Here is a 212,393-nt window from a genome sequence, read left to right on the forward strand (position 1 = left end):
TCGTAATCCCAGCTCTGCTGCTCTGTGCCTGTGTTTCCTTTTCTTTAAAATGGGGTTTACAATTGTCCTCCCCGGCCCCCAGCCACCATGCTATTGTGAAGATTAAATGAGTTGATACAATGTAAGGCACTACACATTGATAACAACAAGTCCAACACTTTTTTTTTTTTTGGACTGGGTCTGGCTCTGTCCCCCATGCTGGAGTGCAATGGCACGATCTCAGCTCACTGCAGTCTCGACCTCCTGGGCTCAGGCGACCTTCTCACCTCAACCTCCCCAGTAGCTGGAACTACAGTTTCTCCTGCCTCGGCCTCCTGAGTAGCTGGGTTTACAGGCACCCGCCACCACGCCCAGCTAATTTTTGTACTTTTAGTAGAGACGGAGGGAGTTTCACTATGTTGGCCAGGCTGATCTCGAACTCCTGACCTCAGGTGATCCACCTGCCTCGGCCTCCCAAAGTGCTGGGATTACAGGCGTGAGCCACCACATGGGGTCGGAGGCTTTTTTAAGATAGGAAATTAGAGGTTAGACATGGTGACTCACGCCATAATCGCAGTACTTTAGGGAGGCAGAGGCAGGGAGATAGCTTGAGCCCAGGAGTTTGAGACATGCCTGGGCAACATAACAAGACCCCATTCTCCACAAAAAGGGGGAAAAAAAAGACCAAAAAAAAAAAAAAAAAACAACCAAACATAGGAATATAGAGTATGTTTAATGTTGGGGATATTCCAGTAGAGAGGTAGAAAATAAAAGAAGGGGATAGTTAGGCCGGGCGCGGTGGCTCAAGCCTGTAATCCCAGCACTTTGGGAGGCCGAGACGGGCGGATCACGAGGTCAGGAGATCGAGACCATCCTGGCTAACACAATGAAACCCCGTCTCCACTAAAAATACAAAAAAATTAGCCGGGCGTGGTGGCGGCGCCTGTAGTCCCAGCTACTGGGGAGGCTGAGGCAGGAGAATGGCAGGAACCCGGGAGGCGGAGCTTGCAGTGAGCCGAGATCGCGCCACTGCACTCCAGCCTGGGCGACAGAGCGAGACTCCGCCTCAAAAAAAAAAAAAAAAAAAGAAGGGGATAGTTAATGACTTAAAATCTTAAAAAGGTAACGGGTTAGGCTCCAGGGCATATTTGAAACCTCTGGCCTTTGATAGGAGAAAGTATCTTCTCCACTGAAACAAGAAAGAAGAAAATCAATTTACAGATTTAGCAGTGAGATAAGGCAGTTCTCAGCTGTTGGTTTCAGTTTTCCCAATGAAGCATTTATTGAGGGCTCTCCACTGTTACTACCACCAAAAAAAAAAAAAAAAAAAAAAAGGCCAGGCTTACTGGCTCACGCCTGTAATCCCAGCACTTTGGGAGGCAGAGGCAGGCGGATCACAAGGTCAGGAGATCAAGGCCATCCTGGCTAACACGGCGAAACCCTGTCTCTACTAAAAATGCAACAAATTAGCCCGGCAACAAATTAGCCAGGCCTATAGTCCCAGCTACTCGAGAGGCTGAGGCAGGAGAATGGCATGAACCTGGGAGGCGGAGCTTGCAGTGAGCCAAGATTGCACCACTGCACTCCAGCCTGGGTGACAGAGCGAGACTCCGTTGAAAAAAAAAAAAAGTGAACCACAAACAAACAGGACTGCACACATCATGAACCACAAACACACAACCAGATTGCAAAATTACAGCTCCTGCCCATCACAAGTTCTTAATCTAATTATCTCATTCTTTCCACAAACTATAATGTACATGTGTTCTGTTCTGAACCTGGGTTACTGGCTGGGAATACAAAGACGGATGTATAAAACCGGGTTCTCCGGGAGCTCCTGACCTATGGGAGACAAAAGCATCACAACTACAATTTGGTCTTGAAATGAAACTACTTGGGCCAGCCGTGGTGGCTCACACCTGTAATCTCAGCTCTTTGGGAGGCCGAGGCAGGCGGATTGCTTGAGCCCAGGAGTTTGAGACCAGCCTGGGCAACATAATGAAATCCTGCCTCTGCAAAAAATACAAAAAATTAGCTGGGTGTGGTGGTGCATGCCTGTAGTCCCAGCTACTCACAAGGCTGCAGTGAGAGGATCACTTGAGCACAGGAAGTCGAGGCTGCAGTGAGGCGTGGTTGCACCACTGCACTCCAGCCTGGGCAATGGAGTGACACTCTGTCTCAAAAAGAAAGTATTAAATGCCTTTGAATCACAGAGGTGAGAGCTCCTGGCCCTGTCAAACACCAGGTAAGTCTTACTCTACAACTCTCTTTTTCATAGAGTCTGAGGACAAGCCACATTTCAGTGTGCGTTACCACTACAGATAATGAATTCCTTCATTCATCCTCCATTAATGCAGTGAGCCCTAGTGTGATCTGTATCAGACTCTCTGCTGTGTCTCGGGATCCAGAGGTAAAAGTAGTCTTTATTAACAGGTCACAAAGCCCATTTTACAGATAATTTTGATGGACTACAGGAGTTGGCTATTTCCTAATGATGGAGTGGGAAATGACTTAATCTTATCAGCCAGTGGTGTCCACACCCCATTCCATACCTGTTACCAATAGAAAATGTTATGGGCTTCGGGCACGGTGGCTCACGCCTGTAATCCACCACTTTGGGAGGCCGAGGCAGGTGGATCAGGAGTTTGAGACCAGCCTGGTCAACATAGTGAAACCCACCTCTACTCAATATACAAAAAATTAGCCGGGTGTGATGGCAGGTGCCTATTCTCCCAGCTACTTGGGGGGCTGAGGCGGGAGAATTGCTTGAACCCGGGAGGTGGAAGTTGCAGTGAGCTGAGACCACACCATTGCACTATAGCCTGGGTGACAGAGTAAGACTCCATCTCAAAAAAAAAAGAAAAAGAAAATGTTATGGGCTAAATTGTGTTCCTGTCACCTCCAAACTCATATGTTGAGGCCTAATTCCTGGAACCTCAGAATGTGACTGTATTGGGAGATCATGCATTTGAAGATGACAATTAAGTTAAAACAAGGCTGTTAGGTTGGGCCATAATCCTATCAGACTGGTGTCCTTATACCAGGAAATTTGGACACACACACATGCACCAGGGATACACTTGCACAGAGAAAAAGCTATGTGAGGACATGGTAAGAAGGTGGTCATTTACAAGCCAAAGACAGAGGCTTCCAAATAAACCAAACCTGCCAACACCCAGATTGTAAACTCATAGACTCCAGAAAATAAAAATCTCTTTTGTTTAAGCATCTAGTCTGTGGTATTTTTGTTATGATAGCCCTATAAGCTAATATAGAAAGGAAGCTGCAGTTACTACAGGTCTTCTGACTGCTTCCCAGCCTCCCAGCCTCCAGTGTGGGCCCCTTGACCCCATCCTCCATCTATCTTGCTGCCCCAGTTACCTTTCTTTTTTTTTGAGACGGAGTCTCGCTCTGTTGCCCAGGCAGGAGTACAGTGGCACGATCTCAGCTCACTGCAACCTCTGCCTTCCAGGTTAAAGCAATTCTCCTGCCTCACCCTCCTGAGTAGCTGGGACTACAGGCTCACACTGCCATGCTCAGCTGTTTTTTGTTTTTGTTTTTGTTTTTATATTTTAGTGGAGACGGGGTTTTGCCATGTTGCCCAGGCTGCTCTCGAACTCCTGAGGTCAGGCAATCCACCCACCTCGGCCTCCCAAAGTGCAGGGATTGCAGGCATGAGACACCACGCCCGGCCATCAGTCACCTTTCCAAATGTAAATCTAGTTGTGTCTCACCCCTGCTCAAAAGCCTCCAACAGGCCAGGTGCAGCGGCTCACACCTCAGCACTTTGGGAGGCCGAGGCTGATAGATTGCTTGAGCTCAAGAGCTTGAGACCAGCCAGCCTGGGCGTGGTGGCACGCGCCTCTAGTCCCAGCTACTTAGGAGGCTGAGGTGGGAGGATTGCTGGAGTCCCAGGAGGCAGAGGCTGCAGTGAGCCAAGATGGAACCACTGCATTCCAGCCTGGGTGACAGAGTGAGACCCTGTCTCAAAGCAAAACAAAACAAAAATGCCTCCAACCTTGGAAGCGATGACTCCCCATCATCTCCACTCTAAGGTTCAACCACCACAAGGTGGTCCATGCTCTGACCTGCTTCTCCAACTTCATCTGCTACTGCCTCCAGTACTTGGAAGACCCTTGCTTCCTGCATTTCACCATCTACGTTGCTCCAGGCATGGAAAGCTCTTCCACTCCAGCAGCAAGCAACACCTACTCATCTTTCTCTCAGAGACAGGGTCTCACTCCTGCCTCAGCCTCCTGAGCAGCCGGGGTTACAGATATGAGCCCTTATTCATCTTTCAGCTCACAGCCCCAGTTTCAGCAGCTCCACAATGCCACCCTGGACCCTGGCCCTCCACCTGCTACACACTGATCACTTTCTTCTTTGTGCCATCATTTTACCTGAAGCATCTTTGCACATTTTTGGGTTTGTCACACAATATTGCAAATATCAATTTCTTCCCTTAGAATGAAAGGTTTTGTTGTTGTTGTTTGTTTGTATTTGTTTTTTAGGTCAGGTGCCAGCCTGGGTGACAGAACAAGACCCTGTCTCAAAAAAAAAAAAAAAAAAGGCAGGACCTTTCGGGTGTGATTAGGTCATGAAGGCAGAGACCTCAGGAATGGGATTAGTGCCATCCATAAATGAGGTCCGAGAGAGCTCCTTTGCCCCTTCTGCTATGCCATGTGAGGAAAAAATGAGAAACTGGCAGTCTGCAACCCAGAAGAGGGCCCTCGACAGAACCTGACCATGCTGGTACCATGATCTTGGAATTTCAGCTTCCAGAATTGTGAGAAAAAATTTTCAGTTGCTTATAAGTCACCCAGGTTGTGGTATTTTGTTATAGCACCCCAAATGGACTAAGAAAGTCTGGTGGCTGCCTGTATCACTTCACTGCACCTTTCTTCTTCAATGGCACCAGCAAGATTGTGATGGTTAAACCCATTTTATATGTTTCAGCCCTTTCTTTCTTGCCCTTTCTGCAGCATTTGACCCTGTGGATCACTCCCTTGTCTCCAAACCCTCCCACTACTTTGCTTTTCCTCCTGCTAGTCTATTAATAGCTGCTCCTCTTTAGTCTCATTTCAGAATTTCTTCTCTTCTGTCCATCATTAAAATGTTGACTATAGATGCTCCTCATCTTACAAAGGGGTTAGATCCCAATACGTCCATCATAGGTTGAAAATGCATTTAATGCACCTAGCCTACAGATACAGTTTGGCTCTGTGTCTCCACCCAAATCTCATCTCAAATTGTAATTTCTATGTGTCCAGGGAGGAACCTGATAGGAGGTGATTGGATAATGGGGGCAGCTCCCCCATGCTGTTCTCGTGATAGTGAGTGAGTTCTCAGGACATCTGATGGTTTAAAAGCGTGGCACTTCCCCTTCGCTCTGTCGCTTTCTCTCCTGCCACCTTGTGAAGGTGTATGGCACCTTGTGCCATAATTGTAAGTTTCCTGAGGCCTCCCCAGCCATGTGGAACTGTAAGCCAATTAAACCTCCTCACTTTATAAATTACCCAGTCTCGGGTAGTTCTTTTTTTTTTTTTTTTAAACAAAGTCTTGCTCTGTCACCCAGGTTGGAGTGCAGTGGCACAATCTAGGCTCACTACAACCTCTGCCTCCCAGGTTCAAGTGATTCTTGTGCCTCAGCCTCCTGAGTAGCTGGGATTATGGGCTTGCGCCACCACACCTGCCTAATTTTTGTATTTTTTAGTAGAGACAGGGTTTCTCCATGTTGGCCAGGCTGGTCTCGAACTTCTGGCCTCAAGTGATCCACCTGCCTTGGCTTCCCAAACTGCTGGGATTATAGGCATGAGCCACTGTGCTCGGCCTTCGATAGTTCTTGATAGCAGTGTGAAAACAGACTAATATACCTACCAAACATCATAACTTAGCCTAGCCTTAAGTGTGCTGAGAACACTTACATTAGCCTACAGTTGGGCAAAATCATCTAACACAAAACCTATTTTATAATAATGTGTTGAATATCTCATGTAATTTATTAAATACTGTACTGAAAATGAAAAACAGAATAATTGGTTACACGAAGTAAGGTTTCTACATACTTTTGCACTTTTGTGTATCACTTTTGCACTGTTGTAAAGTAAAAGAATCCTAACTGCAACCATCATAAGTTGGGAATCATCTGTATTCTTCCGTCTTTGGCTGTCTTCTTTTTAAAAATTATTTATTTACATACTTATTTTAAGACAGGATCTCACTGTCAGGGTTTCACTGTGTTGTCCAGGCTAGTCTGGAACTCCTGGGCTCAAAGGATCCTCCTGTCTCAGCATCCTGAGTAGCTGGGATAACAGGAACAAACCACCATTCCTGGCTGTCTTTAGCAGTCTTTTTTTTTTTTTTTTTTTTGAGACAGTCTTACTCTGTTGCCTAGACTGGAGTGCAGTGGCACGATCTTGCCTCACTGCAACCTCCACCTCCCAGATTCAAGTGATTCTCCTGCCTCAGCCTCCTGAGTAGCTGGGAATACAGGCGTGCACCACCACACCCGGCTTTCTGTATTTTCAGTAGAGACAGGGTTTCGCTGTGTTGGCCAGACTGGTCTTGCACTCCTGACCTCAGATGATCCACCCTCCTCCGCCTCCCAAAGTGCTGGGATTATAGGTGTGAGCCACCACGCCCGGCAGCAGTCTTCTCTCAGCACTCACACAGACTCCCTTGGGGCTATCTCTTCTATTCCCATGACTTCAGTTAGCACCCTTTGCTGACTGCCAAAATACAAATCACCAGCCCAGATCGCCTTCCTAAATGCAATACCCATTCACGTAACTGTTTACTGGTTTACTGAACATTTAAATGAAAATCAGAAGAGAAAGCACAGGCTCAGAAATTGAACTTGAGTTCAAAGCCTTGCTCCATCACAAACTACCATGTATAGCATTGGGCAAGTTTGTTTGTTTGTTTGTTTTTGAGAAGGAGTCTCACTCTGTTGCCCAGGCTGGAGTGCAATGGCATGATCTCGGCTCACTGAAACTTCCGCCTCCTGGGTTCAAGCGATTCCCCTGCCTCAGCCTCCTGAGTAGCTGAGATTACAGGCACCTGCCACCAGGCCCAGCTAATTTTTGTATTTTTAGTAGAGACGGGATTTCGTCATGTTGGCCACGCTGGTCTCAAACTCCTGACCTCAGGTGATCTGCCCGCCTCAGCCTCCCAAAATGCTGTGATTACAGGTGTGAGCCACTGCACCTGGCCAGCATTGGGGCAAGTTAATTACCTCGCTAAGCCTCAGATAATAACAATGGTCCTGTTTTACAGAGGGGTTGTTGTGAGGATTAAATGAGATAATCCACGTACAGCAGTTCCTGCAGTGCCTGGCAATGAGTTGATAGTAGCAGATAGTAAAGAGTAGTAGTAATTAAAAGGTCCTCGGAAAGCTCAAGTCAGCAGATTCAAAAGTGAATTCATGACCAAACCTCAAACCTTCTCAACATCCTTTGTCTCAAATCTCAATAAATCACACCACCATCTAATCAGCCAGAAACCCGAACATTATCCTTGTTTCTTGACCACCAGTGCCCTCCCACTCTGCCAGGTTAAGTTTCCCTAACGTAAACCTTGTTGTAACCCACCTATGATCCAATGAATGTTTAAGATGTCTAGGCTTTGCACATATCCATTCATTCAATCCATACAACAATCCTGCAAGGTGGGTGCTACTATTATTCCTATTTCGCAGGTGCAGAATTTGAGGCACGGGAAAGTTGAGTAACTCATCCAAGATTATATGAGTGGCAAAGCTGGCATACAAACCCAGGCAGTCTGGCGTCTATCTCCATGCTCACTACCATTATGCTACGTTGTTTCTATTGTAATGCATAGCACATTCTATTGTTCGCCTTGTCTCCCCTAATAAACTTTTCTTCCAAGTCAAGGACTCTGATTCATTTGCAGCAGCATCCTCAGTGACTAGAACAGTGCCTGGCAAACAGTACATGCTTAATACAGTTCAGTGAATTAGGTAGTTCCCTAGAGACAAGACAGAGATAAATGGACGTAGTAATAGAACAGCCAGCAGGTTACATTCAGTTATATCCAGAATCAGAAGTTTTGTTTGTGGATAAAAAAAAAATTTTTTTTATCTGAAGATAATAAACAGAAGACTGAACTCAGAGTAAGTAGAGGTTGAGTTTAAGAAGATCTACTAATATTCATGGATACAGCAGTTGTGTAGGGTACATGCTATAATCCTTTTAAGGAAGGGACATTTGACAAACTCTCATAAAGAGAACTCATAGTCTTCGGGGTGCAGTCATGAACAATTTTTTAAACTGCATTAATAAGAAACAACAACAAAAACAACCAAAAAAAAAAAAAAAAAAAAAACAGTCCAGGCGCGGTGGCTCATACCTGTAATTCCAGCACTTTGGGAGGCCAAGGCTGATGGATCACATGAGGTCAGGAGCTCGAGACCAGTCTGGCCAACATGGTGAAACCCCATCTCTATTAAAAATACAAAAATTAGCCAAGCATGGTAGCAAAGGCCTGTAATCCCAGCTGCTCGGGAGTCTGAGGCAGGAGAATCGCCTGAACCTGGACGTAGAGGTTGCGGTGAGCCGAGATCGCGCCACTGTACTCCAGCCTGGGCAACAGAGTGAGACTCTGTCTCAGAAACAAACAAACAAACAAAAACAACACGCCACTACCTACTCCCATGTCACTCAAATTGTGTTGAGGACTCCATTCTAGTGCCATACACATCACTTTCAGATGGAGTATCATGCTGGACGTGAGAATTAAAATTTAAGTTGGGGGAACAAATGAAAATGTAAGCTCAAGCAGGGTTACAATTTGCCGTGGGGGTCAATTTCAGTGTGCAGTCAGTTTATATTCAGCACCACCTGGTGTGCACTGCATACTGTGTAAATTACTGTATCATACTAAACAAACAGACATTGGTTTTTCTTAAACTGTAGCAGGAAAAATGCTTGCTGTGCAGATCCTAGCAGTCCCAAGAGACGGAAATGAAAACTCCATGCCTAAATTTATCCCTTCCTATTTCATCTCTCCCTGTTCAGGCCTTCCTGCCTTCCTCCCCAGGGCTATTTCCTTAATCCTGACCCCATCTGCAAAGTTCCATCCTGTGCCACATCAGAGGATCTCTTTGGGGCACCTGGGCTCAGCAAAACAATATTTCCTTTTTCTCCCACTGGGTATAAAACAGTGCCAACTGAGGCTCTGAGCCTCATTAGATAGATTGGGCAAGATGTCAAGCAAAATGCTGTTTACATGTACACCACAGCTCTTCCCAGAGCACTTGGAATCAGGACCAGGACACCTCCAAAGCCTCTTAAATGTTTTTCCTTTCTTTTCTCCTTATATGGCCTTCATGAAGAGTAACTAATTACAATCTGTAAGCAGTAATTACAGTTCATAAACTGTGAGCACAATATAAATATTTTTCCTGAAAGCCAGGTTAGAAGAAATCCTGTCTAAAATGAGATGTAAAACAACAACAGTTGAATTAAATATTCTAACTGAATTGTCCCCAAGCACTGTCAAAAAGAAGAGTGTAATCTATCTCTAATAATGGGCGTATTATAGTAGGATCGTTTTCAGCCCATTTCCCCATCCTGCTGGGCAAGATACGGAAAAGGAGCCAACCAAACAGGGAGAAAATAAACAACAAAAAACCCCCAAATCCCAACAAAAAGAACCCACCAATTATTTTGGATGCCTGGTAAACAGCCTGCACCAGAGGATAAGGCTTTTCTGGCTCTCAACTATGCTTTTTTCTCTTTTCATGTGCCTTGTCCTCCTCCCTTGAAACTGCGGGGTGGGGAGGTCTAAAAATAGTCAATGAATCATGGCAGATAATATTGTGCAGTAGTTACATAAACAGCCAGCCTGGGCGCCGGAGCCCTGGGTCGGAACGGAAAATATCTGGGTCAGGGTTGTCACACTGAATAGGGTCCCCCGGAGCTGGCCTTCGGGAGGCGCGGCCGGGGAGGAGGCCTGGGCCTGCGGGCCGGGAGGTGCAGGGGCGGCCTGCGGGAGGGAGCGGAAGTCCCGGGACGGGCGCGGGCAGCGGCGCGAACAGGGCGGGCGAGCTCCACGCTCCCTCCCCATGGCCGGGAGTGGGCCGCGGCGACGGCGGCGGCGCTGACAGGCCCCAGGCGGGGCGGGGCAGGCGGGCCTGGGCGGGGGCCTGGGGCTGAGGGGAAGATGAACGCCCTCCTAGAGCAGAAGGAGCAGCAGGAGAGGCTGCGGGAGGCCGCGGCCTTAGGGGACATTCGGGAGGTGCAGAAACTGGTGGAGAGCGGGGTGGATGTGAACTCCCAAAATGAGGTCAACGGCTGGTAAGTGGGGAGCGGGGGAGGCCTAGGGTCAGGGCAGCCGGTCCGAGGCGTGGGGCAGTCAGTCGTGACCTGGGCCCAGCGCTGTCCCCGGACGCCGGGGCTACGGCGAGGCCTGCCACCTCGGGCCTCCGAGATTGTGCCCTCTTGAGGCCAGCCCTGGCCCCCATGCCTCGTGCGGTCAGGAGCGCGTCCTGCCCAAATCCAGGCCCACGTGGTCCACTCGGGGCAGCGCCCGCTGGGACTCTGGTGCCCTACACCCTTCCCCCGCGCCCCCGGCTCACTTGGTCAGAGCGGTGCTGGAGGCTGTGATTCTCAGCGACTAAGCGTTGGAGCTCACCCCAATTCGAGTGTTGAGTTAATTTGCCGTAGGTGCTTCTGGAGAACACATCTTGCAGAGCTAAAAGCATAAGCAACTGATCAAATACGAATTTTATAAACTAGCACGATTTCCTTAGCCAAGACCAGGGAAAAAAAAAAAAAAAACAAACACACATTTGCATCACCATTCTGCTTCTCTTTTGTTTCACTGCAACCGAATTGCAGCTGCTGCCTACAGTTGCCTGTTTGAGGGAAGACTCCATTTGTTTATCCTATCCAGTGTTTTCTTTCTTTTTCTTTTTCTTTCTTTATTTTCTTTCTTTTTTTTTTTTTTTTTTTTTTTTTTGAGACAGGACTTGCCCTGTCGCCCAGGTTGGAGTGCAAGGGCACGGTCTCGGCTCACTGCAACTTCTACCTCCCCTGCTCAGGTGACACTTCTGCCACAGCCTCCCAAGTAGCTGGGAATATAGGCGGGCGCCACCACACCTGGCAAATTTTTGTGTGTGTGTGTGGTATTTTTAGTAGAGGTGGGGCCAGGTTGGTCTCAAACTCCAGGCCTCAAGTGATCCACCTGCCTCGGCCTCCCAAAGTGCTGGGATTACACATGTGAGCCTACCGTACCCGGCCTGTTTTCTTATTACAATTTCAAATACAGAATGTCATCCAAGACTTTAGATGTCTGCCTGCAGATTGAATTCTTCCCAATTAAATAAGGAGTCTTATCTTAAGATGTTGCTGGTGGTCAAAACAAGTTACTGAATGTGGCATTATTCCGCCCTCTGTATTTAAAATTTAAAATTTTGATTCAGGTAATGCTTAGCCAGACTATTTTGCTAGCTTAGAGTTGAAGTGAGTTGCACTTTGGGAGGCTGAGGTGGGCAGATGAGGAGGTCAGGAGATCAAGACCATCCGGCCAACATGGTGAAACCCCATCTCTACTAAAAGTACAGAAATTAGCTGGGCATGGTGGTGTGCGCCTGTAGTCTCAGCTACTTGGGAGGCTGAGGCAGGAGAATCACTTGAACCTGGGAGATGGAGGTTGCAGTGAGCTGAGATTGCACCACTGTACTCCAGCCTGGGCGACAGAGTAAGACTCCACCTCAACAACAACAAAAAAAAGTGAGTTTACATTTTTTTTTTTTTAAGTGGAATCATCCATACTGGAACTGAAAGGGGTAATGGAGAGAGGATCAACCCCAGAGAATAACTTGCCTTAGGCCACATAACTATTAATATGATAGTACCAGAACCGTGGTTTCCAGACTGCCTCAAAAGTCTGTCTACCTGGGCCTGGCGCGGTGGCTCACGCCGGTAATCCCAGCACTTTGGGAGGCCGAGGTGGGCAGATCACGAGGTCAGGAGTTCAAGACCATTCTGGCCAACATGGTGAAACCCCGTCTCTACTAAAACTACAAAAATTATCTGTGGGTGGCGGCACGTGCCTGTAATCCCAGCTACTTGGGATGCTTCGGCAGGAGAATCACTTGAACCAGGGAGTCGGAGGTTGCAGTGAGCCAAGATCACACACCTGCACTCCAGCCTGGCGACAGAACGACACTTTGTCTCAAAAAAAAAAAAAAAAAAAAAAAAAAAGTCTGTCTACCTGGCAGGACCTGGTGGCTCACGCCTATAATCCCAGCACTTTGGGAGGCCAAGGCAGGAGGATCACTGGAGCCCGTAAGTTTGAGACCAGCCTGGGCAACATAGCAAGACCCCAGTCTCAAAAAAAAAAATTGTCTACCTAATTTCCCTAAAGAAAGCAACCTGGATAGCTGACCAGAAAGCCAGGAAACAGAGGATACTACCTTTTTGTTCTGTTTTGTTTACAGGTGTTTGCAAACTTGCTGTTGTGTATGTATCTTTTCTGAGCATTGCTCTGGTTCAAAGCTGTGAATTACCGTTTTGGCACTGGGAGGCGGTGTTGTGTAGAAGGAGCCTGGTCTTTCCTGCAGGGACTTCTCCATTCCTGCCTAGATGGGACTTTGCCCATTGCTTCATTTTCTACTTGTTCCGGAAGAGTATTATGAGCCCTTAATGAGATGAAGCATAAAATAAATAGATAACATTTATCTCGGCTCACTGCAAGCTCCTCCTCCTGGGTTCATGCCATTCTCCTGCCTCAGCCTCCCAAGTAGCTGGGACTACAGGCATCTGCCACCACGCCCTGCTAATTTTTTGTATTTTTAGTAGAGATGGGTTTTCACCCTGTTAGGCAGGATGTTCTCCATCTCCTGACCTTGTGATCAGCCCGCCTCAGCCTGCCAAAGTGCTGGGATTACAGGCGTGAGCCCCTGCACCTGGCCAGCACAGATGGGGTTCTAAGTGTTTTACGTGTGTTAGCTTGTTCACCACTACCTGGGGACATAGTTACTGTTCTCTCCATTTACAGATGAAGAAACTGAGGCCCAGAAAGAGTAAGTCATTTCCTCACTTTGCGCAGTGCCCCTTCCCAAGGTCATGGGATTGACAGTAACTAGTGGAGCCAGAAAACGAACCGGGTATCTGATTCCAGACCTACCCTCCTAAACACAATGTCTGCCCCATAGTAGGTGTTTAGTAAAGTGAAGCTGAGGTAGCCTGAAGAGGCTTCTTATAGGTTTTGTGTGTGTGTGTTTTTTTTTTGAGATGGAGTTTCACTCTTGTCACCCAGGCTGGAGTGCAATGCGTGATTTTGGCTCACTGCACCCTCCGCCTCCCGGGTTCAAGCGATTCTCCTGCCTCATCCTCCCGAGTAACTGGGATTACAGGTGTGTGCCACCACGCCTGGCTAATTTTTTGTATTTTTAGTGGAAATGGGGTTTCACCATGTTAGCCAAGCTGGTCTCGAACTCCTGACCTCAGGTGATCCGCCCGCCTTGGCTTCCCAAAGTGCTGGGATTATAGGCGTGAGCCACCGCGCCCGTCCTTTTGTAGATTTAATTGGAGGAATTGTCTAATAGGCCTGTCAAATTCAACATATCCAAGATTGAATTCCAAGTCTCGCCTCATCCCTCTACCACCTCAAGCCTGCTCCTCTGAGTCCTCAGCCTCTCAGGGGTGCTCAGGCCAGAACGCTTGGCACCCTGCTTGCCTCCTGCTTGCCTCCTGTCTTTCACAGCTGACATCCAGTCAGCCAATTCTATGAGCTTCACCTTCAGATACAGTCAGAATCTGACTACTTCTCACTAACCCTACTACTACGCCTCTGGTACACCATTGTTTCTCTCACCTGGATTATTGCAATAGCTTCCTAGCTAGTGTCCTTGCTCCTCAGCTTATATTAAACAGTCTTCTTAACTAACACAGTGGTCAGAGGAATCCTGACTTAAAACATAAGTCAGATCATTTCACTCTTCTCAAAAATGGCTCCTGTCTCACTCAGTAAAAGCCTACAGGGTCCTACAATTTCTACTGCCTGTTCCCACATCTTCCCTCCTTACCTCTGTGCTAATCTCATGGGATTTGCCCTTCTGCTTACCTTTTTCCCCTGGCCTCCTTGCTTTCCCTGGAATACCAGATAGTCCTGATTCAAGATCTTTGCGTTTTTTTGTCGTCCCACTCTCTTAAATGCTTTCCCTCTAGATATCACATGGTTTGCTTCCTCACCGCCTTCAGATTTTAGTTTAGATGTCACCTTCTTGGCAAGGCTTTTCCTGGGCCCTCAATTTAAACTTGCACAACCTCTGGCATTCCCTAATGCCTTTCCCTGCTTTACTATTGCTGTCACACTTCATCACCACCTAGCGTACTGCATGCTTTGCTTATTTATTTGCTGATGTCTGTTTCCTCTTCTGTAAAATGGGGGGAATGTTGACAATAGTATTACCTCATGGGTTTAGAGGGTTAAATAAGTTAATACATGTAATGCCTTTAGAACAATGTCCAGCATGTGAAGCGTTATACCTGTGTTAGCTATTGTTGTTATTTTCTTATTATGAAGCAATGTGCTGGGTAATGGAAAATAAGGTTACCCTCAAAAAACGTACTCTCTTGCATTGCCAAGCAGAATGGTGACTGCTTTCAATTCTTAGTTGATCAGTAACCACAATTTCAGCACCAGTGAGTGATGCCCGGTTGATGAATGACACCCAATACCTCAGGTCTGAAATAGTTTCCAACACTAATAAGATATTCTGACTGCAAATATAAAGCTTAAGGAGTTGAAGTTCAAAGATAGAGTAATCTATCAATTAGATTGATCCCTAGTCATTCCCCCACATCAGTTGTAATTCAAGTGTCATGCATACCCCTTGGTTTTAAGGACCAAGGATAATGCTTCATGAAGAACTTGAAAATATTACCTGGCTGCAGGGACTCTGAGTTATGGCTGCCCAGAGCCACACAGCTCTGGACTGTAAATGATGATGACTAAGGCACAGGGCTGTGGGGGCCATGCTATGTTGACTTAACACTGCTTTACATGGGTGGTAGTTTAGCAAGTTGGTTTGTCCCAGAGTCTCTCAGATCCACTGGTAGTAAATTACCTCCTTTACGCTCAAGCTTGCCATGAACAAGTGATCTACTACTAGCAAGTGAGCATTTTATTTCCAAAAGGGAGCATCTTTTTCTCATCATGCTTCATTCATTTTTGAGGGCTCACTTATCATTATAATTGCTCACTTTTTAAGCCTGTGCCACAGACATCCACACACAAACACACTCAAGGCTGCAGTTTGCCCAGAATCAAGGATAGATTAGATCCTTCTACTTCAAGCAAGGTCCACCTTATCCTTAGTTTACTCATTCAGTACATTTTTTTTTTTTTTTTTTTGAGACAGAGTCTTGCTGTGTTGCCCAGGCTGGAGTGCAGTGGCGCAATCTTGGCTCACTGCAGCCTCTGCCTCTTGGGTTCAAGCAATTCTCCTGCCTCAGCCTCCCCAGTAGCTGGGATTACAGACGTGCACCGTCACGCTAATTTTTGGATTTTTAGTAGAGACGGGGTTTCACCCTGTTGGGCAGGCTGGTGTCAAACTCCTGACCTCAAGTAATCTGCCTGCCTTGGCCTCCCTAAGTGCTGGGATTACAGGTGTGAGCCACCGTGCCTGGCCTATTCAGTAAATATTAACTAAGCATGTATATGTGCCAAGCAAACACTTCCTTGCCTTCAGGGAGCTTGATCAAGACTCTTCTCTCCCAAACTTAACAAGACTCTTACTTTTCCCAAATTAGTAATAATTTTGTCATTGCATCATGAAATACACCTTAAAGGAACCTGGATAATCTAATTCTAATGAACCATAATGTAGAATGTCACTCTGAGACATCAGTGGAATTGCTCCCAGCCAGCCAGACATGCTAACTTTCTGTGAGTTACTAATGCTAAGCCCAGGGCAAATCAGCTTTTTCCTAGAACCATATAAACTTTCCAGATAATTATACTTCCCAGGTTAGTGAACTAACCTTCACTATTGAACATTTGTTCCAAGCTTCATTTCTGTATTTGGCTATAAGAGCTCTGAAGATATTTATCTCAGTTCAATTAGAGAGTTGGTGAAAGAAGACGTTTCAAAACACAGGGGCGAGAAGTATTTTCCTTCTGTAATACACATTCAGCTTTGGCACCTAGGGATGTAAGTTGCTCTGAATCTTTCATCTCTGTTAAGATGGAGTTTTGCCTGCATGCTAATTATGTTTCTGTATAGTATGAAAATAGTAGTCCTTCAGAGTGTACAGAATTGCTTCCTCTGTGTACAATATTGAGTGATTAGTTTTACTTAAATGAGTCTGATATGTTAGAAGAGCCTGTTCTTGAAGAATTTTGGTTGTTGATATATATTTTTTAAGTACCTCAGGAATTAAAGTATATGTGCAATGCCTTATGTTTACGCAGATGAGGATATGTTTGTAGCCTTCTGGAGAGAACTAAAGAAGCCAACTTTTTAAAAATGGAAATTTGGAAATCCTTTGTGTGTGTGTTAAGGAAAGAAAAGTAAGAAGGAAAAAGAAAGTGAGCAACTGGGATTCAGACAAGAGTATCTGCTGTCATAATAATAATTTAAGTGACAGAGCAAGCTGCTGATAGGAGATGGTTATTAGCCTGATAATATTGAATCTTCAGGTGGCATATGAAGTGAGTTTCCATAGTCCCTGAAAAGGAATATAGCAATATAAAAATATGTTTCAGAGACTGAGATGATCTAATGAGCGATACTCATAGAGTATACTCCACGTTACCATTGGAGTTCGCCAGCCAGTGAGCTTACCTCCTGGAGGCTATTGAAATTAAAACTCCTAGGTTAAGTTAGTTTTTCTCAGGAACCAGAAATGAGATTTAAAAACAAAATTTAAGCATATTAAATATTTTGATCATCTTCTTTGTGAAAAGTTGAGATTACCAGCCCGGTTACCTGGTTCTAGCTAAACTCTTAACAGGCTTGTGTATACATTATTTACTAATGTTTAGAATGTGAAATCCCAAATCACTTCTCCTCTTTTTCAATCATTCTTTTCTTTGGAACAGGACTTGTTTACACTGGGCATGTAAACGAAACCATGGTCAGGTGGTCTCTTACCTGTTAAAATCAGGAGCTGACAAAGAAATTCTTACCACAAAAGGAGAAATGCCAGTCCAGTTAACATCAAGGAGAGAAATCAGGAAGATTATGGGAGGTGAGTCTGTGTTTGGGGGGAACTTTTGATTTCGTTAGACTCATTGAAGACTTGTGGTATTATTGGCTACATTCTTAATGCTGGTCAAACAACTGTTCTATTTTTTTTCTTTCTTCCTTTTTTTTTTTTTTTTTGAGACAGAGTTTAGCTCTTGTTGCCCAGGCTGGAGTGCAGTGGCATGATGTCGGCTCACCACAACCTCTGCCTCCCAGGTTCAAGTGATTCTCCTGCGTCAGCCTCCCGAGTAGCTAGGATTACAGGCATGTGCCATCACATCCAGCTAATTTTGTATTTTTATTAGTATTTTCACCATGTTGGTCAGGCTGATCTCGAACTCCCGACCTCAGGCGATCCTCCCACCTCGGCCTCCCAAAGTGCTGGGATTGCAGGTGTGAGACACTGCTCCCAGCAACTGTTCTATTTCTAAAAGCAAATTACTATGCCAAGGTAGTAATTCCAGGTTGTTTCTGGGGAGGTCAGCATTGTAAGGTTTTATTTTTTTATTTGTAAAATTTAAGATAATGATGAACATGGTAATCATAAACCTAATGAAATATTCTTTTTTCTTCTGACCTGCAGAGGCAGTAAGCACTGACCAATGTCACATACCAAAAGACACCACTTCCAAAAGACACCTTTTTTTGGTAATTTTGAAAGGACTGTGTAAATGTTCTGTTTTCTTCTTTTTAAGTGGAAGAAGATGATGATGATGATGACAGCCTCCCCCAGCTGAAGAAGGAGTCAGAACTGCCCTTTGTTCCCAACTATTTGGCCAACCCAGCCTTCCCTTTTATCTACACACCCACAGCAGAGGATTCAGCCCCGATGCAGAACGGGGGTCCCTCCACACCCCCTGCATCACCCCCTGCAGATGGCTCACCTCCATTGCTTCCCCCTGGGGAACCTCCCCTGTTAGGGGCCTTTCCCCGGGACCACACCTCTTTGGCACTAGTTCAGAATGGTGATGTGTCGGCCCCCTCTGCCATACTCAGAACACCAGAAAGCACAAAACCAGGTCCTGTTTGTCAGCCACCAGTGAGTCAGAGCCGCTCCCTGTTTTCTTCTGTCCCGTCCAAGCCACCAGTGTCTCTGGAGCCTCAAAATGGGGCATATGCAGGACCAGCGCCAGCATTCCAGCCATTTTTCTTCACTGGAGCATTTCCATTTAATATGCAAGGTAACCCCTCATCAGCAAACAGCCTCTGCAACAGGGGAGTTGGTGTCCCGAGAGGTGGGATTTAATGAGGTATTTTGGGTATAATTACAAACTTACAGGAATGTTACATGACTAGTATAAGGAACTCCCTTTACTCAAATTCACAAATTGTTTACCTTTTGCCCTTTTACCCTGATACCCTTCAGTATTCTTTCCATTATATCTTTCCTAAGAACAAGGATATTCTCTTTTATTTATTTATTTATTTTTGACACGTAGTTTCACCCTGTCACCCAGGCTGGAGTGCAGTGGTGTGATCTTGGCTCACTGCAACCTCCACCTCCCAGGTTCAAGCAATTCTTCTGCCTCAGCCTCCCAAGTAGCTGGGATTACAGGAGCATACCACCACACCTGGCTAATTTTTTTTTTTTTTTTTTTTTTAGTAGAGATGGGGTTTCACCATGTTGGCCAGGCTGGTCTCAAACTCCTGACCTTAAGTGATCCGCCTCCCTCAGCCTCCCAAAGTGCTGTGATTATAGGTGTGAATCACCGCACCCAGCCAGGTATTCTCTTATGTAATTACAGTACAAATGACCAAATTTGAGAAATGTAATCTTGAGGTAATGCTGTTCCGTAATCCATAGTCCATGTTTAAATTTTGTCAATTGTCTCAACCAATGCCTTTTATATTCCATCATCTATTATACGTACTGTCTGTACTATTACAGAAATAGTACTATCTGTACTATTGATACCTATCTGGACTCTCTGTACTCCTCTGCCCCCTGCGCCCTGCCCAGGATCGTATGTTGCCTGTAGTTATCATGTCGTTTTAGTTTCCTTTAATCTGGAATCTTTACCCTTTATCATTTTTGATCTTGATCTTTTTGAAGAGTCCAGGACAATTATTTTTGTGGGATACGATTTTCAATCATTCTTTCTCTACTTATTAGTTGGTATTTTACTGTAAAGAAGGGCTTTCCCTTCTCCTTCATTAATATCAGTATTGACACATATATCTGTATTTTATTCAGTGGGTTATAATCTGTTACTATCAATTTTCAGTTATTCAGGTTATCCCAGATTTGGCCAGTGGGAGCCCCTTCAAGCTGGTTCTTACGTCCCTTGCAGGTGTCTTCATTGTTCTTGGAGCACTGCCTTACTTTCTGGTGCAGCAAGATGTTCCAGGCTCATAGCATAACTTTTCCTCCTCCCACCCCGGAGTCAGTCATTTCTCCAAGAAGCCCTGGTTCTTTTTGGTGGAGAATGGTATTTAGGACACACAGCAAATTTGCCTCCCACTTGGGCCCACCAAGAATGGTATTTAGACACCAGGATGTGGGCACTAGGTGTCCTCATTGCTACAGGTATATCATTTCTTCCAGGCCTGCTGAGAGGACATAGCCAGGAAAGATATCCATATTTCTCTATCAGTGTATATCTTTTTGAGAGTATTAAAAACCACAAGTTCATCCTGATTCTTCCAAATCCAGTCAAATACCATAGGGTACAGCTAGTCTTACTTTTCCTTTTTTCCTAGAAGTAACTCTCTCACTTCCTGTTTTTGAGGAGTTACTACTATAGGTGCTAACAGTGACCTGGGGTGCCACAAGGGGTTCATATACAGGGAACAAAGCAGAACTGCCAAATGTCCAGGGTGCTTGACTTGGGCTGTCTTGGCAGCCAGGTTCAGAATAAAGGAGCAGATTGCTTAGTTCCAAGACCTGTGAATAATAAGACCCCTTCCTCATGAAGGTGCCACATTCACATCAAGTTATACTTTAGCTTTTATTAGTAGCTTGTCATTTGTCTCTTTTACTGTCTTTTTTGCAAGGAGTTTCATATTTTACAAATACCTTTAGGTCCATAATTGTTCAATCTTTTTAGGGTAACTCACATCCTGCCCATGCCTTCTTTCCAACCTTCTTCCCCCTTCCCCTGTTCATGTATAGTTTGATACCCAAACCTGTTCTTAAGACTTTGCCTCCTTAGCTCCAATGGCAGAAGTAAATTATTCTTCTACACAGCTGGAATGGCTGCCCCTGCCTTGCTCTTACTTTGTGAACCATAGCCTAAAAGTATGGACAACAATGCAGGAAACTGCTCCAGCAGAGCCAGAACTGGGCCTGAGCAAACCCTGCTGGTTACACTTGGTTTTCCCACCAAACAGGTCTGTTAATCATGCACAGACCTTTGGCATGATTAAGTGTAACCATCTTCTGGAAAAGATCCTTTTTTTTTTTTTTTTTGAGACGGAGTCTCGCTCTGTCGCCCAGGCTGGAGTGCAGTGGCGCGATCTCGGCTCACTGCAAGCTCCGCCTCCCGGGTTCACGCCATTCTCCTGCCTCAGCCTCCCGAGTAGCTGGGACTACAGGCGCCCACAACTGCGCCCGGCTAATTTTTTGTATTTTTAGTAGAGACGGGGTTTCACCGTGGTCTCGATCTCCTGACCTTGTGATCCGCCCGCCTCGGCCTCCCAAAGTGCTGGGATTACAGGCGTGAGCCACCGCGCCCGGCGGGAAAAGATCTTAAATAACAGGGGCTGTGCTGTGCCAGAACTATTCATTAACATTTCTCCTTTTTTTTCTAGAGCTGGTACTCAAGGTGAGAATTCAGAACCCATCTCTTCGAGAAAATGATTTCATTGAAATTGAACTGGACCGACAGGAGCTCACCTACCAAGAGTTGCTCAGAGTGTGTTGCTGTGAGCTGGGCGTTAATCCAGATCAAGTGGAGAAGATCAGAAAGTTACCCAACACTCTGTTAAGAAAGGTAAGAAAAGTCTGTTAAGCATGAATGGCTGCTTTTTGCATTTGGAAAATACCTAGCTCCCTCCTTCGTTATATGAGTTAGTTGAGGAAATAAACAGAATAGAAAAGGAGCAAAGAATGATTTTCCAAATGTAATCATTTCCTTCTACTAAGTCTATAGAGACACTGGCTTTTTTTTTTTTTTTTTTGGCAAGTCAAGTGAAGCAGTGGAGTGGAGAAGGAACAAAGACGTCTGTAACTGGTGTTTGGCCAGTTACATTCTTACAAACTAGTTGGAAACACCATTGTATTCAGATCAGCCAACAGTGGCATTTTTGGAAGTTGATACCAGAGATAATTTTCTGAATTATCATTCACGTGTTCCTATTTTCGGTTTCTTTAGTGATCTGTAAGGATTAACTTAGTACACTACTAGATGTGCCTTCTGTTTTACAAGTGAAGAACCAAGTTCAGTTACAGAGCCAATCCACATAGATGCATGTGTGGTCCTTCGTACATCTCTGGGTTTTTGAACATCAGGTTTCTGGCTTCTCAGGGCACCCGGAAAACTGATCTGTGCATTGCCTCTCCCTTTGCATAGCCTCTCCCTTCGCAGTGTGTGCTCATGCTGTCGCAGCTGCTGAGCTGTTTTTAAGGGCTTCCACTTTGCAACCCAATCAGCCTGGGGCCTTAGTTGCACTATCACTGACTTAGCCTGCCACAGGGATTTTTTTTTTTTCTTCCAAGTTTTGAAATGAGACAAGATACTGGTATCAATACAGTGCACCAAACATATGGAGACAAGTGGCTCCTGTTAATTTGTTTAATGTATGTTTGTTTTAGGACAAGGATGTTGCTCGACTCCAAGATTTCCAGGAGCTGGAACTGGTTCTGATGATAAGTGAAAATAATTTTCTGTTCAGAAATGCTGCATCCACACTGACTGAAAGGCCTTGTTATAACAGGAGAGCTTCAAAACTGACTTACTAATGCAGCAGGGACTTTTATCACTGAGTATTATGACAGTGTGCGTCACCTCTGGGCCAAGGACAAGCCATTGATCTAAATGCCTCGGATGCCCGGGAGGGCCTCTGGTGCCACTGCGTAGTATATAATAACATCATTCTGCCAAGGTAGGAAGCCCCTGACCCCCAAGCAGCGGTGCCACTCTTCCAAGCCTCTTGGTGCACAATAAACCTATTGCTTGAAGCTTTGAACAGCTGAGAAGTGGTCTGGAGAGGCAGAAGCTGAAGGTTCTATATCCAGTGTGTTTTACGTTCAGAATGTAAGAGAGTTGTCTAAGCAGAAGCTGAGGGAGAGCGGAGCCTATTTCTAGCCACTCCTGTTGACAGTGCACCTGAAGGGCCAGGATGTGTTTTTCTTGGTGTTGCATGCTCACAACTCTCCTGACATTGGGAACTTATGAGGGAGGAAGACTGGGGAAAGCACAGATACTGGACAGATGGATTCTAGTGTGACTTGTGACTGTGAGGTTTCCTATAACATATTTATAAATGTTACTCAGGTTAAAAGTATTTAAGAATACAGTTACCTAATTGTAAATATGCTGTTAACCAAAAGAGCTTTCCCTCCCTCACTTTTTCCTTTGTAAACACTCATGACTGCTTCTCTGTTTCTCGAGTCATCTCTGCATTAACTCCCCTTTGTGGTCACTAGAGGGCTCTCTGATGCCTTCTAAAAGAGCAACTGCTTTTTTACAATGCCTCCCACCCCCACCCCTCCCATAGAGACAGGGTCTCACTATGTGGCCCAGGCTGGTCTCAAACTTCTGGCCTCAAGTGATCCTCCCGTCCTTGGCCTCCCAAAGTGCTGGGATTACAGGTGTGAGCCACTGCACCCAGCCCACTTTTTTTACTCTGAAGTGATTCCAGTCATCTGTGTGTGTAACTGCATCCTATGAGAAGAGCACAAATATTGCTGTTCCATGTTCTCCACTTTCATTTTCCACTACAAATGAAAAGCAATTTTTGAGACTGAATCTGTTGCTATTTTAAAGGTTATTGTGGGAAACTGAGCTAAAGGAGTTAGCATCTTTATTTTTGTATCAAAGATAAAGGTTATTTTGAAACTATTAGGATTTTTACACAATTCTGAAATCTGTTGCTTTTGTAAACAAATTGTTTGATCTTAGTGATCCCCTTACTACTACCACCAATTCACTTCACAAAGTCAGTTATGAGTTGACCAGACTTTGTTCTGAAAAACAGAAACAAAACACCTGATTAAACTCTTGAGTATGGCATAGGAATTTTTTAAAAGAATGCATTCAAGGATTCTTTTCCTTTCCTTCAGTGTCATTAATGTTAAAAGAGCAGCCACTGTTTTGTTGAAACAAACAGCTAAACTTCAGAAATAAGAACTAGCACACTTAGACAAACAGGAGAGCAGGGGTTTGAAGCCAGCTGTGGAAGAGCATCCCTGCTGTCTTAAGAAGCTTTTTCCCCATAGTGCCTATAGTTTCCAAAGAAACTCAACTTCCTAACTGTGTTAACTTAATTTTATTAGAACACTACAGTTGAGTGAGAACGTGCAGAAGATGTCAACGGAAGAGAATGTTGTGCTAAGATAATGGCCTCCTGCTGCTGCCTAAATGCTGAAATGAGGTTGAGATGTTTTTCAAGGCTAACTTCACGGAATCACTCTGTTTAGTGACTTAATTGTATCCCACCAATTACTGCTGGTGACTTACTCACCCTTGTACAGTGTTTGCATAGCAGAGTGAAGTTTACTTATTACCCTCTTTCTCTTCAGTGCTTTAAAGAAGAAACCTTCCTTGTGTGTGTTTTTTTTTGTTTTTTGTTTTTTGTTTTTTTGAGACGGAATCTCGCTTTGTTGCCCAGGCTGAAGTGCAGTGGCATAATCTCAGCTCATTAAAACCTCCGCCTCCCGGGTTCAAGCGATTCTCCTGCCTGAGCCTCCCAAGTAGCTGGGATTGCAAGCATGTGCCACCATGCCTGGCTAATTTCTGTATTTTAGTAGAGACAAGGTTTCACCATGTTGGCCAGGCCAGTCTCGAACTCCTGGCCTCAAGTGATCCACCTGCCTTGGCCTCCCAAAGTGCTCTGATTACAGGTGTGAGCCAGGGCGCCCAGCCCCTCCCTTGTGTTTCAACCAATCGGAAGTGAATTTAACTAGATGTAGTAACCTTTTTTTCCTTTGCTTCTAAAAAAGTTACAGTTTACTGATAAAGTTAAGTCTGGTTCTATCCTAGATGAAATAAATTCAATATTAATTCATGTCTAAGTTACTTGGGTTAAAACACTTTCAGCCACCCAGATTAATTAAAGTGGAGCAGTGAAGGCCCCTGGCTGGGAGATGGCCTCCAGAGGAGCAGCTGCAGGGCATGTTCTAGGCTTAGCGACAGAGGCAAGCAAGGGACTGGTGTCTCCGGTGAGAGGTGGGTTTGATGTGTCTCTGCCCTATGCTGGTCTCTCTTCTCCTTTATAAAATCCTCTGTGGTCAACTGACTCCTGCGTATCGCAGTAGAATAAGACTGCACAGTTGCTGGTAGGTGAGTTTAAAGTCTTAATCTATGCATTCAGAGAAATATTTTTATATGCTTTGTGTAATTTATAACAAGGATTTTTTTTTTAGCTTTGTTAACTGTGAATTCACCCCTCCTCCTCCACTGCATATTTAAAGCATGTGTTCACAGTGTGTAAACATTCACTGAAGATTTTTTCTTTGTGCATTGCTGACTGTTCAAACATAACAAGTATTATTAAAATTAAATATTAATTGACCGACCTATACGCCTTCGTTTTGGCTTCCTAAACAGCACTATAGTTCTAATCATAGGGGGTTCAAATTGTTGGACAGTCCCAGAGACCAGGCACTCTGGAGGAAGATTAGAAGGGCCCTCTCTCCACCTGAGCCTCCTCCACATCCCGCTCATACATCCCGTTCATACCCTGTCAGTAGCACCTGGGGACGGATATTTTGTGCGGTGTCTTTCCTTCCAGTTCACAGCAGTCGGCTTCATTTCCCTGGAGTAGCTGAGCCAGTTAGATGGAGGTCATCCCCTATTAACCACATTTTTTGATTATCCTATTTACTTTACCCAACTGGGCCTCTCCTTTGGGTTGTCAGCACCTGTCAGGGCCTCAATGAGCTCAGAAGCAAATCCCAAGACAGGAGAGGAAACACAGCCTTACGCTTCCAGATCTTTAGCTGAGAATGATGCTGAATGAGTCTGCTTTTCTGTTGGTTCAGGCCAGCTAGCACCTCACAAAGCAGACGTCAAGCCAAATTGGCCTAATAAATCAGAGAGCAGAGCAGAGACCTTTTCTTAGCACCACGGAGAGGCAGAATAATTTGGGCATTTGTGCTTTCATACTTGCTTTATCACAGGGATGGAAGTCATCTTCCATATACTCATAAACATCCTGGGCAGAAACAGCCTGCCAAAAAAATGCGATTAACCTTTAACAAATAGTCCTGCAGTACAAGCTGACCCAGAGCATATAGAAAAAACCAATCAGAGGATCCACCTCCATCTGTATCTACTGCAAACCATTTAGGGTTGGGGAGAAAACCACCATCACCCACACCCACTCACATCCTACCAAGACAAAGTTAGGGGAAATGAGAGCGAGACAGGAGACCAGAACACTTAGGAACAAGGAGAAGAGATCCATTCCAAATAGAAGGCCTGTGCCAGGCGGACTCTGACCTGCAGAAAAGGAACTCTTTGTTGGCTTGCTCAAGAAAACAAATTTAATTCACCCCTCACATCTTGTCTGCCAACCTGGGACTGTGGGTGGCTTCTCTCTGGGCAGGAGGTGGCCTCTCAGCTTCTTTGTGCTCACACATTCAGCTTTGGCTGGACTGAGGAAAATGAATGACTTGGAGGCCTCACTGGTTATAGGAACTGTCTGGAACAGACTTCAAAATAAGCAAGGAAGTAAAGCATCATGTACTTCTTAGTCCCTAGAGAAACAGGCGTAGAGGGCTGAGGGATGACATGAACGTGGAGGTGTTCAGAGCAGCTTTCCCAAGAGGCCCCAGGTCAGATTTCAGGGCCTTTCTCACCTTTTACAATATCTGCACAGCAGAGCAGGAACTACTGGCAATTACCCAGGGAATTTTGGCCGTGAAGGCAATATTTGCAGCCAAGAGCTCTTGGGTCTGAAGTTCAGGTAACTACAACCGTGTACATGTGTAGAAAATCTTCCTCTTGGCCTCCTGCAAAGATCCTAATCCCCAAACCTTGTGAACAAGCACAAAAAGACTAGTGTGTATATATTGTTGACCATGTCGTTTTATTCATCAGTACTCCATTTTTAATGGATTCAGGCAGCACCCCAGAGGACAGGACGGAATTCCTAGGGGTGGCCTGGCCCAGCCGCAGTCTTCTATTCCAGGAGGAAAAAGCTTTTTATTAAAAAACAGAAACTAAACTTTAGAAAATATGAAAAATCAGAGGGAGAACAGAGGTCATTTCATGAAATCGTTATTTGAAAACAGTGTAGTGTGCAAATAATACTCGTTTAGGAATCAGGAGACTGGGGACTGGTCTAACTGTCTCAAACTAGCTGTGACCTTAGGCATGTCATTTACCTCTTAGGGCTCGTTTCGTCATCTAAAGCATTCAGCACAGTTACTCTGTGAGGCTTTACAGGTGCAAAATCTTAAGCTGCCCCCAATGTTTGCCATCAAGTCCATTCTGTGGACATATTTGGTGTCATTTCCTTCCTGATGAAAACCAGGAAAGGCCAGGAGGAAATCCCAGGAATGTATTTTAGGCAAGTCCAGCATCTCTGGCCATCCCGTAGAAGATGCCTCTAGCTGCAATGAGGTTGGCTGGAGAATCAAATTCAGCTACTACTCCTTTGTCCAGGACCAGGACCCTAGTCAAAAAAGAGAGAAGTGGTCAGGTTTCCATCAGCCCTGACCTGGTCACATCGTCTAATCCTGCTCTTCTGGGTACTTGCTCAGGCCCACAGTGACATGCCAACCCACCCAGCACAGCCGCCGCACCACATGTGCACGCTTGCAAGGCCGGTTATTTTAGCCATTCTGTTAGTTCTGGCAAGTGAAGCGGTTTCTGGGATCAAACACCAGGTCCTATTCATCTCTGCTAGTTGGGGCTCTGAAAACCTTCCCTAATGAGCCCTTCCCCTTGCCGGGGTCACAGGACTTCAGCAGGCTGTGCGCAGGGAGCCACGGGCCTGTGCGCTGGGCTCTGTGCACATCCATCTGCTTTGTGTCGGCTCAGAAAAGCACACAGCAGGAAACCAGCTGCAGCAAGGCTGACACTGGAATCTGGGCCTTGGGCTGCAAATCTGGCGGCGGTGGCGGCTGCTGTGGCTGCTGCTGCTGCTGCTGCTGCTGCTGCTGCTGCTCGGTGGGTCTCCAGCTCACACACAAATAGCCAGGCCTGGGCCCGGGGTTAGAATCTCCCACCAACCACTCACCGGGTGCACCTGGTACAAGGCCAGTGGGCTGGCTCCACCAGGGTACAGCAGGAGGGGAAAGGGCTCTCCCCAGCCTGGAGAAGTGCTCCTCCATGGGAGGGGGCTGACTGCATTCTGATTCTCAGCCTACTGGGCTCTCCCACATGTGTCCTGAGAAGGACTGTGTCTGTGACATCACTGCCTGGCCACTGCCCCCCAATCCCAACCCCAATCCAAAATCAAGGTCTTCAGTGGCTTTTGATTGCTCTTGGGTAAGGACTGAATGCTCTTCCATGGTCCTCAAAGTGCAGCACAGTGCAGCCTGTTCTCCACCCCCATCTTGGTTCTACTGCCTCCCTCCCATGCACTCCAGCCTCCGGTACCCTCCTGCCTTGGGGCATGTGTTGTATCCTTTGCCTGCAATTTTCAGCTCGCTCCCTACCTTGTTGCCTCACCTCCATCCTCCAACTCATTCTTTCAGGCTTGGCTGGTGCATCCCTTCCTTAGAGGAGAAAGTGCACTGGCCACCCTGTGTGGATAGCCTTTTTCTGGCCTGCACACACAGGCCTTTGCTTCCTTCCTGTGGGTCCTATTTACACGTCATTATTTGATTAATTTCTGCTTGTTCCACTAGAATGAATGAACTCCCAACCTCCAAGGTCTATCCAAGCTCCCCACCCTAGGGCTGCTGGTGAATGAAACAGTTTTGGTTAGGCCTGAGAACAGGTCCTCTGAGGCCAGCCCTGTCCCTCCTCCAAACCCAGGGCTCAGCACTTGCTGCCCACCCTCCCTTCTTCCAGTGGGGTCCTAAATGGGAGTAGCGGGTAAGGGTAGGAGAGGGATGGAACAGACAGAGGGTAGCATCAGGCATTCTCAGCTTGGCTCCCAAGACACTGCTGGCTACATGGGGGCACTTCCAAGAGAGACAAGATCTGACCCATTGCCCTGTCCATGGCACCCTCCCCACCCCACCATCCTGCAAGTGTTTCTTGAGTAAATGAAGGCCTGTTGGGTTATTCCCACTATACTCCTTCAAAAGAAACTTCTCTGAGCCTCCTGCCTCCTCTTCCCTTCTAGTTTCTAGGGAGCGCAGCCTGCCAGGCCAGGGCCAGTTCACTCCCGTGAGGCTTCTGAGTCACCCAGCCCTCTCTCCTCAACCTCCAGCACCACACCTTGACATCTGGCACAGTGAGGGAGTGGTCTGCCTCTCCAAGGAAGCCACAAGCTTCTGAGGGCATGGCCCCTTCCCTCATCCTTGGAGGGCCTAGTGCAAGAATTAGAGCAAGGGGCTGGGGAGGACACTGTCATTTCTCAGGATCACCTGCAGTTTAAATACCTTTCATTGACTTTTGGCTTTTTTGAGACAGAGTCTGGCTCTGCACCCAGGCTAGAGTGCAGTGGCGTAACCTCTGCCTCCTGGGTTCAAGTGATTCTCCTGCCTCACCCTCCTGAGCAGATGGGACTACAGGTCCCTGCCACGATGTGAGGCTAATGTTTGTAGTTTTAGTGGAGATGGGGTTTCACCATGTTGACCTGGCTGGTCTTGAACTTATGACCGCAAATGATCCGCCTGCCTCGGCCTCCCAAAGTGCTGGGTTTACAGATGTGAGCCACTGTGCCCAGACTTCATTGACTACGACAATCCCACGAAGCATCATTTTCATTTGAAACAGGCTCAGAAAGTTTTGCAAATTGCCCAGGGTCACACAGCAGCCTGAGACTCTGAACCCTCTGGCTCAGACACAGTGCTCTCCCCACAAGGCTCAGCTCCTCATGGTGCTGTCAGGGTCCAGCTGCTACCTGAGCTGCTGCTTATCTACAACCAGAGTGGCTGTGAGACACCAATGAGGTGAGGGACATGCAGGCACTCTGCCAGCAGGTTTCTCAGGAAGTGATGAGACTCAGCATGAAGCCTCCAGTTCCCTTTACATCGCCTCACGGAGGAGGCAGGATGCAAGTGGCCTGCGCACAAATGCAGTGCCTGTGGAGCCCAGTGTGCCCTTCCCCATGTGTTAGAAAATGTTATTGTTGGTGCTGGGCGTGGTGACTCACACCTGTAATCCTAGCACTTTGGCAAGTGGATCACTTGTGGTCAGCAGTTCGAGACCAGCCTGGCCAACATGGTGAAACCATCTCTACTAAAAATACAAAAATTAGCCGGCTGTGGTAGTGCATGCCTGAGGTTGCAGTGAGCCACTGCACTCCAGCCTAGGCAATAGAGCAAAACTCTGTCTCAAAAAAAAAAAAAAAAAAAAAAGAAGAAAAATAAATGAAAATGTCATTGTATACCCCACCCCTGAGCCCAGGCCACCCCACTCTGGTCTGCCCCTTATCTAGATCTCGGGAAACTCTGCTCTGCCCACCATGCCCTAGCAATCCCAGGAACATTCCCTTGTTCGATAATCCTAATCTGCCCTGCCCACTCCTGATGCCCCAGGTGGCCCCACCAGTTCCCCATTGCTCGGGTTTCCATGTCCCACCTGGTGTAGTCCATGATAGTGTTAAGCCGGTGTGCGATGGTCAAGACAGTGCAGGTATCAAACTGGGTGCGGATGGTAGCCTGGATGAGGTTGTCAGTCTCGAGGTCGATGGCAGCTGTGGCCTCGTCTAAAACCAGGATGCGGCTCTTGCGGAGCAGGGCTCGGGCCAGGCACACGAGCTGCCTCTGGCCCACGCTGGGAGTGGAGAAGGTAGGCATTTCCAGCTAGGGGCCTCCCACCTGCCTCCAGGCCTCATTCCCAGACCTGTTTCACTCCTCAGCAGCTCAGGACTGGTTTTCTGTCTGACTTTTCCCATTTCTGCCACAGCCCAGCCCTCTGGAACGGAGCAGAGGTCTGGACACCATTGGGATAATGAGGGGCTTGGGGAACGAGCCAGTGCTAAAAGGCATTGTGAAATCCCTGGTCTGCTCTTGGCACCCTTGGCCTCCTCTCTCGGTGCTTTCTTCCCCATCCTTGCTTTTCAACTAGTGTCGTGATGTTTCTCTGCTTCACTCTATCAGTCATTTACACCTTAGTAAGAACATGCTTGCATGGCTCTTCTCGGATATTTGCAAATAGGCCACATGATGCCATCTTGCTGAGCCTAATATCACACAATTCAGGCAGTCACCTCCCACCCCATAGGGGATACAGACCAGGGCTCTGCTTCAGGGACAAGAAAAGGGCAGGGCAGCGGAAGACCCGGGGACTCTTTGCGTCTGGTCACTGAGGAGGTAAAGGAGGGGCAGGACACACGCCTTCAGCCTCCTGCCGTGGAAGCCAGAGCCAGCAGACAAAATGAGGCTGTGTTCCCAACCACAGAGGCCGCAGCATCCGCACATCCAAGGACAAATACCTCAGCCCTTCCCAAAGGCGTGAGTCACCACAGCCGGAGTAAAGTCCAGCCTCTTTCCCTGGCCCATTCCCGCAACTAATGAAGGTTTTGGCAGCAGAATGAGCCGCCGGATAGAACTCAGGGCTGATTTATGGTGGAACTGGCACAGGACACAGGTTATACTTAAAGTGGCTACAAGCTCAGTGAGGGAGGAGGGGAGCTGCTTTCTGTCTTTGATCCTGGCATGTGTCAGGGTGGGGCATGCTCTGGGGGAAGTGTTAAGAGCAAGCAGGTGAGAAGAATGGATCAAGCAAGAGATAGTCATGGGGCACAGGGTCTGGAGAGACCATGTTTGTCCACCAGCCATCCCCACGTGGTTATGAAGTGAGAGCCAGTTACGATGCCCATTTAGTCTTAAGGGCTGCCTGGGTGGCAAGGGAGTCCCACCAGTTGTCCAGGTGAGGGAGGTGACTGATATAGCAAGGAAAGGTTTGGGACAGAGCCAGAGTCCCCGCTCTGCCTCTTACCAGCTGAGCTGCTGCGGGGAAATAATTTCAAACTGTGGAGCCTCGTTTCTGGCCCACAGGACCACGGTAAAGATTAAAGGAGAAAATGGAGGCCAGAGTGCTTTCAATATTGTTCAGTGCTGGGCAAATGTAAAGTTTTGTTTATTTTTTTCTTGAGACCAAGTCTTGCTCGGTCGCCTAGACTAGAGTGCAGTGGCAAGATCTTGGCTCACTGCAACCTTTGCCTCCAAGGTTCAAGCGATTCTCCTGCCTCGGCATCTCAAATAGCTGGTGCCCACCACCACACCTAGCTAATTTGTGTGTTTAGTAGAGACAGGGTTTCACCATGTTGGCCAGGCTGGACTTGAACTCCTGCCCTCAAGTGATCCGCCTGCCTTGGCCTCCCAAAGTGCTGGGATTACAGGCGTGAGCCACTGTGCCCGGCCTTGTTTTAGTTTTTGAGGTCTGGGGAGGCTGCATGAGTATGGACTGAATATAAAAATGAAAATAGGGAGGAGGAGGAGGAGAAGAGGGAGGGAAGGGAGGAGGGGAAGAGCTGACATTTCACAGGAGCGCATCCAAGCGAAGCGCTTTTCCTGTCATCACACTGACCCTAACACTGCTCTGTCCAGATGGTAGCCACTGGCCCCATGTGGCTATTAGCATTTGAAATGTGACTAGTCCAAATTGAGACATTCCGTAAATGTGAAATACACACTGGATTTCAAACTTGTATGAAAAAAACGCAAAATATTTCCAATACTTTTATATCAATAATGTGTTGAAATAATATTTTAGATATACTGGGCTAAATAAAATATAGTATTATAGTTTATTTCACTTGTTTTTCCTTTTTAAAAAGTGTGGCTATGAGAAAAAAACATTAGTTACGTATGCATGGCTTGCATTGTTTTTATTGGGCAGCATAATGCAGAGGTATGGACTGTTATTATCTGCCTTTTAGAGTGAAAGAAAAGCAGGCACAGAGAGGTTAAGCAACTTGCCCCAAATCACACAGCTAGCACAGGTATAGGTATCTCCAACCTTTAGACTCAGTAAGAGGTGACTACTGGCCCCTCCGATACATAGCCCAGTGGCTGAGGACATAAAATCTGGGGCTATAAGAAAGCTCTGGAGGGAAAAGGGCTTCTTCTCACCTGCTCCATGGGTTCCATCCAGAACCATGCTCCCCAGCCCAAGCACAGCCTCGACAACCTCACTGAACTGGTTCTCCCAGAGCTGGTTCAAATCCCAGACCTGCCTTCTCCCAGCTGTGCAACTTAGGTTTACCATCTCTGAGCCTCAGTTTCCTGATCGGTGAAGTGGGATCACGGACCACCGCTGGGGCTTGTGTGAGGAGTCGGCGGGACAATACACCGTGCCGGGCACACAGAATATGCTCAATACAAAAGGACAGCCCTGTGCACATCCTGGCTGGCCTCATCTCTGTGTCATTGGTGTCAGGTTTCCCAGCATCTGCCAGGGTTCCCCGGGGAGGGCTGCAGTTCCTGACCTCTCCACTCCCAGTGTTTACCTGAGATTCTCCCCGCCCTCAGAGCACTGGAAGTCCAGGCCTGCCGGCTGGGAGCTCACAAACGTGTGCAGGTGGGACAGCTCCAAGGCCTGCCAAATGTCTTCCTCTGAGTATCTGCCAAAGGGGTCCAGGTTCATGCGCAGGGTCCCCGAGAACAGGATGGGGTCCTGGGGATACAACGTGGCCTCAGAGGCAGGCAGCTTAGGCACTATAAGGAGCCATGGGCCCCAGGTCCAGGGAGGAAGAGAGGGATTAAGGTGGCAGCACTCCTACTCTGTCCCCAGCTCCCCAGAGGAGACAATGGCCAAAGAGATAGAAAATTGCCTGTGGGGGAGTGATAAACCTCAGCTTTGCCAATCACGAAGACCTCTGCTGAGGCGGGAACCAGATCCACTAATCTGACTCCAGAGTGTCCACTCGGCATTAAAAAAACATCCCAGAGAAGACAGAAAAAGTGAAATGTAATTAGAGCTGGTAAAGAGACCGGGACAGAGTCTCAGGGGATGGGGTTCTTGGAGGGGTCCTTCCCCATGTGCTGGCCCAGGAGGTCAAAGGACAGGGCCTGACTAGGCAGAGCAAGTCTGAGCTTTCCAGATCTGAGGGTGGCTCATTGGTGGCTCTGCTCTGTGCTGTCTGTCCCTCCCCACCTGCTGAAGCCTCTGATACTGGGGTCCCAGTCTCCATCCTCAAGCTACAGAACAGGGTGGGGCCTGCCTCCAGGGCCGTTGGTGAGTGTGGCCAGTCCATGCCAGGCTCGTACCTGCGGGATGATGGTCAGCTGAGAGCGCAGGTCATGGAGGCCGATGCCTGCCACATTGAGGCCATCGATGAGGATTTCACCCTTTGCCGCCTCCAGGATGCGGAACAGGCAGAGGGTCATGGAGGACTTGCCAGCCCCAGTGCGGCCCACAATCCCCACCTGGACGGGAAGGAAAAGGGCTCTCAGGGGGAAGCTGAGAGGTCACAGGCGCATCTCCAGGACTCCCCTGGAGGTCGAACAAACATCTGACTGGAGCACTTGCTCTCTCAAAAGACCCAAGCTCCCCACAAGGGCTGTGGCCATGTCCACAGGCATGAACACACATGCAGGTCCGCCCATCACACACGTACCTTCTCGCCACCGTGCACTTGCAGACTCAGGTCTCTCAGCACCAGATCTAGGCCCGGCCGGTAGCGCACAGAATAATTCCGGAACTCCACCTCCCCACGTGGGGGCCAACCTTTGGGAGGGCGGCTGCCTTCCACCACCCAGGGTGCCTGGCAGGAGGGGCAGATGGGGTTGCATTAGCTCCTGCCCAGTGCAGCCCTCTCTCACCTTTCAGTCTCTCTCCCCCAGGACCCCTCAATCCTCCCCGACTATGGTCCCTGGGAGGGTCCTTGGCACCCCTATAGCTCAGCCTTGTGTTCAATGACCCCTTTATCCCTCTAACTTTATTCTCCACAAATCTACTCCAACACTCCCCTGTCCTTCCCCTCCCAGTCACCCTGCTTGCCTGTGTTCCTTTTTTAATTTTTGAGAGACAGGGTCTCAATCATGGTTCATTGCAGCCTTGAACTCCTGGGTTCCAGTGATTCTCCTCCCTCAGCCTCCCTAGTAGCTAGGACTACAACAGGCACATGCCACCATGCCTGGCTAACTTGTTTTGTTCTGTGACAAGTCCTTATTCTGTCACTCAGGCTGGAGTGCAGTGGTGCGATCACAGCTCACTGCAACCTTGACTTCCTGGGCTCAAGCCATCCTCCTGCCTCAGCCTCCTGAGTAGATAGGACTACAGGCCTGTGTCAGCATACCTGGCTAATGTTTTAAAGAGAAACGCTGAAGAGACTGTGTCTTGCTGTGTTGACCAGACTGGTCTCGAACTCCTAGCCTCCAGAGATCCTCTTGCCTAGGAGGATTCCCAAAGTCCTGGGAATACAGGTGTGAGCCACTGTGCCACACCTTATATTCCTTGAAGTGCCCTCCCTGCCTGCCCTAACTCCCCCTCTTATTACCTTTACCCATTCATTGTTACAGGGTGGCAGCCCAGTGCCAGGCAGTGGGGATACAATGGTATCCCCATTGAAACAGTCCTCACCCTCATGAGACTTACGTTCTAGTAGAGGGAGGCATATAATCAACAAACAGATAAGCAAATCTATACAATGTAAGAAGTGATGAGTGCTAGGGGCCAAGAAGTGCTTAGTGTTGCTGCTTTATCCAAGGTGGTCAGGGAAGGCTTCCTGGAGGAGGCAAAGACTGTAGTAAAGACCTGAAGGAGGTGAGGGAAGAAGCCAAGTGGATATCAGGAGGGAGGGCATGCCGGGCAGAGGAAACAGCAGGCATAAATGGCTCTAGGTGTGTTCTGGAGCACAGCAGCAAAGGCGAGAGGTAAGAGGCTGAGGCAGTGGTGGCCCCATCATGTAGGGCCTTGCAGGCCATTGTAAGCACTATGTTTTTTTTTTTGGTTGTTTTTTTTTTTTAAACTCTGATTAAGATGCAAAGCCATTAGAGGGCTGTACACAGAGAATGACGTGATCTGATTTTTTTTTTTTTTTTTTTAAATCTCTTGGCTGCTACAAGCAGAATAGACTAGCAGGGCATAAGATGATGGTGGCTTTGAGATAGGACTGGCTACATAACTTGGGAGGCCCAGTGCAAAATGAAAACCTGAGGCTTCTTGTTGAAGAATGATGGAGAATGTCAAGGCGCTGACGGCAGAGCATTACTCTAAACGCGCAGCTCTTCTGGGAATGGAGACCCTGCGACTGCTCAGGCTATGTTCCCGTGGAGCCAGCCCTGCTTCGAGGCAGGTTCTCCTCGTGGCCAGAGGTGAAAAAGCAGAGCAGCAGGCGCAGACTGGTCTCGCGAGGAGGCACTGGAGAAGAGAACGGGCCGTGGGGTGGAGGGCAGACATGTATAGGATACAGAGACAGGAGCACGGGTATCCCTGCAGTAACGGGGCTGCTAGACATGAAGCGGGGGAACTGGAAGCTCCCAGAGAGTGAGGGGTGAAGGGCTGGAGGGTGATGCCTGGGGAAGCCAGGCTGGGGTCAGGCAGGTGGACTGGCAGGTGCAATGCAGGCCACAGAATCCACAAGGACTCCAAGAAGAAGGGAGAGGTCATTTTATTGGGACGTTGCTAAGAGGTTGAATTAGATGAGAACAGAAAAGCATCCCCTGGATTTGGAACCAGGAAGGTCACTGGAGGAGCTGTCTCTGTGGAGCGAGGGCCAGAAAGAGGACTGCAGGAGGCAGATGAGATCAAGGCTGATGAGGAAGTGGATGGAGCTTGTGGAGACCATACTTTAAACCATGCTTCACGACAGAGGAGAACAGAGAAATGGGGCAGTGGAGTGCAGGGGGGAGGGTTTGCGTGTGTGTCTGGAATGGAAGATGCGATGGAATATTTTTGCATGTGGATGGGAAGTGTCCAACAGAGGGAGCAAGAATGACAGGAGATGGAGGGTGGGACTGAGGAAGCCAGGTCCTTAAGCAGCCATGGGAAGAAATGGAGGGGCTGGACTTTGAAACAGGAAGGGATGATTCCTGCTAAAAGTGAAAAGAAGAAGACAGTGAAGGAGACACAGGCGGATTTAAAGACCGAGCGCCAGGAAGGTTGAGGGAGTTCACATCTTAGAACCTACTTTTTCATGGAGGTGTCAGGAAAGGAAAGGTCGACGGCTGAGCAGGAAGGAGATGTGGGGTTTGAGGACAGAGATTATTCAAAAGATGTTTTTCTGAACGTGAGAACACGGGCTTCTTGGGGAAGCAAAGTAGGAACATGCAGCCGTGGTGTGTGGTTATATACTTGTCAACTCAGTGATTTTTCTCCTGCAAGGCTTTTTTTTTTTTTTTTTTTAGACAGAGTCTCACTCTTGTCATCCAGGCTGGGGTGTACTAGCGCAATCTTGGCTCACTGCAACCTCCACCGCCTGGGTTCAAGTGATTCTCCTGCCTCAGACTCCCAAGTAGCTGGGAATACAGGTATGTACCACCACGCCTGGCTATTTTTTTGTATTTTTAGTAGAGATGGGGTTTCACCATGTTGGCCAGTCTGGTTTTGAACTCCTGACCTCAAGTGATCCATCCACCTTGGCCTCCCCAAGTGCTGGAATTACAGGCATGAGCCACTGCACCTGGTCTCCTGCAAGGTTTTAAGTGCTCGGTGCAGGCTTGAAGAAGGCAGATTGGTGGGCTCAGCGGGGGTGGGGTTTTGGAGGTGAGTACAACTGAGAGAGAAGGGTGAGGCAGGTGAAAGCATTTGTGTTGGTGGAGCATAGACTCTAGGCTGGCCGGGGAGGGAGGTGAAGGCAGAGAAGCTGATGGACAGAGACACAAAGGGGGGTCACGGGATTGGGGATCCCAGTGAAGGCAGACTGCTGTGACAGAGGGGGACTTGGAACATGAGAACAAGGAGGGATAGGAGCGTGGGCCAAAGTTGGGATACTTGACACCGATGCTACAGCTTCTGGGCATGAAGAGGTCTGAGGTGTGACCATGAGAGGGGGCGGTGGAGAAAAGTCTGGAACCCCTAGTAGGGGACAACTCCTTTTCCCCAACAAAGGGCATGCTGCCCCACCTCCACTTTGCCCAGGCTGGTCTGTTTGGCTGGAATGCTCACCTTCCCACTGCCCACCCCACCATCTTACCTAGTCTATCAAGGCCTGTCCATCCTTCTCATCTAAGCTCATCTGCCCTGGTCACCCTAGCCGAAGGATCTCCCTCATCTGCCCACTCCGGGTGCACCACACCAGAGCTCTGGTCATCCATTGCAAAGCCCTGCAATAGGTCTTACCCCTCCCACCAAATCAGAATCACCTGAGGGCAAACACCATCTTGCTCAACTCTGATCTCTCTGCACCTCCTAGCACAGAGCGGTGGTTGATGCTCAGTAAGGAGTGAATGGATAAATGAATGAAGAGTCGCATACACAGCTGGCCCTGAGGTTTAGGGAGGGAGGGCCACCAAGCTTTCTTCCCCAGCTACTTCAGATTCCCCCGTCCCAGGCTCATCCCAGTACCCACCTCTGTCTCTGTCTTGGAGTACTCCTTGACCCTCTCCACAGCCACGATGTTAGACTCCAAATCTGACATCATTCGTATCATCCAATTCAGAGCAAATGTCACCTGGCCAAAGAGACCGGGTTATAGGTGTGGGATCTCCCCTCCCCACCACAATGGCTTTGGGAGGAGTTCAGACTCCTGGATCATGTGCCCATCAATGGGATCCTAGCCCATGGATGACAGTGCAGAATTAACCAAGGACCACCTCGTCTGCTGTTTCTCAAACTTTAATAGTATAAGACTTCCCAGAGAATCTTGTTAAAATGCAACGCCGGATTCCGTAGTCTGAGGTGGGACTTGGGACCTGAGATTCTTCATTTCTAACAAGCGCCCAGAGAACGCTGATGCAACTGGCCCATGGACCACACTTTGCGTACCAAGGAGTCTTGATCAAAATGCAGAGTCCTGAGCCCCATCCTAGGTCTACTGAATCAAAATGTACATTTTAACAAGTTGATTCATATGCACACTGACGCTTGTGAAAACTGACCTTTCTGGATTGCTTTTTGTTTGCCAGCGCGTTCAAGATTTGAGCCACCTGAGGTATTAACAATGTGATCTGCTTTGCAAAAATTCCATTTGCATTTAGGTGACTCTTTGACAGTACAAGCTGGCATCAGGATGACCTGCCTGACCTGCAACCCAGGCTTCAGTCACCTCGTCTGTGTACTTTCTCTGCAAGCATGTGAATGTGAGGGGTATGCCAGCCCTACACTGTCCTGACCTGTCACATGAGCCTACAACTTGCCCAGAGACAAGACAAATTCTGTTTGTCCTTTGGGGCTAAGCTCCAAGATCATTTCTACAACACCCCAAAGCAAGAAAACTCCTCTGCACTTTTTTTTTTTTTCCTCTTGAGATGGAGTCTCGCTCTGTCACCCAGGCTGGAGTACAGTGGCATGATCTTGGCTCACTGCAACCTCTGCCTCCCAGGTTCAAGTGATTCTCCTGCCTCAGCCTCCCGAGTAGCTGGGATTACAGATGCCTGCCACCATGGCTGGCTAATTTTTGTATTTAAGTAAAGATGAGGTTTCACCATGTTGGCCAGGCTGGTCTGGAACTCGAGGCCTCAGGTGATCCACCCATCTCAGCCTCCCAAAGTGCTGGGATTACAGGTGTGAGCCACTGCGGCCAGTCCCCCCCTTCTGGGCTTTTAAAACCTTTTGTTCCTCCAGCCACAAAGACCTGCTTAGCCTGAAGCACGATGGCCTGCTGCCGGGGGTCTCTCCAGCTGGCGTGTGAGGTGTCAGGCAAGGTCGACGGCTGAGCAGGAGGGAGATGTGGGGTTTGAGGACAGAGATTATTCAAAAGAATTATTTCTGAATATGAGAACATGGGCTTCTTGGGGAAGGAAAGCAGGAACATCCAGCTGTTGTGTGTGGTTATAAACTTGTCAACTCAGTGATTTTTTTTTCTTTTTTCTTTTTTTTTTCTCACACAGTCCCTGAGAGCAGACCCTGTGGCTGGTGCCCATACTGAGCAGGGAGGGGCACTCGGGAGATGCCTGGAACACCTGTGTGGTATCTGTCCCACTGGTGGCCCTGCCATGGAGTCCAGGTCATTCATACCTGCAAGGAGTAGGACACGGAAAGGCCCACCAGCCCCGGGTTCAGGCTGCTCCTCCCAATGACAGCAAATAGTGCAGCAAAGAGCACCACACAGTTCCCCACAAACTCCACTCCGACGCTCAGCCACCTGTGAGGGATCAGATGAGGAGGAAATGGGGCAGGGGCAGGGAGGGGCCAGTTTTCTGCTTAGAGGAAAGGAGGGACAAGGACGCTGAACACCAGAGAGCCTGCTGGGAATTCCTGGAGGATCAGGGAGTGAGGGAGGCGGCTTCTGACCGGTTGGAGATGATGTAGGGGTAGCAGCTTTTCTGGTTGGCATCCACCTTAGTATCATTGATGGCCTCAAAGTCCCGGCTGCGGTTGTAGGCCCGGATGACACTGGCACCAGTCACTGTCTCCGAAAAGTGGGAGTAGATAGGTGAGCGGCTGACTGATTCCAGCCGTTTCAGTTGCCGTGATGTGGCTACATAGAAGCGCTGATGGAGGGAGAAGGAGTTTGGGGTCAGGGCCATGGAATCCCCAACTCAGTCCTGCCTGTCTCTGAACTCATCCATTTTCAGATGAGTCCTCCCAGCCAGCCTCACTCCCACCACGAGACATCACTGTCTTCCCCACTTCCAAGGACCCAAGACTTGCGGCCTTGATGTGTCATTCATGCCTTCCCTCTGACTGTCTCTGCTTCAACCCCACAACAACACTGCTCTGCCTCCAGTTTCCATCCTCTCCTCCGTGGCCTATAGTCCTGTATATCGAGGACTATACAGGATCTCTATCTGATCCTCCCCTAGCCCAGCACAGAGCACAGCCTACAGCATGGTCGCTGTACCCAGGTGTTGAGCATCTGTCCCCGGCAACTGACTAATTCATTACAGAACAGGAGTTCAGTGTCTGCAAAGGCCTTTTACAGTAGCTGTATCACCTCATCTATGTTAAACACATGCATACATGTATGTTTAGATATGTGTAAAAGGAAGGAAAGGATAACGTGTCCCAAACTGTTGACAATGTTTCATCAAAAAAACACAGCCAACAGGAAGGCCAGGCATGGTGGCTCCCACCTGTAATCCCAACACTTCGCGAGGCTGAGGCGGGCGGATTCACTTGAGGTCAGGAGTTCAAGACTAGCCTGGCCAACATAAAAACTCCATCGCTACTAAAACTACAAAAATTTGGGGCCGGGCGCGGTGGCTCAAGCCTGTAATCCCAGCACTTTGGGAGGCCGAAATGGGTGGATCACGAGGTCAGGAGATCGAGACCATCCTGGCTAACATGGTGAAACCCCGTGTCTACTAAAAAATACAAAAAACTAGCCGGACGAGGTGGCGGGCGCCTGTAGTCCCAGCTACTCGGGAGGCTAAGGCAGGAGAACGGCGTGAACCCGGGAGGCGGAGCTTGCAGTGAGCTGAGATCCGGCCACTGCACTCCAGCCTGGGCCACAGAGGGAGACTCCGTCTCAAAAAAAAAAAAAAAAAAAAAAAAATTTGCTGGGCGTGGTGGTGCGTGCCTGTAATCCCAGCTACTTGGGAGGCTGAAACAGGAGAATTGCTTGAACCCGGGAGGCAGAGGTTGCAGTGAGCCAAGATTGTGCAGCTGCACTCCAGCCTGAGCGACAGAGCGAGACTCCATCTCAAAAAAAAAAAAAAAAAAAAAAAGCCAACAGGAAAGTCCCAGTGCCAGCTACAATGTATAACTATTTCATTTTATTCTCTCACCAACTCCATGAGGAAGGTCTATGAGTCATTCTATTTTACAGGTGAGGCAAATGAGTTTCAAAGAGGTTAAGTAATGGCTCCCCTAACATAAATGTTAAGCAATGACTGCCCCTAACAAAACCCTGTAATGCTGGTGGCCTGAAGGGTCCCAACCCTGTTGCCCCTGCCCATGTGGATGCCCCGCCCCACACCAGCACCACACCCACACTGGAATCACGCCCACCCCACACCTGCACCAAAGTGTAGAGCACAGCCAAGGGCAGGATGACCACAGTAAAGAGCGGCGTGCTGGCCACGATGACCACAAGAGTGGAGATGGCATTGAAGAAGGAATTGAGCAGCATAAGGATGACAGGGGCCAGAAGTTCATCAATGATGTAGATGTCCTTGGAGAAGCGGTTCAGGATGCGGCCTGAGGGTGTGGTGTCAAAGAAGGACTGTGGCGAGCGTATCTTGTTGTGCAGCAGTGCCTGGTGCAACACACGGGCAGCCTGGATGCCACCCGCTGCCATGGCCATGGCTGACAGCATCACTAGGAGCCCTGTTGGAGAAGGCAGAGGGCACTGGCTCACCTGGACTATTGAGCGGGCACAAAGGGGCAGAATCAGAGACATGGGTTGACCAGAGTGGGTTAGGGGGGCTTGGATGCAAGGGCATGGTTTGGGGCGCCTGGCAGCCCAGAGAAGAAGGGATATTTGAGCCCCTTCTGGACACCCCCGCAGGCTCACCTTGCAGAATTCCTAAGGCGGCATAGACGCCCAGCCTCAGGGAAGTGCTGTTCTGTCTATTGTCCACCATGGCATCATTCGTCCAGGCACTGAGCCACACATTGGCTCCAATGGCAGCCGCACTTTGGCCCACATACAGGAGACAAATGGCCAGTGTGGTACAGAGCCCCACAGCCTTGGCATAATCCCGGAACACACTCAGCTCCACCTATAGGGAGCAGCCATGGCAGTCAGGGACAGGAGACTCCATAAACCCTGGGGCTGCTGGGGCCTGCCTGTCCATCCCCTCCAGCCCCTCTTGCCCCACCGACTCACAGTGCCAATCTCTGCTTTCTCCTTCTGGGTCAGTACCCCATGTGCCTTCGCCTCTGTCACCCGCACCTTCTCTGATGGACCCAGGCGCCTCCGGGGTGCAGGCTGACCCTGTCCCTCCCCATCCGATGACAGGGCACTCAGCTGTCTGTGGAGGCAGCTGGTCAGGCCCAGGGAGGGGGCCTCAGGCACCCCCCAGGACAGAGGCTGGGAGTGTCAGGGAGAAACCTGTACCCCACCTGGCAGGGCTTGGGGAGCCCCGATACAGCCTCCTGGAGTGCTGGGGGCTCTCAGGAGCTCACCTCATAAACTGCTTCTGGACCGCATAGGTGACTGGATCACTGTCTGTCAGATCCGTGTGGTTGCTGAGTGTGTCTTCAATCAGCAGTGCCTCATTATCCTCCGCACCTTCCAGCGCTGCAGTGGGGTTGGAGGAAGGAGAGAGTTCAGCTAGTTCTCCCTGCAAGCCCCTGGCATCTCCCATTCCCCACTCTAATGAAAGGGGCTCAATGGACAAGCATGAAAATAAAATGAGGGGGATTGAAAGGGCAACAAGAAAGACTTGGGTTAGGCAACAAGAAAAACTTCTCTTCACAAATTATGAAGAAAGGGACTCAAATACAAGGGTTAGGAACTTGGGCTCTGGAGTCAGACTGGCTGAGCTTAAAACCCACGTCCTTGGCTGGGTGTGGTGGTTCACGCCTCTAATCCCAGCACTTGAGGAGGCTGAGGCAGGCAGCTCATGAGGTCAGGAGATTCAGACCAGCCTGGCCAACATGGTGAAACCCCGTCTCTACTAAAATTACAAAAATTAGCCGGGTGTGGTGGTGGGTGCCTGTAATCCCAGCTACTTAGGAAGCTGAAGCAGGAGAATGGCGTGAACCCGGGAGGCAAAGGTTGCAGTGAACCAAGATCGTACCACTGCACTCCAGCCTGGGCAACAGAGTGGAAAAAAAAAAAAAAAAAGGAAAAAAAAAATCTGCATGACTGTAGGCTGTAGGCTTAAAAGAAAATGTGTCTAGTGTGTGAGCAAGAGGCACAGCACTTGGTAAATGCTCAAGGCACGTTGGCTGTACATATACCCATGTGCAAGAAAGCCCAGGAAAGGTCTGTGAGCCAATCCAGAATTGGGGGCTGCGGAACTAGGTCTGGGCAACAAGGAGCCAGGGGCATGTTGTGAGCCAGAGACTTCAACAAGCTCCATGAGGACTGTAATTTTTTTTGTTAGCTCACTGCTATATCTTAGTGTCTGGAACAGTGCCTGGATATAGTGATTGTCCAATAAATTTTGGTTGATAAATAAATGGCTGTGCCAAGCACTTGCAGACTTGCCAAACTATTTATCCATGAAGCAGCCTTGCTACACAAGCTGGGCCTGGGCCCTCCTATGCTTTCAACAGATGGAAAACAGGCTCTGAGATCAGGCAAGGTGGCTCACACCTGTAATCCCAGCACTTTGAGAGGCCAAGGCGGGCAGATCATGAGGTCAAGAAATCAAGACCATCCTGGCCAACATGGTGAAACCCTGCCTCTATTAAAAATACAAAAGTTAGCCAGGTGTGGTGGCGCATGCCTGTAGTCCCAGCTACTCGGGAGCCTGAGGCAGGAGAATCACTTGAACCTGGGAGGCAGAGGTTGCAGTGAGCTGAGATTGCGCCACTGCACTTCAGCCTGGGTGACAGAGTGAGACTCCGTCTCAAAAAAATAAAAGAAAAAGAAAAGAAAAAGAAAAAGAAAGAAAGAAAACAGGCTTTGAGACCGGAGCTGAGGATCTGAGTTCCCACAGTTAGGGTGGAGGAGGCAGTGGGACTCGACTATGTCTAGTCTACTTTCCCTCTGGTGACTGTCACACACATGGCCCAAGTTTCCCAGAACCTGCCTTGTCATGACACTAGGCCAGTCTAGACACAGTCAGAGACCCCAGACAGAAGGGATGCTGGGAAGGCACAGGAATCAGAGCCCAGGACAGCAGATACCGATCCAGCTGTCCTCCAGGTGCTGGTCCTCATCGGGGGCGTAGTTGTGGAGAAAGTTGGCAAAGGAGCCATTGCGCTGCAGCAGGGCTGGGTAGGGGCCCATCTCAGACACCTGTCCATCAGCTAGCACGATGATGAAGTCTGTCTGGGGCAGGAAGCTAATGCCGTGCGTCACCAGCACTCGCGTCTGGGGAGAAGGCAGCAGGCTGTCACCCCTACCACCCTCGCACACACCCCCAGCACAGGCACGGAGCCACAGAGTGAGTGTGAGGTGTGCCCATGTGCCAGGGAGCTTGGACAAGCACATGGGTGACTCACCCTGTGCTCGCCACAGGCTGCTGAGAACCTCGCAGGTGGGGGAGCTGTCCCCACAGGTTTCTCCTGATGCCCAACCCACATACCCACTTCTCGCACCTCCCCCCGACACCTCCAGGTCGCATCCAAACCCCTCAGCGTCTCACCAGCTCTCTCTTCAGGCCTCAGGTCTCACCTTAGCCCCCTTAGCCTCCGGCAGGCCTCACCTTGCCTGCCAGCACACCTTCTGGCCCGATGACGTGGTCAAAGATGTGCTTGGCCACATGAGAGTCCACCGCGGACAGTGGGTCATCCAGCAAGAAAATATCGGCATCACTGTACACAGCTCGAGCCAGACTGACCCGCTGCCGCTGGCCCCCAGACAGGTTAATGCCCTGGAGGGAGGCAGGGGGTGGGAAAAATGGGGTCAGACAGGCACAGGGAGACAATGGCCTGTGCACTGTTATTTGGGATGGCAGATTTTTTTGTTTGTTGCTTGTTTTCTGAGATGGAGTCTCACTCTGTCGCCCAGGCTGGAGTGCAGTGGTGTGATCACGGCTCACTGCAACCTCTGCCTCTCGAGTTTGAGCAATTCTTACGCCTCAGCCTCCCGAGTAGCTAGGATTGATTGCAGGACCACCATGCCTGGCTACTGACTAAAATGTTTTATTTTTTATAGAGACGAATCTCCGTATGTTGCTCAGGCTAGCCTCGAGCTCCTGAGCTCAAGCAATCGGCCCACCTCAGCCTCCCAAAGTAAAGTGCTGGGATTACAGGTGTGAGCCACTGTGCCTGGCCAGAACAGCAGACTTCTGAATCTGTATTTCACATGGGGCCTAGTCTGTCCCTGCAATGTGTGAGGGACAGAGGTAAAGGGTAAGTCCTCCTGGGGGTAGGTGAGGCCATTCTGCTCCATTGGTCACCATCCTGACCAGCTTGGTGTTCTGCCCAACCCATCTATGGATGAATGGACACACAAATGTGTGTGTGTGTGTGTGTGTGTGTGTGTGTGTGTATATACATATATATATATATATATATATATATATATATATATATATATATATATATAATGAAATATCATTCAGTCTTACTTGGAGAGAAATTCTGACACATGCTACAACATGGCTATGCCTTGAGGACATTATGCTAAGTGAAATAAGCCCGCCACCAAAAGACAAATGCTGGATGATTCCACTTACGTGAAGTACCTAGGTGATATGGTTGAAATATTTGTTCCTTCCAAAGTTCATGTTGAAACTTACCCCCCAGTGTGGCAGGATTGAGGGGAAGCGTTTACCAGGTGATTAGGTCATGAAAACAGAGCCCTCATGAATGGTTGATCCATTATGGATTAATAGGTTGATGTGTGAATGGGTTACTGGGGGAATGGGACTGGTGGCTTTATAAGAAAGGAAGAGAAACCTGAGGCCGAGCGTGGTGGCTCATGCCTGTAATCCCAGCAATTTGGGAGGCTGAGGTGGGTGGATCATTTGAAGTCAGGAGTGCGAGACCAGCATGGACAACATGGTGAAACCCGTCTCTACTAAAAATACAAAAATTAATCGGGCTGTAGTTGCACGCACCTGTAATCCCAGCTATTCGGGGGGCTAAGGCAGGAGAATTGTTTGAACCCGGGAGGCGGAGGTTGCAGTGAGCCAAGATCATGCTCTGCACTCCAGTCTACAGTCTGGGCAACAGAGTGAGGCCTTGTCTCAAAAAAAAAAAAAAAAAAAAAGAAAGAAAGAAAGGAAGGAAGAGAGACCTGAGCTAGCATGCTTGGTCCCCTTGCCATGGGATGCTCTGTGTGGCCTTGGGACTCTGCAGACGCCCCGCTAACAAGAGGCCCTCTCCAGAGGCAGCCCCTGGACCGTGGACTCCTCAGTCTCCATAACTGCACAAAATACATTTCTTTTCTTTATAAATTACCTAGTTTCAGGCATTCTCTTATAAGCAATAGAAAATGGACTAAGATACTAAATAGTCAAATTCCTAGGAAGAGAAAATAGAATGGTGGTTACTGGGGCTAGAGGCAGTGGGGAATGAGGAGTTGCCTAGTAGATGCAGTTTTAGTTTTGCAAGATGAAAGGGTTCTGGAGATTGGTTGCACAGCAATGTAAATATACTTAACACTGTTGAACTGCACGCTGAAAAATGATTACTTTTTTTTTTTTTTTTTTCCTGAGACAGAGTCTCGCTCTGTCACCCCGGCTTGAATGCAGTGATACAATCAATCTCAGTTCACTGCAACCTCTGCCTCCTGGGCTTATGCAATTCTCCTGCCTCCGCCTCCTGAGTAGCTGGGACTACAGGCACGTGCCATCACACTTGGCTAATTTTTTTTGTATTTCTAGTAGAGATAGGGTTTTATCATGTTAGCCAGGCTGGCCTTGAACTCCTGACCTCAAATGATACACCCGCCTCAGCCTCCCAGAGTACTGGGAGCCACCATGCCTGGCAAGATGATATATTTTATGTTATGTGTGTTTTACCACAGTTAAAAATAATTAAAAAGCAAAGTCCCAAACTTTCCCCAATGTTCCACGTTTTTTAGAGTAAAGGCCAAAATCTTAACTAAGGTAATCAGGGTTCTGCCTCTCCTTATCTTTTCCTCCATTTCCCAACCCCCAGTCATGCCAGAGAACTCCAAGATCCCACATAGGGTTCCGTGGCCCCAGACAGAGCTTCCTGGCTCCTGACGAGGCTCACTCGGTCTCTTGGTTGAGTTCTCTGATTCTCAGTGAGGATTTCCTAAGCTACCTCAATAATTTAACCCTGCGGGCATTCCTGTATTCCTTCCCTGCTTTATTTTTCCCACTGAGCATTTATCTGACATATTATATATTGTACTTACTTATCTTTCTTATTATCTCTTCCTGCCACGAGAATGTGAGCTATATGAAGGTAGAGATTTTAGCCTGGTATTTTAGTATTCACTACTGTATACTCTTCCCCAGAATAGAGTGGGTGCTTTATAAGTATATGGTGAATGAATGAATAGATAAATGATAAGCAACTCATCCTCAGTTGTTAAAATTGAGCTCAAAAGTGATGCTCAAGGCTGGGCGTGGTGTTCATACCTGTAATTCCAGTACTTTGAGAGGCTGAGGCAGGGGAATCACTTGAAGCCAGGAGTTCAAGACCAGACCGGCCATCATGGCAAAACCCCGTCTCTACTAAAAATACAATAATTAGCCAAGTGTGGGGGTGCACACCTGTAATCCCAGCTACTCGGGTGGCTGAGACATGAGAATTGCTTGAACCCGGGAGGTGGAGGTTGCAGTGAGCCATGATCGCACCACTGCACTCCAGCCTGGGTGACAGAGCAAGGCTCTGTCTAGAAAAAAAAAAGTGATGCTCAGCCAGGTGCAGCAGCTGATGCCTGTAATCCCAGTACTCTGGCAGGCCAAGGTGGAAGGATCTCCTGAGCCCAGGAGTTCAAGGCCAGCCTGGGCGACATGGCAAGATGCTGTCTCTAAAAAAAAAAAATTAAAATTTAGCTGGGTATGGTGGCATGTGCCTGTGGTCCCAGCTACTCGGGAGGCTGAGGCTAAAGGATCGCTGGAGCCCAGGAGTTCCAAGCTGCAGCGTGCCATGATCTCACCACAGCACTCCATCCTGGGTAACAGAGTGAGGCCTTATCTCAGAAAGGAAAAAAAAAAGTGATGCTCTTCCTTATGTAGGCTCCCTGCTGTGCCCTCTCTGTACCCTGCACAGGCCTTCAGCCTGGCTCCTAGAATATTCAGTAGCCCCTACTTGTTCACTAAACAGATTTGCTAATAGATCTGTTTCCTCAGTGCCTGGCACAGAGTTGAGTATAACGTTACACCAGTGTGTGAATGAAGGGATGAATATATGGACCTGGGCTAGGTTGAGGCAGGCAGCTCTGTGGACTAGCCCCTTAGGGATAGAAGAAGACTCCGTACCTTCTCTCCAATCTCTGTCTGGTCCCCACCAGGCAGCATCTCCAGGTCAGCTAGCAAGGCACAGGCCTCCAGAGCCTGCTGGTAGCGCTTGGGGTTCAGGGCTTGGCCGAAAAGCACGTTTTCCTGAAGAGTGCAGTTCTGGATCCATGCCTGCTGGGGCACGTAGGCCACAGAGCCCTGGCCACAGGAGAAATTTACCTCGGCGCTTGCCCAAGGCCTGGCTGAGCCCCACACCCTGCCCAGGAGCCCCTGCCTCTCTCACCTTCATGTGCACTTTGCCTTCTAGCTTCTCCATCTCTCCCAGCAGGGCAGACACCAGGGAGGACTTCCCACAGCCCACAGGCCCCACCACGGCCACCAGTGCCCCTTTCGGGACCTGGATGTCTAGGCTGGGGGCAAGGACCCCAGGAGTCCAGTTAGAGGCAGGGATCAGGATTTTGGTCTCCAACCCTCCACCTGGAGAACCAAGCCCTCCTCCCTTCCAGACACCACCCTCGCAAGCTGAAGCTCTTCCTGCATTCTTGGTCAAAGGCTTTGCAGGGTGCTGCTATTGATCTGAACTTCCGGCCCACTGTGGGCAGCTGGGAAGGTAGTGGGAGAAGCTGGTACCTGTGCAGGGTGGGGGGCAGGTCCTGGGCCCAGGTGAAGGTGCCACTGTGTATGGTGATGGCATAGCCTGAGAGGACCAAGGTGGGCAGGGTCAGGCAGGGAGCCCAAGGGATGGGGTAGCCGGCAGGGAGGCTGGGGGGCAGGGGAAAGGAGGACAGGGGATGAGCCTGGGCCATGGGGAAGGGATCCTTGGGAGAAGGGAGGAAGAAAGGGATGTGGGGAGCCCTGTGGGGAAGGGCAGAGGAGAGCAGAGAACCCAGAAAAGGGAGAAGGAGGTCACAGAGTCAAAGCAGATGTGAAGAGAGGAAGAAGAAAAGGGGTCAGGAGAGAACAATGGAAAAGCTTGAAACAGAGGTTTTTCTGGGGTTAGGACTGAGGCAGGCAGCCCAGGCAGGGGCTCTCTAGACCTGGGGAGATGGTCTTTCTTTCCACACACTGGGGGTCCAGTTCATCTTGAGTCAGGAATTGCTGGATCCGTTTCAGAGACACACTGGCCTGCAGGAGGATGTGAGTCAGCCCTAGAGATTGTACTTTCGCAACCCCCAACCCCTACCCGCACCCTGTCCCCAGCGTCCTGGGCTAGGCAGGACCCCCTGAGGGCCCAGACGCTAGCACTGGCGTCCCTCCCACGACTGAGTCTTCCACGGCTCCCACTGCCCAAAGAGAAAGTCCAGGCTGGTAACAGGAGGCTATCTACAGAACTCAGGTTTCTAGAGACCTGACCTGACCACCTGTGACTCCAATTGACCCCTGACCTTAATGACCTCGTTCAACCTTGAATAGCTCTTCATAATGCTAGCGACCTTCCCTGAATCCAGTAACTCCCCCTGATTATCCCTTGCCCTAAATGACCCTTCCCTGACCCCAACAACCTGTTCCAACTCCAGAGGAGCCCCCAGCCCTCCCCAGGGTTACCTGAGTCAGGTTGCTGATTAACTGGGGCAGCATGTTGAGGGGAAGTCTTAAGATATCAAACAAGGACACAGACACGAAGGCCTTCTCGGCGTCCAGCACATTGTTTGGGTCCACATACACGTACACCCAGAGGGTGATTAGGGTCACCTGAGCAGCACGGGGGTGGTGTCAGGGTGGAGTCCACTGAGCCCCGGCCATGCCTGGGCACCTAGAACCCTGGAGGCAGGGGCCCAGCCCAGTGCCGAGCCTCACCAGGAAGGGGGTACACATCCAGGTGAAGGTGGATATGGCGTGGAGGTAGGCCGCCGTGCGCAGCAGCTGGAGCTCACCCTGCCTGATGCCCTCCACCTGCTTCAGGAAGCTGGGTTCCCAGGCGTACAGCTTCAGCACCTTGATGCCATTCAGGATCTCACTCATCAGCTTGATGCGCGAGTCCTTCAATTTCATTTGCTTTACCTGTGCGGGCAGAAAGAGTGGCAGTGGCACACCTGCTCCCTCTCCTGACCTCCTGCCCACAGGGTCCTACCTTCCGTCCAATCTTATCCATTGCAGCCATTCCACGCTGCCCACTATGCCTTCTCACACCTCCTTGCTGGGCCTGTGCTGTGCCTTGGCCTGGAATGCATGGCCACTGCCTCCCCGTGTCCTCTGCCTGACGAGATCCAGCTCCACCCTCAGTGCCACTGCACTGGCCTCCCCAGGCAGCATCCTCTGTCCCCTGCCCTGGGTTTCTTCTCCTACTTCTTCTTTTTCTTCTTCTTCTTATTGCTATTACTGTTTATTTTAGAGATGGCATCTCACTGTGTTGCCCAGGCTGGACTGCAGCGGTACTATCATAGCTCACTGCAGCCTCAAACTTCTGGGCTCCTTTGATCCTCCTCTCTCAGCTTCCTGAGTAGCTGGAACTACAGGCATGAACCACCATGCCCAGCTAATTTTTAAATTTTTTTGTAGAGACAAGGTCTCACTATGTTGCCCATGCTGGTTTCAAACTTCTGGCCTCATGTGATCCTCCCACCTTGGCCTCCCCAAGTGCTGGGATTACAGGTGTGAGCCACCACACCTGGTCCCCTTCCCTAGGTTTCTAAAGCACATTGCACTTTCCTTTTGTTCCATAACCATTCCTTTACATATGTTTCTCTAATCAGACTGTGAACTTCCTGAGGGGATGGGCTGTTTATTTCTCTTTGTTCTCCGAGACCTTAGCCTAAGGTGTGGCACACCAGATTAATGTATTCATTCAACCCCCATTTATGGAGTGCCTACTATGTGCCAGGCCATGGGCTACATGTGGAATTTGTCACAGTGAATTCAGACAAGGCCCCTGCCATCATACAGCTGATGGTCTGATGGGGGAGGCATACAATAAGCAATGGTCTGAGTAAATGCTTAATTATTAATCATTATGTGTGTTCTGATGGGAAATCACAGGATCCTGTAAGAAAGTAATGAGGTGGTGGCAGGGAAACTACCTTAGACTGAGACTGGGCAGTCAGGGTGGGCCTCTGGAGGAAGTTACTTTTTTTTTTTTTTGAGATGGAGGTTCGCTCTCGTTGCCCAGGCTGGAGTGCAATGGCACGATCTAGGCTCACTGCAACCTCCGCCTCCCGGGTTCAAGGGATTCTCCTGCCTCAGACTCCAGAGTAGCTGGGATTACAGGCATGTGCCACCACACCCGGCTAATTTTGTATATTTAGTAGAAACAGGATTTCTCCATGTTGGTCTGGCTGGTCTCAATCTCCCAACCTCAGGTGATCCACCTGTCTCGGCCCCCCAAAGCTCTGGGATTACAGGCATGAGTCACTGTGCCCAGCCGAGGAAGTGACTTTAATGACGAAAGGTAAGGGAAGGAAAGGAGTTAGGCAGGCAAGGAGGGGGATGACAAGCATTCCAGGCAGAGGGAACAGTATACGTGGTGGCCCCTAGAGGTACCCTGAGCTTGGTGCTGTGGAGAAAAGAAAGAAGGCCAGACTGGCTGGAACGTGGCCATTCCCCAGGGGGTGAGGACTTGCAAGGTAAGTAGAAGCCTGCTGGGTATTCTTAGGGAGTCTGTCATTTTTCCTATGGGCAGTGGGAAGCTACTAGACTTCAATAGGCCAGGTAGGATGGCTCATACCTGTAATCCCAGCACTTTGGGAGGTTAAGATTAACGGATCACCTGAGGTCAGGAGTTTCAGACCAGCCTGGCCAACATGGTGAAACCCCATCTCTACTAAAAAAAAAAAAAAATGAGCCGGGTGGCATGTGCCTGTAGTCCCAGCTACTAGGGAGGCTGAGGCGGGAGGATCACTTGAACCCGGGAGGCAGAGGTTGCAGTGAGCCGAGATCATGCCACTGCATTCCAGCCTGGGTGACCAAGAGAGACTCTGTCTCAAAAAAAAGACAAAATATACTTTAATAAATGTTTGCAAATAGTGGACTGAGTGACTGGCTATTCATGATTAGCACAGTGCAGTGGGAAAACTCATCATTAGACCAGGATACTCAGGTTCAAGTCCCAGCCCTGCCTGATTCTGGACTGCCCTTATTTCTCTAAGCCTTGGTTCTTCTGCTACAAAATGAGAATGTCAGTAAAACCCTCTGAGGGTTGTGAGGGAAGAGCAAGCTATGGTTTCTGCAAGTGGCTAGTAGCCATCCATACTCAGGAAGCAAGGTAGCTGGGAGGCCCCAAGGTTAGTGGACACCTTCCCCCAGGGAAGGTGCCCCAGGCCAGCCAGGTGCCCCAGGCAGGAGGATGCACCCCGGACAGCACCTACCTGGAAGGCACGCATCTTCACAGCCACAGCTCCGTTGAGTGGAATCAGTAAGACCATGAGAGCAACTCCAGCCAGGACAGAGGGACCTAGGTTCTGAGGAGACACCGGTGGATAGATGAGACACATAGGGACAGATTACCAAAGTCTACAGAGAGAACCCAACAGACAAACAGAGGCCTGTTGACTTGAAATGTGTAGATGGGCAGGAAGCAAAAGATGGCGGTTGGCCAAACAGAAATTCAGAATGACCACAACATTTGTAGAAGCAGCCAGCCATTAGAGAACGACGACAGGGATAGACAGTAGACATAGAAGGGTGTCCAGACACACAGAAGGCAAATATAGACGATGACAGCCAGAGTCACACCCACCTCCCTCCAAGTCTTTCTTTCCTCCCTGGCTTCTGCGGGAAGGATAGTAACAGATGTTGGGAAGATTCCGTTGCAGACATCAGCATCCTCGAAGTCCTATTCTTCCATCCCCACCAATGCCTAGGGAAGCTCTTGTGTCAATTCTTTTTTTTTGGGACAGAGTCTTGCTCTGTCACCCAGGCTAGAGTGCAGTGGCATGATCTCAGCTCACTGCAACCTCTGCCTCCCGGGTTCAAGCGATTCTCCTGCCTCAGCCTCCTGAGTAGCTGTGACTACAGGCACCCACCACCGCATCTGGCTAATTTTTGTATTTTTAGTAGAGACGGGGTTTCACCATCCTGGCCAGGCTGCTCTTAAACTCCTGACCTTGTGATCCACCTGTCTTGGCCTCCCAAAATGCTGGGATTACAGGCATGAGCCACCGTGCCTGGCCAGCTCTTGTGTCAATTCTATATCCCCTCTGCTAACCCAGAGTAACCCTCTTTCTTTCTTTTTTTGTTTTTTGTTTGTTTGTTTGTTTGTTTTCTTTCTTTTTAGATGCAAGGTCTTGCTATGTTGCCCAGGCTGGAGTGCGGTGGCTATTTGCAGGCACAATCGTGGTGCACTGCAGCCAGAACTCTTGGGCTCAAGTGATCCTCCTGCCTCAGCCGTCTGAGTAGCTGGGCCTACAAGCATGTGCCATGCGCCCAGTTCCAGAATAATCTTCTCTTGCCACTTTGGCAGCAAGGTCAGAGGAAGTGGGCAGAGGTCAGGGTTGGAGAGTTACCTGCCAGAGGAAGTAGATCGCCAGGATGATCTGCAGGGGTGCTGACCACAGCAGGTTGAGGAAGGGGGCAAGGTCCATGAAGCGCTGGGCATCCACTGACATGAGGTTGACAATTTCCCCCACGGTGGACGCACGTTTGACTGAATTGGTGATAACCAGAGCCTGCAGGTAGACAGTAGATGGGTGGACTTGGCTGCGAGCCTCTTGCAAGCTGCCCAGGGCCAGCCTCTCCCCTGGGTCTTGCTCCAGCTGACCTTCCTATAGATGACACCTATGATCCCAGTACGAAACTTCAGCCCAGTCACGAAGATGCACTGGTAATACTGTTGTAATATCAGCGACTGCATCATGGAACACAGGAACATCAGCCCAGCCACCAGGAAGCCCCACCAGGAGGGGGCCGTGGGGTTGGAGATAAACCTGATCAGGACGCTGTGGGGAGGAGAGAGGGGTGAGGTGAGCAGTGCTCCCCCCATGGCTGCTCCCTCCTCTGCTGCCCTTTGCTCTTACCCACAGTCTCCACTGCACCCCCGGCCTCTGAAACCTCCACCCCCTCCAACCCCTTGGGCCAGGGAGGGCCAACCCAGTACTGCCTCAAGACCATGACGTCCTAGCTCCACTCTGCCTTCGCCTCCTTCTCTATCCACCATGGACTCTGCTGCACACCCTATCTATCAAGCTCTCACCACCAGCCTCACCTGCCTGCCTTCTTACCTCCTGACATATGGCGGGAAGAAATGCCACGTTTCCATTGATTGGACTTCTCTGCTCCTTCTCCTAGGCTGCTGGGGGCTCTAGATTCTGCCATATGACCACAAATACTCTCACCGCACAAATCCACCTTTCCAACCTCAGTGGCCCCCAGCACTGCCTAGGGACCTTCTCTGGGTCCCTAATCTGCCCCCGATCTTGGGGCCTTCTTCACCTCTCTTCTCTTCCCTTCAGGCCTGTCCCAGCCTCCCACCCCTCTCAGCAACTACCTGCCTTCTTGCTTAGCCACCCATTGAGGACTCCCTGCCACTCACAAACTCCTTGCCACCCATGAACTGCCCTCCAGTGGCTTGTCCTCCTTTTTCTGGTGCTCAGGCTGTCGGAGGATGTCCCTGCCCTCGAGCCCTGGCCTTCCTCTGCCTCCTTAGGAATTTGCTGTGCTGTTGCCTCCTCTGCCACTGAGCTTCATCCTGGCCACCTCTGCTGGAAGCTCTACACCTTCACCTATTGACATGACCAAGTCTCTTCATCGTTGGGACACTCTCCTGTCGACCCCATGGAGCCCTCCAGCCATAATCATAGCCAGGCCTCCCCTTCTGTGATAGCTTGAGTTGTGTCTTCCAAAAAGATATGTTCAGCTCCCAACCCTTGGTATCTGTGAAGGTGGCCTCATTTGGTGAGGAGGTCATATTGGAGTAGAGTGGGTCCCAGTGGCCCCAGACCAGTGCCCAGTGACTGGTGTCTCTCTTTCTCTCTCTCTCTTTCTTTCTTTTTTTTTTTTTTTTGAAACAGGGTCTCTCTCTGTCACCTAGACTTGAGTGCAGTGGCGCCATCACAGCTTATGGCAGCCTCAGCCTCTCAGGCTCAAGCAGTCTTCCCACCTCAGCCTCTTGAGTAGCTAGGACTGACTCTAGGCGTTTGCCACCAGGCCTGGCTAATATTTTAACTTTTTGTTTTTTGTAAAGACAGGGTCTTGCTATGTTGCTCAGGCTGGTCTCAAACTCTTAGACTCAAGAGTCTGACTTCCAGCTAGCTGGCCCAACGTGACCAGACTCCATCCACCACCTTGCCCCACGCCCAGCTTCCTCCTCTCACTGAGCCCATCATCTCAGCAGAAGATCCATCATCCTCCAGTTACACCGGCCAGCACCCAGGTTGCCTGGCACTCCTCTGTCTCTCTGGCACACACGCCCATCTCCCGAATAGCTCCTGAATGCTTGTCTCATTCCTGGCCTGGACTCCATCTGACCGGGTTGGCCCGCTTCCATCCAGCCACCCTGCCCTACATCCCCCACACTCCTGGCAGGAGATCCTTGAAGCCAGATGCCCCTCCCTGGCTCAGATCTTTCAAGGATATCCTTAGCTCTCCCTCTCTCTGTTTTCCTGCCCCTCCCTCTCGTTGCCATTTCCTCTGCCACTCAGAAACACCTGAGTCATGCTGTTTCAGGGCTTTGTGACTAAGCTGAGGCTGAACTTTCTCCTATTTCTTCACCTACTTGTCTCTCCAAATTTTTTTGATCTCCTGAGCCAGTGGGCGCTCCCTGCTCCATCCCAGGCTGGCTTCTTTGCCCCTCTGGGGGTTTTCCAGACACCTGAGAACACTTCCGCCCCCCACTGAATTCTAATTGATTTAGACGCTGGTTTCTCCCATAAGACCTCAGGACCCTGTCTTACTGACCTCAGATCCCTAGCATCAAGCACCATTCTGGTACCCTGGAGGTTCAATAAGTGTTTGCCGAACAAATTAATGCATGCACGGAGGGGCAAGGAGGTGGGGACTCAGCTCCCTGCAGCTCTCCTTCCCACCTTCTCATTTGAGAGCTCATTTTAGTCCAAGCCACTCCCGAGACAGATGTTAAAGCCTAATGGTGAGGACAGAGCACCGCAGTCGGAGCTCAGAGTCCTAGACTCAGACCCGATTCCTTCTTTGCTGTGTGCCCTTGGCCAAGTCAGTTCACCTCTCTGAGTTCCTGCTTTCTCATCTGTGACATGGGAACGGGGCAATTCCTCATAGGATTGTTGGGAAGTTTTAAAGACCCAATGCTTGTTAACGTACGCACCAGGGTGCCTGGCACATAGGATATGCACAGCAATTCTAAGTTGAATGTGAGTGAGGAAACAAGTCAGGCAATGCCTCTTGCCAAGGGTCATATGGAAAGTGGAGCTAGCCTCCCTGGTTCCTGGTCTGGGGTTCTTTTCACTGTACGTTGTTCCTTCCTCTGGGCCAGCCAGCCAGCCCTGCTGCCCAGGGTAGGGCTGTAGTGAGCCGGAGGGTGGACAGACCTGAGCAGCTGCGGATTAATGAAGGACAGCAGGTCCTGGATCAGCTTGAAGCAGGCGCTGATGAGGAAACTGGAGCCGAAGGTGGCCAGCAGGGCCCGCAGGAAAGAGGGCTTCCGGGGCCTGGGCCGGGCACCCAGCAGCACCTCGTCCTCGCTGGAGGCGTTTTTCCCAGGTGCTGCTGCAGCCTTGTGTCTGGTCCGGGGAGGAAGAAGCAGTGGGTTAGGAATGGGGACAGGGGCTCCAGGAAGCCAAGGGCTAGGCTGGGTTGGCTAGGAGTGAGGAGGAGGAGGGAGCTGTTTTCTTGGCTCTCAGAGCTGGGAGGGGGATAGACAGCATAAGAATTGCACAAGTGACTCTGTCCTCAGCTGCCAGAGAGCATCTGAAGGGGTGGCCAGACTGCTACCACAAGGGCTCTAAAACCCAGCTATCCTCCTGCGTCTGGCCCTCTCCCTGCCTCCCCAGTGCTGGCTCCAGGGAGAATGCCAAGAGGGAAGGGGAGATAAGATCGAGGATGGCTGGTGGCACAGCCACCGGGCAGCTGAACAGGAAGTGGGTGGAGTGGCATGGAGGGACTGAGAGGGGGTGCAGCAGGCAGACTGGGGGCCCATAGGTCTTCCTGGAGGCTCTAAGCTATGAAAACCAGGATACTGCTAACCACGCCCAGGCCCAGTTTCCTCCAACAGCTGGTGACAACCAGAAGCTCCAGGCTGAGCAAACATTGAACTCCTAGGCCTGGATTGTGGATGGGAGGAGGGAGGGTTCAATCCTGGGGTCAGAATTGGGTGGGGAAGGATGATGCTGAGCCCCAGCTCTCTTGACGAGGCAGTTGGCCAGAGACAGGTTTGTGGTCCTTGATAGGAGGCTGCCAGTGGGAAGACCCCTCAGGGGAAGATCATTTCATTCAGCCCCTGCCTCCAGACAGGAGGAGGCAGAATTCGGCAGGGGTATGCTGGCTCCTGACCCTGGAATCAGCCCTTTCAGTCAGTCAAGGTAGTGCAGTGATACGAGGAGGACCTCTGGGGCCAACCAGCTCCATGTGGATTCCACCTCTGTCACCATCAACCTGGGGACCCTGGGAGGTCCTCTGTTACATTTCTGTGCTTCAGTGTCTCCATCTGTTTCTGTTGTTGTTGAGATAAGGTCTCACTCTATTGCCCAGACTGGAGTACAGTGGCACAATCTCAGCTCACTGCAGCCTTGACCTCTCGGGCTCAAATGATCCTCCCACCTCAGCCTCTCAAGTCGCTGGGATTACAGGTGCATGCCACCATGCCCGGCTCATTTTGTTTACTTTTTGTAGAGACCAGGTCTCACTATATTGCCCAGGCTTATCTTGAACTCCTGGACTCAAGCAATCCTCCTGCCTTGGCATCCCAAAGTGTTGGGATTACAGGTGTGGGCCATCACGCCCAGCCCCATTGTCCCCATATGTAACACAGGGACACTAGAACCTACCCTTTAGGGCTGTTGAAAAATTAAGTGAGTTCATTTATATGCTTAGGATGGGACCTGGGATGGAGTAGGTGCTCCAAACTGCCAGCCATTCTCCTGCCCCCACCAGAGCTGGGAGAACTAGCCCCTTCCAGGCCTAAGCTTCCCATAGAATGGTCCTGAGGCTGTCAAGAAATCACCTGGTCCTGCTCTGCTCCCCACCCCAGGAATGCCACCCTCCCAGGTCTACCAGCGTCATCTGCAGGAGACCTGGGGTAAGCGAAGGGGCTGGGTGGTGGGGCTGCGGGCAGGGGGAGGGCCTCACCTTGCCGTCTGCTTTTCCTGCTTCCTCCATGCCTCCAGCAGCTGCTGCACCACCATCTGGGATCTGTCCTCCTCCTTCAGGGACCAGAGGTCCTTCTCCTCCAGGGGATGCCGGTAGCCATAGATGGCCATCCTGCGGAGAGGTGAAGCCCGTAGGCAGCCCCGCAGAGGGTCAGGGTTTAGTAGCCTGGAGCCAAGGGCCAGTGTCTCCAGGGCCCAGGGTCTCCAGAAGGGAGGGTCTCCCTCGGGCACTGTGACCATGAAAGGTGTCTCCTTCATTTCCTCAGCGAACAGGCTGGAGGTCACTGGCTGTCCCTCCTAAGTTCCTACCACTACCCCCTTCTCCTCCTCCTCCCCAGGTGCCCCATCTCTTCTCCACCGCAGGCCCTGGTGATGGAATCCACTCTGGCTGGGGCCCTGGGTGAGGACAAGGCCTGGGAGATTCGGCCCCAGCCTCGGGTGCTTCCTCAGTGCTGTGGGGTTAATGAGCAGTCACCCAGGTCACAGACACAATTATCCTGCTCAAGCCGCTCTGAGGGGCAGCCAAGGAGATGGCAGGCTGCAAGTTTATCACAAACAGAAGAGCTCAGAACTAATGATAGTCTTCTTCTAGCCTCCTGGGCCTGTCCCCGCAGCCTGCCAGATGCAGAGCTGGCCTGTAGCCTGGGGGTGGCGCTGGGCCAGGCCAGGCCTCTGCATTCGGCCGCCCTCCCAGACCACTTCCCCACCCTCATCTGACCTGTGCCCACTGCAGTGGGGGGTGGGGTAGGTGGCCAGCCAGGTCCCTAAACTGCTGGCCTGCTCACCTTCCTCCATCTCACCTGCCATCCCTCCCCTCCCTCTGGCCCGGGCTGGTGCAAGAGCCAACTCACTTTGTGAACCACCAGAAAAACAGGCGGGAGAGAAAGCCAGCGCTGGTCTCGGGGTAGGGGTTCTAGAAGGCGAGAGAATAGGATGGGGGAATCAGGAGTGCCCACCACCCTCTCAAAGCAGAGTAGGGAAATGGAGGGGACCCTTGTTCCTTCCTGCTCCAAGCCCCAGTTTACAGATTGTGGAGATGACCTCTCTCCCACTTTGAAAGGAGCTAGAGGGGTTTGGGGCTGCTGGTCAGAGCTGGGCTGAAGACTGAGCTGTGGAGCCCCCGCACCCTCCATGGCAGACTCACAGGGTCGACATTCTTTGCGGAGAAAAATGGAGGTTTCTCCCTGAAGCAGGCCAAGATGAGGGCACACAGTACCAGGGCAAAGTGGATGTAGAAAGTGGTGAAGCGGAAGGGGTCTGAGATCTCGCCCTGGTTGGGAGAGTGGAGCGGCGTCAGAAGCATTGGAAAAGCCTGGGCCTGCAGCTCCTGCCCTGCAGATTCCCTTGGGGTATCAGGCTCCTCTGGGGTAGAAGGCAGTACCTGGGGGCCTCCAGGTCCCCACTCAGAGGACTCTGAGAGATGGGGAAGGATCACAAGGGGGCTCTGGTTCAGCGAGGACCAGGTGTGTCACCTGTGCCAGGTGTGGTGCCAGCACCTTACCTACATGACCTTGTCTAACTGGGACACCAGCCTACAGGCAGGACAGCCCATGATGCCCTTTCTGCAATTAAGGAAATGAGGCTCCAAAGGTTTCAGCGACCTGCCCGAGTCCACACGGGGAGCAATTGGGTTGTTCAGGGCCTATGTTCTTAGCTACTCTCCTTGCCTGCTTCCCGCTGAGATGGAGAAATGGGAGGCACTAGGTTGGCCTGCAGTGTTCCATCCCACCAGCCCAACATCACAGCCACTGAAGATCAAGAGGAAGGCCAGGAACTGAAGGAGGCAGGAAGAAAGGAAGGGAACGTGCTAATGGGACCTCTAGGTAAACCAAAACTCTTCACACGTGTCTGCACACATGTGTTCATTACAGGGACACTGACTGACACCCACGTCAGACATTGCACTTGCTGGGTGGGTGCTGTGGAACAGCCCCCTACCCTCACATGACGGTCCAACAGTGGTGGCATCTTTGCTCATTCCTGTGTTACACTGGTGCCCCTCCTCAGCCTGCTTCCAGGTAGAAATGCGGCAAGTGGAGAACAACACAATTGTGTTTGTACTTGAAGCCTCCGGGAGGGACCTGGGATCCAGCAGTGACTTTGAACGCTGAGGTCACCCTCCTATCAGGGCTAAACCTGGCAGGTTCCCCTCTCCCCGACCTTACCTCTGCCTTGGCTGAAAGGATCTTGGAGCGGAAGGGGATGATGTCGCAGACCACACACAGGAACCAGAAGATAATGAGGACCCCCGAAGACTGTACGCCCTGCAGCCGCTCATACTGTATCAGCAGGGTGGCCAGCAGCTGTGCAGGGAGGGCAGGGAGGCCCGGGCAGAACACACACATCTGGACCTGCCTCCATTTCTCCCCATCCCACATGACCAGAAGTTTCTGGGACCACCCCCTTCTTCTTCCCACTCCCAACGTGTCCAGCCCTCTCTTCAGAGCCCACAGTTTCCTTATCACAGTCCACAACCCACTGGAGACCTCCCCCATCCACTTTCCCAGGGCCCCACACTGACCATGGTGATCCCCACCACCAGGGGGGTGATGAAGAAAACAGGGGCAGGGGCCCGGCCATGGACCAGGCCATGAAAGGAGTAAAAAAGGTCCGCCCAGGAGACGCACCACAGCAGGACGCCCAGGACCTGTGAAGAGAGCACAGATTGGAATCCTCATCCCCAGAGGCAAGGAAAGTCCTCACTGGGAAGGGGTCTTTGTACTTGAAGCCGCCAGAATCTACTAGACCTGCCTGGGACTGGCACTGAGGTCCGGGAATGGAGCTGGCCAGAAGCTTGTTTGGGGTGGGGAGAGCATTGCTGAACTTGCTTAAACTTTCCCAAGTGAGGAATATGTCAGCTGGCTGTATATATTCTCAGTTGTCACATTCCCATGGCCCCAAGCAGGTCAGGTGAGACTGGGTAACCTAGTCCAGCCGAGGAGGTGGGAGAGGGCCTCGTTAAAAGCAGAACCCTGGCTGGGCACGGTGGCTCACATCTGCAATCCCAGCACTTTGGGAGGCAGATCACCTGAGGTCAGGAGTTGGAGACCAGCCTGGCCAACACGGCAAAACCCCATCTCTACTAAAAATACAAAAATTAGCTGGGCATGTGGTGGCACATGCCTGTAATCCCAGCTACTCAGGAGACTAAGGCAGGAGAATCGCTTGAACCCAGGAGGCAGAGGTTGCAGTGAGCCAAGATCATGCCACTGCACTGCAGCCTGGGTGACGGAGTGAGACTGTCTCTAAATTAATTAATTAATTAATTAAATTTAATTTAAAAATAAAAACAGAATCCCCAGGGCCCAGCCCCATCGGTAGGAGATCCCTGGGCCACTGACCGTCTTGAGCCTGGACAGGTGGGAGAGGATGATGTAGCCACGACCATGGTACCGCAGGTAGAGCAGGTAGCAGGGCAGGGCGACCCACAGGTAGATGCAGGGCACCCAGGCCAGCAGGGAGTTCTGGAAGCAGGGAGTGAGGTCCGGGTTGTCTGTGTGCACAGACAGGTTGGAGTCCTGGGGACAGAGAGAACAGTTTAGTGCTGTGGCAGCCCCACAGAGAATTGGGCTCTCTTGAGGAAGATGGCTTAGCTAGAGAGACGTTCCATCAGAGACACGGGTGGAGTGGAAGACAGGTGAGGAGGTAAGAGACCAAATACACAAATGAGAAGTTGTCGTCCTTGAGAGTTCTCCAAGGATGCCATGACTGCTCCCATTTCCGTATATTCTCTCTCTCTCTCTCTCTCTCTCTAATTGAGGCATAATTTAAGAGCAACAAAAACTTGTGCCCATTTAAAGTGTACAATCAGTGAGTTTTGACAGTTGTATACACCTGCAAAACTGCTCCCATGTTACCTCATGGTCCTTTGCAGTTCATCCCTCCCAGGATGATTTGCAGTTCATCCCTCCCAGGCTGATTTTCTTTCTATTATTCTGGATTCCCACTCTTTTTTTTTTTTTTTTTTTTGAGACTGAGTTTCACTCTGTTGCCCAGAGGCTGGAGTGCAATGGTATCATCTTGGCTCACTGCAACTTCCACCTCCTGGGTTCAAGCGATTCTCCTGCCTCAGCCTCCCTAGTAGCTGGGACTACAGGCACGCACCACCACGCCCAGCTACTTTTTGTATTTTTAGTAGAGACGGGGTTTCACCATGTTGGCCGGCATGGTCTCGATCTCTTGATCTCGTGATCTGCCGGCCTCGGCCTCCCAAAGTGCTGGGATTATAGGGGTGAGCCACCGTGCCCAGCCCTCACTCTTTTTTTTAAAACGAATTTTTAATTTTATCAAAGTGATATATGCACATAGTTTAAAAGATCACTTTCTCCTAAGGCTTTTTCTGGGTCAGGGATAGGGAGCTTCCCTGAGCCTTAGCTGCCTCTCTTCTGAAATGGAGGTGACCATCCACTGACCCACCTGGACCTCACCGGGTGGATTTGAGATTCATAGGAACCAAGGGATATGGAGAGTCTTTGCAAATTACACAGACTAGAGTGATCAACTTTTCCAGTATGGATGGGACATCTCTGGTTTTAGCACTGAAAGTCCAGCGTCTTGGGAAACTGCCTGGTCTTGGGCAAACCAGGATGGTGGGTTACCTTGCTGGCTCTGACAAGACTGCCTGTTACTTTTTACTATAACTACACCTATGAACTTTTTTGGAAAGGGATGGGGGAATACATTCATTAATAAACACATGTTTTATTGAGATTGTTTCCTCCAAGGCCACCAAGGTACTAATCTGTTTCTTATGTTCTTTGCAAAGCATTAGATGTTTTTTTAGAGATGCACAGAAAATATCAACAACAAGAAAAACCACCCACAATCTCATCCACCTAGAGACATCTGTTACCCGAGGATATAGCTATCTATTTTCTAATTGCCAATTTAAATAATTATCATTTTTATTTTTATCAAAGTTATGCATGCACATAAATCATTGAATTTTCTTTTTTCTGTTTCTTTGTTGATTTGGTTTAGTTTTGTCTTTCAAGCTGGAGGTGTTAAATTAGATTAAATTTGGCTTAAAGCTGCCTCCATACATAGTGAACTGACACCCAGCTTAATATGTAAACAAACCTGACATGAGAATTTCTTGTAACAAGTAGCTGAGTCTCAGCCAATCACTGCAACTGAGCTTTCAGCCAATCGCAGACTACAGACTGCTTAGACCTGTCCAGATAAGGCAAATTTCAAGTTGTGAATAGGCTATTTCTATATGTTACTTTTTTTCTGTCTGTAAGTACTATTTGACCACATAGTCAGGTGGAGTTCTTCGAGCCTTTACTGGTTTAGGTGTTTTTTTTTGTTTTTTTTGTTTTTTTTTTTTTGGAGATGGAGTTTCACTCTTGTTGCCCAAGATGGAATGCAATGGTGTAATCTTGGCCCACTGCAACCTCCGCCTCCCGGGTTCAAGCCATTCTCCTGCCTTAGCCTCCTGAGTAGCTGGGATTACAGGTGTGTGCCACCATGCCCAGCTAATATTTTCTATTTTTAGTAGAAATGGGGTTTCACCATGTTAGCCAGGCTGGTCTTGGACTCCTGACCTCAGGTGATCTGCCTGCCTCAGCCTCCCAAAGTGCTGGGATTACAAGTGTGAGCCACAATGCCCAGCCGAGTCTTTACTAGTTTAGGATGCTGCTCAATTCATGATTTGCTTATTTTTTCAAATAAACTCTGCTAAATTTGTCTAAAGCTTTTCTTTTTTCTTTTTCTTTTTTTTGAGACGGAGTCTCGCTCTTGGCCCCCAGGCTGGAGTGCAATGGTGAGATCTTGGCTCACTGCAACCACCACCTCCTGGCTTCAAGCAATTCTCCTGCCTCAGCCTCCTGAGTAGCTGGGACTACAGGTGCCCGCCACCATGCCTGGCTAATTTTTGTATTCTTAGTAGAGATGGGGTTTCACCATGTTGGCCAGGCTGGTCTTGAACTCCTGACCTCAGGTGATTCACCCACCTTGGCCTCCCAAAGTGCTGGAATTACAGGCGTGAGCCACCACACCTGGCCTAAAGCTTTCCTTTTAACAGATTGGTGTCAGAAGTGGGATCTGAAGTAGAAATCCAGTGACCGTCAGGAGCATTGAGTGACCAAGTAAGGGTACCTGACAGGGCTCATTGTGCCAGTTTTTCTCTTGTAGCAATTGGAGGTCATGGGTGAGTTCTATCTCAGATTCCAAGCTTCAGGAATTTGTGTTTTGAGTTCTCCAAGTTTATTTGAACAATTCTTAGACAGGACTGGGTCCAGGAGCAAATCAGATCTGATAATTAACTGAGATGGATCTAGTTAAAAGCCTCAGGCAGGTGCCTTTTGAAAGTGAGCTCCTCCAAATCTAAGGAGTCTGGGACTCCAGGAGTCTGAGACGCCACTTTCTGGGACAGTGGCTAACTTTATGAGCAATAATTATGAGGAACATGTGTATTTTTGGAAAAATGGGTTAACTTTGCTGAGGACAACTTAAGAGTTACAGTGGCCACAGAGGGAAAATTTTGACCTAGATAAAACTGTTCACTTGCAAGGTGCATTAGAAAAGAAAGGTTCAAAAATGCCACAAAAGCAATGGGATGCATTCTTTAATTGGTACACAGAGGCATCTAAAAGATTAAATGAATAAAAAATTGCCTCTTTATAAGGTTCCTTACAGAAATCAAATGAAAAAAGATCTTAAAAGTCCCTTTACAAATCTTATTCAAAAGCTTTAGCCATCTGGGCAAGAAATCTTGTTCCATTGGCCAGAAGAACAATTTGGATCCAGATATTCTTTAATACATTCAGGAGTTTTATATTATTGTACCCAGAACATGGCTAAGATATTTAAATGAAAGCTATAAGATCCGTTGCTGTTTACATTTATATATGTCTGTATGTATGATATAGGTATCATAGTTTCTATCTCCTTTTAATGCTTCAAAATTAAATTATAAAAGAGCTCTATTTTGTTGACTTTAACAAAAATAAGTGCTTATACAAATGAAGTATTCTTTCAGAAAATTAAGAACTACCTCAAATACTTTTGCAGCTCACCTGACTTGGGTAATCTTTGGCAAATAAGAATATTGTTGGTTTGATTAAAACAGGCATGTTTTCATAGTTTTTGGGATTAAATGTCGTACAGATGCATGATTTCCTATCTAGGTTTACTGGTAAAACAAGCTTATGTTGTCTTTTTATTATAAAATTTGTCAGCAAGAAAAACAAAATGATGACTAGTTGTTTATTATCTCATCTTTACAGGCAATCCAAGCATAAGTGTTGAAAATAAGTGAATACAATGAATGTAAGTAAGATAAAATTCCCAGGTAAAAGATGTCCTTCCTATACCAGAAGGTTTTATTATTACTTTTTTGAAACAGGGTCTCTGTCACCTACTCTGGAGTGCAAGTGGCAAGATCTCGGCTCATTGCAACCTTTGCCTCCTGGGCTCAAGCAATCCTCCTGCCTCAGCCCCGCCAAGTATCTGGGACTACAGGCGCAAGCTATCACACCCAGCAGATTTTTGTATTTTTTGTAGACAGGGGTTTCACCATGTTGCCCAGGCTGGTCTTGAAATCCTGAGGTCAAGTGTTCCACCTGCCTCAGCCTCCCAAAGTGCTAGGATTACAGGCGTGAGCCACCATACTCAGTCACCAGACAGTTTTAACACTCTTAGCATCAAGAATAGAAAGTTGAGGAGGAGGGAAATCTGTACAAACAACAATTTAGTTTTCAGGCCTCGCAAAACAAAAAACCTAAAGGGATATAAATGATTTTTTGCCTCCTTTACAGTTTATTATTACAGGGCGACTAAAGACATTTTGGATCATTGATAAACATATTCTACACTGACAAATTGTACTATGAGAAAGCTCATGCTTCTAGAAATTATGGTTCATAGATTTACCAATCTACAGATTGCTGGTGTGACACACAATTCACAAAGGCTTACTTTCTAATTTCCATGGAAATTAAGGTCACTAAGGGTTAAGAATTCTTTTTTTTTTTTTTGAGACGGAGTCTCGCACTGTCACCCAGGCTGGAGTGCAGTGGCGCAATCTCAACTCACTGCAATCTCCACCTCCTGGGTTCAGGCGATTCTCCTGCCTCAGCCTCCCCAGTAGCTGGGATTACAGGTGCCTGCCACCACACCCAGCTGATTTTTGTATTTTTAGTAGAGACAAGGTTTCACCATGTCAGCCAGGCTGGTCTCAAACTTCTGCCCTCAAGTGATCTGCCTACTTCGGACTCCCAAAGTGCTGGGATTACAGGCGTGAGCCACTGCGCCTGGCCAGGTTTAAGAATTCTAATATATGTATGTGTATTACATAATATATGTACCTACTACATCTAATATATGTACCTACAATTACTAGAAACAATAAGGGGGAAACTCGATATGAAAATATACAAAGAAGCTAAGAAAAAGAAATATATAGAAAAGAAATATACAAAGGAAGCTAAGGAAAAGCTATAAGATGTGAGGATGTTTTGTTCTGATAAGGGAAAAAGAGAATAAATTTTATCCTAAAGTGAAATGACTGATTTTTAGAAAATGAGAAGAGGAAAAGTATAGAACAAAAAGTGAATGGATATGAAAGTTGTGGGAGGTTTGTGGCAGATGACTCTTGTGAAAGAAATTTTATGTGTGACCAAGCTGGCTAAGATTAGGAGGTAATTATTTATAAGTTTTTTAAGAATAAAAGTTAGCAACCGGGTGCGGTGGCTCACGCCTGTAATCCCAGCACTTTGAGAGGCGGAGGCGGGTGGATCACTTGAGGACAGGAGTTCGAGACCAGCCTGGTCAACATGGTGAAACCCCATCTCTATTAAAAATACAAAAAATAAGCTGGGCGTGGTGTGTGTGCCTGTAATCCCAGCTACTTGAGAGGCTGAGACAGGAGAATCGCTTGAACCCTGGAGGTGGAGGTTGCAGTGAGTGGAGATTGCACCATTGCTCTCCAGACTGGGCGATAAGAGCTAGTATTAATATCAAAATTACAGTGATGCAAAACTAGAATTTGGTTCTCTCCATTAAAACAACACGGTGTTCTTAGATTATTGGTCTCATCATAATAGGAAATTGTAAAAGGGTTTTCTTTCTCTTTAGGTAATTGGCCTAGAAAACAAAGATTCTGTGTTCTACCCAGATAATTTCCTGTGCTTCATGCTGTCTTTGTTAGGTTTTTGATCACTGAAGAAAACTGAGAACTCGCTATTAAAAGAGCTAAGCTTTTTCTACAACTATGTAACTTTTTGTGGATGCCTCCAAAGTCTTTTAATGAATGGTTATTGTTCACAGTGACCTGTAATCCTATGAAAAAAATTTGTTTTATGTGCTGTGTGTCCTTCCTTCCTTCCTTCCTCCCTCCCTCCCTCCCTCCCTTCCTTCCTTCCTTCCTTCCCTCCCTCCCTTCCTTCCTCCTTTCTTTCTCCTTTCCTTCCCTCCCCTCCACTCCCCTCCCTCCCTTCCTTCCTCCTTTCTTTCTCCTTTCCTTTCCTCCCCTCCACTCCCCTCCCTTCCCCTCATCTTTCTCCTCTCCTCTCCTTTCTTTTTTTGACAAAGTCTCACTCTGTCACCCAGGCATAAACCTGACTCCATACATAGTGGACTGTAGCCTAATTCAATATGTAAATAAACTGCAACGTAACTTGAGAGTATATTCTTACAATAAGCAACCAAGCTGCAGTCAAATATAGCAGAATTTTCAGCCAATCACAAGCTGCCAGTTGATCAGAACATGTCCACATAAGGCAAACCCTCACTGCACCATGCCCAAATAAGGCAAATTATGATCTGTAACCAATCACGCTGTTTCTATACATCAATTCCTTTTTCTGTCTACTAATACCGCCTGCCCATATTGCTGGGTGGTAAAACTCTATGAACCTCTACTGGTTCAGGATGCTGGCTGAATCATGAATTGCTCTTTGCTCAAATAAACTCTGCTAAATTTAATTTGTCTAAAGTTTTTAAATTTTAACAAATTTTCCTCAAATGTGTGGTGACTTTTTTTTTTTTTTTTTGAGATGGAGTCTCACTCTGTTGCCCAGGCTGGGGTGCGGTGGTGCGATCTCAGCTCACTGCAACCTCTGCCTCCAAGGTTCAAGCAATTCTCCTGCCTCAGCCTCCTGAGTAGCTGGGATTACAGGCATGTGTCACGATGCCCAGCTAATTTTTGTATTTTTAGTAGAGATGGGGTTTTGCCATGTTGGCCAGGCTGGTCTCGAACTCCCGACCTCAAGTGATCCACCTGCCTCGGCCTCCCAAAGTGCTGGGATTACAGGCGTGAGTCACTACACCTGGCCTGTGGTGACTTGCAGCTTGGCTGTCTCAATACTTTGGAGTAAGACACTAAAGAGTTGGCTGCTCTGTTTGTTGGGGGCAGGTGGATTTGGGACTGGATCTGTGACTCCTCAGGACGATCTGTGAACAATGATGAGTGAGAGTACCAAGAACCAAGGACCAAGAAAGCGCTACTGAAGACAGAGTACCGAGGACCAAGCTTATTGGCTGCGGGGCTTCACTGCAGAGTGATCAAGTAGGAACCTGGTCCTTTAGGGAAGACTCCCCCAACAACTGGAAGAATCTGGAGGTCTTTTCTCCGGGGCCAATTTAGGAATGAGGGCTGAGGGTTCTATCCTTCAGTATGCAGACTTTTACTTAATTCCACAGAATAAACTGCTGGTCTTCTGTGAGGTGGCTGGAATTTGCCTGGCTTTAAGAGGGGATGGGTAAGTAACTCGGGTGTTTCATCTCTCCTTATGCATTCTCCTAGCAGCCCCTGCTTTCAGCCCTGCTCTTCCCCTTGCCTCCTTCAGCCCTCCAATCCCCGAGCTTTTACAGACTCCAAATGGCCTTTGGTTTCAGTTGTTCTCTGCTGTGTCAGTGATCACTCCTTGACCTGTTTCTCACTTTCCAAAAAGGTGTTAATATCTTGCCTCCTGTTGTCTCCTCTTCTCTTTGTCCTTGTAGGTTTACATTTTTAATTCCTTACTGTCATTTTGAGGGAAAATCAGGAAGGACTGGAGATAAAATCTTGTGTTCAATCCACCCTATAGAACCAGAACTCCCTCCAACTACAATTTTTTTTTTTTTCTTTTAGGCAGAGTCTTGCTCTGTCTCCCAGGTTGGAGTGCAGTGGTGTGATCTCGCCTCACTGCAACCTCCGCCTCTGGGGTTCAGGTGATTCTCCTGCCTGAACCTCCCAAGTAGCTGGGATTACAGGCTCCCACCACCGCGCCTGGCCAATTTTTGTATTCTTAGTAGAGACGGGGTTTTGCCATGTTGGCCAGGCTAGTTCTCAAACTCTTGACCTCAGGTGATCCACCCACCTTGGCCTCCCACAGTGCTAGGATTACAGGCGTGAGACACCGTGCCCAGCCTTCAAGGGCGAATTAAATAGACCCGTTTCAGACTTTATGCAGGACCTCCCTGCAACAGTGTGGGCTTCCCCCATCTCTTGGAAACTACTCTTTCCCGGTTTCCTGGTTTGTTGGCAAGCATTCCTTGCTGTCTCCTTATCTTCCTTCTAGTTCACCCTGCGGACATGGGCCCTAGTCCCCAAGTTCTGACCTTGGTCCTCGGTGCTCTCTCTCATCATTGTTCACAGACTGTCCCGAGGAGTCACAAATCCAGATCAACAGCTCAAATCACCTCCTGAACCTCGGCCCCTACTTCCTGCTGCCTCTCAGATGGCATCACCGTCTGTCTGCAACCACCTCATATTCAATACCTCTCAAACTAAGATCCTTCACTCCCTGCCAGGACCAGCCCTTCCTTTGGCCTTGCCTGCCTCTGCCAAGGGCATCACCATTCTCCCAGCTACCCTGACACCTATGGGGACCTAGGTCCTCTTGATTCTTGATGGAAGCATAGTAGCTGGACAAAGAGGTGTTTGAGACTTGGCAGGGAAAGGTTAAGCACCTTGGCCAAGGTCACATAGCTTAAAAGAACTTATACTTGGCTGGGCGCAGTGGCTCACACCTGTAATCCCAGCACTTTGGGAGGCAGAGGTGGGCAGATCATGAGGTCAGGAGTTCGAGACCAGCCTGGCCAACATGGTGAAACCCTGTCTCTACTAAAAACACAAGAATTAGCTGGGCGTGGTGGCAGGCACCTGTAATCCTAGCTACTCAGGAGGCTGAGGCAGGAGAATCGTTTGAACCCAGGAGGCGGAGGTTGCAGTGAGCCGAGATTGTGCCACTGCACTCCAGCTTGGTGACAGAGGGAGATTCCGTCTCAAAAAAAAAAAAAAAAAGAAGTCACACTTAAGCTGTGTGATCTTGGCCAAGGTACTTAACCTCTCGCCTCTCTGGGCCTTGGTTTCTTTAAGGGTAACATCGGGATGATAATATCTCTTATCTGGTTCCTCCCATCTGGCCCCTTGGCCAGGTCCTCACCTCTTCATGAGCAATTGCCATGGACTTCTGGTCTCTTCCCTTCAGATTCCCTGGGGGCCCAGATCCTATGTGGTCTTCCCCTTCCTTTCTGGCCATGCCATCACAGTCTCTTTGCTGATTCCCCTGCCTGGTGCGAGAGGGTCCCGGAGCTCAGTCCTTTCCTCTTCTCTGCCTCCTTCTTATCTGCACTCACCCTCTTGGCAATCCCACACAGTCTCATATGATATACCATCTATATGCCAATGACTTTCAAGTCTATCTCTCCAGTTCATTGCTCCCCAAATCTCCAGCTCCATATCTAACTGCTGACTTGACATCTTCACTCCATACACCCTACAATAGCCTGCAAGGACCTGCACAATGTCCCTTCCCCCAACCCATGACCCTCTCCCTGCCTTTCCTGCTTCACTCCAGCCACGGGCCTCCTTGCTGTTTCTGAACGCACTTGCTGCCCCTGTCTCAGGGCCTTTGTGCTTGCTTTTCTCTCCCCCTGGAACACTCCTCCCCCAGACATCCTTAAGTCTTTCTTTCTCAACGAAGCCTACCCTGACCATCCTGTTTAATACTGCCACCTGTGTCCCACCCCTGTATTCCCAATTCTCCCACACTTCTCCGCTTTTTCTTTTCTCTATAGCACCTATCACCTTTTGACATGATATATAATTTACTAATTTATTATATTTTCTCTCATCTTTTCCTTTATTTGCTGACATGTAAGCTCTTTGAAGGGAAGAACCTTTATTTTATTTATCTATGTATCCTAGACCAGGTACATTGCCCAGTGCTTTGAGAGGCCAAAGCAGGAGCATCACTTGAGGCCAGGAGTTTGAGACCAGCCTGGGCAACATAGCAAGACCCCGTCTCTACAACAATTTAAAAAATTAGCCTGGTCTAGTGACAGGCACCTGTAATCCCAGTTACGAGGAGGCTGAGGCGGGAGGATTTCTTGAGCCCAGGAGTTTGAGGCTGCAGTGAGCCATGATTATGCCACTGTACTCCAGCCTGAGCAACAGAGCAAGACCTGGACTCTTAAAAAAAAAAAAAAAAAATATATATATATATATATATATATATATATATACACACACACACACACACACACACATGTTTATTGAATAAATGAATGAAAGAAAGAATAATAGTATTATTACATCCCTCTAAATTTTCAGTAGCTGCTTACTGCCTAGAAGGCAAAGTTCAAACATTTTACTACGGCATTCAAAGTTCACAGCTGGCCTTGAAATATCTGGCTATGCGAACTGTTGAATCATCTGTATGCTTGAGTTCTGAGTTCTCCCATCAATTTTTTTTTTTTTTTTGATGGAGTCTTGCTCTGTTGCCCAGGCTGGAGTGCAGTGGCACAATCTCAGCTCACTGCAACCTCTGCCTCCCATGTTCAAGTGATTCTTGTGCCTCAGCCTCCTGAGTAGCTGGGATTACAGGCATGTACCACCACGCCTGGTTAATTTTTGTTTTTGTTTTTGTTTTGAGGCCGAGTCTCGCTCTGTCACCCAGGCTGGAGTGCAGTGGTGCAACCTTGGCTCACTGTGACCTCGCCTCCAGGGTTCAAGTGATTCTCCCACCTCAGCCTCCTGGGTAGCTGGAATTACAGGCACGCACCACTACGCCAGGCTAATTTTTTGTTTTTGTTTAGTTTTGTTTTTGAGATGGAGTCTCACTCCGTCACCCCGGCTGGAGTGTAGTGGCATGATCTCGGCTCTCTGCAACCTCCACCTCTGGGGTTCAAGCAATTCTCCTGCCTCAGCCTTCCAGGTAGCTGGGACCACAGGTGCACGCTACCACACCCAGCTAAATTTTGTATTATTAGTAGAGACAGGGTTTCACCATGTTGGCCAAGCTGGTCTGGAACTCCTGACCTCAAGTGATCCACCAGCCTCAGCCTCCCAAAGTGCTAGGATTACAGGGGTGAGCCACCATGCCTGGCCAAGTTCTAGCATCTTAAGAAAACAACTCATGGAAGGGTAGTGATCTGCACACCCTGCTTCCTTTCCCAACCTGCCTTCCCTTTTTTTTTTTTTTGGAAAGAGTCTTGCTCTGTTGCCTAGGCTGGCGCTCTGTTGCCTAGGCTGGAGTTCAGTGGTGCCATCTCAGCTCACTGCAACCTCCGCCTTCCGGGTTCAAGTGATTCGCCTGCCTCAGCCTGCTGAGTAGCTGGGATTACAGGCGTGCATCACCACGTCTGGCTAATTTTTGTATTTTTAGTAAGACGGGGTTTAACCATGTTGGTCAGGCTAGTCTCGAACTCCTGACCTTGTGATCTGCTTACCTCAGACTCCCAAACTGCTGGGATTACAGGCATGAGCCACTGTGCCTGGCCCACCTTCCCTTCTTAATCCCATCTGGGGCAGACCTCTGCCCTCCAGTGCCCCTGCCCACCTGTGAGATGGCTCTTCCCAAAATACTGCTTTGTGCCCCTTGCCTCATGCCCACAAACCTGCAATGACTCCTGCTGCTCATGAAGTCACATCCTAGCACCCAGCCTGGCCCTCAAGACCCCCTCATGGCATCTCCTCCCACCTCCTGTCCCATTGCTCCCTTCCCCCACAGCCAACTCACTTCATCCTAAATCTGCTCTGAGATTCTTGCTCCTACCCCTTTGCTCAACCTAGTCCCTCTTTTTACCACTTGTCAAAATCCTAACCTAACCACTCCAGGGAGGGGTGGCGGGCCTGGCTGAAAACCCACCCTCTTCATCTTGAGCACCCTTCCTTCTAGAGAGATCCCCTTCCCTGGAGCATCACTCTTGCCGATGCTTGCTGAGGGCCTTGGTGAGTCAGGCAGTGGGCTGGGTTCTGTGGATACAGTGGCACATTGGGCAGACCTGTCCCAGCTCTGTGGAGCATGTAGTCAGGGACATGCTGCCTGGGGGCATTTCGCTGAAGGCCCAGGTGGGCAGAAGGTGTACCACATACATCTTGTATTCTAGAGTCCTATTCAGTATTCAGTGGTTGCTCAAACAGTGTGAGCCAAGGACCCACCTACTCTTGCTGAGTCTCTGACATGCTGGCCCAGGGCTGGAATCTGGGTCATAGGATACACCTCTAGGCCTGGTCAGGTACCCCAGTTAGTTGCCATCCAGATAGCCTGTCCCAAAGCTGCCCTGAACCCAGATCTTCAGGTCTCTGGGCCTGGAGTGTACATCCCATTTCTCTGGGCCCAGCCGGAGCCTCACCTACACAGGGCCTCTCTGGGGCACCCCAGCCTCTGACCTTTGCTTGCTTTTCCCTGACAGCCAGTTAGGTGAGGAAAATAAAGACCCTTAATGTTTCTCTGGCATTTTATTACTGCACTTACCTAGTTGTTATCTGGATATTGTCTCAGAACAACTTCCACAGGCATATAGGAGGGGCACTGTTAGGCCCAGTATACAAAAGAGAAACTACACCCACTTTGGTGACAAAGTTCAAGGATACCTGACAGTGTGTGGCCGGGACAGGCACCCAGGCTTTGTGATGCCACACAGGGCCATTGACTCACAAGGCAGTGTGCATGTTGAGGACAGGAGCCCAGGCGTGGGGACATGGTGGGAATCGCTGTGTGTGCTTGCAGGCCGGTGGCATGGCTCTGTAAGGCGGGTGGGGAGTGGCCACAGGAAGAACCCAACCCCGACACAGAGGATCCAGGATGACTTCTGTCACTTTTGAGCCGTGCAACAGTTGGTGAGCACCTTCGTGTCCTTGAACCTCAGTCTCCACCCGTAAGTAATGGGAGTAATGACAGCATCCGGTCACCTCCCCACAGTGGGGAGAAGGTGGGGAGAATGAACAGCAAAGCACCTCGATGGCAACGAGACAACACTTAGGGAAGCGGGGGATGGAGCCTCCAGCCGTCCGGCCCATGTTTCAGTTTCACAGACACCTGCTCTGTGGCAACAACCAGGGGATCTTGGGGCTGTGAGAACTGGGTGGCTGCTTTGACCCTCAAGGGCATCCAGTCTGGGCTCCTTTCCTTGAGATAAGCGTGTCCCGGCTGGGCAGAGCCCTCCCCAGGAGGCGGAGGCACCTGCCCACACAGGCCCTTGCCCCGGATTCCCTATTTGGTTCACTCCAGACCCCGAGCCAGGACATCTATGGGACATGTCATACACAACACGTCCAGAACTGAACTCTTGGCCATCCTCGCCTCTCTAGCTTGCCTGGCCCGGGGATGGCGGCTCCTTCCTCCCGTCTCCCTTCCCAGGCCAGAATCCTTGCAGTTGCCCCTGATTCTTCTTTCTCTCACATCCCACATCCAGTCTCTCAGCAAACCCTGTCCACTCTACCTTCTAATTACAGGTTGAATGACATGACAGTGCCACATTCAACTGTTCTTTTTTTTTTTTTTTTTTTTTTCCCACTGTAGCCTTGACCTCTTTGGCTGAAGCAATCCTCCTGCCTTAGCCTCTTGAGTAGCTGGGACTACAGGTATGTGCCACCACGCACAGCTAATTTTTTATTTTTTTGTAGAGATGGGGTCCCACTATGTTGCCCAGACTGGTCTCGAACTTCTGAGCTCAAGTGATCCTCCTGCTTCGGCCTCCCAAAGTGCTGGGATTATAGGCATGAGCCACCGCACTTGGCCTTCACCTTGTGCACCCTGATAGACCCAGAATCGACCGCATCTCCCCACCTCTCCTCTCTGCGCCAGCCCCAGTGGCTGCCAGGCTGGTTCTCAACCCCTCCAGGCCTACTCCTGCCAGGGGCAGCAGCCCTATCCCTGGATATCCACATGCCTCATGCCCTCATCACCTGTGACTTTTTGCACAGATCTCACCTTCTCCTGGAGGTCCACCTTGACCTTACTAATCAAAACTATAACTCACTACCCAACCCCCGACCTGTCCCTGCTCCCCATTCCTCTTAGCCTGTTCTATTTTCCCATAGCCCTTAGCCACCTTCTACCATACTATAGATGTGAGTCACTTATTTTATAATTTTTGAAATTGTTTTGTAGAGACGGGGTCTCACTTTGTTGCCCAGGTTGGTCTGGGACTCCTGGGGTTAAGTGATCCTCCTGCCTCGGCCTTCCAAAGTGCTGGGATTACAGGCATGAGCCACCACACCTGGCCTTTATGACATTTATTGTTTTACTGCCTCTTCCCACTAGAGTATATGCTCCACGAAGACAGATTCTTTAGCTCTGTACTCTGCAGTTGATGGTATTTCCTGCTGTTTAGAGCAGTGCCTGGCACAGAGAAGGTACTCAATAACCATCTATTGAACAAAAGAATAAATAAACAAATGAATAGATAAATGGAGGGAGCCAACTCCAGCCCCAGCCTCTGCAGCTTCATGCCCAGGAACACAGCGTGTTCTCTCCCTGGCACCAACGCCACAGTTCTTGGCACCCAGGAGGGTCTCCAACTCAAAGTTATGTGTAAAATGAAGGTGAGGACAGGGCCAGTGAAGGTTATTCCCTGGACCCCATCACACTCCCTGAATCCCTGCAGGGCAGGATGGACGATCCCTTCTCAAGGCTCTCCTCTCATTCCCACTCTGAAGAGCACTACTGGGAAATGAGAGCTGAGCCCACAGCCCCCTCCCCCGCCATCACCCACACAGTTTCCACAGCAACAACAGCTTCCTTAATAATGCGATTAAACAGCTGGATGGGGCTGATAAGGGGAAAGGTCCGGCATCCAGAATGGACCACGTGGCAGAGGCCTCCCTCATGGCAGACTTCATGGTCATTGAAGCTGAAATCACTGCAGACTCATACAGGCAGTAGGTGGGGGTGGGGACACTGGAGCCCTCTGCCCCAGCTTTGCCAGGGACTTCCCAAACCCTGGGGGCCCCAGGCCTGTTGACAGCCTCTGTCATAAGAAGAGTCATTACTTCCTTATTCCTGTGTGGCAGTAGAGGGGGAAGCCACCACTGCAGGACTGCTCCTGAAGTCCCAGATAGGGAACAGATGGACGGACAAAACCATTGACTCAGCAGCAATGAAGGCATGGAGAGAGCAAGGACACGCTCTGATCCCCACTCACTCTCACTCAGCCTTTGGAAGGCCTGGGGGCAGGGGCCAAAAACTGCCTGTGCTGTAATCCCAGCACTTTGGGAGGCCGAAGTGGATGGGTCCCCGGAGGTCAGGAGTTTGAGACTAGCCTGGCCAACATGGTGAAACCCTGTCTCTAGTAAAAATATAAAAAGATTATCTGGGCGTGGTGGCACATGCCTGTAATTCCAGCTACTCAGGAGACTGAGGCAGGATAATTGCTTGAACCTGGGAGGGGGAGGTTGCAGTGAGCTGAGATCATGCCACTATACTCCAGCCAGGGTGACAGAGCAAGACTCCTTTTCAAAAACAAAACACAACAAAACAAACAAAAACTGGTTGTGCTGCGCCTGCTGGCCCCATGCAGGGATGGCTCACAGGCTCAACTGGCCGATCTGCTTCTGGAAGGGGCTTTGTTTCACTGAGCTCCTGCTGCGGGCCAGGATGATCATTTCACGCTCATGGCAGCTGACATCCAGGGCTGATGCTGGGATTAGACCCGGGAAGTCTCGTTCCAGGTCCCAGCTCCTTCACATGGGATTACAGTCTTTCCTGTACACCTGGTAGGATTCCAGCATGGTATCCCACCCTGGGGATAGAACACTTGTACCCAGATCACCTTTCAGTCATGCAGCCCATTCTCATATCACCTGCTTTGCGCAATTCTTCTCACAGAGCTGAGGGGGCAGAGTGGCTAACACGTGGGTAGTGGCCTAGATGGGGTTCTGGGAGACCCTGGCTAGAAACCAGAATATCCAGTTAGGAGAAATCTGTCTGGGCGCGGTGGTTCACACCTGTAATCCCAGCAATTTAGGAAGTTGAGGTGGGCAGATGACTTGAGGTTAGGAGTTCGAAACCAGCCTGGCCATCATGGTGAAACCCTGTCTCTGCTAAAAATAGAAAAATTAGCCGGGCATGGTGGTGTGCACCTGTAATCCCAGCTACTTGGGAGGCTGAGGCAGGAGAACTGCTTGAACTCAGGAGGTGGAGGTTGCAGTGAGCCGAGATTGTGCTACTGCACTCCAGCCTGGGTGACAGAGCGAGACTCCATCTTAAAAAAAAAAGGAGAAATCCAAGCCTAGAGTTAGGCTCTCATTTGCTGTCCCATCCTGCCCCCTGCCAGCCCCACCCACTGCACCCCAGTGCCAGAAACAGAAACAACTTCAGATCGGGGAGGGGAGGGGCCCAGCCACCCCAGCAATGGCACACCAGGTCTCATTTCACCCTCAACTGCCCAGGGATCCTGCCCCAGTGCGGAGGACTGAACACAGTCTGGGTGCTGTGGCCCTACCTCCAGGGTGGCTCAGCTGGTCGTCCCTGCCAGGACCTTCCTCCCTGGAAGCTTGCCCAGTGTTTCAGGACCATTTCCCTGTCTGGGGGGGCCACAGGCAGGCTTGGCAAAGCTCCCTCTTGAATGCCATTTCCCTGACTCACTTCCTTCCCCATATCTCTGGCCCTTAGAGACCCAGGCCCAGGTGACGTGGGGGAACAGCAGGATTGAGGAGAAGCCAGCCTGGGGTCACAAGCAATGAAACACCGTAGCCAGAAGCCAAGAGCTCGGAGGTCGAAGCCACTCAGCATGGGGTTCGCTTGTAGCAGCTAAGATGGCAGAAAGCAGCCCGGGAGCCCTGGCCTTGCAGGGAAGACTGGGTTCCTGAGGGGAGGGTGAGCTATGGTGTCTGCTCAGTGGAGGAGTGTCTACCTCCCACTCAGCTTCCCCGTGGATGTGCAGGTCACTGTCTTCATTTGAGAGTCAAAATACATTGGCATAGGAGCCTTGCCCATTACTCATACATTTTGGTGGCTGCCTACTAGAAGGCAGAGGAGACCCTGATACCCAGGAGCTCTAAACTTTGAAGGGCCTTAATCATGCATGGCCTTGGCCCCCAAGCCCAAGGCTCATCCTTCCAAAATTGGGCAACTCCAGACCTGAAGTAGGCCCCAGAGCCCACCTCAGTTCTGCTGGAGCCCAGAGAAGGTGAGTCATTTGCCCAAAGTCACACAGCTGGTGAATAGCAGAATTAGGGCTAGCTAAAACAGAGCAGGAGACACAGGGAGCTGAGCCTCCAAGGGACCAGGGATCTGCCCCTCCCTAGGATGGGTAAGCAGCTGAGGGAACAATGAGGTCACCTTCCCCATGTGGGCCTGACCAAGGGGAGACCCATAGGCCTCTACCAAGTGCTGCTTCTAAGTAAGCTCCATATGGAGAGCAGGAAGAGAGCTAGGGAAGGAGGAGTCCAGAAATCTCAGAGGAGGAACCAATGAATCCCCACTGGCCACATCTTCCCTCTTCCCAGCCACAGAATCTCAGGACCCCACCTTCTTTCCTGGCTTGAATCCTCTCTCCAGCATCCCTACCAAGCAGTCGCTAACCATGTCCTTACATACTCCCCAGTGATGGGGAGCTCACTACTTCTCAGGCAGTCCGTGCCATCTTTGGATGGCTTTCATGGTCAGGATCTTCAGTTTTCTAAGCTTCCTGGGGCCGTCAGATTAAGGCTAATTCTGCCTGTTTACCTGGGGGCTAAATAGCTCCAGGCCCTTCCTCCATATACTCCCTTCACCACCCAGGTGCTCCCCAACCTCTGTGATTCAGAACAGAGAGGAATCCTGCAGGCAGAGGCCAGCACAGCAGAGCAAAGGGACCCCACCTCCTCCCTTGTTCTGAGGCACCTCTGGCCTCCTGAGTAGTGAGGTGGTTTAATTACACAGTTCACTCTTTTGGAATTTATTTCCACAGAAACTCCCAAGGCACATTCAGGGAAGTTGGTAACCTGCTTCAAAGTCGATACAGGTGAGAAAGAGAGGGATTCATACAAATCATTCACCCCTGGCAGCTGGTGTGTGAGTACACAGATGTGTATCCATCTGTCCCAAGGGCATGGTCCTCTCCAGTCTCCTACCCTCAGATTGAGCCAGGAACAGCCCCCAGCTCCCCAGCAAACAGCTGAAATGGGAGCCACTGGCCCAACAGCCCTGCCAGCTCTTTCCCTGCAGGTCTTCCCACGTCTGACACTCCTTTCTAACCCCATTTTTCTTTCTCCTCCCTCTTCTGGGGAATGTCAGGACTTGCCACCCATAGAAAGCTTCTTAGTTCTTAAAATCATTCCACATTCCCTATCTCATTTGATCAGAAAAATCTTGTGAGGTGGGTAGGGGGTGGGTTAATTCCCATTCCACTGGTGGAGAGACTGAGGCTATAAGGATAAGCTACTGAGCATCTTGGTAGATTAAACGAGCGGCCCAGAGGGGCCTGAACACCCCACCCCCTCCTTGCATTTTCACTTCCGGTTCAAGTACTTCCAGGCTGCCCTGAACCACTTCTCACAAAGTGGGTCACCCACGGGCCCCTAAGGTAAAGGTTCAGAGGGAGTTGTGCCTGAACAATATGCCATGCAAATGAGATGCAACACAGCACATCACAAATGAACAGCCCCGAACTCCAGGCCTTTTTTGAAACTGGACTGTGGCAGAGGTTCCAGCTTCCAGCGTGGACTCTTTCTCCTTTCAGCTGTGCAAACCCTGTCATTCCCTCAGAGGTAGAGCTGGGAGCCTCCCTTCTCTCTCCACACTCCTCCCCCAGTCACCAGCCACACTGGGTGTGTGGCCTAGAACAGGTTTCAGGAGCCAGAAGAGAATGTGAAAGACATTTAGAGATTGGGGTGGGAAGGGGGGTGGTCAGTTTGCCATTTAAGGTATCCAAGCAGAGATCTCACGAGGGCTTCATAATGTAGATGAGCTGACTCCCACGGAGCCTGCATCCTCAGAGGAGGTGTGTATCGCTCACGAGCATCAAGGAGAAGTGCAGGGGCCAGAGGGCCCAGAGGCTCAAAGGCACACAGTCAGGCAATGGCAAGGCTGTAACCACAGCCCCGGAGTCCTGTTTCCCAGCCCTGCACTCTGTCTTTGATTGTCCTGGGATATTCACTCCCTTGGCCTCAGTTTCCCCAGCTCTACCCTGAGGGATTGGACTCACTGCTTCAAACTCACAAGCTCTCACTTTCTTGGACTCCACAATCCCATGTTAAGGTAGAGCCAGAGGATGTCTGAACATGGGACAAAAAGGGAGTCCTGAATTTCCCAACTCCGGGTTCCAGGAGACCTGTCTCTGTGGAGTCCTAAGCTCTCAGGGTTCAGGTGGCTACCCAGGAACAATGAGCCCTTGTGCCTGAAGTTTGGGCACAACCACCCTCTTGATTTTCTGCTTGGCATTCCAGGCGCCACAAACCTGCCATGGCCATACCAGCCTGGCCGCATGGGCAGTGAAAGGAAGTGTGCATGTGAGGCAAAGGCACAACCTCTGGACCTTGGCGGCAAGTGGCCTGTCAATGCTGAATAATAGATGGAGTTCCTGTGGGACTGGGAAAGAAGGGCAGTGACAGAGAAGTTGCACCATCTCAGATTAACCTTTGGGTCACCCACAGAAAAAGAGAGAATCCCAAAAACGCCTTTTTACAGTTTTTTTTTTAACCTCCATTGCCCCAAGTTTCAAAAACTCCATATAATGCCTTCAGCCCATCCTAAACACAGCCCAAGAGCATGGGTCCAGACTTATACACCTATGCACACACGAGCACAGCACGAACTCTTGGGTAACACCCCACGTGCCTGTGTGTATGCGTACACACATACAGGGCCCATATGTACAAATACTTAAAATAGGAAAAAGACTTAGAGATTGGGATTCACAGGCCCTGGACACCCCTTGAATGACCACAGAGAAGCCCCTTTAATCTGAGCTCCCTCTGTAAAACGGAGAGCACATGATCACTTGCCTCATAGAGGCAAGTAGGTTTGAAAGCTGGTAAGAAAGCTCCTGGGCTGTATGCACTTAACTCACCTGAACTGTGCTGGAGGCTGGAGTCAGCAGGCTGAAAAGCAGCTTGTCTTAGAAAGGGATTTGGAGTGAGAGTCACAAAAGGCCTGATTTTCTTTTCTTTTCTTATTTATTTATTTTTTTACAGACAGGGTCTCGCTCTTTCGCCCAGGCCACAGTGCAGTGGTGTGATCATAGCTCACTGTAATCTAAAACTCCTGGGCTCAAGTGATCCTCCCACCTCTGCCTCCCAAAGGGTGGGATTACAGGCGTGAACCACTGCACCTGGCCTCTAGCCTGATTTTCTATCCCAGCTCTGCCTTCATTGAACTGGGTAACTTTGGGCAAGTCTCTTCCTCTCTCTGGACCTCCCTTTCTCCATCTGTAAACGAAGGGAGTTGGACTACAGGAATCCTGACACCCTGTACCTGTCTCCAGACCGGGGTCTGCTTCTCCTTTCTGAGTCCAGGGTGGTGAGGATGGCCTGCTCTCAGACCTCAGCCTTACCCAGAGAAAATAAAGTGGCAGGAAAGCTTCCTAAGAAGGGTGGGACACTGCACAACCAGCCTCCCAAAACATCTGGTTGAGCAGGTGCTCGGGATGCCCTGGGGCATCCAGGTGGGCAACCGAGTCCTAGTCTGGGACAGATGCTGAGGGAGGACCCTCCACCACGAACGCGCGGCTGATTGCGAAACGCCCGTTCCTCACCCGACAGAGGGGCTGGGGTGGAGCCGACTCACCCAGCCACGCACTGTGCCTCACTTTCCCGGGCTCCTCAGTGCTGCAGCCGGGAAGGGAAGAGCAGGGCAGGTCCCGGATCCTGCGTGGGACCCAGCTCCGGGCGGCGCCGCCAACCTCCCTCCCGCGCCCACCGCCCCCTCTCGGGCGCCCAGGCGGTCTCAGGGGCTCCGTCCCGGGATACCTGCCGGCCTCGCGGGAAGGCAGGCGGCGAGGACCGGGCGAAGCCGGCCAACCCCGACCCCCGCGCGGTGACCCCGGAGCCCCGCGCCTTACCCAGAACTTGGAGCCGAGCTCCCCGGAACCGCACAGGGTGTCCATGGGGCCAAGGCGCGGCAGCGAGGAAGGCGAGCGCGGTCCGACCCAGCGGCGGGCAGAGCGGGCGCCGGAGCCGCCTCCGCCCTCCGCACCCCGCGCTCCGCCCGGGCCCGCCCCGCCGAGCCCTACCCCAGTGCCTCTGGGTCCAGTCTCCCTGCCCCCGTCCCGCGGGTTGCGACAGCGCCTCCCTGGGAGGGACTTTGGGGCAGAGGTGGGGGGGCCTTGGCACGGCGACAGCTCCTGCGAGCGGTCCCCGGGCCATGCCAGGGGGATGTCCCTCTGAATACCGAGGCTGACAATCCTGGAGTAGAGTCTATTTCCAAGGGGGAACTGGGATACACAGGCGCTCCCACCCCCGAACAACTCCGTGGGGCCGATGAGTCACTGAGTAGGGGACATTGGGAGAGGGATTTAACAATCCTTCCTAGGAAAAAAGGAATCTTTGAGAAGGTCACGTTCCTCTCCGGAGGGCGGTTTCCTCATCTGTAGAATGGGAAGGGCTTCCGTGCTCAATCCGGAAGCTGACCTCTTCCTCGTCAGGTTCCAGGGGCCACTGGCAGGCGCCACGCTCTGGGAACCGGGGTGTACTGCGCGGGTGTGTACCCGTGAGGCGAGGGTGGGGGCCGCAGCATCGTCCAGGGGGCCTCCTATGTCCTCTTAAACTGCTGCCCTTTTAGGCTCTGTGGCCCCCTGACCTTGCCACATCACTTCGGCACCTCTCTGGGCCTCTACTTTCACATCTGTAAAATAGAGACAATCATAGAAGAATCTTCCTCCCAGGGTTCTCTGAGGATTGAATGGAAAAGGTATGCAAAGTGTATCTCCTGGCACACTTAGTGGGGCACCCAACATGTGTGAATTCCCTCTGCTTCAGCCTGATCAGGGTGGGGGGAAGGACAGGCGAAGCCCCAGGAGGAGCCCCACGTGAGTGTCCTTGTCCCCCTCCTAAGGCTGAAACTCTACATTCCCAATCTGTAAAATGGGCTTGTCAGTGCTCTCCTTCCCCTGCTTGCCTCAGCTCTCCTTCTCCCCGTATCCCCTCAGATGTGGGGATGCCTCCATCTCTCAATCCCGCTGTTGCCCTGTCTTCCTTAACACAATCCCAGAAGCCAACTCAGCACCCCTTGTTGGGACTCAGAAGGAATTCTCCTGGGCAGATCTTTCCCTGGCCCTTCTCTTCCCTGCCTTCGCACACAGGCCTGTCCAGTTTCACCCTGGTCACCCCTTTTCTGACCCTTGTTCTCAAGAGAAGGTGTTTCCTTCCTTGGCTGCTCAGCGCAGGCGTGGGTGGGAGCCAGTAAGAGTGCAGAAGCGACAAACCACTTCCTATCTCTCTGGGCAGGCAGGAGGTCACTAGAAGGGAAGTCTCCTTGGCTATAGGCTATCAGAACCAAGATCTGGCTGGGCATGGGATAAGCGTGGGAGTGGGGAAGACTCCCCCTTCCCAGGCAGTGAGACTGGGGACTCCTACCCCTCCACTGGGCAAGTTCTTTACGCCCCTTCTTTGTCTGCCCTCTTCCCTTCCACTCATCCACACACATCCTCCCTCTCCTGTCCCCCGACCTTCCTCTCTGGGCAAAAGACTTTACAGAGCTTTACACCTTGTTACAGTGTGCCTTGGGTTATATTTAGTTATGAAGAGTCTGTCTTCCCTGCTAGTCTGAGAGGTCCCCAAGGGCAGGGACTAACTCAGTCCCCTCCAATCCCCCTCTGTACCTTTTATATACTGTATGATCTCAAAAAACTCCTTGATGTCTCTGGGACTTCATTTCTTAAGAAACGTGGACAAGGTGATATCTAAGCTCTCTTCCAGCCCTGGTGGGCCAGGCTTCTACGGCCTAGGCAGCTGGGAACCTTCCTCTACCCCTTCCATGACCCTTCATCAGCACCCTTCATCAGCACCCACCACCCCTGTGTTTTGACCTTGTCTACCCACCGGCTTCCTCCAACTCTCCCTCCTGTCTCATTCCTTTTCTAGGGCTTGTGGGGTCATAGGCACCAGATCGCTCTGGGCTTGAGGAGACCTGGGGACTTTTCTTTAGGGCCCTCTGAGAGGTGAGCTCCCCAGGCAGACCCCCTTTCTGAGATGGAGAGCCCAGAACTAGCCTGAGCTTCCATCCGGGACTTTCCAGACCCACAGTTGGCCAGGCAGTCCATTGGCTAGAGCTCTAGTTTTGGGCCAGGACCCTTGGGTTCTGGCTTCAGCATCGGAGCTGAGGCACCACCCCTTGTAGCCCCTGGCTTTTCTATTGCAATTGCCTTCCCAAGGCTACAGCACTGGGTTGGGGACTCTGAGGGTGTGGTGGGGGCCCTTGGCGACCCTCACCTTCCCCCATCTCTTTTGAGGCATTGGGGCTTCACCCCTCTGGGCCACTCAGGAAGTGTGTCCCCTTTCAGAGACTCCTTGAATAATAACCACAGTATTTCTAGGATGTTATTGTTTTGGTTGTTCTCACTAGAGCAAGAAATCTGAGGCCCTGAGACACCCTACAGCCTGCCCAGGGCCACAGAGCTTATCTCGGCACAGGCAGGAGGTGCCCCACGTCTGCCTGCCGAGGAGGCTGTTTCTGCACAGTCTCCTTGAGCGGGATGCTCTTCCCGGATCTGTCTTCAAGGCTGCTTGGTGCACTCTCCTACCTACACCCTGTCTCCCTTTCTGCTAGCGGCAAACTTCTTCAAGAGTTCATTCAAGCCCCCCACCCCCTCAAAGCCTTCCTTGGACCTCCCCAACCTAGTCCTGGGCTAGGAGGCTTCCTCCGCTTGTAATCACTGTCTTGCTTACCTTGCCCAGAGGACTGTGGATACCTTGAGGATAGGGACTGAGGTTTGTTTATAACTGTATCCTCAGCACCCAGGACAGTGCCTGGAGAAGCTGGTCCTCAGGAAGTGTTGTTGACCGATTAAGCAAACACCTCATTTCCTAAGAAGGAGTCATAGGCAACAAGGCCACTGCGACATTAGGTACAGTCCCAGCAGTAGGCGCTGCCCACTTTGCTTTTGAGTGTTCAGAACCAAGATGGTTCTTGCTGGAAGGGCTCCCGAGAGAAGCAATAACGGCCTTGTGGGTTGGGCTGCAGCAGAGAAATGGACTAAACCTCTCCCAGCCTTTATGGCCCAAACCCCATCCTCCCTCCCCAACTGACTGCTGCTCCAGGCAGGATGGATGGAGCATGTGCGGTGCCTCCCCCGCAGTGAGTGTCCCAGGGGAACCCGGCATCAGGGATTTCCTGGCAAGGAGATGGAAAGATAAAATAATTGCAAGGTACAGCTCAGAGCAGGCATGACAGCAGAGAGCAGAAAGCAGAACAGTGGGGGACGGGGAGACCCAGGCACAGGAAATGCTTCGAAGGGGGAAGAGGCAGGTTGGAACTGACAAGACAGAGGGGCAGGGTGTGGAATAGCAAAGCTTCCCCTCCAAGCACCGCCTGATTCCTTTTAGCCCCTTGCGGCTCCTTGGAGGCCTGGAGCACCCCCAAACCAGGCTGTAGCTCCCATGCCCCAGCCTACCCCTTGTCCTCTCCCCTGAAGTGGGGTCTGCTTCCTCCAGACCCCAGTCTGGTGGTGACCCCACTGGTCCCACCCATGGCCCTCAGTGAGGCTGCCCCTCTGCCACCAACCTGCACTTGATCTGATTTGGCATGCAGGGGAGAGTGCTGGCTGCTGTGCCCGATTCTGGAGTTTTCAAAGCAAGAAGAATTAATTAGTTCTGTGGGCCACAGTCAGCAGATCCCACACCTGGAACCAAGGCTAAGACACGCAGTTTTAAAGTTCTTAGCAGAATCCCCTCTTGGGGCTTAGCTGGAGCAGCTGCCTCCTTGACCTGCCTTGCTGTGCCCTGGAGTGGGACTCCAGGCCACAACTCAACTTGCTTTGAGAGTTCCTTTCCTTCCTGGCAACCACGGTCCTGGATTAGCCCTGGGTCTCCTAGATTCAGGCAGGAGTCATTGAACACCGCGGGCTCAGCACTCAGATGACGGGGATTCCTGTTTGGGCTTCTCCATACACAAAGTCCTTCAATGGACCCTGCAAGCCTGCTTCCTCCTTCTGAGGTTATACAGAACACCTGTCCCTAGAAGGTGTCCATCAGTGTTGGTGCCCTCTCCCTGGCTTGGTCCCTCTGCAGGAGGGGCACCAGGTGCACCAGGTGAGGGTGCCCTGTGCCGCCACCTGGTGTCTGACGCCCTCATTGCACTGCTGTTGCCAGTCCCGCTCCACAGGCTGCTCAACTGGCCCAAGGAAAGAGAAAATAGGCCAAGGGGCACCAGGCTGTGGCAGGTGGGGACTAGGGTGGAGACAGGAGTGAAAGCTGTTTGGAAAGTGGGCGCGGTTTAGGTAGGTAGGGCAGGGCTAGAGGAGAGGAAGAGAGAAGAGGGCGGGATGGGGAAGAGAACAGGTACCATGGGGTTCAAGGGCAGGGTTATGACGTGGAAGGGTGGTGCCTGGGAACCCAGAGTGATTGCAGAGCTACCCTTGGCCGGCTCTTGGACAAGCGTCTGGAGTTGAGGGATGCCTTCTCCAGTGATTGAACCCCTCTTGCCACCATTCCCTATGGCCAAAGGCTGGTGGCCCACCAGGTGGGAGGCTGGGGGCCTCTCTAAGCCTCTGAGTTTGCCATGCGGGGAACACGTGTGCCTATTTGTATGAATATGAATTGTGACTACTTTGGAAAAGCGCCCCCCAGCAAGTCATTTTTGAGCAGGATTCTTCCCATTGTGCCCCATTTCCTCTACACTGAGTAGAGACAGGAGTAGTGTGGGCTGGAGGTTGGCCAGACCTAGGGTCAAATCCCAGATCTGCCATTCCCTGGCTGTGTGACCATGGGCAATTCACTTAACCTCTCTGACCCCCGCTGCCTCATGGAGAAATAGCAATCAAACTTCCGTGCTAGGGTGTTTTGAGGAGTGAGAGACTGCATATGAGCCTCAGATTTGTTTTTATCCCCAGCTCAGCTCACTCCTCTTCCCAGTCCCCACCCCCACACAGACCTTTTCCTGGAGTCTTGGGGGTGGAGGAAGCAGAAGCAGCCAAGCTTGAGGTGGGGGCCTACAGCCGCTGACACAATTTCTTCTGAACCCCAAAGGGGAAGGCTGAGGACAAAGGCGCCAGGGTAGATGTTCCTACTTCTAAAAGCCTGAAGCCCCTAACCAGTTCCATTCTGCCCCTGGAGTCCTCATCCAAGGCCTGCTGCCCCTACCAGCCACTCCCCACCCCAGCCTCCTTCAGTTTCTCCACCCTCTACCCCCACCCGCTACGTATCCCAGAGCAGCATCAAATAACCACCCAGACAAGCAGCATGAGGTTAGCAGTCTTGATATTATTATTAAGATCCAGCGGCAGCTGCTTTTCCACCTCAAAACCCTTTTAATGAGACACAACAGTTTCCATCATTGATAAAGATTTTACATCGTTGGGGGGAGAGGTCACAGTTCTCTCCCCGACTCCCCCAAAATACCCACTTTGACTCTACTATTAATATTTCCACATCACTATCCAGAGGACCCCCTCCAGGCACTGCCCTTTTCCAGAGAAACCCTCCAGGCCACAGAGAGGGCTGCTGGCGAGGAAGCAGGTGAGTCTTTTTGTTTTCACCAGGCTGGTCCCTGCAGATCTCTACAGAGCAACCCAAAAGCATAGTAAGTTCACCCCAAATTCCTCGGTCCCTGCTGGGAAGAGGAGGCCAGGGGAGGGGGAACCCAGAAAGAAACAGGCATGCTAAGACTCAACCTAAGCGACTCTCCAGTACTCCAGTGCTGCTGGGCTGTGCAAGTGGTGGTGGTGGTGGGTGGGGGGGGGGGTGCTGGAAGGGTGGGGGTGGGTAGGAGTCCAGCTCTCTGGCTTCACCTTGACCCAGAATCCTCTAACCACTAGAAGAATAAAAGATCCCAGAACCCCCTGCCCATATCCTCCAACCTCATTAGGGAATAGACAGCTACAGAATTCTACAAAAATATAAAAGCTTAGTCTGCAGATCCAGGTGACAGAACTCTAGGAATTTTGTATAGCTTTGCTTTTTTTTTAAAATCTTAAATGGCAGCTCCTACAAGCGCTCCCTCTCCCCACCCAAGGAGGCCAGAGGAAAAAGTCTGACATTATTGCACACCCTAAAAGGAGAAAACCAAGCATTGGCTTCAAGGACTGGTATCAGTTCTCTCCAAAAGAGCAATGAGGAAAGCTCTCACCCAGCTTAGAAAACACAAGGCTGGACAGCGCCTCCAGGTCCACTCGCCCGGCAGCCTGGTGCTCCCAGTTCCCAGCTGACCAGGTCAGACAGTGCGTGAACGAGCATTGCCAGTGAGGTTTCAAGAACCCAATCCACTCCTGGGGTTTGAAGGCCTTGGGGGCAAGGGGATAGGGCTGTTCAAGGGAGTGGGGTTGGGACAGATGTTTGGGAGTGGCTAGGTGACAGGCTGCCTGGACCCATGGTCGCCACCTCTTGGCACCAAGATTTCAGACAAGAGAATATTGTCTGCAGTAGCACCAGACAGGTGGCCTGGGCCACGCCACTCCCCCTCTTCCCGCCTGTCTGTCCCTGACCACCTTCAAACCTCCCTTCTCCACGGGCTCCCCCTGGGCAGGCAGCAGCAGCAGCGCATGTAAACATCTTGAGCGCTCGCTCATCACCACCCAGGGGGCCAGCTCCCCACTCAGCAGCCTGCAGCCTGGCCTCCGACCCTACCACCTCCACCAGAAGGTTGCCTCTGGACGCCCAGCCCTGGACCCTCATCCTCAGGAAGGGCAGCCCAGTCCATTTACACAGCTTAATTCCATTGCGGGCAGGTGGATGAGGTCCCCATCGGGCAGTGCCTGTAATGCCAGTCAGCTAAGCCCACCCCCAAGGGCAGGAGGCTGAAGTCCAGGCAGCTCAGGTCACGCATCCAGCCAGAAGTGTGGCAAATCTGTGCTGAAGCTTCAGGAAGGAAAACCCAGAAACACTTCCCCCCTCCCCCACCAACCCACAGATCCAGATCTGCAGCCTCTGAGGCAACCTCCCCCAGCCTCAGTCGGCCCCATTAACCAAAACAGCTTCATTATGCCAATTTCCAGCTTTCAATGTGCGGCTGATAGCTGTCAGCAGAAATAAGAGTTAATCTGGAATTACTCCCATTCACTGAGCTGCCTAGCTAGAGGAAGCAGTAAAGCTTTGATAGCAGCAGAGGAGACCCTGCCTCCCCAGCCTGCACCAGGCGGAGGGGCTTCTCCTCTCCTTCACAGCTGGGGAGGGCAGGCTAGAGGTGCAGCCTTCCAGAGCAAAGGGTTCAGGTTCTCTCACTCTCAGACACGCACACACTCACACTCATATACACACACACTCATATACACAAACACATACACACTCATACACAAAGAGGCAGCCCTGAAGCTTCCCTCCCCACCGCCCACTCCCCATCTCCAGGATCTCTCTCTCATCAGTGCCATCTGGACGTGCCTAACTCTCCATCCCTTTTGCTTTTACTCTGGACCGTGATTAGCTTTTTATTTAGGAAAATTACTTTATTTTATATATATATATATAGATATGTATGTATGTATATATAAAAAGATTCCATTTCATTTGTAAAATCTCATTTTTTCTTTTTCTTTTTTTTTCCCTACAGAAAATGATGACGAGGTTAAAGGAGAAAATAAGTTACATTACAGTTTCCAAAATGGTTCTCGCTCTCCGCTGAAGATGGGCCACCGTTGGGGCTGCAATGCGCTCGCGGTCCCAGCTTGTGCTTTGCAAGAAGAGGGATTATAACTAGACTGTTATTTTAGGTTAAAATAGCCAAGAGACAGACGCCTTCGCCTCAAAAATATTCTGAGACACATAAAAGTAGAAGGAAACAAGTCTCTTCAGTCACAAAATGTCGTACATCCCGCATATACTAGATTCAATTAATTTAATAAAATAGAATATACATAGAGATTCTGCACAGACGTATTGCTTTCTCCCAACAGCTCCTGGTGTTGGGAACCTCAGCTGCACCGGGCCTCTCCTTCTGCCTGGAGCCAGAGTTGCCAGGGCTGCTGCTTTTAACTCTCTTTGGAAGTTCTGCTTGCAGGTACCCAGAGCCACTGAGGCAGGGAGGAGCGCCTCCGCCTCCTTGGTGTCTATATGGAACTTTTGTCAGGAATATAGCCCAGGAGGAGGAGCTAGGACTTGGCACCCAGTGGAGAAAGGTGAGTGGGAAAGTGGGGCAGGACTCAGGGGTCCAGGTCTGCCGGGTCAGAGGATAAACCGGAGAGACTCAGCACATCTTTCTTTGGGGAGGGCGAGGCAGCCATGCTGTCAGGGGGGCCGGAGGCCAAGGGATCCTTGGAGTCGCTGGATGGAGCCCTCCTCCGGAGGCAGACGCCAGGGCTGGGCGCGGGCCGAGGGCCTTGGCTCTCGGGGGGGTCTATGGAGATACTGGGCGGGCTGAGTTTTTTCTTGGGTCGGCTCCCAGGCCCCCCAAGAGGCTGGCCTCCAAGGTTAGAGGGGTCTGTGCCCAGGTGGGGTTGGGAGCCACTGTCCAGGCAGCTGACGGCGATAGAGTGTCTCCTCTGCTCATCCAGCCAGGACGTGGGACGGCGCTGGCAGCTCTGGGCCTCCACGCTGTAGCACTTCTTCAGGTCCCGTGGGGATGGGGGCTCCTCCTGGCCGCCAGGGGGCAGGAGGTCTCCTGAAATCCAGCTCAGCTCCGTGTCCAACTCTAAGCTGCTTCTGGTCTCCGGAGGGCCCTTGTCCCAGTTGGGTTGTGGGCCTGGGCAAGGGGCTCGCGGGGGCATGTGCTTGGAGATGTTGCTGTGGCTGCGGGAGTGCTGCTGCGCCTGGGTGCTCGACTGGCCCCAGAAAGAGTAGGCCCGGGCCAGGGGCAGGGAGGGCCCACTCACCTCTGCCAGCAGGTCTTCCCGGCTGCCCAGGCCCTGAACGTCCAAGGAGTCAGTCCTTATTGCTGCCTATATGGGGGGCGGGGAGGGCTCAGCCCAGCAGTCTCCTCTCCAGCATGGACTAGCCCTCCTGTCAAGCTGGCTGTGCCCCCCGCCCACCACCACCACGCACTGCAGGACCACCCTACACAGAGGTCCTGGTAGCCGCTCTTACTTGGAGATGGGGTCATTGCAGCCTGACCTCTGTGGTCCACTATGTCTCCTCTCCCCCCACTAAACCCCGTCTTCCCTCCCCCATGCTCTGGTCTCCCCTCAGCCTGCAAGAATCGCTGTCTCTGCAGCCCCTGCCTCCCGGGCTATGAGAGAGAAGCCAGGCCATCTCTGCTTACTGAGCTGGCTCCTTCACGCCTCCCTGCCTCTGCGTAGACTTCCCCTTTGGCTCTGTATACCCTTCCAGATTGGCAAGAATCCCTCGATTTTACAGACTCAGGTTCTCTGTGACACAGGGTGTGACAGTCTCCGTCCCCAAGTAAAACCGACCCCTTCCTCTTCTGTGTCCCTGCTGCCCCCCACACACGGTGTCTGGCGGCTGTGAGCTGAGGCTACAATGATCTGATGGCAGGTATGTCTCCACTATTAGACTGTGAGCTTCAGGCGGCAGGGGCTGTGTCCCCGGTGCCTGGCACACAGAGGCTGCTTAGTGACTATTTACAGAATGAATAAGGACTGTGCCTGCTGCCCCAAGCATATGAGATTGAGATTCTCATGTGTCTATGCTCATGCCTTAGGACACACACACGGCATGGGCTGTGGCCTTATGCAGGTGGGCTCTGGGGCCGGGCGTGGTGGCTCACGCCTGTAATCCCAGCACTTTGGGAGGCCAAGGCGGGCAGATCACTTGAGGTTGGGAGTTCGAGACCAGCCTGACCAGCATGGAGAAACCCCGTCTCTACTAAAAACACAAAATTATCCAGGCATGGTGGTGCATGCCTGTAATCCCAGCTACTCGGGAGGCTGACGCAGGAGAATCGCCTGAACCCAGGAGACGGAGGTTGCAGGGAGCCAAGATCGTGCCATTGCACTCCAGCCTGAGCAACAAAAGCAAAACTCAAAAATACAAAACAAAACAAAACAAAAGAATGTGGGCTCCGGAAGGTGGGCCCCAGACTTGGCCAAAAGTGAAGACACTTAAAACCTGCCTTGTGCCCCACAGCTCAGCCCAAAGTGTGGAGAAGAATTGGGAGGCAGCTCTGGTTGGTGAGGAAGGAAAGCCCAGAGACTTGGGTTCTACCTCCGACCAGATAGGCGTGACCCTGAGCAAGCACTACCCCTTCTGGTCTCCAGGTCTCCTCAGTGGAACAAGGAACCAGGTGCAAATTTCAAGAAGGCACACACCGCTTCTGCTTTGCCCAGTACTGTGTCCCTGGTATCTGCAACTGAGCCTGGCACCTCACTGGCACACAATAAATGTTTGCTGGAAGAATGAAAGTGTCAACTCGGGTCATCACCAGCAGCAGAGGGTCCAGCCCCAGGCCTGTGCCTGCCTTTCCACACCTGCTCACCTGGCGCCTGAGTGGCCTTTGAGCCAAAGGGGAGCGTCCTGGTGGGGGCAGTTTGGGGATGGTGCCCCAGGTTGGGGTGCTGTAGGGCTGAAGCAGATGAGGTGCATCTTTGGGAAGCTGCAGGATGTAGCTGGTGTCTGCTGGCTGGGAGTGAACGGACAAGACGGAGCCTGTGGAGGGAGGGAAGCAGGAGAGGGGTGGGGGGAGAGAACGGAGCTGGAGGGTTCAAGGGAGCAGGCGCCCTCCTGAGCCCTCCCTTCCACTCTCTGCCCCTCATCAGGGCCTCTACCCTTACCCCCTGGACTGAAAGCCATTCCCCCAGGCTGGAGGCTCCCCTAAGGTCAGAGAGACCACTTTGGCTGCCTCAGTTCCCCATCCCCTCAGATCAGGACTGGCTTAGGCCAGGATGGAATCTCCCGTGTGAGCCAAATTGGCCTGCTCCAGCCCTGGTACCTGACTGAGCTTTGGGGAGCCCCCAGCCCCTCTGTCCCAGGGGCCCCTCGGCAATGCTCCCGTGCCGACACATGTAGCTGTCATTGGGCAGAGAGTGCGTTCGGCTGACCCCAGACTTCCGCACGGTCAGTAAGTCTGGTCCTGGCAGCTCCGTGGGGTGGGGCTGTACCTGCAAAAGGAACAGGGGAGGGAGGTGGGGGAAGAGGGTATGTCTGGCTTTGGTAACTGAGGCAGAGCTGACAATAGAAAGCAGCCGCGCCCCCCTGCCCAGCCCTCACCCCCGTACCCTCCCAGGACAAGGTAGAGATGGGCATGAGCGTGGCTGGGGAGAAGGGCAGACACATGGATGAGGCCTCCACACCCGGGGAGGAAGCAGGTAGGAGGGGGTCTGGGCAGCCGGGAGAGTCTGCAGGCCCTGCGTCCCACCCCCTGCAAAACTGTACACATTGCATCACCTTTAAGCTCCCACTGTGGTGGTGGAGGGGTGAGGAGGTGTCCAGAGAAGGGAGAGCAGCCCCCAGCCCCCAGCCCTGCAGGTGGCTCACGAGCTCATTCTAAAGGCTCCATTTCAAGGCTCTGAAGGGAGTTCCGGTGTCCACAGGGACGGGCTGGAGCCCTGACCCAGAGCAGCTCAGGGGAGGATTAAAAGCTAACAGCAGGCCAGGCACAGTGGCTGGTGGCTCATGCCTGTAATCCCAGCACTTTGGGAGGTCAAGATGGGCAGATCGCTTGAGCTCAGAAGTTTGAGACCAGCCTGGGCAACATGGCAAAACCCCATTTCCAAAAAAAAAAAAAAAAAAAAAAATAGCTGGATATGGTGACGTGGCACCTGTAATCCCAGCTACTCTGGAGGCTGAGGTGGGAGGATTGCTTGAGCCCGGGAGGTCAAAGCTGCAGTAAGCTGGGATCTTATCTCTGCACTCCAGCCTAGGCAACAGAGCGAGACCCTGTCTCAAAAAAAAAAAAAAAAAAAAAAAGCCAACAGCAGCCAGCAGCCCCCACAACCCTGCGCTGTCAGGGGAGGTGATGGGGAGAGGACCCTCCCAAGGAGCAGGGACCAGGCAGCTCAGGAGAGCTTGCAGGTTGCAGGCTGTTCATCCGATTCTTACAGCAGCCCCAGGTCCTAGCATAGGGCGTGGGTTGGGTTCAGGTGGGTTGAATGGCAGATGACCACCAGAGGTGTATCACAGCTGGCTCCCTGACCTCCACTTTAACCAATGACTCTGGCAGGTGGGGGTGGAGGCCACATTCAGCTGCTCCCTTAGTGGACAGACTCGGGGTGGGAGTGGGGTTGTTGCTCTGTTTCAGAGAAGGGAGGTACTCAGCCTTGGACTCCAGCATGAGGGAGCCTAGGTTTGTTCTCAGGAGGTTTCTCCATCACCCTGTGGTCCCCTTCCCCCTGAACCCTTCGCCCCTTGTTCTCAGGGAGGCTGTAGGAGTCCTGTCCCCATGCAGGCCCAGCCAGTTAAATAGCCCCAGCAGGCCTGAGGATGGCTAAGTTGGAGGACAATCTTATTTTGCTTCCCCTCTCAGCCCCAGGCTCCACTCTGCCAGCCACCCAAGACCCCTAGGGACACCCCAGCTGGTCCAGTCCCTCAGCTGGGCCCTCCTCCGACAACAGGAGGGGAACGGTCGGTTGGTCGGGAGGAGAGGGCTGCTCGCAGTCAGAAGGGACTGGAGCTGGAGAAGGGAAAGGGTAGGGAGGTTGTCAGAGCACAGAGAAGCCCCTCCCACCCCACTGAGTTTGGTGAAGACACAGGGACACACAGGGACAGTGACGGAGGAGACAGGAACAGCGCCCCAGGTGAAGAAGGGCATGGCAGTGGTGGCAGAGATGCGGCTCTCACCCACCACGTGGTGTGAAGGTCTCATATTGTGGGGGTGGGGTGGGGAGGAGGCGGGCAGGGACAGGGAGGGCTGGCTTGCACAGGGCTCCAAATGCATAGACTGACTCTGATGACACCTGTTCTGGGCCGTGTCACTCCTGGATTCACTTTTTCATAATGGCTGCCCCTATAGCCTTCAGGGCAAGACCCCAATTTAATCTTCTCTAATCTCTTTGTCCCCTCTTCAGGTGCCCCACCGAGGGCCTGACAGTTGATGCCTCTGGGTGGAACCTGGCAGCAAACTGAGGGGAGGCAGCCAGGACCCTCGCTGGGCCGATCTGGAGCCCTGCAGCCAGCCCAGCCCCGGGGGTGGCCGGGAGCAGTGAGGGCAGTGTGTATGTACATTGCTCTCCGGGGCACTAAGTAAGAGTGTGTGCATGTCATCAGGCAAAGAGTCATCCGTCAGAGCTAGAGAGCAGGACGGTTCAGACACAATCTCTGACGTCAGAGACAGAGCCTCCATCTCAGCTAGAGGGATCTAGACAGGGAGAGAGATGATCAGGCATGAGAAACCAGGACAGCGCACACGCGCGTGCACACACACGCGCTCTCTCTCAGTCCCCACTTCCCCCTTTTCACGAAGCACGGGGCGGGGTGGGGGGAAGGCATCCCTTCTCTCTCTCCACCCTCTCCCCAAACAAGCTGACAATGCCTCCCCGCACCCACTTCAACCCCCTGCTCTGATCAGAGAGGCTGCGGCAGGCACTGAAGAGCCAGAGCAAACACTGACAAAGCGAGGAGATACAGAAACACAGAAACGCATTCTAAAGATACCCCAGGAGCCTTCCCAGCCCCTCCCACACCACCACCACCCAGGGAGGGAGCAGGAGGACCGAGGGCTTTCGACTCTCAAAAAGATAATATCCAAAAAAAAAAAAAAAAATGAAGAAAGGCCAGCAAAGCAGTGTCTCTCCTATCGGCACAGACAGAGCGGCATGGGGGGCGCCGGGGACAATGCCGCCAATCTGATGGCTGTTTTCTGCCTATTCTCTCGGCTTCCAACAGCCTGGCAGGACTTGGCCTGCCCCCAGATTCTGGCTTCTCCCCTCGTGGGCCCTCCTCCGCCTGCCTGCAGCCTGCCCGCCCTCTCCAACTTGGGCTCTGGGAGGTGCTCTCATCCCATTGGCCTGAAGTGGGCACACTCCAGTGGGCTGCCACACCATCTGGCTGGCTCACCTGGGACCCAGGGGGTGCCTCAGTGCCCACAGGATGCTAGGGGACAGTTGGGCCATCCCTCCCGGAGCCCCATCACCTTCCCATCATGTCCTCTTCTCCCACAACCTTTCCCTGTGAGCCTCTTTCAGGAAGGGGAGGCCTCGGAAAGGGACTCACTTTCCCACGATCATTCTAGGTCATTGCCAGATCCCAACAAGAGGCAAGATCCCTTCCCACGTGAGGATCACTGTCCATTTTTTTTGGATCAGGCTAAAGGCTTCCTAAGAACCTGCCTGCCCGCCACCCAAAAGGGCCTCTGGAGGACTCAGCTTTTCTATCTCCAACTGACACCTGTCTCCACTCCGGGTCTGCAGCTTCTCACCTAGGTGGAGGGAGGGTGGGGCCCTCTGTCACGTGGTAGTGAGTGGTGGTGGGGGATCAAGGGGAGGAGAGGAGGGCAGGAGCAGCCCAGACAGCAGAAGACCTGGAATTAGATGAGACTGGGGGAGAGGGCCCTGTGGTGCTGTGGGAAGGGGCTGGGCTTGGGCAGGAAAGCAAGTCCTATTTCACACCAAGTTCTCAAAATCCACTCCCAGCCGGAGCTTTCTATCTCTCCCAGGACAGAAATCAGTGGCTCCTGACAGCACTCACCACGCCCAGTGGGCTCCACGGCTCAAAAAGCCACCAAACCGAGGACTGGCAAGTGTGTGCTGGACACGAGCGGATAGACAGACTGCAGCTTGGCAGCGGGCTCCCTGGCCACCTACACTGTCTCCGGAAGCCCTCCTCCCTGGATCTACCTCCTTCCCTCCACCCCCTAAGGTCCCACTGCTAACTTATCTTCTGCCGCATCCCCCCTTTTCTCTTCCAGATTCTTACAAATCCCCTCTCCCCTCCCCAAGCTCCTCCTCCACACATCCTTCTCATCAGAGGGGCAATCTCAGTAGCCCTGCCTTCCAGCTCTTTTCTGGAGGTGATCTCAGCCTAGAAGAAGCCCCGACTGTCTCTTGCACTCAACTGAGGCCCCGAGGCTGCACTTTCTACAGATACCCAGTGGGCAGGGAACACCCTCAGCTTCCCCAGAAGCATGGCACAGCATGGCACAGCCCGGCGCGGTCAGGGGAGCGGGCACAGCACAGGGGCACAGTAACCTGTGGGTCGGAGCCGCCCAGGCTGGGGGCAGAAGGGAAGGCAGAGGGCTGGCCACCTGGGCCTGCCAGCTCGTCCATCAGCTTCAGCTCCCACTCCAGGGAGCCCTGGATCAGCAGGGATATGGTGTCAAACAGCTGCCCGTCCTGGGGAGCCAGCCCATAAGGGGAGCCGGAGAGGCAGGGGAGCAAGGGTCAGAGGGCAGTGATGGGAAGTGTTGTGGAAGAAGATTGACAAGAGACACAGAGGGAGAAAGAGGTGAAACCCAGACAACACACATGCACATGCGCGCACACACACACACAGCAACAAAGAGATAGAGGAGGGGGTGGGGAAGAGGGAAGGTGGGAGGAGGAAGGAAAGATGGGAGATAGAAGATGAGTAGAGCCCACGTTGGTGGGGAGAAAGAGAGAGAGGTAAAGAGAAGATAAAAGGATGGAGAGATGGAAGAGAATCAGGCAGGTTAAAAGGTGGGTAGGAAAGAGATTTGGCAGTTGGGCAAGGGTAAGAAAGAAACAGGAAGGAAACAGAAAACTTAGCCTTGAACCTATGAGTCAGGAAGGGAAGGCCAGACCAGGCTGGAGGAGCAGGGCATGGCTAAGCTGGCCTGTCTGCCCGGGTAGCCCTGTGGGGTGAGTGTGGGCAGCCATCCCTGGAGAGGGGCGGTGACTGCTCGCTCAGTATCCAGGAGGGAGGGCAGGAGGCTCCAGGAGGAGCCCTAGGGTTTGTGTGCTGCCTGCTTGGCTCCCGCCCGCCACCCTCCATACCCTTCTGCCCCAGCTCCTCTCATGGCCAGGGTGGGTGTCTGCTCACCGTGGGGTGCTCCAGGGAAAAGTGGGAGGCTGATCTCGCATGGGCCGCTGGGTGCAGGGCCCCAGGCTTGGGGCTGTCGGGGCTGTCGGGGCCCTCGACCCCAGGCCAGAGGAAGGGGCTGCCCAGCGGCGAGTGGGGCTGGGGGCTGAGGGTCTTCATCTCCAGCTCCAGCTCAGCCTCCAGCTCAGCCTCCTCCTTGGCCTCCTTGTTGCTCTCCTCCAGGTGCTTCATCAGCACAGCGATCACCACGTTGACCAGCACGAACTGGGCCGTCAGCACGAAGGACACAAAGTAGATGGGCGAGATGACCGTGTTGTAGCAGGTGGACTCCTGGTCACAGTCCCGGAGGGTGTCCTGAGGTGGGAGGAATAGAGGGGTGAGGCTGGGGAGGACAGTGGTTGGAGCTGTTGTGGAAAATCAGGTCACTGGTGTCACAGAGCATTGGAGGAGGAGAAGGAAGGGAAGGAGGGAGTGTTTGGGGGGCAGAGGAGCATTAGCTGCTGCCTGGGGAAGTGTGAGTCAGAGCATGTTCCTGGGAGAGGAAGTTCCAGAGTGTTCTAGCACAGGGGAGAGAAGGTCACATGCTTTTATTTGTGGCCAATTCATCTTCCCAAGGAATCCTAGCTCAGGAAGTGGGGCTGCCTGCCTGGAGCCTAGGCCAACCCTGGGCCCTTACCTTCATAATGCCGTTCCAGTTGTCACCTGTGGAGACTCGGAAGAGGGTTAGGAAGGCCATGCCAAAGTTCCGAAAGGTGGCATGCCGGCCCAGGCCCTCACAGGGGTGTGTCTCGTCACACTCTGGGGGAGGAGGGAAAGGGCGAGAGGCCCGTGTTAGTCCAGGAGGCCCCTGGTCTCCAGTCCTGGCTCCTCCATCCTCCCCTACTCCAACTCACCCAGGTCTCCAAAGAGCTCCACGCCCAGAGCTGCAAAGATGAAAAACAACAACATGAAGAGAAGTCCCAGGTTCCCCACCTGGAAAAGAGAAGAAGAAATAGAAACGATGCCGCTGGGTCTCCCAGTCAGCTTCTCTGAGCCCCTGCCCTCTGGAAAGCACCTCCCCCTCCCCAGAGGCCCCCCACTTTCCGGCTACCTGGGGCAGGGCCTGCATCACCGTGTCCAGCAGCGCCCGCATGCCCACAGCCATCTTCAGCAGCTTCAGCACTGCAGAACAGGACAACGTCATGAGCTGGCCCCTTTGGGTCCCTGGCCAGACAGCTGGCAGAGTCAGGGCCAGGGTTGGGCTGGGGCTGCTGGGATGGCCGTCCCCGGGCCAGCCAGGTTGCATCCCCACCCTCAGCCCTGTCCCCAGCCTCCCTTGGCAGAGGCTGGGAGAAAGACCCCTGGGAACCCACAGCCACCCAGGCCTTGGCGAGCCACAAAGCCGACCCTTGCTCTGTCTCCCTAGGCTGGTCACCCTGGGAGGGCAGGTGCGTGGGCTGGGCACCAACCTCGGGCAATGCGCAGTACCCTCATGATGCGGATGATGGTGGGGTTGATGGGCAGTGAGGCGTTGACCTCGATTTCCTCCAGCGTGATGCCCATGATGGACAGCAGCACAATGGCCAGGTCCAGCTGGTTCCACCTGGAAAGCCCAGAACACAGCTCCCTGAGTGGGGGGAGGGGTTTCTGGAGGAGGGGGCAGTTGTGGCACGGAAACACAGGGCTGGAAAGGAAGGCAGACATCAGCGGGTCCAGCCTCCCATCCCACAGAGAAGAGGCGTGGCTTATCTAAGGCCACACAGACAACTGGTGGCATGAGTAGGACTAGGACTTTAGCTCAAAAGCCTCTGCTTTTCATTTGTATTCATTTTTTTTTAATTTAGCACTTACATGGTGTTTACTATGCGCCAGGCACTTTTAAGGGCTTTACAAATAGGAACTCACACCTGCAGTCCCAGCACTTTGGGAGGCTGAGGTGGGAGGATCACTTGAGCTCAGGAGTTCGAGAACAGCTGAGACCCTGTCTCGACTAAAAATAAAAATAAAAAACAATCAGCTGGGTGTGGCAGTGGGTGCCTGTAGTCCCAGCTACTTGGGAGACCAAGGTGAAAGGACAGCTTGAGCTCAGGAGGTCAAGGCTGCTCTGAGCCATGACTGAATTGCTACACTCCAGCCTGGGCATCAGAGCAAGACTCTGTCTCCAAAAACAAACAAACAAACAGACACCAACCTCAAAACCAAATAGGAATTCATAATCTCACAGCTCTATGATGTGGATACTATTATTTTCTCTCATTTTACAAATGAGGAAACTGAGGCACAGAGAGGTTAAGTAACTTACCCAAGGCCACCAGCTACTAAGCGGTGAGACCAGGATTCAAATCCAGTTCAGGCAGTCTGGCTCCAGGCTCTGTGCTCTTAAGTCCCAGGCTAGGTCACACTGATTTCTAGCTGCCAGCATCCCCCAGGCCCTGTCTTGTCAAATTCTTTCCATGCCTTCCCATCTCCTGGTCCTGGATGGTCCCTAGTCCCCTATATCAGCCACAGGGTGGGGGCTGAACCTCAGGAATTAAGAAAGGTCTTTAGACACTAGGTCTTCCTGGGTATTTCCCCAAGAGACTCATCCCTTTCTATCTCTATGCAAGTCCCCGAGACCCCCCGCCCTTCTCCGTTACCTGTCCTGGAAGAACCGACGGAAACCAAAGGCCACAAGTTTGAAAACTGACTCCAAAACAAAGATGACAGTGAAGATGTAGTTGCAGATCTTCAGAGCTTCATCCAGAATCTGGCAGGGATGGGGGCAAGATGCAGGGTCCCTTAAGGCCCAGGACCCAGCCCCTCCATCATACTGCCCAAGTCTGAGAGGCAGAGGGACTCTAAGGAGACCTGTCTTCTCTGTTCCCGCCATGATGGCTGGCCATTAGCCACCACCCCAGAATGGACTAGGGTACTTGTTCACATGAATGAATCAACCTTATGCTAAAGGATCTTTCTCCTTGGGAAATGGTGAGGAGATCACATGAGAATGTGCTAGATGACACAGTATGCCAGGACAGGAAGGGGCCTTGTGCATTACAAATTCAACCCTCTCATTGGACAGATGGGGAAACTGAGGGCTGGAAGACAGCCAAGGGAGGCTGACTGGAGAAGTGGCAAGGTCATAGGTGAGCTGTGGAGCTGGACATTCACTAGAATCTCAACTCCAGAAGGGCAGGCATCCATCTGCCTTCTTTACCCTCAAAGATCCAGAGCGCAGCTCATAGTAGACACTCAACATTTGCTGGGTGAAGAAACCAGGTCCTCCACTCCCTTTCTGTGTGACCTTGGCCACATCAACTAACATCTCTGAGCCTCAGTGTCCTCATCTATAAAACAAAGATGATAGCCACCTCCAAGGGGCACAAGAGGAACCCATGTAACATGCCCAGCACTTGCTTGGCACAGAGATACCCTGGCTCAGGCTGCGTTAACCCTGCCCAGAGGTTCCACAGCTGGAGGTGGGGGGGCCAGATGGCTGGTCCACTCGCTTCTACCTGGGGCTGCTGGTAGTGCTCCATGGCCATGGTGACCACGTTCAACCCGATGACACCTGTGATGAAGAGATCCAGGTAGTGGCTGGTGCACAAGTGGTGGACGAGGAGCCGGAAGCGGGAGTAGTCGGAGTAGTAAGGTTTGCACTGGGCTTCTGATGGGGCGGGGGGAAGAGCAGAGCAAGCATCAGGCTCCTGCGCCCTGCACCCCTCCACCCCCAGTCCCTCATAGCCACCAGCCTCTAACGCCAGAGCTGAAACATTCCAGTCATCACCATCCTCGCCCTCCCCACGCTGCCCCTTGGTGGGGGCAGCCGTCTGGGCGTGTCCCCCTCCAAGCATCTGTTGTACTGGCTGCAGTTGAGGGCAGGATGGATCAGGACATGCAGAGCCCCCCACCTACATTAGACGCCAGGTGAGCCCCCTCCCCTAGGCAGCCTCCAAAATCCACCAGCCCCTCATAACACCCTCGACTCAGTATTCCGCAGCAAGGCCAGATCGATACGATGAAAAACAACTGGTCAGGCTCAGAGGATGCTCCATCAACAGGGAGGCAAAGGCTTTTACTCCTTCACCAAGCTCAGCCCCTCGGGGGAGCAGAGGAGATTACACAGAGCTGGGATTTGGAGATAAAACCGGAGATTGGAAATTGGACATCTTCTTGGCTGGCTGCACTGACCCACCCAGCGGGCCTCCAGAGGGCAGGGCCTGGGTCTCTTGCACCCTCATGTCAGCGAGGGCAGAGGGGAGGCGTTGGGGCTCTGCTCCATCCCAGACTCAAGCTGGGAGGGCCCCACCTGTTGGACTCACCCAGTTTCTAATGAGGCACTGCCCAGCCTGCTCCTGGGTGTTTGGGCAGCCTTAGACTGCAGGCCGGGCTGGAAGCACTGTCTGAGATCTGTCAGAGGCACAATATTTCTCTGGTAATTAGTGAACCACTTAGTTATGAAAATCACGGAGCCAGAAGGTTGGACTGCCAAGGAGGCAGAATAAATCTGGGGGCAGGAGATTTCAGGGGGCCCTCTTCCAGGTGCTGACGAAGAGCCAGGCCAAGTTGGGGCCCATGTTCTCGGGAGGAGGTTGGGACAGATTGGTCTCTCACGAAGCCATAAAGAAGGAAGAGGCTCCTCGTGGGGAGGTGTGCGGCAGCCTCAGGTCCCAGACAGCCCTTCCCCGTCTCAGGAGGTCTAGGAGGAAGCCAGCCAGTGAGGGCTGCAGCCTCTGAGGCCTGAGCCAGTGGGGAGCTGGCTCAGGGGCAGCAGGAAGCTTTGGGCCCAGGCCAGCTCAGATTAACTGTCCTTTCCCATGCATAGGACTATTGAACAGAGAGGTAAACTGAGGCAAGGAGCGGCCTGGGGTGGGCCCCCACCCGAGGCTGAAGGAAGAAGAGCACCCAGGTATTGCACATCCAGCCTCGTGGGCTGCCATGCTCCAGGCCCACCCGGCCACTCTCCAGCATCGGCCTTGAAGTGTGGATGACCACGGAGCAGACAGTCCCCGGCACTCTGCTGCGCCTTAGACATGCATGAGGCCATCTTCCTGTTTTCAGAGATTGGCCAGCCAACTGTGGCTCTGTTTGTTCAAGAACACAGCCCCAAGAGTGTGGGGCTGGAGAGCCTGGGGCAAGGGAGGACAGAAGGCTATGGGTCATCCACAACGCGATGGTAGAGGGTGGGCTGGGTGGGCCGGGCCTCTTCCTTCCTTCCTTCAGTACCACAAGAACCAGAGGGCGCTAGTCGCCCTGCGTTGCCTGAGCAGCCGGAACGCTTTCTCTGCATTAATCTCCATAAATGCCGAGAGCACCCGATCCCATTATGCTAAAATATGAATGGAGAATTAACTAAAATGTTTGAATACAATTAGGTTAGAAAAAGCGGCTCCTTATTAGCCCCATCATTAGCTGAGACAATGTAGAGGAGAGGCTGGAAGAGTTGCCCCCTCTCCCCGTCACCCCAGCCTGACTCTGTAGGCAGTTCCAGGCCAAATGGAGCGGCTATTCCCACCAGCTCTACCTTCTGGCCTTGCCCTAGGAGTCTGTGGGGTGGGTGGGCTTCAATTCAGCCGGGACCCTCCTCCAAGAGGTCCAGAAGGAAGGCGGGACAGGAGGACTGAGGCAGAGCATCTGCTTAGAGACAGATCCCGGCCCCTGAGGTCTGTACAAAGGCCCCTCCACCCTGGCCCCTACCCCAGACGGCAGTTGCTGAGGCTGCCAGAAATCCCCCATTAGAGCGCAGGTCCAAAGAGTACCAGGCCAATCTGATCAGCATCTCCTCGGGCAACCCCTTTGTTTTTCAGAGGGAGAGAATGAAGCCAGGCAAAAAGTGAGTCATTCAGCTAGCTACTAGGCATGACTGAGCTGGACCTGAACTTCCAGCCCGAGGCCCTCGCCAGTTGCCAGGTGGGTGCAGACACAGGGCTTTGAGGCTTTGGCCCAGAGGATGCCCCTGGCCTCCACAGTTAGGGCCTGGCGATGCCACCCCCCTTTGCTGCTCTCTGGACCTCGGCTCTGCAGGCAAGCACCTGGGTGTGGAAAAGAAATAGAAACCCCCTAGGAGGAGCCTTGGGCAAGCCTGCTGCTTTGAGAGCTCCAACCATAGCCCAGGAGGAGCCTGGACCTGTGGTCACTGAGGCATTGGTAGCTGTGGCACCACCTCCCTGCCTTCCACCAGGATGAGCTGCCTTAGGTGGAGAAAATACCAGAGTCAGACAGTGGGGGGAAGGGCACATCTAGGGCGGCCCAGGCCCCCATTTAGGGGCAGGGAGAAAGGAGGGGTGCAGAAGGAGGGCTGCAAGGCAACAGGCACAGTGAGTTAGTAAGAGTCACGGGGAGCCCAGGGCACGGCCAGGGTGGAGGGTTTGCAAAGGGGAGTGGCAATGAGTAGGCAGAAGACAGGGGTCACTCCCAAGGACACAGGCCCCCCACGGCAGAGGCCACACCTTCAGCTGCCGTGGCCAGGCCTGATCACTGGGTCCCGGCCTGGTGGAAGGAAAGAGGGTGAGTGAGTGGAGGTCGATGCCGCAGGTGGCCAAGGAGAGTGGAACTGGTGTTGGAGGCTTAGCGGTCCCATGGGGCAGCCTAATGACCCGAAGCCCCAGTCCCTCCCTCCATCTGGGAAGCCGGGGTGGACCCAGGCGTCTGGTCAGGCCCATTCCCCTGCTAATCACAGGGTCTGCTCTTCTGCCTTTCCCTAGGGTCTGGCTCTCCCCGTCCTGCTGGGAGCAGCACCAGGACAGGAGTGCTAGCAGTGAGGTGTGGTGCACGTGTTTGATTCCCAGCAGCCCTGGACTGCGTTTAACTCTGTCCCCATCCCCCTGGTGGGTAGACCAGTGCATCTGCACCGCTGTAGGAGAACCTCTGTGGTAAGGCCCAGGAATCTGTGTTTATGTTTTCCAGGCGATTCTTAATGCACATGGAAGCTTAAAAAGCTCTGGCACAGGCCACGCAGAACTCCAGGTCCTGGGAAGTGGGATATGGGATGATCTGAGCCCTTATTGGGGGTCTCTGAGTCCTCATCAACAGCCAGGGAAGGTAACTGGTTTACACGCCTGTGTGTGCCACCCCAGGATACAGTGGGGTCTATCCACTCCAGGAGCACAGCAGAAGGTACCCGGAATGGGAGTGCAGTGCAAGGATCACGGGAGTGTTTAGCACTGAGTGGGCGAGTCACATCTTAGGGGCCGTGAGAGTCTGCATGTGTTGATTTCTGGGATAACATCCCAGGTGGAAAAGTCTCTGTGGGCCAGCCCTGTGTTAGGATGTTTTGGGGTGAGTGTGAAAGTGTGCAAACTTCAGTCTATAGGCCAAGTGAGCCCATAAGGGAAAAGCTGAAGGCCACTTCTTCCCTCCTTCCCCTCATCCCCTAACAAGCCACGAATTTGCAAGACAGCCTGATGCAGAGATGTGGGGACCCTGGCAATCCAGACACAAACCAGCTAAAGACTCCTGAGCCCCAGCGAGACAGTCTCTCAATGCCAAACGCCACTGCTTAGCCTCATGGGGCCATAGCGCAGACAGCCTCAGGGATGACGTACTGAGTGGAGGCTCAGGGGTTCTCTCTTGGGTGGGTCCCTGAGGCCCCACAGATCATGACGCCCAACATCCCCAGGGCAGCATCTGCCAGATTCTGGCTTCCGGGGGAGTGGGGAAAGTGGAGAAAGGTACAGCCAGTGGTTCCCAGCATGGGGGTCCTTATGTTCTCTCTCTCTCTCTCTTTTTTTTTTTTTTTGAAATGGAGTCTCGCTCTGTCACCCAGGCTGGAATGCAGTGGCGCGATCTGGGCTCACTGCAACCTCAGCCTCCTGGGTTGAAGCGATTCTCCTGCCTCAGCCTCCCGAGTAGCTGGGATTATAGACGTGAGCCACCATGCCCGGCTAATTTTTGTATTTTTAGTAGAGACGGGGTTTCACCATGTTGGCCAGGCTGGTCTCAAACTCCTGACCTCATGATCCACCCGCCTCAGCCTCCCAGAGTGTTAGGATTACAGGTGTGAGCCACCGCGCCCGGCCCTTACATTCTTTCCAATACTTCAAAAAGCTTGAAAGAAACCCTATACTTTGCCTGTGTTAAGGCCCCACAGACTAATTTAATGATGAAACGGTCTTTCTTTGCCATCATTTAGTGCGTAACCTTCTGCAGCTCAGAAGCTGTGATTAGCAATTAGATGCGCCTCTGATTAGTAAAAATGATGAAAGAAAGTCATTATTGAAGTGCTCGTAACTTCATAGACAGCCTTCGAAAATGTGGGGTCTGTTGCAGGAGATGATAACTGGGGGCCTTGGGGATGAACAGCTTGGGAACCACCAGCTGGAGACATAGTGTTAGGAGGCCCCACAGCTCTGCCATGGACCCCATGAGCCTCCACACCTCCATCTGGGGGCCAGTAGGGGAGAGGGGAGCAGGGGACCGAGGGACCAGGGAGGGTGGGCTGGACCGGGAGAGTCTTCCCAGAGACATGGCTTTTAAATATAAGGACCCAAGTCACTCCCAAATCTTTGGCTTTTTTTGGGAGAAGCTCGTGGCCAACTCAGGCCTTTGATTCCCAATTCCTGCTGTTTGTAGCGATGACGCAGCCACCGTGATCACTTGACTATTAATGAGTCTGTTCAATTATTCATCGTTACATTTTTAAAACAAATCCTTCCCCTCTCTGCTCCTCTCATCCTGCTCCCTTGGATCAAAGTCTCCCCTTAGACAAAAGGAGACAGGAGAGATTTGCAGCTCTAATAATTGACCGGTGAGCTACAGGGAGGAGGCACAGGAGGGAAGAGGCAGCGGGAGGTGGGGAGCTTGGCGGGCCGAGAAAGCCCTTGCTGGGAAGGTAGGCTCTCCAAAGGGCGTCGGCAGAGAGGCCTCAGGCCCTCGCCTCCCGTCCAGTTTGACGCAGGCCTGCGGGATGCCGCGGAGCCCAGCGCTTCAGCCCCTGCCCTCTTGGGGGCCCCAGGGACCCTCACCCCTTCACCCCAAGAGGATAGAATCAATGAGCCATGGGGGAGGGAGTGAAGAGCATGTCCCCACGCGCATAAGCCCACACCCCAGACGCAGTACCTGACGCAGCGCTGGCTGAGCTGCCGGAAGCAATTACATCGTCCAGCATTAGATCTAAAAGAACGAAACACGACATTGGTCACTGGCTGGACCAGGTGCGCTGGGCAGGGCCCCTCAGGGGCGGCTTCCCCTCAGCTTCCACCTCACTCTGCCAATGGGTGGGGTGCATTGAGCATGGCTGGCTGGCTCTGAATGTCCAGCCCAAAGCTGGGGGCACAGGGCACTTGAGGAAGACAAGCAATGTGGCTAGCTGGTCAGGGTCAAGGGGCAGGGAGGCACCAGGAGGGGCAGGCAACCAGTCATAGGAACAGATGTCCACTTCTCCTGCACTGTGGCCTCAGCTGCACCTGAGACTGCTACAGACCCCAGAAGGGGAGCCAGCTGGGCAAGCAGGGGCCACAAGTGCCGCCTGCCAAAAGAATTCCATCTGCCCGACTGTGAGGAAGGGGTGGGGAGGATGGAGCAGGAGTGGGAGCGTGGCCACTGGGGACAGTGCACCTGCTCAGCTGCAGACATCCACAGGGAAGCCGAGCCCGGATCCCTACCCGGAGCTGAGCAGAAGGTCTTGGGGTTGCTGATAGTGAGGGTGAGGGACATGAAGAATGGCACCTCCCATTGCTGCCCAGAGGCCAGCGTCTCCCCTACGTCCTGGGGCAGCTTCCGCTGTTCACAGGGAACACAGGCCCCCTCCCACCCCCACCCTCGTCTGCAACTCCCACACTCTCTGCCCTCCTCAGAGTGCCTCTCCCAGGCCTCGGGAGATAAAGCTGAGGGCAGAGGGGAGGCAGGGGCACGGCAATCCCTCACTCATTTGGTGGTACTCACATGTGAACACACCAAAGGAAAACTCAGGCCATCGCACCCATCTTATCGGCGGAAGGAAGACGGTTTGTGAAAAGGTGAAGAGAGCATAGGAAACCCTCACCCCAAACAGAAAGAGACACACAGACAGACACACAAAGGCTTAGAGAAACCCACACACAAAGACACTTAGAGAGACGTGGGCTGTGACTGAGAGAGAGAGGCGTGGAGATTCCACTGCACCAGGCGGATGGGAGCCCTGGAGCCTGGGAGAGAGGCAGACAGGTGCAGACACACCTGGGGATGGCCCAGAAACAAAGCGGCCTGGGCGCCTGCCGCGTCTCTCACATCCTTCCTGGCCTGTCTTCTCACTTAGTCTCGGCCCACCCGTGGCATAAGGGCATGAGGACGATGGATGGGGGCTTCACCCACCCAATGCCAAGAGATGCTGGGGAGCACAGGTGAGGAGGTGAGGGGCTGCAGGGCCCCAGGTTATTCCAGAACTTCCCCAAGCCAAGGGGAGTTTTCTCTTTTTGTTTTCGTTTTTGCTTTTTTTTTTTTTTTTTTTTTTTACTTTGGCAAAAAAAAAATATATATGATGGTAGAAAGTTTTGTCAGAGATAGGGAGGGAGGGGTGCCTGGGTTCTCTTTCACGCTGTTGTCCATTACTGAGTTCTGCTGAGGCCTTGCTCAGCAGCTGCAGACACGAGGTGGGCGCAGGGTTAGATGCTTGCTGCCCACCCTGGGCCTCTGGATGCTGGCATGGGGCAGTTGAGCAGCCAATGAGGCTCCTCTGAGAGTCAAGCTCAGGGAGGCTGGGTGTCAACCCCCATTTGGCATCATCTGGGGAGGATGATGCTGAGGTCCCGGGAGCCCCCAGGGTGGGGGCAGCTCCCCCTACCCATGGGGCTGAAGTGGCCTGCTTCATGCTGGCTCGAAAGGCAGACATGCTCTCGCGGGGAAGGAGGTGAGGAGGGAGGAGGGAGTCTCTTCTCCCTGCCCCCGGCCCCAGCGCCTAGCCCCCTGCAGTCGCAAGGCCAAGGTCAAGCACGACCCAGAGAGAGGTGGAAAGACTACCGACCAGCCATCTGCTTCTCCTTACTCCTTCTCTTTTTCTCCAGTCTTCGTAGACGCTTCTCCTCCCGCCGCCGGGCCTCCTCTTCCTCCTGGTGCTGCCGACACTTGTGGAAGTTCTCCACCACCACACCCACAAACATGTTCAGGACAAAGAAGGCCACAATGAGCAGGAACGAGATGAAGTACAGCAGCATCCAGGGGTTGTGGTTCATGATGGGCTGGCGGGGAGCAGGAAGGACAGGCGGAGCCATCAGCCCGAGGGCAAGCTGTCTTCGGAGCTGCCCACAGCCTGGGTTCCTGCAAACCCAAATAGCTACAGCAACCTGACAGGCGATGGAAATGAATGGTGTGGGTTTGATGTGAAGCAGGAGGGAGGGGCAGGGACTGTGGTAAAGGGGAGAGTAGATTCTCCATCCAAAACTGCCTCTTTGTTCTGGCTGACTCCTGCCCTGAGGGAATGCAAGCCCAGTATTCCCAGATCTTCAGACTTTTCCTGAGTAGACACAAATCTGAATCTCTGAGTAAAACTCACCATTTGTTTTTCTTTTTTTAGAGACAGGGTCTTGTTCTATTGCTTAAGCTGGAGTGCAGTGGTGCGATCATAGCTTATTGCAGCCTGGAACTCCTGGGCTCAAGAGACCCTCCCACCTCAGCTGGGACTCCAGATGATACCACCACACCCGGCTAATTGTTTTGTTTTTGTTTTTGTTTTTGTTTTTGTTTTTTGAGACGGAGTCTCGCTCTGTCGCCCAGGCTGGAGTGCAGTGGCGCGATCTCGGCTCACTGCAAGCTCCGCCTCCCGGGTTCACGCCATTCTCCTGCCTCAGCCTCCCGAGTAGCTGGGACTACAGGCGCCCACAACCGCGCCCGGCTAATTTTTTTTTGTATTTTTAGTAGAGACGGGGTTTCACCGTGGTCTCGATCTCCTGACCTTGTGATCCGCCCGCCTGGGCCTCCCAAAGTGCTGGGATTACAGGCGTGAGCCACCGCGCGCGGCCACACCCAGCTAATTGTTTTTGGATTCTGTAGAGCTGGGGGTCTTGCTATGATGCCCAGGCTGGTCTCCAACACCTGGCCTCAAGCGATTCTCTTGCCTAGGCCTCCCAATGCACTGGCATTACAGGTGTGAGCCACTGCACACAGCCCAAATTCACCAGTTTAAAAATATTCACCACTAATTCAAAAAATGTTAAACATGTTGTAGACCAATAAAACATGCCCAGATTTGGCCCACAGGCCACCAGCAACAGCCTCTGCTGTAAAATGTGATGCTTCTTTCATGGCATTTTGCCACCCTGCCTTGCTCATTCTGTCCTGAAATCAGCCCATGCTGAGTGACCTGAGCCCACAGATGGGTCCTGCCCACCTCAGTCCTACCTGCTGGTCCACGCCCACAGCATCCAGCCCATCATACATGATGTCCACCCAGCCGTCCTTGGAGGCCAAAACGAACAGGGACATCAGGGCCTGATGGGGAGGAAGAGAAGGAGATATTTGAAGTCTAGGATGTGTGGCTGAATCACCTACCACCCGCCCCCAAAGTGCCTCCTGCATCAGCTCCAAACACCCTAGTTCTTGAGGGGTCAAGCTGGAGTCACACTCCAGGCTCCAGGAGAGCCCCCATCTCAGGGTTCCATAGCTGAGCTGCAGCTGGAGGGGCCCTGAGAGATGGTCACACCCTCTGCCCTCCGCCAGGTAGGACAAGCGACCCACAAACCCTGGAAATCCAGAAACCAAAACCAGGGTGGGTCTGGGAAGCAAAACTGAGTGAGCAACTTCGTTTTCTCCATTTCTGTTTCTGCAAATATGGAGTGAGGAAAGGAGTTATCTTGACAATATGCCTATCCCTTCCACCGTGTTAAACAAATATACACATCATCTCATTGCATCCTTACTGCGACCTCCAAGGAGATTCTATTATGACTCCATTCACCAGTTAATGAAACTGAGGCCCTGGTCAGTCAGCTGCTCCAGGTCATTGAGCTGACAATGGTGGGGTCAGAATTTGCACAGGATTCACATCCAGGGCTGCCTGTCCCCACTGCCACGTGTGCTTCCCGCTCCACCATGTAGCGCTCTGGCCCTGGGCAATCCCCTTACCCCCTCTAAGCCTCTGTTTCTTCATCTTTAAGGAGGGCTAGAGACCCCATGGGCCCACTTTTTGGGGCACTGAGGGATGGACTGGGCTTTGCGACATGCTGGTGGTTAGACAGCAGAGGGTGTGAAAGGCTGATCTCTTCGTGGAGCCCACCGGAGTCAGCAGGTATTATTAAGCATGGCCCTGTGTCCCCTCCAGCCTCCTTCACCACAGTCCCACCTCTGAGCCTGGGGCTCACCTGGCCAAGGTTGTCAAAGTTGTACTTGTGCCGGACCCACCGGTAACTGGCCTCAGCACAGTCCGATTTATTGGTGATGTTCCTGGTATCCTCGCCCTGGCACACGAAAAACTTCCCTTTGAAGAGCTGGACACACATTCCCAGAGACAGAGAAAAGTGAGCTGTGACCACAGGAAGCCCAGGACTCCTGAGCCCCACCCCTACACCAGCCTGGGCACGTTTTGGGTGAGTGTGGCGTGCTGTGCTCTGGGGTCAGTCAAGTCAGGGAAACACTGACAGGAGCCTCCCCTGCCGACACCCGCTTCCTTTCCAAGAGCTGGGAGGAAAGGTCATCGGGGCGGGCAGTGGGAAAGGGTGAAGGCGGGTAATAGTCATTCATCGTCCACCAATGGTTAGGTCAGGCGTGTGCCAAGTGTGGGTCCCCAGCATCATCTGGGAACATGCTAGAAACACACATTCTCAGGCCCAGCCCAGATCTACTGAATCATACACTCCGAGTTGGGGGAGCAGCGATCTTTTAACAAGCTGTTCCAGTGATTCTGACGCAAACGCAAGTTTGAGAACCGCTGAGCTAGGCATTTAATTCTCACAGCAACTCTGGGTAGGGGAGTGGGTATTATCAACCCCACTTTACAGGTAAGAACAACTGAAGCTCAGAGAAGTTAATCCACTCACTAACATCCCACAGCCAGCAGGTAGCAGAAAGGGGGCTTGAATCCAGGTCTGTCTGATTGGAAAGCTCACCCTCATTCTAGTGTAAACCAGGCTATGACTACTGATGAAGAAAGGAAGGCAGGACCGGGGGCCTGAGCAAACTGCTCGAAACAGACTAAATTCACCGGAAGGACTGGGTTTAACAATGGTTCACTCTACTGACCCAAGGAGGCTGGGAAGTGGGGAAGGGGAAGAGCACTGGGTGGGAGTGGGGAGGGTGTACAGAGAGGCACCACACAGCTTTGGTAAATGCACCCCAGCCTGGTCCCTAGGGCTAGCGATTTCTAGGAAGCCAGGGAACAGCCCCTCACCCAGGGCAGAGTGGACATCCCAGAAAGCCAACGGAAGGAGGGGCGGGGAGGGGAGGGTGTAGCCACCCAGGGGCTCCCACGCTGCCTGAATAGCCAGCTGTCTACCCTGCAGCTGAAACAGCTGGAGCCAAGGGCCCTGGAAGACTGCGATGGAGGGGCTCCCCGGCCCCCCGAGGCGTCTGCTGAATCCTGCAGGCAGCTCTGGCTCTTTCTCTTCCAAAGCCAAGTCTCCTCCCTGGGCCCAAGGCCAAGTTTCCCCAGCAGCCCCCACTTCCTGCCTCGTCTGGGGTCTGCACCCGCCTGCCTGCCAGCACGCTGCTAACCTGGCCCAGCTGTCTGGGCCCTGGATCCCCAGACCTGGCCTGCAGCCCACTGTGCTCGAGCCGGGAAGGAAGGGACGGGATCCCAGAGTAGACCCGGGCCAGCCTCTGTGCTCAGGGAGTGCGTGCAGAGGGCAGGAACAGCAGCCTGCAGCTCCCATGGCCTGAAGCCTCTCTGCAGCCCCGGTCCTCCTTGGGGCCTTCCTCTAGGCTCCCAGTTTTCTTCAAAATGCCCAGGAGGTAAAAGGGCCTAGAGCCTGGACGGGAGCATCCCTGCTTATTCCTTCCTGGAATGAAGGCGGCAGCAGCAGCAGCAGCAGCAGCTTGAGCCATAAGACCCAGGGGCCAAGGGGAGGGGCCCTCCTCAGGCTTTCACCCACAGCTGGCCCCCAGAACCCCACACACCTGCACCCCCAAGATGCCGAAAATGATGAAGAAGGCACAGCAGATGACTACAATGTTGCCGATGGGTTTCAGTGAGGACATCAGCGTCTCCACCACCAGCTTCAGCCCCTGCGCCCGGCTGATCACCCTGGGGAGGAGAGGGAAGGAGGTGACAGGGCTTTCCCCAGCCCAGACACTCCCTTGTCCCTTGACCCTGCTCCCCACCCCTAACCTTGGCCACTGGTGCTTTCCTGGCCTCTGGTGGCAGAACACAGTCCTCTTTTCACAGGACCCCTGCCATCAGGACCCCTACTGTAATCTCTCAAAACAAGTGGCAGAGATCCCTATGCCCCACATCTCCACCTCCATCCCAGGATGTCAAATGTATGACCTGTTTGGGCTGGGAGTGGGGAGGATTCAACTCAAGTGAGGCGTTCCCTAGGGACGCAGTGTATTGTGGGTTGGGGGTACCAGGAGATAAACTTGTAGGGAAGCAGGCAGAGAGGGGGAGGGGCAGAGGGAGATGGACTATCACAGTCAGGGAAGCATCGCCATTAGTCCATATCATCCCCGTCCAAAAAAAATCTGAGTTGGGGGTGGTGACTGGCTGATTGGAAAGGGATTCCTGAGAAGGCAGATCCCTGGCCAGGAGAAATGTCACCTGTGGGTGGTCCCTGGCAGGGGCCTGAAGATGGGAAAAGCCAGCAAGAGGAGCTGTCACCTCACGGAGAGGGGCTGAGTGTCACTCCTAGGGGCCACACAAGGGAGAGCTGCAGCTGAAGACTGTGAGCCCCTTGGCCCCTTGTGGCCCCTTGTGCTGTGCGCTGCACGGGGCTGCAGTCACCTTACATCACATGGTGCGGCGGCCCGGAGGAATATGTCATGTTGAAGAGGAGGAAAGCAGGTGTGTGCCTGGAGGGAAATTACTGGGGCCGTAATCTGAGTGCTGTCTGGGGCAGGGACAGGATCGCCTGTGGGGGTCACAGACAGAAGGCTGGCCTGTGCGGGCTTTAGTTTGGTGGCAGGGGGTGTGGTCGGAGGTGTCTCTTCGGAGGGGGCCACCTGTTGGAGGTGTTCCGGTGCTGGGGAAGGGGTCACCTGAGCGGGCGCAGGGTCCGCAGCAGCCGCAGCACCCTCAGCATGCCCAGGATCTTGGTGCCGCTGTCAGAGACCATGGACACCAGAATGTCGATGACGGAGATGAGCACCAACAGCCCGTCCAGCACGTTCCAGCTGCTGCGCAGGTACGCCTGCTCCCCGAAGCACCAGCCCAGCGCCACCACCTGGGGACCGCCGCCGCGTCACCGGCCGCCCTCCCTGCCGGCCCCAGCCCTGCCCTGCGTTGCGGCCAACCCTCCCGCCCTCAGCCCAAGCCGTCTCCACCCCCACCAGGAACCAGAGGGCCCAAGCCAACACCAGCCCCCATCACCTTCACTGTCATTTCAGCCAGAAAGACTGCGGTGAAGATGTAATTGGAGAGGGTCAGGAAGATGCGTTCCTGCAAGACAGGGAAGACAGGGGTTGCCCGCCAGGAAGCCCCCACCCTTGGGCCAGGTCTGCTCTGCATACACAAGTCAAAACCTGCTTCTAACATTTGACTCAGAAAACGACTCCCACCCTCCACAACAATGCAGATCACGCCCCTCTCATACACACACAGAGCCAGTGCCAGGTCCCTGGACTCCCCTGCAGCTCTGCAGACAGTTGCACCCCTGTCTGTGACCAGAGTTCCCCGCCCCCACAGCCACTTAGCCGGAGGGGAAGAGGATCTGCACCGCAGTGCTGTGATCTGCGTCCCGTCCCACGTCCTAAGCCCTATTCCCTGGTTCCTTTTAAAAACTGGGGCAGGATCTCACTTGCTCTCTGACCCCTGCCTGCCATCCCACCCTCTTCACTTGCTTTCCTGCTGTGCACCCCAGAAATGGAGCAGCCGTGGAACCTGGGGTCCTGACACAGACTGTGCACTCCCAGACCCAGGCTGGGGCAGGACAGGGAGGAAGGCCATCTAGTTCCCTGGCATCTGTGGACTGAGTCCCTCCCTGGGTGACCGGGAGACAGGCGCAGATCTCTAGAGAGGTGGCGGGCAGAGTGTGAGCACAGAGAGGAGGGAAGGAGAGGAGCAGGTACGGTGACAGAGCTGGAGATGGAGGAGCTGAGTGGGAAGATGGTGAGAGAGTCGTGGAGACAGTGACATGGCGACAGAGAGCTCTACAGCAGGGCCTCAGGCAGGAGGCAGCCAAGGCTGGAGTGCAGCCAGCGCCCCTGCCTTACCCTGTGACTCCGGGTGTGAGGTCCCCAATGCGGGTGCTCTCTCACCCGCCTAGTCCTGGGCTGCTCCCGCCATTCCTCAGGCTCCCTCCACCCCAACTCTAATAGAAAACAGAAGCCCCAGCAGCACTGAAATGTAAACAATAGTGTGGGAGATGGCAAGGAGGGATGACAGGCAAACCCTGGCCACCTCTAAGCAAGTGGTGTAGCATGCCGTGAGGGGAAACACAGCCACCCCCCACCCATCCTTCTGGAACCAGAATTGCTGCCGACAGCGAAGGGCTATGATGCCAGGCTGGGAAGACACAGCTCCCAGGGCCAGCTGGGCCCACCCTGAAGGGGTTCGACCCTGGGGCGGTGTGTCCAGGGACTCTGGCTCTCCTTCTGAGAAGGACAGACAGGTTTGCAACCAACCAGAAGTGACCCATGTCCCCACTAAGGCCCCTGAAAATCTACTTGTTTTTGACCTGGAAGGACCACCAGGGGCAAAGAACAGCTTCCATGACCGCTCTGCATGCCCCCAAGGCCCCGAGGCAGACTGGGCAACATGCCTCCCCATCTGCACACAGCCTCTGCACCACCCCAGCACTCCCCGACTCACGCGTGTGTCCCACAAGCCTCTGGCACATGAGAAATAGCCTGGAGTGAAACGAAGCACCCAGCTGGGCTGGTGTATCATAGAAGGGAAACTGAGGCAGGAGAGGACACAGGGGGTGTCCTGGGGTCCAGCATCTAGTGAGAGACCTAAGGGAGAGTCCTGGCTCCCTCGCTTCCTGCTGTGTGACCTGCAGGTCAGCAACCGTGGCCTCCTCGCCTCCCTCACTGGTCCTCAGTGCAAACCCCAGGAGAGGCCTTGCCCTGAGAGGGACTGGGGACTCACAGCGCTGTGGGGGTCAATTTTGGGGCGCTCCATGGCGATGGTGATGCAGTTAAGGAAGATGATGACGAGGACCACGTGGTCAAACATCTTGTGGGTTATGATCCGGTGACACAGGAGGCGGAACCTGCCCAGGCACAGAGGCAACGGCTGAGAAGAGGAGGCAGGACAGGTGGCAACGAGAGGCACCGCCCGCAGCCCCTACTCCTCCAGAGCCTTCCCAGCTGAGGCCACCCCGCTCACCCCCCCCAGGCAGGGTGCCACTTCTCAACTCCCTGATAGCATCGCCAGGGGTAATTTCCCGTGAGAAGAAGTCGGGACACAGGTCAGACCCCTGCCCTGTCACTTACCTGGACTGAGGAGGGAAGATGTAGGCTGACCAGGAGTCTCGCTCGAGGCAGCAAGCAGGGAGTCGGGCTCGGATCCACGCGCGGACCCGTTCCCCTTTGCTCTGCAGAACAAACACTGGAGTATGAGCAGGACCAGGCCTCCAGGTTCCCCAGCTCCTGGCTCCTCAGCATCGTCAGGACCCTCACTCCTTGTCTACCCTCTCCCACCTGGGGCCCAGGCTCTGCCCTGCCTGTCTTCCTTTATTCCTAAAGCCACACTCCTCATCTCCCTGTCAACCTTGCCAGGCCCCCTCCTCATCCCTGAGGACTCCCTGCCTCTCCATCTCCTCCCTCTCCTCCCCTGCATCCCCAACCCCGCTCTCCCCTCTCCCCACCCCTGCCTCCAGCCCAGCCCCTGCCTGCCCTTCCTGCTGGGCTGGGAAGCAGCATCAGTTATCAGACACTGGCCCCACACATCTGTCTGTTCAGAGACACACCTGAGCTGAGGAGACACCGGGCCTACTCTTCACGTACTAACCCTGAGGTCACTGCACCCCATCCCCAGGGGGAATGGTGGTGGTGAGGGGGTTGGGGGAGGGGCACATGGGTATGGAAGGAGTGGGAAGTCAAGGCTTGTGATGAGGTTGAGATGAGAAAGGGGGATGGGGGGGGGACCAGTTTGGAGAGATGATCGATGGGTCTTTCTGAGTCACAGGGGGAGGGCCATGAAAGATTCATACACATCTGCCCAAAATCATTCATATCCACCAAGGGTGGCAGAGCCGCAGCCCCAGGCATAGGCATGACAAGGATCTGGGGTTTGGCAAGGCGGGCAGAGGAAGAAAAGGGACTGTTTGGAGCTCGGTTTCCAGGTGCCCCTTGATATCCCCTGGGCTTGGAATGGTAACTCCCTCGTACCCTGCCGGGCCAGGCACAGCTCCCCTCTTTCAAGGTCAGGGGCGAGGGGTCACTGTGCCCACAGGGGCCTCACCAGGTTGCCCTCGTCATCCGCGTCATCCCCATCCAGTGGGGGGTCGTCGGGCCGCAGGGCCCGGGCCAGACGCCCCGAAGCCGACTTGCCATTGCAGTCCTGGTGCTCAGAAGCAGAGCCTCGGCCACTGGCAGTGCGGTGCAGCCCTGGCACCTGCAGTGTGTCTGGCAGGTCAAAGGAACTCTTGGCCTCCCGCTCCAGGGACTCCCTGTGGCGACGGTCGCTGCCCGCGGGGCTGGCCCGCTCCTCTTCTGAGCTCTCCTCCTCATCCTGGCTCTCCTGGCCTTCTCCTGACAACAGGGACCGCCGCTCCCCACTTGGGCTTCTCCGCTTCAGGCTGGGGGCACGGCCGAGGCTGTTCCGGCTGGAGCGCCTGCTGGTCCAGCTGCTTGCAGCGCTCCAGGGGCTGTGCGGGGAGCTGCGGGCACTGGGCTGTGGGTGAGCAGGGGAGGAGTGGTCTCAGGCAGGGCCGAGCAGCCCTGTCCTCTCATGTGCACCCGGTCTCCTGGGAGCCTCACTGGCATCACATCAAGTGTAGGGGTGTGAGCAGGACCTCTGGACTCTGATGCCTGGGTTCAGATCCTGGCTCACCCCAAACAACTGAGTGACCTGGGGCAAGTTATTAAGCCTCTCTGTGCATCTGTTTCCTCATCTGTAAAATAGATATGGCAATAGAGCTCATTCCTCATTTAGTTGGTGAGAGAAGTGTTATAATCAGCTGATGGGCAGTATATATAATGGGGTGAAGAAACACAACTCAACAGCAAAAAATTAACCCAATCTAAAAAATGGGCAAAGGGCCTGAATAGACATTCCTCAAAAGGAGATACAGGGCCGGGCACCGTGGCTCACACTAGTAATCCCAGCACATTGGGAGGCCAAGGCGGGCAGATGACCTGAGGCCAGGAGTTCGAGACCAGCCTGGCCAATGTGATGAAACCCCATCTCTACTAAAAATACAAAATATTAGCTGGGCGTGGTGGCGCATGCCTGCAATCCCAGCTACTCGGGAGGCTGAGGCAGGACAATCGCTTGAACCTGGAAGGCAGAGGTTGCAGTGAACTGTTGCACTCCAGCCTGGGTGACAGAGCAAAACTCCATCTCAAAAAAAAAGGAGACACAGATGGCCAACAGGTATATGAAGAAATGCTCAATGTCACTAATCACCAGGGAAATGCAAATTAAAACCACAGTGAGTTATCTCACACCTGTTGGATTGGCTACTATGAACGTGATGAAAGACAGCAAGTGCTGGTGAGGATGTGGAGGAAAGGGAACCTTCGTGTCCTGTTGGTGGAAATGTAAATTAGTACGGCCATTATGGAAAACAGTTTGCAGGTTCCTCAAAAACCTAAATATAGAGTTGCCATATGACCTAGCAATTCCACCACTGGGTATTTATCCAAAGGATTTGAAATCTGTAAGTGGACGAGATATGGGCACTCCCATCTTCATTTCAGCATTATTCACCATAGCCAATATATGGAATCAACCTAAGTATCCATCAATGGAAGACTGGATAAAGAAAATATGGGCCAGGCGCAGTGGCTTTATGCCTGTAATCCCAGCACTTTGGGAGGCCAAGCCAGGCAGATCACTTGAGGCCAGGTATTTGAGACCAGCCTGGCCAACATGGTGAAACCCCATCTCTACTAAAAATACAAAAAATTAGCCAGGCATGGTGGCACATGCCTATAATCCCAGCTAATCAGGAGGCTGAGGCAGGAGAATCGCTTGAACCTGGGAGGCAGAGGTTGCAAGCAGTGAGCTGAGATCGCACCACTGCACTCCAGCCTGGGTGACAGAGCAGAAAGGAAAGAAAAGAAAGAAAATATGGCATACATGCACTGTGGAATACTATTCAGCCTTAAAAAAGAAGACTGTCATTTGTGACAACATGGATGAACTGGAGGACATTGTGCTAAGTGAAATACACAAGGCACAGAAAGACAAATAAATACCATATGATCTCACTTATATGTGAAATTCAAAAAAATTGAACTCATAGAAGTGGAAAGTAGAATGGTGATTAGCAGGGGCTGGGGTTGGGAAGGGTAAGGATGGGGCCAATGGGGAAGGCTTAGCCAAAGGATACAAAGTTTCAGTTGGACAGGAGAAATCAATTTTCAAGATTTATTGCACAGCATGATGGTTATAGTCAATAATAATGTAATGTATATTTCAAAATTGCTAAGAGAGTAGATTTTTAAATGTTCACACCACACACAAAAACATAAGTATGTGAAGTGATGCATATGCTAATTAGCTTGATGTAATCATCCTATAGTGTATGCATATATCAAAACGTCACATTGTGCCCCATAAATATACATGATTAGTATTCGTCAATTAAAAGCGAAATTTAAAAAATTAAAAATAAATAAAATCACGAGAGCATGGCACCAACACTAGCCTCCTGGATTAAAATGCTGGCTCTGCCATTCCCTTCTGCAATCTGAGGCTCAAGCCCCCTCTGTAAAATGGGAATCGTTGTGGTACCTACCTCCCAGGGTTGCTGTAAGGATTAAATGCATTTAAAATGCTTCGGAGTAGTGTTTAGAAGAGTGTCTGGCACATAATCAGTACCTAGATGAGGGTCTGCTATTATTATTATTCGGTCTTGAGGAGGTAGGGACACCCCACGCCCATTTTACAGAAGCAGCTCAGAGAGGTGGTGTCTTGCCCGAGGTCACTCAGCTAGGGAACAGAACGGGTCAGCTTAGGCCCTGTTCTTTCATCCCCCAGGCTAGGGCTCCTTCCCTGGCTTGCATCACTGGCTCGGACTCCCCAGGGGCTTGTCCAGGCACACCCAGACCCCGTCCAGCCCATGGGGCAGGGGCTATGCCCTTGGACCCGCCTGCCTCCATCCTCTCTTCCTCCTGTCCTCCTTGGAATATCTCCCACCATCGGGGTACCCACATGCACCCCCTACCGGTGACTTCATCTCGTGGGCCGCCCCGGGCTCCGCCGACCCGCTGCTGCTGGTGCGGCGCGACATGGGGCCCAGCGCCTCGCCCAGGCCCGTGCTGGTGCTCTTGGGCAGCGACATGGGTGTGGCGGCCGTGTGGATGATGAGAGGCGGCAGCAGGCTCTTCCGCAGCTCCGGATGCTCTCCCAGGGACACCACTGCAGGGGGACAGAGGGAGACATCCCGAGTCCACTCAGGGCTGGCCCAGGGCCAAAAGCCGCACCCCAGGATAGGTACTCACAGGCCAAGCACTTCTTCCTGTCCCCATCACCATCCAGGCTGGGTGAGAAGAAATCGGGCTCTGATTCGGACTTGTTGGCATCTCCCTAAGGCAGGGGAGCAGCGGACCATTAGGGATCGGGCCAGGCTGGGGAGGTTGGGGTGGACCGGGCCTCCCTCTCTTCACACACACACACTACATATAGGCCACAGGAACCAGCAACCACGGCACAAGGCATGCACCGGCGCAGGCCAGACCCCCCAGGCTTAGGGCCCAAGGCTTCCCAGGGCCCCACCACCTCTGCCTCTCCAGCCACAACTCAGAAAAGGCCACGTCTTATGTGAGCCCACAGCACAACCAGCCTGGATGAACAGTCACCAAGGCTGGCTGGGGAGAGAAGGGGGAGCTAGGTGGTGGGTGGCACAGGCCAGAGGGGGCTGGGGTCCTGGGGACCTGAGTGAAGTGGTGACTAGAGCCTCTCTTGCAAAAGTCCACTCGAGGCCCTTTGCTTTCTCTCCACAGCTCCCCTCCCCTGAGCCTCAGACTTGAGGACCCTGGAAGGAAATTGAAAGACCCCAGACAGAGAAGCTCAGCCCGAGGACGCCACTTCAGTCCCTCAGTGTCTTCCCTTCATCTTCCCCAAGTCCCAGCCCCTCCCTGGCCCCATTTTTACCTCTCTCCCTGTCTCTGGGACAGTTTTTTCTTTCTTCTTAGCAGGTCAGTAGGTTCCCCAGTAATTACACACTTCTCCTTAAGAAGTTATTAAAAAATACTTGATTGCTACTTTTGATAAGGACATAAATATTGGGTAATTGGCATCTCAGGGGATCATTTTCATTAACTCAGTTTACAGCCCTAACGAGGCCTTTAATTATCAAGTGGGATCTCCAGGGGCCTGCTCGGGATATGCAGCACCATGGGGTCCCACAGGAATGCTGGCTTTGCCCCAAATTCTGGTGCCAGGGCAGGGAACAGCAGAGCACAGGCTTGTCATGGGGCCAGAGGGGGAGCCAGCCCTGAGAGCGCCAGCTGGACCTAACTGGGTGATGAAGTGGCCAAAGGCTCAGAGTGATTTAAAATATTGGTACATTTTGGCAAGAGCCACATCCCATCCCCACATCCTCCAAGGACTTGTCCTGAGCTGAGGCAGCTTGCGGGGTCTCCAACAGGGGCCTGGGGCAAGGGGTGAAGGGGTGGGAGATGGGGGAGTATGGTCTATGGCCACAGATCTTGACTCCACTGAAGCCGGACGTCTGGGACTCCTCCGGGACTTCAGCACAGGCACGCACACACGGGGTGCCCCACACATGGGGTGCCGCACACACGTGCACACAGAGGATTCTAAGTCCCTTCCTTCTCCGGCCCATCCACCGGTCTGGCAGGGATGGAGATGGTGCCCTTGGCGGGTTGATGGGGACAGAGGCAAGGAGGTACCTCCCTTCCATGTTCGGACTTGTCCTCAAGGACTTCCATGTCCTCAAGGGGGAAGGGACTTAAAATCGAAGCAAACCTCACAACACCAACGACCATCACGGCTATGACAGGTTGCACAGCAGCGGAGCGTGAACACGAGCACAGAGACACGGAGGTGGAGTGGAGGGGCACGGGGCACAGGAGGCATGCCGGCTCATGATCGCGTACCTACCCCCTGGGAGTTGACAGGCAGCTGAATACAGCTTAACTGTCCACTCGCATCTTCCCGTTTGCTGATTTCCTACAGGGAAAGGGGGAGGCAGGGGAGGGCCGCTGGTCACAGGCGCTCGGGGCCTTCAGATATCAGCAGTGTCGAGAGAGGATGAAGAAAAGGAGGGGCGCAAACCCCACAGCAGGGGAAATGAGAGACACGGGGAATAGGGGGCAGAGAGGGGATAGAACAGCCTTCCAGAATTCAACTACAGGCCCTCAGGCCAGAATGAATCTGAAGGGTGAGGGCAGAGGCCAAAAAGATGGGGACAAGGGCAGGAAAGAATCAAGTCCCCCCATAATCCTAATAATAACAGCCACCATTCATGAAGGGTGTGCCCGGCATGGGAAACTACCTCCTTAACTCCAGCTGGCTTCCTTGCAAGGTAGGAAGTAGGTTCCAGGATTGCCATCTTACACAGGAGAAACTCGAGATTTGGAGAAGTTGAGCAAACTGCCCCAAATCATACAGAGTAAGAGGTGGATCTGGGCCTGGAACCCGAGTCTGTGGCTCAGAACACCCCTCTCCTCTCACTGGCTCGGAGGCAGTGGGCTTGGGGAATGGGAAGGAAGCAGGGAAAGGAATGGACAAAAGTCAGAGTCAACACGGAGCCAAGTCAGGCCTCATAACATCTCATGCTCTCGGCTTAAGTCCCTTCAGATCAGAATAGATCCAGCTGCTCCGTTTGAGATGGGATGTGACAAGTAATGCTGAGATGATGGCTCTGATGTTGTTTAGTATCAATTAATGGCCTCACACAGGGCCTGCTGCCTGTTCATTTAATTAAGTGTGTGAATGATAAATACACAGGGATTCAGGGCGCTGCCCCCTGCAAGTCAGGAAATCACCAGCCAAGCAGGCTGTGTCCCTGGACCACCCCCTCCTAGCTCTTGGCAGGGTAGCAAGGCCAGCAGGGGGGCTACCCTTGAGGCCTCCTGCTGGGGAATCCCACCAAAATGCGGCAGCCACTTCCTCTGCCAAGGTGGGTTGTCTTATTTGTCAAAATAAAAACAAAAATCCCAGGCCATCACGACAGCAAAACCAGACTCCCCTGCCAAACCGTGGGGCCCCCTGAAACCTTACCCAGGAGAGGGCAGGGGCCTTGGAGGTGTCCAGGCCATGGGCATCGAGGGACACTCCCCACCCCTGCCCACCACGTGAAGGACAGTGGAGCAACTGGCCCAGCCCCTCCCATGGGCACTTCGGGCCACAGTTACTGCCCACTCTCATGGAGAGGGGATGTTCTTAAAATCCTTTCTGCATCCCACCCCAGGCCTGAAGCATTACAGCCCAAGACGCCGCATCCTGAGTGAGACCCTCCTTGCAAAGGTCCTGACACTGCAAAGGTTGGGGAGGGTGTGGCTGCCGGGCCTTGTTGAGCCCTCACACTGGGGCAGCTCCCAGGCCCCCAGCAGGGCCAGAGTGACCAGGCTGCCCCAGGGCCAGGCTGCTCTCATTCCCACACTCCAGCTTTGCTGTTGCCTAGCAACCAGGCCGCGGGCGGCTGCACTCAAGTTAACAAGGTGTTTGCTGAAAGGGCTGAGTGCTGGGGAGGGGGCCATCTGTGCTGGGCACCTGCAGACTGCCTTGGCGGCTGAGTGGCAGAGGAGGCGAGGGGAATAGGCTCGCGGTGTTTTCCATTTCCCTCCACAGAGTTGCACGGGAATTTTTCTGAGGGAACCGTGACTGGCAGGAGCGGCCTTTGGAAGGGGCCAGGAAGCCCGGTCCTCACTCAGCTCCTCCTCTTATAGGCCCTGAGCAGCAGCAGAGTGAGTCTACTGGCTCTTGTGGGAGCACTGTGATGCCCCTTAATTCTTCAGGCCTCAGGAAACCCCCAAATTAGTGTCCCATTCCAGGGAGCATACTGGCATCCCTCCCTGCAAGAGGCACAGCCATCACCAAAGCCTCCCCCACCAGCTGCCCTGGCTGCCCCATAGTGGGAAGGAAATGCGGTAACGGATAACTACAGACTGAAAACGGTAGCGGGGAGAAAGGCCAGTGTGGGACAGATACGCTGCACCCCACCAACCCAGCCGGCCTACAGGGAAAAGCCCTCCCTTGCAAGACTGGGAAAGAGTCGGAAAATAGATTTTTGTTTTTCCACCGTGTGCTGGGTATTTATAGACCAGGCCGCAGCGGGAGTTTCCATCCGGGTCACCCGGAGAGAACTGGACCAAGAGCTTCTCCAGACCCAACCTGCAGCATTTCTAGGTTGGGTCAAACTGCCCTGTTTGAGGCCCCAGCAAGCTGGGATGGGTCTAGGGGCTTGGGTGGGAAGAGAGGCAGAGCTGAGGGAGAGGAAGGGGTGCAGCCCTTTGGGCAGAGGCTGCTTGCTGACACGGCAAGGGCAGGATCAATGTAAATCAATATTAATTGATGACGCTGCCTGTGACGAAGGTGATGGAGACTGGGCTGGAAATAGGACGCTCATCTCTGCCATGCCCGTAGCTAATTGGGCTCATTTCTCACCCTGGGCAGCTAAGCCCTGCCCTGGTCTTAGTGGCATCTTCATCTGCTCAGTCAGAGCTCAGATGACTTGCACACAAGCTTCCTGCACCCCTCGGCTCAGAGGAGTCCTCTCCAGGTGTTCCATAGAGCACTGTGCTCAGGAGTCCAGCTGTACCACAGGCAGACACTTATCTGGTCTGCCTCTCTGGGGAAGGGGTCTAGCCAACTCCGAAAGGGATGTCTACTCGGTAGCTAAGCTTCGGCGCAGGAACCCCACACAACCATCCTGTGTCCCATGTGACAAGGGGCTGCATGAGACCCGGAGCCTCCCATCCCTGGTCCACCCTGGCTTAGTCTAAGAGGCGCTTCCTGTGGGACCTCCCAGGCCCCCAAAGTTGAGGGAGGAGCTCAGGACAGGCAGCCCATTGGAAGTGGGACCGCTATGGGCAGGGTGAGGTGGGCAGGGCAGCGGGTTACCTCTGCCTGGAAGCCCTCCACCAGAATAGCGACCAGCAAATTGAAGAGCACGTAGTTGCCGAAGGTCATGAGGGCAATGAAGTAAAGGGCTGCCCAGGATGACGTGGAGGCCATACCATTGTACAGGACTTTGTTCCAGTCCTCCTGGGTGAGGATCTGTGGGCAGAGGACAGAAGTCAGGGCCTATACTAGCAGCACCTGACGGTCCCTGTCCACGCCCTGCCTTGTTACCCTCGCACCTGAAAGACAGTGACGATGGCCCAGAGCAAGGAGTCAAAATTCTTCCGGTCTGGCAGGGTGTCCCCATCCCGCTCGGAGGCAAACTTGCAGCCGAAGAGATGCATGCCCAGGATGCTGTGGGCACAAGGGGGTCACAAGCTAGGGGACAGAGCCCAGTGCTCCCCACCCCTCAGGCCCTCCTGCCCCCAGCCTGGCCAGTCTCTCAGCCGGCACGGTGCCACGCCGCCCTCACCTGAAGATGAAGATGAAGAGCATGAGCAGCATGCAGAAGGTGGCCACGTTGTCCATGGTCTTCATGAGCACCACCAGCTGCCGCTGCAGCGCCGGCAGGAAGCGCACCAGCTTCAGCACGCGCATCAGGCGGAAGGTCCGCAGCACCGACAGGCCGCCCCCCTGCTGGCCCACGATCTCCCACACGCTGCAAAAGGGGCAGGCAGCCTGAGCCCCCTGCACCTTCACTCTTTCCCCCTACTCCCTCGGAGAGGACTCAGTAGCACCCAAGGGCCTGGCTGAGCGGGCACATCAAGAGAAAATGGGGCACAGGTGGGCACCCAGACCTCCAAGCAGGAGCCTCCGAGATAGTGAGGATTTGGGTGACAGCCCAGCCCCCTCTGCTCTCTCATCCCTGCCAGAGATCACATCCTGGCAGCAGACAGCCCCCTCCCTAAATTTGGCCAATGCAACTGCATCAAGTTATGGAATATTTGCTTTGTTCTCTTCTAATGAAATCTAAAGCCAATTCCAAAGGCAATAAAGTGGTTCTCCTGGCCTCAGGCCTGGGGAGGAAGGAGCACTTTCCCAAGGTCTTGGAAACCCTAAAGCAAGTTGCTGGTGTCTGAGATGGTTTCCAAGCACTTTTCGAGCCGGGCAGCTGGCTGGGCCTCATACTTCTTCCAACTCCTTTCTAAAGCCAATCCCCAACCCTCGCCCATCCCAGGCCTGGGTGGGGTCAAGGACAAGAGGTAGGAGTGGGGAGAGGAGACTAAAGAGGGGCCTGGGCAATGAAGAGGTGAGCCCAAGGTCCACGTGAGCAAGGTGGGGCCAAGAGAGAGATGGAGGGGGCATGGGGACACAGACAGCCCCCCACCTAGGGGGAGTGGCAGATCCCGTGGGGTCAGTGGGGCCTGACTCCAGACCCCTCCACCCCAGGGGAATAGGTGGCATTGCCCCTGGCCCCAAGCCACCCCTGCTGGCGTTCCTCAAGTGAGAGTCAGTGGCGGGGGGTAGTCATACCTGATGACCACAATGACACCGTCGAAGATGTTGTAGGGATTCTTGATGTAGCCAAAGGGACCATACACGAGCAGCTTCAGCAGCATCTCCAGGGCAAAGAGGCTGGTGAAGACGATGTTGCTGATTTCTAGGGCGTTGGTAAGCTCCTCGGGCTGCAGGGCAGGGTGGGATGTGAGGCAGCTGGTTTATCCCCGAGGCCCTCGACCCAGTCCTCCAAACATGGGACACCAGAGGGAGGAGGAGCAGGAACAGCAAGCTTGTGTGGAGAGGTTGCTGGATGCTCAGGCCCATGGGGAGGACCCTGCCCCAAAGCCTCCAGGAGGAAATGCACCCAGGGGCAGGGCCCCAGGAAAGGGCCACGTGAAACGCATAGCCGCAGCCATTCCCCAGCTCTGGGTCTCAGATTCAGGGGCCGCAGGCTTAACGGGAGGCCTGTGCTGTGGGTTCCGCCCTATCTCCTGCTGGGAGCTGCAGGGCCCATCTTGACCTAGGTTACAAAGTCAGCCTAGCGGGCCCAGGCCAGCAGCACGACAATGCTGGCGGATGTCAGAGGGTGATTGCCAAGGCCTCACAGACACACCCGGTCACGAAGCCCCACACAACGCCACACGTATTCCACAATTACTCTGTGGACTTGGCAGCCTTCTCTTGGACAACAGCTGGCTACTCTTGCTTCCTTCCAGACACACACACACACACACACACACACACAGAGAGAGAGAGAGAGAAATGCACACATTCCCAGTCGCACACATGGTGATAGGCAGAATGGAGACACCCAGACACCCAGGAAGGGTTATCACAGTTGAGGAGACCAGCCTGAGCCCGGGACAACCTATCCTGTCACTCACTGTGTGACCTTCAGCAAGATTCGCAACCTTTCTGGCCAAATGTGAAACACTGGAGGTATTTCCCTTCATGCTCCCTACCCGAATCTGGGATAGGGACCGAGGATGCACCCTAGAGAGTCCTCAGAAGGACTAATAACGAACCCTGTCTCATCTGCCATTCCAGCTCACTAGTGACCTCGCTTTCAATATGAAGTGCCTAGCAATGCACTAGGCATTAAAGGAGCTGCAAAAACATGCCAGCCACACGCCCTGCCTCCCAGGAGCTCAGTGTCTGCTAGAAACACGTTGTACACACACAAAACAGCTGAATAACCGCAACAGGGCTTAAATGCTTCAGTGCCAAAATAAATTATCCAGGCAGCAAGTCTGGGAGTTCAGGGGAGAAAAGGTGAGGGGTGAACACACAGAGAAAGGCTTAGTTGGGAGAGAGGCAGCCCTTGAACGCCGGAGGGTTTGTGGAGTCTCCCCAGGCAAGGGCTTGGGTGGGGTGGCACAGGGTGGGGGGATCAGGAGCAACCTAAGCCTGGTTCTGGTTGAAGAAGGGAGGGGTGTGGCCAGGCAGAGGGCTGGGGAAGCAAGAAGAGATATGGTTGGCTCAATGGACCCCACTGTCCACCTGATGGATATCTGGACAAACTAGGTGTCTGGCGTGGAGGGCAGAGGCCAAGTCCATAGTAGGTGCTTAAAAAGTTTGGGTTAATGAAACAATCAAATGAGGCCCTCATTCCATCAGATACCTCTCCTTGCTTCTCACTGCCTCATCTGGCCAGCTGCCCAACCAAGCCCGCAGCCAGGCCTGGGGACAACCAAATGTATCCTAATCGCCTAGTTTGTGCGGCCAGCTTGGGTGGGAGGTGGAGAGACTCGGAACAAGGGGCTTCTGACTAGCAGGTGAGGGGCATTTGGGGGCCTCAGGGTCAGCAACCACTCAGAGGGAGATAAGCTTTCAGACTGTACAAAGACAGGCCTGGGGGCAGAGCCAGGGCCAGCAGGCAGGCAGAGAGCCAGCTGTATAGAGGAGGAGCGGCTGTCGTGGGGGCCGGTATGGCATGGAGCCTGTTGCTCCAGCAGATCCCAAGTAAGTTGTTGCTCCATGGATTGTGAGTGGAGGCACTGCCACCTGACCTGGTTACCCAGGTCACGCAGGGCCATTAAGTGTCTCCAGCGTGAGCACAGTACGGGAGGTGGGGCGGGGCCGGGATCAATGCACATAAAGCCCTGGGCTCAGACCCCATCTGCCCAAGTGGATCCCCTCTCTGTGCTTCCAAGTCCGGTCTGCCAGGGAGCAGGAGTCGGCGAACCCTCCTCCCTGTCACTCTGCCACTTGCTGTGTTTTCGGGCCTTGGATTAGATTAAAATGAACATGGACCACACAGGTATGATGTTTTACGGGTTCTCTGGCCCACCATGCACCTCCCCTCATGCCATTCACACAGTAGTCCTGCCATGCTAGTCTCAGAGGAGCAAAAGACGCCAAGAGATGGAGGGTGACCAGTTCAAAGTCACAGGGCAGGAAGAGCTGGGGTGGGGCCCAATCCCACATCCCTCTGACTCCTAGAATATTACACAGTCAGGATTCGGAACCAAGCCACGGTGATGGTAAGGGGCTTGTGAATCCAGACACATAGCGGACTGGATACACAACATGTCTTCTAATGTAGATAAAATTATATTCAAATCAACAGAGCTCTGGGAATAAAGACCAACTCAATGTGAAGACACAGCTGAGGTACACTTATAATGGGCAAATTTCATGGCATGTAAACCATACCCCCAAAAAGCTGCTAAAAATAAAAATTAATGAAATGTTCTTTTAAAAGTCATTGAAAACACACTAGCTTTTGATGTCACATATCTCAATCAGTGAATTCTAAAAGTCCAGCTGCTACTGTGTGTGGAGAAGGAGACTGTTCTCTTCACTCCCCAGTGTTATCGACAGGGCTCTCAGGAATCTGTACCGATGGCTCGTGGTCACGTGCACACCTCACTCTCCTGCACACCGCCGAGAGGCTCATGGAGAAGGATGATGCTGGGCTCCTGCGAGGCCTGCCGCCCCATAAGGCCTGCCTCATTGGCCCTTGTCAAGGGCGGTGCCAGCAAAGGCTGGAACCCCTCTCTCGCCCAGCCAAGTGGCTCCGGGCCTGGAGAAGCAGGGCAGCCTGATGCGGGTGGAAAGGGCCCTGCCTCGCTCTCTCTAGTCTCCCTGCAACACTAAGGGTCAATGAGTCGTCTCCTCCAGGTCCCCGGTATTCCCTCCAGTGAGCCACGGAAAAAAGAGCCCTTCTCCCCCAGATAGCCAGGTCTGTCCAAGTTACTAAATTGGAGGCTGGGAACGATCTGAAAATGCAGGATGAGGACACTGAGACACAATCTTAGCAACAAGGTTGCCCCAGGGACTGGAGCTGTAATTACGGTTGAAAAGGGGCAGGGGTGGAGCCAACATCTGCCAGTGCCCACCACAGGCCAACTAGGGTGAAGACCTCCTCCTGGGATTTCATTTCCTCCCTGCTCACAATGAAACGAGGGAGGGCTGTGAGCCTCCTAGACAGTCTGGGAAACTGAGGCTCCGAGGGGTGTGGTGCCTTGATGGAGGTCACACCGCCCTCCTGGAGAGGTGCATAGCCGGGTCCGTTGTGCCTTGCTCTACATCTCTGTCCTCAAGACCCTTTCCACAATGTCGCCCCCACCATACACCCAGACATAGCACAGGCAGAGAGCACACAAACCCATCAGGCTGGAGCCAGCCTCCCCTCACTGGCCATCCCCAGCTGTGGAAGTCCCTTCCCAGGTCTAGCCTGCATCCTTCCTGCTGTTCACAGATGTCAAGGCCCAGTGGAGCTTTCTGTGAAATGAGGCCAGGCAGCCTGAGCTTATCCCACCCAGAGGCCCCAGGTCTCTTGTCTGTGCTGATGCAAATTGTAAATCTCCATCTCCCATCTCATAACACCTCCCCTCGGGCTGTCACCTTACAGCAGCGGTAAGCTGCTCAGTACTTCCCAGCACAAGGGCTCCCCAAGCCCCACAGCAGCTCCATCAACTAGCCCTAAGTGTGCCCTCTGGGTGCCGAACACTGCTGTTAGAAAGGTACCACCAACTCTGAGACTTTCTTCCTATGTGACCTTGGGCAAGTCCCTTTGCCTCTCAGATCCCCAGTGGCCTCTTCTGTTAAACAGGGTAACACTACCTCCTGGGAGGCTGCTCTACAGAAGAAAGGAGTGAAAGCCTGTGAGAAACCCCAGCCCAGGGCCAAGCTCACACATGGCAGGACCGATATCTGCAAGGCTGCAACTAAACACCACACTGGGGACAAAACCCAGGAGCCACAGAAGCTCAATCCTGGCTGAGGTCAGTGGGCCAGTGGGGAGGACAGCCCGGGAGGATGTCCACGGAGGTGTCCCCACCTGGGGGCAGCAAGGGAAGGGGTGTGCAAGGCACACTGCAGAACCAAGGATCAAGTGGTCTGCCCAGATCAAAGGGTGAGAGGGGCTGGTGGGAGACAAGGCTACAAGGTTGGCAGGGCCAGGGGGAACAGCCTTCCTCTGCTCCCTGTCTCTGCCTATCACGCTGCCACTGAAGCCCTGGGTGGGTGGGAAGGGAGGGAGGAAATGTGCAAAGCAGTGTATTAAGAAGATTAATCTGGCTGCAGTGGTGGCAGCGTGTGGATGGCTTGGAAGGTAGAGACAGAAACCAATTAGGATACTGCAGCGGTCCAGGCAGGAGGCCTGAGAGTCAGCTCTGGCAGACAGTGATGTGCCTCTTGCAGGGAGGGCATGAGAGGCTGGACAGGCCTGGCCAGAGCTGAGCAGAGGCTTGGACCAGTCACTCCTGCTTTGCCCAAGCCCTACCCCAGCCAGCCGCCATCACCCCAGCTTCCATCTGCTCCACTGACCCTGAAATCTCTGCTCTTCCATTGAGACTCCTCGGCTTACCTCACCTCTGCTTTTGATGGGCTTTCCTGCTGCTCCCACCCACCCAGGACAGGGGCCCAGACAGGCTGCAGTGAGGCGGTGAGGGTCACTGGGTCAGTGGGAGGCAAGTCTTCAAGGAGGCGTGGGAAGTCAGAGAACACCTCGGTGGCAGGAGGTTTCCTGGAAATCTCACAGGCCTCATCATGTAGATCACGGTCCTGGTCTTTCCCAGCCCCCTGGAAGCTCTCCAGCTTGGATCCTCCCTCCTGCGCCCTCCTGCCCACTGGGCACACTGCTAGGTGTCATGGTGCCCCCAGGGCCTCCTAATCAGAGGCAATGCCAAAGAGAGGCTTTCGCTGCAGTCACTGCCTCTCTCCCCTCAGGGCAACATTCCTCAGAGTTCATTCTAAGCTTTTTCCCCTCACCAGCACCCCCACTCCCACCTCTCCGGCTGTCATTGGGGTGTAGGTGACATGATCTTTCCCAGCTCCCCAAAGCCCTCGAAAGTAAACACACAAGCTAACTAGGCACAGCACACTCACGGTGCCCACTCAGCTTCAAGACGGCTGGCCCAAGGCCCCTGCTACTTAAAATTCTGGAGCTGTAGCCAGGCGTGGTAGCAGGTGCCCATAGTTCCGCCTACTGAGGAGGCTGGGGCGGGAGGATCGCTTGAGTCCAGAAGTTCCAGGTTGTAGTGAGCCATGATCAAGCCACTGCGTTCCAGCCCAGGGGGCAGATCAAGATTCTCTTAAAATAAATACATAATAAAATGCTGGAGCTGCAGCCCCTGTGCCTTGTCCACCTGGACAGCCTCTAGACCATGGTGGGCCCCAGCAGGCCACATAAAGGCTGCCCTTCTGACAAAGACTTTCAAGGGCTCCTGCCCTGCCCAGCCGCAGCCCAGGTAAGTGCCCTTGCCCTCCTCCTCTCCTCTGCGGCTCTGGAAGTGCTGAGTGTCGCTTGAGAGAGGCACGAACCTGTGCTGACTGGACAAGTGATTCCCTGCGGGTGGTGGCCCCATGGCTGTCTCATGCCTTTATTCACAGTCCCTGGTTCCTCCCTTCTTAGGTCTCCTCTCTCCCCCAGGAGCTGCTTCAAATCTTCTGGACTCTGCTCTACCCCCCACCTGGCCCCTCGTTGCAGGCTTGTATGGGGGGGCTCCATGTCCCTCCTCCAAAGAGCTCTGTGTTGTGCACCCCACTGTCTCTCTTCCTCTCCTGGAAGGGAGCCAGTCGTTCCTCCACCTGCACTTTGATGCGCTCCCCCGCCCCACCCCACCCCCCAGGCTTCCCTGGGCCCTGGCCTATCAGTTATGCCTGCATCCATCACTTCTTCAATCTCCTTCTCCCTTGCCTAAAAGCAGAAAGCTTCTGTGGGACTCGAGACCCATTCAGTTCTGAACTCTGGGCCCCACAGCTCCAGCTCTGTCCAGGGACCCTCTTCCCAGCCCTCCTCTTAGTGGATGCCTCGGCAGCAGCTGAGCCTAGACCGGCCCCTCCCGCTGCAAGCCCAGCCTCCCTTGGCTTCCCCGACCCTGAGCAACCACCTCCTCCCCCTCCCAGTGCTCCTTTCACGCCTCTCTTCCCTCAGGCCAGCATTCCTCAGAATTCAGTCTAAGCCTGCTCCCTCCACCAGCACCCCCACTCCTACCTCTCTGGCTGTCACTGGGGTGTAGACGACACTAAACAATCTCTCCAAGCTCCTGGCTTCTCATCCAGAGATCCAGAGCCTGCCTGATCTCCCTCCCAGGATGGCCCACAGCCATCTCAAACTCAGCGCATCCAAAACAAACCCTCTCACCTCCTCTCCCAAACCTGCTCCTTCCCGGGCGGCGCCATCATGATCAGGATTCTGCCTTAGAAACTTTGGGTTCTCTAGGATTCTTGCCCGCCCTTCATCCCTCCAGACACTAAGGTGCCCCGGCCCAGAGAACCTGCCAATGAAATTGCGTCCTATCCACACCCCCTTGTTCCCATAGCTATGGCCTTACTTGGGGCCCTCTTTGCCTCTGATCTGAACAACAGAAATAGCCTCCAGGCCCTCCCCCACCCAGCCTGCACCTATGGGAAGCACCGGCTTCCTTCAGCCCCGCTGGGCTAACATCAATCCCTGCTCAGACAACTCAGGGCCAGGGCAGGGAGGAAAACCTGACTGTCCTTCAGAGCATCCAGTGCCACCCTGTGCATGTGCCCTAATCTCTCCACCTAGATCTCTCCGCTCCTACCCACCCCTCCATCTCCCACCTCCCCCCACCTCCACCACCCAAGCCACTGTCAATTCCATTCATCTTTCGAGGCTCCGTTCAAAAGCCACCAACTTCGTGAAACCCTTCCAAAGGACAGCTGGGGTTGAGCAGCTCTCCTTTGTCCCCTGAAGCCTCTCTTGCGGCATTTGGCATAATCATCCATGAAACAGAATGACTTTTCCACCAGAACCTACATTTCTTGGGTGTTTCTGGCTCAGCTCTCAACCCCTGATATTCTAGTGCTCTATTCTAGTGTGCTGTGCACAGGATATGCTCCCCTTGTTTGTGGAACTGGGAGAGCATGGAGCCAGGGGATGCCTAAAAGAATGAGAGAACACCTTAGCAGACATCTCCAAAACAATGCCCCTCTCCCTCCCACACCAGATAGCCTTTGAATGTCTGGGGCCAGTCAGCTGTAAAGGATCATCCCCCAAAGCTCTGCTCGGTCCTCAGCCCCAGCTCTTCAGCCAGGGCTCCTCTATCTGGAGACCAAGGGACTGGCTGGGGTGGGAGGTGTCCATAAACCTTTGCCCTCAAAGGCCACATTTAGGGTGTCCATGCATGTGGGTATTTTCTGGGGAGAGGATCCCCAGCCTTCAGCAGAACTGAAAAGGAGTCTATGACCTCCTTCAAAGTTAATACTTAGCATATCTGGACCACCTCCCCCTGCCCCACCCCCAGCTTCTCTCGCCTTGAACAGCCAACCTCACTCACTTATAAATAGAAACCCTCTCTGGACATGTATCTGGAGTGACAGGACGGCCCCAGAGTGTGAGCAATGAGCAGAGTCATCACCTGCCCTGTCCTCTCTCAGCCTGCAAGGCCGTCTACCCTGGACTCTCCCCCTCCTCTCCCTGTCTACGGCCCAGGAGACCACTGGGCTACATGTAGCTCCCCTCTCCCCACATGCTATTGTCCCTCTTCTAGAACATGAGACTAGCACCTGTCCCCCACCCCACCATGACCCAGAGCCAGGAAGGAGATGTTAGGAAGCTCCCGTGTCTCCAAGGCCCACTCGTGCACTCTCCCCTCTTCCTGGAGAGGTCTGGCCCCAGTGCAGACCCAGGTGAGACACAGAGGAGAAGGCAACCTCTTTTCTGAGCTCTAACAGTCTGCTGGATATGGTCAGGATGGCTTGCAGGCACCTTGTATGCAACATGTCCCCCAGCCCACATCTGCTCAAGCCACATTGCTCCTACCCCAGGTAGAAACCTGGGTGTCATCCTTGCTGCCTCCTCTCAACCCACATTTCCAGCCGATTGAGTCCTGCAGATCCAGCTTCCAGCCAGCTCTCCCCAGCCCTCTGCTCTCCATTTCCAGGGATGAAGATGTAGTATGAACTGCCTGGACCACTGCAGGAGCCCTCATACTGTGCCCTACCCTCCACCTTCACTGGCTATGTCCTCCTCTTCCTTCAAACTCAGCCCAGAGGTCATCTCCTACATGGAGCCCTCCCTGAATTCCTTCTCTGGTCTGGGTTAAGGGCTCCTCCTCCATGCATCCCTCTCTGAGCATGTGCCACATCAAGTAAATATGACTGTTTACTTGTTGTGACCTCTTTAAAAAGAAGGACAGTGCCTTGAGCCCAGTGGTGTGCTGGAGCTGTTTCTCACTGGCTTGGGAGGACCAATTGTCCACGTCTCTTCCCAACCCCACATTCAGTGGAATCGTGTTGGTAGCTTAAAACCAGCTATGGTGAGAGCATTTACACCATGGAAATTGGCAAATGCTATAGATCAGGACTTCATTATTTTAGAAGGGCTGGTTGTTAAACATTTACCAGTAAATCACTGCTTAGGTCCAACTCCAGTGCAAAAGGACGAATTGGGAAAAGGTTCTCCATGTAGGCTGGCCCCATATCAGATCACACTTCAACATCAAGTCATTTTCTTGCTCTCTCCTCAGTCTCCTGGGTTCTTGTCCTCCTTACCAGCCCTCTGGACAAACCAATCCTGCCAGTTCTCCTCCAGCTGGTGGTTAAGGGGTGGAGGAAGCAGGAGAGAGAAGACAGCATGGGGCCAGCCCCGGGCAGAGCAGCGTATGACATATAGGTGCTTCCTCAGTCAGGAGGATGGTGGGGTAGCACAGGTTGGGGGGACAGGACAAGTGAATGAGGAGTCAGCCAGGGGATGGTGGGAGAGGACAGGGTCTGCAGAGGGCAGCGGTGATAGCCGGGAGGGAGGGCAGGGGCTCCTCTGGCGAAGCACCAGCAACACCCTCTCCAGGGCCCCCCCAATCTGATCGATTCCAGGATCAATGGACACAATTGCCTCATTAAGGGCACCGCAGGGAAGCCATGAGCCTCCTCTGTCAGCAGCTGCTCTCCCTCCACACAGCAGCACCTCACACAGCCAGCTCCAGGGGAGTCTCTGTCTCCCCATCCCACCCCATCTCTGTCCTCATTTGCATCTGGAACTCGGTCTCTGTCTTCAACTCCCTCTCTGTGTCTCTGTCTCCCCGTGTGTCTCTGTGGCACCATTTGTCTCTGTCTATCTCTGCTGTGGCTCATCTCTGCCTCCACATTCTTTATCCGCTGCCTGCGTGTCTCTCTTCCCTGCCCTCCTCCCCCGTCTCCATCTTGCCCTCTGTGCCTCTGTCTCGCCCGCATCAGCCTCCTCTGTCTCCCTCTGCGTGTCCATCCCCCCATGTGTCTCTGCCTCCCTCTCTGTGCCCACTCTGTGTTTCTGTCTCAGCCCCCCACATCTCCTCGCTGCCTTCCCTGGCAACCCCCCGCCCCCAGCATGCTCAGGCTCCGGGGCCCAGATGGCGGGACGTTCACGCCGCAGTGCCTGCAAGCACAGGGCCATGGCAGCTTCTGGGACTTCTTACTCTCTGCGCCCCTGAGCCCGCTGGGCAGCTGTCAGTCATCTGCCCAGCCTGCTGGGGACTCCCACTCACCCCCATGGGGCCCTCAGCAACCAGGTATGGGGACAAAACCCTCTCTGGAGCAGACACTGCTGCCACTGAGTGAGGCCTCCGCGCTGCTGAGGACTTAGGAGCCCTGGGCTGTCCCCGCCCTTCCTCAGGAACCTGAGCAAGGAGATGGTGCAGGCAGCCCTGACTGATGGCTGCTGCCTCCTCTCCAAAGGGGCGTCCTTCTTCACGTTTAACTGAAAGCCCTCTTGCCGAGGCTTCATCTGCCCTGGGTCTGTGTGACTCAGCTTCTTCCCAGTGCAATCAAAACCTCCACCAGCAGCATCAGCTGGGCAGGGACTGCTGGGTGCATCCCCCAGGGGTAGGGAGAGGGCACTTGGGGAGGTGCCCCCTGAGGGAGGGGCACCTGACCATGGTCAGAAAAGGGGTGAGGGAAAGGAGCCTGAGTAATGCTGCCCACTCCCCACCACCACCAATCTGGTAGAGTGGAGCACCTCTCCCTGGGAGGCGAGCAGAGTGGGCATGTGCACACACAACCACACCCACGCAGCCCAGACACAACATGCCCATCGTGGTGTTATGTGCACCCACCCGCTGGCACTGCAGCCAGGGTCCCAGGCTCTTTCCACCTCATGGCTACTTGGAGGGGGCACTGTGGAGGCTAGAGGAAGGGACGCCAATGTGCGGTGATGGTGATGGGGAGGGGTACACCTGGCCAGGTCAGGCAGTCTTGGGTAAAAGCTGGGTGCTCAAAATATTGCAGGTGCAGAGTTCATTGGGGTGGCGGGGGGCTTCGAATTCCCCAGAAAAGCGAACACCTCACAGTCTGCTCCAGACCTAGCTTGACCTGTGCCCCTCAGCCTCAACCCAGACCTCCCAGCATGCCTGTACCACCCTGCCTGTACCACCTGCTCGAGATGCCCCTTCCACAGAGTACTGTGCTGGTGTAGGAGCCACTCCACACCTCTGGTCTCCTCCACCTCTGCTCCTGATTGGGAGGGTGTGGAGGTGGGGAGGTGCATGACCTTCGTTCCAAACCAGGGAAGGTTGGGTTCTGAAGGCCCAGTGCCTCCCTGCTGCCCCAGGGAAGCCAGAACACCCAGGCGAGCAGAGCCTGGGCAGACCATGAACGGCAGCACCTGCTTGCTAGCCTCTCTCCTTTTCCAAGAATCAGCCACGGGGTGACCTGGAAGGCCAGACTTGGGGGAGGGGGAGCGACTTCTGGAAAGAACCCTGTGGAAGAGGGAGCCAAACCTAGTTGTGAGGACCCATGGTGCCTGCTTGGACCCCCAACAAGCATGCAGCCTCAGCTCATGGTGGGGGATCAGTGGGGTCCCCCAGGCTACCCTTTCTGTCTCTGCATAGCTCTAAGGGTTAGAAAAGCCTCCTCCCCCTCAGCCCAGATCCTACTGCTTGCAGCCATCAGCCCCACAAAACAAGCCTGCTTCCTCTTCCACATGACAGCCCTTCAAATATTTGAAGACAGCTTGCCTGTCCCTGCTGAGCCCTCTCTCCTCCTCACTAAACATCCCGGTTCTTAGAACGATTCCTCAAACGCGATGGTTTCAATCCCCTTGCCATGCTGGGCACTCTCATCCACCCTAAGCTGCCCTGGTTCACAGCATGGCTCCCAGACGGGAGGCCAGGAAGGACGGCCTCCCTCCCTGACCCCAACAGGCCTTCATTCCACCCAGGTGCAGGCACCCACCCTCCCCTCTGCACCCCGTTCACATGGCCCCTCCTGCCTCCAATCAGTCACACCCAGACTTAGTGGGTCAGATGGATGCCAGGGAACCTCCAACACCCCCACTCCCCACTATACCTTCTCCAAAGACCCAAACCTCTCCCAGGGACGTGCCTCTCCCCACATGCTGACGCTCACCACTTGTTCACATCCTTCAAAGCCAGGCTCCTCTGAGAAGCCTTCCCGGGTAGAACATACCCTGTGGCCTGCCCAGGGTGACCTCCATACTCAGAGACTTTAAACATTCCCTCTAGAGAATCTCCATGCATTGCTCCATCACCCACCTCCCCTCCTCCCTGCCAGGCGGGCTAGCAGCACGGAGAGGAAGCAGAGCACAGGAGGAGGGGTGCGGAGGGAGGTAGAAGGCCCCAGCCCCAGACGAAAAGCAGCTGGCAGGAGCCCTGCCTCTGCCACACCCCTACCTGCTCATGGTATTCGATGCCCATGCTGAGTGTATTGACCAGGATGGCAATCATGATTCCCCGGCCAAAGTACTTGCTGTCCACAATCTTTCGGAAGGTGTCACAGATTAGCCTCCAGAAGGCCAGCACAGAGCTGGGCTCTGCATCTGGGCCCAGGCTCCGTTGCCGCCGGCTGTGGGGGTCCCGGAGGTCACTGTGCTGGGCATCCTGTGTGAACTCATAAACCGCCTCGCTGTCTGAGTCAGGCATTTCACGGTCGGCGAGCTCTACCTCCCCTGCCCCCGCCCGGGCACAGTAGGGGCAGCTGTCTGGACCAGAGGCTCCACTGTCTGCCTTCAAGCAAGGGCTGGAGATCTTGCAAGAGCTTTGGCAGGCACCTGGAACAAAAGAGTAGAGGTGAGAGGCTCCAGAGTCTCATACCTGGGGCTACCCTGCCCTTCAAGTAAGTGTAAAATGTGTCAGGGAGTCTGGGGTTGTTACAGTGATGGGGTGCCAGGCACTTAGTGGGCCAGGGGTGTAGAATGTCCTGCAAGGTGGGCAGTCTTGACCCACAAGATGCCCTGATGTCAATAGCACTTCATTGGCAGTCACTGCTGAGTGTCCTGGGGCTCAGAGAGGTGGCCTGGATGTCCTCTGAGATCCTGGACAGCTCCTATATCCTAGGCGACTTCAGCAAGGAGCCTCACTCCCCTTCCCCTTCCCAGAAGCCAGGCCTGCAAAACACTGCTCTGAGCAGCACTTTCCAAGGGATCCTTAAGACACGCCCACACACGTGCACTTGCACACACACCCACACCAGACACGTGCACCTGCACACGTGCTCCAGATGCACACACTTGTGTACACACTCATACGATTTGCACACCACCACATGGGCACACATACATGCACATACCAACACATGTGTGCACAAACACATTCACACATGACACATATGCAAGACACATGCACACATGTGCATGCACACACACCAAGGAAAGAGCTTCATATCGCACATGTACCTACACACATCAAGCACATGTGCCTACATATGCATATAAACATCAGACACACACATGCACACATGCATACACACACACTTGACCCCTTCACGGACATTGACACGTACATGCATACTAGATGCACTCATACACACACACTCAGGGACCTAGCCTGAGACATCAATGTCCCTTTAAATCCAGCTTTGCTCACAGAATATGAGAACCTCAGAGACTACCAGGTAAAGCATGGATGTGGAGGCCCCCAGCTGAGGGCCTGGCCCCAGGTGGGCTCTCAGCAACATTTCCCCCTTGACTGCATCCGCACACAGGAGGGAGTCAGTAAGCACCCACTGACAGTAATCATGGGCCCAGCCTTGCCTTTTACACAGGAGGAAATAAAATCGTGGGTGCATGTGACTGGCCCACGTCCCGTGGCAGGGTAGTGGAGGAGCTGGCATAGAAACCTTTCGCTCTGGGTTCTGTGATAGCACCTTCTGGTCCCAGCCCACATTCCCACGTAACATCCCCACGAATATCCCGCTGCTCCCCACGTGCCACATCCTTCCTGAAACACAGGCCGTGGGCTGCAGCTACAGTGAACCTGTCTGCTGGGGAGAGCCCGACGTCCCTATGTGTCTCACTGCCCCCACGACACTGGGAGTTTCACCCATCAGACAAGCAGCTCCCTGAACTGGGTCTCCCCGTGCGGAGGCAATGAGACTCAGGTTTAGCCAGTGGGGCATGAAGCTGGGCACAGTCACACACCATTTCCTCTCTGAGCCTCACAACAGGGAGTCCTGAGTGTGCGCCCCGAGTCCGCCCCTCACCAACAGCACAGCCTTGGGTGAGTCAAGCAACCTCTCCAAGCCTCCTGGTTCTCATCCACACAATGAGGATGCTAAGAAAGGCTATCACCTAATGGGTAGAGAGGATCCAATGGGATTTTGCCTGCAAAGCATGTGACAGGCACACAGCCATTGCGTTGTGCAACAGTTGCTAGACATTATTGCAAACAGCACGAAGCAGGTGCTTATTACATGATAGTTACTGCTATAACGATGTAGGAATTATGATTTCCACTTTAGCAGATGAGAAAATTCAAGCTCAAAGCAGGGATGTGGCTGGTTGAAGGTGCCTAAGCAATGAGAGGCAGCATGAGAATATGAGCCCTGGTCCCTCTGACTCCAGACCCGTAGTCCCCTCTGGGACGCCACCTGATTCCCAGACAAGGGCACCCACACACCTCCCCCAAGAGCTGTCACCTGTACTCTGTGTCTCCAGCAGCTTGTGCATGGAGCTGTAGGGCCCAGGTGGGATGTTGAGGCTGGTGAGGGTTGCGGGCCCAGAGCTGGCAGCCACCTCTACTAGTGCCTTCTCTTTCAGTGTCTCCGGTGGAGGGCTGGTGTGCACGGTGGGATACACCTTCCCGCTGCCCACAGTCCTGCCGGATGCCTCAGATGGGGACCTGGGAGGGGGTGCCTGGCAGCGGACTGGCTCTAAGTGGCAGTCGGCATGGTAGAAGCTGTGCACAGACTCTGCGCCACCTGGGGGGCCCCCAGAGAGGGCAGGCGTCGAGGGTGGTGGCAGCATGAGCCGGCGGGACCCATTGGCATCCCTGTCCTGGATCTCTGGGCTGGCCCGGGGGACCCTGAGCGTTCCATTGCCCAGGTGGTAGTGGTGGTGATGGTGGTGGTGGTGGTGCACCAGGTGGTGGACGGACAGGCGGCGGTGAGAGCGAGAGCAGCTGCTGCTGGGCTGGGTCTCCTGGCCCCCAAGGGGTGCTGGGCTGCTGAGCAGCCCAGCCCGCACACCTGCTGCCCGAGAGACCTGAGCCAGCCTGCGGGCTGCCTTACGAAGGATGTACACCAGGTACTTGAGCAGCTCCTCATAGCAGCTGCCGGGCTCAGAGAAGCTAGCCAGGGTGCTGGCGTTGGACAGGAACCGCACACGCTGCTCCCGCATCAGCTGGCTTTCCCTCTGCTTGGTCTCTGAGAACTGCGTGGCAATCACCACCAGGCACAGGTTGATCATGAAGAAGGAGCCCACCTGTAGGGGTGGGGACAGGAAGAGGAGACGTCCTGAAGAAAAGTGAATCACAATGCCAGCCACCACATACAGAGGAATTCCTATGCGCTAGGCGCCACGCTCAGTTATTTTCCAAGCATTATCTCATTTTATTTTTAAGACAGCCTCAGGAGGTGATGCTGTTGTAATCTCCATCAGACAGGTAAGGAAACCGAGGCCCAGAGAGGTCAAAGCATTTGCCCAAGATCACTCAGCTAATTCAGAGCAAGGCTAAGACTGGAACTAAGCTCTATGAAATTCCAAGATGTTGCTATTGAACATGGTGTTATCCTGCAATCTCTCAAATTCCCTGTCCCTAAACACGCACACCTGCAGAGACGCAGCACCCTTCTGCAATTTCCATTAGGAGTAGCAAATGCTGTGGAAATGAATGCAATATTAGGGACACGGGGTTTTCAAATTATATTGAGCCTTGAGATCTTGGCGAAAACATCATTTACAAGACTCCTACTTCTAGCCCCAATTCTAGCTGTGTGACTTTGGGAGAGACCCTTAGCAATGGGACCACGTATCCTCATCTGAAAACAGGGACCATTGGCCTCGTCTGTCCCCATTTTCCCTGTGCCCCACTCCCTCAGATGGGGGAGGGGTTGAACCCTTGACCCTACAGACTAGTCAAGCTGCCACCTGACTTGCTCACACTCCCCCAGTCCCCATATCCATGCCTCAGTTTCCCCAGAACTCTGGAACGGCCATTGCTTGGATAACAATCCCGAATGAAGGAAATGAATATTTATGGTGACAAAGCAGATTTTTTTTTTCTAGATCGTGTCCTAGTAATTATGATAATTAGCTTCACTAGTGTGATTCCAGAGAGCTGTTAGGAAAGATTTTTCAGGGGGTGTGTGGGAGGGTGGAAACTAGGCCCCTTATCTCCCTGTCTGCTTCCTTCCCCCTCTACCAAGCCCACGAGGGAAAGGGAGTGGGGTGGGGGGGGCCACATGGTGAGAAGACCCCACTTCCCTGAAGCACTGGCCTCGCCCCTTGAGGTGGTGGCCAGGGATGGGAACGGGCCTCCAGCCAGGCTTCGCCCCAAGCCTGCCCACTCTTCCGCACCAGGGGAAGTTACGCAGGCAGGAGGGGGTGGCCTTGGGGACTTGCTCTTTCTCAGGGCCTACCCTCTGTCTCTCACTCACCAGGAGCTGCCTCATTTTGTGTTCTTCTCTCTCTGGAGCTAGTCCTAGGTCCTGAGTAGATCTTAATCTTTCTTAATCTCTTTCTCTCAATATCTGTCCCTCTGTCTGGCTCTGTCGTTGGCCTCTTGGTGACATGGAAGAAAGGCTGAATGTGGAGTCGTTAGCCTGGGACTGAATTCTTAGCCCCAGCCACTTACTTTCTGTGTGATTTTGGCCCAGTGACCCACCCTCTGGGGTGCCAAGTTCTCATTTAAGAGATGGGGACCACAATCCCTACCCTGGCACCTCACAGGGGACGACGAGGATTAAACAGGCAGCAGATGTTACAGCATACGTCAGCAGTGATGCCCCACTCTTGGAGATTAATACATAGCATAGGCAAAGCGCCTGGTAGGGTCAGATAAATGAGGAAACGTCGGTTTCCTCATCTGTAAAATGGAGAGGATTACGGTGAGGATTAAATGCACCAGCACATTGAAAGTGCTTAGATCAGGGGCTGGTGCATAGTAAGTGCTCAATAAATATTGGCTCAAAGTGGTAGCGGTGAAGTTATTAACTATGAATGGTAGTGATTAAAACTATTAAATATTGCTGCTTTTGCCTCCGTCTTCTGCCTTCCTAAAGTCTTGCAATTTCTGAACTGGCAGGAATAAGAGATCAGGCAGCATTTAACACCAATTGATCACTGATCAGAACTTTGGGTGGAATAATTCTTTATTTGCAAGCATTTCAGGATGTTTAGCTTCTCTCCCCTCCCCCAGTAACAAGTTGCCAATTGCACTCCCCTTGTCCTTATGAAAAACAGAACTCTGCGAACATGCTAAAAAAAAACCACTGGATTCATTCAAAGGGATTAATTGAATGATATGCGAGTTATGTCTCAATAAAGCTATTAAAAAAAATCAAAACCAGAATCACCCTTTCCCATTCCCAAGTGCCCTCTAGGGGAGGTGATATCATCTCAGGGTGAGAACCATCCATTTCACCCATGAAGAAACAGAGGTCCAGAGCAGTGCTGGGGGCCTCAAGAGGAATGACTTGCCTAAGGTTCCAGTAGCAGTAAGTCCCTTCTTGACCTTGGATTTCTTCCTGACTCCGCATCTGGTGTCCCTCCTACTACATGACAGATACCCTCTGTACAGGACTTGCCCTGAGAGCTGAAAACTTCAGACAGAACAAACTATCCCCTCTCTGGACTGCTCCCACGGGTGTCCCCAGGATCGCCCATCCCCACAGGGATCTGAGGAGTCACTCACGATGATGAGGAGGATGAAGTAGATGAAATTGTAGAAGGAATGAGCATCCATCACAAAGTACATGATGTCGACCCAGCCCTCCAGTGTGATGACCTAGGGGGTGCAGAGGGGCAGGCTGACTATGGGCCCACCAAATCCTCCTCCAGTCTCCTCCAGAGGCCTTAACCCCCACCCCAACCCTGAGAGCGACCACTCCGATCCTGGGCTGTGTCCTGGGGCTGGTGTTCTGGGGAATCTCCCGGGGCCCAGGCTGCCCCACCTGGAAGATGGCGATCCAGGCATAGCCAATGTTGTCAAAGTTGATGGCGCCCTTGAAGGGGTTGTGCTCCCCCGCTGAGCAGTTGGTGTAGTACTGGTTCCAGTTGACACAGGTGGTATTGCTGGAGCTGTTGTAGGCCTCATAGTCCAGACCACAAGGTGGGCCACCGCCCCCCTCCCCACGCAACGTGGGCACGCTTCTGCAGGACCGCATGCCGTTCTCGCGTGGCTGGGAGCAGATGAAGGGGCTCTCATCCTCATTCTCTGTCTGGTAATAGCGCTCCAGGTCCACGCTTAGGGGGCTGCAGGATGGGAAGGGAAACAGGGGTGAGGCTGGGGAGTGGGCTCTCCAGGGAGAGGGCCCAGGAAGAGAGATGGCATGAGTGCTCAAGGCACACAGGGTAAGCAGGGCAGAACCAAGAATGGGGAAGGGACTGGGCAGGGCAGGGATTTATGGACACCAGGAGCATGAGGCCTGAGTGGGGAGACTCCAGACTTAGGATGTTGGAAGGTCACATACTAGAATAGTGGTTTTCAAATTTTGCTGCACATTAGGATCACTGGAGGGGTTTAAAAAATCTCTGCATCCAAGCTGAGCCCCAGACCAACGAAATCAGAATCTCTGGAGGTGGCACCCAGGCATCAGTACTTTTTAAAACTCCCCAGGTGGTTCCAATGGGCAGCCAAGTTCGAGAACCAGATATGTCTCAGATGTTAGAACAGATATGTCGGTAGCAACCAGAAGTGAGGAACTGGTGGGGGGTGCCCCAGCCCCACAACCACTCCCAGGTCCTCCCGGACCCTGTCCACCACTCACAGGCTAAAATTCTCAGGTAGGAAGCATCGATTCCGAAGCAGCCCTGCCCACAGCTGGACGCCGACGATGCCAAAGATGAAGAAGACGAAGAAGCAGAGCAGCAGGACGTTGCCCAGCATGGGCAGTGTGTCCAGCAACAACGTGACAAGGATGCGCATGCCTGTGGGGGCAGAAGCCACGCTGGGGACACCAGGCTGGCCGGGCTAGGCTGACTGCCACGGCCCGGCAGCACTCCTGGAGGGGCCCCACCAGGGACTCTGAGGCTGAGACGGCCCGGCTCAAGCTGGAGGGGAGACCAACAGACACCTCTGACTCCCCAGATAGCCTCTGCAGCCCCTTACCCCGACCCACTTCCCCTTGTGGCTTGCCCATAGTAATCTGCACAGTACCACTGACAGTGAGCTAGGGAAATTGTGGCCCCTCCTAACTCTCCCAACATCATCACATGTGGATAATGTCACTCCCAATTTACAGATGAGAAGTCTGAAGCTCAGAGGAATGACTTGACTCACCCAGTATCACACAGCTGCTAAGTGTAGGTGCCAGAACTTGAACCCAGGCTTTGGGCTGCTGAATCCCTCTCCAACACACACCCACACCCGCACACACTCACACGCACACTCCCTACCTACTTCCTTCTCTCAACAGACACAGTCACTTGATCTTTCTAAGTTATCACCACCAGAGTCATTAGGGAAACTGAGGCAGCGAACTCCAGGAGGAATGACAGTGGGCAGGAATCTCATTTTGAGAGCCAGCTCCTAGGCTGGGGCCAAGATGCCCTGTGCGTCACTACGGCTCTGAGCCCCGCTGCCCTGAATCTATTCCCTGCGTGGTCCAGATCCCCAAATTAGGACCTGAAGAGACACAATACTGTCTTCTCAGAAGTCCATCAATTTACAACCCCCTCCACAGGGAAAGCCACTGAAACCCCCTCCTCAAAAGCCCTATTAGGGTTACCGCCCTCTCACTGCATTCCAGGTCTAGAACCCAATCGGCCCAAATGGTCTGAACCAGCCCCCAGTTTGCCAAGCCCTCATCAAGCAGACAGATCTCTAATGGCTGGCTTCACCCCCAGAGTGCCATCTATGGCCCCCTGCCCCCTCCAGGGCAAAAGCTGCTAAGCAGCAGCTAATTAACCCTCTTGGTGACTGCAGCGCCCAGCCCCGCCCCTGCCAGCCCAGTCTTCTCACTCCCTCCCCCTCCTCCTACCCCATCCCCCTTCAGCTTCTCTGTGCTCCAACTGAGATTAATTCCTCAGGGTTTGTATTAAGGGAATTACACCGGTGGTTAGACAGAGGCCTATAAATCTGCCAGCCATCACCTGGGGCGGGAGAGGAGGCAAGGCATGCCCCTCTTCTGGAGCTCCTGTTAACACCAACACACCCCGAGCCCCAGAGGACACATTCAACAGCTCTGCCCTCCCAGGGGCAGCAGCAACATCACACTCACACACACACACACACACACACACACACACACACAGAGCGCAGGGGGCTGCTGCATCAGGTACACAACCAGGCACTGAGCCCCAGAAACATGCATTCCCCGCCAACCACCCCACTCCTAGGACCACAGCAGGGACCATCTGCAGCTTGTGTAGGTTGGGGAGTTGCAAAGGGGCCTGAGCAAACGGAGGGGGCAGGATGTAGGGGGAACCAGAGCTGCCAAAGCCTGGCTGGCTCCAGAAACCAATGCAGTTTAATTTAGATAATGGGCCCGGCAGTTGCTGCAACGGGTTGGAAGGCGGTGGGAAGGAGGAAGGGGACAGAGGCGGAGGGTGAGACATGGAGTGGCCTTGTCTTGAGAGAAGTCATGTTCAGCGTGGCCAGCATGTCTCACCAGCAAGAACCAGATTGTATGAGAGGCTGTTCTGGCTAGAAAAGGCCATCAGCACCTTGCATCCACTCCTTGCCTGTCAGCCTCTCCAGTCCCCACACCTCTATCCTCCCAGGGGGAGTGGTCATCTAGCTGAAGGGAAAGGGTCATCTGAGATGTTTCTGAGACTCTGACCTAAAGCCAGGCTAAAATGAGGCGGGGTCTTCCCAGGTAACTCCCATAGTGCCACAGTCAGAGTTCCATTTTGTTCCAGCAACCCCAGCTCCCCGCTGAGCCCTTCTCTGACGGGGCCTGTGAGGGGTCAGGTGAGGACACAGTGGTACAGGTGGGGTCTGAGATTTCCACATTTCCTCCTGGGGCTCTCTTCAGGGGCTGAGGGCTGAGGGGTCACTCACTGGGCACCCGGTTAATGGCCCTGAGCGGTCGCAGCACACGGACTGTCCTGACAGCTGAGAAGCTGACGTTCTGCAGGTCCAGCGAGTACTCCAACATCCTGCAGGGAGGGGCCCAAAGGGAGGCCCTTTGAGTCTGAGGCCACAGTGGGGTCAAAAGAGGTCAATGAGGAATCCTGCTTTAAGGGCAGCAGGACGACCTCTGAGTCCTTTTTCTCCTTCACCAAGGGACTGTGAAGATCCGGCTCTCTGTCTGGGGGGCAAGGCTACCCCCGAGACAAGGACAGACTGCCCATCAGAGAAGGGGGCAGAATTAGGAAGAGGGCCTTGAAATTTAGAATATAGGCTACAGTGCTAGAGGCAGGGCAGCCTCAGATCCTCAGGAGACAGCCCAGGGAGAAAGTGGTGCTGTAACTGGGCTGGAGCTGGGAGGTCAAAGGCCCAGAGCCCTGAACCTGGGGAAGGGACCGATCTGATCCATTGCTTTCCCACCCCAGCCCAGGCCCTCACCCTGCAATGACGATGAAAAAGTCAAGCCGGTTCCAAGTGTCTCCCAGGTAACACTTTTTCCCAAAGATGCCCAAGGCCACCATCTTCACCACCATCTCCACGGCGAAGAAGGCAAAGATGAAGTCATCAAAGGCCTAATGTGGGGACAAGAGGTGGCTGAAACTGAGAAGTGGGTGAGGGAATACCCTTTAGTCCCACCGTAGCCCCCACCAGTTGGGTCAGGGCCTCTTGCAGAGGAGTAAGGGGCATTAAGATTAGGAGGGGCCAACCCCCCAACACACACACACACACACACACACACTCACCTGCAGGATCCGGCAGCGCTGGGAGTCACAGGCGATGTCCTCGCACGGCCGGAACATGCCCAGGGTCACGCAGTTGAGAAGGATGACCAACATGCTGATACGCTCAAACCAGGTACGGGCAGTCAAGGAAACAGCTGGCCAAGGCTGGAGCTGAGGCCAGCCCCCTGCCCTGCCCTAACACCTCCTCCTCGTTTACCTCCTAGCTCCATCTGAGGCTAAGCAGGTGTGGTGCCAGGGACCTGACCTACACGTCAGACCGGCCCCCGGCCCCAGGCTCCCCATCAGAGAAGGGGAATCCCACCTTGGTCATCTCACCTCTCTGGACCCAGCTTCCTCATCTCTAAAGGAAGACAAGCCACAAATACCCTGACTATTTGCACAAGTCTTTTGGGGAATAAATCGATCATGCCTGTGGAAATGCCAGACACCATGAGTTTGCTGCAGAATCTGAATCCTATTCTCCCTACCTCACAGGGTAGATGTGAGAAGCAAATGAGATACTGTATATGAATGTGTTATACAAACCTAAAGTCGGATTATGCCTGCCTTACAGTTTACCAAGCACTTTCACACAATGCCACAGTTGATGCTCACAACAGCCCTCTGAAGTATCCGGGATGGATCATTTTATTCTCCAGAACTCAAGGAAGTTGAGGCCCAGGAATGCCAAAGTCATATGCTGAAGGTCACCCGAGAAGCCAGGATGAGACAGTGGTTTCCAAGCTCCTGATCTATGATAGTTTCCTCTGTACACCATAGCTGCTCAGGCAGGCAGAACTGCCTGTCATGACCGCCCTGGCACTAGGTGGAAGGTAGACGTCCACAGCTGCAGTCCCCCTTGCTACAGCACCAGAGCCCGGGCTCCCTCTTCCACCACCAGCCTCCCAACCTCTCAACACCCTCAAATGACCACTAGGCACATTCACACATTTAAATATTGAGGACCCATTATGTGTCAGGCACCATGCCGGGCATAGCTCCCAAGCCATGCAGAGTGGACAATGTCTACCCCCTCCCCCAAGAGGCCATTGCCACCATCACACCTGCTTGTGGCTTCCAGCGCAGACTAGCCAAAACAGCAAGTGGGATAGAGGGGTTCTTTCTAAACCCTGGGTCTTTCCACACAGTGGATTCTATGGAGTGACTCATTTCCAGCCCATCAGTAGGAGAATGTACAAAACGGCCGCCGGACCTTAGACGGTTCCAGGCACTGGACTCGCAGTTAAATGACCAAAGTATCCTATTTTCTTTAAGGAAAATATGAGAAGGGTGGGGAAGAGTAAAGACGCTAGAAAAGATCAGAGAGCAGGAGATTGGGGAAAGGAGACCAGAGACCCCCCAGGGGAATGGGGATGGGGGAGGTATTGTGGCAGCTCCTGGCGTGACCCACCAAGTCAGACTGTGTAGGGCCCAGAGCAGGTGGAATCTTGCTTCTGGAATGAGAAGGCTTCGGCCAGGCACGAACAGGCCAGCAGGAATGTTCAGGAACCTATGGACCTTCCTCCCAGCTGGTCCCAGCCACAGGCCATCTCTTCTGACTCCCAAGCCACATGCCCTCCCCTACAGCCCATGACTCCCTCAAACCCCTGACAGCCCTCCCCCTTCTCTTCTCCACCACCCAGGCAGGCCCCTTTCCCCTAGACTCACATCCCTGCTCGCCACCTGTCTGTGGTACCGAGAGTCCTAAGGCACTGCGGTTTCCCTAACCCCCACCTCCTTACAAGAATAAGAGGGTTTTTTTGTTTTTTAAAAAAGTTCTAGGTTTTTGGGGGCAAGTAGATGGGAGGGAGGAAATAAAAAGTGCTCTGTTTCCATGAAATTGTTTTTCTGAGTGGAGCCAGAGTGCAGTGGATCTCTCCCCAGAATGGGGGTCAGCCAGGGGTCACCCTGGAAAAAGGGGGACAGGAAGGGAGCCATCATTTGGAAAGGGAAAGACCCCATTACCCTCAAGAACTGGTCTGCTTTCCCCATGCAGGTCCCCTCCTCTCCTCTGCAGGGAAAGGGGGGTCTGGAAGGAGCCCATGTGAGCGAATGTCTCTATGTGGAGGGGCAGATCTCTGAGGAAGAGGGGCTCCCAGGACATCTAATTGGACCCCTCTAATGGCACAGTTCCACCATATTAGTCATCTGTGCACTTGTCAACCTCCCCTGCTGAGCGGGGGCTCCTGACAGGCAGGGGCATTCCGATACGTCTTTATATCCCCTACAGAGCTTCCTGTAGTGCCTGGCACGGAGCAGATGATCCATACCTGGGAAGACTGAACGAATGAATGAATGAATCAACCAATCAATCAATCTCTTTGCCTAGAAGCCAGATATGTCTCCCCATTCAGGTTTTCCTGCCTTGCTTCCCTTGATAGAGGTGAACTGCTTATAACTGTGGAGGAAGGTACAGAAGTGACCTCCACAGAGGAGCTGCCACTCTTTCTGTCCCCACCTTACTCAGGCTCAGACTGGAGGCCTCTTACAGGCAGAGTCTGCCCCCAGATAACCTCATGAACAGCTCTGGACCATGGCAGCCCCTTCTTAAGGGTCCCTTGGCAATTCAGCCTACTTCCAGGTAACATCCTGCCCACCCTGTACAGCTCTCTTTCCACGACAGGTAAGCATAAACGGACAGGGAAGAGACCAAGGTACATGACAATTTGGGACAATCTGAATAGAGGAATAATTAACGGGGGAGGGGGTCTTTCACCCTTCTCAGATAGGGCCCGTTTCCTTGGGAACCTGGCAGTATGTCACTGTGTGATGTTCTTCTGTTGCCATAACGACAGGAGGATGTGTCACCAGGTGGTGTGGATTTGTTGTCATGGTAATTAAAGAGACCCCTCTCACATGATCTCCCTTTACTGAGGCTGTTATCTTGTCCTTATGCAGGGGAGGAGAATCAGGGAGACCCACAGGTTATCAGGTTGGGGGGAACCATGTGACAGATCCCCATGGTAACCAAGGGAACGGGGGACACTGGTTGCCATAGTGACTATGAGAGACCTGTGCAGTCACATGTCTACTGTTGCTATGGTGACTGTCCGGGCTGGAGTGGATCCCAAAGAGGGGGTAGGAGAGGGGAGGATCTTTCTTCTCCCCACAACCCACCATCAAAAGCAGAGAAAAAGGAAACGGCAGAGAGAGGAACCCCACTTCCATCCCTCCTCCTTTCCTCCCTCGTGGGAGAGAGAACTAGAGCATGTTATCTCCACAAATGAGTCCTCTCTGTGGGGCTTTATCTAGATAGAGCCGTTGCTTAGCCTGGAAGCCACAAGGGTGAGCAAAGCAGGGAGAGGAGGGGGGTGGCCGGGACACCTCTAGGGGCACATGGCCTCTGAGCATGAGCTGAAAGGGAAGCAGGCCCTCCAGTTGCCCCATTCCCACCCAGGAGACTGGAAATGTGAGACTAAGGAACAGTGAGGAGAAAATGGGCCTGGACCCAGGAGTCCTGGCATTCTAGTGAGGAGGTAGCGGGCTAGGTCCTTGCCTCACCCATCCCACAGAGAGGCTGGTGTCTATTGGATTCGGCAACCCCTAAGGGTAACAGGGGATGTAGGGGCTCCGCCCTGCTCCAAAGCTCAAAGGGGGATTCCCCCAGCAGAACCCCCCCATTCCTACAAGCCCATTTCCCTGTGGTTCCCCCCCACCACGCTTCAGTGTGTGGGTGTAGGGGGAGAGAGGCTTCCAGCTGAACTGAAAACTGAAGCTCACAGAAAGGCAGCCGGCTCCACCCAGAGACAGAGCCATGAGACACAGAGACACAAGAGAGGCGGCCCGCTGGAATCTTTGGGAGGGGAAATAGGCCAGAAATCTGATTCAAACGTCTGTGACTCTGTGTGTGTGTGTGTCTGTGTGTGTGTGCGCGCGCGCGTGCGCATGTCTCCGTGTGAGCAGTTGTGTCTGTCGCCATCCTGGCTGAGGCAGGCAGGGCGGGGTGAGTGCTGGGCGGGAGCAGGCGAGGGTGAGGGGGGGCTGTGTGGTGGGGGTAATCCCAGGAATGGTTCCAACTGGCACTACGGGTGATGGGGAGTCCCCCAACAGAGCAGCGGAGCGGAGCGGGTGGGAATGAGTGTGTGTGTGACCCAGAAGGAAAGTGGGCCTGGGGCAGAAAGCATGCCAAGGGGTGATTTGGCCCCCCTCAATCTCATTCAATTCTACTGCCCCAGCCCTTCTCCCCAGAATCTCCTCTGGCGAGCTTAGGGTTTGGAAATTAAATTGGAGGAAGGAATTGATGAAGAGACAGAAAGAACACTCCCCCCACCATTTCCTCTGAGGACAGAAATGGAGAATTCTCCCTAGGTAAGAGAAATAGGCAGACTTGGGGCACTGGGACAGTGTGGCAAGGAAGGCTCCAGAAACTCCTGTTCCCCCACCCCTCTAGAGGGACACACTCAGACACACAGAGTGACGCACAGGCACTCACTCACACTCACTTCTGGAAGCCATTAGGGCTCCTGCCGTTCAGGCCTCCCCCCCTCCTCCCCCAACTCCTGGCAGGCTCCCCTCTCCCCCTCTGGCCCCCCTCCCACTCCCCCTCTCTCAGCATCCCAAATGCCAGCCTGTGATTTCCAAATGAGAAAAAGCTGTGCTGGGCTCTGAGCTTGGAGAAACTCCTACACAAACTTCCAGATGTGACACAACAGCCAGAGAGGGAATGCGGAGGAACTCCTCCCCGAGAGGGGAGCGCACTCCCTCACACTCGCAGGAACACATATTGGAAAGGCCAGCATGCTCCCCTCCGATCTGAGGCAGGGGTGACTGTCTGCCAGTACCCCTGCTCTCCACACCAAAGCTTGCACTTCTGTACCTTTTGCTGTTCTCCCTTCCCAACACACACACACACACACAGACACACACACAGACACACACACACACACACACACACACACACACACACACACTTCCTACCTGGGTCTAGATCTCCTCTCTAGGAAACCTGGTCTCTTAAAAAGGCGAGGCCAAGAAGTAGAATGTGCCAAGAAAAGCCTAACTAGCTTCAGTTAGTTGGGGGGCGGAGGGGAGTGTCCTTACGTCTCTCAGGCTCAGAGGTGTAGATGAACCCTCCTGAAGCCTGGGGGGAGTCACAGATACCACAAAGAGAAAGAGGGAGGCCCAGGAGGCAGTTCAAAGCCCCTCTGGCAGCAAAAATACAGGTGTCTCCTGGTACTTGGGTAGGATGGCAGTGGTGAGGGGCAAAGCTTAGGCAGTCCCCTGCCAAAAAATTGTTCTCAACCCATCCTCAGCCAATCCAGGCTTCTCCAGACCTAGTAACGCTGATGCCCCACACCCCAGACTACCACTCCCCTGGGGGAAGCTGCTCCCCAACTCCCATGAGTGCTGTCCTCTCACCTCTCTTCTCCCATGCCAGGCCTCAACACTTGCCCCCGTCCAGACCCCTCAGTGAAGGAGTCTGCCTCCAGACCCTCCACTAGCACCTGGAGATAGGGCAGGCGAGAAGAGATGCTAGCCTAGAGGTCTGTTTTCAGGGAGAGGGGAGAGAAGAGCTCTCTCTACCTCCCCTGGGACCCTTGAGAAGGAGGACATAGAGGTTGATGCTTTTTGCCATTCGTGGAAGGGGTAAATGGTTAGGGGCAGAGAGGAGAGTTGCTCAGAACCCATCCTTTCCAGTCATATCAGTTCTCCATCTCCATCCCTGCCTTGGAGAAAGGGGCCTGGGGGTGGGGGCTCAAACCTCAAGATTGTGCCTATTCAGCAGGAACACAGACCTCTGAGGCCTGCACCTCTCTTTCTGCAGCTCAGAGAGAAAGGAAGAAGGGGCAGGGGATGAGGAGAGGGTGTGATGAGGGGAGCTTCCCAAAGACCCACAAGGTGTAGAGGATGGGGGTGGGGGGGGCCATAAGCTCATCCCTGCTTTGCGCACTAGAGGCAGCAGAGCTGCAGAGAGTGAGGGCGGCACCAACCTTCCCACTCCCCCCTCTTCCTCAAAGCAGAGTCCCGGCTAGGCTCACAGGGGCTACAAGGGAGACCTGGGGTCTCCCACCCTGGGTCTATAAGAACCTCTGAGCTGGAAGGAAGGAGCCCAGAGAAGCTGTCCAGACCTGGGACTGCAGCAACACCTCCCCTCCACCTTTCCTTCCCCCGGTGGCAGGACACACCGGGGAGGCTGGGGCCAGGCGTCTATCAAGTGGTGCTTTGTGCTAGGGGCTGAGCAGGCTGGGGTCTCCCCTACCACTCCAGCCTGGGCAGACAGGGGGCAGTGCTAAATCCATCTCCCTGGAATGTGGGGCTTGCATTCCCCAAATCTATCTGTGGAGTCTACACTGGGGTGGTAGACCCGAGTCCTCCTTAGTGAACACACTCACAGTATTACGGTCCCCCCAATACTTTCGCAGGCCTGCAGTCCCCCATACCTGGTCTGCAGGAGCACTCTTTATTTGTGAAAGGAGAGGAGTAACCTGGACCAGCTTAATCCCATCCCCCACTTGCTAAAAAAGCTCTTGCCACCGTCTTTCCCTCCACAAGAAAAATCCAGCACAAAACTCCCCAACCCAACCTTAAGCATCCTGCATCGAATGGAGATCGGGTAGAAGGAGGCACTCGCGGCACTGGGCTCTAGCGGAAAGGGGTTCCACTCCCAGCTCTGGGGGCAGACAGCTCCCCTCCACCACATCTTGTTCTCATTCTGCGCCCCTGACATCAGCCGCCGCCGGAATCTCCTTGTTGTGCCTCCAACCCGCGAGGTGGGGGGTGAGGTGGGCCAGGACCTGGTCCCCGCCCCCCCCAACATCTCCCTCTGTGTCAGTAAAAACCTCAGCCTCAAGGACTAGGTTGGGGGATCAGACCCTAGAATCCGCCGCAAACTTTGGGGCGGGGGAAGGAGGGAAACCCAGGAGATTGCGGTCCCCCCTCCTCCGTCCCCGCAGCTTCCTCCCCACCGCCTCTCCCCCTCCACACCAAACTCGGAAACCAAACCCAAACCCAGCTCGCTAACCGGCGCGGGCAGAGTACAGCTCCCAGGCTCCCGAAGCTTCCCACATCTGGAGGATGACGACCCTCCCCTGCCCACATCTGGAGGGCATCCAGCTGCGAGCCAGCGGGGCACAGCTCTCTTCTCCTGGCCTGGATTCCACCCCCCACCCAGGAGGACTGAGATGTGTGTAAGGAGGTGGGGTAAGCCCGGGTTACCGACGAGACCTGCTCGCGTCTCCGCTCCCACTCTGGTGCCCCCTCCCCTCCCTGGCAGTCCCCCTCTCATCCGCCCACCCTCCGGGCTCACTTCTCCGACTCACCTGGCGGTGGATCCTCTTACCCCCGACCCCCAGTGGTGCGGCCCGTCCCCCTTCCGACCCCGCGCCTGGCCGTCGTGCCCCGAAGGATATGGGTTACAGACCGTGCGGAGACACCAGCTCCGCGGGCGGCTGTCCTGGCTCAAGTAGAAGAAAACCACCGGGGCCAGCGCCGGGTACGGCAGTCCCTCCGCCTCGGAGTCCGCGCTGCCCGGGTCCTTTTCTGCTGACCCCGGCCCCCGCCGGCCCCCGGCCCCCGACAGGTCGTTGAGCCGCATGAAGCTCCGGGGCTGTCCCGACTCCTCTGCGCCCGCTCCATCCTCCTCCTCGTCCATCCTCTGGCCAGCCGGGGCCCCGGGCGGTCCGGAGAGGGGCAAGCGGCGCCCCTCCGAGGAGATGTCCTCACGCAACCCGGGAGCCCCGGCGGGGGCACATCTGGGGGGCTCTAGGGCGCAAGCTGAGCCCCCGGGAGGGCCAGTTCAGTCCAGCTCCCCCTGCCCGCAGGGGCATGCTGCCCGCGGGGCGCCGGGGCGCAGGGAAACCCCGCCCGGCGCAAGTCCCGCTTCCCCTGCGCCCCTGGGGCTCCCCGGGCCAGCCGGCCGGCTCCCCCTCACTTTGTTCCGGCTTCTTCGCTTCGCGCCCAGGCTCCGGTTGCCGGATTCGGCGCTACCTTCGGCGAAGCGGCCCCGAGAGGGCGAGCGAAAAGGGGGGCAGCGGCGAAGGGCGGGGGTCCGGGGAGGGGCGCCCCCTCTTCCCGCGGCGCAGCTGGAGCCGGATCTAAGGGGTCAGCATCGTCCCGGCTCCGCGCCAGGCGGCGGGGGAGGGGAGGAGGGATCTCTTTAGGGGTGGGCTTGGAGGGGGTGGGGGCGGCTCCTTCCCCCGCCCCGCGGCGGGCTCACGGTCCGGGAGAGGCGGGGAGACGGTGGGGGGCAGTCCCGGGCGGGAGTGGAGGCGGAGATGCCGCCGCCGCAGCCGCCGCGGTGGCTGCCGCTGCCGTAGCTGTCGCCGGCGCCACTGCCTCCTCCTCCGGCCGAGACGCGGAGCGAGCGAGCGAAAGCGGCGGCGAGGAGCCCGGCGCACACCACAGCTGGATCCCTCACTCCAACTTCAAGCCTCGGCCCCGCCCCCAGACAGCCCCGCAGCCAATCGCCGGACGCCGCCGGCCCCGAACCGCGCGTCCATTGGCGGTCCGCCGTGGCAGTGCGGGCGGGAGCGCCGGGAGAGAACCACAGCTGGAATCCGATTCCCACCCCAAAATCCAGGACCGCCCCTCTCTCCTCCCCTTGCCCCTGGGTCCGCTCCCGAAGGCTGGAGCCAATCAGACTGCTGCCCAGACCGAACCCACTTTCCTATTGGCCATTGGGGTCTTTGGGACTCCCTTGGAGGGAGCCCGAAGAATCAGAGTATTCGGCGCGGGGTCCTGGCGTAGCGCCGCAAGCCCCACGCATCCTTTGTCCACGACCCCTGATTTGTGCCGCAGCCGGGGGGCGGAGCTCAGCTCTGGGCCGGCCTGGGGAAGAAAAGAGACAGGCGGCACCGGGGTAAGGGTTGTGACCGGGGGTCCCAGGGCGAAATCCCAGCTCTCCACCTGGTTAATCTCCCACCGTGCAATTGAGCTTGGCTGCCGTACTGGGGAAGGGAAGGAGCGGAGCTGGAGGTCCCGGGGGTGGGGCTTCAGGCTGCAGGGGGCCGGTCTTGGAGAAACGGGCGGAGCTCGAGAAAGGCTGGGACAGGCATGGTCTGGGCGTGGCCTCCACAAATCTCTTGGGCTTATTGGTCATGCTCCCGAGTCCAATTCTGAGACTTTGACCCTGACCTCGTAGCCCTAACCCGCTGGACCTGACCTCACGTTGAAGCTTCTGGCTTCATCCCCTTACCCCTAGGGACCTTTTGAAGGGCGTGGACTCCACGCAGGGGTTTCGTGCTTGAACACGTGGCCCCAGGCAGGTCGCGCTGGACCGCAGAGCCCGGATCCCCAGGAGCGACTGCGGAGCAGAGCAAGGACCCCTAAGAAGGAACCCGTGGGGGTCTCGAGTGTGTGGGAAGGGGCGGAAGCACAGAGCTGGGCTTTATCGACTCGACCTTCAAAGTCCCCACCACCGCCACTCCCCAACTTCGTGCCTCAGTTTCTCTTAAGTCCCTATGTGGCTTAGGGAAAGAGTGTCCGCGGAACTGGAACTTCGCGGGTCTGCCGCCTTCACTCACCTCCACTCCACCGGCAGCGGGCCCTCGTGGGTTTGTGCTTTCCACGCGCGCACACGCACGCGCAGACCCCGGCCCTTGCCCCGCCTACCTCCCCGAGTTCTGGGGCTCAGTCGACTCTAGCTCTCTTCTGCCGCCGGCGCCACTCCAGAAAGCTGTGGGTAACCGGGAGCGGAGCGCCGCAGGTGTGCTGGGCGCCGGTGGAGGGGGAAACATCGAGGATTAGACGCCGGGAAGCACTTCCCCAACATCTGCGAGAGGTAGACACGGCGGAACCTAGTGGGTCAGTCAGTTCCCTCTCCGGAGATTTTGGGGCGCTTACGCCACTGCGGAGAGGGGGAGGGATGGGCGGGATGACCTCCATCAACACCCCTCACGTTGTTGAGGCCATCACCCCTGGGCGTTGTTCACTCTCCTAAGGCTGCGCCACCCACGCAGCCCCCGCGCATCTCCCGCTACCGCAGAGAGTTGGGGTCGTCTCAGTTCCCACCCCGGCCGATGGGCGGAGGGGATGGGGGAAGTGGCAGAGTAGCTGCTGCGCCGTCGTCTCCCTGGTTGCCCTTTCGCCGAATCCATGCACCGAGTTGTGCAAATGAGGCCGAGCGGGCTCATTTGCATTTCATGCTAATGAGCAGATCCCCTAAGTGCCTTTTTTTCCTGGCGGGAGTCTCTGCTCTCATTCTGAGTATGCGGCGCTGGAGTCTTGAACTCCATGCCGTCTTCTGGGAGAGGGGGGCTATTTATGGTTGCTCCGCGCGTCTGACACCTTCCCTCCCGCGAGTCCGCAGTCTGCCGGGTCGGCCTGCCCTTCCCGCCAGGATAGAGGCCCCGGGGCTGGCGCGAGAAGTAGGGAAACTCATCACCTCTTCTTTGCAGAGGGGAAAATGAGGGCAGAGAGGCTGGCCCAGCCCAATGATCAGGTCCCCTGGTGGTCAGCAGGCCTCACACCCTCATCCATCGTCCTGGCCACCCCTGGACTCTGGGCTGAACTCTATTCTAGAACATGCCCGAAAGGAGGGCAGGCACAAACGCACCATCTGGATAAACTGAGATCCACATGCACTTCCCTAGGTTCAGGACCTAGGGAAGACCGGCCAGGCAAGACAGGATCTGATCCCTGTACTCAGTATGTTGGGGCTGATGGCCAGTCGGAGATGCTTACCCTTATCCTGAGTGCCAGAGAGGAGGCAGAGGCAGGACCCACAGGGAAGGCAAAGAAGACCTGAAACCATCTTTATTTCACTCCAGCCCTCCAAGCCTCAGCTCTGACATCACCTCCTCAGAGTGGCCTTCTTTCCCGCAAGTATTTCAATGCCTCTTAAGTGCCAGGGTGCTTAGGATACAGCACCGAGCCAGACACAAGTCTGGAACTTCACAGCACCTAGCGCAGGCTGGGATTATATGTTTGTGTTTGCAGTAATGAAATGCTTGTCTCCCCATCTAGGCTCTGTGTTCCCAGAGGGGCTAGGTTCATTTTGCTCACCAGGGCCTTATCTAGTGTCAGGCACAAAGTTGTTAGGTGAATGAATGACCTCAGGCAGGGAAAAGTAAACAAAGGGACAAGAAATTCCTTTCTTTGGGCCTCGGTTTCCCAACAAAGACGCTAAGCCTAAGAGCTTTTCTGGGTTTGAGGAAGAACTCCCCATATATACCCTGCTCAGGCAGCCCCTCCAACCCCCTCCAGCCCTGCCTTTACCCCTCCCTCACAGCCCATCTGGCTCCCTGCAGAGCTAAGATAATCTTCCCATCTGTGATACCCTTTGCTCAGGGATGATACAACCATTATCCCATTTAGTCACCTTAACAGCCCTGAGAGCTGAGTGGGTGGCCCCCCACCTTTCAGATAAGGAAGGGGGGTGCTCAGAAAGATGGAGTTACTTAAGTGACTGCCCAAATGGTATGGCCCTGTCTCCAGTGACCCTGGCCCACAGGTGTTCCCCTGGTATAACTGGGTGCACACCCAAGAGGGACCAGGAAAGGGGAAGGGATACTACAGGAACTCTTACAATCCTGCTTCTGAGCGAGATTTATGTGGGACCCTGCCCTCTTTAGAAATTCAAGCACTGCCCTCTTTAGAAATTCAATTCAACTAACCCTTTAAGGAGGTAACTCCTTCTTCCCAACCCATTTACAAAATACCATCACCGAGTGCACATCTCATCCCAGGAGGGAGAGAGGAGCTGCCGAGCAGAAAGCAGACTGGCTGCAGGGACAGAAGACACCAAGGGCACCCTCCCTCACAGCTGCGCCTGGACCTCCTGCGAGAAGAGGAAGCCTTAGGGGTCCTTATTGTACCCTGAAGACCCCAGAGAGAACCAGAAGTGCTGAGGGGTTGCAGGCCGGTCTCTTACCTTCTCTGGGCCTCGAATATTTATCCATATGAGGCTAAAGGTACCCGCCTCACCAACTCATTCATGAGGGTCAATGGGACGACAGTGGCAAGAGGGCTTGGCATACTGCCCAGACTGTTCCAAAGCCAGGGCTGGGGCTGCCAAAAAGGCCACCTGTGCTTCACCATGCTCCATCCTCCTTCCCTGCCACCTCCCCAGGCCAGGCTCCACTTGTCCAGCTCTCTGACTTCCTGGCAAGGTTGAGTGGGCTCCAGCTAGGAAGGGGCCAGCTGACCTTGTTGGCCGGAGCACTAATCCCCTCCAGATGGGCTGGTGGCTTGCAGTGAGGGCCTGGCTGCCCAGACAGAGCTGACTCTGGTCCCAGTGACTATGTGTGGCTCTGTGTGACCATGTGAAGGGAGCAACTCCATCCAGTCTCCCGGTTCCTTCCTGCTTCACTCCTCCCCACTGCTGACATCCCCCACAAGCAGTGGCCCCATGAAGGCCTTCTTGTCTCTAGTAGCCTCTTTTGGCTCTCTGTGTTGCTTAGCTTGGGGGCTGAGGATGCCTGGCTCAGCCGATTCCCAAAGGCCTCAGAGAGACAGCTCCTCCCCATGCTTTCCCCACTCCCTGTCAGCCCCATCACTCTGCACCTGCCCTTCCCAAAGCAATTGTCCCAGTCCCCATCCCTCAACCCATGGAAGCTAGATGGGGTTTCTGGAGCCTGGGAAGATGTATGTGTCAAGGACGGGACTCAGGAGCATTTCCCAACATTTAGGGGAAAGAATGAGGTCACAGGAAGACTTTCTCTGCAGCAAGAAGGACTCAGATAGATTTGGGGAAGGACTTCCAACCCAACATGTTCCAAACAAAAGAGAACTCTTTCTTTGGACCAGCTTGTATGAAAGCAGATGGATGGACAACATGACCTCCTGCAAGGAGGACTTGCTTCCATCTTTTCGAGGCTGGGGCTAGATGGATACCCCAAAAGAAATGTATTAGTCGTGACAATAGCAGCTCCCACAATGCACCAGGGCATATGCAACGTCACCATTCTGTGAAATATAAAAGCTCATATAAAGCATCTCTGCCCCTTCTCCGGCTCAACACAAGAAGACAATGGGGAGGGGAAGGCAGGTTCCCTTCTTAACCTCTTTCTGAGGGCAAGGATTGGGCTTTCCCCTTCCTGGGCCAGTCCACACCCCCATGCCCACCCGTGGGCATCTTTACTTGGTTTTAGTCCCCTGACCTCAGTTCAGGGACTAAATTCATTCAGGCTACAATGACCATGGAAGGGGCAGGGACAGTCTGCTGACCTCTGGAAGATGAAGGAGAAATGGGAGAAGGCAGAGGAGTCAGGTGGGGGCTCCCAGAGGAAGCAGCCCTGAGCTGCTGGTTCCCAGGCTGGAGCCTGAAGCCCCTCCCTCATAAGCAAAGCTGACGCCCTCAGGTTACCACGGGACACTGTTAAGTTTATTCTAGGGTGAGTGGGTGCCCAAGGGGGGCAGTGAGTATGGCCGAGGTCACCTGGTGGCAGGGTGCTCAGGGATGGCCACAGGTTCTATAGGGCCCTGCAGGGCCTGAGTCTCTAGTCAGTTGGGATGCTTCACCTTCTGCCCCAGACCAAGGGGGTTGGGGCAGTCATGGATGTAGCAGTTTTCGTAATTCACAGGGATCAGTGATGGGCATTGAGCAGGCTTGATTCTCACATACATATGCAGTGGCCTGGTCTTCCAGCCGTCGGAGGGTACTCAGGAAAGGCAGCTGGCGGGACAGGAAGCTCGAGGGGTCCCCATCAGCCAGAATCAGCACCTAGGGCAGCAGCAGAGCAGGGAGAGTCACCTGCTGGGTTGGGGGGCCCATTGGCAAGGCCCACTGGGAAGTTCCCCCTTCCCAACATTCCGAGGGGAAGGAGACGTTGAGGAGCTGAGGATGGGAGAGGGCAGCTCTAGGGAGGTGGGGGGTGGGGCTCACAGGTTCGGGTACCTTGTTAGGAATGTAGACAGAGTGGACACACTGCACCAGAGCCTTGGTATCCTTGGCCTGGCGGTCTCCACAGATCACGATCTGACCAGAATAGAGAGGTCACTCCGGTGTGTCAGGGGAGGGAGCGGCTGAGCTCTAGACCACCAGGGTTTCCCCATCCTCCCTCCGCCCCACCCTATATTCCTAAGGAACAGGGACTCATCTCAGCTGCCAGGATGAGTTAATGCTTGGCAAGTGGGAACACACACACACACACATACACACACACTCACACACGAGAATACCGAAGTGGAAATGTCACACATATACACAATGGTACAGATACAAACACGGGTAGACACACACCCGGAAGACCCAAAGCACACAGGGACCCATCCAGACAGACACAGAGTAGTCACACACACACACACACACACACACACACACACACACACACAGTGGATGCCTACACAGAGGCAGATACCATACACACGAACAGCAGACACACACGCATGCAGGCAGACACAGAGGCAAACCTGCAGATGGGGCATCCACACGCAGACAGACAAACACACACGACGAACACTCACACCAACATCCCCCTCAAAGGTACGTGCACAGACACACACCTCAGGGTCACACACACCCGGAAGTACACACACACCAATAACACAGGACCGACAGAAGCAATTACGCTGATACCAAGACGTACAGAGAAACACTTCATCAGCCACCACAGACTCATTAATTTCTGCCTCCCTGTCTGACAGGCACCTCCACAGGCCCGCACACACACAGACCTGAGCTCTGGGGACAGCCCAGGAACCCCACCTCCTGTTCCCATCTGCTATGGCAGCCCCAGCTTCCCTCCTACCCGAAGTCCCAGCCCAGGTGCCCTCACTCCCCACCTGCTTGAGGGTCTGCTGCTGGGCTGAGAGGGCGCGGACCATCTCGGGCAATGCTACTGGGACACGGCGCATGCGCTCGGAGAAGGCAGTCAATAGGCACACACACTTGTCCATCCAGTCCTTGTGACCCGTGAAGCCGTGCAGCCGGAGCAGGTTGTGGGCTGACACGGAATTGGCGCTGGGCTCTGCACCATCCTGGTCTGCAGCACACGGGGAGGCAGGGGGTGGGGGTAAAGGAGGGTCATTGAGTCCCAGGACCCTGCCCCAGGACTGTATCCAGGGCCACTTGGGGGATGAGACAGAGAAAAGGCCCTGCCTATCCCGCCCCTTCCCCACTCTGGGTGTGGATGCCGCTCCAGCAGTTATCAGTACTTTGCTCTCTTTTATGGCACCCTCCACTCTACCTGTCCTAGCTTCAGCTGTTGGTCTCCAGGCTCCCTCCTCACTGCTGATACCTCTGTCCAGCCATTCAGCTGCTCAAGCTAGAGCAGCACCATCCTGACCCCTTCCTCTCCCTCTCCCTCTGCTTCTAATCCATCTGTGTCTTGCCAGGGCTGCGGCCAGAAGAGATCCAAATCCCACGTCTCCCTATCTCATACTTCCACATGCTCTGAACCTTCACCAATGCCTGCCTGGACTGAACACGACTAATGGCCTCCTAACTGGTCACCTGTTTCCCCTACCCCCACTTCTCTCCACCAGTGATCAGAGTGACCTCCTTAAACCCATACCAGAGCAGGTCACAATCCGCTTAAAACCTCCTTGCCAGCCGGGCATGGTGGCTCACACCTTAGTCCCAGCACCTGGGAAGCTGAGGCGGGAGGATCACCTGAGCCCAGGAGTTTGAGACCAGCCTGGGAAACACAGTAAGACCATATCTCTTTTCTTAGAAAAAAAAAAAAAAAAAAGACGACTTCCGTGCCCTGCTGGCCTCAGCATTCTCCTCGGTGCCCTCCAGGAACACGCGGGCCCTGCCTGTCCTCCAGGATACAGGCTGCCTGCTCCAACCTGTCATGCACTGCTCCCTGTGCCTGAACTCTCTCAGCTTCTCCGTGGCCACATGGCCTCTCTTTCCCTCCAGGCCTTGGTTAAATGACAGCTATCACAGGTGTACTCTAATTGCTCCCTAGGCTGAGTTGGGCCTCCTCTGCGGTTCTCTCCCAAGGCCCTTTTGCTCACTCAGTTAACATTTCTTAAGCACCTACCATGTGCCAGAACCACACTAGACCCTGGGATACAACAGTGGCAGAAAGTCCTGATCTTTGAGGGGCTAAAATTTGAGGGTCGGGAAAGAAACCTTTAACCACAGACAAGGCACATGGGTGATAGGGAGCAGGTACACATAAAGCATCCTACTTCACGGCACTCACCACAATTTTAACTACACATCTGTGCATGTGTTTTTGCATTATTACTGCATATTCGCTGTCTCCCCTACCACACTGTAAGCTTCATGAGAGCAGGGACCAAGTGAGCCTTGGTCAATATCTGAATCCATGGGTGCCAGTTACTGTGCTAAGCATGTTTACAGAATGGCTAAATTCATCTTTACATCAACCCTGTAAGGTAGTACCAATGTTAGCTCCATTTTACTTATTAAGAAACAGGCCAGGCATGGTGGCTCTCACATGTAATCCCAGCACTTCGGGAGGCCGAGGTGGGCAGATCACATCAGCCCAGTAGTTTGAGACCAGCCTGGGCAACATGGAGAAATCCCATCTCTACCAAAAATTAGCCAGGCATGGTGGTGCATGCCTATAGTCTTAGCTACTCAGGAGGCGGAGGTGGGAGAATTGATTCAGTCCCAGAGGCAGAGGTTGCTGTGAGCCAAGATCATGCCACTGCATTCCAGCCTGGGTGACAGTGAGACCCTGGAAAGAAAGAAAGAAAGAAAGAAAGAAAGAAAGAAAGAAAGAAAGAAAGAAAGAGAGAGAGAGAGAGAGAGAGAGAGAGAGAGAGAGAGAGAGAGAGAGAGAGAGAGGAAGGAAGGAAGGAAGGAAGGAAGGAAGGAAGGAAGGAAGGAAGGAAGGAAGGGAAAGAAAGAAAGAAAGGAAGAAAGAGAGAGAGAAAGAAAGGGAAGGAAGGAAGGGGAAAAAAGGAGAGAGAAAAAAAGGAAAGAAAGAGAGAAAGAGAGAAAGGAAAGAAAAAGAAAGGAGAGAAAGGAAAGAAAAAGAAAGGAAAGAAAGGAAGGAAACGAAACTGAGGCTGAGTTTAGTGATTCATGCCTGTAATCCCAGCACTTTGGGAGGCCAAGGTGGGAGGATCACTGAGCCCAGGAATTCAAGATCAGCCTGGGCAACATAGCAAGACTCTATCTCTATTTAAAAAAAAGAAAAGGAGACTCAGAAATATTACAGCAGCCAAAAATCACACCATTAATAAGTAGGAGAGACACAAAGCCAGGAGGGCTTCGGCCCACACCAGTTCTTCACGCACGCTGCACTTAACACCTCCCAGGACCCCAGACTAGCCCTGCACCCCCACTGACCGTCCTTCAGACGCAGGGGCAGGCCAGCCCCCAGCTCAGCCTCACTGCAGAAGTAGCCGCCACCCTGGGAGTCCCAAAAGAGCCTGTCCTGTGTGTCCTGCAGCCGCAGAGCCCACTCGAGCCACGCACTCTCCTGTGAGGCCTCATACAGGTCCAGCAGGCCCCGCACCACGAAGGCGTAGTCCTCCAGGAAGCCCCAGCAGGGTGGGTTGCTGGGGGACAGGCATTAGGGGAGGGGCTGGGGAGAGTCCCAGGAGAGAGGGCCTTTCCCAGAGGAGGCCCATTCACACATTTGTTCACTTAACCCTCCAGATGAACCCTCTTGGGCAGGTGTCATCAACCCACTTCCCAGATGAGTAAATGGGCCCAGGGAGGCTACAAACTCACAGCAAGCACCTGGCAGAGCCAGGACTGGAGTCCACATGGAGTGGAGAAGTAGGGCAGAGGTAAGCTGGGGACGTGTGGGGAGACGAGCCCTCCCAGTCTACCCAGCCCCCAACCTGTGCTCCACAGTCCCCCCAGAGCCGGTGTAGCAGGTTCGCATCAGGCGGCCACTGGCCACATCAAACATGTGCCGCTTCAGGAACTTGGCACCATTGGTGGCATAGTTGATCAGCCTGTCTTGGCCCAGGACAGCCCCGGTCACAGCATAGCCTGACACCATCAAGCCTGGAGCCAGGAGAGACAAGTAGTGGTGAGAAGCTGGCCAGGACCCTCCGGGTAACTCCACCCCATCACCTTGGGCCCCAACACCTCCCTGGAGCCATGGGTGATCCCTGAGATCTTGGGCTCCAAAGCCAGACATGGCGGGGTTCCCAGCCCTTGTGTGTGACCTTGGGAGGGTTACTCAAGTTCCTTAAGCCTCTGTTTGTCAACTGAGAGTAATAACCCTAATAAAGGGAGAGTGAGCAGTTAGCAGGTGCCGAACAGACGGGGCTTTGTGAAGGGGGATCCTACAGACAGGCTGGGTCTCAGATGTGCAGCCCCACCATTCCAGGCAGCCAGCATCTTGCTGTCCAGGTGCGGCTTGGGCCGATGCTTCCGGGCCTGGAAGAGCTTCTCCAGCCCTGTATTGAGCAAGGTCCGCACGGCCTCCACATCCAAGCCAAAGCGGGCAGCGGTCAGCTCCAGCGAGTACCGGACGGTCAGCACATTCTGGCCCTGCAGCTCCCCCTTGGGGTCCTGAGGAGAATGGCCTTTGTCTGCGAGCTCACATGCCCGGCAGGCTCCAGGGCCCGTCAGGTGACCCCAGAAGTCCTCACCTGACTGGGGCTGATGTTACCAGCCTCTGTGAGGCCGTAGTGCTTCATGAGGAGCTGGCCTGAGGTCAGCGGCTCGGTGGCGCCCAGCACAGGCTCCGGGAGGAGCTGCTGAACTTCTTTGACCGTCCACACATAGTAGGCACCCTCTTTGGGCCGCATGCCCCGCTCTGGGGGCGAGTCTGCATCCTCCGCGCTATAGAAGCCTCCGGACTGTGGGGAGGGGAGAGTTGGCTGGCCCTGGTCCACAGGGCAGTGGAGGCGCCAACCCCTCCCATAGCCAGGCCCGCCTGCCACCATGGACACACACCCGGTGGCTCAGGCTCCGAGCCACGTACTGCAGGATGCCTTTGGCCACGTCAGAGTAGAATTCATCACCAGAGATCTAACAAAGGAAGAAAGGAGACTGTGAACAGAGGCCACTGGGAGGCCCAGGTGGAAGGGGACAACATTCTCCGAGGCAGGTTGGGGATGGAAGCCTGGGTAGTGGGTACATGGGAGGGAACAGGGGATTCAGATTAAGAGGAGCCGCAGTCACCAGTAAAGCCTTGGGAGGGGCAGCCAGAGTGAGATGCCTGTTCTCTGGGCTGGGGTCAGGGATCACCTGGAAGGCCTGCGAATAGGCCACAGCAAGCTGTGCCTGGTCATACAGCATCTTCTCGAAGTGAGGGACGTGCCACTGGCAGTCTGTGGAGTAGCGGTGAAAACCCTGTACCAAGTGGAATACAAAGCTGGAGGCTAGTCCCAGCCTCTGCCCCACCCCACAGCCCTCTGCTGCGCCTCCAGGGAACACCCAGTGTCTGTTACCTGCCCCACATGGTCCCGGATGCCCCCGTTGGCCATCATTTTCAGGGTATGCAAGGCCATCTGCTGGGCCCGAGAGCCATCCTGAGTCAGTCGATGGCTGAGCCAATAGGAGAACAGGAAGCTCAGGATCACTGTGGGGGCACCAAGAACATGGGGGTGAGAGAATGGGAAAGTGGGGACAGAGATCAGGGTGGTCAAGAGGCCTTGGGCCAGGCAGAGGCTGGGAGTTCACTCAACAGGCAGTCTCTAGACAGGCTGTGGGGTCAACAGTCAACCCACAGGACAGAAGGTAATAGCCCGAGCCAGAGGTCAGAATACCATTGACTCACAGAGGACCAGAAAGTTACTTGTCCCCCCAGAGCCCAGAATGTCATTAGCCAAGCCAGGGTCACTGGGTCACTGACCAAGTCAGGGGACAGAAGGTCATCACCTAGGTCAAGGTGAGAGAGTCACTGCTGATACCAGCAGTCGGGTCTTCACCGATAGCTACCGACAGGCTAGGGGCAAGGAAGTCACTGCCAGTCAGGAGGACAGGATGCTATGGGTGAGGCCAGGAGCCAGTAGGTCCCTGACCAGCATAGGAATCAGAAGGCCAAAGCCCGGGCTAAGGCGGGCATGGGGCACTGACCCGGCGTGGGAAACTTGGGGGCCTCAGCGAAGCCACCGTATTCCTCATCGTAGCCCTCGTCCAGCTGCTGGAAGCAGCGATTGTTCATGGTGGCGGCAGAGGGCGGCAGCTGGCGGTCACCCATGCTGATTTCTGATCGGGCCAGTAGGGCAGTGGTGACACGCTGGCTGTTTTCTAGCAGGGTGTTCTTGTTCTGTTTCCACTGCGGGAGGTGGAGGCACACCTGGAGGTCAGCTGGGGAGAGGGGCTCTTCTTTCCTAGTCCCCCACCCTGGTCCCCTAAGTCCCCCAGGCACACCCACCTGTTCTCGTATTCTCAGCAACACTGTGCGGAAGCCGACTCGGGTCAAGCCATCCTCAGGAGGGAAATAGGTGCCCCCCACAAAGGGCTGGAGGTTGGGAGTCAGCCACACATTCATGGGCCAGCCCCCGCCGCTGCTGGTGGCCTGGCGGAGAGAGGGCGAGGGTGAGGGGAGCTGCCCTGAGCCCATGTGGCGCGCACACTCCCGAGGAGGACTGCTCACCTGCACGAATGTCATGTACACCTTGTCCACATCGGGCCGCTCCTCACGGTCTACCTTCACGCTCACAAAGTCCTCACTGAGCAGGCGGCCGATCTCCTCATTCTGGAAGGACTCCTCTTCCATCATGTGGCACCAGTGGCAGGTGGAGTACCCGACTGAACAGGGCCATGGGGAGAGGTCAGGGGGCCAGCCACGGGTCAGAGGGAGGCTGGCCAAGTGGCCCTGGCTGGATGGAAGACGTCTTGGCCTCTAGTCTCCTGGAAGACCCGCCAGGCCAAGAAGACCCTCCCCCATCCGCTGCCACTCCCTGCCCACAACCCCATATCAGGGAAGGTGGGAGCATTACCTGAGAGGAAAATCGGCTTGTTTTCTTTCCTGGCCTTGTCGAAGGCTTCCTGTCCCCAGGGGTACCTAGGCCCAGCAGGGTGGGGCATCACTCAGTAGCCCAGGGGGTCTGGGAGGGGTCTAGGACCCCAGTGATTCCAGGCAGGGCCCCGGGAGAGTGCTCACCAGTCCACGGGATTGTAGGCATGTTGTAGGAGGTATGGTGACTTCTCGTGGATCAGGCGGTTGGGGACCCTCTGGGGTGTAGACGAAGGATGGCTTCCCTTCCCTCCAGCAGGCATGGGCACTGAACTACTGACCGTCGCACTTCGGTCCTTGTCCCGGGAGGAGCTACCCCTGGCGAGGACTGGTGCATCAGGCAAGCTGGGGGCCTCCACCCACCTTATCCCAGGCCCCCCAGCACCTGCCCCACTCCACTCAGCACCCCGGTAGGACCGCTGCTCCCAGCCCAACCCACCTTTCTGAACCATGGGGGAGACTGTGGCCTTTGTGCTCCCCCTTATGTTTTTTGGGGGGTGAGGAGAGGTGGCTCATTGGGGGCTCCTTGCCAGGTTAGTCTCCCCCAACCTCCTGGACCTGGTGGTGGGAAGGATGGCTGTGAGGTCAGGGCGGGTCACAATGGGCAGAATGGTTCTTGGGGCTCCATTCTTACCCCTCCCGGGGCCCCTCCCCGGGTCCTTCCTGGAGCAGCTGCTTGGAGGCATCTCTCTGGCAGGCCTGGGCGTGGCCCCACCGGAAGGCAGCCCACTGTTGGTGGCTGCACAGGCCAAGAGCAGTAGGGTCTGGGACTGGACCAGGTGAGGGACAAACAGAGGAAACTAGACATGGGGACTCCCTCACTCAACGCCCACCTGCTGGGATTCCTGTGGGGCCAGGTCCTGGGCCAGACCCCAGGACACCTAAGGAATCAGAGACCTCAGGGAGTTCAGCCTGGAAGTGGGCAGTGCAAGCTGACCTAAATAACGAAAGGTCCATGCGGCAATAAAGGGCTGTGACAGGACACAGGGTACTATTGGAGAAAGGCCCTTGACCCAGCATCCAGCGCTGGGGTGCAAGGAAGGCTTCCTGGAAGCGGTGTTAGAACAGTCCCTGGGGAGTTGGCACTGCACTGGAAGGAAGGGGAGGGGAGGGAAGGGAAAGAATGAGGACAGGAGGGGAGGGGAGGGGAGGGGAGGGGAGGAGGACCTTACTGCCAGGGCCAGGTCTCAGAAGCATACTGGAGGTGGGGTGGGGGAAGGGCCAGGCATGCAAGGGTGGTCCAGACAGGCACTGGGGACCGGTGCCCGGGAGACCCTCCACTGAGCCCGCAGGCAAGCGCAGGGAGTGCCCGTACCTGAGGCTCGCGGCGAGGCCTACACCGGCGCGGGGTAGCAGAAGTACGCTGCCCAACCAGGCCCGTGCGCCCAGCATGGCTGCTCCGGGCCATGGGCCCGGCCGCTACGGACAGGAAGGGAGGGCAGGAGACTGTGAGGGGCGGGTTGGGCACCCACGGAGCTGCGGGCGGGTCTTCGCTGGGACTTGGGACAGTGTGGCTGGTCTCCGAGCGTCACCCTGCGGCCGAGCACAGAATTGCAGATCAGGCACTCCGGCCTTGGGAGAACCCATTCTGTGCATAACATTGGGCTCTGCCCCTGCCTGGGGAGGACAGCCCTTCTCATGCGAACAGGGAGAGTTGTGGGATCCAGGGCTGGGGGATGCTAGGGCCATGGGATGCCAGAGCTTCAGCTCATTTTGTCCAACCCCTGCCCCTTTTACAAATGAGAAATGAGATGCAAGGCGAAGGCGTACCTTGGCCAGGTCCACCAGCTAACAAGCTTTGTTTGTGGCAACCTCCTCATCTCTCGGTCCTACTCAAATCCTACCCATTCCAGGAAGCCTTCCTTAAATAATACTGATGAGCCCATTTTATGTCTCATAGGTTACACATGGCCTCATTGGCTACATTCAGCCAATATCTATTAAGTGTCTGCGGTCTGCTGCTCTGTAAGGCACTGGGTATACAATGGTGGGCAGAGAGAAATGAGGCTCCTGCCCTCACATGGCTCACAGTCTGTTGAGAGCGGCAGATGCTAATTCAACAGCCATACCAATGAATCTATAAACACCCATGTGACAAGTCCGTGAGGGTACAACGTAACAAGTGACCTGATCTGGTGGAAGGGGCAAAGGATGAAGGCTTCCCTGAGGAAATCACATTTGTGAAGACATGGAGGATGAGAGGAAGGAACTTAGAGGGCGCTCAGGGGGAGTACTGGGGAAGGAGGCAGAGGTACAGTTTGTGCAAAGGCCCTGTGGCTTGTCAGTGAGTGAGGGGTGAGCAACTGCAGAAGGAGGGAAGACAAGGAGTAGATGAGGGCAGAGGCAAGATCTTGGAGAGACTCGTGAACTGTGAGAAGGGGATTTTTATTTTTTGAGATGGAGTCTTGCTCTGTCACCCAGGCTGGAGTGGAGTGGTGTGATCTCGGCTCACTGCAACTTCTGCATCCTGGGTTCAAGGCTGGTCTTGAACTCCTGACCTCAGGTGATCCATCTGTCTCAGCCTCCCAAAGTGCTGGGATTACAGGCATGAGCCACCGTGCCCGACTCAATTTTTTTTTTTTTTTTTTAGACGGGATCACGCTCTGTCGCCCAAGCTGGAGTGCAGTGGTTTGATCTTGGCTCTCTCTTGCAGAGAGAGGTCCTTTGCTGACCTCCAGCCCTAGGTTCAAGCGATTCTTGTGCCTCAGCCTCCCAAGTACCTGGGACTACAGGCGCGTGCCACCACGCCCAGCTAATTTTTGTATTTTTAGTAGAGACGGGGTTTTGCCATGTTGCCTAGGCTGGTCTCAAACTCCTGACCTCAAGTGATCCATCTGCCTCAGCCTCCCAAGTGCTGGGATTACAGGTGTGAGCCACTGTGTCTGGCCAGAGAAGGGGATTTTTGATGATAGTAGAAGCAAGCTGTTGAAAGGCTTTAGTCAGGAGGGTGACCTGGTTGGATCTGCATTTTGGAAAGATCCCACCAGCTTCCCAGTGGAGAATGAACTGGAAAGGCGCAAGAGTGAAAGCGGGGGCAGATAGGAGGCTATAGCAGCACCCAGGGGAGATGGGAGAGCAGAGATGCAGAGAAGGAGATGGGCTGGAGGTCGGTCAAGGAGGAAACGTCATCAGGATTGGCAGCGACAAAGAAGGCAGTATCCAGGGTGACTTGGAAGGTGGGACCACTCCCTTAAGAGAGGGCATGGGGTGGGGAGCGGGGACAACTCATGGGGTTCATTGTTGGACCTGCGGGTTTGAGATGTGCACATGGAGACAGTGATGACACTGCTCGGAGCACAGAGGAGAGGCTGTCAGGAGAGAGGATTGGGGGTCTTGACTGTTGAGATCATGTGGGTGTGGAGCTGATTCAGGGAGACCGTGCAGCAGAGCAGAGAAGAGGGCTCAGGTCCAGGCTTGAGTGAGCCTGTGAAAGACACAGATAGAGGTCGGGCGCGGTGGCTCACGCCTGGAATCCCAACACTTTGGGAGGCCGAGGAGGGTGGATCATCTGAGGTTGGGAGTTGGAGACCAACCTGACCAACATGGAGAAACCCCATCTCTCCTAAAAATACAAAATTAGCCGGACATGGTGGCGCATGCCTATAATCCCAGCTACTTGGGAGGCTGAGGCAGGAGAACTGCTTGAACCCGGAGGCGGAGGTTACAGTGAGCCAAGATTTCACTATTGAACTCCAGCCTGGGCAACAAGAGCGAAACTCCATCTCAAAAAAAAAAAAAAAAAAAAAAAAAAGAAAGAAAGAAAAAGAAAGACACAGACGGGGAGCAGCCAGGGTGCAAAGGAAACCCAGACAGGGCAGCACGCCAGAGACGAAGGACAGAGTGTCTACATGTCAGACTTCTGAGGGGCCAGCCTGGCTAGGACAGAAAAACGTCCACTGGCTTCAGCAACACGGAGGCCATTGGTGTGCTTAGTGGGCGTCGTTCTAGTGAAGTCAGGCTGACAGCAGAAGTCGACCAGTCAGCTGAGGAGGAAGAGGAAAGGGAGGGGAGACAGAGAGAGATGATGCGTGCTTGACATGAGGGGAAAGTTGGGAAGACACTGTCAAGATGGATGGAGCTAATTAAGACACATTTCGATGGGAAGGATTCATCTGAGAGAAAGTGGTGGACGCCATCGAGGATAGAAGAGGTGGTGGTCCTGGGTGGCCCTGAGAATGTGGGGTGTGGCAGGTTGTTGGACAGGTCGGCTAGCCGGAGGGTCCAGCGGGTGCTCGAAATAACATGTTCTGGCTAGAAGGAATGAGGTTAAGCTCAGAGAGCCGGAAGCCTGCCTTGAATGTAGAGTAATTTGGGGTGATGACAAATCTCCAAGTGTGACCACAGTAAGGGTCACTGAGAGGTCAAGGGGCCGTAAAGTCCTTGGATAATGGAGCGACTTGAACTTGAAATTGAGGTAAGAGCTGGATGAGAAGACCATGAGCCAAGACCGAAGCATCCCAAAAATGACGTGGAGTGGCAGCCCCAGGCAGGGAGGAGACAGAATGACCCATGGCACCACCCTCCTAGCAGGAGGGGTCTTGTAGGGAGGGAGGCAGGAAGCAAGGCTATCAACCTCTTCTTTGTGGGAGACAAAACAGCTCCCCTTGGGAGATCTCAGGGGGATCCAGTTTAGAAGAAGAGAGACTGGGTGGCAGGGCCACAAAGGCTGGGTCAGGGGACAAGAAGGATGGAATCATCCCAGGTTTGGGTGTAGCAGAAGATATTAATAGATGGGTGCTGGACTCTGGGTATTGCCTGGCAAAACCAGGAGTGAAAGGCATGATGGGTTCGTGCCTCATGGTCAGTCTCTGAAGAGGGTGGGCCCTGAGCTGAATGGACACGGGCCTGGGGGCATCCACATAGCAACCTCATCAGGAAGAAACTTCTGATCCCATTTGACAAGTAAGGAGACACAGGCACAGAGACAGGGAGAGGGTAAGTAATTTACTCAAGGTCACAAAGCATAACCACTTATTACTAAGTGATTCTTGTCAGGGTCAAACCTTGGAGCAGAACTTTGAGCCCTGTCAGTTTGACTCCTGAGCAGGTGTTCTTGTCCATCCTGTCTGTAACTGCCATTGTGGGACTCCCTTCCTCTACCCCCACCTTAGGAAGGGGAGTGGCATTGTGTCCCTTCACTCACCGACTTTGGTGGAAGGTCATTTGTCCCTAAAGGGGATGGGGGCTGGCTGCAGGCTGCCTGCAGAGCCAGGCCCCAAGCACTGAGGACACATCAGTGTCCAGTGGTCCAGTGATCAGGGAGCATTGAGAAGAAAAAGAGGCAAGGCTGGTCATAGGGGCCCCTCCTGGATTGAGTACCAGGCCTCATCCCACCCTTGGTTTCCCAGACTCCACATAAACCCCTAGAAGGGGTCTGATTCCCCCTCTGTGGCTGAGACTGAGTTTCTCACCAGCCTTGGTGAAGCAAGGGAGAAGGCAGAGTTAGATTTAAGGTGACTCAGTAAAACAAAGGAGCCTGGGAGCTCCTGCACTTGGCTCCTGCCACAGCTGCATCACGTGCCCCTGACTTGTCTACCCTGCTGCCCCCTGGCTTGTCTACCCTGCTGCGCTCAAGCTCCTGGAGGTTGGATCCTTCCCAGGTGAGCCCAGCACTTTGTCCACAGCAGTCAGTCAATATTTGCTGAATTAATTCTGGGGCCCTGCCTGGGAGCTCCTGGCCTTGGAGCCAGACTGTCTGACTCTGAGTTCCAGCCCCGCCCCGTGTCAGCTTTGTGACTTTGAGCATGCCATTTAACGTGAGCCTCGGTTTCCTTGCCTGAAAAATGGGAGTAGTACCGGCTGCAAGGTGAGAGATCTGTGCAATCGCCCTGCAGTGGGCTTTGCGCTTGGTTTCATGCTCTGCTGTCCCTGTTTTGAAATTCTTCACACGATTTTGAACAAGGAGCCCTCACATTTTCATTTTGTATTGAGCCCCACAAATTATGTAGCCAGGGTCCCGAACGGAATTAACAATATTGTCTACCTCAGAGCGTCGTTGCAAGGATTAAATAAGCTGATCTGCTTAGCACATAAGCAGTACCCAATAAATAGGAACAAAGGCCTATTGTCTCTTGCTGTTAGCTCAGCCCCAGTGCCCATGTGTGATAAATGAATGAAATGACCGAATTGAGTGACAGCCTGGGAGCGTCTGGAAGCGAAGGTGCCTGGGTGACGGGGGATGGAGGTGAGGGTTGAGAGGAGCTGTAAAGGAAGCGGGGGCAGTTTTGCACCCCGCGTTGTGCAGCTGCAGTTTCCTAGACAGCCGGTGATCCACGCTGTGGTCGAGACCCAGCCGCCACACCTCGCAAAAAGTCCACTTGGTGAGAGCTGAGAACTAGGGTTCCAGTCTTTATTATGCGGGCTTTCAGTCTCTAGCTCCCGGGCCGTGGTCCATGTCCAGCTTCCGGAGCCGCCGCGTGATTCCAGCCGCCACTGGTTCAGCGACCCACTAGCACCCGCGCCCCGCCCCAGCCCCGGGTCCGGAGGCGGGGCCGCGGGGCGCCTGGCGCATGCGCAGGCCGGCCCGCGGCGGGGTGGCGCTCAGAGGAAGGGGTTCGTGCCGGTCTGCGGGGGCGGGGGCAGCGGCCCGGCTGAGCTCGGCGTGGGCAGCAGCGGCTGAGGCAGGCGCGCTGGGGGCGGTGCGAAGGCTCCGGCCTGCGGGAAGACGCTAACCGAGGCAGGGAGGGTCAAGCCGGCTGGCACGCTACTGAGCGGGAGGGGCAGAGAGGCGCTGTAGGTCATGGAGCCCAGGGGCGCCCCCACGGGCCCGCCCGCCAGGCCCAGCGCCGGCGACCCCGTGCGCATCTGGTTTAGCGTTGGCCTGCCCGGCTCGCCCGCGCCGAACGGGTTGGTGGGGGACGGAGAGCTGAGACCTGCAGAACGAGAGTGGCTTGGAGCGACCCGGGATTCAGAGCCCTACACCGGGAGGTCTTGGAAGTTGCGAAGGAGAGTGAGCTCCTCCGGCCGAGGCTAGGCTCCGAAAGCAGGAGCCCCTGGATTGAGGGACGTCTTACCTGTCAGAAAGGGGTTCCGGGTCTTTGCAGCCTGGGGTGCCTTGACCAACGAGTCAAGGTTGACCAAGGAAGAGGCCGAGGGGCCCAGGAAGGACTCGGGAGTCCGGCAAGCTCGGGCCTCTTTGCTTGGCTGGGTTAGTGCTTCCCCTAGTATGCCCAGGTCCAGGGCATCTGGCTCCTTCGTGCCATTTTGCTTGGAACTGGGGCTGGGATCTCCAAACAGGTCCAGCTCTGGAATAGAAATGCTAGAGCTCGCTGGTGGGGAGAGGGATTGGCGCCCGATGTGGGAGGAAGAGAACAGAGGCTGCTTGGGGATGGGCCCCTTGTTCCCCAGAGCCTCACCATTCCCTTGCCCCACTCACCCACAGGGCTGCTGGGCTTCCCAGAGGGCAGGGCCTGCTCCATCCCCTCCTTGATCTCTGTGGATTCTGGAGGTTTGGCAAATGAGTCAAAGGCCGAGGCAGCACCTACAGCTGGGGGAAGAGAGGGAGAGGAGATGGATTGGCAAAAAGAGCAGGTGCTGGTCTAACCCCTTTCCAGAGAAGCTACCCTCGTAACACATACAGTATCTGCTGCCCCCTTGGCTCTGCCTGGAAGTCCTCCAGCCCCTCACTCACATGCTCTGGCCCTCTTCTTACCAGGTGTGTCGGAGGTTTCAATGGAGGCTCCCCAAGGGTCAGCCCCAGTGCTGGGGAGTTTGTGGTGGGGAGAATTCAGTGCCCACGGGTCTGTGGTGGGGGGCCCAGCAGGCAGCACTGGGGTCCTGCCCCAGGGCTCAGAGGAGGAGAGCATGGGAGTCAGATCCCAGGGCTGGCTTCGGGACAGGATGGTTCCTGAGGGGATCGGAGACCAGGGGTCTGCAGAAGGCCCCCAGGAGGAGCCGCTGGCCTCTGTGTTCGGCCTAAAACCTGAAATGGGAACAGCATAGACATGATCCCAGGCCCACCCTTATCCCTCGCCCAGGGCGCTTCCCAGTTACCCAGCCCAAATCGGGAGGCAGGGGATCCATGTCACAGATGGACTGTGGCCTCAGGACCACCCAGCAGGCTGGAGCCCGTATTTGGCAAGTGACCCCAGGAACTGGGACCTGCAGGTGTGGGTGACTCAGGCCACCTTCCCAGGCAGGGACATGCTGAGCAAGTGAGTGCAGCAAGAGAACATTTGCTGCGTTTCCTAGGAGCTGGGCCCTTCAGACATTCTCCATAGCCCTCACTATGAAAGCCCGTCCCACAGGCGGCGGAGGCTCAAGGTGGTGAGTGACTTGCCCGGTGACACTCAGATGTTGTGGGGAGGTGGGGAGGTGCTTGGCCCGGCAAGTGGTTGGGAAGGAGGGGGCATTCAGGCCAGCCTGGAAGTCTCTTGCAGCCCTGCATGCCCACCTGGGATGTCCCATGGGTCAGCAGAGCAGTGTGTGGAGGGCGGGGCCAGGGCAGGTACGAAGATGTCAGCCAAGTCCAGGATGGAGGACTGTGGAGGGGAGAGGCAGCCGGGGCTCAGAAGTGGGTGGGGCCTGGAGGGAGGGCAGGCCCTGACCTGTCAGGCTAATGCCAGCTCATTCTCTTTATTCATTCCACAGATACCTGTTCATGATCCCTCACCTCGACATAGTGCTTTACAGTTTATAATGTTTCTTCATCCACAGAGTACCTGATTTTCATAACAACCCTGTGAGGTAGGTAGGGCGGGTGATGTGCCCATTTTATGGATGAGCCAGCCAGCGCACAGAGGGTGGAATGGGTTTGCCTGAAGTCACACAGCCGGGGAGAGACAGAGCGGGGATAGAATCCAGGCCAGCAGAAGGGGGCAGATGTTTTTCAACCAGCCTACCTCCCTAGGTCAGTGTCCAAGAGAAATTGGCCACAGTGAACATGGGCGGAAAGGAGACCGCAGCACCCGGGCATGACATGGACAGCTTTGGAGGGCAGCCTTGCACTCAGCAGCTGCTCACTCCCCATGTGGAGAAAATACGTCCATGAGCCCGCGGTGTTTTCAGCACCATGTGCCTGGGCCCACCTTAGTCTTGATCGACAGTATCACATAATCCTAACATGTCAGAGCTGGAACTATCCAATAAGCACACTGTGCAGAAGGGGAAACTGAGGCCATGACAGTGACATGCCCCAAGTCATAGAGTAAGTGGCAGCAAATTCAGAACCCAAATCCAGGGGTCTCTGATCAGGATCCCTGTGCATCCCACTTTGCTGTTAACTCAGTCATCAGCCCATGCAGGGTGGGACTAGGGCTGCTACACCCCCACACCTATTTCATCTAATAAACATGTCAGTGCTTACTATATGCCAAGCACTACTCTGCTCTCTCTTTACAAATACTCAGTCCATGTCTCAGGCCCTGTCCATCCCACGCACCCCAGCCCACTCCCTACCTGGCTGGTTTTTAGTTTCTCTTCCTCCTTTTTCTCTTCTCTCTCGGTCTCTCTGTCCCGCCGATGGTGGACGGCAGGCCCTGCACCATTGGCCATGGGGGAGCCATCACCCCGCCAGGATTTCACCTCCTGCAGAAGGCACAGAAAGGGTCAGGAGCATGAGCGGCGCAGGCTGGAATCCGGGGACCTGTGCACCCGAGGCTGGAGTCGAGAGAGTGCAGGTGGGAGGCAGCTGAGAGGTTAGGAGCGGCAGGGCCACCGGGTACAGCAGGAGGAGCCTGTTAGTGCCCTGAAGCACCTCCATCACCAGCAGCAACAGCAGCACCGGCGGCCGGGAGGGCTCAGCCCACTACCTTCTCGTGCTCCTGCCGGCTCAGGCGCAGAGCCAGCTGCAGCTGCAGGTCCTCATCCCTGTGGGAGGCTGGGAGAACAGGCTGCGGAGGAAGAGAGGTGTGAACTTGGCCCTGTACTCCCACCTTGGGAGCAGAAGGGCAGTATAGCCCTGCCTGGGTCATGGGGATGGAGAGACAGATGCCCAGCCTCAGTATGCATGGGCCATTTGCCCCTCAGTCAGCAGGGTGGGCGTGGCCTTCTCCCTGCCTGCATCTGAAATGCAGTTTAAAGATCAGGAAGACTGATCTTTTGCTTCTGAATCCTCTGAGAGTTCTCTAGGCCCTCCTGTGTGAGGCCCAGCTGCTTCCTGCCTGGTCTTCCTGGATCCACAGAGGTAGTGGCAAAGTTGATGATATCGGGGGCCCATCCTTGTCTCCCCACGAGGATAGCTGGTGGGCGGGGGCGGGCAGCATATCCCAGTGTCTCCTAGCAATGTCTGAGCTCACTCACCCCTTCCACCATGAGGTGGTAGCAGGCCCCCCGAGACACATCAGGTGCCCCTAATTGCACACCCGCTACTCTTTCCAGGCCAGGTGGAGAGGACTGGAGGCGGGGAGGCAGTCCCTGCCTGCGACAGACCGACAGAGACAGTGGGTCTTGTGCTGTCCTTGGGCACAGGAGTGGGGCTTCGGGTGACAGAGCCTGAGTCAAGGCTGAGGGGCTCCCAGGCATTCTCCCTCTAGCCCATCCCCTCCCCACCACAGTGGGGTTGCGTGGCCTCACCTTCTCTGCCTCCTCACGGCTCATGGCTAGGGCCAGCTGCAGCTGCAGTTCCTCTTCCCCTGACGTCTGAGGCCGGGCCTGCTCCAGGTCGGACGTATAGCGGGGTGACGAAGAGGAGGCTGCAACGACCATCATGTCTCTGTGACCACACGATTACCCATTAGCTTCCACACCCCTCTGCCTGCCAGGAAGCTGAGGCTCAAAGAAGAGAACTGAGAGGAGGGGAACAACAGGCCGTGGAGGCCCCCGTGGGCCAGGCAGTGTGCTGGGCACTCTCTGTAAGTTCCCCATCCCACCCTGTCCCAGTGGGACGGCTCCAATCCCTCCTTAGCAGATGCACAGGCAGCACTTAGGGCACCTGACCAGGGTCCTCAAGCAGGACTTGAACCCAGGTGCCCTGACTCCAGCTCTTGGACTTCCAGATGGACCCTGTCCTGCCTGGGGGCAAGGGGAGTGCAAGGATAGGAGGTTCTAGTCCAACGAGGTCACAGCCTCACAGCCCTCAGCAAACTGTCAAAGGCTTTATGGAAGGCGGGCCATTCTGAGTATTCCTCAGATCGGGGAAGCCCCCACAACTCAGGGCAGGACAGTCAGGGACTGTCCGGCAGCTGCCCTCAGGTAGGGGGATGAAGGGGAATGCCATATGTCTGGGCTCGGGGTAGAGGACATTGCTGAGCCTGGTCTCATTTCATTCTCAAATCAAACAGTGGAGGTAGGTGAGCTTATCTCCACTGTACAGATGAGGAAACTGAGGTTCAGAGAACTGGTTGCCCAGGTCACACAGCTTGGAGGAAGCAGAATAAAGAATGCTATCTGTCTCCAAACCCATGCTTCCACCATCATGCCATCCTATCAAGACAGCTAACGAATGATGATGAATCTGTAACAACATTATTATCTGAGCTAACTTGTTGAGCACCTCCTATGTGCCGGGTGTTGTGCCTTGCATGTACATTCCTTATGTCTGAATCCTCGTAACACCCCTCGGAGGTAGGTATTATGAACCATGGCTTGGATTGCAGAGCCAGGATTGGAAGTCGGGCCACCTCCCCATCCCAGCCACACACTGGGGCTCACTCACAGTTGTAGGAGGACGGGGAGCCCCGGGAGCGGCCGTAGTCCTCGCCGTAGCGGCGGCTGAAGCCCAGCTGCCCACTGCCAATGCCGATGCCCTCCAGTGCCATGCGCTCCTTGGTCTTGAGGGCATGGGTTCGCTCCTGCCGCAGCCGCTCCTCATCCTTGAGCAGGGCCATCACTTGCTTGACCTTCTCGCGCACGTTGACGCCCTGGTCCTTGCCATCGCGGTCAATGTACTGGAAGTCCTTGAGTGTCTGGATGGTGTAGAGGTTCTCGCGGCACTGGTGGGCCACCCGCTCAGAGCCTGTCTTGAGCAGGTAGTCCAGCAATGTCAGAGCCTTGTACACGTGCCGCCAGTTCTTGCCACTGTCATTGAGCCGCCGCCACAGCATGCCCATGACCTCGGTGAAAGCCACTGTGTTGAAGGTCAGGTCAGCGATCTCGGACATAAGCGAACTGGGGGGGCCCCAGGGGTCATTGCTGGTGGCCTCGCGCACCTTGATTTCCGCCTCGGAATAGTTGTGCACGATGTTCTTCACCTGGCGCCGGAGCGCGGAGGTCGTCATGGCTGGAGACTTGGAGGTGGGTGGCCCTCGCCCCCGCTGGAGATGGAGGGCTGAGGGCCACTGTGGTGAGGTCACGGTCTCGAAGGATGGGCTGCTGTGTTCTCAGCAAAGCAGCTGCGTCCTTGGGTTCCACATGGGGCTGAGGAAGAAAGGGCCAGGAATTCAGGGGCAAAGGCCTACCTTACAGGTCACTCAGCCACTGACCAACTAAATGAGGCCTGGCCAGAGTGTCCCTGCCTCCAGGGATAGCCTTCAGCGGCACATGTTCTTATTTCACTTATAATGCAGCAGGCACTTGGAGCTTTGCATGCTCATCTATCTTCACAGTCACACCACAAAGATGCTGTTGTCATTGTTTCCATCCACAGATGGGAAAGGTAGGGCTTAGAGTATTAAATGGGCCTGGCACAGTGGGTCATGCCTGTAATTCCAGGACTTCAGGAGGCCAAGGCAAGAGGATCACTTGAGGCCAGGAGCTGGAGGCTGCAGTGAGCCATGATCGTGCCAGTGCACTCCCACCTGGGCAACAGAGTGAGACCCTGTAATATTAAGTGACTCGTCTGAGATCACAGAGCTGCTACATGGGGGACCAAGACGACCCTAGGAAGCCCCACCTAAGAGTGCATGGCCTCATAGGGGAATGCTAACGGGATTCCAGGAAGGCTCGCTTGCCTTGCTTCTGCTGCGCCACCACCTCTGTTTCTGCTGAGATCTAGCTTAAGACCTGTCCTTCCCAGCTCCTCAGCTCACTTTTCTCATATTGTTAATTTTTGTAGTTTGGTGCATTCAACACCTATTTCCTGGAGGCCTTTTCTGAGCCAGGCATCATGCCAGGCACAGAACACACGCCTTGGTCCACCCACGTTCAGTTGTGAGGGTACAGAAAATCACAGTCCAGTGTGGGAGTGCAGAGCCGCCCAGGAAGACCCAAGCCAGGAAAATCAGGGGAGACTTCCTAGAGGAGGTGGTGGCTGAACTGAGATCCAAGATCCAAGGGAAGAGTAAGGAGGAGTGAACCAGCAAGTCAGGGGAGCTCAGAAGAAATGCTGTGAACTGAGCCAGAAGGCAAGAAAGCAAGGATCATTTGAGGAAGGCTGCCCCTCAGAGATCTGGCCAAAGCCAACACTCCCGCCTGCCACCACCACTGCCACCCCCCACTTACACATGATAGTGTTGAGGCCAGAGAAGGGATGAGACCTGCGTGCGTCGTATGGCACGTACGTGGCAGAGCCTCGACTAACATCTAGGTCTCCAGAAGACTAATCCAATCCTTATTGTCAGTGTTACCCAGCTTAGTCATTAATTCATCGGTTTGCTTTACTGTCTCAGTCCCACCTTCTCAGCTAGAATGGAAGCTTCCTGAAAGTAGGAACAGTCTGGGTTCTCCAAAGTCCCAAAGCCCTGGACACATGGTGGACCTCTGCTACCCCAGCAGGGAGAAAAGCCAGGCCAGCCCAATTCGCCCCTAATAGCCGCAGGTCCAAGCTGTCTGCTGAATACAACCCCAGGCCCCAGGTCCTCCCAAGGCCCTTTCAGAAACCAAAAGAGGAATTCCCTGACCACCGCCATTCCTCCCACACTAGCACTGGTCTGTGCATGCACACACACACTGGCTGGGCCTGCAGAGCTTCCACTTCACCCGTGAACTCTCCCCCACCCACCAAACAACTCTCGGCTCCACCCTCCATCCCAGCCCTTGCCCCAGCTGGTCCCCAGGCTGCCAGAAGCAGGAATCTGAAGGAGACCTTCCCCCACCCGACACCATGTTCCTTCCACCCCAGCCCCGCCAGTGCTGGGCTCAGTTCAAAGCGGCCCCACGCTTTGAAAACACGCCTTGGCAGGTTTTGTTTGGGGCCCAGAGAATAGGATCCCGTGGGAGCAGACGAGGTGGAGAGTGCCTGTCCCACAGCACAGCCTACCTTTTGTCTCCTGTCTGTCTTTCCTTCCAGCGGGTGGTGGGCCTTCTGTGGGGATGCCACGGCCACAACTTGTTTAACTCCTGCCCTCCCCCTTGCTAGTGACTCAGACCTGCCTTCACCTCCCCATCCCGTGGCTGGGGGTGGCAGAGTCAAGATGGGAAATAATGTGCACCGAAGCCCGCCCAGCGCACACCCCTACCGGCTGGCCACTGGAAGTAGCAGAACCAGTCGAGCACTGACTCCACCAGAGCCCTACCTGGACCTGGCTGCCCTGGCCCTCCGGCCCGGCCCAGGTAGGGGCACCAGCCTCTGGAAGGGGACTCTCAGTGTGGGCCCAGCGGCCCTGCCTGGACCTTTCTCACAGGAGGTGGGCATTCTCTGCACACCCCTGCAGGGGCTAGGGGGAAGTGTGGGGTCAGAAACATGGGGAGGCACCTTGATATTCCTTCTCTGGAGTTTGAGGGAACACGGTGAGGCTGCCAGAGCACAGAGAGGGGAGGAGGAAAGGAAGGAACGCGGGAGGGAGCAGCTGGGAGCGCTGCCAGCAGTGTTACAAGCAAAGGGTTTTATCGAACACAATATGCCCAGAAATAAAAGGGAGTGAAACAGAAACCCAGCGGCCGATAAGGCAGTGGCGGTAGCAGCAGCAGCCCTGGGCAGCTGGAGATGGAATTACTGCAGTGACCTTGAGCCGGACCCTGTCAGGTGGAGGGAAGGGCACAGAGAGGGCAGGGCCTGAGAATTCAGAGATGAGGGAGAGGACAGAGGAAGGAGGAGGCTGAGGGGATGGGAGCATGGCCAGCAGGTGGTGGGATGGGCCACGAGGCATGGAGTATCAGCTCTCGCCTACATACAGGGTCCCAAGGAGAACTGCGCAGTAGGGAGGGGCTGTTCTTCTCAGGGCCTGCAGGATGGGGGGATCTGGAGAGCTTCCCAAAAGTCAGGACCGAAAAACGCAGCTCGCTCGTCCCCAGCAAGGGCTTCAGAGAAATGGAAAGAACCCAAATCTGTCCAGTCACACGTGCATGAGTTTGCGCAAAGTCTGTGCACCCACCAGCCCAGCCCACACCCCTTTCCCGTCCTCTGCTAAGGTGGGCTCCAGCCCCTGCCTCCAAATCAGGTCCAGCCTGAGCAGTGGGGAATGACAGTGCCCTTCTTGATGCTGTAGGAATGGGGGTGAGCTTGAGCTCTAAGCTTCTGGCCACTGTAACAGCTGCCTCCTGGGAGCACAGGAGATGGGGGAGGGGGGCTACCCTGAGGCTAGAGGTGTGCATGAGGGGCTGAGGAAGAGGAAACAGCAGAGATGTGCAGAAGGAGTCTGTGGGGAATGCCACCAAAGATACTAAGTCCCAGGATGGATGGGGAGGGGGCCCTGAGTCCCTTTCTGGGGGCTGCAGGGAGGGAGGGGTGGCAGGAACGAAGCCTTTAGGTCCTCTACAGCTCAGCCTTCTCCCTCGCACCTGGAAAAGAGACTAAGCCCCAAGCCCACTCTTTGCTCCCCACCAACTCCCACCTTCCATGCCGTCACTGCCAGGGAGGGGGCCAGGGAGGAGCTTACCTCCAGTGCGGGCTCCCTCGGCCCCAGCCCCGGCCCGAGTAGCCTCTGCGGTGACCCTCCAACCTGTGCAGCAGGGGGACGGCACAGCCTCGGGAGCGTCTCCAGAGCCATCCACCATGGACCCTCGTCCCAGAGACCCACCTGCTCCCAGGAGGCGCAGACCCCTCAGAGGGGCAGCGGCAGGGTCCCTGGAATGGGTAGCAGCTCTTCCCGCGTGCGTTTGCCTCCTAGCCAGCGCCAGGCAGCACTCCGAGGAAAGTTGCTCAGCTGGCCCGGCAGGTCTGCCTCAGCAGTAACAGGACACAGGAGGAAGCGCAGGGCAGGTTAACCCCTTCCTGCTGGCCAAGCAGGTGGTGCATTGAGAGGTGGGGGGCCTGCCTGTTGGCTGCCCCCAGGAAGTGCAGATCTGGAGCCAGTGCTGGTGACCCGATCCCCTCTGCTTTGAGTTAACCCTTCCCCTGCCTCTTCAACGGGAAAGGAGGGGGGCTCCAACACCCCCACCACATCACTCCCCTTCCTCCTTTGGGCCAGGAGGACATTAAAGGAGAGGGTAGGACCATTCCCTGGGGCTGGCTTTTTGGTGGAGCCCCTGCCTTCTAGGGGAGGAGGGCATCAGGACTCTAGCACAGCCCCCTCCCTGCCTTTCCCACACGGAGTCAGATCCTGCTCTCCATCCTCCTCCTGCATCTCAACTGGAGGATCCCTGAGGCCTACTTAAGGACTCCCACCCACCCATAAACCAAAGTTGTTCTTCAAACTCTGGGAGCCTGGAGTGCTTTTCACATGGGGAACCCAGTCCCAAATGGTTATGACTGACAGAAGACAATGATAGGCATGAGTCTGAGCTGACAGTACCTTTCTGAGAGCCATTTCTAGCCTGTTTCAGGTTCCCTTGAGCAAGGGAGGTAGCATGAAGATCAGCAGCTGTTTTTAAGGCAGAAAGATGGCTCAAGGCCAGATAGTTTGAGATGAGAAGGGGATAAGGAAGACTAGACCCCAAAATAACAAGGTGATGTGGCCTCTAGAGCTGAAGAGGTGTGGTGAGCATGATCTGCAGGGACTGAGTTGGGGCCCTGGGACCCAGCTGAAGGGAGATAGCAGGGAGCCAGGTCCCATGGGTCTAGTTCTACTCCTCATCTCACACTTTGTCATACTTGGTGATGACACTTCAGGAAGACCTGGCTCCAGGAAGCATGACCCTAAAAGTTTGGGACAAGGAAGCCAGAGGCAGGGACTACCAGAGGTGACACACTGTGTCCTGTCACCTGACTCGTCTTGCTACCAACCCGCTCTTCTGCTTGGCATCCCTCACATCACCTCCCCAGCTATGTCTGTCTCTCCTCCTGCTGGAGGGCTCTGGCAGCTGGCAGGAGGGGATCTGAGGGCAGACGGGACATGGGAGGACCTGGAACAGGAGATGACCTAGTCAAGATCCATCATGTAAGACACACAGGCACACAGAAGTAGCAGAAACTTGAAGGTTCTTTATTATTTATTAACCCGTTTTCCAGAAGGTTGCTTGGGCCCGAGAGTCACCTGCAGAGACGCAAAGGCTCCTCAACATTCTTTATGGGGCTGAGCTCATCAGCCAGGACCATCAGGTCGGTCACCAGGGTGTCCAGCAGCCCATGGACCTGGAAGAACGGGACAACATCACAGGCAGGGTTTGCTCTGTGGGAAGCACCTATATATCAACTGTGCTGTGGGAGAATAGCTGGAGAGGGGAAAGAACCCAGTTGTTTGTGAAAGAATTTCACAAGTTCAAAGTTCTTCTGAAATAATTTTTGGTTTTGCCTTTTTTTTTTTTTTTTTTTTTTTTAAGACAGGATCTCTCTGTCACCCGGGCTGAAGTCCAGTGGTGTGATCATGGCTCACTGCAAGCCTTGACTTCTCTGGCTCAGGTGATTCTCCCACCTCAGCCTCCCAAGTAACTGGGACTACAGGCGTGCACCACCACACCTGGCTAATTTTTTTCTATTTTTTTTTTAGAGATGGAGTTTCACCACATTGCCCAGGCTAGTCTTGAACTCCTGGGCTCAAGCAATCCACCTGCTTTTGCAGTTTTATTTTTGAAACCAATCTGGGGAGGTGGCCCTGCGCCGGTACCTTTGACATATGGAGGCACTGGAGCCAGGTTGTTAAAGGGGAACTCCAGGGATCCCATGGAGCAGTGCCCATTTAGCTGTTTGGGGTAGGCCTGGGCTCAGTCCCAGTTCTACTCTGGTCTTCTGGAGGCCAATTTTCCTTCCTGTATAACAGATCCACACACTGAAAGGTCTCTGGGACTGAGCCCTCCAATGGGGTTGGATCATACAAGCCCAGGCAAGTTGATTCTTTTTTTTATTTTTTTCTGAAGAGATGGGGTCTCCCTGTGTTGTCCAGGCTGATGTTGAACTCCTGGGCTCAAGCAATCCACCTGCCTCAGCCTCCCAAAGTGCTAGGATTATAGGTGTGAGCCACCGGTGCCTGGCCAGCAAATTGATTCTCTTTTTCTTTCTTACTTTTTTTTTTTTTTTGGAGATAAGAGTCTTGCTCTGTCACCCAGGCTGGAGTAAAATGGCATGATCTCAGCTCACTGCAACCTCCACTTCCCGGGTTCAAGCGATTCTTGTGCCTCAGTCACCCAAGTAGCTGGGACTATAGGTGAGTGTCACGCCTGGCTAATTTTTTGTATTTTTAGTAGAAACGGGATCTCACCATGTTGCCCAGGCTGGTCTCAAACGCCTGAGCTCAGGCAATCTGCCCACCTTGGCCTCCCAAAGTGCTAGGATTACAGGCATGAGCCACCGCACCTGGTCTGCTAGTTGATTCTTAATATCAAAGAGCCATGGAAGGGTTGACCCCCGTGGGTCCTCAGAGCCCTTTAATTACTTTCTAGACCCCATCAACCATCAGATATCTTAGTGATGTCACCAGTGGCAAAGGGAACTTTTGATCAAATGAGATCCAGAGTGTGAACACATACATGATGTAATCCCAGCTCCCCAGGTGTCCACCTTAGAAGAATACAAGGCGTGGCCATTAGACATACTGACATATTGAAAATGGCTTTGTGGACCTCCCTTCCAAAACAACAACAGTAACAAAAAAAACCAAACGGAAAACCTGGGTGAATCTCTAAGGACCTGCTACTTAAGAACGGATTAGGATGAAGTCTCTCTAGTCCTTCAAACACCTTACAGTTGATGGGAATGCACCCTACATGGTGTTCTCCCAAGGAACACATCTGCCAGGATGCACCTAACGGGGAGTAAGTGGAAGCAGCATAAAGAGAAGGGCTTCCTTCCTCTCTGTTCCCCTAGAGTCTGTTCTCCAAAGGGCAGCCAGAGCCATCTTCTAAAGCCTATCAGACCCTATCGCGTTGCTCTTCAAAACCTTGCATGACTTCTCATTTCCACTCCGAAAAATCCCAAGTCTTCACAGTAGCCTACAAACCATCCCTCACCCCTACGACCTGTTCCCCATCTACCACCCTGTCCCTTCTGGCCCCTCCCTCCTGTGGCAGTTGCTCCCCCTGCCTAAAGCACTCTTCACTGGACGTCCATTTGGCCTCCCTTCCTCTCCCTTCAAGTCTTTGTGGGTTGTCACCTCCTCACTGAGGCCTCTGTGCCTCCATTCCCTGCCTGGTCTATCTTCTCTCACATCGTGCTCATCACCTAACACGCTAGGCACATTTCTTATTCATGAGGCCTGTCTCACACACGAGGATGCCCTTCCTGAAGCAGCTCTGCTTCCACCATGATGGAGTGGGCACTTATTGTTTGCAGACTGAACAGAATGAATGAGGCAGGTGGGAGGCGGGGGAATGGCTGCTGGGTGCTTCCCTTTACCTCGCTGTGCAGCCTCTGGGTGTATTTCTCCATGACCAGGGGGTCTATGGGTTCTTGAGAAGGGAGGCTGATGTCAGGGATAGGGTCTTCCAAGGAAAACCTGTCCCGACTTGTAGATTTTATGACTTTCTTGTCGTCCTTTGCCCTGTGCTTCTTGCTGTTGGGACGGTCCTGCTGGGAGAGGGAGACACACACAGCCTTCAGGAGCACCAGAGGTAGGCCCAGGATGTCCTCAACAGTAGCTCACTGGGAGAGCCTGGGCACATGCCCACCTCCACAGCCCCCACGTCTGCAGCCCCTCCAATCCCCTCCCCAGCCCCACCTGGCCCAGACCACGCCCCAGCATGACTCCTTCCCGAGTACCCTGGCTCCTTTCTTGTCTTCTTTGTCTTTGATCCCCAGTTGCTTCTTTTCCTGGGCTGCTCCTTTCCGCTCCTCCTTCCCAACTTTCCCCACAGGTACCTTCACTTCCATGATGGCAGGTGATTTTTGATCTAAGGGAGGTGGGTGGAAGAAAATGTGACAGGCCCCCAGCAGCCTAGTGGATGCTGCAGGCACGTGAGGAGACTTGAGGGGAGGTGGAAAAGCAAAGGACAATAGCCTTGAGCCCTGGTAGGCGCGTGACTTCATGAAACAGGACTGTGGTGTTTCTGTGTTCTGGTCCCGGCTCTGCCATGCTCCCATGAACGACCATGGATAAGTCATTTAACTTTGCTGGGATTACTAAACCAAGGTGGTCACTAAGGTAGCTTCTGGGTACCACATCCTGGCAGCTGACAGAAGGGGGTAAGGGGCCTCCTCCATGGACTCAGCCTAGCAGAGCTTCCACCATAGGAGTATGACTGGCCCAGGCACTGCTGCCTGTCCATTCAGAGAGATGAGGAGGGCTATGCAGAGGTGTGGTTGGTTGCACAAGATCTGACCTTGCTCTTCAGGCACATTCAAATAGATGGTCTCCTTCTCAGGCAGGCCCAGCAGAGACCTCAGCCACAGGGAATGGCTCACCAGGCTGTCAATCACATCTCGCCATAGCTGTAAACTAGAGGGCAAGATATAGTGGAGAAATGCCATCACTCCTCATTTGTCCTTGAACCTGCAGAGGCTTGGGTCCGTCTCTTCAAAGACCCTGGTGCCAGGAACTGCTGTGGAAATGCCACACGCCTGAGCAGCCAGCATCCTCACTGTTCCCCACCAGGGCAAGTGCTTGGAGGGGGTTCTGGCTTGCCTTGGATGGCAACCAAGAAAAAACATGGCCCAGGACTAGGGTTAGGAGGTCTGCATGAATTCAGTCCTACTTCAAAGGGCTGAGGCCAGGGCCAGACTTGGGCCCAGTCCCACTGGAGGGGCTGAACCTTGCATGAGACTTCCAGCGTAAGGCTCTTGGGGCTTGTCCTGAGGGCCTTGAAAAGGACCCCACGCCTATACAAGCAGTTCCAAACAGGCACCAGGGAGGGTGACAGCAGAGAAGTGAAGCTTTTAATGGAATCTGCCCCCACCCTTCTTTCTGCCCTCTGGCTTCTCCTTTTTTCATTCCTCTGCTCATTGAGAAGGAAAAAGGAAAAAACAGGAAGAAAAAAAAGTGAAGGTGTTTGATCTGCTGTGACTGCTCTCCAGTGAGCAGCAGGCACCGCAGGGTTCCAGAACATGGAATGTTTGCGGCATGCTCTAGCAACCTGAGCTCAAGGGAAACTCAGAGCCCTGGAGTCCCAAGACCCCTGCAGATGCCACAAAGGGAAGGAGATGGGGCGGCTCTCCTGGCAGGGCACCTACCCCATCTGGTGCAGGAGGTTGGACTGCAATGGCCTTGGCTTCTGGCACAGCTCCAGGGCTGCTTTGTTGAGCCTCATCAGCGCATCCTCTCTCTGGTTCTCATCAGGGAGCACCATCACTGCCTGGCAGGGTCATGGGCACCATTCTGCACCAGGACACCAAGGCTCTCTGTGTCCTCTAGTGAAGGGCATGGTGATGTGGGGATGGGTGGCAGGGGACCAGAAACCAGGAGGGGATGCAGCCATGGAGAGCTGTCTGGGTGCCTTTGGTGGGAGCCAGGGACTCCCCTCAGAAATCTGTACCTATGAACCCCTTCTCCAAGATTTGCCAGGGTCAGAGTGGGCCCCCCTCCTGAAACATAGAAGCATGGGCACCCCAGACAAAAACAGGTAACCCGGCTGGGCACGGTGGCTCACACCTGTAATCCCAGCACTTTGGGGGGCTGAAGCGGGTGGATCACCTGAGGTCAGGAGTTCGAGACCAGCCTGACCAACATGGTGAAACCCCGTCTCCACTAAAAATACAAAATTGGTCTGGCATAGTGGCTCACGCCTGTAACACCAGCACTTTGGGGGGCCAAGGTGGGTGGATCATGAGGTCAGGAGTTTGAGACCAGCCTGGCCAACATAGTGAAACCCCGTCTCTACTAAAAATACAAAAATTAGCTGGATGTGGTGGTGCACGCCTGTAGTCCCAGCTGCTCTGGCAGGCTGAGGCAGGAGAGTCACTTGAACCCGGGAGGCAGAGGTTGCAGTGAGCCGAAATTGCACCACTACACTCCAGCCTGGGTAACACAGCAAGACTCCACCAAAAAAAATTTAGCCAGGTGTGGTGGCGCATGCCAGTAATCTCAGCTACTTGGAAGGCTGAGGCAGGAGAATCGCTTGAACCTGGGAGGCGGAGGTTGCAGTGAGTTGAGATCGTGCCACTGCACTCCAGCCTGGGCAACAAGAGCAAAACTTCATCTCAAAGATTAGATAGATAGATAGATAGATAGATAGATAGATAGATAGATAGATAGATAGATAGATAGATAGATTAGATAGATAGATAGATAGATAGATAGATAGATAGATAGATAGATAGATAGATTAGATAGATAGATAGATAGATAGATAGATAGATAGATAGATAGATAGATTAGATAGATAGATTAGATAGATAGATAGATAGATAGATAGATAGATAGATAGATAGATAGATAGATAACCCAAGAGATCACTTTCTCTGGGCTCTCAGATTTTGTTTCTTTGCCCATGGAGCAAGAGGGGCTGCTGGGGCCTCCTTTGTTGGTTCGAGGCAGGAATATTCTCTACCAACGCCTTCCAGGGTCTTGGAAGCACCTTTCTGAAATCCTCCAAGCAGAGATTCCACTCCAGCAGGTGAAGGCCATCTGGCTCCCAGGGGCTCTTGGCGCTGTCCACATCTGGGCTTTCCTCCACCAGGATCTCCTCCATGATGCTCTTCTGCTGAGGACTCTTGGTTCCCACTCTGGCCTTCTGGGATCCGGATTCCCTGAGGGCCTCATTCTCAGGCTGGGGCACTTGAGGTTCAGAAATGGTGGGGCTCCTAAAGCGCGGTAAGAGCTCGGCATTCACAGAGGCCTTCTCTGTGGCTATGGGGCTGACGTGCTCCTTGTCCCCTGGCCTGGCCTCCTCAGCGTTGGGGGGCAGAGTCATGTACTGGCGCCACAGTTCATGCAGGCTTTGCACCACTTGGTGCTCGTAATGCAGCTGCAGCAGAAGATGGGAAGGCTTGTGAGGGAGAGGCTGGGGTGCAGGCACCGGAGCCCATGCCAGCTGGACCTGGCTTCTTCCCATTCCCCTGAGAGCACTGATGGAGGAGGCAGGGAGGAAGCCAGCAGGAGGGCTGCAGCCAGAGGGGCCCCCTACTTCCTTTTCAACCTGGGAACCTCCAAGTTGAAGCTATTTTTTTGCATTTGGGCTTCCAAGGAAGCCTGGGTTTGAATGAAGGAGTTGTGAAGCTCCGTTCTCATCAGGAATCCACTTATTAGCAAAATTACCCTGGGCAAATTACTTCATCTTTCTGGGCCTCAGTTTCCTCAATGTAAATGAGGATGTAAATAGTACCAGGGCCAGGCACAATGGCTCAAGCCTGCAATCCCAGTGCTTTGGGAGGCCAGGGTAGGAGGATCACTTGAACCCAGGAGTTCAAGACTGGCCTGTGTGACAGAGAGAGAGCCTATCTCTACCAAAAAAAAAAAAAAAAGAGAGAGAAATTAGCTGAGCATGGTGATGCATGCCTGTAGTCCTAGCTACTCAGGAGGCTGAGGTGGGAGGATCACCTGAGCTGGGGAGTTTGAGGTCACAGTGAGCTATGAGTGGGGACACTGTACTCTGGCCTGGAGTGTGACAGAGTGACATGCTATTTCTAAAAAATAAATAAATAAAAATAAGTAGTACCCATCTCATAGGACTGCTGTGAGGAGAGGTGAGGTATTCATGGAAGATGTGCAGAACAGAGTTTGACACATAAAAGAGTTTGCTATTACTCTCACCTACGGCAGCAGTCACAACCTTTTTGGCACCAGGGACTGGTTTCATGGAAGACAATTTTTCCACGGATGGCAGGGAGTAGGGGAATGGTTTCAGGATGAAACTGTTCCACCTCAGATCATCAGGCATTAGTTAGATTCTCATAAGGAGTGTGTAACCTCGATCCCTCGCATGTGCAGTTCACAATAAGATTTGCGCTCCTATGAGAATCTAATGCCACTGCTGATCTGACAGGAGGCAGAGCTCAGGCGGTAATGCTGGCTCACCCACTGCTCACCTGCTGCTGTGCAACCTGGGGGTTGGGGACCCTTGACTCAGGGCACACATGATGGGACAGAGGCTGGTGCTGGGCCTCACCTGAGGATTCCTGTGCCGGAACAAGTCTTCCTTGGTGAGATAGGCATCCACAGGTGATGGTGTGCGCTCCGGGGTCAAGACCCCCATCAGCACCTCCTGCAGCACTTCGTGAACGATGGTGACTGCCTCATGGGCCGTCAGTTTGCTCTGCAAATGGGAAGGCGGCAGAGGATGGCAGCCCAGGCTCTCAAAACCCATGCATCCTTCAGGAAGTTGGAGCCCCCAGGACTTTGTGCCTTCCTAGGGTCTGAGTTCCTGGCATTGGCGCTCTCTCTCTCTCTCTTTTTCTCTCTCTCTCTCTCTCTCTCTCTCTCACACACACACACGCCTGTTCTAAGACCCGAAAGCCTCTGAATCTCTCCAGACATCCTTGTTCCTTAAAATGGATGAAAAGGATCCAGAGGAGGGCCAGTTCCAGGGAAGGCTGCTGCTGCCTGGGGCCTGGTGGTCACACAGTTAGCATGTCACCAGATTAGGAAGAAGGGGTGGGGCACACAGTGGGGGTGCTTCTGAGGATGGTGGTGAACCTTCATCAGGCTTTAGTCAGTGTCACAGAAACACAGGGGAGGGGCACCTTGTGTGAGACATGAGTGCTACAGTCAGTGAGTAAAGCAAGCATGACATTGTCAAAATGACCTTTGATCACCACTGGCTGAGCTCCAGCTGAAGGAGCCGGCCTTGTGACTGGGGACCACAAAAAACAAAAAAGCGCAGCTTTCTACCAAATCCCAGGATGCATGGCTCAGATGGCCACACTGTGAAACTGATTCGGGGGAACAGATTCCCAGCTCCCACCTCACACTCACTCCAGAGTTGTCAGCTGATTGAGTGGGACGGTGGGCAGACTCACCCTGCTATTTATTAATTATTATCCCTGGTTTTGAAGTCTTGTCGGTTAAACACAACTCCACTGTATAGTACTAGACAGCAATGAACAAAACACAGACCAGTGCATAGGGCCACGTATTATTTGTACTTTACACAGTCTGCCTCTTAGGCTCAGTCTAATTTCTTTCTAACTCAGTGGGGCCATGCATGGCATTGCTGCAAGCTGCTCCTCACCTGCCTAGCCAGTGCACCCATCTTTTACATCACAAGCCCTGGGAAGTGTTTGTGGAGCAAAAGTAGTTATCTGTTTGCTAAAAATTCAGTTCTCCTCTTAGGCTGGGAGAAATACCATCCCTGCAGGCACTGCCAGGAAGAATAGCAGGATACCCTAGCCGATGCCCACAGCGGCCATGGTCCTGGGTCCCTTACCTCCAGTACTTTCCTCTCATCCTCAAAAACATCCTGGGTCAGGGAGACTGCATGGAGATTGACTTGCAGCACAGCACCTCCTAATAGAGTAGGATGGGTTCGAAACTCCCAAAATTCCCTGAAGATCCCAGCAGTCAAAGACTTGAAGAAGAAGGTAAAGGTTTTAGTTTCTCCAGGCAGAATCACACCTGAGAGGGACAGAGACTGAGGTTTTCAACATGCAGGAGCTGGCTGAGCCCCAGACCTGTATGCTGCTACATGCAGTTAACTGAGCCCCAGACCTGTATGCTGCTACATGCAGTTAACTGAGCCCCAGGCCAGGTGACTGGCCAACCATCCCAGTTTGCCCAGGGCTGAGAGGTTTCCTGGAAAGGGGGATTTTGAGTGCTAAAGTCCCAGGCAAACAGAGACAGCTGGCCACCCTAGCTCCAGGTCTGTGCATCTAGATAACTGAGCCCCTAGAACGTTTCTGCTCCCAGGTGGCTCACGTCCCCGGGTTCTCAAGTTCCGTCAGTCTCTCAACAGACATGAATAGTCAGGCCACACATTTTACGGAAGGAATGAGAGGGACTCAAACTTACAGGAGCTGGGTCATAACTAAATTTTGATGTCTCACGAGGATAAAACCAGCCCCAGACAGGAGCCAGCGTGTAGGGTGGCTTCTCCCAAGTACCTTCCCGGCTGTTAAAGTAAAATCGCTGCATCCTGTTTTTCTTCAGGTCTTGGAAAGTGTCCGGTTGGTGCTGCCGTCGCCAGTCATACCAAATGGCCACGGTGCCATTATTGACCACAGTCAGTTCTGAGGAGGTTTTCTCGCCTTCTAGGGTTTCAAAGGTCAAGTGAACAGCAATCCCGACCTGCCTCTGGAAGGAGAAGGGACAAATGTTTTGCTGGAGACCCTGGCCTAGAGTGAGCAACTCATCTGGTCTGCCCAGGACTTTTCTGGCTTTAGCACTGCAAGTCTCGTGTCCCAGGCCTCCAGGGCTTGGCCACTGTCACACAGAGTGATATCCTACTCCAATGTGGTTGTCTCTGAGGTTACCCTCAATAGTAAGAAGAGAAGATAATATATATATAAATATAATTATATATATATTTATATATAATTTTTTTTTGAGACAGAGTTTTGCTCTTGTCACCCAGGTTGGAGTGCAATGGTGTGATCTCAGTTCACTACAACACTGCCTCCCAGGTTCAAACAATTCTCCTGCCTCAGCTTTCCAAGTAGCAGGGATTATAGGTGTCCGCCACCACGCCCTGCTATTTTGTATTTTTAGTATAGAGATAGGGTTTCACCATGTTGGCCAGGGCTGGTCTTGAACTCCTGATGTCAGGTGATCCAGCCACGTCAGCCTCCCAAAGTGCTGGGATTACAGGCGTGAACCTCCACGCCTGGTCAGATAAAATATATTTTATACCCAATGAACATTTCTATTCCTTAGCATCTGAAGAATATCTTAGAACCTTCTTAGAGCCATACCTACTTGAGAGAGTTTGCTTGTTTACATGCTTGGGGGCTAGGTATAAGCCCCAAGTGGCTTATGACAGTCTGCAGCCTTGTGATTTTATTCTTGCGCAAGTTAGTATTGCTGTCACCATTTTCAGATAAGCTGAATGCACGACCAGATAAAAACGCAAACAGGAGACTGTGCAGGCTGCTGGTAACTGCCACAGACACCTCGGGGCTGCACCCCCGAGGGAGGCCCTCCCAGCAGGTGCGGTGGAGGCAGTTTTACCTTGTTCTGTGGATTACTGCCTCTGATCCAGCAAGCTGGCTTCCCACAGAACAGAAGAGAAGGGCCGAGAATAGGCATGGGGACATCAGAGGAACTTGCCAATGTGCCTCTGTAAGAAAAGCCAATGACTTATTTTCTCTTAGGCTGCCAGTCATGCCATGTGGAACCCACAGAAATGGTCACCAGGAAGCCTAGAAACACAACCAGCTCCACCCTGCAATGGAGTATGATCAACCCCACTCCTGTGCAGCTTCCTCCTGACCCATTGCTCTAGGTGGGAGGTTCTTAGAAACACACAGACTCTTCAAGCCCTCCTGCCAGAGCTATTCATGGTACACAGAAATACATAGACTCTCCATGCCAGAGGCGTTCAAGATGCACAGCAGTGGGAGGGTCTAGAGAGCCCTCACTTGACCAGCAAGGGAATGTCTGGGAAATCCCCATTAGGAGTTAGTTGTTGGAAAGGAGCAGGTGGCAACAGGAAAGCTAGCACAGCTGCTGGAATGGGTTCAAGGAGTGGGTGGCAACCACTGGAGAGAAGCTAGGCTGGAGGCACCCTGATCTCAGGGAGGGAAGCCTGCTCTTTCATACTGGTAGTTGCTGGAGAACTCTTCAGCCTCCCTCCCCCGGGTTCAGGCTGCACTCACAAGTATGTTGTCTCTTCAGAGGAGCTTCCCTGACTTCTTTCAAACACTGTGTAGTCTTCCACAGTAACAGCTGAGAAGGGCTGCCCTTTGCCCACCACCTCCAGGCCATCAATATCCTCCGAGAGACGGAGAAAGGTTAGAAGAGCTGACTGAAGACAGGCACTGCCCCAAGAGGTTTCTGACTGGGGCATGGAGGCCATACTAACCTGCTGGCTGAAATCCAGCTCTGCCATGATTTTCTGCAGCTCCTTGCGTCGGTAGATCAGAAATAGACTCCGATCCCAGGTGTAGCGGTATGAAGCGTCCCTCTGGGCTGGTAATCCTAGCATGAGGTCCAAGGACCCTCAACACAGGCTGCTGCCATGCCCCCTTGCTCACCCACTTCTCAAGGGCTCTGAGAGTGCCTATCCCAACACCATTTCTAGGAAGGATGAAAAATACAGCTTCCCTGCAGCAGCTGGACTCTGCTCTCCTGTCCCGTATCTCCTCAGCAGCCCTACACAAGACTCCTGCAAAATTAGCTTCCAAATAGCCAAATTTTTGGATTATAGTAAAAATGATAATAGCAGCTACCTTTTATTGAGTGCTTAACAATGAGTCAGAACTTAATACATTTCATATCTCATTTAGCCCTGTCACAACTCTGTGCATATTTTACAGATAAGGAAACTACAGGCCAGAGGGGTTCAACCACTCTGGGGTTCACTAACACGACATGGCTGGGACCTGAACCCAGGCAGCCTGGCAAGCTCTAAAGCAGATATGCTCAAGAGAAACAGGATGCAAACCACAAACACAAGCCACATGTGTCACTGAAAGTTTTCTAGATGCCACACTGAAAAAGGAAAAAAGAAACAGGTGGGATTCATTTTAGTAATATAGTTTATTTATTTTATTTATTTATTTATTTTTTGAGACAGAGTTTTGCTCTTGTTGCCCAGGCTGGAGTGCAGTGGCATGATCTTGGCTCACTGCAACCTCCACCTCCCAGATTCAAGCAATTCTCCTGCCTCAGCCTCCTAAGTAGCTGGGATTATAGGCACGCACCACCATGCCCAGCTAATTTTTGTATTTTTAGTAGAGATGGGGTTTCACCGTGTTGGCCAGGCTGGTTTTGAACTTCTGACCTCAAGTGATCCATCTGCCTCAGCCTCCCAAAGTGCTGGGATTACAGGCGTGAGCCACTGTGCCCAGCCTCATTTTAGTAATATAGTTTATTTAACTCAGTATATAAAAAATATTGTCATTTTGACATGTAATCAATATAAAAATGATTAATAAAATATATTGTTTTCACACTAAAGCCAGTGTCCAGTTGATAGCACTTCTCAGTGCAGGGCAGCCACAGTCCAGGTGCTCACCGGCGGCATGCAGCTCAAGGCTCCACACTGGACGGCAGCTCTATGGCTGCACCCCAGTTTCCTAGCTCTCTCACTGTTTTACTGAAGAAAAGGAAGAGGGAGCCAGACTTCAGGAAGACTCTGGGACTTGCCTAAGGCCACAGAGAAACAGGCCCTGGGCTGCACTGTAGAGCCATGCTGGCCACTGCCACACTACCCTGCCTCTGGGCCAGGCACAAGATGCCAGCTGGCTTACAGCCCTGCGCCTCACCTGTCTCCACCCGGATGGAGTGGGGCTTCCCGATGTGAGTGATGGGCTCCATAAGGCCACGCTGAGTTTTTGTCTTGGTCATGACCAGACCTGTCATCTCATCTCCCAAGTATTCCAGTCGACTCCAGAACCCACTGTTCTCCCAGCTCTGGCAAGGAAGGAAAGGTGAGTCAGATTACCTGGACACCTCAGCCAGATGCTGGTGGAGATGTGGGAAGACAAGCACCACCACAGGCTACAGATGCTCCCTCTGGGGAATTCACTGCTGCCATGATTGCAGAACAGAAGCATCCACTGCCGCGTTTTCTGGACACCCTGTTGTCATCTTTTCCTGCCCCCAGCCAGATGGTGTGGGTTGGTACAGGTACTGCACTGGTCTACCAGAACAAAGAGGGGGGGACTCTTCAGCCTCTCTCCTTAGGGTGTAGGCTCCACTCAGTCTAAGCTCCTAGGAGACAAACACTAAGACTACTCTAATAACTCGCTACCTGTGTGGCCACCACAGGCTGAATAACTTTACTGACTAATCACAGAATTTAGTAAAGGCCTTGAGGGCTTAATGATGCTTTGCAATGGATAGGTTTTTTCTCCCCAGCTGTGCCACCTGAAACCAGCATCCCTGTGTCCAGACACCTGCCCCCCACCCCCCTCCTCCGTGCCACCCCCCGCCCCCCGGGCACTTAGGACAGGTGGCCTCACTTTCCTATCACGCCGCGTTGGAAGTGTGCAGTCAATGAGCTCCCGCTCCTCCTGGATCCGTCTGTAGGTCTCCCCAGTGTGCATGAGCAGCTCACTGATCGGCTTCTTTAGGTGTTCTAGAGAGAGAGGCAAGATTGCAGCCACTCTGCCAAACCAGAACAAACAGGGGCCTTGGCAGTCGGCAGTCTGCATCGGGCAGCCTCCCTCACGGGGCTGATTTCAGGACCCACTGAAGCTTCAGAGTGAGACACTCTTGGGAGTGAACAGCACAAATGTGGTCAGCCCAAGGCCAGGCTCTGGAGGAGTAAACAATCCAGCAGAGCCTTGCACCAGATGGAGGCTGGGCGGGAGCCCTGTCTGCTCTGCTCACCACTGAGGGCTTCCTGCTGCTTCTTCCGCAGGGCTATGTTACGCTGCCAGTTTTTCAGAAAGTTGTGCTGAGGAGGTGGGGCCCAGGAAGGTCTCTTCTCTTCTTTTGGGGCTTTTTGCTTTGACTCTCCTTTAGCAGAGATGAGGGTCATCAGACAGGGTGAGGTAGGTATCAGCTCAGCCAGCTGAAAAGTACAACATAGGCATGTGGAGGGCGGTGAGAAGGCTCTGGGCGGGGCTGAGCACACATTTCCTGAGGCCTAAACCCATGCTGTTATCCCACTGTGCTGAGAATCCCTCCTCTTCAGGACTCCAGGGTAGCCAGTGACAGAAAATAAATCCCAGAACCAGGGGGCCCTGAAAGCAGCTGTCAGTCCACTCTCCCACAGAAAGGGAACTTCTGTTTCAAGATTGGGGTCAACATCTTCTAGTGTTATTGGTCCTCCTCACAACTGACGTTGATTGACACCTTCACCCATGTGTAAATGGAAGCATTCTTACATGGCCCCAGGCCCCTTAGCGCCTGACCAGAGTCAGCCTGGATCCAGGGAAGCAAGGGGAAGAGACAGGAGAAGCACTGCATGATGGGAAGGTTGAAAAGATACAGAATCTTCCCATGGCCCAGGAAGCAGTGGGAAGCCACCTTCCTCCACCACGTGGAGTGAGGAGGGCAGGCCAGTCTCCAGAGAAGGGAAAATCAAGACAGTGCACAGAGCAGAAGGAAATGAGGCATGTGGGCCCTGAGTCCTGATGCCTTTCTGGGTTCAGTCTACTCAGACCCAGGTACTCCCACCTTTGGGTTCCATGAGGCAGTCTCTGGAATCCTTAGAGTAAATCCCCAACTTCACTGAAGCCAGCTTCAGCTGCCTTTTGTGCCTTGCAACTGAAGTGTCTAACTATTCTGGGAGAGGGTCCCTTATCAACTCAGACTCGAAACCTAGAGACTAAACTGTCTCTTTAACCCCAGCCCTGCTTGACTCTCTGTCAGGTGGAAGACCGAAATGACTTCAGTGACTGCTGTCATCCGGGTAGTTCTGTGCAAACAAACCCGGGTGTTCCCTCGAGCAAGTGCAATTCTCTTAAAGTCCTGGAGACTCCCCAAGATGTGGTGGGGCAGGATCTGGTCACTGCCATCGAAGCTGTCACCGGGACCTGTGAGGATAAAAGAAGAAAGGGGAAAGAAGCTGTGGGTGGGCAACTCTCAAGAGGGCAACTTTCTGATGGAGACTGGGTTTCTCTTGAGGTTGACCCATGAGTTGAAAGACAGTAAAGCCAGGGCTGAGACTGGGTGTACCAGAGTAGTCCAGAGGCTTTGTGGCTGCATCGGGATTTGCAGGACGTGCTACAAGGTGGCAGACCTTCCTCCTAGGATCCGTGGGTTTGAGTTTACGGATGATAAATTTCTGGGTAATGACGCGTTTATCTTCCTTTTCAGTAAGGCGAGGAATATGTTGCTAAAAAGAAATAAAACAAAGGAGAATTCCACCTGTGGTGGAAGGAGGAAGAGCACCACCCATCTCCTCCGTTCTAGTTCTAGGTGGAGTTCCTGAAAGCTGACAGATCTGTGTCTTCAGCTCTGCCCATATGTTCTGTTGAGGAAATGCCTGTGTAACAGATATGTGACTTAGTAATATCCTGGAGGGAAAAAAAAGAACATCTTATGCCTCCAGATAGTTCAGGTGAGAGGTGGCTGACTCTCCCAGGTGAAGCATGGGGTTAGGGTTTAGCAGCTTTACCCAGAGCTGTACCTTTGCTCCTTAAACTCATCCTCCCTTCTGTGAAATGGGAATGATGGCACCTACCTCTATGGGAACAAGATACCTCATCATCTCATTTCCCCCGTGGTTCTATAGGAATCTCAGAAATGTTAAAACAGACAACACAGTGAATTCCTTAAGGTGGTAAAGTGAAAAGAATCTGTGTTCAGTGGATTTTTGCATGGAGTTAGACACTCCCCATGAGTAGGGAGATGGTGGGAAGACAGTGGACATGGCTGGTGTTCTAGACCACTCAGGCTGCTGGCAGGGAAACGTTTCTATGATAAGGGAAGCTTAGGCTTCATCCTCACCTCCTTCAAGTCTTCCTTCTTAATGGCCAAAGCAAGAATGTCATCTCCTTGTAGGACATTGCTAACAGGTTCAGGCTCTTCCTGAATTGGGGGTGTGGGTTGTTCAGGTCCCTTTGCCCGTTTCTTTTCTGAAGAGAAGCAGAAAGTTATTAAGTCCTTAAAGAGCTCCTTCTGTATATGTCAATATATACACACAAAAGTATAAATATATACTAGACTCCATGGGGGGGGCAGTGCAGAGCTGACCAGCTGAAGAGATAGCAGAGGCTGCCAAGGTGGCCTGGGCGGCACTTTGCTGGGGCAAGAGGAGTTCCCTCTGGAGGGTCCCCCTACCCACAGCCTCTGGCTCACCACAGTGACTAAGACTTCTGTAGCCAGAATTTAGATCAGAAGATGCTTCATTTCAGGCCAGGTATGGTGGCTCATGCCCGTAATCCCAGCACTTTAGGAGGCTGACACAGGAGGATCACTTGAGGCCAGGAGTTCGAGACCAGCCAGCCAACATGGTGAAACCCCGTCCCCACTAAAAATACAAAAATTAGCCAGACCCATGCCTGTAGTCCCAGCTACTCGGGCAGCTGAGGCAGGAGAATCACTTGAGCCCGGGAAGTAGAGGTTGCAGTGAGTTGAGATCGTGCTACTGCACTCCAACCTGGGCAACAGAGCGAGACTCTGTCTCAAAAACAAAACAAAACAAAAAGATGTTCATTTTGGGTGCCATGGTGCAAGCCTGGAATCCCAACACTTTTCAGAAGCCAAGGCAGGCGGATTGCTTGGGCCCAGGAGTTCAAGACTAGCCTGGGCAACATAGTTGAGACTCCATCTGTACAAAAAAGATTATTTTTAATATGCAAAAAGATGTTCCATTTCAGGTTATGCTATTTATAAGCTGGACAGTCTTGGGCACACATCACTTAACCTCTCTAGGCCTCAGGCTCCCCATGTGTACAAAGAGTCAGTTGGACTAAATCAGTGGTTCCCAACTATTAGTCCAATGTCTGCCTCAGAATCTTGGGAGGAGTTTTATGAATATAGCTTCCTGGCTACTGCATGGAGCCAGGGCCTAGGGAGCTGTAATTTTTTCAACTCCCTAGGTGATTCTGATGCACAGTGGTTTGGGACAACTGAACTAGATGTTTTGCCAGTGTCCTCCAGTGCTGGCACTGATCCATGCGGGTGAAGGCATTGGGTTTCATAAGACACTGGTTAAAATGCAGAATCTCTGTGGGGGAAGCAGAACATTCACCACTGGCCATTTACTGCACACTATTTCATTAAATAAAGATTGTTGAGCGGGCGCGGTGGCTCAAGCCTGTAATCCCAGCACTTTGGGAGGCCGAGACGGGCAGATCACGAGGTCAGGAGATTGAGACCATCCTGGCTAACACGGTGAAACCCCGTCTCTACTAAAAAATACAAAAAACTAGTCAGGCAAGGTGGCGGGCGCCTGTAGTCCCAGCTACTCAGGAGGCTGAGGCAGGAGAATGGCATAAACTTGGGAGGTGGAGCCTGCAGTGAGCTGAGATCCGGCCACTGCACTCCAGCCTGGACAACAGAGTGAGACTCCGTCTCAAAAAAAAAAAAAAAAAAAAAAAAAGATTGTTTAAGCAGCTTCTCCGTGCCAGGCACTGTGCTAGGTTCTGGGGATCTATGTCAGAGCTTGTCTTTAAAGAGCACATGCCCAGTGGGAAACAAGACCGTGAAACAGACTGAACCAGAGTAATTACAGGAACATGGTGGGGAGGAATACCCAGCCCAGAGTCGGCAGGTGTGGGAGGCGGGGGGGTCAGGGAGGGCTTCCTAAGGAAGGGATGTTTAAACAGAGCTGAAGAAAGAAGTTGAGAAAGGAAAGGGCCCTGGGGAACAGGCATTCCAAAGAAAATAACATAAAGAGGCATAGAGGCAAGATAATGGAGCACATCCCTGGAACTCAAAGCATGTGTTTTTAAATAGCTGGAGTGTGGTGAGGTGGGAGGGAAGAGGCAGAGCCCAGAGAGAGCAGCAGCAGCCATATCGTGCAGAGCTCAGTGAGCCATGTGAAGGCTTACCCCATGGGTAATATAGCATGCCAAGGAATGGATTAAGAGTTGCAAGATCTTGGGAGGCCAAGGCAGGCAGATCGCTTGAGCCCAGCAGTTCAAGACCAGTCTGGGCTCTATAAAGAAAATACAAAAATTACCCAGGCATGGTAGTACATGCCTGTAGTCCCAACCACTTGAGAGGCTGAGGGGAAGGACAGCCTGAGCCCAGGAGGTCAAGGCTGCAGTGAGCCAAGATTGTGCCACTGCATTCGAGCCTGGGTGACAGAACAAGACCCTGTCTCTAAGAAAACAAAACAAAAAGTCCTGCAAGACCGAGATGAGCGTATGAATGTATTTAAGAGTCTGTTGTGGCAGCCAGAGCATGACATTGACAACACCTGGGGCAGAAGGGGGTCACAGGTCATTTTCCAACGAGGACACACTCCCTGCCTTCCTTTCACAGAGGTGGCTTAACAGGTTCAAACACATCTCATTTCTCTGGCTGGTCAACCCTGTCATTTTCCCTCTGGTTCAGAATGGTTTGATATAAGGCCCTACATAAAACAATCAAAAGAAAATCTAAGTTCTGCCTTTAGGGAGTTTAAAACAAAATTTAGTTTTATCCACTGCTTCTCACAGCACCGTAATCTTTAAGAGGCAGTATCACTAAAACATCAAGGCAGGTGTTTTGGTTAATAAAATCAAACTTTTTTTAAGGAAATTTCCATAGAGTTGGTGGCCAAAAAAACTTACACCAAAATCATTCCAAACATAGTTCTAAATTCAGCCTGTTGGCCAGGTGCAGTGGCTCACGCTTGTAATCCCAACACTTTGGGAGGCCGAGATGGGAGGACTGCTTGAGGCCAGGAGTTCAAAACCAGCCTGGGCAACACAGGAGAACCTATCCTTAAAAATTTTTTTGTTTTTCTGTTAGAAAAAAATAATAAATTCGGCCTATCATCCACAGTCTGTTTCTGTAATGGGGTCAGCGAAGGTTCGGGAGTATCTGTCTGTTAAATGCATGCCTCTGTGCACACAAACACACATGCGGGGCTGACAGCTGAACCCCGAGTTCCAGTGTCATCTGCCGCCAAGTGTGGAGATGCAGCCTTGGGCTTTGATTTCTACCTCCCCTCTCCCTTCTACACAAACTCACCAAAGTGGGTGGCAGCCTATGAGAACTGAGATCAGTTGAAGGTCTGCTTTTGTAAATATTTTGGTATTACCTGTATTTTCTAGGACATTTGCTTTCTCCATCCATAACCTTGACTGGGTTGACACCTTTCCAAGTGATTAAACATCTCCAGATGTGTGTTTTTTACTGGTGGGTACACAATTACCACGTGTCAACAGAAACTTTCAACACTGCTAAAGATTTTTGGGGGCCAAAGCTCGCATCCCTTCAGTGATAGAGAAGCCAATCTTTCATGTTTGGTTTAGACTGAAATAGTAAAACTCTGGTCTAAGGTTATTCTGAGAAAGTTATCTTTAATGTAGTCCAATAAATGCTCTGTTACTGCATACAGTCAAGGAGTGGTATGTTCTAGTTAATAAAATATTCATTAAAATGATATATACATTTTTTTTTTCTTGAGATGGAGTCTCACTCTGTCCCCCAGGCTGGAGTGCAGTGGCGTGATCTTGGCTCACTGGTGCGATCTCGGCTCACTGCAACCTCCGCCTCCCAGGCTCAAGTGATTCTCCTGCCTCAGCCTCCCAAGTAGCTGGGAATACAGGCATGCGCCACCACGCCCAGCTTTTTTTTTTTTTTTTTTTTTTTTGAGATGGAGTTTCGCTCTTGTTGCCCAGGCTAGAGTACAATGGCATGATCTCAGCTCACTGCAATTTCCGCCTCCCAGGTTCAAGCGATTCTCCTGCCTCAGCCTCCCAAGTAGCTGGCATTACAGGCATGCACCACCATGCCCGGCTAATTTTTTGTATTTTTAGTAAAGGCTGGGTTTCACCATGTTGACTAGGCTGGTCTTAAACTCCTGACCTCAGGTGATCCACCTGCCTCAACCTCCCAGAGTGCTGGGATTACAGGCATGAGCCACCGCGCCCGGCCGCCCAACTATTTTCTGTATGTTTAGTAGAGACAGGGTTTCACCATGTTGGCCAGGCTGGTCTCAAACCCCTGGCCTCAGGTGATCCACCTGCCTCAACCTCCCAGAGTGCTGGGATTACAGGCATGAGCCACCGCGCCCGGCCACCCAACTATTTTCTGTATGTTTAGTAGAGACAGAGTTTCACCATGTTGGCCAGGTTGGTCTCAAACTCCTGACCTCAGGTGATGTGCTCGCCTCAGCCTCCCAAAGTGCTGGGATTACAGGCATGAGCCACTGTGCCCAGGGATATATATATCTTAAATTGCTCCTAGGGACCGTTTACCAAGCCTCTTCTATGTGCTATAAACTACAAAGATAGTATAAAAGGTTAAGATATGGCTCCTTCTCTTGAGGTACTGAGAAATGTAACAGACATGAATATACACCAATCATAACATAGTAGAGGAGTTCCTACATTTGCAGTACAGGCAATAGGTTTGGTTAGACATCAAAAAAGGAACAGATCCATGTGGATTACACAGTTCAGGGCTCTGAAGAAGGGTTCAGAGGAACAGCGGCAGAGGTGGCTCCATAGGCTGAGGCAGGCCTCAAAGGAGAGACAGGTAGAGGTATAGCAGCAAACCGAGATGCTCCAGGTGAGGTCAAAGTCCAAGCAAACCAGGGAGCAGGGCTGAGCATGGCATGTGAGTGGCACGATAACACAGAAAACTTGCTGGGGAGGTGGTGATGTTGGGGATGAGAGGGAAACCAGAGCATGACAGCTTTGTAAAGCATGGCTCAGGCATCTGATCTTTGGTCCAGGGGAGTGAGTTGATGACAGGCGCATTTCAGAATGATTCATCAGATGCGGAGAGCCAGATGGACCGGAGAGGCAGAGGCAAGCTGGGAAGACCAGGGAAGGAAGAGCCCCAGGGATCATTTTAGGACCTGCAGGAAGACTCCACAGGGCTGAGGTATGTCTGACTACTGAGCCTGTAGAGGCCCAGCACTCTCTGGTTCTTTGGTCTGGAATCCCAAGCTATAGGGCTCCTGGTGAGCTACCCAGCTGACATTTCTCCCTTGATGCTGACAGTGAGGGGTAAAAGGGACCACCCCGCTTGCATGGGGTAATCAGTCAGTCTCTGTTGGAGCTGGACCAGAGGGCTGGAAGCAAGGTGCTCAGGTGGGGATAGGAAGGGAGATGTAGAGGGGGGAACTATGGAGGGAGACGAAACCTGGACTCTTTCTGCTTCTTGTTTTATCTGAGTATTATTCGGTTTTAGTGTTGATTAAAATCTTTGGGAAATTCTGACCTTAGGGTTGGGCTGGGGGAACCATGGAGGGGCTGTCCCTACTAGGGCGGAGCTTTAATTCGTTGGGGAGGGGAATCTAATACTGCTGGGAGGGTTCTTGGCTTCTTAGCAACAAGACAGCAGGGGTAGGGGGGCACATGGCGGGAAGGCAGGGTACTGGGACTCAAAAAGGCTCTCAGGTCCCAAGAAACAGGTTTAAGTCACTGTTTTTGCTTTCCTTTTTGCTTAAGAATCAGAGACTTTGGAGAAACATCGCACAAGGTTACAAGATTACATTTCGTCATTAGCTGCCTTATATGGGGGCTGGGGGAGAGCACTGCACTACAACATTACAGGCTTCCCTGAGATATTTTTAAAAAGATATCTTGCATGCTAACCACTTCATTTTTTTTCCCCTCCTCACTCTGGTGCATGTTCTTAACTCAAGGATTAATTAACAAACTAAATTTTCTGCTTATTAAAAAAAAATATGGAGTAAAAAAATCTTTCCTTGATTTGTTTATAGCAGTTCAAATCTGATAAGATCTCCCAGAAACTATGTGAGCAGGAGGCAGTAGCTAGGAAAGCCCTTGACTGCCCTTGGGAAAGGGGACCAGATATTCCCTCTCTCTCAACTAGTAAAAAGTATGTCATGGGCCAGGCATGGTGGCTCCTGCCTGTAATCCCAGCACTTTGGGAGGCCAAGGTGGGAGGATCGCTTGAGCCCAGGAGTTCAAGACCAGCCTGGGCAACTTGTCTCTACAAAAAAAAAAAATTAGTCGGGTATGGTGGTGTGTACCTGTAATACCAGCTACTTGGGAGGCTGAGGCAGGAGGATCGCTTGAGCCCAGAAGTTCAAGGCTATAGTGAGCTATGATTGTACCACTGCACTCCATCCCGGGTGACAGAGTGAGGCCCTGTCTCAAAATACATATATATATATAAGGTCATAAAACAGCATTGGACTTTTATTTTTTTAATAATGGGGGTCTCACTGTGTTGCCCAGTCTGGAATGCAGTCAGCTATTCACAGGTGTGATCATGAACTCCTGGCCTGGAACAATCCTCCTGCCACAGCCTCCTGAGCAGCTGAGACTGCAGATGTGCTCCACCATGCCCGGCTCAATGTTGGACTTTTATACATGAAGAAACATAGAGCCATACTGAAAAGCGACTAAGCTCCTGTTAGTTTTCTGAGCGTCCCCTCTCCTCACACTGAACTTTCACAACTCTGAGGCTGGGTCTCCCCAGGGCCTGCAAGAGCACATCAGGCTTTCTGACCTAGTACATAAAGCCCTTTCATGGTCTGGCCCCTGCCCTACCCACTGTGCAGCCTCTTCTGGTTCCCACATTTACAGTTTCATAAACTCATGCTGCTTCCTAGACCTAGAGAAGCAAACCTCTCCTTTTTTTTTCCTTGTCTGCCATAGATGTCACCTTCTTCAGAAGATGTCCCCCTACAACCATCCCTGGTCTAGCTCAGGTGCTCTGAGCCCCCTGAAGCTCGATAGGCACCTACATCGCAGCATTTGTATTTCTACCTTTGTCTGGTTACTCCTCCAGGCGTTCATTAGACTGAGTTTCTTGAGGACCAGGGTCACACAGTTAATACCGATATCCTTCTGGTGAGCCACAGTACCACACAAAACTAGCTCTCAGTAAACAAAACTAGGCTGGGCGCAGTGGTCCATGCCTAGAATCCCAGCAGTCTGTGAGGCTGAGACAGGAGGATCGCTTGAGGCCAAGAATTTGACACTAGCTGGGACAACACAGCAAGAGCCCTGTTTCCACACACACACACACACAAAGGGCTAAAAATGAAATTTAAAAATAAATAAATGGAAACAGCAAAAAAAGATCAAAAGGGGGTGGGTTGCAAATGAGAACATGTCCGTGGAAGTCATCCGCTATCAGACGCCCTGTGGCTCTCCCAGGTGCAACCAGAAGGAAGCTGTAGAGGCCAGGAAGCAGTCATATCTAGCGACTCTTTTCAGGCTAAAGGAGCTGGATGAGTGTCATCCAGCTGGAAAGTGCACGTGGTAGGAAAAGGCAGTCAAAAACAGAACTAGCCAAGCAAGGCTTTTCTTCTGGGTTTTTCCAGCAGGAATCCTGAGTGACGCCTGCCCCCCATCAACCCTCCTCTACCGAAGAACCCCATCAAGGTGGCTGGTTTCACCACTCCATTCTTTCCTCTTCCCAAGGACCCCAATTCCTGGCCCTTCTACCCTTAAACTCTTTCCTGGCTCTTCTGCACCTCATCCAGTCTGGGGATCCTGCCTCCTGCATGCCACCCGAAGATGTGGTTAGAGGTAAAGGTATCCCTGCCTGCGCAAGGCCATCTCCCCAGCCAGTGGTCGCTGAGGCCTCTCTGTCAGTCTCCCACTTCCTATGTCCCCATTCTCAAGGCCCAGTGCGCTGTGGGTTCTTTCTGCCTTGTCCCCCCATCCCTAAGGGTCCTATCCCCAGTACCCTACTTCCCCGTGATCTTTCCTCCATCCCTGGTGCCATCCCCATCCTCCAGGCCCCGTGTCCTGAACTCATTCCAGGGACCGCTTCCCCTGCCGGGTTCTCCTGAGCGCCCAAGGCAGTCAGCGCCAACCTTTGAAGCTCTCTGCGGCCTCTAATAATCTGGCTGGAGTTATTTTGAGGCGGGAATCCTTCTTTAGAGACTTCATGGTGCCGTCCCGGCGGTGAGCGTGACCCTGCACCGCCCGGCCCCGAGACACCGAGGCTGCGCCGCCCCCGCGGCGACCCCGCGCACGCCCGCCAGCCAGCGGCCGCCACTGCGTCCGTAGCAACCGGCGCCCCGCGCGGGGAGGGCACCTACCAATCAACTTGGGCGGAGACTGCTTGGAAACCACCTTCTTCATCGGGCCGCGCACGCGCCCGCCGCCTGCGGCTCCAAGAGCTAAGGACCCCTAGAACGCCCCGCTGGCCCGACCCGTGACGCCACAGGCGGCGCCGACGAGCGCCGTGACGTCACCAGCCGGGCGGGGCGGGGGGCCCGGGCGAGGACCCTCGCGAGTTGTGGGAGCCGAGGGCTGGGTGGGAGCGGGCTGGCTGGTAGGGGTGCGGGACCTGCCTCGCCCCGCCCTGCTGCTAGGCCACGGGAGGCGGGTGGGGCGTCGCAGGTGCCAGCCCGTGCTTCCCACCTTCCTCGACTAAGGCCACGTCCTGTCGAGGGACCTCCCTCTGCCCCCCTCACAGCGGTCCGGGGGTATCGGGCCTTTCAGGACATGCTGAAACCTCTTGCGTGGCGTACCGTGGGTTTTAGGTGTCCGTGGCTGCCCTCCCCCACTCGCACCAACGCGCCTGGTGACCTCCCGGGTCCACGCTCGCTGCAGCCACTTTGGCCTTTCATCACTTCCCCGAACAGCCAAAACTTTTGCCCCGACTTGGGGCATTCTCACAGTCCTTGAAGATGCTACCTCTGATTATTTTAAGTTTATAAACGCACCCGCTTTGTTCCCCTTCTAGAGCCCTGATGCATTCTGGAATTTTTTTTTTTTTTTTTTTTTTTTTTGTATGTAGTTGCCTATTGTCAAACTCTCTCAGAATGTATGAGAGCAGGAGCTACCTCAGGCCCCGCCCCCAACCCAAAGTTTAGTGCCAGTAGTCACGCAGTAAATTGTGCCTCAAATAGTGAAGGGGTTCTAGAGCCAGACAGAATTGGGTTCTAATCCCACCTATGCCGGCTTGCTAGCTATGTGTTCTTGAGCCAATGCCTTGACCTAGAAGAGCCAGTTTTCTCTGCTAGGCGCAGTGATTCAGGCCTACAATCCTAGTGCTTTAGAAGGCTGAGGCAGGAGGATTGGTTGAGGCCAGGAGTTCAAAATTGGCCTGAGCAACGTAGGAAGACCCCATTCTAAAAACCTCCGCCTCCCAGGTTCAAGCGATTCTCCTGCCTCAGCCTCCTGAGTAGGTGGGATTACAGGCGTGTGCCACCACACCTGGCTAATTTTTGTATTTTTAGTAGAGGCAGGGGTTTCACCAGTTGGTCAGGCTGGTCTCGAATTCCTGACCTTGTGATCCGCCCTCCTCGGCCTCCCAAAGTCCTGGGATTACAGGCGTGAGCCACCGTGCCCTGCCTAAAAAAATTTTTTTAATTAGCCAACTTTGGTGGCCCACACCTGTAGTCTTAGCTATTCTGGAGGCTGAGGCAGGAAGATTGCTTGAGCCCAGGAGGTCCAGGCTGCAGTGAGCTCTGATTGCACCACTGCACTCCAGCCTGGGCAACAAAGTGAGACCCCCATCTCATCCATCCATCCATCCATATATATATATACATAAAATGGTGGTCATAATGCTGCCCTCACAAGGCCACTGCAAGGGTTAAATGAATATGTATGTATTTATTTTTCTTTGAGAGTATCTCACTCTGTTGCCCAGGTTGGAGTGCAGTGGCACAGTCATAGCTCACTGCAGCTTCAAACTCCTGAGCTCAAATGATCCTGCTGCTTCAGCCTTCCAAGTAGCTGGGACTACAGGCATGTGCCACTGCACCCAGCTAATTTTTGAATTTTTTGTAGAGGCATAGTCTTGCTATGTTGTCCAGGCTGGTCTTGAACTACTGTGCTCAAGCGATCCTCCCACCTTGGCTTCTCAAAGTGTTGGGATTACAAGCGTGAGCCTCCTCACCTGGCCTGAGTGTGCATTTAAACTATGCAACAGGGTGCCCTCCACAAACTGTAGTATCTTCTCAGTCAATTCTCAAAATCATGCTGGGGTTGAAGGGAGGGGACACATTATAAGCCCATTTTACAGATGGAGAAACTGAGCTCCAGAGAGAAG

At 53.3% G+C, this 212,393-nt stretch overlaps 6 protein-coding genes and 2 long non-coding RNA genes across 44 annotated transcripts; 3 read left to right on the plus strand and 5 right to left on the minus strand.

Annotated features, from left to right (window-relative positions):
• Nucleotides 1–10,125: 10,125 nt before the first annotated feature.
• On the plus strand, nt 10,126–24,871 carry LOC105472392 (ankyrin repeat domain 40). Of its 2 annotated transcripts, none has more exons than XM_011725594.2 (5): nt 10,126–10,295; nt 17,053–17,201; nt 17,893–18,378; nt 20,948–21,129; nt 21,951–24,871. In XM_011725594.2, the coding sequence occupies exons 1-5, from the start codon at nt 10,162–10,164 to the stop codon at nt 22,095–22,097; spliced, it is 1,098 nt and encodes a 365-aa protein (XP_011723896.2). In that variant the 5' UTR covers nt 10,126–10,161; the 3' UTR covers nt 22,098–24,871. The 2 variants fall into 2 exon arrangements, with proteins under 2 accessions (XP_011723896.2, XP_070939060.1); XM_071082959.1 differs by lacking the exon at nt 10,126–10,295 and adding an exon at nt 15,478–16,162.
• A 1,499-nt stretch (nt 24,872–26,370) lies between these two features.
• Nucleotides 26,371–82,957, minus strand: LOC105472391 (ATP binding cassette subfamily C member 3). 2 transcript variants are annotated; one of them, XM_011725591.3, is made up of 31 exons: nt 82,820–82,957; nt 61,966–62,142; nt 61,146–61,271; nt 60,790–60,927; nt 59,769–59,894; nt 59,476–59,537; nt 58,605–58,736; nt 56,849–57,040; nt 54,109–54,286; nt 53,855–54,016; nt 52,718–52,810; nt 50,214–50,417; nt 49,962–50,108; nt 49,454–49,541; nt 49,047–49,113; nt 48,700–48,826; nt 48,438–48,614; nt 44,739–44,906; nt 44,218–44,404; nt 42,544–42,658; nt 42,245–42,389; nt 41,930–42,137; nt 41,432–41,742; nt 39,766–39,965; nt 39,490–39,616; nt 37,883–37,984; nt 33,989–34,135; nt 33,639–33,797; nt 32,879–33,045; nt 30,004–30,198; nt 26,371–26,977 (listed from the first exon to the last, which is right to left on the minus strand). In XM_011725591.3, exons 1-31 carry the CDS (start codon nt 82,862–82,864, stop codon nt 26,869–26,871), a joined length of 4,581 nt encoding a protein of 1,526 aa, XP_011723893.2. In that variant the 5' UTR covers nt 82,865–82,957; the 3' UTR covers nt 26,371–26,868. The 2 variants fall into 2 exon arrangements, 1 of the variants encoding a protein (XP_011723893.2); XR_981555.2 differs by lacking the exons at nt 26,371–26,977; nt 30,004–30,198; nt 32,879–33,045; nt 33,639–33,797 and adding an exon at nt 35,526–35,733 and having other exon boundaries at nt 34,002–34,135.
• Nucleotides 74,503–90,590, plus strand: LOC105472390 (uncharacterized). Of its 6 annotated transcripts, none has more exons than XR_011615763.1 (7): nt 74,533–74,713; nt 78,451–78,654; nt 79,730–79,783; nt 84,840–84,916; nt 88,356–88,430; nt 88,896–89,123; nt 90,457–90,590. It is a non-coding gene; the product is annotated as an uncharacterized lncRNA (long non-coding RNA). The 6 variants fall into 6 exon arrangements; XR_011615760.1 differs by having other exon boundaries at nt 74,534–74,713; nt 78,451–78,721; XR_011615761.1 differs by having other exon boundaries at nt 74,534–74,713; nt 78,451–78,721; nt 88,927–89,123.
• LOC105472389 (calcium voltage-gated channel subunit alpha1 G) lies at nt 90,564–157,360 on the minus strand. 15 transcript variants are annotated; one of them, XM_011725576.3, is made up of 38 exons: nt 156,373–157,360; nt 149,045–149,156; nt 148,740–148,873; nt 148,233–148,330; nt 145,999–146,158; nt 145,183–145,483; nt 144,924–145,016; nt 141,709–142,492; nt 139,467–139,843; nt 127,423–127,574; nt 126,422–126,607; nt 126,189–126,303; nt 125,950–126,105; nt 122,986–123,054; nt 121,362–121,446; nt 121,085–121,278; nt 118,153–118,584; nt 117,183–117,283; nt 116,836–116,959; nt 115,117–115,185; nt 114,786–114,970; nt 113,709–113,835; nt 111,959–112,084; nt 111,000–111,089; nt 109,648–109,840; nt 107,745–107,798; nt 102,203–102,354; nt 101,345–101,454; nt 100,178–100,311; nt 99,820–99,890; nt 99,623–99,701; nt 99,406–99,527; nt 98,730–99,083; nt 97,919–98,062; nt 95,956–96,090; nt 93,727–93,895; nt 93,274–93,443; nt 90,564–91,780 (listed from the first exon to the last, which is right to left on the minus strand). In XM_011725576.3, the coding sequence occupies exons 1-38, from the start codon at nt 156,612–156,614 to the stop codon at nt 91,046–91,048; spliced, it is 7,134 nt and encodes a 2,377-aa protein (XP_011723878.2). In that variant the 5' UTR covers nt 156,615–157,360; the 3' UTR covers nt 90,564–91,045. The 15 variants fall into 15 exon arrangements, with proteins under 15 accessions (XP_011723878.2, XP_070939058.1, XP_011723879.2 ...); XM_071082957.1 differs by having other exon boundaries at nt 141,709–142,441; nt 156,373–157,356; XM_011725577.3 differs by lacking the exon at nt 107,745–107,798 and having other exon boundaries at nt 109,627–109,840.
• A 4,902-nt stretch (nt 157,361–162,262) lies between these two features.
• On the minus strand, nt 162,263–171,199 carry LOC105472385 (spermatogenesis associated 20). 3 transcript variants are annotated; one of them, XM_011725564.3, is made up of 17 exons: nt 171,068–171,169; nt 170,192–170,310; nt 169,900–170,070; nt 169,736–169,800; nt 169,390–169,544; nt 169,168–169,311; nt 168,867–169,068; nt 168,239–168,369; nt 168,036–168,140; nt 167,742–167,816; nt 167,435–167,644; nt 167,162–167,354; nt 166,673–166,841; nt 166,173–166,384; nt 163,685–163,884; nt 162,798–162,878; nt 162,263–162,623 (listed from the first exon to the last, which is right to left on the minus strand). In XM_011725564.3, the coding sequence occupies exons 2-17, from the start codon at nt 170,266–170,268 to the stop codon at nt 162,453–162,455; spliced, it is 2,361 nt and encodes a 786-aa protein (XP_011723866.1). In that variant the 5' UTR covers nt 170,269–170,310; nt 171,068–171,169; the 3' UTR covers nt 162,263–162,452. The 3 variants fall into 3 exon arrangements, with proteins under 3 accessions (XP_011723866.1, XP_011723868.1, XP_011723870.1); XM_011725566.2 differs by lacking the exon at nt 170,192–170,310 and having other exon boundaries at nt 171,068–171,199; XM_011725568.3 differs by lacking the exon at nt 171,068–171,169 and having other exon boundaries at nt 169,900–170,080.
• A 2,318-nt stretch (nt 171,200–173,517) lies between these two features.
• On the minus strand, nt 173,518–185,775 carry LOC105472387 (epsin 3). Of its 4 annotated transcripts, none has more exons than XM_011725573.3 (10): nt 185,526–185,775; nt 181,346–182,046; nt 180,265–180,383; nt 179,502–179,582; nt 179,149–179,277; nt 178,145–178,232; nt 177,404–177,673; nt 177,128–177,238; nt 176,766–176,996; nt 173,518–176,624 (listed from the first exon to the last, which is right to left on the minus strand). In XM_011725573.3, the coding sequence occupies exons 2-10, from the start codon at nt 181,905–181,907 to the stop codon at nt 176,293–176,295; spliced, it is 1,923 nt and encodes a 640-aa protein (XP_011723875.2). In that variant the 5' UTR covers nt 181,908–182,046; nt 185,526–185,775; the 3' UTR covers nt 173,518–176,292. The 4 variants fall into 4 exon arrangements, with proteins under 4 accessions (XP_011723875.2, XP_070939059.1, XP_024645704.2 ...); XM_071082958.1 differs by lacking the exon at nt 185,526–185,775 and adding an exon at nt 185,385–185,403 and having other exon boundaries at nt 181,346–182,446; XM_024789936.2 differs by lacking the exon at nt 185,526–185,775 and adding an exon at nt 183,827–183,887 and having other exon boundaries at nt 181,346–182,446.
• Nucleotides 177,219–182,822, plus strand: LOC105472386 (uncharacterized). Of its 5 annotated transcripts, none has more exons than XR_981551.3 (3): nt 177,219–177,282; nt 177,887–178,017; nt 178,342–181,189. It is a non-coding gene; the product is annotated as an uncharacterized lncRNA (long non-coding RNA). The 5 variants fall into 5 exon arrangements; XR_011615766.1 differs by having other exon boundaries at nt 177,232–177,406; XR_011615765.1 differs by lacking the exon at nt 177,219–177,282 and adding an exon at nt 182,684–182,822 and having other exon boundaries at nt 177,670–178,017; nt 178,342–180,542.
• A 1,073-nt stretch (nt 185,776–186,848) lies between the features above and the next one.
• Nucleotides 186,849–210,549, minus strand: MYCBPA (MYCBP associated protein). Of its 7 annotated transcripts, none has more exons than XM_071082964.1 (19): nt 210,202–210,363; nt 202,245–202,372; nt 201,471–201,630; nt 201,225–201,328; nt 200,178–200,361; nt 199,808–199,923; nt 199,109–199,256; nt 197,704–197,819; nt 197,498–197,613; nt 196,851–196,959; nt 195,696–195,977; nt 195,115–195,255; nt 193,858–194,004; nt 192,328–192,717; nt 190,985–191,106; nt 190,138–190,253; nt 189,578–189,708; nt 189,215–189,385; nt 186,849–187,018 (listed from the first exon to the last, which is right to left on the minus strand). In XM_071082964.1, the coding sequence occupies exons 1-19, from the start codon at nt 210,275–210,277 to the stop codon at nt 186,917–186,919; spliced, it is 2,859 nt and encodes a 952-aa protein (XP_070939065.1). In that variant the 5' UTR covers nt 210,278–210,363; the 3' UTR covers nt 186,849–186,916. The 7 variants fall into 7 exon arrangements, with proteins under 7 accessions (XP_070939065.1, XP_070939063.1, XP_011723976.2 ...); XM_071082962.1 differs by having other exon boundaries at nt 189,215–189,388; XM_011725674.2 differs by having other exon boundaries at nt 189,215–189,388; nt 195,115–195,302; nt 195,788–195,977; nt 210,202–210,292.
• Nucleotides 210,550–212,393: the final 1,844 nt, after the last annotated feature.

Source organism: Macaca nemestrina, chromosome 17 (assembly GCF_043159975.1).
Source record: "Macaca nemestrina isolate mMacNem1 chromosome 17, mMacNem.hap1, whole genome shotgun sequence".
Classification (NCBI taxonomy): Eukaryota; Metazoa; Chordata; class Mammalia; order Primates; family Cercopithecidae; genus Macaca; species Macaca nemestrina.

Excerpts from the sequence above, each read along its gene's own strand:
- MYCBPA (XM_071082960.1), bottom strand. The coding sequence starts at position 210,277 with ATGAAGTCTCTAAAGAAGGATTCCCGCCTCAAAATAACTCCAGCCAGA. Across the intron at positions 197,614-197,703 it reads AGCTGGATTTCAGCCAGCAG|GATATTGATGGCCTGGAGGT; the intron begins GTTAGTATGGCC and ends CGTCTCTCGGAG. Across the intron at positions 195,256-195,695 it reads TTAGTTATGACCCAGCTCCT|TCTTTGACTGCTGGGATCTT; the intron begins GTAAGTTTGAGT and ends TTCTTCTTCAAG.
- LOC105472391 (XM_011725591.3), bottom strand. The coding sequence starts at position 82,864 with ATGGACACCCTGTGCGGTTCCGGGGAGCTCGGCTCCAAGTTCTGG. Across the intron at positions 58,737-59,475 it reads TTTTTCTGGTGGTTCACAAA|GATGGCCATCTATGGCTACC; the intron begins GTGAGTTGGCTC and ends ACCTCTCCGCAG. Across the intron at positions 33,798-33,988 it reads AAGTGCACGGTGGCGAGAAG|GTGGGGATTGTGGGCCGCAC; the intron begins GTACGTGTGTGA and ends CTTCCCGTCCAG.
- LOC105472385 (XM_011725566.2), bottom strand. The coding sequence starts at position 171,144 with ATGCTGGGCGCACGGGCCTGGTTGGGCAGCGTACTTCTGCTACCCCGC. Across the intron at positions 168,141-168,238 it reads TCCGGGACCATGTGGGGCAG|GGTTTTCACCGCTACTCCAC; the intron begins GTAACAGACACT and ends CACTTGGTACAG. Across the intron at positions 167,645-167,741 it reads CTCGGAGCCTGAGCCACCGG|TCCGGAGGCTTCTATAGCGC; the intron begins GTGTGTGTCCAT and ends CCCTCCCCACAG.
- LOC105472387 (XM_011725573.3), bottom strand. The coding sequence starts at position 181,907 with ATGACGACCTCCGCGCTCCGGCGCCAGGTGAAGAACATCGTGCACAAC. Across the intron at positions 177,674-178,144 it reads TGACCCATGGGACATCCCAG|GTTTTAGGCCGAACACAGAG; the intron begins GTGGGCATGCAG and ends TTCCCATTTCAG. Across the intron at positions 176,997-177,127 it reads GAAGCCCAGCAGCCCTGTGG|AGCTGGACCTGTTTGGAGAT; the intron begins GTGAGTGGGGCA and ends TTTCTATTCCAG.
- LOC105472392 (XM_011725594.2), top strand. The coding sequence starts at position 10,162 with ATGAACGCCCTCCTAGAGCAGAAGGAGCAGCAGGAGAGGCTGCGGGAG. Across the intron at positions 17,202-17,892 it reads AATCAGGAAGATTATGGGAG|TGGAAGAAGATGATGATGAT; the intron begins GTGAGTCTGTGT and ends CTTCTTTTTAAG. Across the intron at positions 21,130-21,950 it reads CCAACACTCTGTTAAGAAAG|GACAAGGATGTTGCTCGACT; the intron begins GTAAGAAAAGTC and ends TGTTTGTTTTAG.
- LOC105472389 (XM_011725576.3), bottom strand. The coding sequence starts at position 156,614 with ATGGACGAGGAGGAGGATGGAGCGGGCGCAGAGGAGTCGGGACAGCCC. Across the intron at positions 107,799-109,647 it reads ACTGGAGAAAAAGAGAAGGA|ATCTAATGCTGGACGATGTA; the intron begins GTAAGGAGAAGC and ends TCGTTCTTTTAG. Across the intron at positions 102,355-107,744 it reads CTCAGCCAGCGCTGCGTCAG|AAGCCCAGTGCAAACCTTAC; the intron begins GTACTGCGTCTG and ends CCGCCCCATCAG.